Source organism: Crocodylus siamensis, chromosome 2 (assembly GCF_052110815.1).
Source record: "Crocodylus siamensis isolate JL-2025a chromosome 2, ASM5211081v1, whole genome shotgun sequence".
Classification (NCBI taxonomy): domain Eukaryota; kingdom Metazoa; phylum Chordata; order Crocodylia; family Crocodylidae; genus Crocodylus; species Crocodylus siamensis.
In genome coordinates, this window is record NC_143396.1 from 219,930,965 (window position 1) to 220,165,021 (window position 234,057).

Sequence of the window (234,057 nt, forward strand, 5' to 3'; positions counted from 1 at the left end):
GGGTGACAGGGTGGTAGTACCAACAGCAATTAGAAACGGTGGAAACAGAGAGTTTTGGAGCTGTGTTGCTCTGAGCTGGATCAGATTGGCTTCTCAAGCAAGTCCTTTCTTGTTGCTCTGCTCCTCTTTTCCCACCTGTGACAGCATAGTGACCCTGGCCTCATGGGGGGCCTAGAAACATTTTGTTTTTGTGTTGCTCATGCCAATGAAATGATTGAAAGTGAAAAGTCACTGGAGGGGAGGGAAAAGCCAGCAGGAGGAGGGATAACAAGAACCTCATCCCCAGTGTCCCTGACCACTGTGACCTCCTGGGTCCTGTTTCTTCATGTTGGTTCAATATTAACCCAGGTGGGGTTCAGACTCGGACTCAACTTGTCCTGTTCTTTCTGCATTCCCTTGCAGCCAGCGCGTACAACATGGGACACAGCAGAGGCAGCACGCTAGGCAGCTTACTGCTTCTCTGCCTCCTGCACCTTGTGCTCAGCCAGGATGGTGGTAAGGGTTGACTGGGTGTTGGGGAAAGGGAGGAGCAATGGATGGTTTGATAGAAATAAATTAGATTTCCTCATTCCCAAGCTGAAGCTGGAAGGAGGAGCCTGTGTGAAAGGCTGAGTAGCAGTCAGAAAAGTCTGTTAGAAACAGAAGGTAGGAATTAATGTGAATTGAGGACCAGGGAGAGGGAGAGTGCAGGGCTTCCCTATTGCTATGTAGGGAGATGCAGCAGACCCCGTGTCTTGAGTGAAAAGGCTGGATGGGATGGCTCTGGATTTTGTGGGGTCAATTTGACTTTGTATTTCAAAGGCCTCCAGCCCTAGAGATTCTTGCTTAGTCCTGGGCTTTGTGCTGGCCACATGTGGGCTTTGATATGCAAGAGACTGTCCCCTGGAAACATGGTTTGGCCATAGGTAGCTGTTGTTTTCTACTTCACTCCTCTGTTTAAACATGGCATAAAGGGGCTGGAAAGAGCAGGCCAACCTTTATCTCTTCCCCAGAGCACTGTGACTGAGTCCATGTGCCTAGTGCTTCTTTTCTGCTCCCTGTCAGGGCTTCTGCCTACCCTGGCTTCTCTGGTGTGGAGAAAAGTCCCATCATACGTGACACCCCTGACTGTCCCCTCTTCTTCACTGCTAATTGGGTAAATGGGGGAAGGGCCATTTATAGGAACTCTGACTGGAGTGTGATTGGGTATCGGGGACTCTGAAGAGAGAGATGGAAATTGTTTCCTGGCATGACCAGTGAGCTCAGGCTGCTCAGTGATACAGACACAGCTGCTGGCATGTAGTGTCCAAGGGACAGTGAGCACTTTGGCTTCAACAAACACATGTCTCCCCAGTAGCAAGCCAAAGGAACTGCCTTGCTAGGGCAGTGATTCTCAACCAGGGTGCTGTGGCACCCTGGAGTGCTTTGAGATACTTTCAAGAGTGCCTTGCTAGCACTGGTAGGTGATGCAAAGATGATTCACAAGATAAACCTAGGGATTTCAAATAGGAATCTATACTTTAAAACATTCTGACCTGTCATGGTCTTTCTGAGTTCTTTGCAATAGTAAAACTGTTCTATTTTTTTCCATAGTTAGAAAACAAGTGACAACTAAAAGCTAACATTTTCTATGGGGTACCTCAAGTCTAAAAAGATAGAAAATCACTGTGCTAGGGGAACATGGGAATCCAGTCCAATCATTCAGGGTGCATTAGGGTCACAATCCTTATAGGAAGACCAATCCTGCACTGGGCCCCAGGGATGGATCTGAAAGGTTTTGATGGGTCTCTTCCATTCTGTGTATTACACAAGAGGACAGGCAATGAGACAGGCTCATCCTTTGAGTGTTCGTGATCAGACGTGGCACCTGCAAAGCAGACAAGGCCCTAGTGACTGGTTACTGTTCTGGTTCATTAGTGTTCCTTGAGCAGCAACAGGCATTCTCGATGCTCAAGCGCTCACGACGTGCCAACAAAAAATTGCTGGAAGAGATGCTCCCCGGGAACCTGGAGCGGGAGTGTTTAGAGGAGATCTGCAACTATGAGGAGGCCTATGAAGCCCTCGAATCTACCACTCTCACAGTAAGTATGCTGCTGCCAGAAGATGTTCTCTCAGCTTGCTCCCTTAGGGAGTGATAGTCACAGAATCATACAAAATTAGGGTTGGAAGGGACCTCAGGAGGTCATTTAGTCCAAGCCCCTGCTCAAAGCAGGACCATCCCCAACTAGGTCATCCCAGCCAAAGCTCTGTCTATCTAGGTCTTAAATACCTCCAAGGATGGGGATTCTACAACCTCTCTGGGTAACCGGTCCCAGTGCTTTACAACCCTCAGAGTTTTTCCTCATATCTAACTTAAACTTCCCTTGCTGCAAATTGAGACTATGGCTCCGTGTCCTGTCTCTGCCACCACTGAGAATAGTTTAGCCCCATCCTTTTTTGAAGTGCCCCCCCCCACCCTTCAGGTAGTTGAAGGTTGCTATTAAATCCCCCCCTTAGTCTTCTTTTCTCCAGACTAAATAAGCCCAGTTCCCTCAGCCTGTCCTCCTAAGTCATGTACCACAGCCTCTAACCAATTTTGCTACCCTTCACTGGACTCTCTAATTTGTCCACATCCTTTCTGTAGTAGGGCGCTCAAAACTAGATACAATACTCCAGATGTGGCCTCACCAGTGCTGAACAAAGAGGAATAATCACTTCCCTCAATCTGCTGGCAACACTCCTACTAATGCAGCCCAGTATACTGTTAGTAATTGAACTTCATGAGCTTTCTTTTGGTTCAATTCTCTAATTTGTCTAGGTACTCTCTTGTATCTACTACTCCCCCAGCTTGATGTTATCTATAAACTTGTTGAGGGTGCACTCCATCCCATCTTCCAGATCATCATACAGCCAAGGATCATCATGGTTGCCAAAACACTCAGAGGAAACTAAGAGGAAACTCAGCCCCCATCCCTTAAAGAAAGAAAGCACCATTCTAGGAAATGACTCTCAGTCCCTACTTCCAATGGTTAATCCCAGTTTTGCCTTTAGTCTAAAACAACTGATAAAACTTGTGTTATGAACAGTGGGTATACAGCACAACAGTGTGGGCCTGGAAACACTGAGCTTTCACCAGCAATGATCCCTACCCATAAGACTTGCGCTGAAAGAAGCTGCCTGCAAGATGCTCACCTCGCTGCTTGCCAGGGACCCCTTTGGGCCTGAACAGGGCCAGGGCTTGGCAACATTGTTGGGCAGAGTGCCAAAAACACCTGCAACCTCAACTTGTATGGCATACCAGGGCAGATGATGGGGAAGCTATGAGGGGCCTGATCCTTGTTGTGGCATTGCAGCCTCAGCCTCTTCCCCACCGTCTGTGCCAAGGCACATGCACACCGACTGTCAACAACAAGCTGGTCCAGGAATCTCATGGACCTTGGTGCAGCTGCTTGCAGCCTCCCGGCTGCCTGCCACAGCCAACCCGGGCTCTGGGCAGGCCCCTACCAGAACCCAGGCTGTTCACAGCAGGCTGCAGGGAGGCCACCATCAGCTGCACCAACGTCTGTGAAGTCCTGCTCAATTTGTTGCAGGAGGTGAATGCACATGCGCCTCAAGGAGGACTTCAGGGAAGAGTCTGGGGCTGCATGGTAAACAAGAATTGGGCCTTTTGTGGCTCCCCTGCTATCCACCCCAAGGTGCATGTGCCAAGCAAAAGGCATGCTGTGGCATGTGTATGGGGGTGGGGTTTGTCTACCCCTGGTCTAGGTACTCTTTCCTTCTCTGGCCTCTACACTCTTCTCCCAAGTATAGCCTCTCTGCCTGGTATCATTTCCTGAAGTGGGACCTTTGGCTCACCTGCCCCATGCCCTAAGGTCCAGGCTGAGCCCTTCCTCCCCAGTAGTTTATGCACATGCTTTCTAGAGTTTGACCATCATGGGTAGCCTGGTCTACATGTTACGCTATGGGACATGTGGTTCAAACCAGTAAGACACAAACTTTGCAAAGGGATTTATAAACCAAATTCCTCATTACTGTTGGACTACACAAGAGATGTAAGAATTACCTGCCTGTTTCCTCACCACTCTTGAAGGTTTCTTGGGAGTTGCTTGGTCCTTTCAAAGCTTCAGGACCAATCTCCTGAACCTCACTCCTCCATCACAGGCTTCTCTTCCAGCACTACTCTAGGTAAACCTGTCTTCATAGAATTTCCTTTCCCTTCTTGTCAAAGCGACTTCCCTGGTCTATTTCAAGCCCTCATCTGATGGTCAAAGACTCCTGTCAGATAACCCTTACTTGACTACTAGCCCATATGGCAGGCAGGTTTCCTTAGGCAGTAGCTAGCTTTTTGTCTAAAGGTGCTTCTATTTGAATGGAGTTCATCAAGAACTAATGGCCCTTCACTATTAGTCTTCTGCTCGTGCAAGAACTTCCCTGGACAGCACTTTTTGGTTTCAGGTTAATAGAGGGGTTACAAAATAGATGAAGGCAACCAAAATGGCCTTCCCAGAATTAAATGTTTGCAGATAATTCCACAAGAACACAAATATGAATAATATATCAAAGGGACAATACCGCGATAACAATACCACCTCCCACTGGTGCCTGATCTTGCAGGGTTGAAAACATAAAAGTTTGGGGACTGAAGCCCAGAATGGAGAAAGCAGCTGAGCCCAGGCAAAGCCAAAACTGCCAGTATTACTCACTCAAGGTGCCCAGTCTTCACTTGCCTGGGGACAAGGGTTTTAAGTGGGGTAATTCTCTGGGTAATGTCCCACCTGGAAATGATCTAGCACCTAGACATTGCAGCAATGCTGAGATAGATAAGACAGAAATGGAATAGATTGCCTACAAATTGTCCTCCTCCATTTGGAGCAGGTCAGCCCCAACATTTGATAGGGAGAACTGTGGCTCAATACCTATCTATGAGCTCTGCAGAGTTACGCTTTGCTCCCTTTTTCCAGTGTGGCCTGTTCTTTTGCCAAGATGGTGCCTGGCTTTGGTTTGAATTGCAGCAGCTCAGGCAGGGCTGATACTGTTTCTCTGCTCTTAAGTGTTTGCCTTTGTTTTGCAGGCAGAATTCTGGAGAAAGTACCAAGGTAAGTTGCTCTGATCTCATTCACCATGTACAGCTGTACCCCAGACAGCTGGGTCCTGTGCTGGGCCTACTTGCTGGGGCAGAACACCTGTACTCTCTCCCCTAGACCTTAAGCCAAGGGTGGGTAAATGCAGCCCATGGGCTGGATGCAGCCCACCAGGCCATTCTATCCGACCCGTGGGGCCCCTAAAAAATTTAGAAAATTAATATTTATCTGCCCCTGGCTACCTGTCATGAGACCCTCAATGGCTTGCCAAAACTCAGTAAGCGGCCCTTAGCCCAAAATCACTGCCCATCCTTGCCTTAAACTGACTTGAGGTGTGCTGCACACCTGGGTCCTTTTGAGCTAACAGGCTGTTTTTTTTTGTCAGTATGTAATTCCCAGAGGACAATCAGGGAAACTCTGGATAATTGTCTAAAGGGTAAGAGATGCATGAAAATTACCTGAGCCTCTTGAGATAGTTAATGCAAAGTAACCTACTTCCTTCAGAGTTTGGGAGGAACATCTAGAATGGTGAGGCGGTCATCAGGTGGGCAATTTCAGAGGAAGGAGCCACGCAGAAAGAGTCTATATCTTTTTTCTCCATCATTAAATACTTCACAAAACCTGACACTCTCCTTGGACTAACGTCTGTTATCCCTAGTACACAACACATCCTAGTAACCCCTACTCCAGTAAAGATCCCTCATCACATTCTCAGCTTCCCCATGCTCCTAGCCAAAGCCCTGGGACTCTGGGTTAAGGTCCAGAAGAGGATGAGTTGCAGGGAAAGTTTGAGAGATGTGGGGCCAGGGGCTAGAGTGTATGTGAGAACCCAAGTTGGGGGGATGTGGGATGGCACCTCTGATCCCTAAAAATGCTCTTTGTAGCCCCATGGCTCTAGTTTATCCTGTGTTGCAATTCTGGCAGATGAATGTGCCCTAGGAACAGGACAGAACTATGTGGGGAAAATTAACGTCACCAAGTCAGGGATCGAGTGCCAATTATGGAGAAGCAAGTACCCTCACCGACCTGAGTAAGTTCATATCCTGCCTCCCTATATACCGAGTCCTGGCAAGGATATGGAGGTGGCTATGCATCCTGGACTGGAAGAGCTCTCCTGGTTACTGTCCAGTCCCTACCTCACCAATCTTTTCCCATAGGTTTAATCTCACCGTCTACGGAAATGTCAGCCTCACTGACAACTACTGCCGAAACCCAGACAACAACCCAGAAGGGCCCTGGTGTTACACCCAAGACCCCACAGTACAACGCGAGGCATGCTCTATTCCAGTATGCGGTGAGCCTCAACCCTGGGCCCTGAGATGTGGGTTCCCAGCAGGGAATAGCCTGCATTCGTGCAGATGCTAAGGACTTCTAGAAGGGGAAGGGGCTGTGCAAAGAGAGGTTTCTGGAAGGCTGGAGGGAGAATGTGCGTCCTATGAGTGTGAAAGCTCTGCCATCAGGCAAGGACATGTAGATCAGCTGCCCCTTCACCCATCTTGGTTAGGCTCCTCTGAAACTGTCTTCTCTTGACTGACCTAAATAAAGTTACTCTGAGCTGCCTCATGGTACCTGTGGCAGTACTGCCATTGCCAAGGACCCCAAAATCTCTGACCACAGGCTTCCAAATCACAAGGCTTTGAACATGCAAATCCTCCTGTTTGGTTCACTTCCTGGATGTTTTAATCTTATACATAAAATCCCCCGCTCCCCATGGGTGTGAGGTGCTCTGGGAGTCAGGATTCCACTTCAAATAGGCACCCAGATGCAGGTGCTCATTCCCCACCGACTGTTTCGGCCTTCTCCAGTCCCCTCCCTTGCCTGATGAGAGAGCTGCTGCTTCATGTAGTTTCTATGCTCTTCAACCTTTGACTCTACCTTTGCTGTCCCTGTTTCCCACCACTCTCCTCCAACCCTCCTCTCTGTCATAGTTCAGTGCCCCTTCCTGTTAGACCCCCTCTTCCCGCAGTGTCCTCCCTGCAAAGTGGCAGCCATCTTCCCCAAACACACAGTGGCCTCAGGTTCATTAAAACCAGTGGGAGTTTGTAGCTATATGACTGGTAGCAGCAGCACTTTCACATGCAGAAGTTGCAAGGAAACAGCACAGCAGCTATTTTGAATAAGGGAAGTATCTAGGCTGAGACAAAGATCATTTGATTTCCCCCCCCCTTCCCCGACAATTAAGGTAATCAGGAAGCACCACTGCTTCCCTTTCCCATGACAAGGAATGGCCATCTATCCCTCCTCTGTCAGCTTTCTCAGCCTTTGTCTGACCCATCGCAGAAACTTTTACTAGCTTTTGCCCATCATTTCACATGCTTGCTTTCCAGCTGACTGGAAGCCTTTCACACACAGTGAGCCATAGCAGGATGGCTCCCCTAGGGAAGGGCAGGCTCTCTGAAACTGGGACTGAGCCAGCTGCTGCTTGCAGCAGTGGGTGCCATGACACAAGTGTACCAGTTCTACTACTATGGCTGGTGGTGGAAAGACAGCCCTTACCAGCACCACCCCAGCACTGGGTTCCCATAGTGGCAAAGAAGTAGAGCTGAGCTGGAGTATGCCTGGTACTGGACCAACAGCATAATGGGGAGAGATGTTAGATAAGCTCTCAAACACAAACTACCCTTCCTGTAGGGTTGCAAACTCTGTTTGAATCTTTTCCAGGAGGTTTCTGGAACACCAACGTGCCCATATCATAAAACGCGAACTTGTATACATCAGTCACGGATTACACTGCTTAGACTTGATGTCAGGGAGGCAAATGCACACTACTATTGCATTTTAAAAACCTACCAGCCTACTGTATAAATCAGATTCAACATTTAATATTTATTTTAATGAATGCCCTATCATTTATCTCCCAGGTGACTCTCCTGGAGATTTGTATCTACTTCCGGGAGACTCCAGGGCAATCCTGGAGGGTTGGCAACCCTACCTTCCTTGCTGACTAGAGAGCTGTGGTGGCTGTAGGTCAGAGACGGCTTGTGGTGGCTGTAGATTAGAGACGGCTTCCTGGGTAACTTCCTATAAAGCTTGTTACTAGTTGTTCCTGAGCTGCCAGGTTGCGGCATGAGTACAGACATCCTTCTGCTCTGGATTTCTGCCTCTGTTTCCCCAGTGGCACCTGTGTGACAGTCCAGAGCACCAGGAAAGTGGGAAGAGGGACAGCTTCAGTAACACCTCACATTGCTGCTCACTGTAGTCTCCCATGCATGGATGGGATTCAAGATGAAGTGCTCTCAAGCACAATGAACATCCTATGGAGAAATGGGATATACCGAGGTAGCTCTGAAGCCAGGTGGAAGCCAGGCTGTAGTCAGATCCCAGTAGCCACCCTTCCCACTGCAGGGCCAAGAGTCTGATCACAGCTGCTCCGTGCTTTCTTTTTTAGGGCAGGACGCAACTACAGTCCCATTTAATCCACGGTCCCACCCACCAAGCCCAAGAACAAAGCAGCCATGTGTGGAGGAAAGGGGGGTGTATTACACTGGGAACCTCTCTGTGACTCTCTCTGGGGACAAGTGTCTGCCATGGAACTCAGAGAAAGCAAAGGAAATACTCCAAGGAAAAACGTTCATCCCAGAAGCTTCACTAGTGGAGAATTACTGCCGGAACCCGGACGGCGATGAGGAGGGTGTCTGGTGTGTGACACAGGAAGAGCCAGATAACTTTGAGTACTGTGACCTGCACTACTGTGGTGAGGAGCCGTGGAAGGGTGGGAGGTGGTGCTACTAGAGCAAGGATGTTGGGCTGGCTGGTTAGAGGCAACCTACACTAGCCAGTGGAATATGGCACTACAATGAACGGCCTAGGTCTGAGGAAGGAAACTCAAGCAGCTTGTGGTGAGGAGGGCGTTGGGTGGTCCAAGGGCTTGTGGGAGGCCATATGGATATGTCACCCTCGGGTGGAAGTTGATGCAGGGTTACATGAGGTTAGCAGGATCCCTTTACTGGAGAACAACCTCCCCCACTCACCTTCCACTTTGCCAGCCACCAGGATGCTTCTTGTTTGCTCTTGCACTGGCCCAGAAGTGTGGGCAGAACTTGACAAATTGGGTCTTGCTTTAAACTACAAGGCTTGTACTAGCCCCACTGAGCATGGGAAGGGTGCAGCCCATTGCAGCCTTGCCTTTTAACATGTCTCTCTCTCTCTCTCTCAGACAGCCCTCTGGACAACGTTGAGGCTGTATTCATAGGACGGACGAGTATCCCAGAGTATAAGGTCTTCTTTGATCCTAAGACTTTTGGTTCAGGTGAAGCAGGTGAGCAAAAGACCCTGGAGGCCCAGCCACAGCACCAAGAACACTGGAAAGGGGCAGCTACTTCCCACATTGCAGTCGTCTTCAGAACACCAAGTCTGTTGAATGCTGTGCTGAAAGGAGGAATGGGGGCTAAAACTATGTTAGGCTTTGTCTAACACCTTACCTCCAAGCTGAACCTCCAATTACGGCAGCAAGCCTTAGCTTTCCCCTGCAGGAGCTGCTGAAGGGGAGCTCCCTGCACTTAGAGCAGAGTGGTATAGATGGTACAAACATGCTGGCTGTGGAGAGCTCCCAGACAGTCCAGTCCCAGTCTCTCCCATCAAGAAGCACAGGAGAGAGTGGGGCATAAGCCATAACTGAGCACAAAGCTACTAAATGCTGTAGTTTCAGGCTTTCCCAGCTTAGTATACTGGCTGTAGACAGGCTCCCTCTATTGTGAATTGGACAGAATAAGAGCCAGGCTGCCTGTCTTCCCAGATTGTGGCATCCGCCCTCTATTTGAGAAGAAGAACATTGCTGATAAAACAGAGAAGGACCTGCTGGAGTCCTACATAGAAGGCCGGGTTGTGAAGGGGGAAGACGCAGAAGTTGGCAGTGCTCCCTGGTAAGTGCTATTTCTTCATGTTATTTCCTGTGACTCTTTCTGCACTCTTTGTCTTCAGCTCAAGCCAGGACAGTCAGCTAGCACAGAGCCAGCATTACCTCTGCTTGTAGCCTGCCTAGAGGATGACTTGGTAGTACTGCTACAGCTGGGGGAGAGACTCTCTACCCTATGGTGTGAAGTCCACAGTAGTCTGCAGACTGTTTCCAGCACTGTTGCCAGCCCAGGAGCAGGTGGCTCTACTGGTAGCCACAGCAGGGACTAGAATAGTCCTTAGTTCTGGGTTCTCATAGCTGGACATGGTCCTGGCTCGGCACAAACTCTGCCACTGCTGTGAAGCACACAGAAACATTCAGCCAGCTGAGCTAGTGGTCCTAAGAGAAGCTCTCTCCATCCCTATCCCTCTAGGCAGGTGATGCTCTTCAGGAAGAATCCACAAGAGCTGCTGTGTGGGGCCAGTCTCATCAGTGACCGCTGGATCCTGACTGCTGCTCATTGTCTTTTTTACCCACCCTGGGACAAGAACTTCACCACAGATGACCTCTTGGTGCGCATTGGCAAGCACTACAGGGCAAAGTAAGAGCTTGGATGGGGAGGTCATCACTGGAGTTTACCAGACAGAGAGAAAATGAGGCTAGGGTCTGGGAAGGATGCCATCTAATACCCAGAAAACACCCTAAGGACCTGACTAGTGTCATGTGCTTTCCTTTGCAAGTGTGCTCCAATGCTGCTGCTCCCCAAGCTCCTAATCAAAGGGAGATCAGGCTGCCTCTTTGCAGTCCTCCCTGGGATCCTTTTCCTATTGTACAGAGAGAGGGTTTCTTGGTGGAGGGCACAAGTCATCTTGAGCAACCCCAGGGCAGTCACTTTTCTCCTTCCTCTGGGAACTGTACAGGTATGAACGGAACCAAGAGAAGATAGTTTTGCTGGATAAAATCATCATCCACCCCAGGTACAACTGGAAAGACAACCTGGACCGAGACATTGCACTGATGCACTTGAAGAAACCTGTTACCTTCAGTAACTTCATCCACCCCATCTGCCTGCCTACCAAAGAGATTGTGCAACGGTAACAAGGCTACAGTCTAAAGTCAGGAATGGGGGGGTACCTTTGGGTCACAGTAAAGAACTGGAAGGGGGCAGCTATAAGTAGGCTTGGTGCAACAGAGTCAGCTGGTAAGGTGCCCTTGCCACAGGACTGAGGATCATCAAACCAGTAGAGAGGGAATGCATCATGTCACAATGTGGCTGTAACCTCATACCCTTGTTTCTTTTTTGCAGCCTAATGTTAGAGGGATACAAAGGGCGGGTTTCTGGCTGGGGAAACCTCTTTGAGACCTGGAGCTCTACCCCTGCTTCCTTGCCTCCAGTTTTGCAGCAAGTGAACCTCCCCATTGTTGCTCAGCAGAACTGCAGGGCATCCACCAAGATCAAAATCACTGACAACATGTTCTGCGCAGGTAGGTGTGGGTGGGTATGCCTGGAGAAGACTGTTCTCTTGCTCCTGCGTTTGAGATGAGAGCAGGGGTGGTAAGCTGGAAACCGTTGGTTAGTCCACATGGCTAGTCTCAACGGCCGTGCGGCAGCTAAGGATAGAAATGGAAGATGCCCAAAAGGTGGTGGAGGAAAGACTACTCCTTTCCTCTCTGATCAGATGCCTTTTGACCTTTTCATGGCCTACAGGTTACAGTGCTGAAGATACCAAGAGAGGGGATGCCTGTGAGGGGGATAGTGGAGGCCCTTTCGTCATGAAGGTATGTACAACAAGCACCAAAGGAGCGGTCTGCTCCTGGGACATGTGGCAGGGTCTCTCAGCCAAAGCCTTATGTTCTTTATGGCAGCAATGACAATGGAAAGCCCCAGATGGCTAGTACTGCAGTTACCCTAACACAGCAGATCCTTGTCTTATTCCTAAAACATATTTAAGCCAATCCCACCCAGTTCCTATAGACAGCAGTGCACATTGAGGTCCAGCTGTTAAAGAGATTACTGATATGCTTCCTGTGAAATCGGTTAAAATTGTTTGCAGTGAGAGTGTCTGCCTAAGCCCTCTGGCAGTCTAACTGCTCAGTACTATCTACAAATCCAGCATATTAGAGTCCTGGTTTATGAAACTCCCATGAAATCTTGTCTCTGTGACTCTTTGGAGAATAGTAAATTTGTTTTCCTCTTCCTTTAGAACCCTGATGACCGCTGGTATCAGGTGGGAATCGTCTCATGGGGAGAAGGATGCGACCGTGATGGTAAATACGGATTTTACACCCACGTATTTCGCCTGAAGAGGTGGATACAAAAAACCATCAGCAAACACGGGCAATAAAGGAAGGTCTCCTCATTTCTCCACTGTTTCCAGCACAGTTTCTCTCTGCTTCGATGTTTAGAAATACAGTTAAGGTTTTTTGCTTAAGATGGCTTGAGATGTACAAAAAGGAAAAAGATAATCTCTGGAAGTAAATTTACTAATAAATAAAGTGTTAGTATTAACAATCCTGCCTTCTTTCTGGGTGAGAAGTCCTGATGGAACACAATTTTAAAATTACTTGGTTAATTCATGCTCCCACAAGCATGGATCTGAGCATTAGCAACATTGTGAGAAACTCTGCATGTAGGTAGCAAGCTAACTAAATTAATCCTTAAACCTCCTTACCCATTCAGTTTCTAAAATGCACAAACATAAGGTTGTGGGAAGTATAGTCACAAACTAAGCAGCTGATGGTGTTTGTCCAAAACAGTCTCTTGTCCCTACCTCAAACTATGTTCCAGCTGATCCAGAAAAAAAACTATTCTGAACATAGAACTCCTCTCAGTGGTCAGGATGTTTTCTGTATTAGCCTGAGGAAGGCAATGATCAACAGTGAAATGATGAGTTGAAGAAGATAGCTCCCAAATAGGTACATTCACTTCTCTTACTGTCTGCTATAAGTATAACCTGAGGTTCTTTTTCTCAGGGAAATCATCCTGCCACACTTTCTCCCAACCTCCTTGTTCCACTATATTAAGAGAGAGCTAAGCTGCAAGAAGGCTGTTTGGGTCAACTGTAGGGATAAAGAACGTTATTATTCTAAACTGCCAGGATTTAATTATGGTCCTTTTCCTCACAGCTGGGTAACTTATAAATAGGCTTGGCAGGATTTGATTGTTTAAAAAAAAAAAAAAAAAGGGTGAAATGCCAGCAAACATCAGTTTCACCTCACACTGACCCATGAAAAAAAATACTTCCATAATTAACAACAAAATGTATAGAAAGGGGACATAAGACTATAGTTTGGACTGCAACTCTCAGAAACCCCAGGAGACTGGAAACAAAGGAAGAGGAAGTAACAAAGCAGATAAGGGAGCTACAAGTGAGCAGAGCCCAGATTGATGGCAGCACTGCTGCTCAGCTGGTGGCAGTCCTACAGTGGTTATATTTGTTGCAATAGGCAATTAAATGGTGCTATAATAATATTATACTGTCTTTAATAAATAGTCTACCCACCCACTCCTAAGTGTATGCAACCCTGGAAAAAATATATAAAAATCGATAAAAACTGAAACAAATGCTTAAAATAAACATCTATATTATCTATGAAAAACTGAATTCTGTCCACCATTATCACCATTTCAGCACTGTAAGCAAGAGCAGTCTCATAGGGATTGTGAGGGAAGACTAGAACAGGCATCTTACTAGCTTACAGAACCAGAATAGATAACAGCTCTTTGTCATATTAAGGGCTTCTATAAACTAAGTGCTTTGCTCTCTCCCTCAGCTGGTTAGAAGTGGTGAATCCAAGTATATTTTCTCCTTGCTTAATGGTGACAAAAAAAAAAGTAGCACCACTTTCAGTGCTAGCCTACTGCAAACAATACAGAGGAATTCATTTTTGAAGTCAGTTTAATGTTTAAACATTTGTTCTGGGCTCACGATTACGTGTACTTTTTGAATGAAAGCCTAAAAACGTGAAGCCAAAATTTCCAGGGTATTGAGTCCAACCACATAATACAGAGACAGCACAGGGCAAAAACCCCAACTAAAAGTAAACACCTGCTTTCTACTATTGATATTCAATTGCTTCTGATCTTAGCTGCTAAACTAAGGTTCACATGTACATTAATATTGTACAGGTTTGACAGGCATTGCATTTATTGGTCACTATGTATCTAGAGTTAATTAGCAATTGTTAATTCTGAAAGAATGCAGCATTTTCAACAAATGGGAATGTATTACTCATTTAAAACCTGCAGCTCTTAGAAATTGTGCAAAAAGCCAGCTAGAACCCAGGAAACAGCTGGTGTTTTCTTCGCTTCAAGAAACAGTACCAATGAGTGGCAACAGGAATGGCTCCAATGCCAGTTAAACACAAACTGGCCACACCTTCACTCCAAATGCTCCAGCTGACATTTCCATGACTGAACTCTATTCTACTGCAAAGGATACAAGCTACCACAAGCTAGTAGTGTTTTCAAGATAAGTAAACAGAAGCATGCCAGAGACAGAATGGCAGTGTAAGTGATGAACATTAAGTAGTAAAATGTGATGCTGGCAAGAAAATGCCTTCAAGAGACTCATTACACAGACTCACCACAGCAGATTACAGCTCACCTGAACTTCAGACCCCGAGTTTCTGTGCAAAACTAAATCTCAGTCTTCTGCAGAAGCTGCAGCACAGAACTGCTGTGCATAAATACAAAGTTACGCTATATTTTTGCATACATGCCATAAATATTCAGCCAAGACTGAATTAGGGGCAGAAGCTGCTGGTCTGGGTAAGAGATAGTAAGAACAGAACTTTTAAAAAAAGGAAGAGTTTAGGCTCTAAAATAAAAAGATGCTATGCAAGTCTCTTATGTCACAAGATCTTGAACACCTCAGAGATTACTGCTCAGGAGCAGATGTACATTTATACTCCATGAACAGCACATGAGAGCCAAACAGCCAAATGAAGACAACCCCCCTATCCTCCCTGCCAGAGAAGCGATCAGCAGGCTGAGTCCAGGTCTTGAACATTTAACCATTTTTCAGAGGCAGTGGCCTAAGGACATTCTCTTATCACAACTTTCACAAACTGACATTACCAGATAATATCTGATCACTTCATTTAGAAAGAACCGAGATAGAGGCATCTAACTTCGGCAGATTCTAAGTTCAATGACTGTGTGTGCCAATATCCACCTGCTTTCAAGGGAGCTTTATGAGGAAGACCACTGAGCAAGAAGTCCAACACATACACTGAAACTAGAGTACTGCTTACTTAAACATTTCTGTGCCTCAGAAAATGTTACCCAGTCCCCTTCCTTTGGAAAAGGCAAAAGGCAGACACATCACCAGACTTATTCACAAAGGGACTGCTTGATCTGGGCAGCTGCTTCACAGGGACCAAAGATTTCAAACAACTAGTTGCTAGACATTTGTTGGGCTATTCTTTTCCAACTTCTTTACAAAAAACACTGAGTAAACAAAAAGCAGTGCATTAATATAGCAAAAGTACTTCTGATAAAAAGGAATGCAAAATCTCAGGGCTCCCTCCAATGGCTAGATAGGACATATTTTCTCAGGAGTCCAGTTTCTCAATGCTACATTCCAATGCCAAGGTTCAAATCAAGAGCTGGTTTCAGCTCAAATGCCCAGGCACGAGCATCCAGCAACACCAAGTGGCTTCTAATCTCACCAATAGTTGCTGCTGCTCCTACAGAGACTGGTATAGTTAATGCAAACTTTATTTACAAAAGACACTTAAATTAGTTACTTCATGCCATGCGTCCATACAGAATCAACAGTTCAAGGATTACATGGAGAAGAATTCACAAAATTAAAAGTGAAACCACTAAAGAGCTTCTAGGAGTTAAGAGCTAGGAAAAAGATCTTAAGACAATTTTACAAATAAAAACCCAAGTTATGAGAAACTAGTCTGAGCAGGAGGATGGCTGTTTACAGGTCTGTACACTAAAACTAATACACAGACAGTCTTCTATTGTCAAGAGATGCTCACTGAGAAGCAGAGTATGTACAAATACTTGTGCCACAATGACTCAGATCCTCCCCAAAATCCACTGTATTATACATAAACCAGTTTGTATACACTAGGCCTAAATGAGGCCACTTTAACTATGAAGACTTCTAGTTTAGTAAACTAAAGCTGAAGACAGCTCAAGCTGCAGCCATGATGTCCCTCATGGAGCTTTATTTGCGACTGCTTTTTATTCTCTCCAGTCTTTTTTTCAAGTCATCAATATTGGCTGCTGTGGAAGAGGAGGATGTGGTGGTTCCAATGCCAGAGGAGTGAGTCTGATTGGAGTCCAGGTCCAAATGTTGGTACTGTTCCCGTGATTCACGGAGTTGTGAGAGCTTACTGTGGAGCATATCTGTGGAGGACGCAACTGTAGGGACTGCTGGTTTGGAAAGCAGCGATGTTAGTGGTGCTCTGTCTTCCTGCTATGGGGCAGGGAAAATGTGAAATGTTATTTAAAGGCAGTAAGGCCTTGCCCTCAAAGAGAACAGATGTGAAAAGCAAAAGCGTTTTGTTTTTTTTTTCCCCAATCACTAATAGCAAGTCGGAACCAGCCAAGACAAAGCACTGTGCCTACATTCCAACTTTTTCATTCCCAGGACAAGTTATAACATAAAAGACACATCGTGGTATATTATTAAACTACTTGGAAAGAAATGATCAACAGTTCATCTTAACAATAACTGGAATGCATTGTGCACTTCTGACTACACGCACATGTAACAGAATCTTCTATACGAGATGATAATATTATTGCATAGTAACATTTTCCACAAGATCTACCAGGCTTAGTCAAAAGATTTACATTACTCACAGTAGAGACACTTGGTTATTAACTCACCTGAAAACTGGACCCTTTGTTTCTCATTTGGATTAAAATTTCCTGTCTTACTAGAGCTAAAGTTCTGCAAAACTGAGCATGCCCATAACCATTTGTACTAGTCCCTACTACTTAAAACACAAATATCTACAGTAAGACCCACAGTCACACAGAAAGATTAAGCCAGTCAGAATTCCAGCAAATTAGTGGCAGCAGGAACCAATGAATAGTTCAGGAAACAGGAGTTTGCTACAGCCAGTTTTTAAACACTACTTCAGCACAAGCTTGCTGAGAAGCAGCAGATAAAGGAAGAAAGAAGTTCTACGAAGTAGCAGCAGAAGAGAAAAGAGACTGAAAAAGAATTAGTGAAGTGGTTAGAAGATGTCACAATGCTGAAGCAACTGCCACCTCTTCCTTTGCCTGTACTAGTTCTGGCAAACTGACCTCCAAGGCTTCCACACAAGTCCTGGTTTACCTTTGCAGGGATTATAATCTGCATATCCCTGCCAAGAACAGGCAGGTGAGGGAAAATGCTTGTAGTGTGAGAGGTGGAACCCCCAGAACCCAGGTAGGGGAGCTATAGGAGGCAGACAGCCTCAAAAGCATCTGGGAGAGAAAGGACTTAATTGACTCAGCATACAGAGAGATCTTCAGCATCATGGACGAGGGAGAGCTAGAGAAGGTGTTACAGGACAGACAACCAAGACTCTCAGAAAGGTGGAAACTGCTCGTCACTTCTGGTATCAGACAGCTCTCCACTTTTGAACCTGCATGTGTCCAGCTAGAGAACAGACCCAAAATCCTAGCATCAGAAGAAGAGGAACCTAACTCCATTGCTGTGAGAGACCAAGCCATGTACTCCAAAAGCTAGAACAAATCAAGAGCACTGCCAACCAAGAGGGTGCAATGGATGGTGGTGGCTGGCAACTACCTTCTGCAGGGGACAGAGGCCTCAATCTGCTGGCCTGATCTGTTGACTTAGGAGGTTTGCTACTTGCCAGAAGCCTGGATCCCAGACGTTACGGAAACGCTGTAGAGACTCATCCAGCCCTCTGACTACTACCCCATGTTGTCTATCAATTTGGGAACTAGTGATACTGCAGGGGTGACCCTAAGCAAATCAGACGCGACCACAGGGCTCAGGTGGTGTTCTCATCAATCCTTCCAAGTCAAAGGTAAAGGTCCAGACAGGAGCAGGTGCATCCTAGGGATCAATATATAGCTGCATAGATGGTGTCACCAGCAAAACTAGCTTCTTTGACCACGGAGTGACGTTCCATGAAGGACTGCTGGAAATAGATGGCGTCCACCAAATGAAGGGGGGATGGGAAGGGGAAGATGATTTTTGTTTTCAGGCTTGCTAGCTTAGTAAAGAGGGTTTTAAACTGAGTTGACTGGGGGTGGAGGACAAAGACTGAAGTTCAGGGGTGACTAAAGAGCCAACAGACCTAGATAAAAAAAAAAGTATAAGCAAGCAATAGGGGAAGCCTTAACGTTCCCAGAGAACTTAAGGCAGTCTGTTAACTACCTAAAAACTTTGTACATTAACACAAGATACATGAGGAATAAGCAAAAAGAAACCCAAGTCCTAGTACAAACAGGGAATTATGATGCAATTGGAATAAAAGAGAGGTGGTGGGATAGTTCACCTCTGGAGTGCTGTCATGGATGATGTAAACTGTTCAGGAAGGAAAAGGGAGGTGGTGTTGCTCTAATACATGAACAAGATGCGTGTTTGTTCTGAGGTGCAGACTGAAGTGAAAGGTTGGCCTGTTAAAGTCTCTAGGTCCAGGTCAGAAACCAGCTCAAGATAAAGCTTGATGAATGTAGGATCAGATGCAACTGATTTAGGTTAAATTGGTTTATTGAACTCTGTCCCAGGTCCCCTCCAGACTTGCAGCACTCCCCAGCATCTTAAGATGCTTGCAGAGCGGGTAGGATAGCTCTGGCCCAAACTGTTTGCTCCATCTGAGAAGGCAGACATGCTGTAGCAACCCCTTGCTTCTGGCCTGGGCCACTGCAGGCATGTGGCTGCATTTCTGGTATCAAAAATGAATGTCTGTTCACTTGTTTTAATCAGTTCAATCTAAGCAGTTTAGACTAACCTGAAAAGGGTGAATCGATTCAGCCTTGGGCTTTTTGACTGCTTGTACTTAGCCCTACAGACCAAGTCAGGAGGAAGAGGTAGACAAGCCTTTTTTGAAACACCCAACTGAAGTTTTCAAGTCAAAGGACATGGTCTTCATGGGTCACTTCAAATACCACAGCATCTACTAGAAGGGCAACGCAGTAGTGCACAGGTAGTCCATTACGTTCTTGGATTGTCATAGATAATTTTTTGGTACAGGCGGTGAAGAGGCCAACTTTGACCTGCTGCTCACAAACAGGAAGGAAGCAGTTAAGAATGTGAAGGAGAAAGGTAACTGATGACTGTGACCATAAAAATATAGATTTCAAGAACCTAAGGAAAGAGAGCAGTACAAAGTCACTTTTCAGAAAAGTAGACTTTAACAAGCTCAGGGAACTGGTGGCAGCATCCCTTGGGAGGCAACCCTTAAAATTAAAAGCAGCCCAAAAAGGCTGGTTGTACTTTTAAGGTGTCTTTAATAGCACAGGGGTAAAACTATCCCAATGCAAAGTAAAAATAGGAATTGCAGCAGGAAGTAAACCTGGTTAAACAGTGAACTGTGAGCTGAAACTCAAAAAGGAACCCAGCTGAAAGTAGAAACTTGGCAATATTATTAGGTTAGAGTATAACCTAATATGCACGGAGAAAAACAACAGGAAGGCTGAGGCAGGTTTTGCAACTATCAAGGAATGTAAAAGGGATGAAAAAAGGATTCTACAAGTATGTTAGAAGAGAAAAACTAAGAAAATCTGTGCCCTTACTAATTTTTTTTAATGCATCCAATAACAGATGATGCAGAGAAGGCTGAAATATCTAATGCTTTTTTTACTTCAGTTTTTAGGAATAAGATCAGCTATCATAACAAGTCCAGTTGGCAGCAAGAATAGGGGAAGAGATCAGCAGTCTAGAATAGTGAAAGACCAGATTAGGGGTTATTTAGAGAAATTAGATGTTTTCAAATTAGTAAGGCCAGACAGGATGTACCCTAGGGTACCAAAGGAATTGGCTGAGGTAATTTTGGAGCCACTGGAGAATCTGAGGAGGTTAGGTGAAGTATAGGTAACTGGAAAAGGGAAAATACAGGACCCATCTTTAAGAAAGTGAAGAAAGATCTGGGGAATTAAACCAGTTAATCTGACCTCAATACCAGGAAAAATAACGGAGTGGGCCAAGCCTACTTCTAAGTACCTAGAAGAGATCAAAGTGATCAGAAACAGCCAATGTGGATTCATCAAGGGCAAATCATGCCCGACCAATCCGATTCCCTTCCATAACAAGGAGACAGGCTCTAGGGGCGATTAGGGGGGTACGTGGGGAGCAGCGAGCACACCACTTGAACTTTAGCAAGGTTTCTCACACCGTCTCCTATGACATTCTTATTGCTAAACTAAGGAAATACAGACTAGATGAAAGTACTGTATGGTTACTTAGCTAGTTATGTCATTATGCTCAATGAGTAGTCATCAACAGTTTGACATCAAGTTGGGAAGAGATTTGAGTCCTGCTTTATTTAGGCCCAGGATAAGCTAAAATCCTGTGTGGTGCTGAGGACTCAGATTCTAAAAAGACTGAGAGGAGAGGAGTCTTAGGATAGCCTGATAAGACCCTCTCTGAATTGAGTCAGGTTCTCCTGATGAGCTGAGGCTTCTTCTGCTATCAGTAACAGAGGAATGCACACCTGCAGTGTGTGCGACTTTGCCCTCCAGAGCTGTAAGGCCGATATGCATTTCAGACCTTAAAAAGGTCAGGATAGTGCTGTACACGTACCTCTGCCACATGCATTGTGGACAGTCCAGGTGTCTCTGGCACATCTGAAGGGACAGGCATAATATTTTTCAGCAATATTTTTCATCTTTAAAAAGATATCCATGTATATGTGGGGATTTACTGAAGGTTTCTGGCATTATAGACAGAACTCATTCAGAATTAATGTCTGCCTCAGAATCCCACACAACCAAGATACAACCCCGCAACAGCCCTCACGTTAGAGTGCTGACTTGTTTTAGAGCATCTTTGTTTAAGACACTCAGTGATCCAAACTCCTGGATCACATGAGAAAGCAGACATTAACCTTGAGAAACCAGCAAGCCCTAGGCAGGTGTACAGCATTAACCTAACCTTTAAAAAAAGTAGGAGATGCATCAGTTTCACAGATCTAAGGGGAGGCAAAATTAGCACATGCAGCAGATATAAACCCCACAGTATTCCTGACACCTCCGTAGACACCAGCGATCACAAGCCAGTTATTCAGCCTCTCCCCGCAACTGTTACTGGACAAGCTACCAGACTCCAGATCAAAAGCAGCAAGCTGTGTCTACATCAGTGCAGCAGACAGAAGGAAACTGAAGCGTAAGCCGACTAAGTCAGACAACAATTTTAACTGCACCTACACCACTAATGATGAGAACATGCAGTAGGAATCAAGAGCAATGATTGGCATCAAAGCCTGTGTGCTACATAGCTAGCATTCAAGTGAGCAGTCCTATCACACTACATAGACCAGTTCCCTAAGTAGATTTATACAAGTCTGTAGAAGTACAATACCTTTGCATTGTCAAGACCACAGCGCTGCCTGAGGATTTTTAGCCTTTCCAGGTAGACTGAAGGCCCCACTTCCTCCCCATTTGTGTTCCCTATGGATGAAGACACTGTGCTGGTGGAAGTGGGGACACATGTTACTTCCATCTGAGGAGAAATTCCTAGAAAAAGAAGAAACAGATCTGAGCCTCTTGGTCAGTCATGTGACACCAAAAGGCAGCATGCAGACTGAAATAGCCACAGAACAAAGCTAGAACCCAACACTATACTGACTCTCGGGACACTCTGCGAAATCCATTTTTTTCCTATTTACTGTTAGTGGGATAGCACTGGAAAAGGTGGACTACAGCCCATTCTGTGAAACAGGGCAGACCACTAAGTGAGGCAGACTGCTTCTCTTCTCCATAAAAAAAAAGAAGTATCTACACACAAACTAACACGTTCTGGCTAATAGCTGAAAGAACTGAAGAGGTTCATTGTAGGAAAGAGCTGTTAAAGCTACTGGAGATAACTCAACAGGGATACAAGGGAGTTTTTGTGTTTACCCTTTGCTCTTAAACACTGCTGAGGTGAGTTAGATGAACCCAGTGGAATTCCTTAGAAGAGGCTCTCAACCCTTCCAGGGTTCTTGCTCAGAAAGTAGAAGAGTGCTGCTTCTCTGCCAGTTCCTTTTTGTGCAATAAAGGACTCTGGTAGCCTTCCCTCCTTTAAAGATCCCCTCCTCCATCCTCCACATGTATCTGATAGCAGGAAAAGCCTTTCACACTAATAATGAAACGAAGCTTTCTCTACTGCAGGAAATCAGAAAGCTTTAAGAAGACTCAGACTGAGGTAGGGGATGTCCTTAGATTTCTCTGTACCAATGCAGTGTAGGGCTCTTCTGAAGAATGAAAGTTTAGGAGCAAGTTTCTGATTTGTTTTTACACATTTCCAGCCCAGTGAAGCTAGAATCGCACCCTTTTGGCCCTGGTCTGAAAGAAACAGAAAACTTAACAGAATGGAATGCTGTTTGGAAGGCTTTGCTGCTGAGCTGCTGTTTAAGCACACCTATTGGGTATCTGCTGTTTAGCACACACCTGGGATGTGCAGGGGACAGAAGGGAGTTCTGTATTTCCAGAGGCTTCTTGAAATTTCCAACTCCCAGTCACTGCTTCCCCAAATGAAACTTAAGCACAAAGTGAAGACATTCAATGGGCCGAGTTGGATGCTCTAGGAGCACAAGATGCAAGATAGTCTGTGCCAATTAAAATCGCTACCCTTATTATTAGTAGCTGTTCTGCTGTTATGATCCCTAGCAGGAACTACAATTTAGGCTTCATTTTCTTAAGAACTGGATTGTGCCTTCCAGCAACGTGAATTCTGTTCTACTGAGAAGCTTCCTTGAGCAAAATGGGTGCTCAATGCCAGGCCCACAGGCCAGATTCAGCCCCTTTTGCTGGGTTATCCAAGCAACCTGTGGTGACAGCTCTGAGTAGAGCATCCGGACTGTACACTGGGACATTTGCAAAGCTGTCTTACATCTTACCCAACAAATAATGCACCGATTAGGTCTGCAAGGCTATTTCTCACTCAACATTTTCTCTTAAAATTCTATGTTCTATAATTGTCTGCTGTGTTGATGCAAAATCTGTGCCAGGCTTCAAATTTGGCTTTCATGCAAAGATCCCGTTCTTGTTACTTAAACAACCCCCAAAAGTGTTAAGCTGCATCTGTGGTGCCTTCATTGCACACCTGCAATTCCTACAGGAAGACTACCTTAATGCAAGGAACATGTCAAGCTAGACTGCCAGGTGCAACAAGAATCACTTGCTCGCCACACGTCGTATCTGGAACATCTACACATAGTACCCAGAGCACTACACACCATTTGAAAAGGTAAGTTTCTGAAAGTATTTTTGGAGAGGAACCCAGAAATTAGTGGTGGGGTTACTTTTTCCTTCCAAAGCCACAATGGTCTACAAAAAAATCTATTCAGGTCTTTTATTTTCTTGCCTTCCAGTAGGAAAGGCAGTATCTCTTACAAGTGGCAAAGTGTGAGTGGTGTCTGTGAAAAGTGGAACCATAACAGTCTCACAAACTTGGTCCTAAGTGACAGAGCTGCAGCTACTCCTCTTGCAAGATTCAGCTCCTAAGCCCCAATTCAATTCACTAGTGCTGCTGAGCAGCTCTGTACCTGTAGAAGATGGAATGCGTCCTTTGCCTTCCCGCTCCATCTCAATCAGCCGGAGGCCTCGTTCAACATAGCTTTGGAAGAACTGAGACGAGTTTTTCAGGAAGGGCTCAATGTCTGCATCAGAATACTTCTTTTTGTATTCATACAGCTCTGCCAGGCCCTAAGAAAAGAGAGTTCCTGTGTTTTACCAAGCTCCTGCATACATCACTCCAAGCATTTATCTTTCCCCTTTCCCTATGGAAAGAATAAACTCACCTCTTTAGTGTTCTCCTTGGACCCAATCTTCTTAAATATCTCTGCTAAAATATCATTTACTTTGGCCTTTGAAGCCTTTTCATCCTAAAGGAGAAATTGAGACTTCTGAATGAGATTAAAAAGGTATCCTTCAAAAATAAGATACGACTGATTTAACAAGCAACTAATATTTGGAAGTGCCAAGGACTTACCTGCAAACAACAGGCAGCCGTAGCTAGCAAAGGCTGTATTAAGGGAGTAATCTTTTACACCCACTAGTTATAAAAAGGAGAAATGCTACAGGGTAGCATGACAGGCTGGAAGTCTCATCTAGGGAGACACTGGTGGCCATTTCCAAAGGGCAGGTGCAACTCTCTCATTAACTAATAGCAAGCAGTCAGTTTCTTTGAACAGAATATTTCCCAATTCTCCCTCCACCTTTCAAAAAAAAATCATGCTACTTACTATGCGGGAAGCCCCTTTTTCTGTGTCCTTATCAGCCTTGCTTCCAGTTTGGTCCATAGAGTGTTTCATTACCCTACATAGGTGAGCTTCTAGCTCAGACTCATTTTTGTTGTCTATCATTGTTAAGTGGTCCAAGATCTGAGGAAAAGAAGAGAACTTCAGTAATCTGAGATACTTCAGCAATCTCTAAAGGCATGCTGCTGGAGTCGGCTCTCACCTTGGGCCCTTTCAGCTTGCACAGGGTATGAAGCAGAGTCTTCAATGTCCTTATGGGAAATTCACTCTTACACTGCTTCAGCTTCTCCTTGGGAAAGACTTTCATGAAAATGTGGATATCCAGCAGAATTCGGTCCAGGTTGATGCTATTGATCGTTTCAGGCAGAAGCCGTACCATTCTCCATAGACACTGAAAGAAATAGAAAGCCTGACCCTAAGCAGTTGTCTCTTTGTAAAACAGAGTTTCTATTTTACAGTCTAGCTAACTACCTAGAGGGGCAAGAACTGGTGCTGACTCCACTATCAGTAACAGAAGATTGATGGTGTGTACACACTGGGACAGATATGTTATTCTTCCCACATTGACCTGCTTAGTGCTTGTATATCTCAACAAATATGCATCTGGACTGGGACAAAACACTTTCTAACAAGTTAATATGTTTTGTTTTAAAACCTTAATGCAGACAGGGCAAGTATGCACATTGTGATAGCTGGCTGAAGCAAGTGCTTTTTCCCTTAATCCATCTGGTCAAGCCAAGCAGAAACCTAGCATTTCAAAGAAGAATCAAATGAGTTCGAAGCCTCCATTATGGGTTTACCTTCATGACAAGCTCTGAAAATTTGGGAGAGCTGGCTGTTGCTAGCAGACTGTCCTGGAGCAGAACAAGCAGGGCACTATAGAAAATAAGTTGAGGTAGTATTAGTCAAGTAAATGCTACAAGGAGCACAGGTACAATACCCTACTAAATACAGTATCAGAGGCTATTGGTTAGGGCTAGTTGAATTTATTTCATGTGGTGTTAAGCCCCTTTTTTCAATACCTTACTATGATTTTGTAAAATCAGAGCACTGAATTTCTGCAGAACATGTCAAGTCTGTGTTAAGCAATCAACACTGAATACAATATCAGGTGGTACTTTCATTAAATATGATTTGCAGTAATTTAGTCATGACTAGAACCTGGCTAGTTACTATATAAGCATCCAGGAGGAATACTTGCTTTTTAATTAGCCAGCTGGACTGTTGCATGGCCAGCTATGCTCATTTCTGTGATAGATCAGAAAGGCCTTAGTCTTGCAAGATACTTAAATAAGATGATGTTTAACAAACAGTAAAGGAAGACTAGGATACCGAGAGTAGTTACTGCATATACAGTGTCATGATTTTAGTACAGACAGAAAAGTTTCCATGCAATTCCAGCAAAGACTATTTTACCTCAGGATATTTGTCTGGTCAGACTTCTCTAGAACTTTCACCACCAGGAGGTTGACCGATCGTATGACCTGCTGACCTTCCTCAAGGTCTTCAACTCGTGAATCCAGCATCAATGTGATAAGCCCATGCATCAAGTCCTTCAGCACTCCTGTGGAGGCCTCCCGGGCTAGGCTCTCTATTTGGAATAGCTATCAATAGAAATCAGAATTAGAAATCAATATTATGAATCATTTTAACTTAGGGAGTCCTCCAGAACTCCTACTTCCCTCTTTAGAATGCACTTCTTCCACTTAGTGGCCCATATGCCAGGAACAGGGAACTATAACAGGTTGTATAGGTAAGTGTTCAAAAGCAAAGAATACAAAAAGTTTAGGCTGCATGTGTGTATCTTAATTGGGATTTATTTTGAAATAAGACTACAGAAATAGCTCTTACTTATGCTCCTTTGGGCAAATCAGTTGGAACGACTGATGTTCATGACTAATGTAGAATTACAACCATTTACTGTTCTTGGTCTCAAAGAGCTATCCCAACTTAGGAGACAATAGATTCTACTGCTTCTTTAGCATCAAGAATAGGTAAAATAAAAGTAACCTAGCTGCCTGTGCAAACCCCATGGAAAAAAAAATATGGCTGCACAGGTATCACTAACTAGTTTGACCTACAGAGCAGTTACTGCTAGTGATAAGACACTGACAGTCCCAGCTGAGTTGTATGGGAATGGCAATTAGGAAACACATTTCAGTTTGTAAGTTAACTCCCATGATACCATTTTCAGTCAATTCAGAATAGAACTGCATTCTAATTCTGTTCCTTTGCATTTAAAATATTATTTCTTTTCAAATAATGCAACACCTATCCCATCAACAATGTCTGTATGTCAGAGACTCTAGGAAAGGTGCACATCTAACAGCACTGTCCATTAAAGTTCCCCAAACATCCCACTAGCAGAACCTATTTTCAGTTCCTTAAAATGTGGCCAACCTCTTATCACTCGAGCTGAAGTTTTCTATGCCAAATGTCAGTTTCAGGCAGAAGTGATTTTAAGTTTCAGCCAAAGTGGGTCACTCCTTTACAAGAATGAGACTAGGGAGAAATGACTGATAACCTATTCTTTGGAAAGTTCTAATCATCGCTATTCTTTGGCTGAAATATAGCATTTCACAGGGGATGCCTGTGTCAGGAACATGGTTTTTCCCTTCCTCTGTAACTATCTGCTTGAACTCGACCAAATTGTAAGCCTTTGAAAAAAATTCTTTGTACACATTCAGGTGAGACTGATAAAATTTAGTTACTAAAATCTAAGAAATTCTAGCCACACTGAACATGCTCCAACCCAGTGCTGAGCAGGACTTCCTTGCAATAGCCATTCTCAGCTGCTACAGGCCAGGGCAAATTCTGGGCCTGTCCTTAAAGTTCTGAGACCCATTTGTCTGGCATACTTTTCTGGTGTCCAGTAGGTCAGAGAAGGAAGTTGCCCCTTTCAAATTCAGAATGGACAACTAACAAGTGAAAATATGGTGGTACAGAGATGGGAAGTATGATACAGGCTAGACAAGGAGACTGGAAATACATATGGCAGAAGGATCAGACTAGGCTAGCTGGGTAAGGAGCCAAGCAAAAGGAACAAAGACATGGAGAGTGGGACCGGTTGAGTGAGGACAGACACACACTTAAAAGGAACAGGGCAGAAGGATTCACTCTAAATACACTTCCATCCAGAATTTAGAGTGAAATCTAAGATTTAAGTCAACACCTTTGCTGTCAGCAAGTATGTGACAATAACCTCACCCACCTTGCGTGGAGATCCAAATGAAGGGTAGCAGCCTATTCTTGCTCCCTGTTAACCTAAACAGTAGAGGTCTGTTCAGTGAATCCAAGGGTTCCAACCCTACTACTGACCACATGGGATTTATGATGCAGATTCCCTGCCCTGTTTAATTCTCAGAAAGTTGCACACAATTGTTAAAAAGAACCCTATGGTGCCAAATTTAAGAGCTCAAAAGTGAAGAAGTGCCAGAATTAATTATGATCCTGTAATTAAGATAATCTGTACAACCTCTTGTAAATGTACATTATATGCTACGCTCGGATTACGTGACCAAAGCCTTTTTGCCCTCCAATGTCTCTGCCTCTTTTAGTGCACATTTAATGAATAAGGATTCAATGATTCTCATTTTCTTTTCTCCTCATTGTTCTGTGTGGCCTTGCACTGTAACAAGGCATTTTGGAAGGTGGCATTCTCTAGCTCCTGCCAGTGTACACACCTCTAATTTAATTTTTCTTTGACAACCCCCATAATGCTTTTTTGACGCTGCTCTTTGAAACATTATTCTCAACCCCTTTGCCTGGGCAAATGACAAGCCACTCCCAAACATGCAAAGTTACTTCTGTCCGGGAAAGCTTCTTCTGTCAAATGTCAGCACTAGGAGCTATTAAAATGTCACAAGTCATTTTTGCTGGAAAAGACATTTCCAGAATTTTTGCTCTTCCTCTAGCCCCTCATTTCATACTTTAATCCTTCCACTCTCTCTCCACTCCCTGCCCTGTCCCTACCACCACTCCCTCACAAACCAAGTGAACTTTAAGCGAACGAAGCCAGTGAATTGCAAGGCACAGACCAACCTTCTACATACAAGCCTCCATTCGCAGAATGAAATTTCGGCATTCACTTGCATAGAATTCAGGGTTTGGAATTCACTACTGTTGACAGGCAATATCTGTGTTCTGTACAATACCGGGAATATACCTCAATAAATAACAAGTCAACCCATCTAAAGTTTGTTTCACCCTATTCCTATTTGAAATCATGTTCCAATTTCCCCTTGTTTTAGGATGCCTATAGCCCACTTGAGAGGCTTGTGACCAGGGTGTCGAATACTTATTTCCCAAAGGCCTCCTATGCACTTAGTATTAAATTTAATTTCCTGCATGTGGCTGTTGCTACACTATCTTAAACACATAATTTAAAGAACACCTAGGAACAAACTGTCCCAAAACAGAATTCACTAGAAAGCAAGGCTAATGGAAAACACTTTCATGTTTCTTGCAAAGTAACTGGCTCAGAGCTTGGTTTTTGCCCTGCCAGAGAGCAGCCTTACTGAGATCATGTTCCCAATGATGCAGCTATAAAGCTTGACTATCTCATCCTTGTCCAGCTTCTCATCTGCCATGTGAGTGTTGTAGATCAGTCGAAGCTGCATGAACGTAGCTATTAGGAACTGGTCAATGTGGCCAGACATGGCTTCTGCTTTGTCCTCCTGTCTGAGGACTTCATCAATCTAGAAAAAAAAAAAGAGACACCCAAAACAGATTAAAAGTTGATCTTGGTAGAGAAAAACTAAATATAAGAAACTATTCCAAAGAAACCGTCCACTTACTCCACTAGTGGAGTGATCCACTTCCTAGAACTTCACCTAAAAGTTAGTAATTCTGTAGTGAAGTCAGCTGTGAGAGTCCAATCAGTAATACGTGCATGATCTCTTCTATAGCTGCAATTTGCAGTCTATACAAGACTGAGGATGCAAGATGGATGGATTCTATACTGATTTGCTTTGTGTGTTTTTTCTAGGGACTATTGTCCCAAACGGCTAGAACTGGTTGGTTTAGAATGGTGAAAGGGTCACAAGGCAGGAAACAGGATTCCTACAGTAGGAATCTGCAAGGTGGTTTCATTAAAATGGCAGCCTCACCGCCACAACACGGGGTGCATCACATCCAAGAACCTGAACATATTTCCAGGTAGAAAAAGTAGTTTAGTAGGTTACGTAAATGTAAACAACATAAATCACCCACACCACAGTTCAAGATCTAGAGCTGACAAGAATATTGATTTGATAAGTTCCCATGCCTAGGACGGTCTAATTGGAAGTAGCGAGTCAGATGGCCCCTGTGCACATAGCTTTGTCATCAGGGAGATTCTGAGTGGGGTCCATGTCACCTGACATGGCAGCTCCACTGAAGTGCAGCTCATCACTCTCGCAAACTGCTGGTCTTAATTAAAGATCAGCCAAATGTTCCTCTTACCTGTGCCAGAGCCTGGATGCTAGTATTGATGTCACCACTGGCTACCTGGGAAATGACAAAGTTGATAGTGGAAGCCGTGTTACTGTGCATATCATCAAAGTGTGGGGACACAGCACGGATCCTAGACAGTTGGAAGAAAAGAATTCATGAATTTCTGTGGAAAGAATCCTAACTTGTATTTCACAGGTGACTTGTAGCAACATCTCAGACACTTGACAAAGCAGGAATTCAACCTAACAGGAATGTCTGAGAAAGTTATTCCCATTTACAAATAATGAAAGGAGATGGTAGGCCATTTGTCCTAGTCTGTGACAGAGCTAGGAGTGAAACCCAAATACGACAGTCTATGCTGTACTCAAATTCAGATTTTTCTTCCCATATAACCGCAGGCAGCTCCTTCAGCTCTTCCAGACAGTAATAATGCATTGTCATGGCAGTTTAAACGCCTCCTTTTGTACTCTTGTTCCACAACATCAAATGCACCATTACTTTCACAGTTGCACTCTTCCAAATAGTTCAGGTTTTACTTGCTCATGCTAGCTTTTTACTCAGTTTCTTAAGACTACCCTGAAAAGACCATTTCAGGTAGCTTCACATAGGCACATAGGGGTATAACTAAACTCACTTGGGCTCCGGAATCAGGACTGGCTCAAAAATGTCATCTAATTTATGCTGTACAAGTGCTGGCATCTCACATCGGACTGTACCGTTGTCATTCTCGATCTCATCTAGATCCAGCTGGAACTCCCGTGGAACTGCATGCATCGTCTCAGAATGGCCACTCATGTTGCGGGCTTGACTATAGGAACCAAGAGAGATGCATTTATTAGGTCTTAACACAATAGGCAAAAGTGTTAACAACACTAGCATCCAATGGTAGTCTTAAAGCTCTCATATCAGGATAGCCATTTTGCAGATCCAAAATGTATTCAGTCCCTCAACTGAACCCCTTATGATTCCCCCAGCTGTTAGCAGTATAGGCTTGTGTAAGCCAGGAGAGCAGCTGCCAGTTATTTGCTTTTAAAGTTCACCTGAAAAGCTACCAATTTCTCCTACAGCCTTCCATAAGTCACAATGCAGCAGTGACAAGTGTACACCACCCTGTCATGACAGATCCAGTGCCACTTAAGACTGTACTGATGGGCCATCCTAGTGCAGCTTAGGTCTCTTTCATGGTTAAGAGAGGAAAACGCCTGAATTAATATGTTTAACTGAATTAGCAGCCTTACACGACAAAAATCAGCATCCAGGACTACCAGGATCATACAAGGTTTGCACTCGGCATTTGATTATTCAAGTGGAACATTCTACTATACTATTTTAACTGGGATGGGGTTGGAGGAGGGGGGCTTTCCCCAAAGACTGAGTTAATACAGGCTGTAGGGTATTGTTACTGAGTATTATAGGTGTCCCAAGATCAAAAAAATTCACAGGGTTTAGACAACTCTGCTGTATATCTGCCCAATCAATATCAAGTTTAATGCAATGTATGGGAATGAACTCTCCCAGTATCTCCAGCAGCTGCCCAACATGGAGGTGCCATGTCTGCTAGCAGTTTGGGTCATAGTTGCCATTGGCAGGGGCATTCTGTTCTTTTACTTTTAAGCCAGAGGTATTTACAAATAACCTAGAACTGGGCTGCATAAACTAGTCATCCTTTGGAGGGGATGACTAGGGCAGAAGTTGAAAGATACAAGAGCCCTGCTACCAAGGAGTTAGTGGGCAGTACTTACATCCTATAAGTGCGATACATAATTCTGTCCATGGAGAAGCAGTGAAAGAAGGCACAAGACCATTTAGAAAGGATTCAAGACAGACAAGACAAAAAAAAAATGAAGAATCAAACATTTTGTTCTGCAATATTTGGCCTGCTTTTACGACATGCAAAGACTGGGATTATGAGAACTAAAGTAACATTGCTTGGACGTGTTTTTAAGCACATACACGCAGAGACCACACAGAAGATCTCAATACATACCTGAGTTTGGAGGACATGTCCTCAGCTGATCCCTTACGCAGAATGCTAGTATTGGCACTGGTGGTCTGAAGACGCTGTGGTTTTTCCTCTACTTGCCTTGCTGGAGCAGCAGCTGGTCTCTTGGCTGACCTCTTTATTCTCTCCTCCAGCATGCTCATGTCTTTCTCAGAAAGCTGTCAAAAAGATGGCTTTAATTTTGCAAACACTGCACCCATTTTACAAATCTCAGGTAGAAAGCTAAAAGACAAACTATCCTGTTACCGCACTCCATGGTGATTGAAGTGCCATTTTTATGAGTAACTGGATTCAAACCTCAATCCTCATACAACCAACCTCAAGAACTGCTAGAAATTTGGGGATAAAAAAAAAAAAGTGAAAATTGTAAGCCCTTCTTAGTTCAAAATAAAATTAGCTGCTACAGTCCACTTGCAAGCTTTCCTTGGTCTGAACTAGAAAAGGGTAGCCATACGAGTAAAAAGATTCTCAATCCCTGATCAGAAGTGGAAGCAATGCAGACCTTACTGCAATAAACGTGAACTCAAAACACCACTCAAACCAGCAGCACAGAAGGGTAGCCACCCAGAAAAGGGGTGGCATGGGTAGGCAATGGCTGCATTACCTGTAACTCAAGGTTTGTCTGACAATGGAAAAGCCCTTAGAATTTAGTTTAGCCTGCTCGCTGCTTGCTACATAAAGTTCTCTTCAGTTATTAGTTAAGAGTTGTGCAAATCCACTGAAGTAGCTGTGTATGACTTGGAGGCTGTTGGAAATGGAATTCTGCAATCCTTAGTCTGTGCTATATTTCATACATCTGTTGGTAAAGCAATCAAGACTGAGTGGAACATCATGGATCCAAGCCAAATCAACACTGAGGTGCACTGAGAAATATTAGAGGCTTTAGATAATGGAATAGCAAGGGATACCAAGAAACAAACAAGACAGAACACCGCTGCTGGCCACTAAAAGCATTACAACATTAATTGAATAAATTGTAGCAGCTGGGACTTTAAGGAGCTTTACATTAGCAAGGAAAGGAAGGTGAATAGAAGGGAAGGTTACTTTAAAGGAGTTCCCATTTACAGAAACAAACTGGCAAGATAAGAATTATTGCAGCTAGCCTTATGCCTCTTTTCAAAGACAGAGCTTAGACTTTCACTAACAGCCAAGTCATCAGCAGTTTGCTTTACAATGATGTGATACTATTTTTAATCAAGAGTGGAAACTCCAAGAAGAAATACCAATTAGCATTGGCTTATTCCTTCAATTATAAATTTGTCACCTTTGTTACTAGAGATTAGAATCCTCAATCCAGAATTAATCAGTTAACTTTTAGAGGATTTGCATCATACCATCAGCCCCAGTCACCACAAACTGAACTCTTGGCATTGATCTTGCTGTCAAAGGTGAGATGTGCCAAGACTGATCATCAGCACCACACACAATGTGAACAGTTGCCTTATGCAGAATTCAAAACTGACTAAGCTACCTGTCTCCCAAGACTTCTAGTCACTCACATTTCCAATCAGCTTGAACACCTGGTCTCCATGCACATTGTAAACAGTCACGATGGTGTTGAGTGCAGCATTGCGGACGGTGTTGTCCCTGTCGCCAATGTGAGCTGCCATCTCCTTTAGGGCTTTGCCTGGAGTTGGCTGGCAGACATTCATACCGTAGGATTCAACTAGACACCCCAACTCTTCCAGGCACTCTAAGGGATCAGAAGGAGACATCTATGAATTAAAAAACCCTTCAGGTCAGTAAAGCCTGTCAGTCCTGCTACCTCTGTCCCAACTGAGCTCAAAGTGTGGCAATGCCTTTGGCATCTGGCACTGTAGTGCTGAATTTAATGACAAAACAAAAAAATCCTTCCGCTTTGTGGGTGTAGTAGGACCAGCCCCTGAGGGTGGCCATGGCACCCTTGGCAATTGAACGAATCCTGCCGAACTCCAGCTCCTCAGGGTACCCTCCCCACCACCTCACTGTTGTTTCACCTGCCAGGCTTTGATGGAATCTTTGTTACTTTGTGAGGCTGCTCTCAGAGTCCTAGAGGGAGCCTAATAGTCCTGTACTTGACCTAGTTCAATTTGTTTAGCTAGACCCTCAGCCCACTAACTAAAATATTATGCAACAAACTGGCACAAACTGTTCCTTGCCAATACTAATCTTGTCTTAGGGGTACCAACTGGGGACTCCAGACGCCTCATAGCCAGACCCAGGCCTCACAGGTCTTATTCCAACTCCATTCACAAGGCCCTTTGGCCCTACACTGGTTTCAGCTTACCAGGTTCCTGATTCTTGGCAGAGTTCAAATTGCTGAGTGCCTCCCAGGCACCTCCTGTGCACATCCAGGCAAGCATGTATGTGCGTTATGTGGTGCCGCCGACCCACCTGCGACACTATGCACCACACACATGCAGGTGTAGCAGCACAGGGTTTGTTTTTTGGGGGTACTTTTGACTCTGGGAGATCCTGGTGTAAAAAACACCAAACAAAACCCACACTAGAAAAAAGCAAGGTGGTGCATGTGGTGACAGCATGTGCTGCCTGAAACCGAAGCCTGACTAGCTGGAGCCATACTCCAACTACCAGTTAGGCTCCCTGCTGCCAGATCGCCACTGCTGGGCCCCAGCAAGCTATGTGTTGCTGCTACTTGTCCCCATGGAAAATGCACATGTGTACTCATCTGGATGTGCCCCCTATGGCCACTCCCAACCCTCTAGTTAAATAGCAACAGGAACTGTATAAAAACCTGCTTAACTCTGTAATTCCTTGAAGAGCTTCTCTTCAGTCAAGTCTGAGGCTCCTTATCAGAAGCCAGGATTATGACCCTATGCTTCACCTCCTTCCACTCACCTGACCGTACTCACTTCCAGTAACAGGGGTTAGGGGGCTACAACAGTGGGTAGGGACTGAGAAGACTCAGGGAGGAAGAAAGGGGGGCAACCTTTTAATCTGTTACCAAGTCACACCACTTCCCACCACCCAATATTTTCCATTACAAGAGATAAACATGTTGGATAATTACTTCAATGATGCAATGTTTAATTATAAAATGTAATGATCAGACAGATTAACAGGACAGGGTAGGAACAGGTCATTGTGGAAAGAAGTCCAAGTTCTGCACAGTTCAGTCATCTGTGAGTATCATGTTGTTTGGGGCAAAGAACTAATGTTCCATCTAATATTTTGACTTGAAAAAAAGGGTCCCCCAGGGACCTAGGAAACTGTTAGAGGCAAGTCGTGTAGAAACAAGGAGGGGCTACACACCATGAAGACCCTGGTTTCCCTTTCAAGACTAGACTATTAATAGTTCCCAATTGGTTGACATAAGTCACCCGGGCAAAACTAGATTCTCTAAAGTCCTTTGGCACAGAGCAGGCTCCTGGCTTGGTAAGACACAGACCTTCTAAAGACTAGAATGGAACCATCATGATGGGCAGCTTACAATGTATTCCTTAAAACTTTTCTGTAGTAATACCAAAAAGAATCTGAACAAGGTTTTTTGTTTGTTTTTTTAACATCCCTTCCTGCCCCTAGAAGAGAGTTATGCATTCAAGGGAAATGGCATTTGTAGGCAAACCTCAGAACCTGTTGGCCTGATTCTACTCCAAAGATCCCAGTCCATAGTGCTATTCCTCACCTGCCCGCTGTTTGGAGTTTTTGGACTTTGTCCCCTCCATAAGGAAAGTGAACATTTTGCTGGCTGGATAAATGAGGCACATCCTGTTCAGAATGGCACGCACATCCTTGCGAACAACATCTTTTGGTTCCCCAACCTGGGTGAAGGAGAAGCAAACCACAGGACCAATTTTTAAGCACTCCACATTGCCCACTGCACTTTGCCAGGTGTCTACACAATACCAGACAAACCCGGCTCAACCTTCAAAAAAATGTAAACACTCAAAACAAGGACCTTGGAAAGGCAACTATGCAAAGTATTAGAGTGAATTGAGTAACTACAGCATTTATTTGTGCCCTGGTGGCATCCATAAGCAAAACTGTAATGCCAGTTTCCGTTAGTATATCATACCTTCAAAATAAGATATGGGATGAAAGAGGATGCTTCGTTTTCAGTAAGGTGGTACTCCTCCTGGCTCAGCAAGGTAAAAAGCAATTTAAGGTATTCAAGAGCCTTCATCAGAACACTTGTGTTGGTTTCAAAGAAGCGCAGTGTGAGCCACTTCAAAATTAGATCCAGGCAGCTAATAATTCCATCTTTTTCACTCTCCAAGTGCTTGAAAGGAGGGAAGAGGTGAAAAAAACCCCACACATCAGTTTGTGTACATTGAAATATATGGCCTGAAGAAATGACAAAGCATACATAAAAGCTGCATCTAGTAGTGTAGTACATATTTATATGTTATTTCCTGCTAATACAAGTGTTATGTCTAAAATTGTTGTTTTAGGCCTGAGAGGCACATCAACTGCATATACACTTCACAGCTCTCTCCCCACCAAAAACTGACAATATTAAGTTCTGGTCCTTCTGAACACGGTCATTTGGGTTTAATTTTCTCAGTAAAGCAAGCTAAAACACAATGAAACTTCTTACCTACTCCTGACTCTTTAAGCACTACTTAACACAACCGAGGCAATGCTTCTGTGGCACGGAACACTCAACATTTTACTGGCTCCTATCACAGGTCCATTACTCACCTCGATCATAACAGTTAATGCCTTGTTGTGGTGCTGAAAGTCTGCATGAAACATCTCATCCTGTAGCCATCTGGCAACACAGCTGGACATCTGAGTCTTTAGCTGCTCAATATATTCATCACGGGGAGTAGTGAAGTTCCATTTCAACACCTAGAAAAACAAACAAACAAACAAAAAAAACCCCAAAAAACAAAGCACTCAGAACTCAAAGCAAGTAATTCACTGCTTTTTACCAAGCTGACATGAAAGAATAAACCTGCAAGTCTGCTGTTTTTTAATAATATACAACAGTAAACTCTATCCCATCACCAAAAGAGCACAGATATAAAACACTGCTTTAAATTCTAACACTATAAAAGCCTACATCTGTCTGTCTGTCTGCAGCACTTTATTCACACTCCGATTGACTGACGGAAACAGTCAGTGTGCTCCAAGCATGGGGGAGCGCCGCGATTCCAAAGCCGCGTCAAGGACCAGACAGAGGGTGGGGTAGCCGGGGCCAGCAGCACTGGTCTTGGCTCCCCTGCCCCACTCCCTGCAAGAGGCAGAACAGCAGCAGCATGGGACGTTAAGTGGTGGCACTCCATCCCAGCCCCCTTCCCTCCCCCACCCCTCATCATTCTTGACGGGCAATTGGCTAGTATAGCCATAAGAATGGAAGCAGGCATGCTTCTCCACAGCATTTGGTAGTACTTTAACAAAGCAAGATTTTCCTAGTTCAGGAAATTATCTTTCAGCCATGCCTGCAATGTGCCAGTTCAACCACTTAGGTTCCCCGATAATGATTGATGCCCATATAAATTATGAGTTTCAAGGCAGAAACCTGCAAATAGTGATCACTAGCATTTTTCATAAGAGTGGATTTCAGCAACGGGTCGATAAGAATAACAAAACCTAATCCTTTTCTAAAAGTTCATACTTAGTGACTGAATTATCATGCTTACAGAGTAGGACTCAGATCCATCAGTCATATCTTAGCAGTCTTTTGTGCTTTAGTGTCTGGTTCAAATCTTGGGGCACTCTTAAATTAGACTGAAAGTTCATGGTTTTCTTATATCATCTAAAAACTTCTGTGCTCCATAAGCAGCCGTTCAGTTGGTTGTCTGCTCTTTAGGTGAGGACTGCTACTTATCTCCCTAAGTAGGATGCTAAGATCTCTTACCTGTGAGCAAGTACTTGCTTATAGAATTCAAGGTGCTAAAAAGAAAGCATGCTTAAGCTCTTCCTCACCTTCAATCCTTTCTCATCTCTCATTCTCTGCTCTTTCCCATTTGGGACGATGATAAAAATAGGACCAGATTTGTCTTCATCTTCCTTCAGGTTAGGTTTGCTTGGTACTTTCTTCCCTTGGATACCCTGAAAAACAGAGAGTACTGAGGATACAGTACCACAAAACACATATACACGCCATCACTCCAAGTGATCCCATTCCAAGCACCGAACATTACCACACCATCATGCTGGACAAGTGTACGAGACCCAGGCAGAAGCTGAAAAACTATGTTTGTTAGAATCTTGAGGTAAATGCTTTGCTGCAAGTGGAAGCAAAACCCAGTATAAAGTGTGTGCAATAGCCTCTTGTGACACAGGACATTTCAGAGTTGGCTAGTGCACAAGTTACCCACAGATGTCTAAACCCAATTTGGTACCTGTTTGATGGCTCTGTTCTTTGTCAGACTGGAACTGCCTTTGGTGGGGCTTGTATTAGCCTTGGATAGGCTCGTATTGCCCTTGGACATACTGTTATTACCATCAGATTGCTGCAACAGGCCACAAAAAAGGCTTTGTGGTTGGACAGTTCTTAATACTTATCTCTAAATCACTCCATTAAGGCCCCCCAAGCCCACTGCATGCTCAGGAAGAACATTCTAGCTTAAGAGTTTAGATGAAATAATTCGTCTGAAACATGAACATTTACAAAGGCACCCTCACAAAAATCTCTGAACAGTCAACTCTTTTACTTCCAAGCAGGACAGCACTTTCAATTTCTGCCCCACACAACAGCAAAACAATGAACTATACTATCAATAAGAGAACAAAGTGAAGTGAATGCCACAACTCAAGTACAGCCAGCAGAGGCTACCATTGCACTCCTTAGCATTCCCTTCACATATTGCCCTGGAAAGAAGGATTTCCACTTCCAATGTCCTGGTTGACCAAATGATGCAGTGGCAGCATGGCAAGTTGCTGGCTGAAGCATCACGCTACAGTTCCAGAAGTGCAAGTTCAAGTCCTGCTCTGGACCCATGACAAACAAAAAACACCACCACAAAACTCCCACTTGACTTTGCAGTAAACAGGTACTTGGCCATTTAGGTTGGGGAGTCCAAGGCAGCCAGATGCGATGCTAGGTTTCACACCTTTTTGTGTGCTGTTAGCTATGAAGATGCTATTCCTGTACTACACTAGCCCAAAGGGCCATTAGGCTTTGTGGACCATCTCTCTGCTATGGATTCAGTTACTGTTCCAAGCTAAGAAACTTTGCAGCTAGATACTTACTACACATTTTAACATCTAAATCTATAATAGGATAAAGCAGCCGAGCAGACTTGGAGACAGGCAGGTTCAGCCGCAGCAAGTTTCTAGTACAGCTGTGGCTGTGCTGACAAGAACAAAAACAATTATAAAAGCACATCTAGAGAACAGATCTGAAAAGACTCCTTTGGTTTAAAAGCCCCGATAACCTGACACAGACCTTCCTTGTAAAAGCATTGCATATTACAGGGTTTGTTGGAAAGCTAAAAATCCACAAGAATAATTCATTAGTAGTTATTAATTATGTGCTTGGAATCCCCATACCTTGGCTTTAGAGGCAGCTCCTCCTGCTTTGGCCTTTTTTGGGTCAGGCTTATACTCCATGGTGCTGGACCCTGAATCGTCAGTGGGTGCTTGGGAACAAGAGAGTATTTCAAATATTTTACAAAGAATGAGCCCTTCCATAAATTTACACTGAGTTCACCTCAGATTTTCCAGTCTCACTGCAGAGAAGGTAAAGCTACTTACTGAGATAACAAATCCCTTTAAAGTTACAAAATGGGGGATTTTAGACTCAACAGGGAGCTGGTTTACCTGTGAATTAAAAGCTAAGTCTTTGCAAAGTCCATCACTGTTATGAAAGAAATCTCTCGTATCTGAACAACCAGTAAAATAAAGGGTTACATGTTGATTTTCCTTCTTCCTCACTATTAGTATGCTGCTGTTCTTAAAGGGCAAGCTTTGTCAGAACAGGGATGGTTTCTTTCTGTTGGCAGAATTAAGCCTCCATGTGAACACTAATTCAGAACGAAAGTGACATAATCTGATTTTTCCTAAAGCAAATTAGCCAATTCAAATTAAAGCCAATTTAATTCTGAATGGAGATTGAGTACATGGAGGCTTAGTGCATGTAACTAGTTCATTTTAATTCATGCATATTGGCTTCAGCGTCCCCATGCAGAAAAACCCCAAGGCCAAGAAAGTGTCTGGAGTCCAATGAAAGGTGCCTCAAGTTAAAAAAAAATTGAGAACAACTGCTATCCTAGTCCTCACATAATGCAAGCAAAGGCTTTCCCCAAAGTACTAGCATCTTACAAAGATTGGGTTTTCAAGTTTGCATGACTGAGTGCTGAAGGGAACGGCTGAGGCTCAAGTCAGTCTTTTTCAGAGAATCTCTTCCTCCCCTTACTTCTTCCACCATTAGGTGGCCTGTAGATTACCTGATGTAGACTGGAATTTGGCTGGTGCTGCTCCTCCTGCCATCCTGGAAGATGCCTTAGCAGGAGCAGCTGGTTTGGCTGGCATGTTGGCTTTGGCTTTCTCAAGCATGGCCAGGACCTGGTCTTTGGAAGTTGGCTAGAGAGAAATCAATGTAAACAGAAATTAAATAGATGCATATTAAAGGTGCATCACAAAAGAAGCTAAGCAGAAAAAAAAGCTTTGTCTGAAGGACAGAGCTTTCTAGATACCTGGTTTTGAGATACAGAGGCAATTCCTATGAATGTAGTTACAACATATTTGACATGTTACATAGTGTGTCAAGTTAAAAAATAAATTTATATGAGACTATGAAGAGTAAAACCTGTAGTCAGAGAAGATGGTTTAGAATTCAAGGTCCCTAAAGGATCATTTGGTTGCTAGCTCCAAAGCACTAGGGAGACATTTGTTCAACTGCGAGCAAGGATGTGTAGAACAGTGTTTCTCAACCTTTTAAGTAGCAAGAACCCCCTGACTTATTAAAATTTTAATAAGTACCCTCACACTCAAATTTTCCAGGGGATTTTATATTTACAGACTAATATGTTCCATATGTTGGAAGACGGGCTGTGTATATAAGGCTGTGACATGACAGATGTCTGAGCTAGTGTGAGTAGGGTTGCCACCTTTTATATCGGGGTGCACAACTCAAGTATGTACCTGGGCTAGAGGTGATGTTGGCCAAAACTAGGAGGGATGAACACCAAATTATTACTGGGGAATTTAAAGCACTGTGCAATGCGTGGCACACCAAATTTTTTACCATAGTTTTGAGAGGAGGAAGGGACGACAAAGAGAGAGGAAAAAGAGGGCAAGAGAGAATGCTGAGGTACCCGAGTACCCCCTGCCTGCCTGTGCCTCGCATACCCCCAGGGGTACATGTACCACAGGTTGAAAAACTATGGTGTAGAAGAACAGTGAGGCAGTGGAATAGACTGCCTAGTAAAGTTGTGGATTCTCCATCACTGGAGGTGTTCAAGAAGATGTTGGACAGCCACTGGTTGGGAATAATATAGGTGTAGCCAAGCCTATGCTCTACCATGCGTATTTCCTATGCTTCTGGGCTTTGTTGGTTGCCCCTCCCCCTCTTTCTGCTATACGTGTCGGTGTGTTTTTAAGCCTCTCAGAGGCAGAGAGTTGGATTAGATGCCCTTAGGAAGTCCCTTCCAGCCTCGCCTCTGGGAGGCTCCTGCCCTTCAGTATCAAGACTTGACAGCGATAGATGAGACCTTCCTGAAGGTGTCATGAAAAGGCCTCAAAATAGTCTAATCCATAAGGGACTACAGGAGTTCAGGATACCAAGCAGATTGCACCAATACAGTTTGAAGGCTTTGCAGTGCTTGAGAGTTTAAAGAGTGCAGGTGGAAATGAGAATTAGAAATATTTGTTTATGAGGTGTAAATTCTAAGTGAAGCAAGAGTTCATCAGTTAAGCCTGGCCTAAATCTCTGGTACCTCAGTATTCCTATCACATATATGTCAGCAGTACCCTAGTCCTACAGACAGAATCCTTGGAATAACGGAATAGAGCAAGGAGGTGTGTGGACAGACAGAACAAGTGGATATCAACTTAAAAAATAAATAATAAAAAAGAAAATCTGCATGGGGACAGGAAAGCCAGGGTCATGATGCTTTACAATCTGTTTTGGCCATATCCACAGAGAAAACAAGGCATTTCAGGTCTACAGAATCAGCAAGTATTTCTGCAAGTTTATGTAGTTCTAATAAATTGATCTTATGACCTGTTTAGCAAAATTACATTCACTATATATTACAATTTACATCCATTCTCATCCAAGCTCACGCTGCCATCCCCAGTTAAAAGTAAGACCACAATACCTTCAGCTTGCCAGTGGCTTTAGCCATCTTCTCAAAACCAAGATGCATCATAAAGAATGGCAGGGCATCCTGGGCCTTTTTACGCACATCCCCATTGCGATCCTCTAGACAGGAATACAGATGAGTCACGCATAAAAGCAGGTCAGAAGGAACTGAACGGAGGGTAGGTAACTTTTCAGCCAGCCATCCCAGAAGCTGGAAGAAAGCACAGATAAAGCTTTACTCTTTTAATATTGTTGCTGTTGTTTGGAGTATTTAAGTGGGGATGTGACATCAGCAGGCTTAATAGGAGCAACATTTCTTGCATCTGCCCTCATAATCCAGAACATGCCTGGCTCAAACTGGGCACTTGAAATCACCTGTGTCTTCTTGAATCTGAAAGCGCAATTCATAGAGGCAACAAGGCTTCAATATGCAGCTGACCTGATTCTAACTGAAGGTTTTGTCCCCAGCCTAGACTTTCAGAATTCACAGACTGTACTTTATGTGCAAAAATGTGACCGTATTTCAAAGTACATATTACTTTTGGTCAGCACTTAGTTCCAGTAACATCCCAGAACCTCAGTCCTGCTCTTATCCAGCATTTGGGCAAGAGGGAGAGTCATTCATTTTTGGTTTGTCTTTTTTAAAGTTTTGTTTATATTTCAATACAAGCATAGAGTGCTGCTTATTACTCCTTGTCATGTTTGTCAGTTTCAGTACTGAAATTGTATTACACATTTTTTACCCTTATGGTGGCCCTGGTATATTATTGCAGTCCACCTCATCTTATCCCCATTATTTCTGGAACTGTTCACTGTGGCTAAAACACAGTTCAAAGGCATAACAAACAACTCAGTGTATACTACCAGTCTTTACCTCTTGTCTTAAGAAAGGATTCTCCTTTTTGAGCTCCTCTGACAAGTCCTCTCCTTCCAACCACTCTTTCATGCCAGTCTGTTCTGCCCACGCATTCACAGTTGCTAGTGCAGTAGCACGGACATTGTTCTGCAGCAAGAACCAAAATTTAAAAAGGATAATCCTACAGAGGGTTCAGAATATCCAAGTAAGTGAATTTCTGTGATCATCCATTCAAGCAGAAGGAAAATCCTTCTGTACCAAGATCTCCAGGCCTCCCATTTTTGTATACTGCTGTACTAAGTTTCATAGTGAACTACCGTTTGTGATGGTATGAGACATGAAGAAGTTTCTGAAATATACACAATGACTTGGACTTAATTTTTGTTTAACATAGTAATTCATTACCTCTCAGAAAAAGACTAGAAGCATCTCAAAGTGTTTTGTCTGCTTACAAGGTGGTTAAAAAAAACAGGGTTAATACTTTACATGAAAGTTAAAAAAGTTTAGCAAATTGTGAAACCAAGGCAATAATCAGGAAACAAGTGGGTTACAGAATCAGTTTAGGACGTGAATTGATCCAAAGCAGGTATCAGGGGAGCAATATCCTATTCATTACTTCCAGCATAACCCAATACTGCTGCTTTCCCTAAAGCCACTAATATAATTTTTAGGGACAAACCAGACAGAAAGAATCACTGCTTAAGGAACTGCCAGGTTTAAAACTGCAGTGTAAATATACTTGCATTGTATATATACATGAACGCCATGTGCACCTCCTGAAGTGCAGCACCCAGAACTGGACGCAGTACTTCAACTGCGGCCTGACCAACGTCATATAGAGGGGGAGGATCACCTCCTTGGACCTGCTCGTGATGCATCTGTGGATGCATGACAAGATGCGGTTGGCTTCCTGACTGCACCCCCACATTGGCAGCCCATGTTCATCTTGGAGTTTATAATGACTCCAAGATCCTTTTCTGTCTCTGTGCTGACAAGAAGGGAGTTCCCCAGCCTGTAGGTATGCTGCTGGTTCTTTCTCCCTAGATGTAGTGACCTGCTTATTCTCATCTGCCAACCCCTGTAACCTATCCAGATCCAAATGCAGCCTGTCCCTCCTTTCTAGCATGCTCACTTCTCCCCACATCTTAGTGTCATCTGTGAATTTGAACAAGGTGCTTTTCACCCCCTTGTCCAAGTCACTGATGAAGATGGTGAACAGTGCGGGCCCGACGACCGAGCCCTGGGGGACCCCACTGCCCACATCCCTGCAGGTTGAAAACGATCCGTCCACCACCAGTCTCTGGGTGCAGCCCTCCAGGTCATCACAGCAGTCTTACTTTGCCTGGCTCTGATCTCTCAGCAGCAGACCAATCTGCTCTTCCAATATTACTAAGCTAGATCTGTTTTTTACAAACTTGAATAATAAAAAGCTGGATACTACATGCACAAGTAAAATGTATTGTATGCTACAGAATTTTTTTTAAAAAAAGAGAACTATCAGCTTTAACAACACAGGCAGAGACTCATAGATGGATAGTGAAGTTACGGTCATTTTGAAAATGCAGCTTTTCATGGGGTTTAAAAAGCTTGTGAAATAAGAACTCACCTAGCTTTAAAACAGTTAGATAAAACACTAAAGACTGGTCTCAGGAAAAGAAGGGCAGTGTAGGGAACTGCAGAGGAAGGGCCTGCATTCCTAAAGAAAATGTGGGAGTGCTGGCTTACCTTACTGTCCCCTAGGACTGTAATGATAGGAATACCCAGGTTTTTCACATGCTGCCTGATGTTTGGGCCCACTGCTATAGCTAGCTGCTGGAGAATGCTCAGTGTTTGTTGTACCTGGAGAGGCACAAAAAAAGTCTGAAGTTGGCAAGTGTTAAATACTCTGTGCTCCAGATCCCCCTCCAAGATACGGTGCACTATGAAAATCACGTTCTGTTTTATGTCCAAAAGCCATGCTGGAGTCAGTCTGGGTAATACTTCTCCTTGAATTAGTTCTTCCATTTGCAAACAATTTAACACATAGCTGAAAGTTGTTGCTTATATTTTATGTCAATTTTAAGAACTCCAACACTAATTATTTTCAGGCAAAGGTAGTTTAAAATTTACATTTGTCACAATGAATGTTTATACTGCATGTAGAGAGAGCTCTAACATATTTCCTAATGGGAAGAAACAAATTTAAGAAATAGGGGAACTGTAAGATGGAGGAATTGGAACTACTCAAAATAAAATCACTGACTTGAATGGATTTCAGTTAAATCTTTCAAGAAAGAAGGTGGGTTCATCCTTCTCCCCATCTGACCCAAGAAGGAAATGAAGTTAGCTAGATCAAAGGTGTTGAACTCATTCATACCAGATAACCCAGGAGCAGTGGTGGCATTAATCCCCCCCAGCCTTCAGAGCTGCTGTTTCAGTGTGGTTCTGGAACTTGAGAGTAAAACATTCCTGCTGGTCCCCACTGAAAACCTGGATTTCAACAGTAGGTAAGGTGGGGGGAGAAGGAGGGAGGGAGGCAGGGGTCAAGTACAGTTAACTCCCTAGCTTCCAGAATTGTGCTGAAAGAGCAGCAGGTATTAATGCCATGGCCCTAGAGGCTCAAGCAGCTGAAGCAACGAGCCCCATGGGTCATATTCAAATTCAGTCTGTAGAGATAAGCGGTCCAACCCACAAGAAGCCCCACAAGCTGGATGTTTGATACCCTTGGGCTAGATAAGAAGTTTAAAAGTTACTGCTATTGTGATTTTGATTAACATACCAAGATTTTATTGGAGTCATTGAGGCGAGATTTCAAAGCTGCTGGAAGTTCTCCTATATGTGGCTGTATGAACTTGGCATCATTAATGATGCTCGCCACTTCATCTAGACCTTCCTTTCGGATCTTCCAGTTTTTGTCACCAATCTTAGACACCAGGTCACCTGTAATCTTCTCACTATTAAAAAAGAAAAAGCAAGTGTAGCTTAATCCCTTACACTTAGTTCCTTTTATGACCTATTTTGTGCAACCATAATATGCTCCAGAGAACACCCAAAGATTGCAGCACGCTAGACAAGAAGCACTTCAGATAGAAAGATAGCATTTTAGAAAATGTAGAAGAAAGGGGCAGTCTTCAGGTTTGTAGAATCAAACTCACCTGATATCTGCTCTTGGAAGGAGATCCACAACATCACTCCCTACATCCTCCTGCTCTTCTTCCTCACCATCATCCCCATTGCCACCACTGTGCCTGGAAACGCCTCGAGTTGGGGCTGGTGCTGTTTGTCCCTGCATCTACAAATGATACATAAAGTCAATCTTCAGCAAATGCTGGGAGAAACAAGGCATTTAAGAATCTTGCATTTGAAACTGTTCACAAACACAACCACAAATTAAGTGGTCAAAGCAATGGATTTTCAAGCTCCCAGTGTACTGCTCCTGTAAAGAAATAATGGAGAGCCAAAACAGTTTCTTTGAACAGCTAATTACACACAGACGTTCTGAGGGCTGACTTTTTTTTTTGAAAGATGGCCAGGATAACCAGCCCACTGGAGATTTCTAAGCCAAGAATAAGTGGCACTTGCAGGTGTTTGTTAAAAGAGTTAAGTCCTGCAGAATTCTTACCTTCTCAAATTCTGCATCTATTTGGGAGAGAAGAGCTGGCTTCTCATCCTCAAAGAACATTCGCAGAGGGGGACCCACATAGAGATACATGACTCCCAACAATGTAATAGCAGAGGTCCTTACAGCCTGCCAGAAAAGGACAAAGTATTTAAGATTTTAGACTAAATGTATTGAAAATTTCAGACTTAATCCTTAGTTACTCACTGGGTTAGTGGCAGCAAGGGCTGTTTTCACATTGCTAATGAAAGCTTTGACATTCAACCTGAAGGAAAAAAAAAAAAAGGAGAAAGGCACATATGAACGTGACAGCAAAAATGTTGAAGCACCAGCAAGAGACATCAGCTACAGCTGGTTATAGAACAAAGAGGCAAGCATGAAATAGAATGGAACATAAAAAACCTCAAAGCACTAGACATTTGTCAATTAGCCCAAAGCTACAAATGCAGCTTGTATGTTTTAAGAAGAAAACCAAAACCCCAAAACAACAATAACACAACAGTGCATGATTTTTCCAATTGCCATTGAACTGGAAAATCCAAAACAGAGCAATTTATTCCCAACTTGAAGACAGCTATTTTGTTGCTTGAAGAAGAACAATGATTTACTCTACATTAACTAGTTCTTTTGAGATGCAAGTGTGGAACCCACTGTAGGTGCTCATCAGGGATCCTGGTTTTCCCTGATAAACCCCCCCCCCAAAAAAAACCCAAACAATTCCTCTCATAAAAAACCTCAAATCCATGATTAAAATGAAAGGCCACTATCTAGATCTGCTGAACACAATGTTTTCTTGATATAATAAAATAAATTCTAAATACCTATAAAATTTTGGTATTTGATTTGGGGTTATGGAAAAATCAGAGCTCCCCCTGCCCACTTTGCTCACAGAACTCAGGTCCAGACCCCTCATTCCCAAGCCATGGATAGCCCTAGCCCCACCCCCAAACAGCCTTGCCAGTGCCCCTCACTCACCCACTTGGCCCTGTCGGTGCACCCCTCACTTCCCCACCCAGCTCTACAGCTGCCAGGGCTACAGGGTCAATGACCTGAGTCCGCAGCACCTGAGCCCTGGCTGCCACCTGCAGGAGGCAGCAGCTGCGAAGTGCAGCCCGCCCCCCAACCCTGTGAAAGCTTGGGGGGGGAGGGGAGCAGGGGAGACCTGCACCCCCAGGTCTGTGCCCAAGACAGGGGGAAGGCTGGTTGTTGCTAGCTCAGGCTCCCTGCCCTGCTGACCTCCACAGGGGCCTCTGCAGCCTGGTGGGTACAACCCAGTGATGCAGGGCAGGGCTGCTTGCTGCTGAGAGCTCTGTACTGCCCTGGCAAGGCACCCCCTCCTCTTTCTCATGCATGCTGCTGCGGGGTGGGGGTGGGGGTGGCACATGGCTCGCAGCAGCAAGGAGCCATGCCCATAGCTGCACAGGCCTGCAGACGCCCAGGGGGAAGAAAGCAGGGGAGAGCCCGCGCCTGCCCTGCATACAGATCTGGGGGGGTGTAAGTCCCCCCTGGCCCTTGGGGGTGCATGGAGTGGTAGGGAGCCAGTCCTCCCCCTACCCTGCCTGAGCCCACAGCAGGCACCAGGTGGGAGCAGGGACAGGGGACTTTGGTCCACAGCCCTGGCAGCTGGGGACCTTCTGCAGGGCTGAGGAAGTGGGGAAGTGAGATGCACAAGCAGGGCCAGGGGACTGTGAGGAGATTGAGGGGCACCAGTAAGGCTGGATGGTTATGGGGGGGGGGGGCAGCAGAAAGGAAAGAGGCATAGAGCAGGGCCAGGGGGGCCTTTAATTTTACTTGGGGTTTTTAAAATCAGAGAAAACCAGGAACCCTGGTCATGAGATATTCCTAACTGGACTGAAGACTGAATAGCCACCTGTAAGCCAAGACTAAGTCAGCTAGTACAGAGCCACCAGAATGATTATGGCTTTGTTTCCGATTATTTAAAATCACCATGAGAAGGGGGAAATTGTGGAAAAAGTCAACAACTAGTCTAATTCTTAAAGGAGAAAGATTCCAAGTAACAACCATTGATCTGGGCTGGGCTGCCTCAAACATTAGTTGTCCTTGGTAGTAAACATGAGGTATCCTCAGTGATGGAATAACACTTCATGAGGAATCTGTGCAGAGGGCATTTATGGATGGCTACTGACTGCAGACTAAAGCAGCCTAGACTACCAACTCCCAGAAGTCAGGACCCACTGGTGTTTCCTATTCTGACAGTAACAATTCCAGAAAACAATGACTTTCTGACAAGAGGAGTGGGTGCGCTCTTGATTTGTTTGTGTAGTATAGTGATTCTCAACTAGGGTGTCAGGGAACCCTGGAGTACTTTGACAGCTTTTGAAGGATGCCACCGAGAGGAGATAAGCAAGATAATTGCAGGCTCCTGTGAGGAGCTAAGTGCTGCCTCTTTTCTTCATATTGACCAAGCTAACACCCCCACCTTCTCATCCTACCACCATTGCTCCTGAAAACTGTGACAAAACAAAACAAAAACAAAATTAAAAACACGATAGCTATAAGCATGAAGGAAGACATTCTCTCATGTCTTTCTTCTATAGAAAGATATAATAACTTTAAGTACCAAGATGCACACGTATCCGCTCTTGTTAAACTTGTCCTTACCACCCATGCCGTATCTCACACTTCAGTTTGCAAGATCTCTGGGGCAGGGATGTACATCTGTATACAGTGTCTAGCACACTTTAGACAGCTATTAAAATAATAGTTCAATATTCTTCTTTTGTTGTTAGGGAGTGATGCACTTCCATACATGAAACATGATCCTTCCACAGCCAACAGTGCTTGTATTTGGGCTACAGAAACAGCAGCTTACTACATGCACTTATGGCAGCAGATGAAAGAAAAAGTTTCACACCAAACTAAGATCCTATGTCTTCATAGATGCTTCCACCCTAAAAACTTGAATTCAAATTTCCGTTCACTATTTCAAGACTTACCCAGAAAAGCCAAACTCTTTAATTGCATTTGAGAGCCAGTTCAGGGTTTCTGACTGGTTTTTAGGATTCTTCTGTGAAAAAGCCATGGCCATAACCTAGAACAGAAGGGAAAATGTGCATCTTTATCCCACTAACAGGCTACGACAAACCAAAAACAGAAATAAAATACCTACTTAGATTTTGCAGGACACTTAACTGGATCTCAGGCATAAGAAGAAAAGTCTTCCATGTGAATGGTACTGGTGTTCCCCACTCCCTACTTCCCCTAATGCTGAAGTCCTACTGTGACTCACTGACCTGTTCAGCAGTCCACGGCAACTGACATGCCTCTGCTATTGCTGTCATAGCTTCCTTTGCATTACTCCCACATTTTACATCACCAATTTTGTCCACAAGACCATCCAACACAATTTGTGCTGATGTTTTGGAGAAGTTTCCTTTCTGTGCAATCAGGGCAACTATGTGAAGCTTCATCTGCATCACCTGGAAAGGGCAAAACACCACTAAGTAAATTCACTTGTGCTACTACATAATCTAGTCTGGGCTGCAGGGTAGTTCAAACTGACTTGAAATCTTTTCAAATGGAATTTGGCTACCTCCCCAAACGTAGTAAATAGGTTCACAAACACTATGGACTCACATTAGTGCCTAGTGCAGTGGTTCCCAATGTTTTTTTGCCGCGACCCACTGCTTGGAGCAGAGTGTGGGGCCCAAGGGCTGGGGAGCTCCCAGCAGAGGACACAGCTTGTCCTGTAGGTGCGGCACCACTGGCACTGCCCCAGCAACCCTCATTTGGGTTGCTACCTGAGGTTGGGAACTGCTGATCTAGTGGAATACAGAATTAAAATCCTTGTTTCTGGCATGTTAACATGGTCCATCTTAAAACCTAGTTTACCATGCATTATGGAAAGCTTTTTGCATATCACTCAGCTTGGGCAATAGAATTAAGCCATCAACTAGCTTAATAATTTGCAGACACAACATTCAAAGTGCCTCATAAAAATGGCAATACTATTCCTATTATACAGATGGAAACAAATAAGAGCAGATCACCATCCTGGTATAGCTGGCAAGTTTCTGTGATAACAATGAATCTTTTGAATTCTAGTCACCTGCCCTTCTGACTGGACTGCTGTCTTGTTTGAACTTGGGAGAAAAGCACAAATCCTTGAGTTGTACCATCAAATTCTTTTTGAATATGTAGTTATGCCAATTTTGTGAAGAAAAGAAATCACTTTATAAAACTGACCTTCTGAGCTAATCTCAAAAGGAGAAAGGCACAGTTCCCTCTCACGCTTTCCAAAGGCTCTAAGACTGCTCTACATACATCCCTTAGTGAAATTTTTCATTACAAAAAATATTCTCTATTATAAAGAAATTTGTTCAAGCTTGCTGAACAGAGTAAAAGCTTATTCAGCTCACCCGTGAGCAAAGCTACTATTAAAAATGAAATGCTTTTTTTTTTTTTTTAAATCATCACTGCTTGCAAAAATCCAGCATCTTCAGCCACTGGCTTTAGAACTAAGCTACTGCATGATGAACTCTCCAAAATAAACCTGGAATAAATTTATTTTCCACAAAAACCTAAATCCGGGCCAAAACAAAAGTAACAGTATTTCTCTTAAAAAATCTCTGTAATATGAAGATGTTTACAATTGTACCCATATCACAAAAGCCACAAAGCAAAACAAATTATTTGGAAGAGAATCTCATTTACATTAGAACCCTAGAGCAGACTATGTGTTCAATTTAGAGTTTTAGTAGCTAAGCTCCAAAACAACCAGCAGAGGTGTACTTACAGCTTATGTTCTACATTTTTTAGGTATGAAGCAGCTTTGCAATAATGGGCAAATGCAAGACTGTTCCAGCAAGGAACTGCAATCAATGATGTAAAAATGAAATTTCACCTGAAAGTTGGTTTCCTTCCACCCAGGTTTCTTAGCCAGCATCCTCACTAGAGCCTGGCAAGGCATTTCATTTTTTTCCATTAGTTCTACAGCCTGAAAAATGCAAATCAAATTAGCCATTAGATGCCAAATATGGAGAACAAATCGCTAAACAACTGTGAAACAAGTTTAAACAACTCTCGGCTCATCTACAAAGGGTTTAAACTTCATAGTAAATCAAGATACTGCACACCTGAGACTTGCATCTACACAATACAATTCCTCAGTAATTAGTAACTACCAGAAAGAAACCTTACCACACAAGACTAGAATTTGGTTTCAGTTTTATAGCTACTGGACCCATACTGAAGTGAAACAGTTCAAACTGCCATTTAACTTATTTGTATTTATTTCCTTTAATAAATGTATACAGATATATAAGCAGCTGTGCCTAACAGCTCTTCTTTAGTGGCAACAGTTGTCATGGGAGCACAACTGAGTTTTCCATTATCAAATAGCCAATGTTGCTTAAACTGAAAATGCAGACACCTCCCTATAAGAAGAGAAACACAGACATCTTAAAATTAAGTTTATTAAGCAAACATTTAAAAGTCTAGAATGATTCAGAAAGAAAATCTGCAGTCCAATGAAATCCTGATGTCTTAACATTTGGATAAAAGTTCAACATTGATTCAGACTTGTGATAATGAAGTACAGCCATGCCTGGTATATAAGCCGTATGATTTCACTTAAGCATGTTTTATGGCTAATGCTAAAGCTCAATGACAACTGTAATACAAATGCATCAATTATTTGTGCATCTGGAGTACCTGCTTTTAAGTGCAAAACTCACAGTTAAAAAGGGTCACATGGCAGAAATGCTTTAATGGAAAAAAGCCAGGCTCCATACTAAATAGAGCTGTTTGTTGTACATGATGCTTTGTTTGAGCTCTTTCAAGAGAGACACTGGGGTCCTCATTAGCGGCTATGGAGGCTGATGTAATATGGTGTAATCAGATGGTGCTTACAGACCTACAAGTTTGCCAGCCAGGGTTTTGCATTTAAAACTGGTGCTGAACATTGAACAATACGAGATTTTTGTAGAGATTGTGGCACACACATTTCCAGGTCAGGACAACAGGTTTGATTCAGACTTGCCCTACACAAATTTTGCTAGCACAGCTACCCTCATCAGGAGTTGGAAGAAGTCAGTGTTATGCCAACAAAAATCCTAATATACACAAAGTTATACTAAAAGAAAAAAAAGTCTTTGCTGTCAAAGTTATTTTGTTCAAAAAGCTGATTAAAACTATATCAGCAAGTGTTCTTTGCCAGCATACACTGCCTGTTCCACTAAGCAGGTTTGTTATTATTTATTTACTAATACACAGACACTTTAAAAAAAAAAAAAAAAAAAAAAGGGGAGGCAAGCCCTAAAAGGCTGCAGAAAGTCACTGTCTTCCCTAGTTTCATGCTTGCTTCTAAAAGCCATCTTTATCTTTTCACCTTCTAATGCTTACCTTCTGAAACTCCTCCATACAGGCAAGCCTCTCCTTCCAGTTACCACTATCCAGCTGCTGTATGCAAGAGCCTGGGAGGACAGCTGCAGCTTTCTCTTCACACACTTCTATCTACATACAGAACAGAACAGGGTTAAACACTTGTCAACAGGCCTTCTCAAATCAGATACAGAAGCCTTAAGTGCATGTCAAGAGACAGAAATACCACCTCTCAAAGTGCCTGCAATACAGGAGTCAGCCATGTAATTAACAGCTTTACCTTAATGGAGAGGACCAATGCAAGTAAAACTTTTTAGGGCCTATGAGTTTCAGGATACAGTTAGGCTCTTAGGAGGACATAGGAAAGATTAGTTTTTGTGCATAACTGCCAGATGAAGTTAAGCAGGCACAGGGAAAAAAAGAAAATCTTGTGTTACTCGCATTTAGTTTTAGGGTTATGCAAATTTTAGCCCGATTTCCTACACTGCCATGAATACTTAGTTGGCTTCAGAATCCAATCCATTTACCCACACTTGGTAATGGGAAAAATTAATATTTTCCCAGGCATCCTAGGCAAGGAGACATAAGATTGCGAGGGTGTTTTGGTGTATGGGAAGGAGCTACCATCATCAAATTGGTTTCCATCAATACCTGTACCTCCTACTAAGACTCCATATGTAAATGACACAGTAATGTATGTACAACATTTTAAACTTGGAGAAATGCCTTCATTTCAGTACCTGACAATCATAAAAATCATAGAAGATTAGGGTTGGAAGGGTCCTCAGGAGGTCATCTAATCCAATCCCATACTCAAAAGCAGAACTATCCCCAAATAGATCATCTCACCCAAATCTTTGTCTAGCCGGGTCTTGAAAGCCTTCAAGGATGGAGATTCTACCACCACTCTTGAGTAACCTGTTCCAGTGTTTTATTACTCTCCCAGTGAGAAAATTCTTTCTAATATCTAATCTAAAGCTTCCCTTGCTGCAACTTGAGACTGTTGCTCCTTGTTCTGTCATCTGCCACCACTGAGAAGAGCCCACCTCCATCCTCTTTTGAACCCCCCCCCCCACTTTTAGGTAGCTGAAGGCTGCTATTAAATCCCCTGTCTCCTCTTCTCCAGACTAAATAAGTCCAGTTCCCTCAGCCTCCCCTCATAAGTCAAATGCCCCAGCCCCCTCACCCTTTTTGATGCCCTCCACTGATCTCTCTCCAATTTGTCCGCATCCTTTCTGTAGTGGGGGGCCCAAAACTGAACACAGTACCCCGGATGTGGCCTGACCAGTGCTGAATTGATGGGAATAATCACTTCCCTTGACCTACTGGCAACACCTACCAATGTAGCCCAGTATGCCATTAGCCTTCTTGGCAACAAGGGCACACTGCTGGCTCATATTCAGCTTACTGTCCACTGTAACCCCAAGTCCTTTGCTGCAGAGCTGCCACCCAGCCAGTCAGCCTCTAGCCTGTACTGGTCCATGGGATTGTTCAGTCTTAATTGCAGGACTTTGCACTTGTCTTTGTTGAACCTCATAAGATTTCTTTTGGCCCAATCCTCCAATTTGTCTAGGTCAACAAATCCTAGCCCTATCCTCCAGTGTATCTACCACTCCCCCAGCTTGATGTCAGAATATCCATAATTGAAAAAAAAAAAAAAACCACACACATAAGAATTGTTTCATTGACTTTTATCATCGCTCAGCATGTTGCAAGCTCACTTGTGGGTTCTAACTTTAGCATCAGCATACTACTACATTAAGAAAACTAAAAGGATGACTTAGAATTGGAAATGCACTCTGGGAAGCATGAGTTTCACAATTTAGTCTGAACAGTATATACTCTACTGCTTTGCTCATCTGGACTGTGGGAGTCAAGCTCCAGAATACTCCATTTCCCAGACTTAACTCCAGATATGCAACTGAATATAATTTGCAACTTTGAAAGCACTGTTGTGAACATTTCAGCCTCCTCCATCCTTCTGGCAACTCAGTTTCCCTGAGAGGCAAAAGACCTCAAATGTTACCCAAATAGGGATTTGATAATGGCTTGTTTACCAGAACCTGCCCCATCTTAAAACTTCAGGGTCAAATGAAACAGTTCCTCTGTCCCACCAATTTTACTCTGATATAATGCAGGAATCGCAACTTGAGGGTCATAAATTCTACAAGATGCAGAGAAGAATAATTTGCATTGCTTACAAGACATAGCATTCCCTTTTATATTTCAGACTGAAGAAAAGTACCTACCGAGAGCTCAGATTCAAATATCTCTTTAGTCTCAGGTCCTTTCTTGCCTTTAGTTCCAGCACCTCCCACACCAGCAGTTGCTGCTGGTTTGCCTTTTTTGGGTGGGCCACCAGGCTGAAAAGGAAACAAGTCAACCAGGATAAAGCTCTCAGTTAAGAACCAATATTTATAAGTCAGAAGAAGAGAGTCTTGCTTTTCAATCTTTGGTTCCAATTCCAAAAGATACATTTAAGTAATTGAAGTCTTTCTTCATAGAAGGAAACTTTGCTATATACCAATCGTAACTGGATTAACAAGCAAAATGGTCAAGTCATTTGTGCGTAATTTCAACAGCAGCAAGTCTCAGCAGATGGGGAGAATTCTGGAGAGAAGTTAAAGACCGTGTAAAAAGGGTTTACATTTGCTTGAGAAGGGTCATGGAATAAGAGACAAGTGATTCCATTTCCTTTGGAGACTATAGATGATAGGCTCCAAGTTTGTCAGGCCTAGAAGAAGGCATTTTTCATTACAATGTTAAACCAAACATTTGAATGCCATGTTTATATTTGTTCCTAGAATCCCCAACTCTCTGCTTCGCCAGAAAAAGATGCCTGAAGGACACTGTGAAGATGGTCTACTATTGGAAACCTTTTTAAAATTTGAAAGTCATCTTGATTTCCTTAACCAGATTAGCCGTTTTAAATAGCACTTGGTAGTCAAGACATTAAAGCAACATTGCAGATTATGCTTTATTGCAAAAGCAATACCGGTGTTGAATGTACTGTGAATTCTTATGTGCCGGTCCTACACCAACATGCCTGGATGTTTTCTTGCTTATACAGTTCAAAAACCTCTGAGGAAGGTATTGGGTGGGTTGTCTTCAGGGTTTCAAAATTACAGAATCATAGAAAATTAGGGCTGGAAGGGATCTCTGGAGGTCATTTAGTCCAACCTCCTGCTCAAAGCAGGACCACTCCCAACTATATCATCCCAACCAAGGTTTTGTCTAGTTGGGTCCTAATCAGTACCTGGCATTACAAAAAATATTAGGATTTAGAAGATGTAAGAATAGAATCTTCACTCCACACCAGTTTGCTTTCTGAAAGAGTTCAGACTGCATCCTTTTTAAACCTTTTGCTGCATAAGCAGTGTGAAAAGTCTCCCTCTATCTGTCCTTGGACTGGGACATTTTGGGCTGCAGGGAGAATGTAACACCTCCCCCCCCGGGGTTGTGTGTAGTCAAGTGTTTCTGGATTTATTTTCCTGTGTATCTTGTGTGCACCGTATGGGACATTCTCTCACACCCCCCTTATTGTCTCCAGAACCTCTGTCTTAAGTTCCACAGGTTCATTGGAGGGAAACTAGTTGAGTGACTCCAGTCACTTCACCAGAGGTTGCTGACCACTTTTGAAATGATTGGTCTGCGATAGCAGGGTTCAAATAATGCCTATTTCTGGCTGGCACCAGGTGATGAGTTTAGAAAAGTTATTTAAGGATCAGGCCACCTGGTCTGGGGGGAGCTCTTCCTTTGGCAGGCATCTTGGAACACCTTCAAACAGGGACCTTAGGCTGCCATCTGTGTGAATCAGAGAGTATGCCTGAAGACTAGCTAGAAAATTAGATCTATGTAACTTTAGCCATGTATTAAAAATGGCCAACAAGACCATTCTGTTTTGCTAAAGGCATTTTCTTTGAAGATTTATCCTGTACCCATTCCCTGTTCTCCCCCTCCGATTAATAAAAAGTTATCTGTTGCAGCGTGCCTGGCTGTGCATCTGAGGGGAGAAGGGTGAGACAAGCCTTTATACCTCCCTTTGCTTGGCCAGTTAAAGTAGGCTTGGCCTTTTACTTTCCTCCAGTGCAGTAGGCTACTTTTGAATGTTTCAGGCTAAAAGAAACACCCAAAATACCACAGTGGGCCAAGCACCCCCAAGGTCTGCACTGTCCGTGTACCCCGGGCTGCACAGAGCCCTACCAGAGAACGGAGCCTGGGTGGTGGCAGCGATTACCCCAGGCTTGTGGATGTGCTCCAGTAAGGGGGTTGGCCGGAAAAGGTGCCCCAGGGGAAACACTCAAAACGTAGTTATGGTCAGGTAAAGCAAAGCAAGTGGCTTAGCATAGTAGCAGCCCCCACAAGCAGCAAGAACAAAAATACTTGCTGGGATTATCTTGACTCCCAAAAGACCGCAACTAGAAACAATTTGAACAGGTTCCCAGGGAGTAACTCTCTCTTATAACAATTTGCTAAGGTAGGCTGTCTATATCCCTCCTACCTTGACAACAGGTACTTTTTTTGGTGGTCCTGATTTGGCTGAAGTCTCTTTTGTATCTTTGTCTCCAGCAGCCCCTGAAACAACTGGGGTCTTTCCAGGAAGAGTTTTGCCTTCCTTTTTATCAGCTGCTCCTCCTGCCTTCTTACCACAAGCCAGTTCCACCTTTTCAGCACACTCTTTAATCTGGAGAACAAGAGTTAAGACCAACACCATTTAAGTATCAGTCCCCAGCATCTAACCACCTAATGCTCCTTATAACTAGGCTTTTACCCATTAGCACAATAGAATTACCCCAAAGATCATTCAAATTGTTTTATCTAAAAAAAAAAAAAAAAAAAAAAAAAAAAAAAAAAAAAAAAAAATCAAATTAGTTCCATTAGGCATTAACAGCACCAGATTTAATTTCTAGCCCAAGCAGCATGTTATCTTAAAGTATACATATAAAAGTTGTAAACACGCACATATATGCACAGGTCTTCTAAGACCTCTCAGAACATTTTAAGATTTTAAGAGTTTTCTTCACAGAAGATATTATTGAGTAATTCTATTTTAAGATTATTGAACAGTCCTGTCACGTGTCAATGCATGGTTGAACTTGTCACCTCAAAAGGGTACAGACACAAGCACACCTCTGGGATGAGTTCAACCACACAAATAATGTGTTGAGCAAAACTTGGTTTCCAAAGGTGAGCACTGCACCTTGAAAACTAACCATTTCCAGCACGGATTTTAAATAAAATGGTTACACAATTCTGAAGGCTATTCAAGACCCCACTACACACACCATCCTACTAAATACCACAGAGACTTACCCGATCTAGTTTAAGTTTGTCTACATCTGTAAGGAAAGGGTTCACAGCTTTCTCTCCCGCTACCTTCAGGGCAGTTCCTAGTGCTTCAAATGCAGCATCTCTTACTTCTGGTGCAGAATCATTGATATGCTGTGGAAAAATGGTATGATTCAGATAATCAGAAGTTTAAAAAGGTGGGTTCAGGATTTCTAATCCAGTTTCTTTACACCAACTTAATAAAACTTTCTCCTGAATATTTTGCCTGCAATTACTATATGAATGGCCTAACATTTCTGTTACAGGACAATTAAGTTTCTTACTACCCCATTTACTTACATATTTGAGTGCAAGTTTCCACAATTTCCCACATACAGTGAGCTTTCGCTCTTTGGGTCTTTCACAAAGGGAGAAAAAACTATACACCTTTTTAAATGTATTTTAATACCAGAAGAAATGACATGGAGACTTCTTTCCAGTTAACAGTGCCCTTTCAAGTGTTGGGAAGTGTGAAATTAGGTTTAAGACCAGGGGTCAAAGAGGATTTATTTGAGAGAACAAGGCAAGAATTAAGCACCACTAATTTCAAAATAATGCTGTAAGGTATGTTTTAAGTTTGAGCAAATTTTCTTCTGGTGAAGTTTTACCAGAAAAGAAATCAAAAGGGAAGATATATTAGTTTACTCCACTGAATATCAGTTATCTTAAAGCTACTGTCCACTCTAGTTTCATGTAATAAGACAGCTGGAGAAGTTTAGGGAGAAAAAGTTTACCTGTCATAGTTGGATCTAGGCAATGGAAGTCTTTAAAAAACTAAAAAGCAACACACATAACAGACTGAAACTTATTATGAAGGAATATTTGTTCAAATAAATTGGGGGGGGGGGAAACAGACCAATCTATTGCTGCAAGCCAATCACTACACAATGTTCCCAGTTACTCTGTACCCGTTGCACCAGAAAAAGTGCAGCTTCAATATCTAGTACCCTCCCTACCAGAAATCTCTTGCCATTCCAACCCAGTGTTTCCATCACATCACTGGCAGTGATAATACTAGATAAGTATCAACCCATCCCTTCTTACCTTGAGAAGAGCAGCACAAAAGGGTTTTAGCAGGTTCTTTGGCAAAGTAGAAGGTGTGCAATGACGAAAGCTTCTTGCAATGAAGAGAGATGTCTGTTGTTTGATGGTAGGGTTTTTGTTGTCCATTACAGCCAACACATCCTCACTTATGTTTTGCAATGTGGTCTAAAATGTTAGACAAATAGCCTGGTTAGTTTCAGAAGGGCAAGGAAAGAGAATACTAAAGAAGGCAGAGTGACCAGCTCTCAGCAGGACAAGGTCTTTATTACTTACAGTAAGGAAGATTGCATCAATGGCCTCTTGTAGTGCCTGCACCACTTGAGGCTTCTTCTCTTTAAATTTCTCTAGGATGGTCGGAACAACCTGTTTAAAAAACACAGTACACATTTCAGTTAACAAGTGTACTGTGACAAGGTAATGTTGGTTCTATCACTTCGAGAGTATGTCAGTGGCTTTAAGTAGCATCCATCTCTTCTTTCCCCAAGTAGGAAACTGCAGCAGCAGAAACAGCTCTTGCCAGTCCTACATACACTTCACTGAACAGCACCAGAGCAGTGACCCCTGTGTACTTTTAAAAGTGAAAATGAATTAAAAGGAAGTTCGGCTCTTCTCTCAACCGCTTCCTTAAGCGCAAGGGCTACAATGGGACTCTGCCCTCTCATACAAAAGAAACCTTTAGCTCTAAACCTGTTCCAGATGTCTTCACAATAGGGGTGCATCAATAAAGATTTTTTGGGCCAATATAGATGGCTGATTATTGACCAGCCATATCAACCAATACCAATCGACTGCTGATATGCAGCCCAGCAGCATGAAGAGCAGTGTACAGCTGGTAAGCCTCTTGGTGGGGGAAGGGATGGGGGGGGCAGATTAAGGCCCCCACAGTGAAGGAGGGAATAGGGCTGGGGCAGGGGCAGGAGATGGCTTATCTGGGGGCAAGGGAAGGGGTGGCTGCACACCCCCTGGGGGAGACGTGGGGGGCATGTTCCCCCTCAGATCTGTGCATGGGACGAAGGCAGGCTGCCCGCTTGGGGTCAGGGCTGCTCCACCCTCTTCCCAGCAGCTACGCTCTAGCCTTTCCCTGCCCCTGCTCCCCTGCCTCCTTCATCATGGGGACCTTGATCTGCCCCTCAACACGGCCCTTCCCTCCACACCCACCCCTTTTCCCCAACAGGACTTACCAGCCAGATGCTGTTCTCCAAGCTCCTGGGCTGCACTCCTGGTCATGCGCATACTGCAGTTGTGTACATGCATGTGGCATTTATTGGCAACATTATCAGCCACATCAGCCTAAAAAGCCGATGGACGATAATGTCAACTTTCCTTTTAATCAGTGCCGATACAATATGGACTGATGCAACAGTGCACCTCTACTTCATAACCAACAGGCCACTTTCAATCTGTAACAGACTATAATGTAGTAAATATTTGCCTCTCCCCTGAATCAGATAAGAGCAGTAGAGCTATCATAAGTTTGTTTTCAAGAAATAAAGGTCCAATACTGCTGAAACCCACCTTTCTTGGTTAGGCCAGCCACCACCACCACAGTTCTCACTTACACCCACATGCCCCCAGCATACTCATAACTACTTCAAAAAGCACTGCTCCAGCTCTGCTCAAATCTCATGATTCAGTCAGTCATGATTCTAAAAAAGATATCCAACAAATCCATCTTTCCCTCAGCATCTGGTTCAGATAATAAATTACTCTATATTATGTATGGGATGACCTGAACAAAATGAACTGCCCTCTCAGTCAAATCTGGATGAACTGTCCAATCTGAAGTCAAGCCAATGTAGAAAACCAGATTCCAGATGGTGCATGGGAATTGGAATCACAGCAAAGCAACACTAATTAAACTAATGCAGACCAAAACATTCTAGTGCCAAACAAGAAACATGCGGTCTCATTTACAATACCGAGCCATTTACAGCCTGCATCATCAAGACCTACTCAATGACATCATAAGGCCTATGTTGGCCAATGTCATCCCTCCTGATTAGCACTGGCCAGAACAATAAGTCAGGCAGGACAGCATTGGCCACAATGACTAAGGGACTCGGAATTCCAAATCTGCTAAAAAGATATCAGTTAGGGGTCAAGGATTTTATGAAGCACTAGCAAATTGCCTGTCACAAATAACGGATGACTGTGGCCCTACTGGGCTTGGTTACCCGATCTTCCTTTGGGTTGCTCACAGGTTGTTTAACCATCCAGGAGGTTGGATTAGATTAGGGGTTGTGTACTTGGGATACAGACACACTTCCAGGTCTGCTGCCAAGCATGCTGGGGAGGCCCCCACGCTCCCCACACTAGAGAGAAGGGACATTCCATGCGCCCTAGCACTGCAGCATTCACAAGCTGCCTGCTACCTAGAGGTATGTAGAAAAAAAACATTTAAAGCTGTGTCTATATCTGACTCTCCGAATCAATTTGGAGAGTTCTGATTCGATTTGGAGAGATTAAAGGGTCCTTTGATTTGATTCGGAGATGCGGCCACTGAATCAGGTCGAATCTCTGCCAAATCAAATTGGAGACCGAAGCTTTGCACAGCCCTAAAGCTTGCACACAGCAGCTGCCGCCACCACCACCAACTGCCCTGCACTGCTGCCACTCAGGTCCAACCGCACACCCCACCATTCCCTCTTGAATTCCTGGCAGGAGCCATGCCACCCCACCTCCTGCTGCCTTAAAAGAGCGTTACAGATAGACACACAGACTAAGCCCTTTATATAGATACCTATAGCTATAACAATATTTCTCTATCTATAATGATTTCTTTAAATCGATCTATATATAATGATATCTATATATGATCAACACTATGATTTTCCTCATGATAAAAACCCAAACGTGGCAGACAAAAAAAAAGGAGAGAGAGTGCACGCATGTGGCTTTACTTTAAATTCAGCACATTCCCAAACTGAGCTCAGCACATGCCCAGAAGACTGCATTAGTTATGCCCGGCTCACCCAATATCAGTATAGATTAGGTGCTTTAATAGGCCTTTTTTGGTACTTATCTAATAGCTGATTCAATCAGCTATTAGATAAAAGCACCAAAAAGCTCAGCTGAAAAGTGCCCAATCTATACAGACACTGCAGAGCCAGGTCAAAGTAGCGTGCTGCTTCTTCTGTTAAGGCACAGTTGCTTGTTTTTAACATCTGCAAGCAGCCAGTATTTACAGAAGCTACCAAAAATGCCTGCTGTATACCTGTTGTAAGCAAAACTACCACACATAACCAAACAGTCCATCCTAAGGACTTTCATCTCAAAGACAGATTATACAGTTTACAGATGTAATGCTCCCAGGTCATCAATACTGGCTGAGCTCATTTCTCATGATCCTATGCACCGTGAAGATGTACCATGAGTCAAATTCAATTCCCAAGACCTCCATGACTGTTGTGATAAAATCCTAACCTTTATTATGCTCACTGTAAAACAGTTCCTATTAACTAACAGCCGCTTTACCACAATAGGTACTAGTTATTGATACAATGTACTATATAGAGAGAAGCAGAATTTTGAACAGTGACAGTTCAAGAGGCTGAAATGGACAGAACTACACAATGCATTCCTACAAACGTGTGCTGAGGTTTAGTAAAAACAATGATAGTAAAAAAATGTTGCAATAAATCACCCTACTTTGCTGAGCTGGGGAGGGAGAGGATAATACATTTGAGAAGGATTTTCAGACAATTTGCATCTGTCCCATCTCAGCAGCAGCATTCCCTCTAAGCTGCATGGCATGGAGTCTGCGTGGCCACGCAGGAGCACCTGGCAGTGCAGCATGAGCGCACCTGCGCAGCCACGCATGCCACACAGCTTAGGAGTGAACACTACCCAGCAGCCTACCTGCATTTCTGGAGTTCAAGATACTCAAGTTCTGGATAGCTTTTAAAGTTAGTCTCAACTCAAGATCTGAAAATCCAACCCATTCCTTTCTTGGTCCATGACTCTGCCGTAGGGAATGTGGTACCACTCAATTAAATGACCAATGCTTTATTTAGGGCAGGGATTTTCCTTCTCTCTTTCAACAAGGCAATAGTCTCACTAACTCAGAAAGAAGATCTAACCAGATATACACATCACTTCTAGCCAACTACTGATTTGTAACAAACCTCCATCCCCAAGCAAGCTCACAGGTCAATTATGCAACTGCAGCTAACATTTTACATAAGTAATTTCCAAACCATGGGACAAAAAGTCACAAGCTGGTGACAAGCCAGAAATTAAATAACATTACAGCAGCTGTGCTCAGACTTCACATGGAGTCATAAGCCAAAGGATGTTAGACATTGCTTAATGCAGTACTGGAAAGGACACAGCTACCAATGATGAACAGCATACAAAAATCTATGTAGAAAAGAAACAAAGGAACAAGGAACTCTATAATTCTACTGAACTGTTGCTTTTCCCCGGTTAGCTGACTCTGCAGCCATAAGGGTTAACTTTTAAAACATGAATCAACGTAAAGGTGCTTGCTTGTATCTAAATACAGCTCTAAAACAGCAGCCTGGACAATGCCGGATTTATCTTAATCAGGGCTTTGAAGATGAACAATTCCACAGCAGCAAAAGCTGGTATTTTTCCAATCTGTCACAGAATTCATCACTTTTACAGCAACCAGGCATATCACTTCACTCCCTCTTGTCTGAGTTACCTAGAGCTCTCTCTTGGTCTTTAGAAAGAGAATCAGGTTGGAAATCCATTGTACCCAAAGAGCATGGCTATGGAGACCAGCCACTGACATCTACTACAGGTTCTTTTCCTTCCTTAAGAATGACAAATCCCCCACAAACTCTGCCATTTTGCAGGAAAGGAAAGAGGGTAAGAGATTAAACCAAAATTTCTGAAAAGCACTTTGGCAGGCAAGACCTGGGTAACAAGGGCGGGGGGTGCGGAATATCAATCCTTGAAAGTGGCGTTTTAGGTCAGCAAATGTTTTCAACATAAGTTTGAGGTATGAGCTCGTGAGAAACTTTCTCTCGGGAGAGGGAAGAATAAAGGCTTTCAGGGCAGTAGAGTAAGTTAACACAATTATGAAATTCAAGAGTTGTTCCTATAAACATGCGCGTGTGTGCATGCACGCACACACACAGAAACATGAAACCACCTACCTCAACAACAAAGTATGGTACTTTTAACTTAATACCATAATCAGAAGTCTTTGCATGCAACTTCTTAGTTATTAAATTAAAGGGTAAAAATTTCTGAAACAATATACACACATACAGGTCAAATGTATGTTATTACAGAAATACTGGCCTCAAGCTATTATACAAACTCAGAACTATTTTTTAAAGCAACTTTACTACTTGTGTACCAAGAAGGTAACAGAGTAAAATACATACTCTTACTTACATGTCCTGCATATTGTCCAAATTTCTTCCTGAGGCCAGTAGCCAGACCAGCAAGGCATTTGGCAGCCAAAGCAACCAACATAACATTTGTGTCCTTCCCAACAACCTGAAAAAGAACAGCATTAAAGATCAAACCAGTAAAAGATTCTTAGCATTGAAACGGACAGTCAAAGCCAGTGACATCCAAAGCGAAGAGAGAAAAAGGTACTTAGTGAGCTCACACTATTTGAGCTGGCTAATAAAACAAAAACTTTATTCATCGCTGCTCTTGTATTCTGAAGCAAAAATTTACTGTCTAATAAGTAACCATGTGTAAATGTTGGCTAGTCTTAAGTTTCTGTTGTGGTTCATATTAAAATGCTATGCACCACAATTAATGTTTGCCTCCTTCTCAGAGAAGCTTAGAAAAGTTTATGCAATTATACCTTGTTATCAGATTTGAAAAGGTCATTTGGTTTGACTGTGCCTACTACAAGCCCCAGAATTCAAGAAGTGACATCTGTAAAAATGTATGCATACTCGACGCCAGCTGGACTGCCTTCAATGTCAAAGGTAAGTAGTAGGCCTTACATTCCAGTTCCCCCCCACCCCCAAGGGATTCTATATTTTTTCCTTTTCATATTAATCTGCCTCAATTTAGAGAGCATATGTCCTGGAACAATAATATTTCTCATGGCCCATTTCAGGAGGACATTTTAGAGGTACTCAGGCAATACAAGCTTAACTGAAATTTGAAAGTCAGGAGAAAGCAGTGTGGGTTTCCAAAGGAATAAAAAAGGAAAAGTGGCTAGATGAAATTTTACTCACTTCAAAGAACAAAACTGATTGGTATCAATCAAACCTAAAGTTTGAAAAGGCATTTATATATTGTTCTCTCACTGGGGGATGTTTCACTATATTTATGTCTAAAACGCAAGTTTTATGAACAGCTGCATGGACTGTAGATGCACTATTCCAGAGGCGCGCAGTTATTTCAGGCAGAGGGCCGCTTAACAAGGTTTGGTGAGCTGTTGAGGGCCACATGGGTAGCCCCACCCCTTGACAGTTGCCCCTACCCCCGGTCACCATCTTGGGACCAGAAGTCCCACCCCTAACCCCTGACCTTTGCCACCAGAAGTCCTTGCCCCCCAAAAAATACTCCTTTGGGGGGTGCCAACTTAGAACCAAAAAACCCCAAATCATACACAAAGTCAAAACACCTACTATAACATTTTAATTTTATTACAAAAAATATTTTTGTCATGATCTGTGTATTGTATATAGAGGTGATTGCATAACTCAAAATAAATTCTTAGTCTTTTATATTGTATAGGCGTGTATGTGGGGGTGTTTATGTACCTGTGTGGCGGGGTGTGGGGCAGAAGGTAGGTTGGGGGTTATGTAGTGCTTGGGTTCTGGAACACACTGTTCTCTCCTGTAGTCAACACTGGGGGCGGGGGTGTCTGTGTGTGTGGCCCACCCCCATGGTGCAGCAGAAGGCAGTGGCACTGGTGCCTGGCTCTGTTCAGTACTGAGAAGCACTCCACAGTGAGGAGCACAGCCCACACCGGGCATCCTGTATTACCGGTTCTCTCCAGCATTCACGCAGCAGGGGAGAGAAGCCCCAGGGACTGGTCCTGGCTGCCTTCCCTGCCCCAGCTGGCTCCTGTGCCTGGGGCTTCCCTCCCATGCAGTATGAGTGTGGGAAGCACTGGTAATACAGAGGCCCGACAGGGCTGTGCACCATGCGGGGGGAAGGAGTATGGGAGGGGTCCCCCCCCACAGCCTGTCCAGCTGAGCTCTACACTGAACCTGCCCCTTGGCGCAGGCTCCACACTGCTGCCAGCCCTAGCCACAAGTTCCGCACCCAGCTGCAGGCCCCGCCCCCACCCTACTTCCCTTCTTGCTGCTTCGAGGGAGCAGGATGCCAGGAGCAGGGCACAGCAGCAGCCCCACCCCAGTGCTGGCAGGGCCAGGCCTTTCTGCCCATGAGGGTGGGAGGGAGGCACAACAGGGTATGTTGGCAGCAGATATTGGTACCTCGCTCCTACCCTCACAGGCAAAGGGGCTTGGGTGGGCATAATTTATAGATGGGCGCCACAGGCCAGAAAGTGCCTGGTGGTCCAGATCCAGCCCGCAGGCCATATTTTGCCTGCCCCTGCACTATTCTCAACCAGATGCGTAATTACAGCAGACGCTCTGTAAGCTGGATGTATACTTCTGAATAGCCAACAAGCTGCAGAGTGGGTGGAGGGGAAACTATTTTACTTGCTGCTGACCCCAAATAAACATCTTGGAAAATTAGGTTTGTAATAAATATGTCAGAAGCATCTGGTTCCATTATCCTAGGTAGTTTGGCATGAATGGGGAAGAAATGACCACTCCCTAGAGCAGGGGCAAACAAAGTCTGGCCCATGGGTGGGATCCAGCCCACAATGGGCTCCACTTCTTAGCAGTTCCTGCATAGCCAGTTCCCATGGAGACCCCAGTAGCTGTGACAGTGTGGGGCAAGGGTTTCTATGGAGACTGGCCCCATCAATACTGGCAGGGGGCGCAGCTGGGTGGGGAACTGCACAGGGCTAGGGCTGGCATCCTGAAGTGGCGACAACATGGTCTGGAGCTGGGGATCCACTGCTCACATACCACGGACCTGGGCGAGAGAAAGGGGGTGCCTGGGGCATGCGGGCAGCGGATAGCAGCTCTGGATCATGCTATCACCACTACAAGATCCCAGTCCCAACCCAGGAGCAGTTCCCTGCCACTGCTGCTGGGGCCAGTCTCCATGGAAACCCTGGCCCTGAACTGTCACATCAATATGCGCAGGCGCCGCTTGGAAACGGAGTCCAGCCACTAGCCAAATCCAACATTTTGCCCATCCCTGCCCTACAGTCTCTTGGATAAGATTAAGGGTATAGCAGCTACCTTCTGGGAAGAGACAACAGGTCTATCTGATTGAGTATTCCCCTACAGTAAGCAGCACCAGTTTCAAAAGGAACATTTCAAGACTACCTGTTGCAGAAATCTAGTCCTAGTATTTTTGACCAAAACCAAATCAAAAGTTGCCTTTTTCTCTGAAAGTCGTTTTTTTTTTTCCTCTTTTCCACTTCTATTTTAAAATCTTTACCATAACAACTGAAATTATGAATACAAATATCCAATCCATTTTAAATCTGGAGAGTTACTTTGCCTTCAAAGTTATATGACAACTAAATCTATTAGAACTATACATTATCATACTTTGGCAAATATATTTAGCCTTTAGAAGTACTACATTTAATTTCACCAAATTTGTTTTTGCATAATAAAAAGATCTGTGTATTATTTTCTCTAGGCAACGGGCATCTGTTTCTCAGAGGACCATTGATTTGTGCTGAGTAAGGAATTATCAGCTCATTGAACATCTGCAAGTGTGACTGTAGAGCCCAACACTCTCTATCCATTGTCTCTATCCTTTTTTATTTCCATCAAAAGTAAGCACTCGCTCAGGGTTTTTTCCACTCTTCAAACAGGTTTTTCCATAAGTAGGAAGCTGTACCTCTCTGAATTCCCTGCAATTCTGCCATATCCTTAACAGTGGGCGCGTCTACACAAGACACTTAATGTGGAGAACACCAGTTCTACTGCACACTGACATGGCAGTTAAAACCCATGTTAATGCAAATTTAGTTTCATGAGCATTAACTTCACTAAAAAAACCAAACAAACAAACATTCATCTGTGCTAATGCACAGTAGCACTGATTATGGTGCATTGTTAGTAGCTAATGAACGTGTAGACGTGCCCAGTGTCAGATACAGTAATCAAGATGAGGGATGAGCTGGTGCTCTGTAGTACTGTTCACCAACCTGCTTTATTCCAAGGTGCCCTTCAACTATTTTTACAAGTAGTTGTACACAGGCCAATTATCTTTGGTTGAAGAGAATCTGTTTTTGTAACAGACCTCTAACAAACCTACACGTTTCACCAACTTCCAAAATAGCCAAAATAACTTAAATACCTAAAGGGTCTCATCAGTCCAAGATGTACTGCTGAAAATAACTTGCATATACATAGTATTAGGAATGGGACTTGTGTTCAAGAAAATAGTGCTCAACAGTGCCCTTTCAGATGTGAGGTATAGTCTTCTGGAATTATGGAGTTAACTGACAGAACAAAGGCCTCCTATACGCAGTGCAGAGATATTTACCTTTTTAAGAACTCTAACCAAATCTGCATAGTCTCCTGCTTCCAATTTGGGATTCTTCACCAGAATTTCAACAGCTTCCAGGGCTTCTTTCCTCTCTTGCCACTTTTTGGCTTCCTGCAAGACAATGCTTCCACATTTGCATACAGCGCAGACATTTAGCAGCTCCAGAAAAACTTGTTTCAAGACAGTTTAACTTTGACCCAAGAAATTCAACCATTTTTAATGTCTTCATCTACTATAAGCCTAGTGGTTGCAACAAAATGTTGGAGTGTACATTTCAACTTTCATCTTGCTTTCTTGAACTTATAGCCATTTTGCTGACACAATAAAGGGCTGATATTTTGCAAACCATCTCCCTATTGTCATTTATATAGCATTACTCCACTCTGCAGGAAATAAGTTAGTCTTAAACACCATCAGCCCACATCTCTTGGTATGGGATCTCAATATGACTAACTAGGAGCAGTTAAAGCTGTACTCACTATTTTGTCATAAAAGTCTTTGGGAAGTTTGGAAAGAATTTCCACGGCTTCCAGAAGCTCATATGCATCCACCTGTGGAACCACCTCATCCCCATCATCTCCTCCTGCAGATGGATAACAGGTTAACAGACAGGCATGAGAAGAGAGACTTGAGTAATTCTCAACTATCCCCATGTTCTATTTATTCAAGGATGGCAACAAAAGTAGAATATGGATGGTAGCAAAAATTTGCTACTCCAAAAGTAGGAAACCTTTTCAGTTACTATCTCCTTCACCAGCTGTCATTTCAGAAGGCCTGGTGTGCTCCACACACCTTCATATCAGTTTAAATTAAAAGCACCTTTTTCACCTGTTCCATTTCATCATGGGTCTTGGAATAATAATAACGTATTCCCAACAGAGATCAAATACATTACCTCCATCTGCATCACCTCCAGCTGCCTGCTGCTGCTCAAACTTTGCTTTCAGCTCTTGCTGAGAACGTAAAAAACGAGTCTGTTTGGGAGCTGCTGGTTGTACTTTGACCCATTCTTCCTCTAGCTCTTTTAGCTGCAGAAAGTCACAAGGCATCACTAATATAATATGTATTCCAGCCAAGCAAAACATTACTAAAAGCGGTATGGTTCCTCCTTAGTTGATAGGAGTGCTCTTAAACTTGTCTGGATGGGGTATCCTTGCAATAGTTCATTTACAATGTAATTATACTAAACTACAATATTTGTTCTACTATTGTGGTGTTGGCTAGAGGTAGTCTTCCACCAGCTGCACAATAAATTTACTATTTAATCAAGTGCATTACATAGAATAATACCAGAGTGCGGTGAATATTTACACAATCTGGCTAGAACGATTGGAACTGGCTTACGTGAGGGGGTTATAGTCTAGATTTATTTTTTAAAGAAGAGAAACAATTGAGAGTATAGGACAGTTTCACTTTTCTATTACACCATATAAAGAGGGCAACAAATTTACAGGACAAGGAGGGTTGGGTTAGGCCAGTGGTTCCCAATCTGTGGTGCAGCAGTGGTATGCAGACAACCTGTCAGTGGTATGTTTCATAGTTTGTAGGGTCGGAAGGGGACCTGAGCAGATCATCTAGTCCGACCCCCTGCCATGGCAGGAAAGAATACTGGGGTCAAATGACCCCAGCAAGATGTTCATCTAACCTCCTCTTAAACACCCCCAGGGTAGGAGCCTGCACCACTTCTCTTGGAAGCTGGTTCCAGACCCTAGCTGCCCTGACCGTGAAGTAGCGCCTCCTGATATCTAACCTAAATCTACCCTCTGCCAGCTTGTGACCGTTATTCCTGGTCACTCCTGGCAGTGCTCGGGGAAACAGTGACATCCCCAATGCCTGCTGATCCCCCCTGACTAGTTTATAACAGGCCACAAGATCCCCCCTCAGCCTTCTCTTGTGGAGGCTGAACAGGTTCAGGTCCCGCAGCCTGTCCTCATAGGGTCTGCCCTGCTGTCCCCTGATCATACGAGTGGCCCTCCTCTGGACCCTCTCCATGCTGTCCACATCCCTCTTGAAGTGTGGCGCCCAGAATTGGACGCAGTACTCCAGCTGCGGCCTGACCAGTGCCACAGAGGGGGAGGATCACCTCCTTGGACCTGCTTGAGATGCATCTGTGGATGCATGACAAGGTGCGGTTGGCCTTCCTGACTGCCTCCCCACACTGCCGGCCCATGTTCATCTTGGAGTCAATGATGACCCCCAGATCCCTTTCCGCCTCCGTGCTGATAAGAGGGGAGTTCCCCAACCTGTAGCAATGGTGCCGGTTGTTCCTCCCGAGGTGCATCACCTTCCACTTGATTGTGTTGAAACCCATCCTATTCTTGTCCGCCCACCCTTGTAACCTGTCGAGGTCTGATTGTAGCCTGTTGCACCCTTCCAATGTACCCATGTCCCCCCACTTCTTAGTGTCATCAGCAAATTTGAACAGGGTGCTTTTTTACCCCCTCGTCCAAATCGCTGATGAAGATGTTGAACAGTGCGGGCCCGAGGACCGAGCCCTGCGGAACCCCACTGCCCACGTCCTTCCAGGTTGAGGAGGACTCATCTACTACCACCCTCTGGGTGCGGCCCTCCAGCCAGTTGGCTGTATGTGTTAACAGATTTATTATAAATTACTGTATATGACAAAAAATTGCTGGTGGTACTTAAGGTTGAACTGAAAAATTTGCTGGTGGTATTTAAGGTTGTATCATTTTAAACTGGTGGTGCACAATTTGACAGAGTTTGGGAACTGCTAGACTAGGCTAATTCTGATGCAAGACATTTACCAACTACCTAGTTGCACAAAGGATGACAAATATTTTCACAAAGAAGAAGAATCACCATCCTTTTCATTTTAACTCATAGAAAGTCTTTCCTGAGTCCAACTAGAAAGCTGAACCTCAGTTTCCATTTGTAAAGATACAGAAGCTTAAGAAACTATTTTATAGAAGACAATGCTTGGAAGTTTTTGGCCAATAGTAAGTTTCCTGCAAGCCAAGAATGCACAAGGGAGATTTAAGTGAAAATATCCCATCTGGCATATAATAAGGAGGTTGTGAAGCATTTTAAAACAGAAAATGTTTGAACCAAGGGTTCATTCATATCTCACTCAGATACTACCAATAGCATACCTGGACAGAGTTTATGTTCTGTAGCGGGGGTCTCAGAGCATCCCTTATCCAACGATAGATCTCCACAGCAAGGAGTTTGGCTTCATCTCGAACAGCCTTCTCTCGAGACTCAAAAAGTTTTGGCAATACTTTTATTATTGGCTTTAGTGAGATTATTTTTGATCCAAATTCACTGAAAAATAAAAATATGAAGGCGGGTCGATGCTGAAGTGTAAAGTCTAGAAGGCTCACTCACAAAAAGTGTCATCCACTTAAGTTAATATCTTGGCATAGCTGGGGCTCTAGAAAAAGAGTTACCTGTATAGCTGATGCTTTTCATAAACCAAGGCAAGTACTAAGTTTTGTCACACTGTGCACTATTATCAAGTTGTTCTGTATTTACGGCCATCATTTAGTAGTCTGAACCTGTAGTTACTTGATGTCTGAGACTTAAAAAACACCCACCCCATCACACTTATTTCCCTCCCAAACCCAAATCTGGATAACAAAACCAGGTCTTTAAACTGCTTCAAAGCCCTTAATCCAAAGACTAAAGCTTGTGACTCATTTCTTTTTTTTTATCATGCTAGAATCTCCCTGGACTATCCTGGGAGGTAAACTGCAGTTAAGGCATGTGCCATTGTCTCACTTGTTGAACCAGATAATTAGTGAGCCAGGGTCATCTCACAGAAGCCAGGTGGCTCAGAAACCAGCAGGTGCAATTTTTGTTTAGCTTTCCAAGAGTTACATGATACAAGTAACTCCCTGTAAAATTGGTTTTACGAAACAGTACCAGGAAAAAGGCTGCAGTCCTGAATTAAGACAAGTTAACTTATATTTTTCCTGATACGGTCTCCTGATGAGCCCCGATATAACAACCTTTGGCATGCAGCAAGTTACCCCATGGGCAGTAGGGGAGCCTGGGGTCAGCACTGGACTGGCCCCAGCAGCCTTACCTGGGGTTCTGGGGGCCTCCCGGGGCTGGAGCTGCAGCAATCCTGCCAGGCAGAGCCTGGCTGGCAGCCACAGCACAGCTCCGGGCAGCCCAGCTTCACTTTTCACTTTCCAGTGTGTCCCCCCCAAGGTTAGAAAAAAAACCTAAACAAAATTAAAAAAACCCCAAAACACTACCCCACGGGGGAGAAAAAAAAACAACCTAGGGCAGCTCACCCTTGCAGCACAGAGAACACCTGACTGTGCAGTATGTGGCACTGCCAACGTGTTTGTGGCATCACATACTGCATGGGCGCGCTCATCTGGATGTCACCCATAATGCCCAGAAATCTTATACTATTCAGCAAAGCATTTTCATCAAAAAAAAAAAATGAAGCAAACTAACTGCCAAGAGTAAAATTGACCCAGATACATGACGAGCAACTGGATAGACAACACTTACATCTGACTATCCTCCCAGAGCAACTCTCAGGGCAATTTGTATGAATTCACTAAAGTTATGTTAAAAAGATTCAGCAATACAGAATTCCAGGAACCTCTCTAAAGGCTTACATAACAGACCCTCAACCTTTTATAAAAGAGCAAAACAAAAAAACCTTACCTTAGTGCTTTCCTCAGTGTCTCTATACATGCTACTATGATCTTAGGGTTTTTGTTGTCCAGACCTTTGAGCAATTCTTCTTGTACTGGTTCCCCTTTCTCAATTTCTATATACATTAGACATATGTCTATGCCCAACTCCTTTGCTCTGGCTTTTGGCTGATTGAACACTTTATTTACAACTCCAGAAACCACTTCACCTGTTGTCCTGAAAGAAGATAAATTTTTACTTTCAGATAGTATGAGCACATAATTAGCTCTATTATCAGGGGAAATTTACACTTAGTAATGCCCAATATCTGGGCAAGAACTTACTAAACCTCACTTCATAGAAGTTAAATCCCATCTAGGTCAACCACGGTGACATTACTGGACTCTGGACATACCGCTGAGAAGCTCATGGGCGCGCCTCATCACTCACCTTCTTTCATGAGCCTATTGTCCCTTTTATTTAACATTCTAAGCCAGTTGTAGGCACAAAGCATTATTTTAAACTCATAAATATTAACCTACTGTTGTGATTCAGTGGTGGAATCCACGTCTGCCATACACGAGACCAGGGTTCAATTCCTGGACACACGTATAATAACAGCCACTGAGGCACTGAACATCCGGACTCAGTCTGGCCTTTGGATTCTGTGTCAATGGTCTAAGGGTGGGATGGAAGGTCTGGGCATCCTCCAAAGTCCTGCCCAGGCATACGCATCAAAAGGTCTAGGTGATCTCTCACACATACACCATAATTCAAAAGGATCAACAGTTACCTACTAAGAAATACTATTATGCTAACCCTACACTGTATCATCATTTCCCCAGGAGATGACATTTAAGAATTCAAGGCTTCAAACCTTATGTTATTTTATAAGTACAGTGCACAAAAACAGTATTTTTCACATAAAAGAAGAAGATGCAGACCATCCCTAAGGAGTTTGCAAGCTAAGCTTAGCACAATAAGACCTAACCCTAGGAAGATTGCAAACTCTGCTATAGAACCGTTTGTTCTAAATTACCAGAAACATTTAAAAGTTAGAAGCTGGGCATGTGACAGTATATTCTGCAAGATTTTTTAAAAAGTGGGTTCAAGGAGGGATTTAGAAAAAAGTTAAGGTGAATATGCTATTTCACAGAGGCAGGCTGCTATTCTACAGAACTCAGCCCTTAAATATAGTAGCCTGCTGTGTTTTTACATACTGACAAAGTATCATTACAATATATACTATTTCCTCTAATTTGTTATGCAGAGATAATATATAAAATATGGATTAAACTGCCATTTTTTTCACTGAATTATTGGCAAAGTGGATCTTGCTCAGTAAACTTTACTATTAAACTATGAAAGCAGACAGTTATAAAGACTGGGACAGCATTGCTACTAGCAATCCTGGATTGCCAAGGACAAACTATTCTAAAGATCCAAGAGTTGATTCAAAAATTGAAAAAGTATGTCCATAACAGCCAGTACACACGCAATTCTGGTTGCATGGACTAACCACACAATTCCCAGCCATTGGAATAAGAATGTAAATCAACAATTTCTGGGGGCACTTTCTTAACCTACTGACTGAAGATTAGCCAGTTCCTGTTGCTACATCCAGCAGAATAGGCTGACCTACTAGCTTGCTGATTTCATATTAAAAATCCAGGTATGAAAGTCTATGTTTTTTCATGCTGTTCTGAGCAAATAAATTCTGAAAAATGACTCTCTTAACTGGTCATCTTTTCTTTCCTCCAGCCACATTTTACTTTCTCTGCAAGTTAACAGAAAAAAGCCATTGGATTAAAAAGAAATCTCATTACATATCAAAAAGAAAAATACAAAAAGTTTCACCTCAGCCTCCACAGAAAAAGCAACTATATCCTACACCACTATTCCTATATGTTCCTTATGAGACTAGCAAAACATCCAAGCGATTTTCTCAGCCCTAGACAGTCATTAAAAATCTACTTCTCTTTTTTTCCCCACAAAGAAGTATTCTTTGATAGCAGGTACACAAGATTTTCAGTAGCACCCAAGAGAATTAACCAAAAAGTTGAGTTTTAGGAAGAGATGGTTGTACTATACTATAAATTGAATGATAAATTAAATTACTATAGAGACAATAAAAATAAAAATCCATTCAGATATTTGTCAGTCACACAGTAACCCAAAAGAAGCTCTGTTTATTGAGAAAATGCATTTTAAAACAAAGTAATGTATAGTATTGGCACAAATATCTGGTAGACTAGTAAGTACTATTGCAAGGCTTTGATAGAAATTAGTTTCACTCCCTATTTGGAGTTAGAGGAGTGAGACTTTCAAATGTCATTAGAAAGATTTTAACTTGTGAATTCCTTATAACATTTGAGAGGATTTAAAGCATCAAATCACTTAGTTTTACAGTCAATTAAGAACAGGAACTTTAATTTTTGCCATCCATTTTTCAACTCTTGTGTCTCACTCTTTCCCATTTCAGAATTTAACCAATTTGTATTAATAATCTCGGAAGAGATTATGGCCAAAAACCTAAAAGTAATAGCATCAGAAGAGTCTAATAACTGACAACACAGAGAACATACCAGCAGGGAAACTCACAGCCACCCACTAACAGTTTCTCTACATCAGAAAATAAATCCTCAAATTAACAAAGGGTAACATGTAGAAATGCTGTTAAGTGATGTCTGCCTGAGCTAACAGAGCCCTTCCTAAGAGGGGCACATTTTACAGTGTTATTTGTAAAAGTCTGAAATAGGGGCACACCGATAAGAGATTTTATGGAGTGATACTAATGGCCAATTTTTAAGGAGCCATAAAAATCGGCCAATATCAATCTGATTCTGATATGCAGCTGGGCGACTAGCATTGGCGGGTAGGGGGAGCACAGATTGAGGCCCCCTGCCATGAGGGAGGGAGTGGGGCAGGGGTAGGCGCTGCTCAGCTGGGGCAGGGCAGAGGACAAAGCCGTGAACAGCTCATCCAGGGGGAGCAGGGTGCAGTTTCTGCCTGCATGCAACTTGGGAGGGCATGGGGGCCTTGTGCCCCCAGATCTGCACAGGGCAGGGGTACACCGGGCTCTTCCTGGCAGCAGCTGGGCCAAGCTGCGATGCATACAGGGTAGGCCACGGTGCTGGTGGCATGGCTAAGGGGGGTGCCTGCAACCACCCCAAAATTCACTGTAGCCTTCCCATAGCCCCCTCCCAATGCTGCTGCCACATACCCCAAGCACAGCCCCTGGCCCCCACCCCCATGTCCTCCAGATGAGCCACTCGCAGCTCCTTCCCAGCCCCACTCCCTCCCTCAGGGTCCTTAACCTGCCCCCACGCACCTTCCCTCCCCTCACACCATACTTGCCAGCCAGATGCTGGTCTCCAAGCTGCCAGGCTGTACTCCTGGCCCTGTCCATGCTCTGGCTGTGCGCATGCATGGGGCATTTATTGGCCACATTATCGGCCGCATCAGGTAAAAAGCCGATTTTCAATGCTTTCAATTTTCCCCATCTCGGTGCTGATCCGATATAGGACCAATATATCAGTGCACCTCTAGTAAAAGGAAAAAAGGACTTACTTTCCTGCTACATGAGCATTTTCAACATAGGCAAGTGCTGCTTCTAATCCTTTCAGTTGAGCCACTGCATTGGAGTCTGTCACAAATTTTTTTATCAGACCCAGGTACTTGGACCACTCAGGGCTTTTCTCATCATCTATTTTCTGGAAGAGTTTCAGAGCTTCTTCATAGCCATTCAGTCTGGCTTTCCACAGCTAGGGAAAAAAAAAAAGGAAGTCATGCACAGAAGCACACTTAAATATGGTATCTTAGTACATGTCCTCCTCCACCTCCCCCCAAAAAAACCAAGAGTAAGCCACATTAATTCAAAACAGTAAAAGTTTATTTCTTCTCTATAGACTGAGACATTTACTCTACACCAGTCATCTCAAGATCTCTCTTTGCAAATTACTGGAAGCTGGATAATAAGACAATACACATCCACTGTTCTCTTGGTAAAGAATGAACATTAGGTGACTGTCAATTCTTCCCATCCCTCCTCATAGGTGAACTGCTGCTGGAAAACTGCTGATAAACTGATATAGACACATCTATTATACATGTGGAATATCACAAACTGATCTATTCAGATTAGGCCACCACAAAATTTAAGTTCTGTTCAAGAAACACCACTTACTGTCTAGTTTCAATTTTCTGCTGAAGTAAAACTGGGGCAGCTTCAAATAAGGACGCACCCAATGCAGGACTGTCAGTATTCTACCATTTTTTGTGCTATTAGTAAATACAGAAGTAGAAAGCAATCATGCTCACTGAGTAAACAGAACAAGGCAAGAAAAATATCTCCTTCCTACCTTGTGTTCACACTTCTGGTCAATGGGCAGTTTCATCCATTCGCTATCGTCTCCCATTGTGCCTCAGATTCTTGTTATAATTACAATAGTACCTGAAGAAAGAAAAAGAAACAATTCACTGCAAAAAAAACCAACAAGTTTTGTAATATGCTAGTTCTAAATTATTCCTGCAACACAAATATAAAGATGTCCTATAATTTTTTAGCCAATGCAACAATCATGCTAGTAGTTACAGATAGCTGCCCACCCTTAGGACAGAAGTAATTTCTTAGCCTTGGAATACTACTGAACACAGTTGAAGATTATAAACCAGTGGTACTCGACCTTCTGCCCTTGTGGGCTGAAAGAATGGCATGGGGTTGAACCACGAGCCAGTTTCCGCATGCAAGGTGGGTCTATGGCTACAATCCAGCCACTCACTGACATGATCCTATGCACTGGTTATACAGTGCACACAGCCACATCATACATCCCCTGGGGCTCCCCACAAGCCCAATAAGTTGGCAGGGAAACAGCAGTTAATGCAATCACCTTCCCTGTCACCAGAGCTGTACCTAAGGGTGGGGGAGGGGGGACATGAATCAGGGCAACTACCCCAGACCCTGCACTTTCAGGGACCCCACGGCGCTGGGCGGAGCGGCTGCAGTGACTGTGCTGTTCCCAGCTTCATGTCCAGCCACTCGATACATTCCCCCTCCCCCCCACATCCTGCCGCTGAATCAGGTCATTTGGCTCCCCACCCTCCCACTTGCCGCCAAATCCACTGCCAGCTTCCTCGTGTCCAAGGGCAGGGCCCTGCACAGGCTGATTTGCCCCAGGCCCCACACCCTGCTCAAGTCATCTCTGCCTGCTGCCAAATTTCTGGACTGGTGAAGAGACCCATGGACCGGATGATATGGCCTCACAGGTTAGAGCAGGGTAGGCAAAAATATGGCTCACAGGATAAATACAGTCCACCAGGCAATTCCATCCAGCCCTGGGCTGCCCCTCTGCAAGCCAGCGAGTCCCTTGCAGGAGGGGTAAGCAACCACCTCTCACCCGAGCCTGGCTTGCCACCAGGTGTGGCTGGCTGGCGACTTGGGTAAAAGCACTATGGGGCCGGGCTGACCCTGCATACTGCCACCGTGTGTAGCCAGGGCCTTGGGAAGGAGCTGTGTGTTACGGGGTGGATGGGGCTGGACCCGCATGCTGCCACCACCTGCAGCTGGGGACTGGGGTGGGAGCATAGGGAGCTGCAAGCTATGAGGCCGGTTGGGGCTGACCCCACTAGCTGCCACCACATGCATACTCCAGGGACTCCAAGCCCCCCCATTACCACACACATACCCACCTCCACCCACCATACCCCCAGCCTCCCACAACTCCCATCTCAACCACATCCCCTTACTCCTCTGCTCACACAATATACAAGAATAAGACTAATTTTGAGCTATTATGCAATTGCCTCTAGATACACTAAGCGAAGCAAACACATGTAAAATCATAGAAAGTTAGGGTTGGATGGGACCTCAGGAGGTCATCTAGTCCAACCCCTGCTCAAAGTCCTGAGCAGAGATGACCCAAGCAGGGTGCGGGGCACAGGGCAAGTCAGCCTTTGTGGGGCCCCACCCCTGCGCAACCCAGACATGAAGAAGCCTACAACAGATTCAGCAGGGGGGAAGCAGGGGCTGAGCAGCCATACACCAAGTCACCACACTCCACCCAGCTCCACCGGACCCCAAGCCATTGCCCCGATTCACCCCACCCCTAAGGACAGCCCTGATCCTGAACAAATCAGGACAAAAGCATTTTTTAAAATTAAAATAAGTTATACTAGATGTTTGATTTTTTTTAGTAGGGTGCACCAATAGAGGTTTTTGCGGCAAATACCAATGACCACATTTTAATAAGTCATACTGCCTGATACCGATCCAATTTGCAGCCCTGCAATGTGGAGAGCAGAGTCAGGCTAGTAAGTCTACTGTGGGGAAAGGGGGGGCAGCTCCTGCTGCTGCATATGCCCCCAAATCTGCACACAGGGCAAGGCCAGGCTGCCAGACTCTTCCCAGCTGGGGCTGGGCAGGGCTGCACTTGGAGCGCACCATGGCAGCAGCACAGGGAGTGGGGGCTACAGCGAATTTTGGGGTGGCTGCAACCTCCACTACCAGTGCCGCCACCACCTGCCCCAAGTGCAGCCCAGCCCCCAGCCAGGAAGAGTTCCACACAGCCCTGGTCCCTACCTGCAGCCCTCCCTGCCACGCATGCAGACCTGGGGAAACCCTCCCCCCAATACCCTCTCAAGGTGTGTGCAGTGACAGGAGTCCCGTGTCCCCCCCCCCCCCCGCTCCCCAGATGAGCCGCAGCTCCATCTTGTGCCACACCCTCCCAGGCAACACCTGCACCTGCCCTAGCCCTACTCCCTCCCCCACCCCCGAGGCCTCAAACACCCCTGCCCCCCCAGGCCACTTCCCTTCCCCCACAACAGCTTGCACACATTTAATTAGCCAGATCAGACAAAAAAGTTGATAGCCAATACTCTCAATTTTCCTCATATCAGTGCCGATTTGATACAGAACTGATGTATTGGTGCAACTCTATTTTTTTACTATATGATTTGGGTTCTTTTCCAGTTTCAAGATGGCCACACCATCCGTCTCAAAAGGAATACTTCTGGGGCAAGAGGAGGGACTTCCAGTGGTAAAAGTTGGAGGTCAGAGGTGGGACTTCCATTCCCAAAATAATGACCAGGGGTGGGGCACCCATCAAGGGGCAGGGCTGCCCTTGTGGCCCTCAACAGCTCACCAAAACTCATTAAGGCACCCTCCAGCCAAAACAATTGCCCACCCCTGGGTTAGGAGGTTGAATACCACTATTACAGACTATCTGTATTGCAATCAGTAATACTACAGAGGAATTAAGTTTTAGTCTCAAAGAGTTTCAGAAAACTGGAAATAAAAACATACAGAATTCAGCCTTATAAAGCACAGTAAACATCACAGCAAGTTTGGCTTTTTTGAGAAGAGGCAAGTACTCTTCCACACTAGAAAACAGGCTCTTTGCTGACAACTGTTTTCAGCAACAGGTGCCCTGACTCAGTATTAAGTTATCTGCTAGTGCGAGGACAGCCATTTTAGCTTTCTGAGTTACGATCTTTAGGTACATCGATTTTTTCATGCCACCAGTACAGCTTAGCTTTGTCACCAATTCAGAGGTATCCAGCACAAAGCCATCAGCCAGCAGTACATTTGCTTTCACTTAGGACCATAAATTCATATTAATTCAAGTTTCTTAAACCAAACACAAATGTTGGTAGTTAAAAGACACAACCCAGACCCAATGCCAATCAATCAATCAGACACACCACATGATTAATCTGACTGTACAGAAAATAAGCAAAGAATGCTACTACAGGGGAACAAGAGGCAAGTAGAGTGAAAACAGTACTGTGCAGTAAAGAGCTCCCTGTATTACATATACAAATAAATGAAGCCAATCCGGGGATGATCTACTTGAAGTGGCCACAAGTAATCAAGAATAGCACTTAAGAGGTACGGTCGAGAAGTACAGGTAACACTAAAAGGGCCAATCTCATCTCATCTGCACTACAAGCGCTTTACCAAGAGGTATGGTATGCTGTCCTACTATAACCAAAGTTTTCTTAGGGAGCTTATATTGTAACAATGAATCTCTTTTACTGTATAGTTCATTCCACTCAGTACACCTCACCCACAGGAAAAACAAGTGGCAACAATATAAGTACAGATTTCCTAGTATTATTGTGTATGCATTAGGATCTTTTACTAATAGTCACAACAATCAGAATTGCAACTTACACACCCCTGATACACCGTAGCTACACCATCCACAGCATAAACAGCCTCACTTTTCTCGTTTAAGAAACCTGTACTAGAAAGTTACTTTCATGCAACTCTCAAACAGTTCTCAGCTTCTAAGGGTATGGCTAAACTTACTGTTCTCACCACAGATGCATAAACCTGCTAATTTGCACACTGTCTCCACAGACAGTTTCATAGTTTCTAGGGTCGGAAGGGACCTGAGCAGATCATTGGAGTCCGACCCCCTGCCATGGCAGGAAAGAGTACTGGGGTCAAACTACCCCAGCAAGGTGTACATCTAGCCTCCTCTTAAAGACCCCCAGGGTAGGAGCCAGCATCACTTCTCTTGGAAGTTGGTTCCAGACCCTAGCCGCTCTGACTGTGAAGTAGCGCCTCCTGATACATAGCCTAAATATACCTTCTGCCAGCTTGTGACGCTTATTCCTGATCACTCCCAGCACTGCTGGGGGGGAACAGGGACTCCCCCAATGCCTGCTGGTCCCCTCTGACTAGTTTGTAACAGGCCACTAGATCCCCCCTCAGCCTTCTCTTGTGGAGGCTGAACAGGTTCAGGTCCCATAAGATAAAGTAAGCATCGGACCTACATACTGAGCATGCAATGAAAATATCAAATATATTCTGAAGTGTTACTATGTAATTTGTCCTTCCCATTTTGCAAACATGGATGAGATGTGATTGGTTTTTTTTCTTTTCAGAATCAGCAGTTACTGAAGCAACACTAAAACATTTTTATGGTAGCAAGGAGAAAAGGTTATAGGACCAATAATATACCCCATGAACTTCTTATACCTTATTCAGTTTTTTTAAAAGGAAAGACCTAGTAAGAATTAAGGACCATTCCCAACTTATTCTCAAATTCTAAGCACAAAAGAGAGAATAGAACCAGGCTGCTTGGGTTTGTTTATGTGGCTTTAAATTACATAAAAAAATTTAACCATTACGGCAAGTTATAGTCACAACTGCTACATGTATAAGTGGATGTTGTGCATATTTATACCAGGCTTAGTTTTACCTTGTCAGATTTGCCCATTAATACCAGACATCACTATCGACAAGAAAAGGTTACCTACATCCAGAGTCAGAACTAACCTTTTGAAATTGGTTTTCAAAGGTACTACAGAAAAAGTTTTGTTAAAGCAGCTCTGGCACCAGTATGTCAATCTACATTACAAGCATTTCATAACTGAACTTATTCCTATCTGATGTTTTCTCTTCCAAAACTGAACTGTTCCTTTTTCTTCTTCCAAGCACTCTTTGTTTGCTTTTGTGTCTATTCCTGGAAATGGGACACATCAAACACTATCTTTCAACAACCTCCCAATTAACATTCAAAGCATCCTCATTTTTCCTTCAAGTCACCCTATTTCACAATGCTTATGTATAAATGGATTTTTTGCATCCTTACCAGTAGTGGTGGGCATGCCATGGAGGGGCTGGAGGGAGGAAGATTTGTTTCTAGCCCCTCTAAATGCAAAGGCAACCTTCCAGAAACAAAATAAGGCCACGATACTGGACCTTAAAAGAAAACAAAACCCTCAAAAACCTACTTTGCCAGCAAAATATCCTAGCCTGTTTTGCTCAGGAGAGAATAAACTATAAGATGTATCCATGCTGGGGCATGTTACCAGTATTGTTGTCCTGGTATACTATCTGCAAAGTGCAGCAAGTGTGGACATAGTCCAAACGTAAACAGATGCAATGCTGTCTTCCTAAAGCTGCAGACAGCTCCAAGTGTCTGCTATTCATAAGTAGTTTTGCAAAGCAGCAGCAGAGAAAAATTAACAATGTTACGGTACCCATTTAGAATTCTTAGGGGCAATGGAGAAACCCAGACTTATTTTGTGTTGCTGAGTTAGTTTTAAGGAGCTGCAGATACAAAAGCCAGAGATTCATCAGAAAACCTAAAAGAAACAGACATTCGTTAAGAAGAAATTACTGTTACCTACGAGCAATGATCCAGAAGTACTGCAAGCAGTTAAACAGTTGGATTATTCAAAACAAACCCTCATCTATGTCCATTTCATTCAGGAAGAGAAGTCAGCAACATGAGCTTGCTACTTTTCCAGTAAAAGCATTTTTGTTTATTCCAAAAATCTGCCAGTGTCAAACAAAGGCTTGTTACAAGACAGTGGATGAAACTACAGTTCCAATATTGTTTCTTGCATTAGGGTGAGAAAAGCAACAGGAAGAGGCAAGGTTATAGCTGCTGAAAGTTCCACTTTGCCCAGCACAATTCTGACACTTACTCAGGCTGATGCTTTTTACCATTGAACACAAGCACTAGCTCAGTATTATATTATCTAAACCAAGGGCAGGTAAAATACAGCCTGCAGGCAGCATCCAGCCCACCGGGAAATTTCATTCAGCCCCTAGGCAGGCACCCACCAATTAACTGTATCTGGTCTGGTCAGCAGCTGCCCCTGCTGCACTCCTCATGGGGCTGAGCCCTGCCCTCTCCCACTTCAGCCAAGTCTCAGGACCCCCTCATGAGCCACAGGGAACTCCAGGCCTGCCCCACTCCCCCTGCTGCCACATGCAAATCCCAGGACTTGCCAGATCCATGCACTGCTTGGGGAGGGGCGGTCTACCTGCCACGGATACCCTGAAGACCTGCTGCCTGCTACTGCTGTTGCCAGCAGTGGAGGCTACGCGCCATGGGGAGCTCCCAAATGCCTCCCCAACACACGCATCTTCCTCCAACACAAGCATCTTCCTCCAACACATAATATACAAAAGTAAACTTTGAGCTATCATGCAATCGCCTCTGTATATACTGTGCAAATGCACAGAAATCAAGACCAAATCATTTTTCAAATAAAATTAAAATGCTATAGTAACTAATGTTTGATTTTTAGTATATGAGTTGGATTTGTTATGGTTCAGATGGCAAGCCTCCCCCCACTTCCAGGGACAAAGAGCAGGGGTGAGGGGTGGGACTTCTGCTTCCAAGATGGTGACCAGAGGGTGGGGCACCTGTCAAGGGACAGGTTTACCCTTGCAGCCCTTGACAGCTCACTAAAACTTAAGTGGTCCTCCAGCCAAAATAACTGACCACCTCTGATCTAAACTATAACCCTATGGCTTTGTGCATATCCTATATCCTAAATAAGAGCAACCACAAAAAGCAGCAGTTTTCAGGTGTTTATCACACAGATGACATCTTCATAAAATAATCATCATCTCCTGGGCATCTTCTGCCTCATTCTTCTTTTAGGTCTGTGTGTCACCTTCCCTCCTATTTTGAGTCACATAACATGTGGCAGTTATAGTACAGGAACACAGTTTTTTACGCTATTGCATATAGCATCTGGAAATTATAAGAAACACCCAACATCCTATAAGCAAGCAGCTGTAATGATTAACCAGCAAAAAATCTCTGAAAAAAGCTAGAGATTTGCCATCTCAAAGATCACTTTTCTCAAGAAATTTGCAAGGCAGTTAATAAATCTAAGTGTCCAACATGTTACACAGTTCGTATGTTACCTTTATTGAGCAAAGCAATTTAAGATAATTGCTTCCACTGTCATTTGAGGCATACCTTAAGTCCCTCTAATGGATTCTGCATACTTTTCTTTGAATGCTAGTGGGAAGTGTTATGGCCATGTTTTGCAAAGCACTGTTCTAATTTTACCATTTGAGAGCTTCTTACCAAAGGCATATAAATGCCATCCCTTACTTTCTAACATCTAAATAGCAAGTAACCTCTGTAGACAACAATGCAAGCTATATTAAGACTGCTCCATTACTAATGGATTCACAACACTGCAGTGTTTGACCTCTGGAGCTCCTCCTACCAGTGAAACTGTTAACTAGGATGAAAAAAAAAAATTCAAATAAGGAGCATATTTTGCTTCTTTCAATCTCAATTATTAAAAATTTGGTACTAGCCCAAGAGTGAAAGCCCCACAGACTACTGAACCAAAGCAAGCTTGAGAACATTTTGTTATTATCACGATCAATAAAAGATTTATAGTTGTAAGTTTGCAGATGGGGGCGGGGAATCAAACCCCTAACAATCCTTGGTAGGACAAGCTCCTATGAGACTGAGCAGTTAAAATATGAAAAGCACCAAAGAAGGGGGTGGGGGCAAGATTCTTCAAACCTCACAGCAACTACAGAGGCAAGAGGGCTAAGAAAACTAAAAGCTGTGGCCTCCAAGCTTCACTGGTCTATGGCAACCTACCTGAACATGTTTTGCCAACATCACAGTGTACTCTCTCTGTGACCCCAGTTTAACTTTTTAATTTCCTGTAGCTACAAAAACCATTAGTGACTCTTGCAGGCTATATGCTGCTCAGAGGAAAGGGTTCAACACCACGAGATGCAAGAGTCAGTAAATGGGAAGTCTCAGGGGAACACACAGCGAGGTGGACAAATTAACCAAAGACACCAAGTCATTAAGGGGAAAGGCAACCCTTAAGTGAAAGTTTGAAGTAACCCTGAAATGCTACAAACTGGTTGCTAATTTTAACTATTTCAGTTTCACTAAGATTAAAAAAAAAAACAGCACTGTGGTTTACTTCTATTCAGAGTCCAAAAGTCTAGAACAGTTTGTAAGCGATGTCATCATTAACAAAAGTGTTGTCATCTGGTCAAATGTGTGGCAATAATGAAATGGCAGACACTTAGTTGAGATACTCTGAAGTATAGCACTTATTTCAACAAAATTAGTGTAATTTCAGCTTCCAGACTTGCATCCCATAAGAACTGCAAATAATAATAAAACTGTTTTGTCCTAATCGAGAATGGACACAAGGAAATTGTTATTTGCTGCAACTCTTTCCATCTCCATCACTTCTGTATCTGAGCATTATCATTCCACATGGTATAAGCATAGGCAGCAGAAGGGGGGAGTGGCTAATGGGGCTTAGCCCCCCCCCCCCCAACATGAGCAACAGTAGGGCTACAAAGTAGTCTCGCCACAGGCTTCTGGAAGCTGCAGCAGGGGTGGGGTGGGAGTGGGCCTGGGACAAGCAATGCACAGCTGGCAAGGCTCCGGACTGAGCCAGGAGCAGCTTGGCTCCTGCTGCTACATACCCAGGAGGAACAGGGGGGCATGTACTCCAGATCTGCACAGGGCAAGGTGGGCTGCCACTTGCTGCAGGCTGGGGCTGCACTGGGCTCTTCCTAGGAAGGGAGGCTGGGCCAGGCAACTGGCCCTGGGACTGGGGTGGGGGATGCAGCCACCCCAAAATTCACTCCCAGAACCACTGCCCACTCTGAACACAGCCCAGCCCAAGCCACCTGCCAGGCGGCCCTCACCTCACACGCAGATCTTGGGTGCATGGAATGACAGGAGCCACCACCCCCTCCCCGTGCATGCATGTACACACTCAGCCCCCCAAAATAATTTTCTCTCTCTCCACCTACGGGTACAAGTCCACTGTTCCAATGCTATTCCTATAAAGCCAGAGGTTCTCACACTGTGGGTTGCAATCCTTTTGGGGGGGGGGGGGTCACAAGCAACTTAAAAGGAGCCCGCAAGCTTCCCAGGGGGTACCTGGAATGGTGGCAGCTGCTGCCGTGTGGCAGCTCCCCATCCTCTGCCACTGCCATCCAGCATTTGTGGTCGTGGTATCACAAAGTTTGAGAACCCCTGCTATAAACTAAAGCAAACTTTTTTAGAAGACCCTAAATTCTGAAGTTCTGAAAAAATTAATAAGCCATTCCCAAGAAGATTATTTTTGAAAAGCTAAGGCATAAAGGCCACCTTAGTTTCTCCTATAGCACTGTTTTCTTCATTTGGTCAGAATTATAACCACAACAAGGGTTAGCTGATATTACAATTGCCAGTTCAGGTTGTTGTTCTTTTCTGTATATAGTTTTCCTGACAGAAAGAACTGAATACACTTGAAACACATTTGAGATCAGGCTCTATATACACAAGTTCTACTTCAAAAAAGGATATGAGTTTAGCAAAATAAAATTAGGACATATTAACACATTCTAGTAGGGCTTTCTGGACCACAACTTTTCAAGATATCATCAAGCAGAAGAAGAGTTATCTATTGAACTTTCTATTTTTTTTCTTTTTTAAGTATGAGCCTCATACATTCCTAAAATCTTTTTTGCATGTTGAAGACCACTCCTATTCTAAAACTGATGTCCAAATCAGCAACTAGGCTGGTTCTAGTAGGTTTTACACTTCTGATTTCCAATCATGAACTTTTAATGCCTACAAGAGAAGTAATGAGGAGTCAGAAGAATGAGTAACTTGGTGAACAGCAACAAACTTCCTGAATGATTACTGATATGAAGCTTGTTAGGGCTTTATTCTCCAGAGATTCTTCTCTCAAAATATTGAGCCAAGCCATGGAAGTAGGGTGGTTGTTGATTTTTCAAGAAGAGAGAAGTCTCTTATGAGATCTGCACGCACTGAAAGAGTTTCTTAACCTGTTGGTCATGACCCAAAAATGGATTACAAGAATATATGAAAGGGTTGCAAACAAATTTTAAAAATAGATCTACAAACTTTAAAAATGAATTCTTCTTTAAAGAATGAGAAAGAGGAAACCATGGCTTTTCCCTTGCAGGCTGTTGGGAGTTCCAGACTGCAAGGGGCTACTAGGGGCTCTCCATCCCCCAACACTGTGAGACTGGGGCCTGGAGGCAGCAGGTCAGGCATGAATGGCACTGGGTCAGGACTGGCCACCAATGTTTACAAATAGGTCCTGGTACAAAAAGGGTGAGAACCACTGTGTTAAAAGGGTGCCTGTGCTGAAGGAATTCCTACCCAGAAGGATGCTGGGTACCTCCACCATAGGTCCTCAACAGAAGAAAGGGGCTACTGAAACAAGCTAAAGCATCCGCAAAGTAAAATGGGGAAAAAATGCACTCCCAACAAGATGGCTCTCTAAAATGTGACAGGAAAAATGACATCTTTTTTTCTCCCAACTTCCAAGCAAGTAAGCGGTACACTAACAAAAAGTTAATTAGGTTCAGACTCCAATATTCAGCAAGTCACTTGTTATACACCTGTCTTCATGGGAATTCATCAAAATCTTGAGCTCAATAAATTAGGCCAATGACAAGACAGCCAGCTACTTTCTCTGGCAGATTTCAATATAGGCTCTTTGATGTGGCTTGGCAAGCACATTTATGAAATGGAAAAGAGGTTGTATGCAGCAAACTGACCTTCCCACACAGCTAAGAGCAAAAGGCAACCTGAATCCAGAAGCTAAAACCCCCAAAAGGCCAACATGGACAGAACCTGGCCCATGTTCTAAGAAGGGCAAAGTGGGCTGCAGCTACTGGTAGGATAGTGTTTATTCACCAGACCCCTCCCACAAAGATGGGATGTTTGCAAAGCTAAGGTACAAGCCAAGCTAAAATTGTTCTGCAGAACGGACTGAATCCTCCTAAGTAGCAGTTTGGATGTCAGACACATTTGAATGAACACCCCCCCCAACACCCATTACAAGCTGCCTCCTACTAGATAACCTCCCCCTCCAATGGCATGCATGCAGCCCTCCTTCCCCACCCCCAGCCTACTCCCCTGTCGGCCTTCTGGAAAGGCAGCCCTTAGTGTCCTGGCTCTGTCCATCAGCGGGCAGCTCATGCTGTACCCACACCCCCTTGCCTAAAGCCCAGGCCCTAGACCGCCCCCCCCCCCGGCGATGCCCAGCAGGGCCCCACCTCCCCCGAAAGCCGCAGCTTGCGGACATTTTGCAGCGAGCAAGCAGAGCCGAGCCGAGCGGAGGGGTGCCGCAGGCCCAAGGAGCTCGGCCCGGCCGGGGGCTGCGGCTCTGTGCGACCCACCCCCAGGCCGGCTGTAGCCAAGTAGGCCGCCCGCCCCGCATTGTTTATCCCCGCAGCCTCCCCCGCGCCGCGGGCCCCGACAGCGCAGCCGCCGCCCCCGATCGGGGCCCGCGTAGCCCAGGGCGCAGCAGGCCGGGCACTCACCCACCGACAGCCGCAGCGTGGCCCGGCCCGGCTTAACGGCAGCAGCGGACAGAGAGCCGCATTTCTGAGCCCGGCTGGGAAGGAGGCGCCTCCTCCGGGGCGGGGCGGGGCGCAGCGCGCTGCAGCCGGCGCCGCCTGCCCCCGCCTCCCGCCATACCTAGGAGGGAAGGGAGGAGGAGGAGAGGAAACCCCTCCATGTGCCAGACAAAGGCGATCGGGCCCCCCCTCCTCCCGGCATTTCACCGCCCCGCGCCCTTGCCCAAGCTCCAGCCCCTCCGCGCCACCCCACCGAGCCGGCGTCACCCCCGCGGGGCCTTGGCTGCTGCCTCCCTTGAGAGCTGCACAGCCGCGCCTGGCTCCCTCCCGTGGGAAGAGGGTGTGGGCCCCCAGCGATCTGCCCGGCCCGCTTGACAGGCCACAGGCTCCTCCATGCTGCTGGCTACGAAGCCACTCTGTGGAGCAGCAAGAGCCAACACCATGGTGCATGGGGGGTGCTGGCTGTGGGGAGGAATTCATGAAATCAGAGCCTCAAACGTCAATACCCCATCACAGGTTTTTAGCCAGAGCCCCCACCCAAAAACATATAGCTAAAAGCCATGAGCAAGTTCCTCAACGTTTGTGTACAATGGTTACAGATGGGTCATTCCCCTCCCCCACCCCAAGTTGGGTGGCACACAACAACCAAGGCCATTTAATGAAATAAAGAATTACAGCTTGGCACTGGGGAGGGATCAGGGGTGGCAATGAAGGGCTGAAATGATAGGATCTTAGGCTAGGGGTGTAAACCAATAGCCTAAAAAACAGAGCAGGTTCCAAGAAACACTTGAAGGTGTAACCCATCACTGGCAATGCCACTTCCTTTTTTGTTTGAGATCAAGGCACCCATTCTAGAATGAAGATCATCTGCACCCAAGCCTGGTATAATGGAAGTATCCATACATTATGCCAGACTGTGCCCCTCCAGCCTTCTGCTCAGATAGCCTGAAGAAAGGGGTTTGGCTCTGGGCACTGGCACAAACTCTGTTCATGGCCCAGATTTCTGAAGTGCACAACAGCTGCCTCTATTGAATGTTTGGAAGTTGCTGTAACCAAGCTACTTAAGTAATTGTTTCTATGCCACCTTGCTTCAAAGCATAGATGCCCAGCCCCAAGTGATCTGCAATAACTCAGCTCCAGAGTCTCCTTAGGTTGGACAGATGCCCAAAACAACAACATTGTCCACATGGTACAGCCAAGGTTTAATTTAGTTGTAGATCTACCAGGTTTTCCTGCAGCACATTTTAGACCGCTTCTCCCTTCCTCAAAGTCACAGGGGAGGCTCACACTTGGCTGTTCTATACTGTAAAGGCACCTGCAATAGTTAAACTGATGCCAAAACAAAAATAGCAAGGCTAGTATGGACTGAGATCATCCATTCAGTTCCTTCCCAACTTTGCACAAAATCCATAAACCAAGTCATAGTACATCAGTGGTCTGAACGTAACATTACAGGTTTTTAAAGACAGGAATACAGGAAATTCGGAATAAAAAATAACCAAGTTATCCTGAACCTGTAACAAAGTCAAAGGGAAGTGGGGAGAAGGGGTGAAGGAACCAGATGCATATTGTAACTTTCTGTACAAGAGTTTCTTTTTTGGTAGCATCATAACTTTGAGTGCCTTAATATTACCCATATATATGGATATGCTGCTTGGGATCATTCTAGTTGCTCACCATGGAAGCTTACAAGTTAGACTGTTAATAAACTGGAGAGAATTATAATTATTCTCCATCAGATACTCAAATCCCAGTTTTTTCCCCTCTGTTCTTTGTAAAGGGCCCAAATTCCAGATGTTGCTCAGCAAAATAGGGGTTCATGCTTTTATTTGACAGCTTTTAGGTCAAAGGTCATTAGACATACAACTAGCATCTTTTCATATATGTAAAGTTTAGGTTGTTAGATCATAACAGAAAGAGGGCAAACATTAGCATGGAAATGCCTTAAATCACAATCCAGAAGAGAAACACGCATGTAAAAAAATAAAGAATTATATTTTACAATGCATGTATTTGGTTCTAATACATAAAGAAATATAGGACACCTTACATCTCTAGAGGAATGTTTAAGATAATTTGGCCAGTTTCACCAATTTTCCACCCTTCAGTAACAATCTAGGTCTTTTAATTGCATGCAGATCTCACTCACATGCACACACATACACCCTCTAGTTTTCTGAGCTTCCTGAGAATTATTCACTACATTTTTTAACTCCAAGTTTAGTTGCTTCTGTTGAGAGCCATGTTAGAAGCACAGGTTACTAACCTGGCTAGTATTTAGCTCAGTATGCTTTGATGTAACAATTGCTTTTTTTCAGAACAAAAGTTGCAGGTCAAGGAAAATATGTGCAAGTTTTCAAAACGGAAGTTTCCTTATCCTTGCAGCATAGGAGACCAGAACAAGGCCAAACTTGGGAAAGAGACCGACAGAATTTGGTCAACTTCTGACAAGCTCAGTTGATCTATGGATGTTGAGAAGTCAATACCTACAAGGCTAGTGCTTACTCACTTGACTGCCATCTTCTTGGTCTCATCACTTGTATTTCATGAGTATATTACAAATACACCTCTACCCATATTAAATTTGGTAACCTTTTTTTAGGTTTAAATATAGGCCAGAGGTTACCTGCCAGCATCTTTCTAAATATGCATCTTTTAGGGCCATGGCCTGCAGAGACAGACTGTGTAAACTCAGAGCTCACATGGCATCACCCTGCCAGCACAGTAGAGCAAAACCCTCTCACTGCAGACAGTCCAACAACAAAACAAATGGCTCTATTCTTTTTGCAAATGAGAACTGGAAGAGTTATGCAATATACAGGACCAACAATCTCAGGTTGAAGCAAGGGAAGCTGAGGTTAGATATGAGGAGAAACTCTCACTAGGTAGGTAGTAAAGCACTGGAATCATTTACCCAGAGAGGATGTGGAATCTTTGTTCTCAGAGGTTTTTAAGACCCAGGGAGACAGAGTTGGCTGGGATGATAATCGGTGGGGAGAGCCCTGCTTTGTGCAAGGGGTTGGACGAGATAAGTGGTTTTCAGCCTTTTTTCATTTTGCGGACTCCTAAAGAATTTGGAAGGAGGTGCAGCCCTCTCTGAATTGTAAGCATGAGTATTTGCGTATTTCTGATGGATCACAATCGTCTTTCACACACCCCTTAGATGTATTCTGCAGACCCCCAGAGATCCACGGACCACATATTGAAAGCCACTGCACAAGGCTAGACAGCCTCCTCGGGTCCCTTCCCGCTCCTGTTTTCCCAGATTCTCTATACAGCCCTGAAGTTCAGCGCCCAGGACGACAGCTGCCTCCTAACCAAAGAAACAGAACCACTTCCAGACAGCTGGAATCAAACTGCACCAGCGGGGGCTTGCACAGGAGCAGCAGAAACCTTGCGGCTCCGAGGCAGAAGAGACAGGCCCCGGACAGCCAGCAGCCCGGCTGAACGCCTCGCGGAGCCCTGCCCCTCGCACGTAGGCTGCAGCCGAGGAGCAGTCGCGGGCAAGAGGCAGGATGCGGCTGCCCAGAAGCCCTACGGCCCCGCGTCCCGCCGGAGACTAGGACACGCACCACGCAGAGGCAGCCGCCACCGAGCCGCAAGGCCCCAGCCCGGGAACAGCGGACCGGCCAATCCCGGGGCACCCACGGGCCGCCGCGACACCGAAGCTCTGCCCCGCCCGTGACCCTGCCCCTACCCGCCGCCCAGCGAGGGGGAAGGGTCCACGCGCGGCACCGGGGAAGCCCCAGGGTTCGCGTCGCCACACCCCGCGCGAGCCGCGGCAGGCGGGGGCGGGAGCGGGGGGGCCGGCCGGCCGACGGGCCAGGGCAGGTAGCGGCGCTCACCTAGGCCCGGCTGGGTCGGGCGCGGGCAGCCAGGAGCCTCCTCAGCAACGGGGTTTGAAATCACTACCCCGCCCGCACCTCCCAGTGTCCTGAGCGCTCATTGGCCGCCGCCGGCCTCGCCCCCGCCGCCTCATTGGGCGGTTTGAACGCGGCTTGTGCCACGCACTGAGCTGTGCTCTTAAAGGGGCAGGTGCGGAGGCCTCCGGGTCGAGGCTGTAGAGGTGGGCTTGCAGCTTGCCAGCCTCCAGGGAGGATGGCATGGCCTGGACCGGTCCTTGCCTCAGAGAGGCACTGGGCTGCCCTATGTTACACGTATGCCACAGTAGTGAATCACACAGTAAGTGTAGGCTGGCCATGCTTGCAAAGGGATGATCACACCATGAACATATGCAACCAGCTCCAAAGTTAGTGCTTGAAAGTATGCAGCAACTTTATACCTGGGTTCTATCCAGCTTTAGTTTGAATGTGTGACAAGGCCCCTCTTAGATGAACTAGATTAGAGTGTGTGCACACAAAGTTTGGTGGGTAGCAATACATCTAGAGATATAAGCATAGGCAGATGTAGGATTTTGAAAGGGAGGGTACAGATTGAGGGGCATCAGCACATAAAATATAGCACATTTTTCTCTAGATAGAAATAGGAAGGTTCCTTTATAAACTAGAGGGCCAGAGCTGGATTATTCAGTCTAGGATTGTAGTAAAACCAAATATAACTTCATCAGAATGAGTTTACAAACAAATCTGCAGGGCTATGAATTGGCTTCTGTGGGAATGAAGCTCCTAACACACAGCAGAGTTGCAAAACAAAGGCTAGATTGATGGGAGGAACATCACAACCATTAAAAGGAAGAGAGGGTCATTAACAACTGTGGAATAAAGAGTTGAGAAGGGATCAGGGGTGTTAGAAACAGCCAGGAAGTCAAGTAGCGACCTCAGCACTGTCTGACTAGATTTGCTGCTGCTGCTACTGCCAGGCAGTTGGTGGAGCAGGATTGGTGGGTGGATGCAAGTGCCCTAGTGCACCTCCCCCCGATCCGCCCCTGGATATATGATACACAGAGAAAGTACAAGCCTTCTGAGCTGATGCTCACTTCATCAGATGCCAGGAAAGGATATGCTGAAAGCAGAGTATGAAGAGAGCATCTGATGACCTGAGCTCCAGCCCAGGAAATATTGTGTTCGCAGTCTATCTTGGTCAGATCTACCCTGCCTTCACCCTGGTTGAGACTCACCTGTCTAAACCACTCTCACAAGTCTTATGCAAGTACAGCTGCCAGCAGTTTGCTGACTTGCTCAATTTGGGTGGTATGAAATTAGCTAGGTGGCCTGAAGGCTCAGTAGACAGGGAAGAGGACTCAGTCAAACTATTAAAATGAATCAGTCACATGAAGACTCACCTGCCAGAGATGGAACTTCCTTATCAACTTCATCAAGACACTAGACCTAAAAAAAAAGATTCCATAACTTTGGTGCAGGTACAAATAAAAGCAAAAAGTCTGGTCTTTTCAATTCACTTTTTTTACCAGAACATGACTTGGTTTTGCTGATTGTGCCAGGATTAAGACTTCTGTATTTACTTTCCAGGGCTGAGAGATCAGTGACAAGCTTTCTATAAATTTTACATGGCAGAATCAACAGATTTAGATGTTTACTCTGTACTCATTGTGGTATCCAAGCATTTAAAGCATTGGTTTTCTACCTTTTTATAGAATCCTAGCTTTTGGGAATTGAGCAACATGCTATTGCAAAAACTAATTTATTACAGTGCTAACCGCCTTGCAGAGAGGCTGGTCAGTGGGAGGTGGGCAGCATCCAGGGAGAGAATAGACTGGGCCCACACTTATCTCCTTACATCCAGTGCCACCCCAGGGTGCTCTGACAGCTTCTTTGAGAATCCCTGATTGAAAGCATTGTATGGATCTTGTCTATGAGTATAGAAAACTACTCGTTTAAAAAAAAAGCATTAAACACAAAAATCTAGAAGGTATTTAGACTAGGATTTTAACCATCATGTGTATCCCGCTTAAACTTAATTTCTCTAGTAAATGTACATGGCCAAATTTCACTCTGGCAATCATGCTTTCACTAAAGCTAAACAGTGGTGAATTTAGGTTCTGCTACAGCCATCAACAGGTGTATTGTAGTAGTGTATTATTTAGTCATTAGGATTGCTAAATACTATAAAAAGGCATGCTATGCAAGAGGACAAGCTAGCATTATGTGAGCTTTTCATATTATGGTTTCTTATTGTTCAAAGACAATATAATATTTGGTTAGTTTACAGTTAAATTCTATTTGTTTGGTACTAACAACACAGAAATGTTCACACAAGAAAAGAGAACTCAGCTCTTCTTGCTGATGTAGTTGAATATATGCATTAGGTGTTATATGTACTTATGCAGCTCTGGAACCTCCCCAGTAAAACTACAGACCATACCTACACACCTAAAAGCCTTACTGGTGTAGGCTGGAACTAATTTGGTGTAGAAAATCTGTCATGCAGGCACAACACGTGTCCTTTTCACCCTGATCACTTTCAACATCTAAAGGGATTAAGGGAAAAGGAGTCTCAGGGCAGAGTCTAAAGTGAAGGACTTCAGTCACAAACATAGATGCTTTTGGAAAGTTACAATTATGGGAAAATGGGGTTAGCTTAAAAGGCAGGTTGTTAACTATCATCATGAAAAGAAACGGCAGCATGTTTCAATTATTCAGCACTCTGTCCTCCTCCCCCAGTATATTCAAAAGTCAGTGTTTATAGTGAGGAACCAGCTGTCAGAACACATCTTGCTTCTATCTCTGCATGGCTTACTTCATAAGCACAGAGAAATTATTTCCTGCAGGGATAGTGGTAGCATCCTCCCCTTCCATGGCAGGTCTGATGCAAAGTTCATTAAACTTTGTAAAGAGATTTTAGACCTTCATAAGGAAGAATCTAGAAAGAGTCACTGGTAGCAACAATCCTACCTTGTATTTGCAGTACCATAATTAAACATCTCATCCATTACCCATCTTATTTTGGCCAATTTAAAAGATTCATTAGTAGTTATTTAGAGCTATTTAAAAGTGCCAGAAAAAAATAGACAAAGAACTCAGGAATCGAATATAGCTTCTGCTCCTCTTCATTCCCGCTCTGATCTCCTCAGGACTACCCCTTTTCATTAGGAAAAAGCAGGGCTTACATCAATTTGGTCACCATGTCCTTCAGAATTAGGCTACTCTTGCTTTTAGTGCCATGCTAATCTAGTAGTGAGGGGAGAAGGCAGTGAGTTTGCTACATTTAAAGCTGTACTTGGATCTTTTTTGACACTGGGCCCCAGTTCAAGCTTCAACTGGTGGAAGTCATGTTATAGTCAGTTTGATGGTCAGCAGAGTCCACCCATCCAAAATGCTTATTGAGCATGCAAATAAAGACCAAGGCTGTTCCTTCAAAGAATGTGGGTAGCATACATGATTCACAACTCAACACCAGGCAGAGTGATTAAGAAAAGCTAAATTTATATTAAATTATCATCAACCCCTAAAATACTGAACATAGTGGTTAAATAACTCCAGAAAGTCCAATGTCTCCAGTGAGTAACGTTAAAACCATTACACAGGAACGCAGGGGAATCACTGCCGTTAGCTCAGGACAGACAGGAAAGAGGTTTGCTTTTTACACAGTAAATCAGTGCTGAAGAGATCATCCCCCAGCTGTGGCCTTTCTACATTCCATACAGCCCAAGTGCAATGAGGGCCTTCTCCTCCCCAGCATGGGGAAGTGTGATGTACCCCCAGCAGCATCTCACAAGGGCTGTCTGCACACATTAGGGAATATCACTTTTGCTCATCTCACTAGTGGAACAGAGGCTGCAGTAAATTTCATGCCCTATCTCCCCAGTGTAGCAGTCCCACAATCTCTACAGGAGTTGGAAGGGAGAACATACTTGAATAGTCTTGGGGCTGGAATGTGCAGGATGCCTTCCACAGAGGACAAATGGGTATGTCAGGTAGAGTTTAAGCACTGCTAGCTGCTGGAAAGAGTTTTCCTGGGGTATAGATACCAGGAAGGGTAATTGCTCTGGGTTCCCCTTTGTTCAGAAACTGTTTAATACCTCCCCTACAGCAGTGGTCTCCAAACTTTTTTGATTGCGCACCCCTATCAGTAAAAAATTTTTGAGCACGCACCTCCAATATATGTATATTTATATAAATATAAATAGAAGTTCTAATATTTTCTTCCCGCACCCCAATGGATCGTCTTGCACACCCCTCACTTTGGAGACCACTGCCCTACAGGACATGCTTCTCTGTGGTATAGCAGCTGCCTCCACACAACAGCTATCTGCAGGGAGCCTGCCTCTACAAAAATCCTATCCATGTCCCTGGGCCTTCCCTTTTCATTCTTTACTGGTAACTCAAGCAGTTTTTCTTTGCGCAGGTTCACTGATGGCATGTCTATGCAGCACAATGTTGCACAGTGTAGAAATACCCAACCTGGCTCTACATGAAGTAACATGGGGTGTAGACAGACATAGCCATTGAAACATTTCCAAGTGAAATATACCTGGTAACATTTCACAAAGGAAATGTTTCAGCCAGTGGGCATATGTATACTCTTGTGCTGCTCTGACTGGGGCATTTCAATACTGCAGCCTCCTCTAGTGGCAACCAAGAGGTGCTAGACAGGCTGCAGCAACCTGAGTCTCTGCTCTCAGCTCACTCCTCTTTCCTCACACAGAAGAAGGGGGGGAGCCAAATGGAGAGGGGAAAGGGGGCGGGGTCCCAAATCCTCCCTCTCCTCTCCCCCTCTGAGTAGAAAGGTCCAGGGGATTGGGAATGGAAGGCTAGATTCTAGTAATGGCCCTTGTGGTGCAGGGTGCAGACTCCAGCCCCAGGCAAGCCCTCATGCGCTCACAGCAGGCGCACACAGCTGAAAAGGGGAATATTCCGAAATAGTATTTCACCTAAAGAGGTATTATTTTGGAAGGTTTCAGCCACATTTAAGACTTTGTAAATGGCTTATATGCTGTTTAGGGGCCCTTTGAAATATTTTAAAGGTACAGTGCTGTGCACGGTAGACATACCCAACCTGGCTCTACATGAAGTAACATAGGCACCAAAATGTTTCCAAGTCAAATGTACTTGGCTGAGGCATTTCAATACTGCAGCCTCCTCTAGCAGCAGCCAAGAGGTACTAGACAGGCTGCAGCAAGATGCAGCAACTGAAATGTTTCAATTGTTAAGTGCGTCCATGCTCTCAGGTACTGAAACCAGCATAGCTGTATTAGAATGGTGCTCTATTCAGTCTGAGTCCTACTAGTTCAGAGCTAGTTCAGTTATTGCTGTACAACACTTCATTGTGCCATGTAGACATACCTCTGAGTCCTCAGTGAGGGGACTGGGTACATATATCCGATCCTTCCCTCCTCAGTGCCTGGAGTTTTGATATGCAGTGCAGAGTAACACAGTAACACAGTCTGTCAGAACAGGAGTAGGAATGTGCCCCAGAATGTCTGAGTCTTCTTCCACACACTCATACCCCCTCCTGCTGCTGCTGCTGCAGCCACCTTTTCTAGCTCCTGCACATAGGCTCCCCCACAACTGGACTCTTCCCCTCCTGCACCTGAACTCTTTGATCTTCCAGAAGTAGCCTAGACAGCCCAAGTCTATGTCAGTGAGCTGTGCACTGCTTTGATTCCTGCTGCTCTGCTTCTTACATTGAGTCCAGGCCTCTATCTGGCAGGGCCTCAGCAGCTGGTACTACACAAAGCACAAGTGGCACCTGGAACAACAATTTCCAGCCTGGAGCCAAATAATTAGATTTAAATTAAAATTCAATTCAAAATAATTTCTCCCTCTGGGAGCAGGAAAAAGTTATACATTAACTTAAGGAAATTCCAAAGTCTTAACTCTAAGCCCACTTCCCACAGGACTGTGCACCAGCTGTACCTGGAATCTGAGCCTTGGCTTGGGTAGTGTAAGTTGAAACCTTCTCCTAGCTACAGAACCATCCCTTGATTTACCTACTATTGCCCATCAGCTGGTAATGGTCACATTCTGCAGTGGACAGCAGAGCCTCTGCAAAGTGAGCATGGGCTAGAACAGGGACTGACTTTGTTCACTAACTGGAAAAATACTGCTTGGAAAATACAACCCATCCAAATTCCCACTCTACATAGCTGCCCCAGCCCTAGCTGCATCCTCCTCATGTCATGCATGGGATGTGACAGAAGTCCCAAGTAGGGATCCTTCACAGGTGTTGCAAGGATCTCCTTCCTTGGATCATTTTGCTTCCAAACAACTGGCCTGGGATTTAATGTTTTACCTTCAGTAACAACATCCATAAATGTGAAAGAAAGGAAGGGACTAAACTCCATTTTGGGAGCTTTTTCACCCCTTTGTTCTCTACATAGGGTTACAGAGTGGTGGGTCAAGGGACAATGGTTCCAGAGCAGGTCAAGGCTCCAAATTGCTAGGGATGCTTTCTGGAAGCTCAAATAATGGCATTGATGGTTTTCTATCCCTTGCCTTCCTTGACCCCTCCCCAAAACTGAGACTAATTCAAAAGTGGTTTGTCTTATTTCCATACAGGTGCTTATTACTCATACCAGGCCTGGCATATCATACAGAGTGTAAGGCCAAACACCAGCTCCCTTGCAGCTATGAAGGATCTGGGAGGAAAGCAACCATGCACTGTGCTGATGGGAGCCTAACACAGGGGAAAGGCTTTACAGAGCCCAGAATTCAACTAGGTCCTCCCACAGCTGACAAGAAGAACACAGTTCCCCCTGCAGAGGTCTGTTTGCCACTAACTTACAAGTGCAGGTCAACTTGATAAACCAGTATTTTACAACGGTGCCTATAGCTCCATGACCCCAGGTCAAATTGGCTCAGTTTTAGTAAGAGTTAGTTTTCCTATGTGTCAGCACTGTAGGCCTCTAGTGCATCAGTCTGGGAATGTCCCATTTCCTACATCACCAGTTATAAAAGATTGTAGAGGCTGAAACAGGCCCTCAGCTGCACCCAGGCAGCCCACTGGCCTTCCAGAAGTAGAAGTGGTTGGTCTTCTTTCTGGAACCTGGCAACTATTTTTGCTGATGATGCAGGAAGAGGAAAAGAATCTGGTTCTTTCTCCTAAGCTCTGAGATGAACTTTCCTTATCACTACAGGGCTAGCAAAAGAACAATTAAATCTCTGTCCACATATGTGGTAGCTGACTCCAGTATGCATGGGTAGCAGTTGTGAAGGTGCTATGTGCATGGAGTCATTTTCCAGAGTAGAAGCAGAGTGGACAGGTGCCTGTGGTGAGGTGAACAGGAGCAGCGTCCATTGCCAGCAACAGTCCCAGTGCTCCAGTCCCAGGATTCATCATAGCTCCAAATTAACATAAAAACCATTGCAGAAGTCCATAATTTCATTTCTGCTGATTTGGCCAGGATTGCGACTTCTGTATTCAGAAGACAATAGTGACACTCTAATCGTGTGCAACATGGCAGCTGTGACTGCTCTCCTTATCTCCACATAAGTCACCTTTGACTACATCCTTCAGCCATGAAGCCCACCCTCCACTTGACATAACCCATTAATCAAGGAAGAGTGAGCATAGCACAACACCCAGCTGGTGCTGCTCACACCTGACTAAGGGGCAATAATATACATTAAGCCTGATCAGGAGCTAGCAGTAGAGTAGCTCTGCTCTCTTAGGGACATGAATTATGAGCTGGACAGTGCAGGACTCTCAGGTTACCATAGGGAACAGAATCTGAGCCAGACTTAGCCCAGAGAGTCACTGCAGAAGTTAACACGGCAGCTTTCGGGAAAAAGGAACATATAAATAAACCACAAACAGTGAGAATGAGCCAAAAAGGTCTCAGGGTTCCATCCCCCCAGCCACAAGAACACAGTCTGGCTCAGGCTTCTTGCCAGATGGTAACTGCAGTCTCTAGGCTCCGTGAAACTGGGAGGCTAGCCTCTGGGCTCCTCCTGCATGGCAGGCAGAGTCCTGTCTCATTCATGCAGAGCAGAGGCTGCAGAGGGTATGAGCATCCTGAAGATAGAATGTGCTTTAGACCTCGCTCTCCGTGGAGGGCTTGCGTTGGTGTTTCCAGCCTGTGTCTGGGAGTGAGCCGCGCCGCTCAGGAGTGGCTGCTGCAGTGTTGACACTGCTGCACTCAGACTGCTCCTCCTGTAGCAACTGCTCAGTTTCGGTATCATCCAGTGAGCCAGAACTGGCCTGGATAGAAACCGTGTCTGTCTTCATGCAGACATGGTCCCGGAGAATTCCTCCCCGGGAGCTCCGTATCTGCTTGAGGTCATCCCACTCAGAATCGTCACTGGACAGGAGGCATATACCTTCCACAATCTTGATCTTCTCCTTGGTGTAGCTGTGATCAGGACTAGCCTGTGAAAAGGGAAACCACAGAATGAAAGATGCCTGCAGAGGATTGGTTACCCCTTGCCAAAGAACAAAACAGGCTGGAATGAAGGCAGGCAGCAAAGCAAGCAGAAGGGCTGGACTTCAATGCAAAGGGTAACCGGCTCTTGCAATGAAGGCACTAGTAGAGTCCACTTTAGGCTTCCCCTCACCATACTCAGCCCAACAGACCCTTACCCTCCTCAGAGGAGCTTCTATCTCATACTTCAGGCTCCTTCAATCTGAGGACAGACAATGGGAAAAAGGTGGTCCTTATGATTCAATTGCGTAATGCAAGCAATGCCATTTTGGGGCCAATAAAAATCTTATACCGGAGCCCACACAGGACAGAAAAACAAAGGGAAGCAGAAGCAGCTGAAGAGACAGAATCAATGGCAGGGACTCAGGTATGATTTTACAGTGAGACACTTCTCCAAAAAGGCTGATGCAAATACAAATGCCTCACATCCCAGAGCAGTCATATACTGACATCTGAGTTGCTCTTTTTATTCCTCACAAGACTGGCCATCTGAGATACTGTGTTTGGGTCTGAGTTCCACAGTATTTGTGAAATACTGAAAGAACCCCCCAGAGGATCAATAGAAATGACCAGAGGCAAATAGGGATCATGAGCAGAGACTGGAGTAAAATTGGTCTAACTCTTCTCAGTGATAACTAAGTGGGCATAGGAACATTTGATAGACAAAACTGCAGAAAGAGAATTATGAGGGACATATGCAGGTAGATCTAGGAGCAATGGGACAGAGATGAAAAACAGGAAATAATTATGTTCTCAGAGAAATTATCCTAACAGCAAGTTCTACAAGGCTGAATCTGAGCAGACAGGAGGTGAAATCTACAACATGGGACATTTAAAATGAAACCACTAATGGTTTGTCCTCTCTTTAACAGTCCTGTGGTGGGAAAGGGACTGAATGATCTAACAGGCCTTGTCTGTGAAAATCATAAACACTCCCAGAGAAAGCCATTTTCTTTAAGCATCATACACAGCAGACCCTAAGCCATGACCAGGGACCTCTGCTTCCCCGGCACAGGAAGGCAGGCTGAGCTTGTTTAAAGAGATGAAGAAAGGACAGTGAGAAAAGCCAGCCAAACAGTAATTAGTACGGGACAGTGTTAGAACCACTTAGTAGCGCAGGAGTGAAAGATATGGGAGATACACACCAAGCAATAATACCTGGCATAAGGATGCAGGCAGAAATCAGAAGAGGGAAGATGAGAAGGTATCAAAGGAATGGGAAAACTTCTGAGGAAGAAACCAAGAAGAGAAACTAAGTGCTATAAGATATCAAGCTAAACCCTCTGCCTGTTGCACACAGACCCATATGGTTTTATAACAATACCCGAGTCATCAGGAGCATCAGCTGCTCTCCCCACCCTATCCACTCCATATGGTGCATAGTGAAAAACTGTGTCCACCTTTCCTGCCCTCTTTTTGCTGCCTGGCTCCCCAGTGTCCAAAACAGCACTTGAGGTAGAAGCCACCAGGGAGCATGGGTCCAGCAGAAGCTTCCCTTTGGGCTCCAATACCTTAGGTATCAGTAGTTGCTGCTACTGCAGCAAAAAAAGATAAGATACCATAGGAGTGGTAAAGAAGACAGGAGCCTAATATAGGTCTGTGCTAGGGCTGTGAGCAGCTTCGGTCCCTGGTTCGATTTGGAAAGATTCGGCTATTCAGACATAGACATAACTTTAAATGTTTTTTCTACATACCTTTAGATAGCAGGTGGCTCGTGAATGCTGCAGTGCTGGGACGCATGGAGTGTCCTACGGGAATGCGGGGGGCTCTCCAGCGCACTCGGCAGCAGACCTGGAAGTGGACCCGAAGCACTTCCAATCCACTTCCAGGTCTGCTGGGCCCACCAGCGCGCTTTGCAGAAGACCCAGAAGTGGACCTGAACTTCCAGTCCACTTCTGGGTTCACCACCAAGCACGTGGAGGGCCCCCTCACACTCCTGTGGGATGCTCCATGTGCCCCAGGACTGCAGTGTTCACAAGTTGCACTGGTACCTCAAGGTACGTAGAAAAAACTTTTAAAGCTGTGCCTATGTCCAAATTGCTGATTCTCCGAATCGGCATTGAATTTTCAGATTCAGATTTAGCTGAATCAATCAACAAATCGAATCACTGTTCCTGATTCAGGCCGAATCCGAATCAAATAGGGCCCGCTTCACACACCCCTAGTCTGTGCCACTGGGGAAGCAAGGGATACTGCTTGTTAACCCACGTGAGTCTCACTGAGTAATCGACTGAAAGGTGCCCTAACCTCACCCATGCAAACATTGGAGAAAGAAGTGTAGAAGGCACCTGCCAAAACTCAAGCCAAAGTCACTTCCGTTATCTCCTCAGTTTTGCAGGATTATAACAGCTTGAGCTGGGACCCCAAGGCCCCAGGCAGCAGCTCTTACCTCTTTCTTATAGCATAGCTGGTTGTACATTGCTGGCTTAGGAATAGTTTCGATCTTCACTTCTTGGGTAGATGTCCGGTATGAGGGATTACTATAGGTCAGGTTCCCCAAGCCAGGGTCTGTGAACTTGGATTTATTGTGCCTGTAGGAAGAAAACTGTCATCAGCAAGGCAAGATTCTATTGCCAAAATGAAAGATTCCATAAGAAAAGCCACAACCCAATGTGTTACGGGGACAAACTCCCAGGCCTGTTCTCAGTATCAGCCAATCTCCTGTCTATGGGCAAACTGCCCACCTCATTTTTCTGCCATGCCTTTTTGTTAATTGATCCTGATATTAAATAGGTGGGAGGCTGCTCTTTGAACACCCTGATATACAAAGGTGATAAGTACACGCTCCAACCTTCCCTTAATGTGTCCCATGCCTCACAGATGGCATATTGTTTGTTCCATCTCCAGTTTAAGGCCAGGTCAAACTCAGGATGTAGTTTGGCCCTTTACACACTGCCCTGTTCTGGGCCACATTCACACCATCCCTCTCTCACCAGGGCCTCTTTCACTCTACCCCTCTCTCACAGGGGCCTCTAGCATACTGCCTGTCCCTGGACCACACACACCCTGCCCTGCTCCCTTGAGCAACCCCGGAGGGCCATCAAGCTTGATGTTTCATTCCTCGAGTGGCCCTAGCTCAGCCTCTTGGGTCTCTTCCATGACTCTCATCTGAACAGTTGCCAGTCAATTCACCAACTGTGGGCTGCCTCTGCTCCTAACCCCTCACTGGACCACACCGCCCCTTCCTTGAGCCAACACTGCACCCCTACTCTGTGGACCCAGGGTTGAACACCCCTCTCAGGCTCAGATGCTTCCCTCTAAGCGTACCTGGCCTCAACTCCACCCCTCATTAGGGCCTTGGGTCTTACACCCCTGCAGGCTCAGGTGCTCCTCTCTGAGCATGCCTGGCCCCCACTCCTGGGTCTTACACCCAGATGGGCTCAGGTACCTCTTGGTAGGCATACCTGGCCCCACTGCTCCCACCAGTAACCTACCAGATGATGGAGGCTAGGGTTATTGAGGCGCCACTTTTCACTGGAGAAGTTAGCAGTCCCAGCACTTGAATGGCACTGCCCCACCACAGGCAGTCCCACCAGGCCTCCCTGCCCCAGCAGGGTGCAGTTTTAGGTCATGCCCAGGACCATGGGGCCTCCTCCTTCCCCATAGCCCTAGCCCTTATCTCCAAGGTATTCCTGGAGCAGTATCTCAGCTGGGTGATGTTACTCCCTTGCTGGCTGGCAAACTGCCCCCTCAGACCTGAGAGCTGGGCTCTAAAATTACCACCGTAATCAACGACCTGCCAGCTGCCTATTCCAGCCCTTAAAGTGATGGAGCACTGAAGCTGTTCCATCATACAATGAATAAAAGGTTCCAGTGATCTCCTATTTCCTCACTCAGGCCAGAGAAGAGCCTTTTTCATCAGGTCCCTACAACTATCCTACAGTCATCATACATTAACACAGCGTGGTAGAGTTCTAATGACTACCACCAAACTAAAATTAGTGAGGGCAGAATAGGATGCATGGCTTTACAGGGATAATGATTGGCAAAAGGAAAACAGTCCCTCAGGGTGAAGCCCACGGAAGAAGTGGGCAGAAAGTATTTGGAACTCACAGATTTACCAGACAACCTCCATAGCTAGGGTGGCACAAATTTAAACACATTCTTGGACATCACATTCAGACTCTCTGTATAAAACACAGACAAGGATCCAAGGGAGAAAGGGTTTACACTTTTTGTGAGTTCCCATAGGGAGGAGAGCTTTCAAGCCCCATGACAGCTTGATCTGCTTTCCAAGTAATGTAAGAGTTTTGTATATAAAATAAAACAGTCATAATAGAAAGCAGCCAACACAGCTTTCAACACAGATTGCAGGGAGTGTAGCTCTAGATGACCTTTGCTAAGAGTCTTTCAACCATGGGACTCCATCCACCAAGGTCAGAGCTAAAGGGAGTGGAGAGGTACCTGTATATAATCAAAGCAGCGATAAGCAGCAGAATGAACAGGACACTCAGGAGGCCTCCAATAACATAACTGACATGCAATCCTTCTCCTGAAAGAGAACAGCAATGACTAGTTAAGGGCCCTTCTGTACCACCAGACTGTGTTCACCCTGGTATACCCACTCTCCATGTAAGCATCCATGCCAAGGTGTCAGGAAGTCACGTCTGGGAGGAGAGGAGGCTTTGTTTGGTGTAACCTCAGCCCTCTGGTGCATTCTGGGGGCTGCTGGGGTGGAAAGGATGGACTCAAGGAATCAGGTGCATGGAGAAGACCTTGGAAAAGGGGGTGATGGTTTAGCCTGATGACAGGGATCAGTCAGCCTTCTACCATTAGCCCTCCCATAACCTGGTAGTTACTCTCTGCAGAGGGAAATAAGCTTCCCTTTTCAGAAAGTCTAGACTAAAAGAGGGAAGAAGGAAAAGGCAGGCTTTCTGGAACTAAGCCTACCCCAGCTGAGTAGACAAAGGTGGGGGGCAGGGGAGAACAGAGAGAAGGGGCTCTCTGGCATCATGTAATGACAATCCACTGTCTTCTGGCCACCTGGAGCAGACACAGTTTGGTACTGGCAAATGATGGTGGCTGATTTTCATTCTCTTACTCGGAACAAATTTGAGTCAGAAGCACTGTGGAGCGAAAGGCACTGGCTTGGCCTGGAAGAAGGGCCAAACTAGATAAGGAGAAAGAAGAGGAACTTGCCTGTGGTTGCCAGCACTGCCTCATTTTCCCGGGCACACAAGTTTTGGCCAGCATCTTTGTCAGAACAGCTGGAAGGAACAAAGACAAACAGTTAGCCCATTAGTGCCAACCCTCAGGGCAAGGAGGGTGTGTTATGTTTGCCTTTGCATTCATAAATACATGACTCCAGCCACAAGTGCAGGAAAGAGTGCTGCCAAACTGGCAGGCACAGAACATATTGTAAACCAAGTAAAAATGATCCACGCAGTGGCATTAGCAAATCCAACAAAAAATAACTTGAGATTCACATGTGCAGATTCAACACATTTACATATTTCACAGGGTGTCAAGCAGGAATGAATAGAGTGGAGCTAAAGATGGAGGCTAAGGGAGGTGAGAGAAGACCCTCCTTCTCCTGCTAAAGTAACTCAACATAAGGGATAAAACCTCATGTAGGACCTTATGTTGGACCTCACCCTATACATCCCAGAGGATCCACATTCTTTCTCCTACAGATTCACTATAGAGGACGTTGGGATTTTCAGGCAAAAGTGGACCTTACTAAGTACCGAGCAGCCCCTCTTCCCCTTGTCTCTGTGCTGAGATTGTGCTCCCAGTGAACAGGAAAAGGTGTCTCTACTTGTAGTTCATAAACCCACCCACCAAGGAAAAACTCTCCCTGCTGGCCAGGGGGAAAAGATGGCCAAAGAGACAGCTGATTATCCACACTGGAACATGAGTTGAAAGCTACAGAACTGTTCAGTCCTGTCCAGGCTATCCACTCAGGGCCAAAGTAGGATTGCTTCCAAGGATCTTCCTAGTCTAGTTTTAAATGTTCAAAGGCTCCCACCCAAGTCAATTATGTTAACCACAGGATACCATATGGCTTGACCAAAAGAATTCTAGCTTCTTACACAGCATAGTAGGCTAAGTCATATCTGAATGGAATGGACAGCAAGGCCTGAACACCCCATGCCCACTCCAGTGACCTCAGTCCTCTCGTTTCATAGATGGGGTTTCTTCAACTACTTATAGGGCATTTAGATCTCAAGAAGTTTCTTTCTGTCCTGGGAAGGTGGAGGGGATGTGCTCATGCTGTATCTGGCATGTATACCCACATTCCAACAGAACATGCACTCACTTTCCTTCTGTTGTTTCCAGAGATGTGCGAGGTTTACTTGTTGAAGCTGCTTGACTGGGTGGGGTCTGGCTCTTTTCACTCATACTGGTTGTTTCAGGAGCAGGGGGCACCATACCAGGAACTAAACAATACAGAAAAACAAAAAACAAATAAGAGCTTGGTTCTGTGAAACTGAAGAAAAAAGATTAAGAGCTTGTGTTAAGGGCTCCAATATACCAGACCAAGCATCTCCAGATTGTACTCCAGAAATGCTTAATTTGCAGCACAAGATGCTGCAGGGATTTTTGTAGGGTATAGAGACCTCCAAGATGGTCTGATATCCATAAGGCGGGGGGGGTACCAGGGGTCCTGGTACTAGTATCAGTTGTGATTCGTATAAGGAGGTTGTTCCCCCACAGAACCTCTTTGAACTCACCAGTGGAGCAGGGCCGCCCATCTGGTTCATCTGGACATGCACAGATAAAGTCAGAAGCTCTGGCAAAGCAGAGATGAGTGCAGCCTCCATTATTCACACCACAGGCATTAGCACCTGAAGGAGACAAAGTATTACATATAGAGGTGGTGCTCAGACAGATCTGAATACACAAGGGCAGGAACCTTTCTTCCATCTCAGATAGGATAACCTCTCCCCATTTCCCATGGTCATGGATTTTCTACTCCATGAAAATCACACATCTCAGAGCTGAGTGAATTACAAGAATTAGGCACCGATAAGATCAAAATAATTTTTTGAGAAAGGGGAGCTTAAGTCAGATGGAAATCAGTCAAGAGGAGCTCCACCATTGCAGCCAAACGTACAGGGATTCAGAACAAACTTATCTTCTCTTGCCTCATTACTGCACTATCATAGCAGCTTTCAGAATTATCTCGCATCAGCAGGTGTTGAAGAGGTACTCTCCACTCCCTCTACAGAAAACTCAGAGTGAGGCAAAGAACAAACCCCAACAAGACCAAGGGGAGAGTCAACAGTATGGATGCTGGCAAGGGCTCTGCACTAACTAAAATCATCAAGTGGTACTGAGGGGCATTGGGTCCTGTCTGGCTCCAATTAGCCAAGGCAGGAATCAAGACCTTCCCCACATACCTGTTTGTCTCTGAGGAGAAACCACAATGATATCCATTAGCCCCTCAACATTGGCCAGGATAGTCTCTTTGTTCCGGCCAGAGTATTTGTCCACACGCTGGATTGATTTGGTTTGCCAGTCAGTCCAGTAGATCCATCTGTCCTGCTGCTCAGAGAAGACAAAAAGCACATAGAGATTAGAATATTTGGCCATATATATAGGGACTGTACAAGGGAGTTTTCATGTGGCTTAGAGCTCCATACAAAGTCCCTTCTTCCAAGCCTGGCTTCCCTCTTCTCAGAAGTGTAACTCCATCCTCCAACTCAGCCAATCTTTCCTTGAGCCAATCTTTCCTTAGATAAACACTAAACGGGAGAGTGATACACCAGCTTCCACATACAACCAACTACACTATAACATCCCTGAGGCAGTCCAGCTCTCATACAGTCACTGATTTCCTCATCACTCTAGGGAGCCCCTGTTTACCTGTGTCAGGGCAAAGGGATGTGACACCTGGCTGACCAGCACCTGGCGCAGTTTCCCATGGAGATCAGAACTCTCTATACGGTCAAGATGTGCATCTACCCAGTAAATCCTGTAGATAGTGGGGGAGGGAGGTCAGAGTGGTAAAAGAGAGGGAGAAAGAGAGAAATTAAACCAGACCAGTCTCCTACCCATACTTTCAAGCCTCTCTTTCATATCACTCACTAGGCAAAACTCTTCAGAGGACTGTAGTGATAAAGCTCACCATTATTATATCTCTTACTCAGTCCCCCTGGATATTACACCATCAATCCACATCTCTCACTGACCTTCTGGTGTTATAATCCAAGGTCAATCCATTAGGCCAGCCCAGGTCAGTGTTTATTAAGATTCTGCGCTCAGAGCCATCCAAGTTTGCACGCTCAATTTTAGCAATGTGACCCCAGTCTGTCCAGAAGAGGTACCTGAAGATTGAAAAGGGGTAAGCCCCCAAGAAGACACACAGAGACAAGAGACATTTCACTGTATTCTCTGAAAAAAATTTACTTATGGGCCAAACCAATAGATTCTGCATTTTCCACTAAATGCTTTAGTTCTAGTCACATATCATACCCAACTCCTAGTACCTGTTCCCATCAGCTCCACATGGCAATGGCTCTTCGCCAGTCATTTCACTCTGCAAAACCAACCCTTGGGCACCCATCAGGCTCACACTAGGCATCCTTTCTTCCTACCCCCTTGATTTAGCCTTGTATAATCTGTCCTCTCCCATCCCTCCCTTCTACTGACCCCAGACTTACCCCTTCTTGGGGAAGACAGCAATTGCTCGGGGCTCATCCAGGCTGTTATTAATCAGCACTTTTCTGCAGCTTCCATCCAGTCTGGCCACTTCAATGGTGTTCCGCCCTGTGTCTGTCCAATACAGGTTCCTGGCAACCCAGTCCACAGCCAACCCGTCTGTTGTCTTCAGTCCCTGACCAATGACAGTCTCCATGTTCCTGCCATTCAGATCTGCTCGCCTGGGGAATTCAGTACCAAATGGCATGAGAAAAAGATGGTTTTTAATGAGCCTTCAACTCTCCCTGTACCCATTCCTCTCAGCCACTGAATCTCCAAACATCAGCCCTAACACTGTCATTGTGTTTTTTCAGCCAGGCCCCATTAAGGTTAAATGAGTCTGCTGCAATTAGTTGCACAATCCAAACTATTCTGTGTGGTTTCAGCAGCAAGTGAGCATCATTGTATCCTCCCACCCTTCAAGGAGGGACTTCCCCAGTCAATTGGAACATGCTAAAAGAATCCACAATACACAAAACCCAGTCTTTGAAGCTGGGTATGCACAGCCACTTACAAATTGGGCGCTGTTTGGGGAGCATATGACAGGCACCTACCTGATGACATCAAGGAAGACATCTGTGTAGTAAATCTTGCCATCCACACTGTCATAGTCCAAAGAGATGACATTGTTCAGCTCTGGGACAGGGATGTGGACATCAGTGTGATCACTGGTGTCCAGTGAGATGCGCCGGATTGAACCACGGCTGGAGAAGAGCAGGTAGGTCTCTGGAGATGGATCACAAGTCTGCTCATCTCTCTTCAACTGGATGCCAGTGGGGCAGGCACAAGAGAAGCCAGTAGGATGGGGGAGGCAGAGGTGAGAGCAGCCACCATTCCTTATACCACACTTGTTAAAGCCTTGGGGAAGAAGAGGAAAAATAATCTAAAGTACCTCACTTCCTAGAGACTAGACCCTTGCCATCTCCTTACAGGCATGAGTGACTGGTGCCTCCTGAATCTGGGGGGGCACCAGCCCTACTAACAGTATCGGTGTTGGCCGTCAGGAGGGAGGTGGGGGCGGGGGCACCGGCCCCATCAGGGTGGGCACATGCACCCCCTACCCATCGCCTATGCTTACAGGGCAGAGAAACCCACTACTGGTAACTGATTTCACCCCAACCATGTTCTTGCTCAAAGTGCACCAGAGGCCTCTATACAAGGACCTACCTAAAGCTTTGTCAGCTACTACAGGGATCCAAGGATACTGGTGGGCTCAGTGGAATGGAAGCTCTATGGTTTGTATCCCTTGATATCAGGATGTCTCCATGGAGGAGAGACAGCAAAAGGCTGATTGCTGTTGACTAGCTGAATATCATGCACCTGTAGTTAAGCGGTGTTATTTGCAATCCTAACACTAGCAGTAAGATCCCAGATCATAGGGGAAGTAGTAAAATATGTCATTCCCATCTGCTCAAGGAGCTTCTACAGTAAATCAGACACATACTGTGAGATGCTAGAAAGGCCAAGGAAACAAGGAGGCCTATATTAGGCACTTGGCTTGTTAATGTCTTTTAGGTTTGTGCATTAAGCTATTTTTTAAAACACAGCAGTGTCCAGAGGGTTTAATAAGTCAGTATAAAAGCAGTTTGAGAGAACAGTCTAGCAAAGTTAGAGCAGTGGGAAAGAGGTGAAGGAGGCAACTGGGGTGGAACTGGGACTTGGAGATTAACCAAATGCAGCAGGTGGTGAAGAAAGAGTGGTGTTACAAAGTGTACAGATTCAAGGGGAGGTGGTAGGGAGCTATATGTGAAGAGGTCAGACATTGTCTGTAGATGGTAGTGAGGAGAATTCCAGGGAACTGAAGCAGCAGTGCAGTTCAAAGGCACAGGGAGGATTGGTCAGCAGGTGGGCTGTGCAGTCCCTGAGAAGCAGAGGAAAGAATTTGGTTCAGATAAAATGGAGAAGGTGATATGATAAGAAAAGCAGAGGAAGAAAAGGAGCCAGCACAGAGGTGCCTTCAGTGGCAGTAGCCTGGAGCAGAGTGAAATGTCGAACAAAGAGGTGAAAGCTGCAAATAGTGGGTCAAGAGACAATCAGGACTTGGAACAAAGTTTTAGCTGTCAAGATAAAGTAGAAAGGACAGATTTTAGAGAAAACAGACTCCTGTCTTTTCTACCATACATGAGTCTTCTCAAACCAGCAAATCCCTTAGTAGTTCAAACAAGTGTGGATTGCTTAGTCCTCCTTGTTAAGTCTGAGAATTGACTAGACTGATAGCTTCAAGCCAAGGAGTGACAGGTGGGCTGTGTCTGGGTACCTGGGGGAGGTGGAGGTGTTGGAAACAGACAGCTACAGAACAGAAGGAAACAGAGAAGTGGGAGGGAGCAGGGAAGATTTAAGGTTGGAGGAAAAGGAGCAGATCAATTTCTCCAACAGACACTCTGCTATGGAAATATAAATGGGTCCCCTATAGTAACAGATTCTAGGGGCTCCTCTGAATCACCAAGGTTGGATGCTCCTGTCTCTTAAGCAACCTAGAAACTTACCGAAGGGCCGTGCTCTGTCAATTGCTTGGATGTCCATTAGGCCAGGCAAGTTGGCCCTCACCAGGATGACATTGGCCCCAGTGTCTTTGTCAGCCCTGTGAATGCTGCGGGTTTGCCAGTCAGTCCAGTAGATGTAGGAGTCCAGCAGGGTGAGGCCATAGGGGTGCTGCACTGGGGACAGCAGGGTGTGGCGGCTGGCACCATTCAAGTCTGCGGCTTCAATGCGCTGAAGGAGGAGAGAAGAGAAACTGCTTGTTCAGACCCTTCCTCTGAGACTGATGTCCCCACTAGACCATCATCCCCAACAGCACAAGACCACAGGGAACCCTTGAGGCTTTCCACATAGTCCCTTCCTCTTCCAATGCCTTCCCCTAGAAACAACCTCCAGGATACCAGAGACCCAGTGATAACCCTGTAAGAATCATAAAACAGACTCCAACCTCTGTGTGCGCATCAGCCCACAGCAGCTGAGACCCAGCCTTATCTACTGCCAGGCCATTGGGCCAGCCCAGATTGTTGCTGATCAGCACCACACGTCCTGAGCCATCCATGCCAGAACGCTCCAGCTTGGCATTCTCTCCCCAGTCTGTCCAGTACATGTACCTGGCAAAAACCAACAAGGCATTAGAGAAAGATGAACTCTGCCTTGCTTCCCTCTCCCAGGATGGTCCCTTGCCAGCACTTACCCCATCTCGTGGTACAATGCAATTGCCCTTGGGCTGTCCAGGTTCTGCCAAACCAAAACCTTCCTCATTGATCCATCCAGGTTGCCCACTTCAATCCGATTGGTCCCTGTGTCAGTCCAATATACCTTCCGGCCAATGGCATCCACTGCCAGCCCATCTGTGGTCAACAGACCTGAAAGAGCAAATGGTCCCAAAGTAGCTTCTCAGCATTCCACACAGATAAGGAAACTCTGGGAATTCCCTCTGCCCTTACCTAGAGTCGTGGGAGCTCTCCCCTTACAATATCCATAGGCCTCCCCCGCATAAACACCCTCCACAAATCTGGGAGTCCCTCCTCACAGCTCGGAGGAACTCTCCCCATTTTGGCTGCCCTAAAGCACTCCTTACCTGTAGTGATGATATCCTCATACTGAGAGCCATCCAGCGCAGCCCGGCTAATCTTCCGCAATGTGTTGTCTGACCAATAAACCTTTCCTGGTAGGGAAATGGAGGAGGGTAAAAGGAGAGAAAAGCAATCAGCAAACACCTTCATCCAGCCCCAGACCTCCTTCAAATTACAGGCACCCAGATCACTGTGATGAACAGAAGGGCTATGTAATCCAGAGATCTGACAGCATCATAGGAGAAACAGACTGCCTCCAACTCCATTAATGACAAAAAGCCTCTCCCAGAAGGGGACACAGCAGGGAATAATGCAGGAGCACAGGCTGTGGGGAACCTGAAAGGATGAAGGTTTTTTAACATGTTACTGAATAGTTATGTAACAGGCCCACAGCTGGTTTTCAGGAGGTAAATAATCAGACAATCTCTTATCACCATGGAGAATGGAAACTACAATCTAAACGTATAGCGCCAGATACCCAGCATAAATCTGCAAACATCAACTCAGCTCTTTTTACATTAAGGCAGGACAGCAAAAGCTTAAATCCACACTCCATGTGAACCTATACAAATGGAGAAGGCAGTTTATTCCTGTCAACTGGCGTTGAAGCCCTCCAGAATCTGTTTTTGCACTAAGACAGGGCAAGGAGGGAAGGAGATATAAACAATTCACTTTGGAAAAAACAGGGCTGTCAATCTGCCCATGTTCATGCTACCAAGTAGATCATAGACAACATCTTTACACATGCATTCTATTGATTTAGCCAACTGCAGCACTTCAGTGATCAGTGGTGAATGTGGTTATAGACACAAAGAGGTCCAGACCTTCCTGGGGATCCACTCCAATTGCAATGGTATTTTTCATTGTGACATTGACTGAGACGACAACATCTGCAAAATATGGGATATCCAAGGAGACCATACGGATGTCCGTCCTCCGAGCAAAGATCAGGAAGCTGGTCATCCCTGCAGAAAGTTGGGAGATGGACAGGCAGTCAGTGTCAGCCAGTTTTCCCTGGGTATCATTTGCTAAACAATGCCCTTGACCCAATTGCTGAGGAATAGGTCTCTTATTTACCTATGGGGCAGCAACCTGAAAGCTCTCATGACGGCATTAGCCCTTCTTGGATGGATTTGGGTAGGATATTGGGCGTAAGCCTGGTTTCTTGTCAACGTGAATAAGATGAGGGGATAAATGTCAGCTCCGAGCCCTGAAGCCAAGAGCTGTCCATGGTCCTGAATGGGAAGATGCATGAGGGATGGATGGATTCTATCTAGACCAAAATACAGCACAGTGCCTTCTCAAGTTGCGGGGAGCCCAGCCTTAAGCTCAGGGCAGAGCTACAGGAAAGACTGACATGTACCTAAACCAGTGGACATAATACTGATGTTCCCTTAGGATAATCCAGCCCCTCTCCACAGGGTAACCTCAAGCCAGCTCACACCATACTTGAGGGTACAAGTACCAAAAGACTTCTCAAGGCAAGCTGAGACTGACCATCACACTCAAGTCCCATAATGCTAATTTTGTTCCAGTAAATACTATCACAGGGCCAAGAGTGGACCATGAGATCCAGCTGCAATGAGGATCTTATGGAAGAAACCTACCAGGAGAGCAGGTCTTGCCATCAGGTTGCAGATTGATACCAGTAGGGCATGTACAGCTGTAGCCTTTAGGTAGAGGAGCCAGAAGGCAGAGGTGACTGCAGCCACCATTATTAACTTCACATGCCGTGTGCACTGTATGAGAGAAAGGAATGTAAAGAAATGAAACAAGCACAGGCTATAAAGAGCTCAGCAAGGAGCTCCTGGAGTATCATTATCAAAGAGGACATCAGCTGCAAAGATGCAGGCTGGGGACACTCCCCTTAAATTTTCAGTACTGATTTATTTCCACACACATTCTGCACAGATATGCAGGGCAGCAAAAGCCTGAATGCTTAACAGGGGTGCATACCCTGTACCAAGAGACCTGTTACAGGCAGCAGCTGTTGAGCAAGCTGAGTTCCTTGAGGGCTTGGGGCTGCTGGCCCTATACCTGAAGGTCTGTGTCGATGAAAAACATGGATGTCCATGAGGTTCTCCAGGTTGTCTTGAAGTGTTTCACGAGCCTGCCCTGTCCTTCGGTCTGCACTCTGGATGCTCTTGGCCTGCCAGTCTGTCCAGTAGATCCGCTCACCATAAAGAGTAAGCCCAAATGGATGAGGCAGATTGCTCCCAATCAGCACCTGTCAACCCCCAAAATAAAGTCACCAGGAAATCATGAGGGGAGGGGGCTATTTTACCCATCCCTTGGATCATTGCCCAGAAATGGATGTACAAGAGAGTCAGTAGCAGTAAAAGGAAGAAGAACTAGGCTGTAGGGCTCAAGGCAGTGCCAAGCTTCAGAGGGCCCTCCATACATAGTTTGTGTTCAGAAAGAGGCTCTTTGTTCTCTGCATGAGGAGCTGACAGTGTTTTCCCAATTCAGGGATTTTACTTCCAACTGACTGTCCCTTTTTCTATGAGCTCTCTGGGACAGCCACTCAGCCTCCCAGACTCTCCCCTCCTGTAGCCTAGTTCTCTTACCTTCCTGTTATCTCCATCCAGACTGGCATACTCAATGGTCTTCATACCAGCATCTGCCCAGTACAGGCGCTGAGACTCATAATCAATGGCCAGCCCATTGGGCCAAGTCAGATTGGAGGAGATGATCACCATGCGGTTGGAGGCATCCATACCAGCACGTTCAATCTTTGGGCTGGCCCCCCAGTCAGTCCAGTACATGAACCTGAACACAAGCCAAGAAAGAATGAGTGCCTGCACTCTTACAGCTGCCTACCATTGACACCAGAGGAGCAATGTTGCTTTGTGCCTTCCACAGACATTCTATCTGCAGAGCTCCACCATCTTCTCTAGTTCAGTGTCCCTTTCACTGCAAACTACCAACTGCCTGGATGACAAAAGAGAACAGTGCAGTTCTGTTCCAACCCTTCAACACTTGGGAAGCAAGAGCTAGTAGTCTTGTGCTCAGGTATCTCAACTGACCTTGGTTCCCAGTTCTGCAAGGTCCCATGGCTCAGAACAGAAGCTTTAAATGGAAAAATTCACTCCTTCTGCAAACCTGCTGTGGAAATTTGCTTTTTGCGGCACAAAGGACAGTCACTGATAGGATATTCCCAAGCCTAGGACTAAGCAATTCTGAGCTTACTGGGGACCAAAAGTTGAACTAATGGTCAAATTTCACTGCAATTCAGATTTGTTTTTAGATCAATCTAAATGGTTATGCAGATAACAGGGGACTACCAAGATCTCAGCATGGAACAAAGGGCATTTTCTTGTCTCATTAATGTAAATTCATGGACTTCAGTGGTATTGCTCCCAATTTTTGCTGTGCAAAACAGCAGGAGATGGCTTAAAGCAACATAGAGCTTTGGCCTACCTGTTAAGAAGCATGTGATGCTTACTCTGGTGCCATTTACTTCTAAAGCCAGGCCCCTCCTCTCAGACCTTGAAAGGAATTGCTATGGAGACCTCTCTGATACCAGAGCCCCCAGACATCACGTGGAGGTGTAAGGGTACAAAGAATCAAACTCAAACAACCGGAGTTTTACAGAAAGATTGACAAATCAATCCCACACGAAAAAGGCTCTTACCCTCCAACAGGGTCCACCACAATATCTCTGGGTCTGTCTAGGTTTTCCCAGATCAAAACAGTCCTCATGGTCCCATCTGTGTTGGAGACCTCTATCCGGTCTGTTCCTACAGAGATTGGGAAACAGGGACCAAGAGAGGGCAAGGGAGAGAGTGAGAGAAAGCAAGAGAGAGAGAGAAATCACAGCCCTCTGGAATCATAGGACAGATCACAAGGAAAACCACATCTGTACAGTGATCTAGTCTTCCCTCACTTCATCCTTCACCCTGACTAGAAAGCTGGTAGTGAGTGTGGAACAAGTTTTCATAGATTTCATAGACATTAGGGCTGGAAGGGACCTCGGGAGATCATCGAGTCCAGCCCCCTGCCCAAAGGGCAGGAAGTCAGCTGGGGTCATAGGATCCCAGCAAGATAAGCATCCAATTTACTCTTGAAGGTGTTCAATGTAGGTGCTTGAACCACCTCTGCTGGCAGACTGTTCCAGACCTTGACTTGCTAAGTTGACTTGCTTATCAAACAAGATATTCTCACATTCACCTCTCTAGCCCACTGCAGCTAGTCCTATGTATATGGGAGGAACCGCTAGGTCAGGCCATTGAAAGTACCAGTAACTGGCATCAGAGGATGGCTAGGGAAGAATCTTCTTCCTGACTGGCCTCAGTACTGTTATAGTCTGGCAAGACCATCCTCAAGATCCCAGCCATTATACTGCCACTGGCTTGGAAACGTAAGTGGGTGCCCACCACACAGGCTGTGCAGTGAGAAGCTAACAGGCATTTTCCTCTGACACCATATTCCTGTACGCATCAGGGTAGGATTCAGACAGAAGCAAACAAAAAATCCAAGTTGGTTCCTCCAGTGTTAGACACATGGAAGAGAGACCATGTTTGTGTGACAGAGACAAGTTTGGGAGGGACACAGATGGGACTGCCCTGCTGCTATTGCATCTTCATGAAGGGTGAAGACTAAACCCAGCAGAGGACCCCAGTACCTGCATCAGTCCAATACAGCTTGTTGGTGACCCAATCAATAGCCAATCCAGCTGGGCTTTCCAAGCTGGTATCCACCATAACCTGAGCAAAAACCAAAAGCAAATGTCATAAAACAAGAAATTAGCAAAAAAGCCCTTGAGACCAGTTCATCAGCTTCATCAATAGCAACACAAAGTCCTCCCACTGGCAAATCCCAGCAGGAGAAGTCCATATGAGAAGTATTGGGTACACCTGTCCACATACAGAGAATTGCTGTTCTCCATCTCTGCTTCACTCTCCAGCCTCCAAACTCTTGAGCTCTGACAACTATTCCCTGGTTCAGTCAACAGATGCCTGAACATGAAACAAAGGGAATGCCCAGAGAGGAAGCAAGGGAAAGGACTGTGTCTGCTGCATGCGGGGCAATTTGTATTTTAGTGAAACATCAAAGCAAATCAGTTAGATCAAGCAGAGAGTCCGAGACTGGCAGGCATGTACAGCTGCACACACCATGTGGGCAAAGAACTTCCGGGATCACCAATGGTTAACAAGAAACAAAATAAATGTGGCCATAAACAGAACCATAAGCAGTAATTCAGCTGAACTAAAACAAAGCCCTAATGCCTTATAGTCATCTTATGCCCAATGCCCAAAGAAAACTCAGTCATCCAAACTCTGGCTGGCCTAACATCCCAATTCAGGACAAAACTTTACCTCCTGCCCTGATCCATCCCATTTTGCCCGGCTAATGGAGTCGGTGCTAACATCTGTCCAGTACACATAGTCATCTTTTGAATCCCAATCCAGAGCCACAGCACTGCGCACATCAGCAAGAGGGATGACATCATCTGACAGGTCGTCTGTGTCAAAGCTGATCCGACGGATGTCCATCCTTCGAGCAAAAAGCAGGAACTTGTCAAGACCTGATCAAAGGTCGAAAGGTCTTCTTTTAATTTCTCTAAGTTCAACAACATAGTGACAGACACAGACAATTCTCCTGTTACATTCAAGCTCCACTGCATACACACCTCTCAATGCTGATTCATAAGCTAAGACAACACAGTTTGAAAAAGGTGACACCATGGAGGAGTGGGGGGGGAGAACGTGGTGCTAATAAGCAGCTTCTTAGGGAATATCATTTTGCAGGGAACACATAAGATGTGCCCCCAAAGATGGCACAGATCCACAAGCCTCTTCTTTGCCATTTTCTGCAAAACAAGCAAAAATGGCCTAGTTTTCCTCTCATCAACCTGGCAGTGAGACTTTGCAGCTGGTGAATTAAATGGGTCATCTTTCATAAGAGCCAAATAGGTCCAGCTCTAGCTTGTGGGGGTGTCTCTGAGCCAAAATCCAGTGTAACGCACAAGGTAACATTATCACCACCTCTGTTTAAATGGGTAGGAATGGGCATGTACAATATACAGGTGACCTGTGCCAAGCTGGTGTTCAACAAAGAGTGCAAAAGCAAATTCACTCCCTGTCAAGGAGGATATAAAACTGGAGGAACCACCAACCAATGAATGTAAGCCACAGCGAGCCTCTACCTTACCCCACTCTTTCCTCTAAAGGCTTTTCCTGCTGTACCCCATCCACCCTGAGCTTTGCAGAGACACAGATGCTGCTTAATCCCATTTCTGATCACTTCTATTTGTGGTTCTCAGGGAGTACCACTGGGGCTGGGAATATTTGGCTGGTGTGTTCAAGCTCTGATCCCCATCCCACTTACTCTGTGCACAGGCATAGCTGCTGGTCTTGCGGAAACCAGTGGGGCAGGCACAGGTGTAATCCTTGTTGCTCGGCAGGCAAAGGTGAGTGCAGCCACCATTGTTGGCCCCACAGCGGTTTCTCCCTGCTCAAATAGCCAAAAACAAACACAACCACACATAAGGCAACTAGTAAAGAGTAAGAGAGACATTAGCCAGAAGCAGAAGGGAAGGTGAAAGGAGTCTCACTCTGGGACAGCCTGCTATGACCTCCTGTCTTGCCCATTCAAGCAGACTGGGCCATGGGTGGTCATCTCCCAACCCATGGGCCACATTTCACAAGTGGAACTGGGTCATCAGGCCCACTGGACTCTTCACAAGTCTAAAAATTTGGTGGTGGGGGGTTGGCAGGAGCATTAATTGCTGCATCCGCACGGAGCTCAGCAGGCCGGATAGCACGGTCCAGTACACTAAATTAGATGCATGGGGCTGGGGTGGCACAGGGCTGAATCCAAGAGCATAGGTCTGAGCCGAGGTAGCGCAGGGCCCAACCCCACATGGCAACTCCTGAGGGATCTAGTCCATGAACCAGCTCTCTGCCACTCATCCAGCCATCAGAGCCAAAAGGTTGAGCACCACTGATTCACAGAACGGCAGAATGTCTTTTAAAGCAGAATAGCTCTTTTAGAATAAATCCACATTTGGACACTTTTGATCTTATTCTCACTATTATTCCTCTTTAGCCTAATCCACTTCCACTTCTTTTACTGAAGTATAAGAGCATCTATACATAGAATTATCCAGGAGCAACTTGTTAAAAACAAGGCTGTAATATTTGCTGACAAAAAGCTATTATCTCCCAGTGTCAGCAGAGGGAGCTCATGTAACATCCAGCCACTAATGAAATGGAGGGCCCTCATACCAAATGTATCACAAGCTGGTGAAGGGAGAATGTTAGGGTTGACTCCAGCAGCAAAGGAAAGATTAGGAGAAGCATGGATTTGGGTAGAAGAAGCTGAGTGGCACATGGGTCACTATGCCAAGGGCCCAGATCTAGGACTTCCCCGCCTCAGAGCTGTAACTGGTTCCCAAGCTGGTATGTTGCCCTTGCCCCATCTGTAGGTACCTGCTGGCTGGCGCTGAGGATGCAATGTGTGAATGTCCATAGGAAAGTGGAGCTTGTTACGGATAATCTCCTGGTTTTTGCCAGTGAACTTGTTGGCGCTGTTTATGCTCTTTGTGTGCCAGTCTGTCCAGTAGAGACTGTCCTCAAACACCGTGATAGCAAAGGGATGTGGGAGGCCTGCGGCAAAGAGTACAGTACAGACAGAGATTAATCCATATCCAAGGAAAGCCAGACTGGGAGAGAGACAAGGGAAAGTTCCTTACTCTCTTACTCAGTGCTGCCTTTACCAGGCTCAACTAGCCAAATCCAGCTCTCAGTAACAGAAGGACTGGGAAGAAAGAATGGGAGCACCCATCCCTGAGAGGTGTAAAGGGATGGCATAGCTCACCCCACACTGTCCAGCCAGTTGAGGTAAGTACAATTAATATAGCAGCAGCTCAAAAACAGGTACTGCTGGTCCTCCCAGGTACCCCGGTTCTCACCCTGACTGATAACAGCCTTCCTGTTCCTCCCGTCCAAGTCAGCCCTCTCAATGACATGATGCTTGGCATCCACCCAGTACATCCGGTGCCCAGCATAGTCGATGGTCAGTCCATTGGGCCAGAAGAGGTGTGTATCAGCAATGATGCGCCGATTCGAGCCATCCATGTTGGAGTACTCAATGCGAGGAGTGTTGCCCCAATCTGTCCAGTAGATGGTGCTATAGGAAGGAGGGGAAAACCTGAAGTCTGGGAAGCTGAGGCCCTACAGACAGTACCAAGTATCATTTCATGTCAAGGGAAAGAACAAGCCATTCCTATGACCTAAGCCACAAGACTTGGTCACAGGCACAGGAGAGGCAAGGAAGGTAAGCTCCCACCCACCTTCCACACAACATATTCTGGTTAAAGGCTGCCATGATCTAAAAGCATGGAGCAGGAATTCTAGAACTCAAGCTTCCTGCCTTCTAAGGCTCTCAAAAAAGATGCATACATGCAGTGCCTATGACCACAAATAAGGCTCCATGCATGGAAACAAGGAGAAGCCTAGCCCCAGGATAAGCTGAGTAATGAAGGGCCTAACATATTCAGAATTCTTCCCAGAGAGTTCAGCAGAGGTGTTCATTGGAATCCCAGATCTCCACTCACCCCTCCATGGGGTGCAGCGCAATTGCTCGTGGCTTCTCCAGATTCTGCCAGAGAAGTACTTTCCGGTGGGTGCCATCCAGATTTGCCACTTCAATTCGAGATGTGCCAGAGTCCGTCCAGTATAGCTTGTCATGGATCCAGTCAACAGCAAGTCCACCTAACCCAGTGAAGAGTTAATTACAGACCGAAACCAGGAATGGCAAACTACGCTAAGAACAATTCCTCCTCCTCCTCCCTCAGGGTCTACCTGGCCTCACTATCACAACTGAGGAGGAGATAAACTGCAGGAAGTGAGCATCTACTAGCATCCCCATCCAACCAGAGACATACCTGGGAGGTGGGGGACATTACAGAAAAACAGGGCTGTCACCAACTGTCTTGCTTCCCACTAGCACACTATGGTTGGCCCATTCCCTATGCCTTTGCTCTCACTGCTGCCATGCACCTGGGCTCTCCAATCCTGTAGACACCACCTCTTCCACATTGCTGCCATTGAGGTTGGCTCTCATGATGCGGTCTAGTGTAACATCAGACCAGAACACCAGCTCCTTGCTGTGGTGAAAGTCCAGGGCAATGGCATTTTCCAGGTTATTCAGAAGTAGCGTATACTCTGAGCGGTGAGGCAGCACCTGTCGAATATCAATCCGATTGGCAAAGAGCAGCACTGGCTCAGGACCTGTGGGACAACACAGGAAAACAATGTGAAAGGCGCCTGGTAGCAGTGGCATAACTGAAGGGGGGGTGATCAAGGGAGCAGTCCTGGGCACTGTTCGGAGGGGGCGGGAAATAGTTGTGATGACAATAGCAGCTGATTGAGCCACTGTGATCAGCACCAAAGCAACAAGTGCAGCCTCAGGCACTGTGCACCTACCTCAGGTGCCTAGACCCTCTTCATTGTTTTGTGGTTTTCTGGAGTCCCCACGATCCCCCTTTTTCAGTTCCTCAAGTTCTAGCCCCTTCTGCCCTGAGCAGGGACTGGGCCTACCTCCAGGAGAGGGAGAGATAGAGCCAGCACCGAATCACAGAGCTACCTATTACTGAGTGTTAATCTTCAAATGCGGGGAGAAGTCCTGCTCAGGGCAGATCATGCCCATCTCTGAAACAGACCTTTCTTACAGGTTAGCACAGGGGTGGGCAAAAAGGCAGATCCAGCCAGCAGCCATACTCTATTTCCCAACAGCCCCATCCCAGATGGCTGGGGCCAGTCTCCATGGAGACCACATCTCCAGCTGCACTGTAATAACATAAGGCTGAGGCCATGGAAACTGGCCCCAGCTGCGCTGGCAGGGCACGCAGCACAGAGGGATGCTCCGGGATCTTGCAGCAAGGCCAGCTTTGTCAGGGCCAGGGCAAAGCCGCGATCTGCAGCCTGCATGCTCCAGGCAAGGGCATGCAGGCAGAGGATTGCAGCTCTGCCCTGGCTTGGGACCATGTTGTCACTGCTGCAAGAACCCTGGGCAGAGCTGCAATCTGCAGCCTGTGTGCCCCTGACCAGAGCATGCAGGCTGCAGACTGTGGCTCTGCCATGGTCTCTGATCAAGCTGCTCCCCCCTCAAGATCCCAGCAGCTCCGGAGCAGCCCCCTGCCCTGCCCTACCACACTCCCTGCCAGCGTGGGACCGGTCTCCATGGCAACCTCAGCCTTGAGTTATCACAACATAGCTGCAGCTGGGCTCTCCATGGAGATCGGCCCCAGCCATGCAGGCAGGGGCCGCTGGCAAATGGAGTCCACTGCTGGCCAGATCTGGCCCGCAAGCTGGACTTTGCCTGCCTCAGGTTAGCAGCTCTTGTGCTGTTTGCCAGACCAATAAAATACTGCTGAAATGAATAACCAGAGTGTAGGCAACACTAATCTACTGCACAAGATAAAGTCCCTTCTTACCCAGAGCTTTGCAGCTGCGCTTGTCAGGACGAAGCTCATAACCTTGCTCACACCAGCACTGGAAGCCGCCTTCACTGTTGGTACAACCCTGGCTGCAGTAACCTTCCTCCGCACATTCATTCACATCTGTAACAGGGCAAGGGGGTAAAATTACCATGTGATTACCAAGAAACCAATATTCCCCTGGTGTGCCCAAATCTCACTTCTGGTTTGTCTCCAAGTCTGCACTCTGCCCTTCACTTGCAGCTCCAAGATCATTACTATAGCAGTGGAAGGAAGGGGGAACCCTGACAACAAGAAAAACACTCTGCAGCGGTGCCTACCTTGACATGAACGGCCATCTTCCAGAAGCCTGTAACCTGTGTGGCAGGTGCACTGGACCATTCCTCGCACCATCTGGCACTTTTGAGCACAACCACCATTATTGAGGTTGCAGTTCTCCTCACCTGTCCGTGGACCTGCAACAACATGTGAAGAGGACAGAGATGGAACACAAAGCAGCAGTTACTGTGATGCGCGGTTGTAAAGATAACAGCACCTCTATGGAAGAGGGGGACAGTAAGAAAGAGACCCTGCAGGAGGCTACATCCCCTTGGCAACAGGAACACATCTAAACTGACTCCACACAAGGTATAACAACTCCTCCTAAGCAATGTGCCCTAGGGTTTGGAAAGCTTTGTTTGAGATTCAGTGTCTTTGTAGATACACTCAGGTATTTGTGAACACAAGATTACTCCCCAGTATTCCCTCCCACTTGCAGGACCATTACTGAAGCGTTTTTCCCCAAACTCCCGGACATAGCTCCTATTAATAGTCTGTTTCAGTAGGAACATGGCTCCCACTAACATCCGTGTAGTTAACCTCTACTTGATTCCAGCCCATCCCTGTGGCTCTGTGAGCTGAGACCAGGAAGACTTACGGCAGTTTTGGTGGGGGCTCTCATCGCTGCCATCTCCACAGTCATTCACACCATTGCACAGCTTCCTGTGGCCAATGCAGCGCCCATTCCCACAGAGAAACTGGTCTGGGGCACACTGGGGACTTCCTGCAGAAGCAGAAGGGAATAATAACATACCCAGAGCAGCAGCAGCCCAGCAGAGTACTTGGCAGGCAGGAGAACAAATCCTAGGGCAAAGAGAAGAAGATGCACAGCGGGAGGCTTACTGGCTACACTTGATTTTATTGCATTTCCCTCAGATTCACCACTATCCTCTCCCTGGATTATATGATGCACCTCTAACTTTGTGCTCCCTTGGATTCTAGGAAGGCAGTCTATGCTCAGCTTATACTTTCTTCTATACTTCCCTCTTCCCTTGTGTTGACTCAGAGACTCTCAGATCTCCTTCTGGACTGGGTTTAATGTTACTTTATGAGAAAGTATTTTGTCTCTCCCAGACCAAGTAGAGAATTCTGGCATAAGTTCTATTGGCTCCAGATTCCACAAACTTCCTGGGCCCCTTTTCAGCACAAGTTTGAGTGGAGCTAGGCTGTCCACCCCTCCTCTGCCTTTATTTATCTGACATGTCACCCTACTCCAAATCATGAATATTAGGTTTGTTCATGACCCAGTGTGTGTCCCTTTTCTAACTGCACTGTGGTAAGTTTAGAATGGGATTTATATGCAGCCTTCAAGGCTAAGCTTTGGAAGAAGGATGTCACACATGGGTTGCAATATTCAGAAGGGATGGCACAGACTGCGCAAACTTTTATCTAAGATTATTTTGTTTATTTCTCGCAACTCATGATTTCTAGGTTAAGGCGTTATACCTGTTAAAATCCATGAACTACAACAGGGATGTATAGGGATCACTGAATGATTAATTACACTGGAAAACCTTTATAATAAACTGAGTGGAAGACAAGAGAAGGTCAATAAGACTACTGTGATAGACATAAATAGAAAAACTATATGGATACACAACTCAGAACTTGGTTTCTTCCTTCTTTTACAAGATTCACTTTAAAAGAGCAATCTGAAGTGCTATAACATTTTCTGTATAACCAGGAGAAAGTTACCTTTTATCATTTTTGCAGACTAACACATATTTTAGATTTGTGATCTCAGCTATCCAAATCTATGTCTAGAACCAAAGGGAGTTTATACATGTGCTCTGGGCAGGGGACTTTAATCCGAGAGCCACTCTAATTAAAGCCCCCAGAGTGTCTTATGTATCAGCATTCCCGCGCTTAAAAATGGTGGTGGGGGCACTTTAACTAAAGCTCGTTGAATAAGCTTTAGTTAAAGTGCCCTGACTGCCATTTTTATGCGTGGGAATGCTGATATGTGAGACACTGGAGTCTGCTGGAGTAATTACCATGCTCCAGCAGACTTGGTTAATTTTGTCTACTTGTGTATAAGCACCCAAAAAGGCTAAGACACAAATTGATCAGCTTTGTCCTACTAGCAACTACCACTCAGATGGTTCTTGTAGCCTGTTTTCTTTCATACCTACCAATATTATACTTCTCTACTTCACTGTGAATGCTTAAGCTTCAGCTTGTCTCTGTGCCACTGGACATCATGTACTGCTTCTTACCAGACAAGTTTTCAGATGTTTACTGGGAGTGGTTCCTCCTGGTTAACTTTTACTAGCTGACCTCCACCATATCTATCTACTGTAGTTCTTGACAGTTTTCTGAAGATCCTGCAGAGCACATGCTGGTGTACGTATAATGTTGGGTGTACCCATTTATCCTGGTCATGACTTTTTATTTCAAGGGTGTTGTAGGTTTGATTTGGTTTCTTGGCTAGAACTTTTCAAGTTTGTTTTTGATACGTTGGTTATTCAGGTGACAACCACAGGGTTATAAGACTTCTTTTAGCTGTGTGATTACTTTTTCAGGATCAACACCTGTTTTAGATGCATTATTCAGGAAGTGACAAAGCTAAGATCAGCACCAACACCTGGCCTTCATTTACCCACTAGGGGGTGACCATTAACCAGTGCAAAAGGTTCAGGCTCCATACCATAACCTGGCCTACAGACACACTGATTATCAACAGAGTCAAGGAAAAATGAGAGCTCCATATTGCTAGACCTTTGGGAAAGCCTCCAACTCTGCAACAGCTATCACTACCACCTCCACCTGCTCCATATCCATCCATATAAAAAGGATGGTAATAAATGGGTAATAAATAACCAATATTAGCAACGAAAGAGACTCCTGGGCAAACATTTAAAGAGTACATGGCATCAAGCCCTCTGAAAGATACACTAGTCACTGCTTCATGTAACAGACCCAATGATTCTGTTGGAATCTACCTGCAATAAAGGTCATAGAAGGGCCCCAAGGACCAGACCCTTATTGATCGTGGCTCAGTCCCTCAGATAAAGCAATATTTCCACACATTCCTAATATCTCAGAGGGACAGATTCACAGCAGCTTGTGAATAAGAGGATAATTTAGAAAAGAGAAGGGGTATAATATTTAGTCAGGAAGATCACTAGTGGCTGTGAAATACAAGATGGAGCATAAAGCCAGCTTCCTAAAGCTGAAGTCATAAAGTAGTTGCCTTCCAAGCTCAGCCAGCAAACCAGAGCAAGAAAACAAGTGTTTATCTTCTGTAGCAGGATGATGGAAATTGCCTGCATTTTCCCTGGCACAGGGATTCACAGAATCTGTGGCTGAGATCAAGGAGGACACCCAGAAGAGAAGGACTTGTGAGAGGGAAGGAAGGGGACCAGTATTTAGCTACCAATGGGATTCAAGGCAGAGCAGCCCCCTACCAGGCCTGACCTGTGTTCTCACAGTTCTCTTCATCACTGTTGTCAGAGCAGTCATCCTCTCCATCACAGTGCCATGACAGACGGACACAGCGCCCTGATCTACAACGAAATTGGTCAGCTGTGCACATGGATGTAGCTGGGAAAAAAAGGGAGAAACAACTAATTGGAGCAACCATAATTTGACCCATCAACCTAACACCCTAAACTCTCCTTTGTTTCATATCACGGGCATAGACCATGTCTGTCTTGCCCCTCGCTACATACTGCAGTTCTTTTCATCCGACTGGTCATCACAGTCAAAGTCGCCGTCACATCTCCAACTTGCATTGATGCACAAGCCACTGTTGCACATGAACTCTCCAGAGCGGCATGGTTGGTGAGATGCTGCAGAGAGGACACAACACATTAAATGACAAGCCAATTATGGTCCAATAGAAACTCTAGCATCTCAAATCCCCCATGATCATCCTCATGTCCAACTACAAAGAATTTAGGCCTAAATGGGCACTTATGAGAAAATGCTTCAACCTATGTGTCTGAAGTCCCAACTAGACAATGACCCTGACACCATCCACCATGAAATCAGCCTGGGCTACACTAATGGCTACCTTCCCCTGGGCAATGCACCTTTCCTCTTACTTAATGCCAGACTTGGCTCCAGTACTGGGAGCACCATCTCCAGATCCAGCCAGTGCTCTCCACCCCATCTGGGCTTGTAAAACAGTTGATTGGACCCAGTAGCTTACTCCATTGCTACTAACTTACAGCAGTCAGATTCATCTGACCAGTCCCCACAGTCATCGTCCCCATCACAGTGGTAGATATCCAGGATGCAGCGCCCATATGCACACTGGAACTCCTCCAAGCTGCAGGTTGCAGCTGGAACATCTGATGCTAATAAAAGAACCAAAAAGAAAAGGCAGCTAAGGACAGAGAAACAAGCCAGTCTGTGATTATGCTGGTGTAGAATAAGGGGGCCCGCAAAGCAGGTGGTGCAGAATGTATAATGTATGTACACAAGCAGTTGCTTCCTTCCAACCAGGCATTGGTATGGCCACAGCACTAACATTATCTGTGCTTCACTGGAAAGCAACTGACAGCTGTATGCAATAGCAGTAATGCCAACTGTTGTGAAAACATCACAAGACTCAGGATTTCCAAGTCAAAATAACTTATCTCCCAATTGAACCCTCAAATATATGGATTTTCTCAGCTGGTAAGTCTTTGGAGGAATAGGGGCAAGTGGGGAGATCAAGGCCCCCACGGTGAAGGAGGGAATAGGGCAGGAACAGGGGATGGGGTGAACGGGGCCCCGGGGCTGGTCGTCCAGAGGTGCGGGGGAGGGCCACCCCCAAGGGAGGCATGTGCTCCGTGAGGGGCAGAGGTGGGCTTCCCATTGCAGGCTGGGGCTCCACACCCTCCTGCCTTTGCCCTGGGAGCTCAGCCACACAACGCCAGTGTGCTTCCTGTTGCTGCGCGGGCAGGGGACGCACCGTGCAGCCAGCATGTCCCATGTTCTCTGCCCACTTGGTGGGCAGCAATGGCATTCCGCAGCTGAGCTCCTGGGGCAAAGGCAGTAGGACAGAGAGCCCCAAGTCTGCAATGGGCAGCCCGCCTCTGCCCTGCAGGAGGCACATGCCCCGCCATGCCTCCCCCAAGGGTGCGTGCAGCTGTAGGGAGCTGCACCCTCCCCACGCCTCTGGACGACCTGCCCCAGCCCTAAGGCCCCATTCACCCCAGCCCCTGCCCCACTATCTCCTTCACTGTGGGGGCCTCGATCTTCCTGCCTCCTCCCCATGCCTCCCCTCCGCCCCTTCCCCTCCACTTACCAGCTAGGTGCTGTCTGTCTCTGTGTCTCTGCCCCTTGCCACAGCATCCCCAGCCCTCCTGCTGCCCTTGACTACTGTCCCACAGTACCCTGCATCCTGCCAAGGTGTGTGGGGACCCTCCCTCCCTAGGCTCCAAACCCCCCACACACACCCACAGTCCCCCACACCTTCACAAATAATCCCCCTACACACACACTTCAAAAATATCATCTCATGATTTACACGCCAATCTCTTGATTTTTTTTAAGGGTTTGTCTCACAATTTTAGCATGGTGGGGTTGGTAATACTGCAACAGTGGCTTCCTAAATCAACCACCTTATTCAGGGGTCTGTACTTCAAAAAAGTTAACCCTATGTTACAGAAGGGAAGTCATAGAGATGGGAAGGGACAGAGAATAAGGCAAGAACAGGACCCCAAGAATGCTGACTCCCCCTCCTGCCCTTGGGACATCAGGTAATACTGGTTTCTGCTGGCATATTTTCTTAGTTGGTTTATGTGCTTATTAAAATAAGATCTTGTAGTTTTTATTAAATAGTTAACCAACTCCCATTTTGCTTTGTTAGTTATGGCAAGGGTCTAACTAAACTTCACATGACCTTAAGCTAAGTCAACTATTTTAGAATTGTTTGTAAGAATCTTTTCCTTTCCACTGAATTAAGTAATTTTGCACTTTTTATTTTTATTCTTTTCAGAATGCTAGGCAGTTACTGGTAAGAATAATGTGTGTCCCTGGTATTGGGGTATTTCTGGGATACTTCTCCTTTTGAGATTAGCTCCTACATGTGATTATTTTATAAGATTATATGCTGTAAACACATTAGCTGTTAAAAGGATTGTGTGAAATCATATGTTGAGCTTGATCTATTTGACTTACCATAACAGACCAAGGATTTGTAGAAGTTATTTTGACTTAGAAATCCTCAGTCTCACACAGTAACAGACCAAGGATTTGTAACACATACTTCATGTCACTGATGGATTATAGCCTTTTACAGTCTTCATAAACTCTCCATAAACAGTAGAAGACTCTCCCCAGTATTCACACTCTACTGAAACTGGTGCAGCTAACATGGGCCGACCACCTTTCAAGAATGCCCAACACTCGCCTGCTAAGAAAATCTACAGCAAACTGTCAAATTGAGTATGTTCTTGCAGCGCACCAAAGAAGCGGTATAAGGACACCCTAAAGATGTCCCTAAAGAGTCTCACCATCAACCCAGAGTTGTGGGAGCAAATCACTCGCGACCATCCATCCTGGAGGTCATCAATCCAGAACAGAGCACTGGCCTTCGAATAGCAACACATGGCAGGAGCAATGAAGAAACGCATGGCTAGGAAAATGAAAACCTCTCATACCTAGTCCTCATCACTTTCCTGCCCCTGCTACAGCAGATTGTTCAAGGCAAAGATCAGGCTTGTAAGTCACCTACATACCCACGTGACCTGGCCTCCACCCCCTCCTTTCTCTTTCCTCTCTCTTTTTTCTCTTTTTCCCTTTTTTCTCCTTTTCTCTCTTCTCCCTCCCTGTTTCTTTCCCACTTCTTTTTTCTCTTCTCCCCACCACACTGGATGCAGTCATCTTCGCCAGTAAAGGATGAATAAATAAAAATTTAAAAAACCAAACAAACTAGCTGACCTGTGCTTGGTGATCTCCTGAAGTTTTATTCAAATAAAAGCTACTAATAATGCCTCTGTGAAAGGCTTGTGTAGTTTATTAAACCTCAGAGGAGATGCAAAACAATAAGCCACCTGGGAAGCAAGGGCTTCCTTACATCCTGGCCCAAGCCTCTGCCTTTTAAAATAAAACCAGCCTTTGGGGTACAGTGAACCTCACTGTACTATCATACTCAAAATCCAACAGGAAGGAAAAGAGCACAGCAGCAAGGCACCCAGGTCTTCGCTAGGCCTTTGAAGTGTCACTTTCCTAAAGAACATTGCCAAAACAGACCACTCCTTATCACTAGCAATCCTTGTCAGACAGAGTAACCCTGTGCAGGGCACAGGATGCTAAGGGTTTGCCTACTGTCCTGCTCGGAGTCAGCTACATGGATACATTTTTCTGTGCAGCCATGAGAATTTTCTAGATGGCTCAGTACAACAGAGACTGAATTCTTCTCTCCCTCTACCTCCCTTTCCCTGAACCCCTCCTCCTCCCTCTCCCACAGCATGAGGGGAACCCTAGAACACCTTTTGGAGACGGAAAACATTTAGGCACACAAGGCTTTGACCAAGAAACCCTATTCTAATACTCTGATTACCCATAGAGTTAGCTGAGGCAAGAGAGACAATGGGATAGGGACCTTGGATCTTTCTTGGATTGCTAGAGAAGTCACAGTGGGATTGTAGTCTTACTTTTTTATCTATACCATGAGATCATGAGGGTAAGGAGCGCTATAACTTTCTTAAGAAGGTCAGGACCCCAAAATGACTGAGAACCACTGGCCTAGAGAGATACAAAGTCAAGGGTGGAGTTAGAGGGGGGGGGAAAAGGCGGCAGCTGGCAGCCACAGGGAAGCTGATAAAACGAGCCTGGATAGGAGACAAACTGTTTCAGAATGAAGTACTGATCTTTAAACGTCTTATAGAATAAGGAAAGGGACAGGTCTACACTTTGGAGTACACTGAGGAAAGTGGGAGGGTCGTTTCTACTCCTTCCTATCATGCAGGGTTCAGTTGGAGATCTCCCCTTCCTGCCCCCACCCTCTTCCCCAGGGCCTGTTCCTGGCTTGCAGGGAAGGGACAGGCAAGGGAGTGGGAAGGAGGGAGGGAGTTTGGCTTCCTCTCAGAGCCCTTTCCTGGCTCAGAAATCTTTGCAGCCCTTGGCTCCCTGCCAACACTCATTATCTGGAGAGATAAAAGACAACTCCCCCACATACACCCCCCCCCCCCCGCCCTTCAGGAGCTGGAGGCCCTGATCCCCCTCCAAGAGCCTTTTGAAGTTTCCTCCTATCTAGAACAAATTCTGCAAAATGCCCTTGAGAGAAGGGTGGGGGATGGGAGCAACCTCCACAGATACTAACTGCTGCTCAGAGACACAGCAGGGAGGTGCAAAGGGTGGTGGGAAAGGGTGGGGGTGGGGATACTAGGATCCTGCCCAAGTCACTACAGGCCTGTAGAAGGGGGAAAGCAACTGGAAGATCCCCCACACCCAGCCCAGCCATTCCACAGACTTCAGCTTGTACTGCACAAAGTTCTATATAAAATACCCAAGTAAAAGAGCAGGGAGGCAGGTGGCACCGCTGCACCATTGATGGGCAGGCTTCCGGCTCCCAGGCCAAAAGAATGCTGCCAGCAGGCAGAGCTCCTCAAAAACTTCCTACAGGAATCAGACAAAATGGGAGGGGAGAAATCCTCTCTCCACATAGTATAGGGCTCAGGCTCAAGGTCACACCAGCCTGGGAGCAGAAGGAAGCAGCAGCCTGGAGCTGTCACAAGATGCCTGTCCAAGCTGACGTTCAGAGGGACGCTGTACTTAGCCTGCATTATAGGGTTGGCAGTGGGCCCTGCAGCAGAGCTGGAACACAGCTAAGCCACTAACACAGGCGGGGTCAGCTCATTTCCACCATTCATTACAGGATAAAACAAACCCAGTTTTGGTAGCAGGTCCAACATAACAGGGAGCTAACTTACGGCAGCTCTCTTCATCTGAGCCGTCCTTGCAGTCTGTATCTCCATCACAAAACCAGTGTTCAGCTATGCAGCTGCCATCACTACAGCGAAATTCCTTCTCTGAGCACTTCCTCATGTCTGCAGGACATAGATGGAAAGATAATTAGTTAGAGCCCAGGGTCCTTGAAGGCATTAAAAAATACCAGTGTTGCTCACTGCACCCAACTTCCCTCAGAGCACCCAAATACGCCCATGCTACATAGTACCTGGGCAAAACACCAATGCTCATTTTTTTAATCATAGAGGTGAGGATTTTTAGCATTATCTTTTATTAGATCAACTGTATAGTTGGGAGAGATGTTAGATCAGTTTTCAGGCACAAAGTGAAAGATCACTCTGCTCCTACTACTACATTTTTAATCAGTAGTGAGTGCTGGATTAAGAAGGAATCCACAGGAATTCAGAACTGTGTATCAAGGAACAACTGGTTCCAGCATGAGTAGAGATTAGACCGTAATTTTGCTTCAAGGGGGAGCCACACAGCCTCAAATGCCACCCAGTAAACCCTGGCAAACATATCCCCATATATCTCCTCCAGACAAGCCACCTGTGTGGCCCTACAAACCATTAGAAAAGCAATGGCACCCAGCAGATAGCTCATCCCTTTGTAAGCATCTGTTGTAGACAGAATGCTTTGTGCATCAGGCACCCACTAAGCATTCCATCAGGCACTCCTTGGTTCATGTCACTCACCACACTGCTCATCACTGTTATCACCACAATCGTTGTCACCATCACAGTGCCATAGGCTGCGGATGCAATACCCATTTTGACATGAGAACTCATCTTCCTCACACTCCCTTGGAGCTGCAGGGACACAATGGAGAGTGAGCTGAAGGCAAGACAAAATTTATTTTGTACACTCAAGTCTGCAGCTGAGAACAAAGGAGCAAAATCTCACCCTTCTTATGTCACCATAGGACAGCAAGTAGTAGGGACCAGAGTGGGTAAAAGCCAGCACTGGATCCCAGCAGAGAATCTTCTCCATTCTAACCCCTACAGAACAGAAACCTACTGCTGGGCCTCCTGCTTTCCCTTGATATGCAGCCAGGAAGCAGTCATGACAAAGGGTCTGTAGCTGGAAGGTCTAACCCTTGAAGAACCAGCCAGCCCAGTTTCAAAGCACAGCATGAGCTAGGGAAAGGTAACTGTTGAATTTATGTTGGGCCATTTTGTTTTGAGGTTTGCTGAAGATCACCAGGTGCAACCAATAAGTGATGCTCTCAAGAAAGGACCTCAATACATCAGAGGTATGGTGTTTAACCCTTCCTAGGCTGAAAAAACAAGCCAGCAGCATCCGTCAGCAGCATTGATTTTAGATTCATATTTCTCAATAAAACCATCACTCTTTCCCGCCTGTTCTGTTGCCTGAAAACATAATACAGAATGGAACTAGAGACTATTATCTTAAGCTACCAAATAGCAGGACCACAATCTTTGCCCTGAAGAATGGCAGTGTGGGCTGACCCTATTAATGAGTTACATTGATTGAACAGGAGATAGAAGTTGAAACTGAAAAACTGGACTTGGTTATCCTATTCAAAGCATCACAAAAATCAATGCACTTGAACTCTAATCCCTACCACCACACTCCATACAAAGGGAAAGACTGGGGTGGAATTCCCATCAAGTAGTATTTCTTCCATGGTGAGGAATGAAAAAATGGCATGAGGCACTTGATTGGTGAGAGTTAACCTCTGTCGCTGTCCAGAGAAGGAGCAGACACAGAGTGTATTGAGGACTGTGTGTGCATAGAGCCCCTTGCACACTCCTTCTTCCACAGCTTCACAGTTTCTAGGGTCGGAAGGGACCTGAGCAGATCATCTAGTCTGACCCCCTGCCATGGCAGGAAAGAATACTGGGGTCAAACGACCCCAGCAAGATGTGTATCTAACCTCCTCTTAAACACCCCCAGGGTAGGAGCCTGCACCACTTCTCTTGGAAGTTGGTTCCAGACCCTAGCCGCCCTGACTGTGAAGTAGCGCCTCCTGATATCTAACCTAAACCTACCCTCTGCCACCCTGTGACCGTTATTCCTGGTCACTCCTGGCAGTGCTCGAGGGAACAGTGACTCCCCCGATGCCTGCTGATCCCCCCTGACTAGTTTATAACAGGCCACAAGATCCCCCCTCAGCCTTCTCTTTTGAAGGCTGAACAGGTTCAGGTCCCGTAGCCTCTCCTCATAGGGCCTGCCCTGTTGTCCCCTGATCATATGAGTGGCCCTCCTCTGGACTCTCTCCATGCTGCCGACATCCCTCTTGAAGTGTGGCACCCAGAACTGGACGCGGTACTCCAGCTGCGGCCTGACCAGTGCCGCATACACGGGGAGGATCACCTCTTTGGACCTGCTCGAGATGCATCTGTGGATGCATGACAAGGTGCGATTGGCCTTCCTAACTGCCTCCCCACACTGCCGGCCCATGTTCATCTTGGAGTCAATGATGACCCCCAGATCCTTTTCCGCCTCCGTGCTGACAAGAGGGGAGTTCCCTAACCTGTAGGTATGGTGCCGGTTGTTCCTCCCGAGGTGCATCACCTTGCACTTGTCTGTGTTGAAACCCATCCTATTCTCGTCTGCCCACCCTTGTAACCTGTCTAGGTCCGACTGTAGTCCGTTGCATCCTTCCAGTGTGCCCACGTCCCCCCACATCTTAGTGTCATCAGCAAACCTGAACAGGGTGCTTTTTACCCCCTCATCCAAATCGCTGATGAAGATGTTGAACAGTGCGGGCCCGAGGACCGAGCCCTGCGGAACCCCACTGCCCACGTCCTTCCAGGTTGAGAAGGACCCATCCACTACCACCCTCTGGGTGCGGCCCTCCAGCCAGCTGGTGACCCATTTGACTGTGTGGGTGTCTACACCACAGCCCCCCAGTTTCTTAATGAGAACTTAATGAGTTGAAAAGCTTACAGCAAAATGACTGTGTATCAGGGAGCTGAGAGCCCCAGAGAGACAGCAAAAAACCTCAGTTCCGAACACCAGGTGCAGCTCAAGAGGGGTTATGACCTCCGTTAACGCAGGAAAGGCTGGAAAGGCCGGTTCTCCAGCATGGTACTAGCAGTCACTGAGATGGGGCAACAGACAACCAGTGGAGAGGGGAGGGGCAATTCAATCAGTGACCAACCTTTTAGTTATGAAAGCTGACCCCAACTAACCTCTCTCTTCCCTATACAAAAGGGGAGGGAAGGAGAGAGCCAATCTGTAAGGGTCAGGGTATAATCCCATTCAGCTTCAATCAGTTTAAGTAGCATGAGACCACCCCAGGTACTACCAGAGATAGTGTGGTATCAGCAGGGCTGTTTTGCAGATAGGGTGACAAGCTCCTGTATGACCAGGTCTCTGGCCAGGCCAGTGTCAACACTCTCCTTGGTGAAACTGGTCTGAAGGCAGAGGACTGGTGACAGCCCCACACAACAACAGTCAGACAGGGGAACCTGAGGCCACAGGAAACCAGCCAGACAAACTGCTCAGTGGGATTTAGCACAGGGTAGGCATTTCTGTGAGAAGCACATGAGAAGCTTGGCTCGTTGGGAAATGAGGGGAAGTGTTTCATGGGACATTAACTAAGAGGCAGCAGGGTGTAAGCTGTTCTCCAGCTGGGAAAGGGAAGCACCCCTCCCCCATGATGCAGAGCTGCACAGTTGGCCAGGTGCAATGGGGGAGGGTCACCCTCCACTGAGGCATCAGGTAATGACCTCTGCTAGAGGCAGGATATGGATTACATGAGCCATGGGTCTTGACTTGGGGAAGATGTTTTTATGGTCCTGCAACAAAGTTATATCACTGGTTAAACCCAAGGCAACTCATCCTCCCCTTCAGGGGTTAACTTACGGCAATCCTGTTCATCAGAATCATCTTCGCAGTCATTGTCTCCATCACAGACCCATGAGCGGCGGATGCACTTCCCGTTGTCACAGTGAAAATCCAAGGGGGAGCAAGTAGGCAGCACTGCAACACCGGAGAAAGAGATAACTTGATATATGTCAGCAGCAGGGTCTCTCCCACATCCAGTAACGAGGGCCAAACTCTCAAAAAATACAGTGAAGGTAAGTTTCAGGCTACTGGGAAGAACCAGTGCCTGGAAATATGTGGATAGGCAGTACGGCATCACCTTGGGGATTCCACCAGCCATGGTAGAGGCACAGCCTCCATGATATTGCAGCATATGCCCTAATCAGCTCCTTTTCCCTCTCCCCTCTCTTACACAAGGAGATCCTCTACCCATCCTAGCATCCTCTGGAATTTGGGGGCTTCCCTCAAAATGATCAAGCAAGAGAGTTAAGAACACACATTTTCCCCTCCTGCAGGCTTTCTAGTGCAGCCCATCATCTGCCTCCGTTATGCTGTAGGCTCTTTTAGGACAAGGGGTGTCAGAGGGAAAGTTATTGGAGAGAGGGTTTTGCAAATCACATATCCAACCAGCCCCATGTGCTTGGGGATCCCTTTCAATGAGTGTTGTTTCAGGGGCTTTTAGGCAAGAGTTTAAAGACAACAGTTCACTGCTGAGGATGCCCTACTCTACTCCACGAACAGGGGGTTCCAGAATACAGGCACTGTTGGAGGAAGTAGGGATACGAGGAGAGGGGCCTTTAGTCTTTAGGAGTACAACAGCCTGTTGGCAATGGAATGGAGATATCATGCCATCCTTCCACAGTGTGGGGTTTTCAACCTTTTTGGGTTACCCCTGGTAGCCAGTCAAGGAGGAAGGAGTCCCCCAGCAGCCAGTTGATGAGCAGTGGGTTTGGGAGAGGTGCCCCTGCAGCCAATTGGAAAGTGTGCTGGTGGCACAGCAGCTGCAGAAGTGGCAGTGGCATGGTGGCGGCAGAAGTGCCGAGTACCCCCTGGGCCATCCCAAGCACCCCCAGAGGTATGCATACCCCCCGTTGAAAACCCCTGTTCTAGAGAGATTTGTGAGCTACACTGGCAAAGCTGGAATTTGAGGGAGAGCATTAGCCCAGCCCCGTCCTTCCATCGCAGATGAGAGGAACACTTAACCTGGGAAGAGACATACTTTCAAGTGCTGCCAGTTGCAGAGGGAAAGGGTCTGTATGAGGCTCAGCTCCCAACAGGTGTGTTCTCCCAAGAACAATGTTACCTCAATGATAAAAAGAGAAGCAGAGCTGGGAGAAGCTGGGTTGCTGAAACCCTTTCATCCCAGCCCAGCCCAGCCTGCTGATAGCATCTCCCATCTGTTATCAACCAGGCCAGGCCTGTTCTGCTATGCTCCTTCATCCTCCTTTGCCAGATGCATGCTGGGGAGGAGAGGGGAAGGGAGGGAATGGTTGACTACAGTGGCCACACATCAGAGAGAGAGGGGAAGGGGCAAATGCCCTGCTGGCTAGACAGGACACGCTGCCTGGCTATGCTTTCTACCTTTCCAGCCAAAGCCCAGAACTGCTGCCAACATCCTATGTAACAGGTGCCCTAGGGGATATCCTACTTAAATCAAACCCACCTGGAACTATAACAGGATTAAAAACTCAGCCTGGAACAGTACCCTTGAAGCTTCACAGAGCCCACAGGCCCCTGCCCTCACAGCTTTACTAACTCTCCAAGCAAGCCCCTTAGTACAGGGATCGGGAACCTTTTCAGGCTGTGAGCCACACTGACCCAGCTTGGGTCAGAGAACTGGTGAGTGACAGGTGGGTGCTACGACCCAGCTGCTGTCACCCTTTTTGCCAGCAGCTGCAGAGGGAAAGCACCCATTGCCACCACTTTTCCCCATGTTGGCACAAGAAGAGTGGTCATAGCCAGCATTTGTCCCTATGGCAGCGGGGGGAAGTGACTGTTGACAAAGCTCCCCAGCTGCCCAGAAAAGCACTCTCCCCATGCCACTCTGAGGAAAAGCAGTGCTAGCAGTAGTGGTGGCAGCTGGGTCCCACACTGCATGTGCCCATCTGCCTCTGACTCAAACTGGGTCAATCCAGTTGCTGAAGCCCCATGTCTGCGGGCCAAGATCATATGTCTCCATGGGCCGAAGCCAGCATGCAGGCTGTATGACCCCTGTCCTGCTAGGACTTGCAGCATGCAAATCCCTTCATAATATTAAAATGTTAGAGAACCAAGTGTCTGTCCCAGAAAATTCCCAACCCGATGGCACTACAATGTAAAAGACCCAGGGCCCCTCCATCTGAGGCAGACATGCCATTTCCCTCTTTTAAGGGCAGTTTCCAGTCCTTTTGCTGCGTTTCTCCTCTCATCTGCCCCTTGGGATAACACTTGTCAAAAAAAAAAAAAATGCAGCCTTTCATTGTAGGCTGCACCCCAAATCCCCAACATGAAGGCCCCTCTGCTTCTCAGCCTCTTGATGCTTTCTTTCTTTAAGGCACTATGCACAAGAGAATGCAAAAGCTGACTATGCTTCTCCAACCAACCAGCCACAGACCCTGGGGCTTCCCACCTTCCAACTTGTTCTCAGCATCTCAAACTCTTCCAGCCTTAACCACCTTAGTGCAGTTCTGTACCCTCCAGCTGAGAAAGCCGTGCCGAAGAAGAAAAAAAAATGGACAAAAGAACAAAATCCCCTTCCCTACAGCTCTACAACCACATAGGATTGGGTACTGCGCACAGGGTTTGGAGTTAGAAGGGCCCAAAGTCCAACCTGACCCCAATCTAGTTGCGTAGCACTTAAAGCCTGTGTCTAGTTATCAAGTGTGTGAAATACAGTCATATAGAAGTGTTGGGGGTTCAAAGTGAAGTGCGTGTTGTTGAAAAGAACTTTCATGATGGATGATGTTTCACCGACCTCTATGGAGGGCATTGCACAAGCTACATGCAAAAGATGGATAATAAATGCAAGATACGTAGGCCAAGGTGACATGAAAACACCCTGACAGTCAGATGTCTCAGACTATAAAGCATTTGCCCAAGGGAAGGGATAGAAGTTATACTTCATACAGCATTAAAACTGCTCTGGGCAGAACATCATAGCGCTGTCCCCTTGGGAAGGAGAGTGGAGGATCCCAAAAGCTTTTCTAACTTCAATGCTGTGTCCCCTCTCCCAATGCAGCCTCAGTACACAGCATACCACCAAGACCTTTCCTGGTCTCAGTTGCAGTTTTAAGGCTAAAACCATCCCCCAGCATTCACATTACTGTCTGTTCTCCCCACTCCCAGCGTGACTAATCACCAAAGGGCTGCACAGGAGCCGCCTGGAAGAGAATTTGTATGCTGACTCTCCAGGGGAGAATTCTTCAAGCTCCCTGAGGGGTAGGCCATTAGCACTGGTTCAGAGCAGATACTATTATCCCATTGAACTGCTTCCCTCCATGAGGTAAATGCACAAAATAAAATTCCACCCCTACAGGGAGCAGTTCAACCGATTTCATACTTTCCATAAATATGAAAAATAAGCTTCGGGAGCTTGGCTGAGGGAAAGAGGGGGTCACCACACAGACAAACTGCTACATACAAAAGGAGGGCCTCATTCTCACCCTAGCAGACAGCAAGCACGACTGAGCTGACAGACAGCAGAGCACTGGTAAAGCCCACTCCACATAGAGAAACCCAAGACAAGATGAAAGTTTTACAGAAAATATAAAACATTGGGGTCCTGTATCTGCCAAGTCAGTATCAAACGCTAAAGAAGAAAGTATAAGATATTCCATGAGACAGTTATGCAAAAGTCTCTCCAGAGGGAAAGTTTTTTTCCCCACCATCCCACCTATAAACTAGAGGTTGATTTGTATGCTAAGCAAAAATATTTATATTCTTACTGTATTTTTAATCCTATCTAGTATCACCACAGAATGTCACACTAGCCATAAATACCCAATCCTTTTTCTTTTCTTTAATACTGTTGAATCCTTGGACTCAGCTAGTACTTTGTGGCAGTGAGTTCCACAGGATTTTTATTTTATTAGTTCTAATAGGCTGCCTCTCAGTTTCATTGCCTGCCTCTCTGTGTTTGGTATTATGAGAAAGGTGATATTCATCACTTGTCATTTCAGACCTAAACAAAGAGAGAGTTATGGTCGCAAGTTTGTAGCAGTAAAATAAGGCGAAAAAAAATCAATAGAGGTGATCTAATTATTCCTCAAACCAGTGCAACAAGTCCAGGAAATTAAAAATTGAAGTAAAACTTGAAGGAAATGCAAACATGTTAAGGTGTGGAAATGCACAGTTAAATCATGCAAACAATTCTAATTCTGCTCTGTAACACACAGGAAATAACCATATAATTACGATAAGAATATTTAATAGTTTCTGGTCCCCAGATTAGACTCATTTGATTCTGAAAGCTGTTACTGCCCTGCTCTGTTTAACTCTTCTGGTGTTACTACATAGCATAGTTTAAGAGGTTGGATCACTTACCTGTGCATTTCCACACCCTAAAAAAATCCTAAACATTAAATTTAACCTAAACTCTTGATTTTCTGGATTTGTAAAGCTTTGTTTTACCTTTAAAAATGACTGGTACATACTTTCAACTGAATATAAATTATTCTTAACATGGTTTACCTGGGAATAATAAATCTACCACTTTGAAAAACAAAAGCCATTACTTTAATTAAGTTACAAAGTAATTCTTTTCAGATGTAGCATATACATGATATTAAAATTAGTTAAGAGTTATTCCCCTGTTAAAATGATTCAAAATAAAAATGTTTGGACAGAGGGGGTTAACCTTCTTAGGGGACATATTTTAATTAATTTTATCTCAAATTAAGATCTACTTTGAGAATCTCAGAAATTTTATTCTGTACAAAAAGTGATATAATTTTGGAGAAGATATTCTTTAGAATTAAACAAGGTTGAAGTACAACTCTGCAAATCAACATATATATAGGCATGGAGATATAACTCGTATCTACCACATTCTTTTTGTTTGTTTCCTGAAATTGCCTTCCCACTAGAAAGTCAGAAGGGAAAAAAAATATTTTCCACTCAGCAGAGGCAATGCAAGATAAACAGCAGGGACTCCCTCCTAAGCCCTCTCGCTAGTAGAAGTGTCAGTCTCTCCTCAGCACAACAGGCTAGAAGTTGAAGTCAAGACCCTTGGATTTTCTTCCAGGCTTTGACACTCACCATTCGTAATCTGGGAGAGTCTCCAGCTTCTATTTACCTCAGTTTCCCTAACTGTAAAATGAGGTGTGATCCTTACTGCCTCCCAGAGAGGCTGCAAAGCTTCAACAGAAATTAGAGGTGCACTGATATATCGGTGCCATATGGGATCGGCATTGATAAAAGGAAAATTAACATTATCAGCTATCGGCTTTTTTTGGCTGGTGTAGCCAATAATGTCACCAATAAATACAACGTGCCTTCTGGCTGGTGCCCCTGGACTCCGCGTGCATGCACGCAGCCACACACATGTATGTGGCTAGGAATGCATCTGGGCAGCATGGAGAGCAGCACCCTGCAGCTAAGTCTGTGGAGAGGAAGGGGAATGGGGGAGGCAGATTGAGGCCATCACGGTAAGGGAGGGAGTGGGCCAAGTTAAGGGGTGCTACCCAGCCCAGGCAGTGAATGGTATCTGGGGCTAGGGCAAGGAACAGGACGGAGCTGTGGGTAGCTCATCCAAGGGGTGCAGGGGAAAGTGGCAGCTCCCCACCACTGTGTGTACCCCCCAGGGGAGGCATAAGGGTGCATGAGCCTCCCCAGATTTGTATATGGGGTGGAAGTAGGCTCCCCACTGTGGGCTTGGGCTCTTTGCTCTGCTGCCTTTACCCTGGGGGCTACAGGTTGGCTGCATGTCCCCGCCCACCCAGCAGCAGTGGGAGCAGCAAGTTGTGCCTCCTGCTGCTGGGTGGGCAGCTGATGTGGAGCCCTAAGGTCACAGTGTGCAGCCCATATCTGCCCTTGTCCCACTTGGCTCTGGTTAAAGGCATCCCTGAGCTTAAAAATGGTAGTTGCAGCGCCTGAACTAAAGCTCAAGTGCCCCCGCTGCCATTTTTAAGTGCTAGGATGCTGATCCCCTAGACAAGCTGCCAGCGGCTCTATCCCGATCCCGACCCTGTGTCCTATTCACCACCCTGGTTGGGCAGTGCCCCAGCCCCTGCCCCACTCCCTCCCTCACTATGGAAGACTCAATCTGCACCCCCGATGCCCCTTCCCCTCCACAGACTTACCTACAGGGAGCTGCTCTCTATACTGCCTGGCTGCATTCCTATAAATTGGTCATCAGATCAGTATTGGCCAATATAACTGGTTAATAATTGGTTATCAGTACCGGCCAAGAAAATATTTAGCAGTACACCCCTAACAGAAATATTTGTAGACATTTTCTGTACTAGAGAAAACTCACAGCCTGAACTCAAATATTTTCACTACCTACTCACATCAGGATTAGAAAACAGGATGATAAAACACACCCAAGGCCAACCTACATAAAAGCTCCTAATATTAGCAATGCCAGCACAGCATTTTCCTAGTGTAAATAGACAGGAAATAAGCCAGTGCAGGTTCTAATATAGGGCTGAAGAGAGACAAATGCAGAGAATTCAGCAGGGTGGGTTAGCTCCAGTGGGACCAGTGGGAGAAGACTGCACATGACTTGTTTTATGTGAGGAAGCCATTGCACAGATCTTGGTGGAGGAGAAACCCGTGTCCGTTGGCAAGGAGATCCAAGACAACTTCTACTACAGTTTTCATCTTCCTTCGCAGCCATTGAGAAGAATGCCTTCTGCATCCACCCATTCCACCATTGAGGTCTTTGTGTAGTGTTGATCTGTTCTTCGTCTGGTACCTCACCTTTGACCTTACCGCCATGGGTGACCCTACCAGGAGTATGACTCCTCATGTTGTTGCTCTTAGGGCCATCAGTGCATGCAAGCCTCTCCACCCCATCAAGGTGGCAGTCCATGGACAGGAGGGCCAGCTCCATTAGTTAAGAAAAGAGACACTCAGTGGAAAACTGGGGATACAGGGAGAGACTTCTCACAGTTGAGCCTAACTGGCTAAGGATCAGCCACCAGAACTCAGCAATATAAAAAGGTCAATCCCCCTGTGTTTGTCCCTGTTGCATGGTCACTGGACATTATCCAAGGCTTGAGCAGGGCTAGGTCTATGACAGGCTCGCTACTCCACCTGCCTCTAGCTGTACAAAGCAGGATTTTTGGCCAGGAGGACACTGGCATGCAATAGGTAACACAGACTGAATCATGTCCCCCTATCCTTGAAACATTCCAAAACTTGCAGTGTACAGGACCCAGGTTGTCTCATAGCCAAAGCAGCAAATGCCTCCTAGCCCTACACAGCAGGGAAATTAGTTCAAACAGCACTGTCTATGCAGTCACATGAGGAGCAAGACATTCCTTTTTACAGACTTCATGAAATCCATATTGACATATCACAACACTAGCTTCAGGCTGGCACTGAGCCTCACAAGCAGTTTACCATGCTGCTCTCCAGCTGGGAGTCTCTCACATAAGTCTGACCCCTACATAGATGTCAAAGATACCACATAGGATTGGTAATTCAGTGATGGTCTCCTAGCTAAAGGAAATTAGCACAACGTTCAGCAGGCCCAGGACAGAGAGCAAAGGCCATTAATTCAGCTTCAAGGAAAAATTAGGAAATATTTCTTCCATCACTACCACTGAATTCTGTGTTTGAATACACTGTTGAAATATCTTAACTGTCCCAAGAGACTTATAGAAGGTCATGACAGAAATACAAAGGAACCACTGCTTCAAGATGAGTGCCCAATCTTCTGTGATTCTAAAAAGGCCTGGCTGATGCTTGGGAAAGCACCACATCCTTTGTAATGTGGTTTCTTTCATTTACCATAATCTTGCAGATGTCTGTGAATACAAAGCTGTTACACAAAGCTAAAATTCTGGGGTACACTAAGCCCCACCCAGAGTAAGCCAGGACTGGGCTGGTGTCTCTCAGCCGTAGACACAATGTACGTCAAGTACCTTTACTCTGAATTTCCTGACTTTCAAAGTTGGATTTCTCTTAAGTTTAAACTGAACTCTGAGCTTCCTAGTTTCTGAATGGTGTTTTAGGGTACTGTGCATTTACACTGACTACAGGACAAGGCTCCTGTAAGGATTCTTTTACTGTTGCTAAACTTGTCCATCCCAGATGAAAAAACATTTGAGCCAATGCCTGTCATGCACATGGCTTACTTCTCGTAAGTGAAAAAGGGACCAAAGCCAAGAGAACATCTAACAAAACAAGCGACACACACTGAGATGACTCAAGAAGCATCTACACCTGAGCTCAGAGCAGATTGTGAACCTCTCTCAGTAAACCATAAGACAAAAAGAACAATTGCTCCTCCATGTTCCTTAAATCAGAAGGTTTGTACAATAGTATGCTGTGTCAAGCAGAGCTAACAGTTTTCAAAGGCAGAATGGGAGCCAATAAAGCAGAGATACAGTACATTCATCAAAGCAGGAGGGCTCCATAGGAGAGAGGAGGGCCGAGAGGGAGCCAGACAAGTCTTTCAGAAAAACAACTGATTTACCAAGTCTGAGGCTGAATTTACTCCATTATGCACCCCAACCACACAGAGTGGAAAACAACATTAGCAATAACTTGTCTATTGGGAAGGGGCCAGGAAGGACTTAGAAACAAACACAAGCAGAAGAAATGAAGACTGGTTATCTGTCTACACTTTGCTTTGACTAGGGACAGTCTCAAGCAGCCTCTGCTGGCACAAGGCATGCAGGCAGCTGAGCTGCTGTGGGCACGTACAGGAATGGGTTCCAAAACAGATGCTGTCAGGGAGCCAGAGAACCGACACCAGAGAAAGTCTATGAAGCTAGCGTGACAGCTGCAGGGTTGCTTATTACTATTATTACAACAGCACTTTGGCTTGTAAACATGATCCAGAGCAGGAAGCAAATATGACATGGACTAATTGGATCCCCTCACAGCAGGAGTTCAACAGTGGGAGTGAAGCAGTCCCTGCCTCAACCAGGTAGGGAGAGGGAAGGATCTCCTTGCCCAGACTGTCAGTGATTATGCTGAGGGTCAGGAGAAGACACCATGCCAGTCATACAGCCCACACCTGTAATGATGAAGTTGAGCAGGCCCATGGGGAAGTGTGTCATGAAAAAAGACTCATGCATACAAAAAGGGTAACAGCTGGGGGGGTGGGGGGGCACCATAACTGACCCCAAAACCATGAACACTTGTCTCATAGCAGCCAGTGGAGAAAAAGCTACTTTAAGGCTCATTGAAATAGTCCCTCTCATTACATCAAAGGGTACTCTATATCAGGGGTAGGCAACCACTGGTACGTGTGCCTTTGCATGGCATGCAAAGGCATTTTGCTTGACAGGCATGCCTCAGGACACATGGCAGGGGAGCCATGAGAGGCCCAGTCCTTGTTGTGACAGTGCAGCCCTGGCCTCTTCCATGCCATCTGCCTTGAGGTGTGCATGCACCCACAGCCACCCATGAGCCAGGGCTCCATGGACCCTGGTACAGCTGCTTGCAGCCTCCCTGCTGCCTGCTGTGAGCAGTTGGTGCTCTGTGGTAGGTAGCAGGGGCCTGCTCAGAGCCCAGGCTGGCTATGGCAGGCAGCCAGGAGGCTGCATGCAGCTGCACCCAGGTCTGTGGAGCCTCAGCCCAGCTTTAATGCTGGCAGCAGGCGCACCTTGGGGCGGACTGCAGGAAAGGGATCAGGGTGTGCTGCCACAACAACGATTGGGCCTTTTGCAAAGCCTACTCCCCATCCCCTTTCACCCCTGGCACACCAACATCTTACAAGTCAAGGTTGTAGATGTTTTCGGCAATCTGACCAAAAATGTTGCCGACCCCTGCCCTATACCCACAACCACAGGCTTTCAGCTGAAGTGGAAGTTTTCTGATTTTGAAAGGGAGATTGATATGGAAGGCTAGTTGCCACCACAATTGGACTGGGAACTCAAAACCAATGCCAGGCCCCACTCTTAAAAGAAAGCAATGTTCTCCTTTGAGTGTTTCTCTTTGCATCTGCTTTGGGCTAGCACAGTTCTTTCCCTTTCTGAGCATCTTGCTTTCCATTCCACCTTCCTCTTCAAGCTTTTCCCACATGCTCCATAATACTAACATCAACAGCACTAATGTACTTACTACTATTTTAAAAGGCTTGAAAAACAGCCTTATTGCAGAGTTAGTTACCTGCAATGACACAGTTCAATTGCTCTAGCACACACTTTGTGCAAAGATACAACATAGGTCCCATCTTAAAAAGAACCAAAAATCAACCCCTGCATTTTTTCTATGCCTTTGGATTTCAGTCTTCATTTCCTTTGGGGTCATAAGCTCTAAAGCTTCTATATCCTCCTACCATGAGGGAAGCGGGCTCATCTTCTCAGGAGCTCATCATTATTTCATCCTCACCACTTCAGAAGAGAGCACACAAATAGCTCTATAGAACTAGATTCATAGGACAGAGCAGACATGGCTCCTCTGAGTCTGAATCGTAGCTCTGTGGTTTGCAAGGACCTTTAAACCTTTGCTGAGTTGGTACGTGAAACCATTCAACACAATTCTATCCCATGCCCCAACATTTGTGCCAAAAAAAGGTTACCTGAGAATTAGAAGGCCTGAAATTAGAAGAAAAAAAGCAAGCAAGAAGGCAAGAAAGCAAGAAAGAAAAGGTTGCAATCAGAGGATTTGCAATGGGCTTGAGAAAACTGAGCAATTTCTGACATCGCTGAGAGCTTTTTCTTAACCTAGATTCTATACAATTAACTTTATTTTTCCTTCCTTTTTCTTTGAGTTTTTTGTGTGTTTTGTTTTGTTTTTATAGCCAAGGTGTCATCCAAGGAACAAAGGAGACATACATGGAGGCTGAGTCAGCAGTTGTGACCTGCACGGGATGTGCCACATTCATTTTCCTCCCATAGGGTCAAGGCTATTTCACAGTTTCATAGTCAGTAGGGTTGGAAGGGACCTAAGTAGATGATCAAGTCTGACCCCCTGCCATGGGCAGGAAAGAGTGCTGGGGTCAAACAACCCCAGCTAGGTGATTATCTAGCCTCCTTTTGAAGACCCCCAGGGTAGGAGCAAGCACCACTTCCCTTGGAAGTTAGCTGGACCAACTGTAAGCTGGTTTCAAATACTGAAAGAAGAGGTCGAAAGTTTGGAAGAACAGAAGCCACACTGCATGCTATCAAGGAAAATAAAGATTTCTTGAACAGGAGTTATGAGAAGCTGGCACTAGAGAGGCCAAACAGAAAAGAGAAGTGGCAACACGTGATTCTTAAGAGGGTCCTCAGAATTCAAGGGGAACAGACTGAAATCAGCAACAGTTTTCAAGCACTCTGCAGTGGAACAGCTGAGGAAAAGACAGAGGTGAGGACATGAACAGGCATCGGAGGACTCAGCAGTCTAGACAGCAGGAAGTGCAGTGCCTCAGAAATGGGGCCTCTAAGACTGCTACACCAGGAAGGAAGAGAAGAGTGGTGGTAATTGGAGTTTCCCTTCTGTAGGGGACAAAAGAACCAATTTTTTGTCTGGACATGGAGTCCCAAGAAGTGTGCTGTCTGCCTGGATCCCAAATTCAGGTTGTCAGAAAAACTGCCAGAGCTCTTCCGTCCCTCAGAGCACTGGTCTACGTAAGTACCAGCAATAATGCCAGGAACAACACTAAATCAATTGGAGAAGAATATGGGGCACTTGGCAGCAGGATTAAGAAGTTTGGAGCACAAACAGCATTCTCATCAATCCTCCCCATGGAAGGTAAGGGCCCAGGCAGGGACCATTGCATCATAGAAGTAAATGCATGAGTGTAATGGTGGCGCTGACGTGAAGGCTTTGGATTCTTCAACAATGACTGGATATTCTGGCGAAAATAACTACTATCAAGACACGTGATCCATCTTTGGGCACTGTCTGGCCAGCATAATAAGGAGGGCTTTAAAACTAGTTTTCAAGGGGTGTGGTAAATAAAATCCTTCAAGGACAGTGCAAACAATCCAAAGGGGGAAAGGATTGAAAGAAGCAGTTCAACTCTGGGAAAGGGACAGAAAGCCACGGGACAGCAACAAGTGAAGCAAAAGGGAAACAAGTCAGTCAAAATGCAAAATACATCCTATGTATATATACAGATACATGAAATATGAAGAATAAAAAAGATGAGGTGGAAGTCACAGCCTGTGAAAAGAACTATAATCTGATTATCACAGAGACCCAGTGCAATAGCTCTTATCACTGGAATGTCAACATTGAGAGCTACAATCCATTTCAGAAGAACAGGGTTGGGAGAAAAGGTGATGGTGTCACCTACTATGTCAAACACACATGTATTTCTTCCCTGGTTCAGGAAGAAGGAAAAGGTGGACACTTTTGGAAGGAAAAGTTGGATAATCTTCAAGGAGGTGACAAAATTATCTAAAAGTTATAAGACAGTACTGATAGAAGATTTAAATTTCCTAGACATTTGCTGAAAGAAAAATGCAACCAAACATAAAATGTTGAGCCAGTTTCTAACTTGTGTGGAGGACAACTTCCTGTTCCAGAAGGCTGAGATACAACTAGGGGATCATCTCTTTTGGATCTTGTCCTGACCAATAAGGACTGGAAGATGTGAAGGTGATGGGACACCTGGGAGGAGGCAATCACGATATGATAGAATTAGCAATTCTGGGACCGGGAAAGCATGGGTCAGCAGAATTAAGATACTAGATTTAAAAAATGACAGATTTCACCAATTTCAGGAGTTAATAGGTATCATGCCATGAGAAGACAGAAGGATAAAGTCACCCAAGAGGACTGGAAGTTTCTAAAGGGCATAGTACTGGAAGCCCAACAAAAAACTTCTCCAACCCAACAGAAATATAAGAATAGTGAGACCAATGTGGATGCACAAAGAGCTTCTAGATGCCTCAGTTGCAAAAGGAAAATATACAGGCAATAGAAAAACAGGCAGATAACCAAGGAAGCTCATCTGAAAACAGAAGAACCTCAGGCACAAAACCAGGAAGACAAAGGTGAAAAATGAGCTGCACCTGGAGAGGGAGGTGAAAGACAACAAGAGGTTCTACAAGAATTTTGCCAAGAAAAGAAAGAACAAGGAAGCTGTGGGTCCACCGTTAAACAGCCAGGGCACAGAAGATGCAAAGAATGCAGGGTTACTCAACAGCTACACTGCCTCAGTCTTCACAAAAAAAATTAAGCTACAACCAGGCAACTAATAAAGATTATTTGGATAAAGAAGAAGACAAGCTGAGAGATGACATAACAAAAGACACAGTCAGAGCGTTTTTGATGGGTCTGAATGAATTAAAGTCAGCAGGGACTAAGGAATTTCATCACAAGATACTGAAGGAACTGGCACAGGAGATCTTGGGGCCTTTGGCAGTAATGTTTATGAAGGTGTGCGAGATGGGTGAGGTACCAGAGGAGTATAAAAGGGCCAGTGTAGTGCCCTTCTTAAAAAAAGTGAAAAAGAGAACCCAGGGAGCTACAGACCAGTTAGCCTTACCTTAGCACCTGGGAAGTTACTGGAACACATCATAAGGAAGTATTTGGAGGAGAAAAGACTGATCACAAGCAGCCAGCGTGGATTTACTAAGAACAAGAAATTGTGTGAAACTTGATCTCCTCTGATTAAACAGCCACTTGGGTAGTGGAAGGGAACGCTGTGGATATTTCATAGATTTCATAGACATTAGGGCTGGAAGGGACCTCGGGAGATCATTGAGTCCAGCCCCCTGCCCAAAGGGCAGGAAGTCAGCTGGGCTCATAGGATCCCAGCAAGATAAGCATCCAATTTACTCTTGAAGGTGTTCAATGTAGGTGCTTGAACCACCTCCGCTGGCAGACTGTTCCAGACCTTGGGGGCTCGGACAGTAAAGAAATTCTTCCTTATGTCCAGCCTGAAACGGTCTTGCAGGAGTTTGTGACCGTTCGACCTCGTCACCCCTTGGGGCACTCTGGTGAACAGACGTTCCCCCAGATCCTGGTGGTCACCCCTGATAAACTTATAGGTGGCCATCAGATCACCCCTGAGCCTGCGCTTTTCCAGGCTAAAGAGTCCCGTGGCTCTCAGCCTGTCATCGTAAGATCTGTTTTCCTGACCTCTGATCATGCACGTGGCTCTCCTCTGGACTCTCTCAAGCTTCTCCACCTCCTTTTTGAATTGTGGAGCCCAAAACTGGACGCAGTACTCCAGCTGCGGCCTCACTAAGGCCGAGTACAAGGGGAGAATGACGTCCCGGGATTTGCTCGAGAAGCATCTATGGATGCACGCCAGCATTTTGGTCACTTTACTAGCCGCAGCATTGCATTGGAGGCTCATGTTCATCTTGTGGTCAACGATGACCCCCAAGTCTCTTTCTTCTGTAGTGCTAACCAACGTAGCACTGCCGAGCCTATAAGGGTGCTGCAGGTTTTTCCTCCCAAGGTGGAGAACCTTGCATTTATCGGTGTTAAACACCATGAGGTTCTCGTCTGCCCATTTGCTGAGCTTGTCCAGGTCAGCCTGGATCACCCACCTATCTTCTGGCATGGATGCTTTGCCCCAAAGTTTGGTGTCATCGGCGAACTTGGCCAGTCCACTCCTGACTCCAATGTCCACATCGTTAATGAAAATGTTGAACAGTATGGGTCCCAGGACAGAGCCTTGAGGGACCCCACTGGTCACAGGGCACCATGATGAGTGACTGCCATCAATCACAACCCTCTGGGTCCGACCACGAAGCCAATTTCCCAGCCAACAGATCGTGGTGGAGCCAAGGCCACAACTGGGCAGTTTGGCCAAGAGGTGTTCATGGGATACCAGATCAAAAGCTTTTTTGAAGTCAAGATATATGACATCAATCTCTTCTCCCTTGTCCAGGTGATAGGTCACCTGGTCATAGAAGGAAATGAGATTGGTCAAACAAGACCTACCCGCAACAAACCCATGCTGTCTGTCCCTTAGAATGTTAGCCTGGGCCAGTCCCTCAAGGATGGCCTCCTTAATAAACTTTTCTAAGATCTTCCCCAGGATAGAAGTTAGGCTAATGGGCCTGTAGTTAGCTGGATCCACTCTCCTCCCTTTCTTGAAGATCGGCACCACATTGGCCTTCTTCCAGTCTTCGGGCACTACACCAGAGCGCCAGGAGTTTTCAAAGATCCGTGCCAGGGGCTGGGCTATGACGCTCGCCAGCTCCTTGAGTACCCTGGGGTGCAGATTGTCAGGGCCAGCTGACTTGAAGGTATCCAGCTTCTCAAGGTGTTCCTTCACGAGGTCAGCATTGATGGAGGGTAAGGGATCCCCCTCACCCAGATTTCCCTGTCCCATAGCAGGCATGGGCATCCCGTGTAACTGATGAAAGACTGACGCAAAGTACCTATTTAATAGGTTGGCTTTTTCCTGAGTGTCAGTTGCCCCATCTGGTTAAGCAGGGGTCCAACATTGCCCTTGCTTTTCCTCCGGCTCCCCACATATCTGAAAAAGGACTTTGTGTTGTCCTTGATGCCTGAAGCTAGTTGGAGTTCAGTTGCAGCCTTGGCTTTCCTGGTTTGGTCCCTGCAGGACCGGACCAGCGCGGAGTAATCCTCCTTGGAGGTGAATCCCGTCCTCCATCCTTTGCAGGCTTTCCTTTTTAGCTGCAGGAGGTCCGCTAGGTCTCTGGAGAGCCAGGGGGGCTGCTGTGCCTTCTTGCTGCCTTTCCTCCATGTTGGAATAGATTTAGCTTGTGCACTGAGGATCGCTTCCTTGAGAAGCAACCACTCTTCTTGAACTCCCATCTCCCTGGGGTCATGGTCCCTGACGGCCTGACCGACTAGCCTCTTGAGCTTGTCAAAGTCGGCTTTTCTGAAGTCAAGGACTTCTGTGTTGCTGACTGACTTGCCAGCTTTACGGCGGATGGTGAAGGTGATCAGCTCGTGGTCGCTGTCACCCAACTTCCCATCAATCACTAGGTCGCCAATTAGGTCGTCCCCCGTAGCCAGTACCAGGTCAAGCAGCGCTTTGCCTCTCGTTGGCCCATAGACTTCTTGGTCAGGTAGAGGTCATCCACACACAAGAGAAAGCTTTGCGCCCGCTCAGATATAGTATATCTGGACTTTGGCAAGGCTTTCAACAAAGACTCACATGACCTTTTTGTAATCAAATTGGAGAAATGTGGGATGAAAAACTACTGGCTTAAACAACAGATAAGATAGTTAGACAACTGGCTCAATAGCTGCAAACAAAGGGTAATTATAAATGGATCAAGGTCAGAATGGCAGGAGACTGAGTGGAGTCCAACAAGAGTCTGTCCTCAGCGCAGTGTTGTTCAGCATGTTTATTAATCATCTGAATGCTGGTTTAAGCCTTCTTCAGAAGCACTGGGTATTGGCTGCAGCCAAGACTGGGGATTTTGACTGGGGTGTGCCACTGTTTCTCCTGAGACTTAAATCTGGCTACAGGATCTTGCCCCTCCACTCATGCCAAGACCAAATCTCCATAGGTGACACACTGGGGGAGCACACAGGGGCTCCCCCAGATTTTTGGGGGTCTGTGGAGCATGTCTAGGGTGTCCATGAAAGGTGGCTGTGATGCTGCTGCTCTGGCTTCCCCCATAGCCAGAGGCCAAGTGAGCAGCAGCAGCAGGCAGGTAGCCCACTGTCAGGAGACTGAGCCCGTTGCAACTCCCCTTGAGGTCAGAGGCTGCCAGAGCACCAGCAGCAGAGCACAGCTGAATAGCAGCACCTCATCCTGTCCCTGCTGCTGCTGCCGCCTCAGGTGGGATCCGGTACTGCTAAGAGGGAGAGAGAAAGATTCAAGGGAGGCCACACTTCCATTCCCCATTTTATTTTACCAGAACCTTTAAATTGTGCCCCCCAAACAGTCACCCATGTCAATAATCATATTTGGGGTCAGGAAGGAATTTTACCCCATGGTCAAATTGGCATGGACCGTGAGGGCTTTTGCCTTCCTGCATAGTGGGGACATGGCCCTCTTTCTTGGATGCCTCAAGCATATTTTAACCTTCGTAGCAGCAGGATATGGGCCACCATGGTCCCCCTACTTTAACTGTGGCAAGGTTAGTGTGTTATATCTTGTGGTTGTGTCTGAGTTGACTGTGTAGTTTTACTAATAGGTTAGATAATGAATTTATGTAGGATGGTTCGACAACCCAGTCACAGGCAGGGAGTTTGGACTAGATCAGTGTTTCTCAACCTGTGGGTCGCAAGAATAAATGGAAGGGTTGCAAACAATCATAGAAAAATATGGAAAACCATGGATTTTCTCCTGTAAAAGAGAAAAAAGGGAAACTGTGGGTTTCCCATTGCAGGCTTGCAGAGTTTCAGCCTGCAAGGGCTGCTTGGGGCTGGGGAGAGTGAGAGGAGGGTAATCAGGCAGGGGCGCACACATGCATGTGGCAAGCCAGGAAGTGTAGACAGCAGCTCTTTCAGCTCCCTGCAGGTAAATCTATGGGACAGTGGGGGGCAGGGCACAGATGACACATCAGGGGGATTACAGGCACGATGTGGAGAGGTACATGGCCCCCCCCCCCAAGTGTGCGCCCACAGCAGGCATTGGTCTACAGCCTGGCCGGAACAGCACAGGCAGAAGCCACCTCCATGACCCAGCAGGCAGGACCCAGCACAGGAGGGCAGAGCACAGTGGTGAGACTGCAAGGAGTATTGGGGGTGGGGTGGAAAAGAGGCTAAACTGCCCTCATCTCCTCCCACTGCTGCCACTCCCCTCAGGCCACAGCTGTACCCTGGAGAGGAGGTGGGGTGGTGGGCAACCTGGGTGGCCTGAGAAGAGTGACCAGGGCAGGCCATGGAAGCAGGAAAAAGCTGCAACCTGGCACACAAGTGGCTAGCAGTGGGAGGAGGTATGGGGAGTGTGGACCCCCACTGTCCATTACTCCTTGCGCTGCTAGTAGTGTGGCTGATACTGGGGTCCCCACAGTGGCAGCAGCAGCAAGTCTCAATGCCCTGCTCTGGGTCATGGAGACGGCTCCTTCCCATGCCAGTCTGGCCAGGCTGCAGCCCTGTGCCCACTGTGGGTGCATACCCCCTCCCTCCACCCCACACTTCCAGCCCCTATCCCACACACTGAGGAGCCAGGGCCTGGGGCAACAAGTCAAGATCAAGGAGCACCATCAGGACTAGGGGTTTGGGGGGCTGTGAGTTAGGACTGAGGGGCACCAGCAGCTGCGAGTCAGGAGCAAGGGGCACTGGCAGGGCTGGGGGGGGCTGTGAGTCAAAGGTGATGGGCATCAGCAATTTGCATCGTCCAAACTGCACAATGATGAACGTCACTTGAGAGTAATAGAGGGCCACATGCTGACACTGCTGTTAATGTTTTCCTGGTGATGTTGATTTCTGCCTTTAAAATTAAGACTGTTGAGCTACTTTAAGTTGTAGTGTGTAATAAGCATTTTGGGGCCAAAATACTTGTGTGTTTTCTACTTAAACTATTTACTGGGCTGGGGCTGGCCAATATTTTTTACAAATGGGCCCTAGTACAAAAAAGGTTGAGACCCACTAGACTATATGACCTCTAGAGGTGCCTTCCAGCCCTGCTTTTCCATGATTCTATGATTTTAACCAGGAGCTTCTGGGCCCCATCATGGCCCTGTAAACTGAAAGATAAAGAAACCAAACAGCCTCACCTCATCACAAGGCTGACCTGGCTAACATTATCACACCACATGATGCAAGCTAAGCAACCTCTCAGCAGGAGCTAACAGTCTCGCTGAGGTCAAACTGTTCTTTGCAAACGTGAGAAAGGCACTCAATCTTGTTGGTCTAATAAAATATATTATCTCTACTACAAGCCCTGATTGCTTTTTCCTCTAGATCAATATGGCTACAACCTGGATACCTTCTCAGGTTGGCTATTGGGAGAAGTCACAGAGATCTGGGCTTGATGTATTCTTTAGAAGTCCTTTGTGAGAATCACCAGTCCCACAGTCCCAAACATGTAACTTCCACTTTTCTCTCCCTCTCTTGCATCCAATCACCCCTGTCCCTGCTCTGGCTGTGGGCTGAAAAATTCTTTTCCTTTATTTATCCTGTTACCTTGCGGTATTTACAAAAGCAGGTCATGTTCCAGCCTCTCCCCTTGAGTCACTTTTCTGTGCTGTATAAATTTAGCTCTTTCCATCTTCCTTCCCATCTTGCCAGCTTTGTTACCCTTCTTTTGTATACTCTAGCTCTTCTCACACAACAGTGTGACTGAGGGGAGCACTTGTTCCCATCTGGGATGTGCTGCTTTCTGGGAAATAGCCTCTATACATCCCCTAATTGCAGCAGTGTTCTCTCTTCTCCTTGAGAGTAAAAAGGATTCCCCTCAGTACCTGCAATTGTCAGTGTCCCTGACTGCAACCTGACTCCCAGCTTCAGTCTTAGGCATTGCCATGCTCCTCCAATCATAGTAAGGTTAGCAAATCTAATCACAGCTTTTCACATTTACCACTCCCCAAATCTGTATGGCTTCCATTTGATTCTCAATGAGAAACTCAAGTAGACCATCTCCCTCCCCAAGCAGATCATCTTCCTAGACTAAAGCGCGATGGATATTAACAAACACCCTTAGGAGATTTGAGGATGGGGAAGTCAGCTTAGGATGGCTGATTCTCAGGGTCTTTTCCAAAATATTTTTGCCTCGGTATCCCAATTTTCAGCCTGAGTTAGAGAGGGGGTTAGCCATGGTAGTCTAAGGTTACGTAGAAGTACAGCAGAGTTGCACCTTAGAGACTGAGTGGCCCAGAGAGGCATGAGATTTTATAGGCCACAACCTACTTCATCAGTAGCTATAAATAAACTGACAGAAAGAAAAGGTTTTATATAGAAAGAAGAGAGACAAGGGGAATGGGGTACAACTAAGAGGTAAGAAGTGCATTGATTAGATCAGCTGAGATGGATGAGTATGTTAACACCTTGAGGGACACTGGAGCTAGTCCAGGCAATGGGATAAGAATCCACAATCCCTGTTGAGACCACGGTTAACAAAATCCAGACTGTGATGATTTCTTATTCTTTAATTTCATGTTTGTATTAGTTTACAACATTTTTTTAATTTAAAGACAGCTACTCCATAGTCAGTAATAGAACATTTAGGGAAGTTTAAAGTGTTCTGCCATGGGCTTTTGTGTGTTTCTGGAGTTGATGTCAAATCAGTGTCCATTTATTCTTCTACATAGGGATCACCCCAACTGGTCAGCATAGGACACTATAAGTAAGTGATGGCCAGGGACCCTGTTTTCTCTGTTTAAAATTGCAAATTCTCTGATTAACCCCCCCCCCATGCACATTTTTTCTGCAATTAAAATAAAACACCACTATAAACACACACACACATATTATGTTGAACACAATGTTTTAGTGATATATTTCCAATTTTAAAGCAATTTGGAAGCCTACCAGTGCCTCAATTATTACAATATATAGGTATTTAGAATTTATTTTATTTTGGAGTTTGATTTCAGCTTTTTATCATGGAAAACCAGAACTTCCCCTGCACCCTTAGGTCACCAGGACATGGGTCCAGCTGAAGCTGTCCCACCCCACTGCTTTGTGGCACTGAGCAACCTTGATATGCTGGTGCCCTGCCCCTGCCCAGGCCATTGCCTCTCACTCCCAACCCACAACCCCCCAGCCCTACCTGTATCCCTCACTCTTGACCCACAGCCTTTCAGCACCCCTTACTCCTGACCCACAGCCCCCTGGTCCTGCCAGTTCACCTCACTCCCAACTCACAGCCCCCCAGCCCTGATGGTGCCCTCATTCCCAACCCACAGACAGCCCCCCCAGCCCTGCCAGTGTTTGTCACTCCCAACCCACAGTCCCCCTGGATTTGCCAGTGCCCCTCACTCTCAACCCCCTCCCTCCCCGCAGTCCTGCTGGTGCCCCTCACTCCTGACCCACTGCCTCCTCCCCCAAGTATGTGGGGAAAGGCAGCACAGGTGCCATGTGGGTAGGGGAGGGGAACACAGGTGATGTGGCAGGGATATGCTCCCCCAGATTTCTGCTTCTGCAGCTGAGTGCAGGCCTGCAGCTGGGCTGGACCAGCTCCAGGCAGGAGCTGCCTCTGTGGCCCAGCAGGTGGGACTCAGTGTGGAAGGGACCACCATGCCACCATGGTGAGGCGTGGCAGCAGCACGGAGTTGTGTCCCCACTGCTGCCAGGTGAACAGGGGGCATCTCATCTGGGTGGCCATGGTGGTGTGGTGCTTCCTCCCATGCGAGGGCATGCCTGCTAGGCCATGGAGGCAGCTTCTGCCCAAAGCTGGTCCAGCTCAGCTACAGGCCCATGACCCACTGTGGGTGCAGAAATCTCTGGAGGCACATGCCCCTCCCCACCCCTTCGCTCCCCCGCTGGGTCACCTTAGCCCCTCTTACTTCCCGCCCCCCCCATGCCTGGCCTGTGCCCCCCCCACCTCCCCCAGGCGTGGCCAGTGCCCCCTCCCCCACAGGCTTACCTATAGGGAGCTGCTCTCCACCACTGCCTGGCTGTCATGTGCATCATGTGGTACCCCCTGTCTGAACACTTTCCACCTGCTCCCCACAGCCCCAAGCAGCCCCTTGAAGGCTGGAACTTTGCCAGCCTGAAAGTGGAAACCCATGGTTTTCCACTTTTTTCTCCACTAAAAGAGAAACATATGCATTTTTCTGCAGCAAACAGAAAACCTGGGTCCCTGGTGATGGCATATGTGACATGCTGGTGGAACAAGTGAATGAAACCTGGATGTTATATTTGGTTCAGCAATGATATGGTCTGTGCTCACTTTGAGGTTGGGGGTTGCCCATACACCAGGATAGGTTTGTCTCTAAAATGCCACCCTAAGATTCTGTACTTTCCTTCCTGTGTCCAGTCCTGAGGGTTAAACACGTTTCATCCCTTTAGCCCTGGGGTATCTCTAGCTATTGTTTCCAATTATTTCCTTGCTTTTGACACAGGGTTCCCTTCTGACTGGCCACCTTTTATCACAATCCTGCTACCCTCTCAGTCTGGAAAAAGAAAGCTATTTTTCCTCTTACAGTTGTCCATGATTTTAAATGTTCCAGGAAGAACTATAGGAATCAAAGTAGGGAGGTTTCTATGTACAGCTATGCTGAATTCTTACAACCAAGCAGAGAAAAAGGAGGATTCCTCAACACTCCCTTCCAGAGAGAAGAGTGAATCGCTCTACTTCACAAATGTCAAAAAGAATGGAAACAGGGAAAGAGAGGGTAAACACAAATCATGTCTAATTAAATGAAGATTTCTCACCCCTAACTCCAGTTGGAGAGGCCCATATACCCCATGGGTACAAGGCCTTTGAAGAAAATTGGTTCTTTCATGTTGAGTTTTTTTATTTCCCATTGAAATATGTGAAATCTCAGCGGATGAGTAAGGAAGCAGTTTTATTTCCTTGCGGCCCCAGGGAGAGAATTTTCTGTTCTAGTTCATTTGCTTCTTGCTAGGCCTACTAGGAATCCAACTCCATATCTGAATGCACAGCCATGGGACAAATCCGCTGTCAGATGACCTCTCTTAAAAGGATCCCACAGCAAGAATGGAATGAGTGACGGGAGCATAACCTAGAAGGGCAGCTTTACTTTCCTCCTCACAGAGCAGTCAAGTTAATAAACACCACAGCCCAGAGGCTGGGTGGGGGATACTAATCCAGAACACACCCATCCACAGAGCCTACTCATTCATGTTCTCCACATGTATAGTTCAGCTACAGTAATCAGTTTAATGGGCACAAAAATTCCTTTCAGGCACATCCACAAACAATCCTCAAAGGGAGCAATGTAGCTTGCATTGTGCCCTATGCCAGTGGATGCTGGCTATCACAGGGCCAATGTCTAACATTTTGTAGCTGTCAGTTCAAGTGCCTTAGCAGACTCCATCAGCTCTTATGGTAAATGGGAAAAGAATAATCTGTTAAACCTAGGGTCACTGTGGCTCACAGAACAGCAGAGCAAAGAGCCAACTCGTGAAGAGATGGGCTATCCAAAGAGGACTGATTTGCAGGGAATGGAGCGGAGGGAAGAAGCGGAGACAAGGAAGTTCATTTGGAGTGCCACAGCTTACAGTTGTTTTAAATTTTATTTTAAAAATGTATTTGTTTCCTGCTCACATAGGTTCAAATCAAGTAAAAAACACAAGCTGGGAATTGAACCCAAACATAGTCCAGAGCAAGCCTCCACCCTTAATCCTCCCTCACAGCTCCTGTTGTTATTCCCATCCCAGGCTATCTAGACAGACAGCTGTCAAATTCCCATCCCAGGCTACCTAGACCAGAAGCTGCCTTCTATTCAGCTTCTACCCATAGAAACTGTCAGCAAGGATAGATAGCATCTGGGAAGCAGACCAAAACAAAAACCCATTCTAACTCCTAAATCAGACACAGATTTAAAACATTCAGTCAGCACAAGCATGTGTACACATATATGCACACATGTATTCACAAACACACATGTGCACAAGCATGCACAAAAACATATTCAGGAGTTGTTTCCTTACTGCAACCATCTTCATCGCTGTGATCCCCACAGTCATTGTCACCATCACATTGCCATTGAGCAGGGATGCATGTACACTCGCCAAATGCACTGACAGCACAAGTAAAGTGATTGCGTCCACAGGAACATTCAGTGCTGCTTGTTACACCTGCAGAGACAGAGAGAGATAAAAAATAATCAGATGTTACGAAAGAAAGAGGGGCTCCACTGTTTTAAAGTGAGTAAGAGAACCAGATTTAAAATCACATAATAAATAGCCCTCATATACACAATGCACACATAGATATGCACACAGATGTATGACCCATTAGAAAAAGAAAATCACCCTTCATCCTTCCAATACTGAATCAGGAAGACCCAGCACTGCACAAATTCCAAAGGGAACAGCACAATAAGAAGCCAAAAAGGAGCCTACAAATCAGCATAGCAGACCAATATGGGGAGTTACGTGAATTCAGCTGTAACTGCTGTCTTATCATCAGGGCCTCTATTCACAACATTAATACAATCCCTCCTACCAGACCCTTACGGATATTTCTATAGCTCGTATGCCAACTGCCCAACTACACAATAAAAGGGGCATCAGAGCACAATGTACAGATAATCATCAGGACTTTTCCCCATGCCTGAGCCCTCTCGCTGCTGAGCTTTTATACCACAGAGCCTAAACAATTTCAGACTCCAATGAGAACAACCCATCAACTCCCAATGGCCTGTGGTGATTAATCTACAGCATTGTCAAGAGACAAATAAAGGATTTTCATCTAAGATGAAACTAAATTGAAGTAATTGTGGCCTGAATCTCTGGGAAAATTTGTTACATGAAAAAGTATGAGGCTGTGGCACCATCTCCTGTAAGTCAGGGTGGGAACCCTGTCTTCTAGGACAACGGTTCTCAACCTTTTTTTGTACCAGGACCCATCTGTAAACATTGATGGCCAGTCCCAACCAAATGCCCCTCATTCCCCTGTCCCCCTCCCCCCCATCACCAGTGTGGGGGGCAGGATAGGGTGGGTGTGGGGCATGGGGGCCCCAAGCAGCACCTTGCAGGCTGGAACTCTGCCAACCTGCAAAGGAAAAGCCATGGTTTTCCATGTTTCTCCTTTAAAGGAGAATCCATTTTTGAAGTTTGTTCACAACTCTTTTATCTATTTTTGTGACCCACACATTGAGAAATGCTGTCCTAAGACCAGACGAAAAGCAAAGTCCTGCAGATCGGATTGGGGAACTTCCTACACTTGCTGCCAGTTAATGACTGGACGATAGTTTTGCAGGCCATTACCACCTTTGATTTCTATGAACTGAGAATGAAAACGTCTTGTCACAGTTGGCAACAGCCTCCATCTCTGAAGCACCCTCAGTTACTGCCTCAGTTCCAGGTTTGAAGCATACAGAACAGGAATGGTTGGACAAAGTCTCCAAAAAACAAACAAACAAACAAACAAACAAACAAACAAACAAACAAACAAACAAACAAACAAACAAACATCAGCAAAGAAGTCTAATACTAGGGGTACTTAAATTCAACACATGGGGCTGCTCTTGCTAGAGTCTCAAGATAATGTAGACATGCCCAATAAGAATCATCACCTTCCAGGAAAATAGAGGGGTAGGGGGGACAAAACTATACTGGTAGCATGGAATGACACTCTACTTGGTAAGACAGTGCTGCCAACTCTTGTGATGGCTGACCGCTTTACTTAAAGCCCTAGCTACTAAGGTTATTCACGGATCTCAGCTTCCAGGATACTTTCCCCCCCTCAAAGTTCTATCCCTCAATGTAGAAAGAAGGTGGCGGAGGGAGAAAAAGAAACAATCTTTGTTTTGGTTTTGTAATTTCACAGTATTTTGGGCCAACTACACTGGAAACGTGAGGGGAAATGAGGAGTCAGGAGAACGTGAGAATCAGGAGAGAGATTGTAGGGTGGCATGCAAGGCAATGAGGCGTACGAGAGAGACAGCACAGGATGAGTAAGAGCTGTAAGAGAGGAAGGGAAGGGAATTTCAGAAGGCAAGTGAATGTCAGGGCAGGCATGACAGTAAATTGGAGAAGAGCATGGAGGCAGGATGCAAGGGACAGCTATTTATCCTGGCAAGCTTGGAGGGGGGACAGCACACCATGCTTCAGTGACTGGAAAGAGCAAGCAGTCTCCATCTAAGCAGAGAACAGGGAAGCTTGCATTTATGTGCGTGTATTTAAAGTTGATTTTCAAACCTAAGATGACCACACACAAACTGAGGCCAGGCTGAAACCTGAAGGCAGACAAGAAGTGCCATTTATTAATTTTCCAAATCTTGTAATTGTAAGCAACTCTTGTGAGTTTTAGTGGTGGGATGCCTGCTGTTTTTGGTCATTTGGAGCTGAAAATATTGAACACTAGCTGCAGATATCCTGGTCCCCTCCCACACATGCAGCACTCCAAATCAAGTCAGAGGAACACAAAACAAAGATCAGCAGATTTTAGCAGTGCTGACTTCAAATCAGCTACAGAAGGAATGGAAGTTCCTTGCTACCTGAATTCATGTCTACTAATGCTCCACACACCCTTTAAAAGAAAAGCAACTTTGACCAGACCTGAATTGCACGCATTTTTTAAAATTAAATACTTCCAGGCATTCTTTAACAGAATGCATGAACAGAGAACAGGGGAGGGAAGGGGAAGTGGGGGAAAGAGACAAGTTTTTCCCCTTCCTCTCCAAAACTGATTGGCAGCTGTCACCAAGCAGAAAGCAACAACACTCAAAAGTGACAGCATAGGAAAATTCATTACAAACTGCTGAGAATTTGCCATTGCCTAGAAAGACACAACTTCCTGCTCTTTGTCTCCACGTTCTCAAGCTGTCCTTCCTCTGTGCACTCTTCAAAGTCACCATCACTCAGCTCCTACCAGTTATTCTACCATCTTGTCTAATAATACCCAGCAACATCTCAGCTTCCCATGCTGCTCCAGTGGAAAACACAGCAGCACTTCCAGGTTCACTTTCCCATAGAGTAACAATCTAGGAGGCAAAGAAAAGTGGATGGGACTATGGGACTTAAGATTTCAGCATCATCTGTTCCCCCCATTTGGCTGACTCAAACTCACCCTAGGCCCAGCCATGTGCTAAGATGGTATCTGCCAATAACAAGTGAACCAAGTGTTAATGCAGCTAACTCCATAATTTATTATTTTTAGACAAATATAGAGAGAGGAGAGAAAAATAGAGACAGAGATTGGTACTGGTGCTGATATAGCTATAAAATATCAGGATGGTGCTATATCAGGGCTTAGTAAAAAGCTGAAAGGAATTACCAATAACACTGAGAACTCTACATGATGCAACCTAGACTACTCTATTCCTAAAGTATTGTTATCTTTGAGAGTTAAAATCTGGGATTAGCTTTCGTAACTTATTACAGACGATTTTATTCTGAAAATGCTCCTTTGCCCCAGTATACATTGTTAAGTCAGTCACTGTCTCTGGCTAGCATCTGATCATACTACAGTCACTGATGTGAGCTGAAGGCATTTGGATAACATAACCATCTCTTTGCTTTATGTACTGGAGTCTGTTCTACAGTTACATACACTTCAGTTGCCCCAAGCCTACACATAAAATAGCTTTAGGACCTTCAGCAATCTAATGTGATGTGGCTTGAGACCTTTAAATTTTAATAATGCATTTTACAAATCCTGGATTACCTTATGCTGACAAATTTACAAGCAGAGGACACTGCATTCCTATACAGTTACTACAGGACCTCTGTCCCACACTGGGAATCAGGCTCGTCTGAAATTATAATTGTGTAAAGCATTCAACTGGTATCAAAGAACTAACTCTAGAAGGACAGGATCTGCCCTCCTCTCTCTTCTCTCCACTGCCTTTATAAATACACAGGATGAAATTCCAGGCTTACTGCAGTCAAAAGGAATTTTACCATAGATTTCAATGGGGTTGGAATTTCACCCTCAGCATCCCACACTAACTGCTTTATCCTCTCTCACACTCACAGCATGCTCAGAAATCAAGAAATCAGACACCCAGGACAAGTAAAGATTAGAATAATGTTTTCTCCAGAGCTCCAGATCACCTTCAGGCAAAAAGGGAAGACAGTTGGTATGAGAGTACTCAATGAAGCCTTATTCTTTGCCTAGTGAGTGTTCTCTCTAAAAATAGGTCAAGTGCAATAGGAGACTAACCAAGTGCATCTCAGCGTGGAACACGACCCTTGTCTCATGTTTCAATCCCAGGGAATTGCGGGGGAATCCGGAAATGGGCAGGAAGTCAGAGTGCCTGTCTTTCAGGCAACCGTATCAGCAATCAAGTGTGTGGGGGGAGGGGGAACCACCATCTACCTGTGACCACGTTAGAGTGCAACTCACTTGGGCTAGTGCGGATTCTTTTAAATGAGGGTTTAAACCCAGGTGTCACCAACCTAGACTGTGCCAAACATTTCCCTAGAATCTTTAAACATGAAGGAAACAAAGACTCTTTACTTACTCTTTGTATGCAGGAATCACTTTTATGAAGCAAGATGAAAACTTGTTAACAGAATTTTAAAATCTCTTACTCTGGAACTGAAACATCAATATTTCCTAAATCATTACAGAACAGGTCGACATCTGCCAAAAAACATCATCACCATTACTGGGCTAACTGCACTTCTAACCCTTCCTGGTCTCCGCTTACATCTCTGTCAGCTCAGGAGGTCTAAGGCCATGAGACTCTTATGTCAATCTCACAAGTCTCAAACAAGCTCTGGGTTGCAATCAGCCATTATTACCAGGGATCCTGTGGGGCGGGGGGGAAGGAGGCAGGGGGAATAAACAAACAAAAAAACCACATCCCTGCCTATTTTCAGATTTAAAAAAAGTAACGCAGAATCCACATTTTTCTGTGATTAAAATGTAATGACACTGATATATAGATACTAGCCAAGTGTCCATCAAGAATGACAGGGGGCGGGGAGGGGGAGCCTGCATCCCTTCCCCGCCCCCATCACACCTCAGGCCCGGGCCAGGGCCAGAGCCATTCTCTCTCTCCCCTCTCTCTCTCCCCTCTGCCGCTTTGGGCTGGGACCAAGGCCATTTCCTGCCTCCTCCCAACCACTTCAGGCCAGGTCCAGGTCCTGGGCTGCTCCCCCCCTCCCCCGCTGCTTCAGGTCAGGGCCAGGGCGCTCCACTCCTCCCCCTCCCCATCGCTACAGGCTGCTCCCTGCCTCCTGCGCTGCTTCCCCTCCAGCCCCTCAGACCCCACTGTCATGGTGGTGCTCAGCTGTCTGTCCCTCTGCATAGGGCACTCTGATTTGCTGCCAAGGCAGCCAATCAGCATGCGAATAAAGCATTATGGACAGACGGACAGATTTATGCTTTTATAATATTAGAATACATATAGCGGTGTTTCATTTTAAATCATGGAAAAATGTGAATTTTGGGTTACATTTTTTGTCCAAAAATTGGGGATTTTTTTTTTTTTAATTAGAGAAAACCAGGATCCCTGATCATTACCCACCACACCTGAACATCTATTCCTTCCAGAAGTACTGAGAATACTATCCAAAAGTGAGCTTTCTTAAAGCAAAGTATTACAGGGGAAAAACAATGAGATCTTAAAAACAATTCGGTCTCTATGCAAGCTTACCTACTTAAAACTTACCATTGCCCTGATTTCAGTGTGACAGGACCAACTTCTTCAGAGTTTCTCTATGTCACCCTGCCCCCCTGGTTAACGCCTGACATATGATTTCCCCTTCCTCTCCTGAGAGGGTTAAACTGTGTCGCATCCTTTCCATCTTTAGGCCTCGAGCCTGGCAGAACAGCTATGTTACTTTAGGCTGAAACCTGTAACTGTCCCGGCCAATGTTTACTGGGGGGTTGCTTCTTTGCTGATCTTTTCCCCCTAGATCCCTATTAAATTAGATTACTATATTAACCTAGAAAATGCTCAATGTACGATAACTTCAGCTCACTGACCAGGACACATACAATGTGCATAAAATGATTACATCTCAATACTTCCTAGATTATTACAGAACAAGTCTACATCTGCCACAAATATAACTAGCCATTGAAACTACAAGGAAATTTAAATAGGCAGAATATAATCAACTAAACTAAACTTTGCAGCCTCCTATGTTACTGGAGGTACTACTTTTCGCAAGAGATTAAAGTACATTACTTGATTTAAGTTCCCATGGCATTTTCCCTTTCAGACATAGGTATATTTTTAATTCAAGTCTCTGCAAGAACAAGGTTTATGTGGCTGTTCTCAATTCTAATATGTTCCTAGGCCATCTTTCATAGAGTGCTGCTTTATGAAGTCCCCCATCTACAGAAGGTACTATCAAAGGTTGGATGGCCAGCTTGCCAGGTTCAGAGTGAATTTCTAAACCAGAAGGGAAGAAATTTTCTGGTAATCCTTCAGTGAGGCCAAAGTTGCTTTGAAAGGACATATGCCAAAGATGTAACATGGAATGATGCTGCCATGAATATTAGACCACATATATACTAATAGTTAGGGCAATGATTCTCAACTAGGATGTAGAGGTATAAGTAGCTAAACTAAGCAGATAAGAAAAGGTTCAGGCTTGTCCCTGCCTGGGCAATAGCCCATTCCCTCTGCAAGGAGGTAAGCATTGTAATCCATAAAATTAGTTTTTGAAATTGGGTGACACTCAGCTCACAAAAGATATGGAGGAGGACCTCAAGTTCATGTGTAATCCCACAATTCCCCGTTTTTTATTTCCATCCTTTCTACAACATGCCACTTCCTTTCTCTATTGCCAATAAGTAGTGACAGACCCAGGAGAAAAGATTACCACCCAGAAGAGCTCAGCTTTGGTTGCTGGCTATAGATGAGGGAGGCAGGCCCATGTGGCTTGGGTTGGCTGAGGATAACCCTCAAGGTGAATACAAAACACCGTAACCTGGGGTCCAAAAGCAGCACTGTAATGACAATGAAGGCTTGTCCTTCCATAAATGTCCATCTTCCTCACTCCTAGAAACAAATGACAGAGCCCCAAGCTTTTCTGCATCCCCCTCCGTCCCAATACCACTTCTTACACTCTATTTATCTACCAGGATTTATTATCTGCAAAGCCTTCTAGTTGAAAATCACAAACATCTGGAAACTGAGGTCCAACACTGTGTATGGGTCTGGGGTTTCTTCCCCTCATCACCATGGGTAAAGACTAATGAGATGCATCATCCAGAACTCATCTTTCCATCATTCCATTATAGTTTTTAAGGCCAATCACAAAGTAAAGGGACCAATTTATTGGCAAGGATTAAAGTTTTGTGTGTAAAATCTCTTTGGGAGGGTGTGACATTGACCACTGCTGGCACAGACATGGAGTCAGACAACATTCTACAAATACTCAAAGGGTACAAACAGGGCTAAGATATGTATTCCTATTGGGCAGTTAGCCACTTGATGTATGGGCAGCAGAACTGTCCTGATCATAGTTAGGCTGGACAAAAGATTCCCTTGGGCTGTAGGATGTAACATCCCTGAATCTTTTTCAACGGTAAACGACTACTCTTCCTTTGCTTGTCCATAACTGAAGAATTTAGATTTCTCTCCTTTATCGAAAATGCAGTTTCCACCAAGAAAGTACAGTTAATCAAGCTTTAGAAGAGCAATTTGCTGACCACTGTTTAAGTAGTAAGTTGTTACAGGAGACACTGAAGAGACCAAAATTACACCATGGTACTGTTAATGAGATTGTAGCTATGATGGTCCAGGAATTATATAAGAGGAAAGGATTTCCGTGGGTGATCTCTTTTACTGGACTAACTGCATGGTTGGGACAGAATTAGACAAGCTTTTAAATGCAGGGTGCTCTTCTTCAGGTTAACTGAAGTAAAGTACAGTCACCTAAAAAAGAATCTTTGCCCCTTGCAATATTGTACCATGACATTCTGATGTCAGAAAGGGCACCACTCACTGACAAAAGCCAACAAGATTTTTTTTTTTTTTTTTTTTAAATGACGAGAGAATCTGAATTTGGCTGGGTATCATCTACCCTCCAGGGATCAGACACCTGACTAGAATGCAAGTTATATTAACTTCTTCAAGTGCCAGTTGTTGGAACAGGCTGGTAGCTTAAGTGGCTTCAAGTGCCAAATTTCAAGGCCTCAGTTTTGGCAGATATCACAGGTTTTGCTTCATTTACTTTGAAGAGGTGTGGGGGGAGGGGAATCTCAATAAGGATGTTAACTAGAGGTGCACTGACCTATCGGTGTCGTATCAGATTGGCTCTGATAAAAGGAAAATTAACATGATTGGCTATCAGCTTCTTTTGGCCAATGTAGGCAATAATGTTAACTGATAAATACAATATGCCTTCTGGCAGGGGGCCCCAGATGCCATGTGCATGCATGTGGCCAGGAATGCAGCCGGAAAATATGGAGAGCAGCTCCCTGCAGGTAAGTCGGCGGAGGGAAAGGGGCATGGGGCTGGGCAGCGGCATGGGGGGGGGAAGATTGGGGCCCTCATGGTGAGGGAGACAGCGGGACAGGGGCAGGGCTGGGGGTGCTGTCCAGCCAGAGCAGTGAATGAGACCCAGGGCCAGGGCAGGGAGTGGGATGGAGCTGCAGGCTGCATGTGCCCCTTCTTCCCCCCATTTATGCACAGGGTGGATGCAGGTCTGTCTGCTGTGTGCTCGGAAATCTCAGCCCTGCTGCCTTCCTTTGGAAGCCCTGCGCTGGCCACGTACCCCTTGCCTACCCAACAGCACTGGGGGTGGTGAGTTGTGCCTCCTGCTGCCAGGCAGGCAGGGGGCATGCAGCCAGGGCAAGGCTCCCAAGGGAAAAGGCAGCAGGGCAGAGAGCCCCGAGCCCAGTGAGCAGCCCACATCTGCCCTCACCCTGCTCAGCTCTGGTTAAAAGCATTCCCATGCTTAAAAATGGTGGTGGCTGCACTTGAACTAAATCTCATTCACTGAGCTTTAGTTCAAGCACCCCCCGCTGCCATTTTTAAGCACTGGGACACTGATCCTCTGGACGAACTGTCTGTGGCTCTCTCACTCCCCACCCCGTTCACCACTGTGGCTGAGCAGAACCCCCAACTGCTGCCCCTCTCCCTGCCTCACCATGGGGGCCACAATCTGCCCCCACACCTCTTCCCCTCTACAGACTTCCGTGCAAGGAGCTACTCTCTATGCTGCCTGGCTACATTCCTATATATCAGTTATCACAGGGGTGATGACTTTGAAAGGTCCCAGAGGGTACGCAGGGGTGGGATAGAGCACTGTCATCCCACGTCACTGCCTCACAGAAGCAGGGCTGGGGCAGGGTGAGAGATGAGCTGCACAGATGCCGCGCTGCCGCTGTTTACCACCTTCCACATCTGGCCGCTCACCATCCCTTTCCCCTCCTGTGTCTGGCCTCTTGCTACCCCCCCCATTCCACATCCAGCCACTTGTCAGCCCCCTCCCTTCCATGTCTGGCTGCTTGCCAGCCTCCCCACTCCATGTCCAGCTGCTCGCCACCTGCCCAGGGGTACACTGTTTAAAAAGAGGGCCACCAGGGATACACTTATTAAAAAAGGTTGAAAACCCCTGATTTATCATATCAGTATTGGCCAATATGCCTGGTTAATAATCAGCTATCTTTATCATCCAAAAAAGTCTTTATTAGTGCACCCCGAATGCTAACTTTTAATACTTACAGGTTCTACTACTTTTAGTCTATAAAAAGGAGATGCACTTGACATGGATGGAGACTCTCTCCTCCTTAAGCAGGGAACCCAACCCTCCAACAGTCTACAGTAAGGGAAATCCAGAAAAGGCTTATACTCTATAAATGTTACACTTCTGCTTACTGGGCCAATGCCAGCAGGTCTGAATTGTAACATATGGAAGACCAATACAACTGGAGTACAATTCAGGTTTGAAAGATAGAAAGGGAGCAGCAAATGCTCAAAATGAGTTACTTTTTAAGAGGGACAGGAGATAGGTTCTTGGGAGTACTTACAGGTAAAAGACACGAGGAATTAAAAAAAAGAGAGAGGGTTTAGAATTCATGACTAAGGTAGTCAAGAAGCAGGTGGTCTTTCACAAACAGGTATCAAAGAAAAAAAAGAAAAAAACAAAACAAAAGAAGGTTAAACACTTTGGTTCAATTCTGCTTTTACTGGAGTAAAATATCACCAAGTTCAGTGGAAGCCAGAGCCTGCAACTAGGGAATAATGAAGAGTGAAGAGCTTGTCTAAACAACTATCGGGGAAGAAAATAGCTAAAGGAATATCTAGAGAGTCTCCAGAATCAGATGGTTCACAAGTGGGAATAAAGTTACTTCCCTTCAAATGATAAATTCACACTGTGTAAGATAAGACAAGACTAGAATTAAGGCCTCCCAAAATTTTAATATTTCAGTTCTCTTCCTGACTCACTGCAACACCTTAGCAAGTTACTTCTCATCTGCAAAATGGAGATGATTCTACTTCAACGGGGTACTTAAAGTTTACTTCATTTTCGCTAAGTAGAGTACTTGGGGAGTGTGAACAAGAGAGGCTCTAAAATGGGGGGAATATTTTTGCATTAAACCCTATTCACAAAAGTAATTCAAATTGGCTTGGATACGGACACACCTGCATCAAAAACTGACTGAAGGACCATAAACAAAGAATAATGGGAAATGGCAATGTATCAAGCTGTGGGGGAAGAGGACATACAGGGATCGGTGTCAGATCCAGTCCTGTTAAATATCTTCATTAACAATCTGAAAGAGGGAGTATATATCATATTAAAGAAGCCTACAGATGATACCAAAACAAGAAATGCAACCACTACTGAGGATAAAATAGTAGTACAAAAGGGATCTTAACAGATTAGAAATATGGACAGGAAATTAAGATTCAACCTACAAAAATGCAGCTAATACATGTGGTGGAAAATAATTTGAAACAGATACTCAAAAGGGAAGGAGAAGTCTGGAAAGCAGCAATGCTTGGAGAAGCTGAGGAGTGATAAAAGACAAGTTCATAGGCTTACGATACAATACGGCAGCCAAAAAAACAGCTTTAGGTTACATATGCAGAGGACTTGCATCACAAAGCAGATATCCCCTCCATAAACAAGTCTGGAATAAAAGCATTCAGTCTGGGGACCTCAGCACCAAACTAGTTTGGAGAAACTGGAGAACATTCCAAAAACAGCATTAAGGTTGAACTGGCATGTTGGAAAGACTTAAGGAAAAAAATGAAGGTTAACATAGCATAAAGTAACAAAAGGACCTGGTTCTGGTTACCTCTGTAAAGTGACAACTATAGGAAGAGGCAGAGATAACCACACTCAAATAACCTAAGTGGGTACATACCCTTGAGGTAAAGGAATGTTTCTAGAAGGCCACAGGGATAAAACTACAAGTTAGGCGGTGAAATTAAGAAACAAAATATTTTGGCTGAACTTGAGTATCTCTTGTGAGCTATTTCTCCTGGAATCATCTCCCCAAGGAAAAAATAGAAGTCCCATCATTCAGGGCATTTTACACTATAGACAAGATAAAACAACTAACAACAGATGGTAGAAAACAAACTCTGTTTGCAGTGGTTCCCAAAGAGATGTGAAGGGTTAAGGAGGCGTGAACTGCTTGCAGGGGAACTTCTCCGCTTTGGTGTCTAAAATTTTAATACAACAGAACTGCTTAAGAGACTCCTGCATGCAGCAAGCTGTTGACTAACAAAAGGCTGAACAAGCAGCTCACAAGGGTGTGGTGATAGGGCGGGGACAGTGTGGGAATCAAGTTAGTTACATGCATCACAGAAGGACTTACAGCAGGTTCCCTACTGCTGAGCACATCACTCCCAAGTTCTGAGCTATAGAGCAGTCTCGCATTCACCCTTCTTATATGCCCTGCAGATAAGACAAAAGGAGCAAGCCACAGTGTCTTGACTATGTTTCTTACAAGTGAGTACTCCCTTTCCTATTTGCAAAAGAACCCTTTATCTGCTGTGAATATCCGACACATTGAACAACCCATAAGGTCAATGTAGCAATAGCTACCAAAGCACCTGTTTATTATACAAAAAAAGAGTCTGGCTGACTGAAAAATAGATCCTGTAGTCTAAATTCCAGTTCTAATGTCAAGCAAGTAGGTTTCCCTATAAGCTAGGCAGTTGCTGAACTGGCTGGCTCCAAACAACTGAGAGTCATCTTACGTGGCAAGGTCCACTTAGAGGAAAATACAGTCACACAAAACTTTAAATTGCTCTTTCCTGGCAAGTCAAGGAGATGGAACTACATGCAAGAGTCTGCACAGCCTAAAGAAATCAAGAAAAAAAGCCTTCATTCTTTTATCCCCAGCTTTTCTTGGCTAATGTGTGCCCACCTCATAGCGAACCTCTTCTCTATGCATAGTTATCGCCACTTGATTAGTTTTCTGCTGATACATAGGAGATTGACCTCTCACATCCACATAAGGCACTCATTTCTAGTCAAGACAACAGATTGCAATCTGCATCTTGCCGGTGTCTCAGTGTGCTGGCCAAGGGCTGCTCCATCCAAACAACCAAAGAACACCAGCCTCTTGAACTGGTCACTGAGCATCATGAATTCAGAAGTTATACATCCCATGATAATACCAAGGGGACATATTTTCATTCAGTTAGGAAAATCTCCTTTACAGAGAAGGATTTGGAATAGCTGAAAATACCTTCAAACTTTTACCACTCTCTCCACAGAAGTTTCTGATCGCATTAAATCCTAAAGGCAGCATTTTTCATCCACATAGGTTCTTTGCGGAAAGAATGATTCAAGCTACAAAAAGTCACAGACACCAGTGTGCCAAACTTGAAATTCTCTCTCACTTCTAAAGCATACCAGTCCCTTAGATCTTTTCTCACCCTCACTTGTTGATGTCAAATTCAATGGCTACTTGGTTTGTCCTAGATAGAACCTTGAATTCCAGAAAGGAGAGACATTACGCTTCCCCTTGTGGAGTTTACTTCCTGTTACTATTAAAAGCAGCATCCATCCCACCTTAACATTAATTTTTCTGTAGCTTATCTCTCTTTGTAAACAGTCTATTTCATCCAAGTTACCCAATGGCTCCTGAAGGATGCTGCAGAGAAATCCATTTTGTTGATTTCAGTCTTGAGTAGCTTTTTTTTGCTTAGTTAAGAACCCTTATATAAATCCAACCAGTAACAGTTTCCTACCATCTGAGCAGAGTTACAATGAACAGTTTGAATGCGCTTTCCCAAAATAATAAGTTATTTGTCACATTAAGTCACTCTCACTGACAGTACTTTACATGGCAATGAACTACCTGTTAGAAATAGATAACGCCAAACTGACCAGCACCACAAACGAAAGGGACCTGGGGGTAATAATAGACTGCAGTATGAATATAAGCCAGCAGCGTGATGCTGTAGCCAACAGGGCAACCCTGGCATGTATCAATCAATGCATCTCCAGCAAAACTAGGGAAGTGATTCTTCCACTCTACCTGGCATTGGCGAGACAGCAGCTGGAGTACTGCATCCAGTACTGAATGCCACACTTCAGCAAGGATGTGGTAAAGCTTGAGAGAGTCCAGAGAAGGGCTACCCGTATGATCAGAGATTTGCATGGCAAGCCATATGAGGAAAGGCTGAGGGACCTCAGCCTGAAAAAGAGTAGGTTGAGAGGGGACTTGATAGCGGTTTACCACTATATCAGGAACATACATCAAGGGCTCGATGCACAACTGTTCACCAGGGTGTCCTTGGGGATAACCCAGAAGTAACAGCCATAAACTCCTAGAAGACTGTTTCAGGCTCAACATTAGGAAAAACTTCTTCGCAGCCAGGGTGTCCAGACTGTGGAATAGGCTCCCTCCAGAGGTGGTGCAATTGCCTACCCTGGAAATCTTCAGGGGGAGACTGGATGGTCACCTCGCCAGGGTCACCTGAACCCAGTTGTCTTTCCTACCTGGTGCAGGGGGCTGGACCCGATGATCTTCAAAGGTCCCTTCCAGCCTTGCAATCTATGAATCTTTGAATAAAACCTGAACAAGTTGATTCTGTGTAGTGTAGTCTACAGTTACCATTGCTAGTCTCTAGAAACCTCAGCCAGAGAAATAAAACCTATGTAATTCAGCCCCTGAAAATTCACACACAACGGAATGCTTCATAACTCTGTCCTCAGGTTACATGCATTGCAAACACTGCTAATGTAAATAACCAACTACCATAAGACAAATTGCCACCAGTCTCTCTCGCAATTGCAGTTTGCTCACAAAATCCCATCCAGCATGGAGCAGTAAAGGTTAAAGCTGCTGCTCTTTACCATTCATGAAAAGGTATTGTAGAGTGAAAATAGTCATTAACCCATTCTGCCACCTATCACAAGTAGGAGACCTCCTAGCCACTGGACAACTGTTAAATTCCAGTTAAGTGACTGAAAGGGAAACAAAAATGCAGCTGCAAGAGGCCCGCAGCCAGGAGGCATTTCTAAAGGATTTCATCCCTGCAGTAAGGTGAGCCCTAAAACATTTTACGAATTACCCTTCCTGGGAAGGTGTGATATCAAGCATTCAGTAAGACAGTTTTTCCTAACATACCTCTCCTAATCCATCCCCACAGAATAAGTGTATCATTTTGCTCAGCTAATGCTAATCTTTTCCTCTACTCCAAATCTTGACCTTCTTTCCCAGTTACAAGGCACATGGTACCAGCATTTTTATTCTCTGGAGCTTCGCTACTATCTACCTTTCAGAGTGAGGTTCCCCTAATTCACAGAGGGATACCTCCAACCTTCCTGTTCTGCAGACCATTTAAGAGACACTTTAAAGGCCACAGGCTTTTAGTCTTCAAGGAAGTAGTTCTCCCATCTGTGGTGGATGGACCAGTGGCTAGTCACATGGCATTGTCTTCTCCTAGACTGCAGCATACAAAGTATATAAGAAGTAGCTGAAGAGACATTAAAATATTTTAGTTTGTGATCACAGAAAAGGAAAAGAATAGAAATACAGTATCCCTGAAATTGTATTAAGTTGCAGACCATACTGAGTAAAGTCTGAGAATCCCCATGCCTCCAGGCATGAGCCAACCACTAATTGCCCAGGGTTAAGGAGAAGCTTCCTCTAAAGCAGCGTTTCTCAGACCATGGGTCATGACCCAAAAGTGGGCTGCAAGAAGATTTTAAATGGTCCCAGGGAGGTCTGAGCATAAAGCAGCAGGAGAGAGAGGGAGGGGGCCAGATGCAGAAGCTGGAGGAGAGAGACAGAGAGACACATGCGCACGCACGCGCGCGCACACACACACACACACACACACACACACACACTCTGTGGGTCAGGGACAAGGAAGGTGTGGGTCACAGAAAGCTGACAGTTATGCTAATGGGTCCCAGTGTGAAAAAGGTTAAGAACCACTGCTCTTAAGTGTCTGGTACTGGATACTCCCAGAGACAAAACATGGGATGATGTGAACCATTGGTGTAATTGAATACATCAAGTCAAGTGAGAGATGCGCATTCTCACAGACTCAGTGCTTCCATTTCAAACTACTTGGTTCTCAGTCTTTAATTCAGAAGGATTCTGTACCTCTCTGGAGGTCAAGCCATCACTGGAGAACTATTTGCTAATTTTAGCTTTGAAAAAGGGTTGTGGCTTTTGGGTTTCACTGATCTTTCCACCATCTTTCTTGGCACTAAAATCTGCTCCTACAAACAACTGTTATCTCCTGACCCAAAAGATGACTGACAGCAACTTCCCACCCTCTATCCATGATTACAGGCATATCTACACTGTAATTACTTCTGTGACTGCAGCACAATGTAAACATACCTGAGGTAACTCAGGTAATGACAGCCGTAAAGCTGCAGCACCGTGCAGCTCCACACATATTGGAAAAGACACCTGAAAAATAGGGTAAATATTTAAAATTAGCCAGCAACAAGCCAGACTGCTAACTGTACCTGAATGAGCAAGTGTAAAGCTAGCACAGTTATATGTAATGCTAATGCTTCAAGCTTAGAACTTCATAGTTATTTCACAAGTCAGGAACACGTAGCACCCCTGCTTGCCTACTCAAAACCTTTGAAGATTTTGTAGATTAATGTAAATGAAGTACAATGAAAATGCCATAGCATGTGTCACTTGTGTCAACAGTCAGTTACATTCTAGGGCTGTGCAGAGATTCGGTTCCCGATTTGATTTGGTGGAGATTTGGCCCAATTCAGTGGCAGAATCTCTGAATCCAAATCCAGATTGAATCAGGAGACCCTTTAATCTATCCAAATTGAATCAGAACCCTCCGAATCTCAAATCGGAGAGATTCAGAGATTTGGAGATAGACATACCTCAAGGTACCAGGTGACTCATGAATGCTGCAATGTTGGGGTGCATGAAGTGTCCCACAGAAGCACGGGGGCTCCCCAGCATGCCTGGCAGCAGACCCGGAAGTGGACCAGAAGCACTTCTGGTCCACTTCTGGGTCTGCTGGGAAGTGCACAGGGCCCTCCCCCGCACAGTGACTGGTGCTTCCTGTGTCTGGGTCTCCCTGCAGCCAATTGCCGAGCTGGGGGGCGCGCCCCACCCCCGTGCGCTTCCCAGTGGACCCACAAGTGAACTCAAAATACTTCTGGTCCAATTCTGGGTTCAGCACCGAGCATGTGCCCCCCCGCATTCCTGTGGGTTGCTTCATCCATCCCAGTATCACAGCGTTCACAAACTACACTGGAGCTTTGAGGCATCAGCAATGCATGGGGGTGCACAGATGCACATGTACCCCTTGAGTATGGCAGTGCACCCCCTATGACAAGGCACTGCTGACACTGCTTGTCGCCCCCCTCCCCACACTGTTGGTACCATCTGCAGTTAGTCTGCAATTGCCACTAGCTGCCGCCACCAGTGTCTGTGGGCGGTTGCCGACCATCAGTTGGTGCTCGCCACCCCCTCCCCACCACCGCCAACAACACTGCCGCCGCCTGCAAGAGCTTACTGTACCCCACCAGCCTCCAGGGGCATGCAGCGTTCATGCCTCAAAGTATGTAAAATGTGTCTATGGCCAAATCGCCAATTCTCCGAATCAGCCTCAAATCTTCAGATTCAGCCGAATCGAATTGGGGACAGTGATCTAAATCAACGAATCGAATCACTGTCCCCAATTTGGGCCAAATCCAAACTGAATATGGTCCACTTTGCACACCCCTATTACATTAATGCATTTCTCCCTGCTCTACCCCCCCGACACTGTTTCAGCAACTCAAGTTCCAACTTCCAATGTAGTTTTCTTATTTCCCCCTGTAATGAAAATGTTATCGCCAATTCTGCTTATGCTACCTGCCCACTTAGGCACATTAAAAATGACAAACATGCAAAGATGGGAAAGTGCCCATATCTTGTCTTCTTTCAAACTGCCAGAACCTTTGGCTTTCAGAAGTCACTTTACTCAGCAGTTGAGGGGCATATCCACAATTCAAGATCATACACATTTACCCTTGTACCTTCCCCTTTGTCTGCCTGAATTCAAAGGTACAGAGAGGTAGTTAATCGTGATAGTTTGAAGTCAGGCAGAAGGCAAGGTAGATTTACACCTTACAGACTAATTCAAAGATATATAGCATGATTTTTTGTGAGCCCAAGCTTATTTCATCACATGCTGTGAAAGAACTCAAAAGGATTCAAAGGTGCCATCTCTCAATTTCTCTGGACCCTCTCTAACCCTTAAAGGAGTCTCCCCTGGACACGAGCTGCCAGGATTACATTTGATAACATGATTGCTTCTTGGGGAAGATCTTTTGGCAGTCCAATTACTACTGTTATGAAACAGAAGGTCAGTCTCCTCCTGTTTAGTTCCCATCTAGTAGAATCATCTGAGTCACCTCCCTCACAGCTCATTCACCTTTTAGGTAATAAAGCATATGCCAGCAAGGATATCAAACACCCAGATATTTATATCAGACAAATGATGCTTTGCTGCTTCAATCCATTCTGCTTGCCAACAGTTCCTTATCTCACATACTAAAGAATCTGGCTCTGTTCTCTGCAGGTTCACAGGCTTCTCTTGCTTCAATCTTCCTATCTTCTGCTCAAGCCTCCACCCTTCACCATTCATCCCCATGAGCATGTGCGTTGTACATCTCTCTTTGTCAAGTTATGTTCGCAGGGACCTCTGCCTCGTCTTCCCTCCCTCTTGTCTGCCATGTCTTGATATTATAATAATTTTTGGGAGAATGGATGGTACCTTGAGGGCTGGTCTGCCTGACAGGGGGCTGGTCTTCTGCAGAGTTCCTGCCCCTTTCCTCTCAGGTGATGAGTTGTAATTCTCTGTTGAAGGCGAGTAGGAGTCGCTGGACCTTGATTCCTCCCTAACTTGGTTCAGTCACTTGCTCCACAACTGGTTAGTGTCTGTCTTCTCTAGATAGGTCTCTCTCTTCAGGTTTATATGGGCCAGTCTAGTCTGCAATTGCCTTCCTTCTCCCCTTTGGCACACCCCCCTCATTACAACCTCCGACTCCTCTAGCATAAGGCTTTATGTTCAGTGGTTCTCTCTAGATTGGCAGGATTTGCACGCTGAAATCTCTCCCTGCCTGCACCCAAGACTCTGAACTAAACAACTTTATAAGGTCCACGTGTACGGACTAGGACTCAATCAGCTTTAACTCAAGTACACAAGAGATCCTCCTTTCCCCAGCTCTCTCCCCCTTGCCTGAGAGCAAAAAAACCCCCAGGATCTCACCCATCTTGCTTGTGGGCAGTCCCCTTGACTTGTGTAAAGAAAAACTCTGGGCACTGGGTTTGAAGGAGTTAAGACTCCTTGCTACTGGTTCAAACCTGGCGTATATTTACTCAGCCAGCCCAATAAATCCCTCCTTTGTCTGGGCTATCTCTGTGTCCCTGAAAGCTAACCTGAGCTCTGTGGGCTGTCCTCGCCCTCTTCCCCAATGGGCTTTGCTACTCAACTCCCAGGGACTTCTCCCTGTGTGTTCCTTGCCCTCTGGTTTTTGGGGCCACCCACCACTATCCCGCCACTCAGTGTCACTTATCTCGCTGGGTGCTGGGTTGTTCCTTCACTCGTAGTCACTGGATTGTGGTGTCCCATGTGGGTTTGGCTGCCTGGGTCTCAACGATCTTCTTCCCAGTCCTGCTGCTCTGCTTTTGCTCCTGGAAATGCTGAACACCATGCTTCTCTCAGCATCTCCCTTTAAACAACCCAGGCTTCCTCCTAGGTCAATCAGCACCACCTCCCTGGGGCACATATTCCCCCGACCCTGAAGCTGGCACACCACTCCAATTTCGCCCTGGGTCTCTTCTCCAGTGTGCTGGGGAAGCGTGGCTCACCCAGACCCTGCTGGATGAGTTTTTTCGTGTACCACTTCTCCAGAATGCCAGGGAAGCACAGCTCACCAGGACCCCACCAGATGCATTTCCCCCTGGCCCTCTTGTCTAGTGCACCAGGGAAGCCTGACTTGCCCAGACCCTGCCAGGTGAGTTTCCTACCAGTGCTGCTGGTCCATCCCAGCCCCTGCTATAATCCCATTATCCATTCCATCCATGCTTGCAGATCAATTTACCTTAACAAAAAGAGGGCCTCTTGCATCTGAGGCACTGAGACCTATCCTATGTGTATTACAAAGCACGTCATATTTATAAAGGCAGAGAGGTATCATTTTTGAGCCATCATACAAACACAAGTACCATCCTGGGTCAGACCATTGGTCCATCCAGTCCAGCATCCTGTTTCTGACAATGGCAAATAGTAGATACAAGACAGAGAAAAAGGGAGGCCACATCTTGTGTACTCCATCCCTTATGTCCTCCCTGACATCAACCACCATTTATCAGAGGATAAATTCCCAGATTGTTGTATTTAAATAGCTCCTAATGGACCTGTCTTTCATGAATTTACCTAATCCCTTTTTGGACCCAAGTATACTACACCTGCCTCTACAACATCCAGTGGCAATGAGTTCCACATGCTGTGTAAAAAAAGTACTTCTTCTAGTTTGTTCTGCTTCAGCACCTACCCAGAAACAGGTCAGTCTGGACAGGGCAAACAGCTTAGTGTCTACCTCATGCCTAAGTTTAATCAAAGTCCAGAAAGCAAGAGATCTACCTTGTCACCAAAGATAAGATCAGATACTTTTCTATACAGGTTTTAGGGAGCACCAAGTCAAAGGTTTTTATTTTGGAGCAAAAGGACAGTAGTTAAGGGAGTTCTCATTTCCTGTGGTGCTCCAAAGCGCAGCTTCTCTCATCCAGGATATATGCCTGACTTATCTTTACATCCAGAACATGGAACCTTCTTTGATTACACTACCTGATTCATGCCCAGAATCTAGTTCTTCAACCTTCAAAAGGTCCCAGAAAACTCAACATCATAGTAGATACCTCCCCTCAGGAAATGAAGCTCAGTGTAACTACGCCGATGAGTAACAGGGGGAATCTTGCACCCCACCAGGACTGCAATGCCTAAACCCCACAGGGTGAAGAGAGGACAAGGACTCTGCCTCAGAACAGCCTATTTTGGCTTTTGTGGGTTGCACTCAGATTCTTCCCATCATTATGGCATGATACAGAAAAGTCCAGGTTCTTGAACAAGACAGGGACTATTCTCTTAGAGGGTCAGCTTATAGGGGTTATTCTGGTCTTCTTTAAAGGAGGTCATCTTGTTAGCGGTAATGCATCTGAGCTGTGTAGCTCCCCAGCTCTCTACCACAGTAGAGACTAGGAAACAAACCACAACGGCCCAGCTTAGCAGAGGAGTTCTCTGGGGAAAGGATGGGATACACAGTGTGGTTTTGTGGTGAGAAGGAGGCAGAAACTCATTTTTGCAATCCCACAGGAAAAGGGACTTCAAAAGCACAAACCACAAGATAAATGGAACTATCTTGGGAGAGAGAGAGCTTTTCTGTGGACTTTTTGAAACTAAGCTAACACATGGTATTATGTTGTCCTCAGAGAGCGAGCAGCAGAGGGGCAATTATTAACTGCCCAGACCACGCTGGCTACAGCACAGCTGGGTTGGGCCTCACAGAAGGGGTAAAACACAACCACAAAGACATCACAGCAACCCTGCTGCCTACCAGAAAGCTGGAAGTTAACTTAGAGGCAAAAAAGAAACCCTGACCAGTTAAAAAACAAAAAAACAAAAAATCAAACACAAGTATATTTTATGGGCTTAAATGGGACCAACTCTTTCCAAGAGAACTGCCAGCGGGAAAAACAAGAACATCAGTTCTGAGGTTACTGCAGGGCGGCCATGCCCTGAATCCTGCTCTTAGCAGGAGATATCAACCCCTATTCAGCCCACCCACATTTGCCTGCTTTCTAGGCAGCTCACGAACCACAGTCCTGTGGCTCCTGCTGCGCCTGGACTTCAGCCTCCTTTGCAATATTAAGAAAAGGTCATGAAATTCTTCTTCTGCTGGCAGCAAGTTCCTCCAGCCCTCTCCCAGCTCAGGGTCTCTGGGTCTATGATATACTTGCAAGGTCGCCAGTTCATTCTTAGTCACACCCTAGAACCACTTCTTGTGCTCCTGAAAAGCAGAATATCCTTTTTAAAATGGCTGTTTAACACAGGGTTTCACTTTAACCTGAAAAGAAAGAACAGCATGCAAGGCCAGGAAGGAAAATGGCTAACCAATTACAGCTCAAAATCTGATTGAAGTCTTGATCCCATCTAAGTTCTTCCATGGCCCCTGTCATTCTGGTATTAGAGTATTTCGCATACATTGACAAATCTATTCTGAATACCTTTGGCATTTGGAAAGTATCATCTCCATTTTGCAAGCAGGGAATGGAGGCACAAAGAGATTTAGAGTCTGATTTTCAGTCTTACTGACTACCCACGGCTCCCATTAATTTTAGCTGGCACTGCAGGTGCTTGAAGCTTTTGAAACTCAAGCCCTAGGTGACTTGCCCAGCAATGCACAAAAGAAGTCTTGAGACAGCGCTGAGAAATTAACCCAAATCTCTCCAAGTCCCTTAACTCCAAAGCTATCCATCCTCCTCCATGACAGATCTTTAAAACACAAACTTTCAGAAAACCAAATTTAAGTCACACAAACACAGCAGGATTCCACATGCAATTGTTAGGAAGTCAAAACAATGCCTCCTGCTCCACTCAGCAGTCAAGTGCCAGTCCTCTCCTTATGTCCTCTGATCCCCCAAAAATGGGAGCTGTGCCCTGCCACCCCAGAAGGAGGTCAGAAACAGGTACTTCAGACATTCCTAGGGGGCCCAAGTTCTTGTATTAGCTTTGTAATTTTAAAAAGGCTAACATTAAAGGAAGTCCAGCCCTGAAGCCATTGTTGATCTAATAAACACTGGAATTAGATTTCTTCTCAGTGAAGAGGCTGCCCAGCCGGCTGGCATGAAGCCAACACTTAAACGCTACTGTTGCTCAGAGCTCTAAATTAGTTTTGGATCTGGGGAGTTTGCGTTGATCCACAGCCAAAAGAAACATGGAAACTGGAGGGAAATTTGTTAAATGTTAACAGAGCTGCAGGAGAGGACTATAGCAGGGCTACTGGGTGGAAGGAGGACACATAAGAAATGGACAGAGAATGAAGGTAGGCAAGGAGACAAATATAAGAAGTAAGGAGAGCCATTCCTTACTACTCAATACATTTTCACTGGGGCTGACAGATTAATCTCTTGCAGTAGAGGAACCCAACTATTTTGGGAGGCTCAAGATTTTATAGATCAGGACCTACTTTTAGCTGCTTATATTTACAACAGATAGAGATCTGTTCTTCTCCTGGTCCATTCCTGCCATAAAAGAGAATCAGTGTCCAAGAAGTTTTGCTTTTGTTGTTTTAACTACACCAACACTGAGTCTGCACAGTTCCTGGTCATTCGCAAACAGGTTGATATCTTAGTTTTGCTGGCTGACCAATGCTGCTAGTGACTCATCCTGTTCTCCTCATCCTGTCTTGACTGAACACTTCTCCAAAAACCACTCCTGCAGCAAGCTATATAATAGAGTCCCTTTCCATAGCAGGGGTTTTTTGTTCCAGAACACATTCTTGGTAAGCTGTTCCCTAGCTTACTGATGCAGGACCCTTCTGTGGAACATGCAGAAGAAAGCCCCAATGAGTGCCAGGTCTAATTCCCAGTAAGGGAGGAAGGATCACATTCCTTCCATCCCCATTCCCCACCCCAGACATTCTCTCCTTCTCTTGCTACGGGAAAGCTAAAAAAAGGCAGCTCAGTGATCACTGATAAATAGTTGCTTTCTGCAGAACCAGCCAGCAAGGGAGCAGTTAGCACTGCTGGTTTGGGTTGGGTAAGACCAGAGGTGGGCAGCATATTGAGAATGGAAGATGCACTAGCCCTTTCAGAAACCTTCCAGTGCTATCCCCACAACCCCTCCTTGCTTCAGCTGCTTTCCCTCCCCAAGCGAGGAGTATTAGGCACTGAAAAGATAACCCCTCTTGAATGTTCCCAAAGGGTCCACAAAGGAGTCTTTGTTCTCCTCTCTGTTACATCCTGCTCTTTTCCCCTCTCCACGGAAACAATTCTAAGCCACTGGACACGTGCGTACAGAGGTGTCCAGGGAAACGGTGAAGTGGCTGAGGTTTCACCCTCCCATCCCTTATCCCATGGGGGTATCTAACGTCCATGTTAGAAGTCAGGCAGTGCGGTGGAGGGCAAAATAGCCTCTCGTCCTTCCTCCTCTCCCCACAGCAGAACACAGAGATCCCTTTCAGGGGTCTGGGAGCCTGTACAAACACATCACTGCACTGTTCAATGGCACAAAACCAAAAAAACACCACATAAAAACAAGTAACAGAGCAAAGGGAGGGCACAGATCAGGTTCTTTCCAGATGCTATACCAGATCACCAATAGATGGGTCAACGCGAAGGACCAAATGTGTCATAGGAGGTTAACTGGGACAACCTTGAGCCCAAGACCCCTCTTGAATTTTCCTTGAGTTGAGACTGAGCAAAAGTTGTAATAAGAAAGAGTGCAAACTCCTCAGGATGCAATGGTAGAATTGAGTTAACATCCATACCATAAACTCTTTAAAGCAGCTAATTGGGCCTACAGCCCTGATCCTATCATTTAGAAAGCCAAAGATTGCAAGAACTTAGATGCTTTCTACCAGTGACAGACAGCTGTGTTTCAAGCCATCTCTGCCACACAGGTCATTGCAGCTTTAGTTTTATATCTGAGGGCAAGAATGGAAATACTCATGGATTTGTAACAGGGGCCAATATGTGGCCTTGCTATCCTGGATTTTATCCAAGTTATACATCATAGGTGTATTCAAGATTCTGTTGAGATCGGGCCTGCACTCGTCCCTACGAACCAAAAGGACTTCCCCAGGTCTACTTTTGGATTCTCTGTAGGACTCAGAAACAATGAGAGGAAATTACATTATGGGCAATGGCTGTGGAAATATGGCCTATAACAGTTGAGCAAGTTCTCTACAGTTAACACCACAGTGGAAGTATGGTTATAGATGTACAGCCTTTCTTGTATGCAGCAGCCCTCTGCCCCATGTGTACATCCTAGCCATTTGTTTCATGAGGCAGCATCCATTTACAGGTCCCCTGTGGTGCATACAACCTCTTCCCCAAATGGCAGGAAGTCCCCCTGCCCTCCTCCCTTCACATTGCTTGTGCAACGCCGGCTCCAGTTAATAGTCTTGTCAGCCTGCAAGGGGTTAAGGGCTGGTTATCACATGCTGGTTGGCTGACAGTTTTATGTCTGTAACAGTCTATGTGGGTTTCAGAGTCTCCCTTTAATCAGGTTCCATTGCAGTTAATCAGTGGGCTGCTTTTAAAAATAAATAAATAAATAAATAAACGGCCAGCACTCTATTCAGCCCAATTCAATCCGGCCGGCCAAATCTCATGACCAGCTGGAATGCCCCTTTCCTAGCCTGCCCAGCAGGATGCCCAAGAATGGCGTGTGAACATTTCTCTCTGCCCCTGCTCCAGCGTTAAAATGAACAATAGTCCCTGCCAGTGTCATTCTCCAGCAATTCATCTCCTCCTGCTGCCAGACTCTTTCGTTCCTTCTTGCCCCTTCCACCTTCTTTTTGTAAGAAAAGCAACAGCAGTTCAGCAGCAATACAAAAAAAAAATTGTATTTATTTTTGGGTTTTGAGGGGAGGGGGCCTCGAGAAAAGGGAACAGCCCCCCCTCCACAGCGAAGATGCAAAGCCCAAGAGTTCTCAGGCCCTAGCTGACCTATTCTATTCCTCGTTTGGTTTTCCTGCTGCAGAGAGCCTCAACTTTGCTGGGGGGTGGAAGGAACAAAACTCTTTTCTTCTTTTGGATGTTGGAGCTATAATGGTGGCGAGACAGTTTCCTGATGGAAATCAATGTGGATCTCAACCCATGTTCTCTGCATGTTTCTTGCACAGACATGTGGCTTTTAGCCAGCTCTCCCATTCACCAGGCCACAGGTCATCAAAGGGGAAATAGAAGGCAAAGACAAGGTTAGAAGGATTCAGAAAATTCTCTGCTTCCTGAAGCAGCAAAAATAGGAAGTGGTTGCTATGGGACAATTAAACAATGAAGAAGGAAAGATACTAAAACAGGGCCCTGAGATGCACCACATCCCACACACAGTCATCAGGATGGGAGCTGCCAAAGTCAAAATTAGGTACCAATTATTGCTCCACTAGGAACAGGCAAATTGAGTTAGTCACCTAGACCACAGAGATATTATTGGAGGAGAGAGAGCCTGCTGCAAACTCTCCGATACCAGCCTTTCCCAGCAGGAGAGATACTTTAAGCCAAGGTGATGCAGTGGACTATTTTCAATGTAGAGCAGTTTTTCAGACAAGAATTCAGAGGCATTTCTGTTTAGAACCTGGGAACTGCCACAGCAGGACTGAGCAGGAATGCAACTAGTCTGGTCTACTGCACCACATGCTTTAGAGGAAAACAAAAACAAATTGCTATTGATCAGGTACATGTAAAATTGTGTCTAAAGAAAGAAACAGAAAGAATATTCAGGCTGCAAAAGTCCAAGTCAAGCATTCAAAAGTTATGAAATGCCAAAATTAAGGCTGCTTGTGCAGCCTTTAATTGGCCTCCATGGGCAATTATGATATGGTCTAATTACATGATCACATGCTGTTTTTTTCCATAAGACCTCCGCTTCCCCCTGAACCACTAGGTATTTCAGTATTTTTTTTTATCCTTCTTATCCTTATTGTATTGCTTCTGATATCTGAGCTACTTCTGGTAGTTCTGTGGTGCACTATGTTGTATCTAAATCCAAAAGAAGAAAACAATGAGAGAATGCTGCTTGGGAATGAGGGGAAAAGGAGGTAGTGTAGGACTATGTAGGGCAAGGACATTGTACTGACACTGACATTGTATAGGCTCCTGCCTTATTTCCTGCATACCTCCCAAAAGGTATGGTCTTCACCACAATATCCAAGTGCTTCATAAACATTAGCAAATTTACCTTCACAACACTGCTGCAAAGTAGAAACATTGTGTTATTCTCATTTTACAGATGGGAAACTGAGGCACAGATAAATTAAAGCCAAAAGCATCCACTCTTTGGTACTCAACTTGAGATGACTGGGCATGGTTTGTCTATGTGATGAGTACTCAAACTAAAGGCAATTCAAGTTTGCACTTTCAACACCTTTTAACAAAGGCAGTGGTCTATTCCTTGAACAACTAGGGGACTATGGGACCTCTAGAAAGACAGAACTGGGAAGCCTAGATAAGCTACAGAGAGACAGAGGCAAGCTGTGGAGACAGCATAAGAGATTCTGAAGCAGGAAAAGGAAGCAAGATGGAAAGAAATGGAAGAAGTATTATTAAAGAGACTAAAAGCACTCTGAAAAAGAATCAGGCCTTAAGAATCTCAAATTGCCAGCAGTCAATTATTTTTGTCTTTAAAAACAAAACAAAACAACTTGTGTATTTGACTCTTTCAGTCAAATACTAGGGCAGAACTAGGGAGGCTGAACAAGCTATGGAGACACAGATGACACATGGGGGGGCACATGCCCCTCCCCCTCGCCCCAATTCCTGTGCCGAGGGTGGGGTGCGGGGCTGAAGCCCAGCCAGAATCAGGGTCCAACAGCAGCAGGGGCAGCTGCAGCACAATTTCTGTGCTGATGGCGAGGCATCGGGCTGCAGCCCAGCCACAGCCAGCACCCAGCAGCAGCAGAGGCGGCAGCGCAGTTGTGTCTGTCCACTCTCCCCCACCCCCATCAACACTTACATGTCGCCTGTGTATTGAGAAATGGGGCAAACTATGGAAGAGAGCATAGTAGATTTTGGAACAGGAAAAGGAAGCAAGGTAGAAAGAAATGGAAGAAGATAGCTCCAGACAGCTTCCCATACTATACACTTTCTTCTCATTATCCCACCATCTATACTTCACCAGCCCTCCCACCCCACCTTTTGCTCTTGTTCCTCTGCCACATTTCCCTTCTTGCACATCATTGCCCTACATGATCCTACACTACCTCCTTTTCCCCTCATTCCCAAGCAGCATTCTCTCATTGTTTTCTTCTTTTGGATTTAGATACAACATAGTGCACCACAGAACTACCAGAGGTAGCTCATTCTGAAAAGCTTGAAAGTTAGTCCACACAGAGCTCTGCCCCTACCTCAGTTCTGCTACTTTTGATAACTGAAATAGCTCATTTAGAGAAACACAAACTGATTTTTCCATACAGAGCTGCCATGTAGACATACCTTACATTTAGGTCAGACTGGTTATTTCCTACCTCCTATGCTGGGCAAAAGCCCTTAGGGGGAATATTCAGGACAGGAGGTCTCCCTGATAACAGGTTTAGTTTATGGTCCTTGGGTAGCCCCAGCTGCCTGGAAGAGCAACTATAGCAAAATTTTGCCCTACCCTGCAGCATAGGCTGTACTGTACAGGAAAAATTCAGAGTTTTTTCCAGCCAGCCTCCAACTTTTACTGAACTTGTACAACGACAATTTTCAAAGATTTAGTACTCGATTGTGGGTGAATTCTCTCATCTACAGGTGACTTCCCAATATGTTTTAAATCCCTAGTCCAAAACATGGAAACCTTTGCAGGCGACTTAATGCTTCTAAACTACGCAGCAGTAATATTTTGAAAATAGGCAAAAAAAAGTATTTATTTTCCCATAATCTTACTCTCAAAAGCGATGAGCCATTTTAGTTGGAACTTTTCAGCAAGACTCAAACTTTAGCAGATACCCCGAATAGAAAATTTCAACCTGAATACTTTATCAAATGTATATGCCACTAGAAGGAGAAGTTTATAATGGAAACATAACCTTAGCTGAAGACATTGTGGCAAGCTCAGCCTACATATCATAAAACAACAGGAAGTGCCAATAAGGACATGGCTGTCAACAGATCCCAGTAAGGCACTCTTATCCAGTGACTGGACACAGTCCTTAAGAATCTACCGGATAGTTGTATCATCTGGACTTTGCCAGATGCAATTTCTGGTCTGGGATCTTTGTATTTTCCTCTCTAGTGGGTATAACACCAGAGTGGGAGCAACTGCTGCCCCACAGAAGCCTCTTATAAACGGAGGACCTTTAAAGGAAGTTGTCCAAAGCACGAGGCAGAATTTCACTGACAACTCTTCTGCTATCACAGCTCCCAATGCCCAGATCAGAACGCAGGGGAAGAACTGAAATTTGCACACCGTAACCCTCCAACTATCACATCCTACTGACCAACCAAAGGCCATGAAGTGCTATGCTCCTTCCCTATAAAGCCACAGTGAAATGAATAATGATTTGCTTCTCCTGTATCACCTGGGTAGGCCACAAACCAAAGCGATAGGTATATCAGTGTCCTTGCCCACCTATCCTTATTGGATACAGTTAAAGAGGCCACATACAACTGACCACAGATGTGATTCAAAGGAAATAAATGTGTTGCTCACAAGGCTCCAAGAGAAAGAGGTTCTGAGCATCTGAAAAGGATTTTACTAGTCCAACTTTATTAATTATTGGTATTATGGTAGTTCTCAGGGACATCATAAACCAGAACTCCATTGTATTCAGTGCTGTATAAACATGGAACAAAGAAGTCCCTGACCTGGGGGAACATGGTCTCTAATACAATATGCCTCACTGCTCATGCTTGGGTTTAATCTCAGTGCACAAAAACCCTGACTCTCCAACATTAAATTGACAGACTTCACGCCCATGTTATTTCATTCAGAAAGAAGTATGCTAAGAAAGCAATGAAATGATGCATGTGCATTTGAGTAAAGAGTAGACCTGTTTCTACAGAACTCAACCCCAATTCAGGGTGGGCAACACTACTTGAAGTCAAAAGCCAGCCCTGAATAACATGGATCACCATTTTTCCCCCTTCAGAGGCCCTAGTATCAGCTCAGTCAGGTCTCTACAAAACATCAAACTTTGCATCGTAAGCAACAGCAGATATTCATAGATTCCTAGATAGTAGGGTCAGAAGGGACCTCAACAGAACATCAAGTCCAACCCTCTGCCTAGGCAGGAAAGAGTGCTGGGGTCAGATGACCCCAGCCAGATGCCTATCCAGCCTTCTCTTAAAGACCCCTAAGGTAGGGGAGAGCACCACCACCCTTGGAAGCCCATTCCAAATTTTGGCCACCCTTACCGTGAAGAAGTTTTTTCTGATATCTAGCCTAAATCTGCTCTCTGTCAGTTTGTGACCATTGTTCCTTATTACCCCAAGTGGCGCCCTGATGAACAGAATGTCTCTGATCCCTTGCTGCGTCCCCCTAATGAATTTGTAGGCAGCCACAAGATCACTTCTCAGCCTTCCCTTACAGAGGCTGAAGAGGTCTGGGTCACTCAGTCTCCCCTCATAGGGCTTGTCCTAACCATATGAGCGGCCCTTCTCTGGACCCTCTCAAGTCTACCAACATCATTCTTGAAGTACGGCACCCAAAACTGGACACAGTGCTCCAACTGCAGTCTGACCAATGCCGCATAGAGGGGAAGTATCACCTTGGTTCTATTCATCATGCATCTGCCAATGCATGATAAAGCACATTAGCTTTGCTCGCTAATTTCATCACACTGACAACTCATGTTCATCTTGGAGTCCACTATGACTCCAAGATCCCCTTCCACTTCTTTGTTGCTGAGAGGGTCACTTTCCAGCCAGTGTGTGTGTGCGCTGGATATTTTTGTGCCCTAAATGCAGCACTCTGCACTTGTCCTTGTTGTACTGCATCCTATTGTGTACTGCCCACTTTTCCAACCTGTCCAGGTCTGTATACAATTGTTCCTTACCCTCCGGAGTGTGCACACCGCAATTTAGTATCGTCCGCAAACATAGACAGACTACACTTCAAGCCCACATCCAAGTCACTGATGAAGACATGGAAGAGTACAGGTCCAAGGACCAATCCCTCTTGCCTGCAGACCACCTGCCAGAGCCTGGATGTAGGAAACTAGCACCTACACACACAACCCCTAGCTACAAACAGCAAACTACCTGTTGGCAAGCTCCTGGGCTCTGTGGAAAGATACAGATTCCCAAGTGGGTTCTGGAGAAACAAAGCTTCAAGGACAGGAAGCATTTCAGGCTCTGAGATTTAAGTCTGTCAAAAATCTCAAAACTTCCCATCCTCTCTCAGAATACACCTGTCAGCTTAGTGTCAATATTAGTGATTAGTTTATCTGCCTAAGACAGACACCCAGCATTAGATTTTTTTAATCTAGTTGCAACACTGAAAATGTGAAAACCCTTTAGAGTCTAAGGAGGCAATTAATAACACCAGCTCCCTTTCCTCTAGGAACAGGGACAGGTAACCAGTCTAGGAAGATGCACCAGAACTAGAGATAAGCCTTTTTGCATCCCTCCGGTTACAGTCAGAGAGATGATTCAAAGGAATCTTTCAATATGCAATGCATAGTTCATAAAACATGTTCTACAGGGCGATCAGGGTTAGAAACATTGCAACGTCATTCAGACACCAAGCTTGTCACTAGCCCTACACTGCTGAAAAGGTATCAAAGAGACTAGCCTAGATGCCAGCCCCATTAGCTTCTCTGATCATGCTGGGAAGAGCTGAGCCATATATAGCAAGATACATTAGCAGGAAGAGTTTAGAGTAAAAGCCTTGCAGCACCTGCACACTTGGTATAGAATGGGGGCATAAAATATGGTAGTCCGTTTTCATGAATTAGCCAGTGTAGACATTTACATTAATTGTATCCCAGAAGGAAAATGCTTACTTGTCTTTTTAAAAAAAAAAGTAGCGGGGTGGAAGAAGACAGTATACCTACTAAGGCCAAAACTTGCCAGGTACTTCAGCCTTTGAAGCATTTGCTTTAAAACATTCTCTCCCTTTTGTTCCAGCTCTAGAAATTGGAGGCCAGCACACTAGGGAAACAGAGGTCACAGAAGCTGAAAAAAGTGTTTCTCGGGAACATAGCAGGAATAAGATACAGGTTTATCATGAGAAAAGGCTGTGGCTTTAGGAATTGCAGAACTGAGGAGACACCATTGTTTAGATGGGGTAGCTCAGTTTAGACACCCAAAGCTAGAGATGGGCCAAGTCCAGAACCACCCTGCTCCAAAACAGACCATCCCTTAGCCCCCAAAAAGTCAATATTAAAAGCAGACACTCCAGCTTCAACATTAAAACCAAGTGCTGGAAAAAACCCTTGGTTTATAAGCCCAGATCTGCAGAAGAAGCCCCTCTACTCATCCCCATATTACCCTCCTCCCCTACACCACAGATCTACTCTCCCCCCAACCCACCTCACCCTCCTCCCATCAAAAGCGATTAAGGAAAAGCTGTAGAAATATTTGCCCAAAGCTAGAGCCTGTTGCTGGGCCTGGCTGTATTGTTGGTAGGAATACACACAGCAAACACGCACTGCGAGAAGCCCTGCGGGATTCCAACCACTTCAGGGAGGCTTTGTGAGCCTAGCTCTGCGTGCACTGGCCAGACTATTGTGAAAGGAAAACAGAAAAACCGTTACAAACTCAAAATGCTCCCCATCTCAAATTCCACCCCCCTCTTTAGTACCCCCCTCCCACCAGCCGCCACCTTTAAGACAAATCAAAAGGGGAGGGGGTTACTTCTAAAGAGTGTGAAAAGGTTTCCTCAGTTAGATTTAAGGCAACAAGTCAGAGCTGCAAGGAGTCCTTTATCTGCCAGAGAAGCCTCCCACTGCTCCAGGGCTGGGCTGAGCTGGAATCCTGGGGGCCAGCTTTCTGAAGGCTGCCATTGATTTGTCACTGGTGATAAGTGAGGCCAGAACTGTTCCCACAATCCCCTGCAGAGGGGAAGATTCTCCAACAATGCCCAATAGAGGAGAAGCACAACACAAAGAGAGAAAATACGGAACTTAAAGGTCGAAAAATCTGGAATGTTTCTTTTCGCTAGCAAGTAACAACAACAACAAGAGTGACTATTCTGAGACCCAGGCTGAGGAAGGGAGACAATGGTTCAAAAGGACAGCTCATGAGAGCAAAGACCCTCTCTGGACAAGAAAGAGCAGATAGGAATTCTTCAGCCACTTGTCTCCAAAAGGGTCTTACAGCTCAGTTTAACAATATTCCTTTTAAAAAATTGCTCCTTTGCCAATAATAGGACCTTTTCAAACCTTCTATCTTTACATATAGACTCTCTTCCTCCCCCTTCTGAGGCTGCTGGGAGCCAATTCTTTTACTTTTTGGGAAGATCTTTTCTTGCAGAATTAAATAAATAAGAAAGTCTATGGAAGCATAAAGACTAAAAGGTGACTTCCAAAAGCAAAGAGGGGGCCTTAAGGGGCGATCAACCCACCACAGTGAGAATGGTAAAAGCAGCAGCATAGACACCCCCATTTGTCATTGTTGACTGGAGAGCAAGTGGTATCTTATGCCAATGGAAAATAAAAGGCAGGTGGATAGCGAGCACAAATACCAACAAAGACCTATGGCTTTTTTTTTTGCAATTTGAGCACTCAGGGAAGTCCCACCTTAGATTTGGTTCAACTTGTTTACAATGCACTTAGCTGATGCTCTGGTATCAGGTACAAATTAAATACGTCAGGACATCTAAATCATTTTTGGGTGGGATAAGGGAAAGCCCTCTCCATTATCCCAACAAAACCTCTAAACTTGCATCCCTTCTACACAGGAAACCGTTGTGAAAGATAGGCTTGGTAGCATGAAACCAGAGCCAGTAGGTGCAAGCCTCAAGACAGTATGTTGCCTCCAGCCTCTTCCCAATTAGGCCAAGGTGAGGATCCAGTGGGTTGATGGATCTAACTACCAAAGTATCACATCAGGAGATTACTGAGATCTCGATCCTCAGATAACATGAGGAAGAGAGTATAAAGATCTTAACAGATAGGAGGAAATCCAGTAGGGAAGTGGTTCTCAACCTTTTTAGACACAAGGCACCCTTCATTAGATTCAGGGCACCCCTCTGAAAATGTTAGTTCTTATTTTTCCAAAGTCAAAATACAAATGAAAACTAATACATCAGCTTTTTTTTCTTTCAAAGAACCCAGAAAGATAACAGGATAAAATGTTTTTAACGTTATGAGTCCCTATTTGAAATCTCTGGGTTTATCTTGCGAATCATGTTTGTATACCTAACAGTGTTAACGTCATGGGGCATCCCATAGCACCCTTGAGAGGATCTCCTGGTAATCTGGTTTAGAATCAATGCAATAAAGGGCATGACAGGTTAAAAATCACCATCTTAAAGTTTATGTGAAAACAAGAATTTCCAAGGGTAGCCATGACAGCTCTGAGCACGGTGTTCCTCAACAGAAACACACTTTGCAACCAAATAGCCTCATTCTTCACAGCTGCAGTCTTCAAGTGCAGCCCAAAGTACAAAGTAAGACTTCCAGAATGCAAACCTCAGGACAAAAGGCTGGCAAACATCCCCAATAAAGACAACCAGTGATCACTTCTTCTAAGACTGTTTCCTGTACCAAATCTAAGTGTCTGAAGAGTGGTTGGGATCTTTCTTTTAAAGAGCTATGGGTTTTGGAACAGGGCCCAAGAAGTCACTGGTAAGATTTCCATTAATCAGCGGGAACTAGATTCAGTCTCAGAGTAAGTGAATCTTGGCAGGTCAGGATCAAATCTACTTTAGAAGTGTGATATCATTAAGCCATACATAAGTAGGGTCATGTTATTGCCCCTTTCCTTTAAGCTGTGGAACACATTTCCTCTCAAAAGATAGTTCTCCAAGATCCTTATTTCTTATCCGCAAGACTAATACTTAATCCCAGATTTAGACTGTATTTAAAAAAACAGGCACATTAAAATGAGGCAGAATTACCCTGATCAGTTCATAACACTCACTGGAGGTCATTGTCAATACTCTCCAGATTTCATATTCCCCACCCATTTCAGTGTACAAATATTCAGTAATTTGAAAAGCTACCTGGGATTTGAACAAGCACTAAAGACAGATGAGACAGAATTGCACATATGTGTTTGTCATGGGGAAGAAATAATCCTCTGTTCCTTGGGTCAAACCCCATTACTTTCTTTTTGTCATGCAAAGATTTCTTGCATAAACCTCCCTATACCCCCTGTATAACATTCAGTATGTGGAGAAAGAATCCTTGACATGAATGTGCTTAAGTGACAAAACAGCTCTCAGGTCAAAAAAATGCAGTGTTTATACAGTGGGAGGGAAGCTCTCAAGGAGCAGTACTTCAGGCAGAAACCAAGTACCAAGACAAGCAGAAGAGGGTTGTTTCCTATCCAAGCTTTTACAGATGCACTTTCTACAGTGACCCCAGATCTATATTCTGTTTACCAAATGTCTGCATATTTGGAAGAAGGATGCATGTGCTGTAAAGCTGCATGTTCCTATGAAGAGGAATAAACACTGGGAATTAGATCATGCTACACTTCAGTACAGTAAGTATTTAAAAAAGGAACGTTCTAATTTGGGAATAAGCCACCAACTTCACAGTGTGAAGAGCTTTTTTAACAAATTACCACTTTCAGCACTGCAGTTCTTCATCCCTGACTCAAACAAATTCAAAAGACCCCCAAAATAAAGTGTTCTATTTGTCCTAGGGACAAAAGAAAGACTAAATAGCCAGGGGCAGATCTAGGCATAAACCCTTTGCCCAGCACCCAGTGATCCAATACCTCTAGTGGACCATTAAGTCAAAACTGCAAATAGAACACTCTCAAAATATATTTTATGTAGATGATCCTCAGAGACTCCAGGGAAAGGCACTTAAGCTATTAAGTAAATATGGCTGCTTAGGGTAATTGTATATTTATAGAGCTTTAACTAGCAATTTAGTTTAGTGCTACCAAGAAGAGGAGACATTTAATAGTTATTTGAAGTTTACTGAAGCCAAAACATACCAAGTCAGGTCTAACACTTAGATTCTCAAGCAAGCTGGAGTTTAGCCTACACTCTAAATTCCCTGCTCTCTGTGGTTTAATACTTTAAATATCTACCCATGGTCCGGTCTGCAGGAGTTAAGAGCTCATGCCAAAGAGATCTTGGCAATGAATTGGATACCCTATTATAGCTAATTTTAAGAACTTTCTAGCAGAAAACAGGAATATACAGAAGTCTATAAAACCCCTTAGAGGAATTAGCTTCTACAGCCCATCAAAATGGCATTACTTTCATAACAGCTTTTGTCCCTCCTGTACCAGCCAACATATCCAAAATGAATAGGCTTTGCAGAATTAGAAAACAAATCGATTTTACCTGACACTCACAGACCAACAGAAAAATATTTCCATAAGTAATCAACAACATTTGCATAAAGGAGACATTAAAAAAATAAAGTAAAATATTCTGGGATGGAAGTACAGAAATCTGGAGCAGGCGGTGCTATGTGCGAGCAGGTGCGCACACACACACACACAGCAGCAGCTGCAGGAGCTGGGGGCCATGCCAGTAAGGATGTGCTGGGAGTCGGACGTTGGAGCAGCAGAGGTGGTAGCAGCGGGAAGCCCAGCTCTGCCCAGGTCCCAGCTGAGGCGGGGTCCAAATTTCCATGGAGACTGTCTCAGCCCCGCCTCCATGGGAGTTTGAGCCCTACCTCAATCAGGCAAGGGCCAAACTCCTGTGGAGACTGGGCTGGGCCATACTCTGTGGGAGTTTGGCTCCCACCCCAGTTGGAACCTGGGCAGAGCAAGCAGCCAGAAGCCCCAGGCTCCCAAGATCTACCTGCCCTGACCTCCAACCTCCCATCCTGGCACCGCCTTAGAGGCATGGCTCCCAGCACCTGCAGTGGCTACCACATGTATGTAACCAATTAAAAAAACACTGGAGGTGCACCAATACGTTAGTCCGATATCAGATCAGCACAAATATAAAGAAAATGAACTATATTGGAAAAATCAGCTTTTTTTGTCTGATGTGGCCGATAAATGCTGCATGCATGCGCGCAGCCACACTGCAGCATGCAGAGAGCAAGGAGCACAGCCTGGCAGCTTGGAGAGCTGCGTCCAGCTGGTAAGTCTGTTGTAGTGGAAGGGGAGGGGGTAGAAAAGAGGGGTAAGAGGAGGCAGGGACTGGGGCTGGCACTGGGGCTGGGGCTGCCCAGCTGAGGCAGGACAGGGGACGGAGCTGTGGCTCATCCAGGGGGAACAGCTACCGCAGCTGCATGCACCCCAGGAGGCATGGGGGTCTGTACCCCTGGATCTGCGCAAGGCGGAGTTGGCTGCCGCTGCAGACTGTGACCAGGGCTGTACTGGGCTCCTCCTGGATGGGGCTGGGTTGGGTTGCGCTCAGGGCACGGTGGGCAGCTGTACTAGGAGTGGGCATTATGCAGGGGGGAACTACAGTGAATTCTGGGGTGTCTGCAGCGCCCCACACCCCATAGCCTCCCTCTCAGTGCCACCACCACCCACCCCAAGTGCAACCCAGCCCAGCCCCTCCCATGAAGAGCCCGGTGCCTCCCCAGCCCAAGTGGCAACCCACCACACCCCACGCAGATCTGGGGGTACATGCTCCCTATGCCTCCCCTTCACTGCAGGGACCTCGATCTGCCTCTCCCACGCCCCTTCCCTTCCTCCTCCCCTTCCACCACAACAGATTTACCAGCCGGACACTGTTCTTCAACCTACCTGGGTGCGTATTGAAAATCGGATCAGTATCGGCCAATATGTCTCCTTAAAAATCAGCTACTGGTATCGGCCCAAACCATTTCTATTAGTGCACCCCTAAAAAATACCCCTAATTTTACGCAGTTCTGAAAAGTTAAATTAAAATTTCAAAAATAAAAATAAAAAGACTTAAAAATAAACATTGATTTTTAGCCATCACAATTAAAACAAACAAGCAAACAAACAATTCTGCCGAGCCTAAAAATAAAGTAGTTGCATGACAGTGATGAAGTAAGGTCTTGAAAGTGAAGACCAGGAAAAAAAAAATGAAGAGTGAAAAAAGGAGGCTTCATAGACAGATCTAGGGAAACTTCAGTGGAGCGCGGAGAAATATCACTCTACAAACTGTAGGGCAAATGGCTCCTATTTATTTTGCTCATCAGGATTTCTCCATTTACTTTTGTGTCCCCATTATTTGATTTATCCACCTGTGCCTCTCCAATAACAGTCTCCGGGCCTTTCTATTAATAAAGTCTCTGAATCAGGGAGGTATAATTAATTTAAAACAAAAATACAATGTTGGAGAAGAAGGTAACTCAGAGTTCTAGTGACTGGAAACAGTCTTTCATATATAAACTCCAGTTTCAATCCAGCCCAGGCTAGTAACAACTAAGTGCCAGTCTTCAGTTGGCCAGGTGAAGACATCTGGTATGTCTCAATCCAGTTCTTAATAGACAGATGCTCGCATCACAAAAGGTAGCATCAACTGCAGTACAGACTTTGTCAACAGCCAGAGAAAAGCAATTTAGCTCTTACATACTACCAGAGCAATGAATCTGAGAGAGAGAGAGAGAGAGAGATAGTACCAAGAGGCCAAAGTTTCAATGGACCATGGAAACTGAATTCTCACTTTTACTTTTAAAGAAAATCTTTCAGATGCGCATGGGGATACGTTAGCAGTTGAAGAAGTTGGTTTGGCTGTCAGCCACCCAAGGTATATTCAGAGATTTAAAAAAAAACAACCCAGTCCTTCAACAATGTCATCCTGACAAATTCATCAACAAGAAATTCACTTTTTTTAAAAAAGCATAGAAACAGACATCAAGTATTTTGGAGGGGGAAGGGATATTGCTGCCATTTCCACAACCCAAAATATGGGGACTGTACCACTTCAGTAAGTGCATTTTCTCAAAGTCACCTGTAATCTACCTTGTACTAAACTTGTTATGAGGTTCCAGCTGAACTTTGTGCCCTTGTCATTCAACCACGCCAGTCACAAAAGTTCCATTCCACAGTTCTCACCCCAAGTAACAGCTGGAAGGTATGAGCCAGAGAGCTGCCAACACAATGGCCAAAACCACATCTCATTGTGTAGCCTACAAACAAATGACTTTAAGGGAAGTTTGACTTATTCACTAAATTCTAACAGTAAAGCTAAGCCAGGAAAAAGAAGCAGGGGGTGGGGGTGGGGTAGCCTGCAGAGATCAGGAATGAAGAACAGCAGAGATATCCATTATGATCCACATGTCATTTCCCCTAGTGCCCTGGAAGACATGCAATCCTACAGAAAAACAGGCAGGTAATGCAAGTTGGGATCATTGATAACGGCCTATTACAAGAGGTGGCAGACAAAGTCAGATTTCCTTTTGAGATGGATCACATAAATGATAAAACAATGGGCCTCAGAAAGGGAGGATGGCAAGAGAAAGTGGAGCAGCCAATACATAAGAGCTTGTCAAAATTCCCCCTCACAAAATCCTACAGTGTCATAACTTGTACCACACTTCACCACACTCCATTCACAGATGCTTTGTTGGCACATTAAGATTTGGCACATTAAGATCAACAATTACTGCCCACCTGTCTGAGATAAAATACCTGGGGCTAGTATTCTGGGGGCATCAAAGTGTTTGGGCTTTTGGTGGTGGGAGGCTACCCAGCATGGAGCAATCTCTTCTGACTTCATTAAAATAACTAGTAATAATAAGAAAACGCTGCCAAAAAGCCAGTCAGAAAAGGAAATGTTTATTTCTGCTAAGCTATCCCCCACATTTTGGGCAGAAGACTAGTTTCCGTTCTTACCTCTACATTTCTATTGCATGGTCACATTTCACTGGGTTTGTTTCCCCAAATTTCTGATATTAATTTACCATTATGAATTCGGTAAAGGTCTGGCCTTCATTTGTACATTTCACTACATCTAGTTTGACACTGTAATCAGTTTTCCCCAGTTTAGCTGGCTATTGCTTTTGATCTGTTCGTCACAGGAACTCCTAGACCAGTATAGGTTGCGTCAAGCAGCTGCACCATTTTAATTTGGGATTATTTGCCCCATTAACCTGAAAAGGAGTGCCAAATCCCAGGAGCCATGTTTTCAGCAAAGGGACTGGATTGTATTTTCATCCAATAATACATTTTTGTTCTCAAATATGTTCTGATCGAGATAGTATTTACTTGTTTGGTCAGGATGATACCAGTCAGTCATCCCAGTTCTGCTCTACAGCAACTATCCCCAAAATTCTTGTGTCCACAAATTGTTGGTTTTCAAATCTGCAAGTACAGAATTTTATCCCAGATATATTTCCTTGGAATTTACTTCCATGAAGAGGAACAGGTTGAATTATATTATCAACTAGCTACAGCAGAATAATCAATGTGTGTTGTATTCATGTAGTTATTCATTTATGACAGCTCAGAGGACCCTTTTCCCGCCTTAATGGAAAGTTTTAATCTCTCCACTACATTTTATTTTACAGTCCTGAAATACAGAATGCAGTGTGTTGCTATGCTACTATTTGAGAAAAAGCCTGAAACAAACCAATTGAGATCTCACTTTTGTCTTTTCCAGATTAACCCATGTAGGTTCCATGTGCTGCAGTATGTTTCTAGCAAATGTAGGTGTTTGGCAACTGTCCTAGTCATTTAAAATGAGCCTTGGGCTTTGAGGCTGATTCACTTGAGTGGGTAAGTCATGATGTACATGTTGAAGATGTCATTCCTGTCTCATTCCCCTTCCTTGCTTGAAGGCTTCTGGTTGCATACTGTCTGTTTTTACCCAGCAGTTGATAGTTTGTTACATAGATTTAATTGTGCCACAAGTTTTCTGTCACTTCTATAAGGCTCAGTCCTGAGTAGCAAACTGAGTCAAGTGGTTTGTCTACTTTATGGACTTAAATGCATCTTTATCTCCAATGTTTCCTCTACTTCTATCTTTTAATGAGCATCTGCAACCCAGAGATGCAGTCAGGTTTCATTTTTCAGGAAATAATCATGTAAGTTTCCACCTTCTTCTGCTGCACTAGTATTTGGGGCACTTTCTGTTATTCCTCCAGCAGAACCAAATAGCACTAGATCATCATGGTTTTTGAGAACTTTATTCCAAGTTTATTCCAATATAGGTGTTTGGACAGACAGAACAGAAGGCAAAAAGCCTGAGGAGTTATGGGTGGAGAGACAAATTAGGAGTGGAGACTAAATGTTTGCTAGTGAAACTGACTAGAAGATGCACATAAACACTGTTCATTTTTTTGTTGCTTTGAGATTTGTTCTAACAATAATAGCTCATCCCAGCTCCCCTTCTTCAAATAAGTAAAAACTAAAAGCAAGCAATTGTCATTTTCCTAGGCTCTTGCAGAATATATTAACCAATTACTTCCCCGTTACAACAGGAGCAAAGATTGATAGTGCCCTCAACTCTCTTCCCTATGGCATGGTATAGGTGTTTTGGATATTGTTTCTTGTGATGGTGAGCAAGGGCTTGAGGTGGTGATTTTGGATATTCCTTCAGTTAACAACACTTGCCTGAGAATGCAGGACACTGGGCTCAATAGGCCCCTATGTTGTAATCAGTTTTTAACAGGATGGGTAGATTAAAGCCAAAGAGAAGTTTGGAGCTGGGAATTCAAGGAGAAAAACAAAGGGTCTTTTTTGGCAGATCAGTATTCCAGAGGGACGAAGGCCCTTGAACACAAGTGATATGTGAGGTGTTGTACAACAATCTCATCATCAGGAATAGATCTAAATAAGAAAAGAGACTGTGACCCTCTAAAGTGGTCCAGGGCAGGGCAGTACATCACCAACCAGCTAGTCCAAGAAAGATGCGAGTCTGAGATCTGGAAAGGGTCATTTTGGTAACAGCAGGATCATCTCTCAGATATTATTATTTTTAACAAGTTGCTAAGTGTGGCTCTGACCCCTTTTCCTGCACGCAGACACTCCACACAGAGCTGAATAAAAAACATCTCCCAACCTGTGCCCAGTAGAGACCAGCTCCTGCTCTAGGCTTGCTCCCCTCCTTTCTCAAGTGTAAGCTCCTCGCTTTACATCATCAAACCTTGGTCTATTCACAGGGCAGAACAGGAAGACCAGCGGGGAGGTCCTGTCAGAAACCTGTCTGTCCCAGTAACTTTCCTCCCTTCTATATCCCCCTCCCTTTAAAATATTACAGAAGAGCAGGTTGTGTTTGTTTCAAGAGCTTGCTCCATGAGCAAATCACTGGGCAACTAACTATCCAATACAGAGAATGGGCACCAAGGACAGGAGCTCCAACAGCAAAGCTCTAGATGGAAGCATCTGTGCAAGTATCAGGTGTTCCTACATGCCTTTGTTCAGTCAGAGAGGCAATCCAAAGCAACTTGGGAGTCAACAAGTAGTCAGGAGCACTTTCCACTTCAAATTACCTTCCACCTACCCACCAGACCTTACACATCCCAGGGGTTTCAGATTCAGTGCCTAGCTTGAGATCCATATGCACACTGTGCAGTCTGTCAACATTGCTACTTGACAAGGGCTTCTCTACTACTAGGACCATCTAAAGAGAATTAGAGAATCTAAGGTTTCTCTACAAGTAACAGCAGTCCCCCCCGCCCCATGTTCTCTACACCTCTTCCCTAACCGAGATAACCAAGACTCCAAACATATTGATATTTAGATACTATGCCAGTGATTCTCAAGTGGGGTATTGCAACATCCCATTAAGGGTATGTGCCACCCAGCTCCTGCATGAGCATGTAAATGTTTTCTTTTCCCATCTGGTCCCAGTGCCTGCCCCAGCTACTGCAGCAACACCTGCATCTGCTGCTCTGAGGACTACCACTGCTGCTGCCTTCCCCACAGCCAGCCCCTGTGCCAACTGCCCCCACACCCTACTGCAAGCACGTGGATGCCACACTTTGCAGCCTGGCTCAACCCCTCCACTTCTCCCATGCTCCAGGGTTGGTAGGATGGGCCACAGGGGTGGTCACCAGTATATGAAACTATGAGACCCTGCCTGCACCAACAATTGTCAACCATTTTAGCCTCAAGGAACCCATCATATCTTTTCTGAATTTAGGTTCTAGGTTAGGAACTCTCTCTCAACCTTGAGGCTAAAAAGGTTGAGAACCATTGTACTATGCTGATAGGCACTCTGGGATAAGGCACGCATGCATTTGGGCAATGCACTTGGACAGCAAAGACCAAGATACTCAAATCAAAGTTAACAGCCAGAAGGAAACATATTAGACAAAGTTAGAAGTGGGGAGAGGAACACAGGAAGTTATTTGGGTTTCAGGTGCTAATGGTCAGCTACTCTGGGTTAGCTTTTACTTATCACAGGAAAGAAGCAGATACAAAAAACAGTTACCATAGAATAACTGTGACAAGTATCCCCACCACCACCCTTTGAGAAATTGGCTCAACTGTCTATAACCTGTTGCTTCTATGCAGCAAGGTTCAAGAAGGCATACCAAGCCCTCAAGCCAGGTCTGGTGAAGAGTCTGCCGAGAAGTAGCCATCCCCACAAAGCATGGTCTGCAGTTAGAAACTGTTCTGAGCAATGAGGGCCAAGTCACAACCATCTCTGTGAGAACAGAACAGGACCAGGAAGGAAAGAACTAACAAGGGCATGCTCCTTCTCCATCCCTACTCTCAACTCCCAATCTGCCTCAGTTTAAATAGTAATACTGCCCCACTCTCAAGACTTTCTATGAAAAGGTTCAGGCCTGAGACAGCAACTAGTAATCCTAAAATGCATGCCATTTTTCTCTCTACCCAAACAGTTACAAGGAAAAGAAAGAATTTGACCACTCAGTTACCAACATTGGGAACTAAAACTGAGCAGAAAAAAGAAGAGGATGAGAATGTCAATTTATTTTACTCTAATCCTTGTTCTTGTCATGAGGCATGATCTAGGAAAGGGGAATGACAAGGTCGGGGCACAGCATTTCCTTTTCTCTTCAAGAGAAAAATAGAGGACATAAAGGCGTTGGGTTTCATATCAACAGAGGGCAGAGGACAACTGGACTGTCCTCCATGATGGCTACCCTACTCCTGGCTTCTGTGATCATATCCATGCTGATTCTCCTCTCCTCCCAAACCCTACAAGTCTCTCTTCCCTTCTACTCCCCCTACCCATCCTGTCACAAACACCCAGCCACCAACTTCAACCCTTCATAGTCACAACAGCTTAGCTCATCTTCGGATCTGCTAAATCCATCATTCTCTCTCTGTGGATAAGTCTACCACCCTCTCCATCCTCCACAACCTCAGTGCCATGTTCAACAACTGGTAAGCCCTTCCACTTTAACCCTGCTTCCACCAAGCTCTGAATATTTCAAATGTACACTACCACCAAAGCACCACTCAGGATGGAAACTCCACTGTCTCAAATTCAGCACAAACAAGTACAAAGATGCAGCCTCTGCACTGGGGCTGTTATCAAGTTCTGATACTATTTCCTGCAAAATCAGGTCCTTCCCTCCATCCCACTAGTTAGATCTCAGTCACTTCCAACCTGCTCTTCCTTTCCATCTTACCCAAATCTAGTGTTGTTCTTGCACAGTCCTTCAGAAGATTGTTGCTAAATTACCTCTTCTGACACTCAGAATTCCAAAGATCCCTATGGTTGGATCCCTTTGACTGTCTTTCCATTTAATCATTATCAATCAAGCTCAGGTTCTTGGCCCACACTTTCAAAACAGCACATACCCTGGCTCCTACCTACACCTCCATTCTCATTCCTCCTCCCCAACTCTTCTTACTACAGGAAGGAGGACATGGGAAACTATAGGCCAGTTAGTCTTACCTGGATCCTAGGCAAGCTGTTTGAGAAAATTATGCTGGCACACATCCAGGAGGGGCCAGCAGGGGACTGCATGCTTAGGGGCAACCAACATGGGTTCATCAGTGGCAGGTCCTGTCAGACCAACATGGTGGCCTTTTACGATCAGATCACCAGATCATTAGATGCAGGGGTAGCAGTGGATATAGTCTTCCTGGACTTCCAGAAGGCTTTTGACACTGTCTCTCACCCCGTTCTCATTAAGAAACTGGGGGGCTGTGGTGTAGACACCCACACAGTCAAAGGGGTCGCCAACTAGCTGTAGGGCCACACCCAGAGGGTGGTAGTGGATGGGTCCTTCTCAACCTGGAAGGACATGGGCAGTGGGGTTCCGCAGGGCTCAGTCCTCAGGCCCGCACTGTTCAACATCTTCATCAGTGATTTGGACGAGGGGGTAAAAAGCACCCTGTTCATATTTGCTGATGACACTAAGATGTGGGGGGATGTGTGCACACTGGAAGGATGCAACAGGCTACAATCAGACCTAGACAGGTTACAAGGGTGGGTGGATGAGAATAGGATGGGATTCAACACAGACAAGTGCAAGGTGATGCAACTCGGGAGGAACAACCGGCACCATACCTACAGGTTAGGGAACTCCCCTCTTGTCAGCACGGAGGCGGAAAAGGATCTGGGGGTCATCATTGACTCCAAGATGAACATGGGCCGGCAGTGTGGGGAGGCAGTTAGGAAGGCCAACCGCACCTTGTCATGCATCCACAGATGCATCCCGAGCAGGTCCAAAGAGGTGATCCTCCCCCACTATGCGGCACTGGTCAGGCCGCAGCTGGAGTACTGCATCCAGTTCTGGGTGCCGCACTTCAAGAGGGATGTCGACAGCATGGAGAGGGTCCAGAGGAGGGTCACTCGTATGATCAGGGGACAACAGGGCAGGCCCTATCTGGACAGGCTACAGGACCTGAACCTGTTCAGCCTCCAAAAGAGAAGGCTGAGTGGGGATCTCGTGGCCTATTATAAACTAGTCAGGGGGGATCAGCAGGCATTGGGGGAGTCACTGTTCCCTCGAGCACTGCCAGGAGTGACCAGGAATAACGGTCACAAGCTGGCAGAGGGTAGGTTTAGGTTAGATATCAGGAGGCGCTACTTCACAGTCAGGGCGGCTAGGGTCTGGAACCAACTTCCAAGAGAAGTGGTGCAGGCTCCTACCCTGGGGGGTTTTAAGAGGAGGTTAGATGAACATCTTGCTGGGGTCGTTTGACCCCAGTATTCTTTCCTCCCATGGCAGGGGGTCAGACTAGATGATCTGCTCAGGTCCCTTCCAACGCTTGAAACTATGAAACTACTAATGCTGCCGTAAGCCTCCTTCTAACTTACTTCTCCAATCTCATCATGTTTCATGGTACCTTTTTCCTTTGGAAAACTCTTATTCCACTTCAGCCTTACAGCTCCCATTAATCCAAAACCTAAAGAAAGCTATTTAGAAGGCTGGGGTTTTGGTTGCAGCCATAGGCAGACAAGTTTCTTTGAGTAATATCTTTTATTAGACCAACTGAGTAGCCAGAAAAGAAGTTTTAGGCAAGCTTTTGGGCACACAGTCTCCCTATGCCTGAAGAAGGGTGACTACGTCCGAGAGCCTGTCTAAAATTTTTTTTTCCAGCTACTCAGTTGGTTTAATAAAAGATAACACTCGAAGAACCTTGCCTGCCAATTAAAAGACTGGGCTGTTTTAATTTTGGACCTTATCTACCCGATCTGCATATCATGCATCTGATCTGTCTCATCTCTTTTACTGAGGCCAAACCTTTTATGGCAGGCATTTTATCTTCCTTTGAATGGTACAGTACTGCATAACTCATCTGCCTAGTGAGAAAAATACACAGGAAACCCAAACAACTTGGTCTTACGAAGACCAGCTTCACTTTAAACAGCAGGATTTGGAAATGACTGGGGAGTTTAAAAAAGCAAACTCTTATAGGCCCAAAAACAGGAGTAGGTTTCCTAGTGAAGGCAGTTTTCCCATACAAGAGTAGACTGCATGGGTAAGACAAGGAGGATGGAGGATTGATTGGGCTTTTAAATAAGTTTCTCTTCCTTGAGCCTTGCCTCCCCTCCCCCATCCAGCAGTGGGGCTGAAGCCATTCCTTATCCTCTTCAAAAGCAGCAGCAACCAGAGTCACTTTTTCTGCCTTTCCAGAAGAAGCACAGCAGAAATAAACTCTGGGTGATAAATTATGCAGCACCTTTGTGCGGGCTGCCTCTTGGCCAGACGGGAAATTTTTCTCCCAAAGCCTTTTGTTTCCAGCTTTGATCCCAGCTTTGGATCTGCTCTCTTCACCACTCCCTCTGCATGGAGGTGAAGGGAGAGCTGACACAGGCCAAGTCAGGGCTCACTGCAAGTCACAGTCAGACCTTCTTTTACACTGGCTCCCCTCCCCCCTCTCAACCTGGAACTGTCCTTGAGTCTGAAAAGGTCCTATTAAACATTTTCCAGAGGGCCTTACAGAGGATGCATTATTTTGATGGATGCTGGGACTAAAGAAGGGGATTTCTAAGCACAGGGAAATAATGGCATTTGTTCTAATGGGTTTAAGAGATGCCCGGGGGCACCAAGAAGGTTTGTTTCTTTAAATCAAAAACACAGAAGACCAGAAAATGGAGTCAAACAAGTAAACACCAGGAAGCAGGGAAATCGGGCTCTATTTAACTGCTGCTCTTGGTTACAGCCAACTTGGGCTGCTTGGAAAAACAGCACACACACTCATCACTGGCACAAACTTAACAGGGAAAACAAAGAGACAACAGGGGTCAAACTGGGGGTGGCAAGCAGGAGAAGGCGGCAAACTTGTGTCCCCACCCCCTACCAGAGAGTCAGATCAATTATCCCTGAATACTAACAAGATTTCTGATTAAAGAACTGCTGTTATGCAATAGAGACAGAAAGCTCCAGCAGCCAGGAGAGGCTGTCAGGCAGTTACAAAGGAACATAGAAGATGATGCCCTGCTTGGGCATACCAAGGAAATCACTGTTCTGGTAACTAGGAACCGGGGTCTCCCCTGCCTGAAGTTCCAATTCTCTCTCATTGCTGGTAACTTTAACCTCAGGGATGAAACCACTTAACTGCTATGGAACCTGGGCTTCATTTTCATGCAAAACTGTCACTGCAGCACAACTTCCAGCAATGAGTATTTCCCGGAATGGTGCTACCATCATAAATAAACATCTGGATTTTTTTCTTGTTTTAATTCAAGATTTGAGATCACAAGATGCTTCATTTAGCTAGAAATATCATTATGAGAACTCCGGGGAGCTACATTCAGACCTGGGATTAGTCTGAGAACAAAAGCTTAAACCTTTTTTGCTTATGTCTACTTTTTATTTTTAATCCAATTTACAGTTCAAGCATTTAACGCAAATATACAATGCTAACCATTAAGCGAACATCAGACTCTGGGTATGCCAGTAAAACCTACAAAAAACAAACACCAACGACTAGATGCCTTACAACTAACTGCCAGCCCTACATGGAAGAGAAATTCAAGAGTCCCTGCTGCCATTTATCACACCCTAAAGGTTGCACTGCCATTTAAGGTCTTGATGCAGGCATGTGTCCGCTCAATGACATATTATTATGCCATTTTCAAGAGTCAGACTCCTGTCAGCACAGAAACTCTGATATTGCTAGAAAATAATCCCTTGATCTAGAGAATCTGAAACCTTGCATACCCAGCTCTGTTAGATACTAATGAAGTCTCTATCAAAATTTCCCTCCCTGCCATTTGTATTGAACCGCCTCCTATATGGATATGTAACATTTAAGAAAGGTTTGATTATCATGAAAATTCATTCACTGCAGCCACAAGTTCTCAGAGGCCAGATGTGTGAACCGGGCTGCCTCAGCACCAAATGGTTAATACTATACGGTTGAGACGCAGAGAACTTAGCAAAAAAAGCTCAACGTACTGAACATCAAAGCCGCGTCCAGACAAGCACAGACCTTTGGGTCTCTGGGGTCGGTACCAGAAGCATACCTTGCACTGCAGCTACCTATCCCCAGGGAACACCCATGCCACACACAGTTTGGCACATGGCAAGTTACCCAGGGGGCAGTAGGAGAGGCTGGAGCTGTACAGCTTTACCTGGGGTCCTAGGCACCTCCCAAGGCTGCGACAGTGGTGATCCTGCCAAGCGGACCCTGGCTGAGAACTGCAGCACAGCTCCAGGAGGTCCGGCTCCGCTTTTCAGTGGCATACACTGCCCATGCATGTGCTGCTCCAGTTTTTTGTTCTGTGGAGTTCTTTGACCAAAAAAAACTCATGGGAAAAAAAAAAAAAAAATCAGAGCAGTGCACACATAGCAGCACACCCTTGCAGCACAGAAAACACCTGATTGTGCAGTATGTGGCGCTACAAATGTGTTTGCAGTGCCACATATTGCACAGTTGCGCTCATCTGCACACGCCCCAAGGTAGCAATCACTCCCAAAAATAACACATCCTTGAACCACCATATACTGTATAAAGCCTTAGTAAACCCACTGTCCTCTGGGACATAAACTGTCAGTGGATCCACAAATTCACTATTTCTGCCTTGAGTATTAGGAAATCTAAATCCTTGCAGAAGTAGGTACAAAAAGAAGGGATTAAAGAAATATCACTGCACCCTGTCTCTGGCCACTGCAGACAACAAAATCCCATAGAAGAGAGACGCCTAACATAACAGCCGTATCAAGGAACCAAAGCCACTGCAGACCTAATGGTAAGAGCCTAACTGTCGGGGACGTTAAATTCATGGACGACAACTACGATTAGCATTCTTTGCAATGATCCCTGTGAAATACAGACAGCCACTAACTACAGTATGCCAATTAATGCAGTGGGTTTACTGCATGCCAAGAGAACTCCAGCTTTAAATACTGTATCAGGTAAAGGCAGAACGCTTTAAGGGGAAACTGTCAATTTTAAGAAAAAAAAATCTTCGGTGTGAAAATGTTTTACTTAATGTTACAAGTAATATTGTAATGTTAAGGAAGAAATAACAGGAGATTGTAAAAACAGATTCTGTTTTTGCCATCTATTTAATTCCTACATTTGACAGCCACTTTGAATATAGACAGGTTCAACAGTTCCCATATTTCATGGCTCTTTTACTCAGCAACAGAGAAAATAGCATTTTCTTTGAAAACAAGAGAAGTTATGGCTACAAAATACAAGCAATAGCAGAAAGACCCAGTACATGTTTAGAACCTGGTCGAATTGTTAACCAGTTCCAAAAATCTTGACTACGTCTCAAGGTGATAATATATTATAAATGCTTAAAGAGATGTCATAAAGTATACACATCACAGTGCACTGTGGCATATTGCATTAGAGGAAGCATGGAGATGTCTTTAGTCAAGACAGTTTCTGCATCATTTCCCCACCTATGCAACAAGGATAAATGTTTGCCTTTTCCATAAACCTGTTTAAGTCTTAAAGACATAAAGGTGTCAGGTGAAATACCATTCTTATGAAGTTTTGCTATCTGTATTTAAGTGTAACAAGTTTTAAAATGAACGTGAAACAATTAATGCTGATTGTCCAGGTCAGTGAAAAGATTTTAAAAAGTGAAAACATAATGCAGTCTTTTTCAGTTTTGCCTCTAGGTAATGGGCAGTCAGTCCCAACTTACTGGTTTGAGCAGCAAACTACTGAAATACATTTAGATCCAAACAAGTTTTATTTTGGGATATCCATGAACAGATTGTACAGAAACAGTGATATCACTCTTAGGGTTTTACAGGACTCTATTAATCTAATTTGGTACCTGAATGAACCTGACAATTCCCATTTCAGGTTCAGAAGATAGCCAGATTTGTCTTCAGACTATACAGTGTTTATTAATAAAGTTTTGTTACAATATGTACCCTAAATCCCAGGGCATAAGTCACAGAAAAAGAATCTTCTACCACAAACTGTTTTTAATTTTTTTTTGATGTATTTAGATTATACTCTGGTATGCTGACCAATCACATGAAATTTTATGGGGGTATATTTAGTTTTTGCCACCACTGGCATGCTCTGGTGCACACAGAAGTATATAAAATACCACCCTCATTCTTCTCCTTGTAACACTTATTCTTTAATAGGGGGCTAGGGGGAGAAATATTTGCATTATATCTGCAATTACTTCATTAATACTGTCAAGAGAGAAGCAGTCAGTGTCCTAGTCTAGCCTTTATAAGTGGCTTGCTTTACCCTTGGAAGATCATCAAAAGTAATAATAATGTAATAAAGCAAAAGGGTTTTTTTATTTTAGAATATTCTTAAATATACAGCATCAGCATCTTTTTCAATTTTTTTTCTTCACTCTCTTTTCTTAGTCAAGTTAGAGGCCTGGATAAATCTATTTCAACACTGATCAACAATTCTATGAACCTTCCGCACACCTATGAAGTTTGGTGCATCTTCCACAGTTGACAGAAGAGGGAAACGGAGGTTTTCAGTGACTTGTCTAGGCTTACACAAATCTGGAGAGCCAGGAACAGAACCTGGGAATCCCAATTCCCAGTCCAGACTAGGTCACGCTTCCTTTCCTGGAAACTTTCATTTTAGTTTGGGACCCCAAAAGTGTATCAAGTAGATCTGTGAAGTAAAACTTTAAAAGGAAGATTTTATTCTGTTGGAAGAAGTTCCAAGAGCTAGAACATGCACATCACGCGAACAGATTCTGAAGCAGACAAACTAAAATGGGCCATCACTCCATCAGACCCTTCCTATTTCACCAACACCATCAATGCATGCAGTTAACTTGTACAACTCTCCCTCTTCTCACCTGCAAGACAATTTTCCACATGCCCCAGACATCTGTATATCCTTCTGGGCACAAATTTACCAAGTTACAGCTGCCACTCTCTGTTAATTAAGGGGCAAAGTTCAAGCAGAACTGCTTGTTTGGTTAAGAGCCCCTCTTCCTACCCAAGGCAAGATGAAGTGGGAAAAAAGTAGTGTTTTAAAGGCTGTTACATTTCAACTGGGTGGCACCCTGAATGTCTTTGGGAACAGATACTTTATAAGTAAAAATATTAAGTCCTTTGTCTTCCTCACAGATATTGTAAGATGCAACGTGGAGAGGTATTTTATAGAAGAGCAGCATAAACATAGATGCAGGCAGTATTTATACTTTCCTTAACTTAGCACCCAAAAAAGAAGTTATTTTTAAATGATAGTAAAGGGGATATCAGTTCCCATAAATGCACCCTATCAAACTCCCAAGTTCCTCCTGAATATAGTGGGGGAACACCAGAAAAAGAAAAAAAAAAGGAAACTCTTTGAGAAAGGGACAAGTCACATCCTATAGACGTCAACACAAGCAAACACAGCAACTAACTAGCACTTATAGTAAAACATCCTCCCACGCTGATATTAACAGCCAGGGCACATTAACTTGGAGCACTTAGGTAATAACCAAAATTAAGTTCCTTCCAGCCCCGTACCTACATAGCTATGCTTTCTATTCTTCCCACTCCTGCTCACTTCCAGCTAAACACCTGTGTGGCACTTAGAAGTCATAACTCCCCTACTTGGTAGCACCAGATTTTTCTAAGATACAGACTTGCCTGCAACCCTGTTTACCCTACATTTTCCCAGCTGTTTTGGCATCTTCTTGGAAGCTCCATGCAGCCAGGATTCTCAATAGAAAGGAAATAATACTGCTGGAAAACTAGAGGCGATCTGATCGTGCCCCAGGGAGAAAGCTTGCGGAACGACGGGCGCTTTGACTGCCACAATTCCCTGTATTTTCAAATCAACATGGGAGAAAATGGATAAGTGAAATTACACAGGAGCAGCCAAGAGTGGAAGAAGAGAAATGAGCTGAGCTGCCTCCTTTCCACTCAAAGTCCTATTCCCAGCGCGCGCACACACACACACACACACACACACTCTCACTCTCTCTCAAACAAGGACAACACTGAAAGGTGTTCAGACATCCTTCCTTCATTCAGCCCCTGCACAAACAGTCATAGAGAAGTAGAGCTGGAAGGGACTTCCACAGGCCTTCTCTTTTTTTCTTTCTTTTTTATCTTATTCAAAGCCAAATCAGTTCCAAATTCAATTGGGCAAAACCAATTAGTCATGACCCAAAATTCGCAGAGCGCAACTGTCAAGCCTATGTGGCTCTATCACCCCCTCCAGACCCATGGGTCTGGGGCTTCAGCTACTCCCCCAGTTCAGGCAGGCATCCTACATGTAAGCCCCAGGCTGGGAGGCCTTGGGGTTTGGCTTGATTTTAGCCAAAAGGCCACAGGTCATCCCCTCCAACCCCCATTATCTTAGAGTTAATTGCATTACAGGGGACCTGGAGTTCTACTGAGAGCAAACAGGTCAACAAGTTCATTCACAACCAGGACTCCAGGCTGCTTCTTTCCTGCTCAGTGTCCTACTACAGAGGGACCACCCCGACATCTCGAGGTAGAAACGTCCCAGGAGCTGGGCTGCCAGAGCAGGGCAGGAGAAGCCGAGGGAAGGGAAGGTGCTGGGGAAGCACCTCAATTCCTTCCGAAGGAAAAAACAACCAAGCCAAGGGGGGCGAGGGAGCAGTTCCCTCAGAGCAGGGCTGTAGCTTTAAGGGGCCCGTCTCCTGGGATGAGCAGCCGCATTCCTGCCCGCGAGAGGCTGCTGCCCCGACACGCAGGGGAGGCTGCACGGGACCTGCCCGCAGCCTTCCCGCGCCCGAGCCGAGCCGAGCCGAGCGGGACGGGGACCGGGCGGCAGACAAAGGGGCCCCGGGCGCGGGCAGCAGCACGCGGGGGAAGGGGCCCCTGCGGCCGGGGCTTTGTGAGGGGCCCGCGCTGTGCAGGGGGAAGCCCCGCAGGGGATGCCGAGCCGCGGGGGCCGTCCCGGGCGCTGCCGGAGGGCCACAGCACGTCTTCGCCCTGCACCTGCACGGCACCCCCCGGGCAGCGCCCTCAGCCCCCGGCCGCGCCGCGCCGCTTACCTCGGGCGCAGAGCAGGGCGAGCAGCGGCAGCACGGAGCCCCCGAGCCGCCGCATGGTGGCAGCGGCCCCCCCCCGCCCGGCAACTTCTCCGGGTCCCTGTGGCGGCGCCGCTGGGACGGGACGGGACAGGCTGGGCTGGCTGCCGCCGCTCGCGCTGCCTCCTCCAGCGCCTCCGCAGCCCAGGCAGCTCCGGGGCTGGGGGCTCGGGCTGCCCCGCTCCGCCCGCGCCGGCCCAAGCCCTGCCCCCGGAGGAGGAGCCCCGCCGGGCCTGCCCCCGCCCCGCTGTCCCCGACTGGAGCGCGGGGGAAGCGTCCCCAGCTCGGCGAGTCCCCGCCGCCCCCTGGGGCAGGACCCCTCGTCCCTTGCCGCCTCTTAAAGTAGACCCGGGCCCCTGCGGCGCCTCGAGAGCCCCCGGCGAGCACTGTCGGATCGGCCGGGGTACCTCACATCGGAACCCCTTGGCGCTCAAACCCGCCTGACCTTTGTGGTCTGCTCTGCAATGCCTTGAGTTTTCCCGTAGTGGAATAAGCCCCAAGTGAAAGAAGAAGAGCTGGCATTGTCTGAGGGGGCCCTTGAGTCTCTCCAGGGGTGCCTGGAGTTTAAAAAAAAAATCAGTAAATAAAGGTTGAGAACCGCTGCCAGGCAGCAAAGGGTGAATCCAGAGGGGGTGCCGTGGGGCCACCCCCGTGTCAGATGGGATCACACCCCAAAGCAGGTAAGAATCCCTCTCCTTTCCCACCCTGCTCACAAGAATGTCCCCTGCCCTGCCTCTTTGCCTCCCTCACCTGCCACTACTATTTTCCCCCCAGTGGTCCAGAAAACCTCAAAAGCCCTTTTCTGCCTGCTCCAGCCAGGCTGCCCAGCTGGGAAGGGTAACAGCAGGGATGGATAGTGGGGGTTCCCCCTTCCTACACCTGCTCCTGGGGGATTGGGGGGGGGGAAGCACCCCTGCCCTTCTCTGCTGCTATGGCTCTCCCTGCCCAGCCCCCTTCTAGCTCAACTGGACCAGATAGCAGGGGCTTTGGAGCTCCTGGGGGAAAGCAGTAGCAGCAGGCAGGGGATAGGGGGAAGGTGCCTCTGAGCATGAAGGGAAAAGGGGGAGATTCTTACCTGGTTTGGGGACTTTAAAGACATCCCCAGAGGCTCCAGCACTATGGCCTGTCCACACTGGTGGGCAGGGAACAGCTACTGCAGTGTGGATGGCTGCTCCTGCACCCCCTTCATCAAATCCTGGATTTGCACCTGCTACACCTTTAATCACCAAATGGTGTGCCTCTTGGACAGACCAAGCCTCCAGCTTCATGAAAAGGTCTGCAACTAAGATGGCTTGCTGGATTCTACACCTTCCTCTTTATGGATTGCTTCATATAACTCAGTGTCTCAGAGGTCCACCTAGTATCAGAGCAGTTCCTCAGTGCTTCAAGACTTTTTTATCCCAGTAGTCTTGAACAGCTGTCCAGTCTAGAGCATATGGCAGGCCCCCCCCCTCCCCTTTTTCTAATGCGTCTTGCAAAGCTAGGAGCTATCTAGGCAATGAAGATAGCCTAGATTAGTGGTTCCCATCCTTTTTTGTACCAGGGCCAATTTGTAAACATCAATGGCCAGTCCCAACCCAGTGCCCCTAGCTCCTGACCTGCTGCCCCCAGGCCCCCTGAGGGGGGGGTGTGTGGAGATGGGGGGCCCTAAGCAGTCCCGTGCAGGCTGAAACTCTGCCAGCCTGCAAACGAAAAGCTGTGATTTCCCACATTTTTCTCCTTTAAAGGAGAATCCATTTTAAAGTTTGTTGATCCATTTTTAAAGTTTGTTTGCAACCCTTTCATATAGTCTTGCAACCCACAGGTTGAGAAACGCTGGCCTAGATGGATGCATCTTCCAGTCCTCCTTCTCAAAGGCCCTGTCAATTGGTCCTGTTCCCAACCCTTTTATTCAATATATGCTTCAAAGCCAGGGAAACTTTTAATATGGTGTCTTAATAAACTCAGCTTTGCCACATCTTAAAATTTTATCACAAGTCTCAGAATTATATTGGTGTTTTCTATAAAGTCCCAGGTGTGGTAAACTGCTAATTACTACAACCAGAGATAACTTTAAAAATGTTTCTGGGACTCCTAGTTGTGGAAAAAAAAAATTAATTTGATCTAAATCCACCCTAAAAACTCACAACCCAATTGGTGAATAGAAAATAAGCATTTCATATAATGTGATAATTTTAAAGTCATTTTAAAGCCAAACTCGTGATCTTTTGGGAGCTGACTGATCTTTTAATACTTGGGATTGGCAGTGCAAGAAAATATTTCATTGAAAAATGTATCTCAGTTGGCTTTAAACCATCCTTGTAAAACTGGATCAGATTCTCCAAAGAAAAAGTAATGCTGAACAGCAGACTGAGGTGAGGATTTTGTCCAAGTGCTACCAGAGTCGGTGTTAAGTATTACCTTATTTAAGATCATTATTGTGAATTCAGTGAAAGTTGTACCTCAGATCCTCTACTGATCTAGGACAGTGAGTAAACAGTAAATTAATTAAATATAATAATGATGCTAAATTAGAAGGAACTACAAAAACATGGAGGACAGAGGATATTAGAAAGCTGGGCAGAAAATTAAGAGTGGGAGAGAAATTCCAGATAAATTAAGCTAATCTACCTAAAGAAGAATTAATCTGAAACTGATCCTCACTGAAAGAGAAAAACACAAGGAGCAGAATGGCTGAGCAAAACAGTAAGTAGCTAATCAGACTGAAGCTTGCAATGTGATATTCCTACCAAAAAAATACCAGTACCCTTTTTTCTATCTACGAAGAAGCATTACCACCCTGAGAAAGGGAGAAATGTACTATGTATGATACTAGTACAAATATGCCTGGAACACTGCACTAAATTTGTGGTATTTCATGACCAGAGAAATATTAATGAATTAAAGGAAGAGCAACATCTATGATCAGGTAGCTGAAGGAAGTGATTTATGAAGACAGATGAAAGGAACTCATGATGTTTACCTTGGCTGAGCAACAACTATGGGGATGGACATGAAAAGAACAGACAAATATTTGAAGGGTGTCAACTCTATAAAGGGTGAGGTATAGTTTAGAATAATACATTGGGTACAAATAGGATTAATGGTATTATATTAAGAGACAAAATCATTTGAATTTAGCAACAAACTTTCCCAGTTTGAGAATGAAATGTGAGACCCATTGCCTCCCATAATCGCAAAAACACTTTTACTTGTATGTAGAAAAGAGGAAAAGAGCAAAGGCATTTATATTAAGCTTCCTTGTTGACTCAGTAGGCTTAGATCCCCAGCAAAGTCACTGTACCTCTGTCAACTTCAGTGGTCAGGCATAGCAACACTTGTAAAATACCAAGATGCCCAAGTGTTGAGCATGGACAGAGTAAAGGGATAGGATGCAAAACTTCCTGATATCAGTGTGCAACCAACTATTGAAACATTTCCCCCTTGCTTGAAATCAAATCCTGTTGATAAAATCCTGTCATGTAAACTAACAAACGAATAAGCCTGTGCTCTCCTTTCCCTTGGGCAAGGTGTTATTTGCATGTGTGAGACTGTGGTGTTTATATCATCACGTAAAGAGAAGAGAACGACTAGAGCAGTATGGTTAGACTGGAAATTGAGAGTCTGATGACCTGGATTCTGTTCCCAGTTCTGCCACTTACTCTGTGCACACCTGATTTTGGGTGAGTCACCTCCCTCTCCGGTCCTCAGGTTCTCAACTTGTACAAAGAGAATAATTATACTTGCCCTGCCTTGTAAATTATTTTGAGACCCTCTGGGCAAAGTACTATAAAGAAAAAATTATTACTTATGTCTGCTTTCATCAGTGGAGACTAGCATTCACAATAACTTCAAAAACAGGTGGGGGTAGAAATGATAGAAATGAGATAAACTCATCAGCTAGGGAACGGTATCAACCCCTTTGCTGAGACAGTGCCTAGATTCAATAGGAAACTGATTCTTCTTGAGATCTTGGCTACTAATGTAATATAGCCCTCACACGATAGATCCAGTGCTTTCAGTGCCCGTTCCAGCTGGTCCAAAACTATGCTGTGTATAGCATTCACTCCAGCTGGTCTGGGGTAGGCACCATGTGCAGCACAGGTCCCAGATGGGGTTCTCCATGCATTACAGTTCCAGACCTGCTCAAGCAGGGTCTGGATCTAGGCCATGGACTGGTCCCAGGCTACTCATCTAGACTGCAGGGCCAGATTAGTTTGACACCTCTGATCTAAATTAAAACACCATAAGGTATATAAACCATTGCTTAAAAAATTGATTTAAAAAGGAGTTCTGAAAGGTTTTGCTATCACACTGTGAAGACAAATCTAGTGGGGTTCCATAGGGACATGTCCTGAGTCCAGTTCTATTCAACTTTTTCATTAAATTACTGGTATAATGGAATAGGGAGTACACTTAACAAATCTGTGGATGATGCCAAAGTGGGAAGAGTAGAAAGCACCCTGGAAGCCAGAATCAGAATTCAAATATCCTGACAGATTGAAAAGATGGTACAAAATCAACAAAATGAAATTCAGTAAAGACAAATGCGAAGTGCTACAATTAGGAAGGAGAAATCAAATGCTCAGATACTAACTTGGGAATAACTGGTTACACTTTATTGCAGCAAAGGATCTGCAGTTTATAGTGGATCATAAGCAAAATTAAAGTTGACAATGTTTACAAATCTCATTTTGGAATCTCACAAGGGTGGTGCATGTAAGGTACGTACAATTATGTTAATACTTCTGCTCTTTGTCTGGCCTAAATTAGAGCACTATGTCCAGTTTTGGGCACTATGCTTTAAGGCAGTGGTGCTCCACTCCCAGCCTGTTGGCAAAATGTGGACTGCAGAGCCATGTCATCTAACCCACAGGGCTCCCCATGGGTCTGGAAATTTGGCTGTGGAGGAGTGGGGGCAGTTAACAATGCCCATGCTCCCCTACTGCCAAATTTCCATAGGGCTGGATTGGGCTTCAGTCCCACGTGTCTGGATCAGACCCAAGCCAGGTCAGCACTGCCCACTGGACTGAGCCCACAAACCCCTCTGGCACTGCTCATCCAGCCCCTGGGACAAAAGGACTGGGCGTCACTACTTTATTGAAAATGTAGGTGAATTGGAGAGAGTTGAAAGGAGAGTAACAGAAGATTTCGAAAATACAACTTAGGAGGAAAGGTTGAGGGAACCAGATTTGTTTAGTCTAGAAAAGGTCAGGCTGAAGGGGAACATAAAAGCAGTCTTCCAAAACATAAAGGTTGTTATTAAAAGGCCACATTCTCCATGGCCACTGGGGCAAGGACAAGAAGAAAGCAATAATTTGTGGGGAAAATGATTCATATCTGGTATTAAGAAACAGGTATTGGTGAACTATTGGGACAGGCAACCTGGGAATATTATGGTATCTAGGAAGTTTTTAGGAATAGTTAGACAAACATTTGTCAGGCATGGGGTGTAGGTATATTGGATTCTGCCCCAGTATGATCCAACCCTGCATTTCTATGAGAACATTCATTAGGAAGGTCATTAGAAAATCTTGCACTGTGATTAGTCAGAAGTTAAGTCTTCAGTGGGTGGACCATTGGCTACGTTGGAAATACAGTGAAACACATTGTTCCAGATACGACTGTTGAGGCAGGATAGTTGTGTGGATATTGACCAATCAAAATACAGACTTTCTCGGTGTTCCTTTATTATCCATATTTATGGCATTACTACAACATATACATCAATCCCCTTCCCAGTGACATCCCTTGTGATCAAAACAGACTGTAGCTGGAATGGTTTATGATTGTGGCGTCCAGGAGTCAGAGCACTGGTTCCACCTCCCCACAAATGTGAGATTTAGTGCACCTAACAATGGCATCTACATGGGTATTTTATACTGTACATTCACCTTTCCTTGGTTGTTTCCTCTTAACTTTTATAACCACTGGTGTTAATTTTCTGTGCCCAGATGTGTTTATGGATGTCAGTTAAATGCTGCTGCTTTTCCACGTGCTACTTTCCACCATCAACATTATGCTTAACACTGAAGAGCTGCAAAACCAAAGAACTTTTGTAGGAAAGACACAAAAGAAAGTTTTCTATTTACAGCAGCTCTGCAGTGTTCATCGTCACTCAGCCTGTAAACTTATAAAAACAATTTTGTAACTTAATAAATTAAAGATTTACTTTGAATCGGGGGGTGGCACACGCAGCTAGGCAGGGCCTTAAATGCCTATATACCAATGTTTGTAGTATGGGGAACAAACAGGAGGAACTCGCCCTCGGAATAGCCAGTTCAAACCCAGACATAATAGGGTTTAGAGAAATGTGGTGGGATTCATCCCACGACTGGGCAGTTAGCATTATAGGCTTTACAGGCGGGCTAGAGAAGGAAGGAAAGGTAGGGGTGTGGCGCTCTATGTCAAGGAGCAATACACATCCTTTGCCAGCAAAATGGGGTCAAAGGAGGGGCAAGCTGAAGTCTGGGTCAAGATACAAGGGGGCTATGGGGAGAGGGATCTGATGGTGGGGATCTACTACTGACCCCCCAGCCAAGGGGAGGAGCTGGACTGGGAATTTTTGGGTCAGCTTGCAGAGGCACTTAAGGCAAAGGATATAGTTGTCATAGGTGATTTAAATTACCCGGACATCTGCTGGGAGGAATAAGTCAGCCAGGTCGGACCGTTCCAGGAGGTTCCTGGCTGAGATACAGGACCTCCGCTTAATTCAGGAGGTGCACAGTCCCACCAGAGGAAATGCCCTGTTGGACCTGGTCCTGGCCACAGGTGACGACCTGGTAAGGGGCCTCCAGGTTCTTGACCACCTGGGTGATAGCAATCATTGCTTCCTGGAATTCACCATCCAGCACAGGGTGTCAAGGGCCTGCAGCAACGCAGCAGCCCTAGACTTCAACAGGGCCAACTTCAATGAGTTGAGATTAGTGGGAGAGGCGCTGGGGTTCTCGAGAGCAGGGGAGCTCAGTGCCCAAGATGAGCGGTCATTCCTTAAGGAAACGATACTCAGGGCCCAAGGGGTGACCGTCCCAACAAGAAGCAAGGAGGGCAGGACTGCCCAAAAGCCCCCCTGGCTCACCAAGGGCATCCAGGAATGCCTGATTACCAAAAAGGCAGCATACACCCGGTGGAAGGGGGGTGCTATCTCCAAAGAGGAGTATACCTCCTCTGCTCGGGCCTGTAGGGGGCTGTCAGGAAAGCTAAGGCGGACATAGAGCTAGGACTAGCGTCTAAGATCAAAGATAACAAAAAGTCCTTTTTCAAATATATAGGGAGGATGAAGAAAGCATCGGGAAACGTGGGGCCCCTGCAAGATATTCTGGGCAATCTGGTGGTTGCGCCAGAGGAGAAAGCAGACCTCTTTAACCAATTCTTCACCTCCATTTTCTTGTGCAGATACCAGGACTTCCTCACTGTGATGCAAGACGGACTCGAGGGGAATGCCTCCAGACCTCAGATTGGGGAGGACCGGGTTAGAGAACTTCTGGAGGGGCTGGACATGTTCAAATCAGTGGGTCCAGATGCTCTCTGACCCCTGTGGGCCAGATGACATGGCTCTGAAGGCCACATCTGGCCCACAGGCTGGGAATGGAGCACCACTGCCTTAAAGCATAGTGCCCAAAACTGGACATAGTGCTCTAATTTAGGCCAGACAAAGAGCAGAAGTATTAACATAATTGTACGTACCTTACATGCACCACCCTTGTGAGATTCCAAAATGAGATTTGTAAACATTGTCAACTTTAATTTTGCTTATGATCCACTATAAACTGCAGATCCTTTGCTGCAATAAAGTGTAACCAGTTACTGAGGGAGCTAGCAGGGGTTATTGCAGGGCCTTTGGCATGGCTTTACGAGTGCTCATGGCGCTTGGGCCAGGTGCCAGATGATTGGAAGATAGCCAACATGGTCCCCATCTTTAAAAAAGAGAGAAGGGAGAACCTGGGCAACTATAGGCCTGTCAGTCTTACCTCAATCCTAGGGAAACTCTTTGAGAAGATCACCAAGGAGCACATCTGCGATGGGCCGGCTTCAGGGATGATGCTCAAGGGCAACCAGCACCGTTTCATTAGAGGCAGGTCATGTCAGACCAACCTGATTGCCTTTTATGTCAGGTCACAAAAGCATTGGATGCAGGTGTTGCCGTGGACATAGTCTTTCTGGACTTCAGCAAGGCCTTTGACACCGTCTCCCACCCCATCCTTAAAAAACTAGGCGACTCTGGCATTGATGCCTACACAGTCAGATGGATTGCAGATTGGCTGAAGGGTCGCACTCAGAGGGTGGTGGTGGATGAGTCATATTCGACTTGGGGGGAAGTTGGCAGCAGAGTCCCCCAGGGCTCAGTCCTTGGGCCCGCGCTGTTCAATTTCTTTATCACCAGTTTGGATGACAGGGTGAAAAGCAACCTGTTTAAATTTGCTGATGTACCAAAATTTGGGGTGAGGTGAGCACACGAGTAGGGAGGGAAAGACTGCAGCAAGACATGGATAGGTTGCAGGGGTAGGCTAACAAAAACAGGATGCGTTTCAATACTGACAAGTGCAAGGTGCTGCACTTGGGCAGTAGTAACCAGCAGCACACTTATAAGATGGGAAATTCCCTTCTTGAGAGCATGGAGGCAGAAAAGGATCTTGGAGTCATTATTGACTCCAAGGCGAACATGGGCCGACAACGTGAGGTCACGGTTGGCAGGGCTAACTGGACCTTGTTGTGCATCCACAGGTGCATCAAGTAGGGCCAAGGAGGTGATCCTCTCCCTCCACATGACACTGGTCAGACCACAGCTGGCGTACGGTGTCCAGTTCTGTGTGCCCCACTTCAGGAGGGATGTGGACAACATTGAGAGGGTCCAGAGGAGGGCCACCTGCATGATCCAGGGACAACAGGGCAGACCCTACAGTAAGAGACTGCAGGACCTGAATCTGTTCAGCCTTCACAAGAGAAGACTGAGGGGGGACCTGGTGATCATCTATAAACTCACTAGGTGGGACCAGAAGGGTTTGGGAGAGACCTTGTTTCCCCTAGTACCCCCTGGCATAACAAGGAATAATGGTCACAAGTTGTTGGAGAGTAGGTTTAGATTAGACATCCGTAAGAACTACTTCACAGTTAGGGTGGCTAGGAGCTGGAACCAACTTCCAAGGGAAGTGGTGCTGACTCCTACCCTGGGGGTCTTTAAGAAGAGGCTTGATGCCTACCTGGCTGTAGTTATCTGAGCCCAGTTTTTCTCCTGCCCAGGCAGGGGGTCAGACGTGAAGATCTACAAGGTCCCTTCTGATCCTACTTCTATGAATTAACCCCTCTGTTCTTGTATAAAAAGGCGGGAGTGGAGCCAGCCTGACAGCAAATCTAGCTCTCAATCACCGTGAACAACAAGCTGAAATTAAATGGACTGGTACAACTAGTAAAATCTTTCATTTTCCTGAAAATAGAAAACTTTCTTTTGTGTCTTTCCTACAAAAGTTCTGGTTCTCATTCTTTTTCTTTCTTATGCCTATTGCCTATCCAGGGTTAAAAAAAAATCAGAAAAAAATCCCAGTGCAGCGCATGCTCGGCTAGTACATGCTGCTGAAAAGCAGAGCCAGGCTGCCCGGAGCCACGTGCCACTACCAGCCAGGCTCCACATGGCAGAATCATAGTTTCATAGTTTCATAGTTTCTAGGGTCGGAAGGGACCTGAGCAGATCATCTAGTCCGACCCCCTGCCATGGCAGGAAAGAATACTGGGGTCAAACGACCCCAGCAAGGTGTTCATCTAACCTCCTCTTAAACACCCCCAGGGTAGGAGCCTGCACCATTTCTCTTGGAAGTTGGTTCCAGACCCTAGCTGCCCTGACGGTGAAGTAGCGCCTCCTGATATCTAAACTAAACCTACCCTCTGCCAGCTTGTGACCGTTATTCCTGGTCACTCCTGGCGGTGCTCAGGGAACAGTGACTCCCCCAATGCCTGCTGATCCCCCCTGACTAGTTTATAACAGGCCACAAGATCCCCCCTCAGCCTTCTCTTTTGGAGGCTGAACAGGTTCAGGTCCTGTAGCCTGTCCTGATAGGGCCTGCCCTGTTGTCCCCTGATCATACGAGTGACCCTCCTCTGGATCCTCTCCATGGTGTCGACATCCCTCTTGAAGTGCAGCACCCAGAACTGGACGCAATACTCCAGCTGCGGCCTGACCAGTGCCGCATAGAGGGGGAGGATCACCTCTTTGGACCTGCTCGAGATGCATCTGTGGATGCATGACAAGGTGCGGTTGGCCTTCCTAACTGCCTCCCCACACTGCCGGCCCATGTTCATCTTGCAGTCAATGATGACCCCAAGATCCTTTTCCACTTCCGTGCTGACAAGAGGGGAGATCCCTAACCTGTAGGTATGGTGCCGGTTGTTCCTCCTGAGGTGCATCACCTTGCACTTGGCTGTGTTGAATCCTATCCTATTCTCATCTGCCCACCCTTGTAACCTGTCTAGGTCTGATTGTAGCCTGTTGCATCCTTCCAGTGTGCCCACATCCCCCCACATCTTAGTGTCATCAGCAAATTTGAACAGGGTGCTTTTTACCCCCTCGTCCAAATCACTGATGAAGATGTTGAACAGCGCGGGCCCGAGGACCGAGCCCTGCGGAACCCCACTGCCCACGTCCTTCCAGGTTGAGAAGGACCCATCCACTGCCACCCTCTGGGTGCGGCCCTCTAGCCAGTTGGCGACCCATTTGACTGTGTGGGTGTCTATACCACAGCCCCGCCAGTTTCTTAATGAGAATGGGGTGAGAGACAGTGTCAAAAGCCTTCTGGAAGTCCAGGAAGACTATATCCACTGCTACCCCTGCATCTAATGATCTGGTGATCTGATCGTAAAAGGCCACCATGTTGGTCTGACAGGACCTGCCACTGATGAACCCATGTTGGTTGTCCCTAAGCATGCTGCTTAGGCCCCTGCTGGCCCCTCCTGGACTCTCTAAGTGACATGGTTAAATTTCACCTTTTACCTCAACAGTGGGGGTAGCTACATGTGTGCTTTACTGCAGAGTTGACTAATGAACTCCTTAGTGAAGTGTCTCTATCTACATGTGCACCTCTATTAGGCCAGAGTAAACTAATTAACTCCACAGTAGGATAGCACTGCCTGGCAGTATGTTGAGCCAGTTCAGAGCAGCCCTGGGCTGGTAGGTTGACCCCCCCATGGGTCCCCTGCCAGCCTGCAGCCCCAGGAGGCCCCAAGACCCTAGGTAAGGCTGCTGGGACTAGCCTAGTGCTGGTCCCAACCTCCCCTAGTCCACGTGGGGCAACTTGCCACGCACCAGAGCGCATGTGGCATTGGTGTTCCCTGAGGACAAGAAATGACAGTGCAAGGTGCACCACCACTACTTGTCCCTGGGGAACCAAATGTCCACACATGTCTGGATGCCCTCTGAGAGCTAGCAAAGGCATGGTGAGAACTTGGTTTGAAGAACAAGCCCAGCTACCTCCAACCTCCCATACATTTTACATGTGTGGGTAGAAGACTGGACTCCCAAATCAAGTTGAGCTTCTTGTGTAGTGGCTTGATTCTCCAAAGGTCTAAGTACCCAGTGCTCTTTTTGATTTCAATCTACTAAATTAATTTGTAAGTCTTGGTCTCATTGGGCGCATCTATATGTGCAATTAATGTTCCTGAATAAACTCTGGTGCAGTTTGCACTGAGGTTTATTGCTCCTGGGTGCATGTGTAAACACTGCACCCAGGACCATAGCACATTGAGCCAGGTTGGCACAGTCCTGGCTGGCAGGGGACCCATGGGGGGGTCAACCTACCAGCCCAGGGCTGCTCTGAACTGGCTCAACATACTGCAGAGAGGCTGACTAGGGCTGGAGGGTGCTATAGTGCAGCGCTAGCTGGCAAGCAGCCCTCTGCACTGTAATACCCTCATGCCCCAGCCAGCCCCAGTCACTGTCTATACATGCATTGTGACAAAGTAAAAAACTCTGCTGTAGGATTGTACTTATGCTAGGCAGTGCTATACTACTGTGGAGTTAATTAGTTTACTCTGGCCTAATAGAGATGCACGTGTAGATAGAGACACTTTACTAAGGAGTTCATTAGTCAACTCTGCAGTAAAGCACACATGTAGCTACCCCCACTGTTGAGGTAAAAGGTTAAATTTAACCATGTCACTTAGAGAGAAAAGGATTTACATTATTTATGTCTGACCACCTGGGCCAGTATTCTTGTTTCTAATAAGATGAGGCTCCCCATTCCTATAAAAATATAAATGCATCTTTCAGCTCAATAAAACTACATACTTAAAGAGATGGTTCTCTTGTTTGCAAGCGCTCAGCTACTATGGTGATGAAGGACATGTAAGAATGAAGACAGATAGCAGGGTGTTTGTTTTCTTGGAGATGATTCAGGCCTAATACTTTATTGGCATGGTAAGCCAGGCTGTATTGCCAATGTGTTAAAGACAGAACCCTGTATCTGCCTCATAGAGATACAGCATATCAACTCTCTGCTTCCCTATCTTATGACTGAATCAGATATGCCTCTTAACACCTTTCACATTAGCTCTCGATAAATGGGAATAAGAGAAGATTGGAGCAAATAACTGTCTGTGCTAAATGAAAGCTGCAGAAAGGTACACGTGGCAGCAAAGTACACACTTGCACACACCCTCTACATGCATCTGAAATCAGCCACCCACACAAATATACATATCCAACCTCCTTTCCAGCCTTATATATGAATCCATTATGTTCATGCAAGTTGTTGCAGCATTGGAAGCCCAGCCCAGACTCCACAGCTCATTCATTTATTTGCCTCTCTTTGCAACAGAATCTAACAGTGTTGGCCACAATAAGATTTTGGGATATGACTACTACTCCAGGACTTCGTGGGGGCAGAGCAATTAAGACATTTCACATATCCTGAAAGCATGAGTTCAAGCCTTGTCACAGACTCATGCTGGACGCTGCCCTTAGTCAACCCAGCTATAAGCAGGTATTTGATCATTTGGCCTGTAGAGTCAAAGGTGATTAGGTGTGATGCTAGAGGTGTCACTCGTAGTTAACATACACCAGTTTCTGTAGCCAACAGTGCACACTTGTCTGGTGGACTGTCTAGATCAGACATAGGCAATTTTTTTTGGCTGGAGTGCCGAAAAAAACCACAGTGTCTACCTTGGAAGGTGCTGGAGTACCAGCATGCCAGAAAAACAAAACGAGGGCAGGGGGTACACAGCAGGATGCACTGCATATTAGTATAGTTAATAATCATAAATGTTGCACTTTTATGGTAAATACCAGATTTTCTAACAATTGTAACAATTGTAAACCCGGTGATAATAAATAAAACTTCTGATATTCCCTTTGATCTTCTGTATTTGTTTTGTGTGGGTCCCCCCACAACAGCCCCCCAGCCCTGCCCCCCACCCAGAGCCCCTGCCCCCAAGCCCTGCTCATGCCTCATGCCCTGCTCATGCCCCTGCCTCCCAGCCCAGGCTCTGTGGCTATCAGCAGCTACCCAGAACCTGGGCTGGCTGCAGCCAGGAGGCTGCAAACAGCTGCAGTCTCCCTGCCCTGGCCCCAACCCAGAGAGGAAAGGCAGCAGGGCCAGGAGCACAGCGTGTGTGACCTGGAGCGGCAGCACACAGAGGGGATGCACAGGAAAGCTGCCTGCTGCTGTAAGCTCCGCGCTGCCTGCGCTACACTCCTCCTGTGTGCATGGGAGCAGCATGGGCAGCACACAGGGTTGTACCCCTTGCTGCTGCCCCCACCTGCAGGAGAAGTGTGTCCAGGGCAGCAGAGAGCTCAGAGTGGCAGGCAGCTTTCTGCGGCCCCCGCTATGCCCTGCCTTGCCGGATTCCACACACTGCTCTGCAGAAGTGACGGTGAGGGCACCACAGCAGGGAGCATCTCCAGCACCTGCTGTCACCCCAGAGCCTGGGGTTGGGGCTGGGGCTGGGAGGCAGCTGGGGCGAGGGCCAGAGCTGGGAGACATCAGCTGTTTGCAGATTCTGAGCCAGCTGGGAGAAGGGCTTCCATCCTTGTAGCTGGCTGCTGGGAGCAGCCTGGGCTCTGTGGCTATCAGCAGCTACCCAGAACCTGGGCCAACTGCAGCCAGGAGGCTGCAGACAGCTGCTGCCTTCCCTGACCCAGCCCTGGGCAGGCAGCAAGTGCCAGCACCATGCCCGTTGTGGGCAGGGCTGGGGCAGGGAGGTAGCAGCTGTTTGCAGCCTCCCGGGTACAGTCGGCCCAGGTTCTGGGGTAGCTGCTGCCAGCCACAGTGCCCAGGCTGCTTGCAACAGGGCTTGCAGCCTTCCAGCCACCTGCTGGGAGCAGCCTGGACTCCCAGCTGGCAGCAGCTACTCAGAGACGGGGCTCACAGTGGTCTGCTGAGGAAAATGGCCTTGCATGCCATGCTTGGCACATGTGCCGGGGGTTGCCAACCCCTGGTCTAGATAATAGCAGACACTTTTCCCTACTGGTCTAGTAAGAAATGGATTGAGATGCCCTCCCTCCTATCCCCATTTCATGCAGAACATAATATTGAAATATTATCTTTTGGTTGTTGTTGGCGTGGGATAAATTTGAATGATGCCTGCATCAAAAAAATATATCCCATTGCTACTAAATACCACTAAAGTATTGTGGCTTAATAGTAACACATTTGAACTCTCTTTCCTCTGTTTCTGACACATTCTCTGCTGTGGCTGTGAATTTCCCTTGCTCTCATGCATACAAACTCTGCCAATATAAAACTCAAAGCAGGGATGGCAAAGCAGAGGTATAAAACTCAAAGCAAGAATGCAAAATGGTTTTGTTGTAACACCCTATTTCAGCCACTCAGATTTGCAGAATTCTTCATTATAAAATAAACTTTTACTAAAAGCGTAGTTAACTTGTAGAATTCATTGCCACAGAAGGTGGCAGACACAGATCACATAGACAGGTTCAAAAAGGAACTAACTAAACTCATGGATGACAGATCTATTAATGGTGTTGGGTTGCAAGAGGATGCTAATATCATGGCATCTGTCTTCTCACTGGATTTGAAGGATCTTCTGCAGGCAGCATTGATGGTACTTCTCCAGCAGCTTGAGAGGTCTTCTTTATGTTGTCCACATTTCAGCTCCCTACAATGGGGTGGGGATCATGACAGCTTGATAAACCACGAGCTTGGTTTTGGATGTCATATTGTGATCTTCAAACACTCATTTCCTCAGGCATCTAAAGGCTGCACTTGCATATTTGAGGTAATGTTAGATTTCTTCATCAGTGTCAGCCTTCTGTGAGAGATGGCTTCCAAGGTATGGAAATACTCAACATTAACCAGAATCTCACCATAAATCTGAATTACCGGAGCTGGGGACTGCTCATTAAGAGCTTGTTGATGGAGGACCGTAGTCTTCTGAATGTTAAGCATGAGTCCCACTTTCTTGCATGCCTTGGTAAAGATGTCAGTGATTGCCTGAAAGTCTGCATCTGAGTCAGCAGACACTACAATATCCTCAGCATACTGGAACTCATGATCGAGGTCAGGGTGGTCTTGGTTTTAGGTCAGAGTTGGGTGAGATTAAACAGTTTACCATCCATTTGATAGTTTAGCTCTACTCTGACTGGAAGTTTGTTGGTAGTCAAATGTGGTAAAGAATATCAAACAGCATGTTGGACCAATGAGGCAGCCTTGTTTAACTCCAGTCTTCACCTCAAAGGGATCTGTGATAGATCCATTATTGAGAACTATCACTTGCATACTATTATGGGTCAGGCAAAAAATGATGATGAATTTTGGTGGGCATCAGTGGCGACAGCACCAGCAATGTCTGCAGGAACTCCCTGCTTACTGCAGCCATGCTCCCACCACGGCCAGTGTTGCTGTGCCTCACCAGCCACTAGGGGCATGTGTCATTCATGGTGGGCTTCCATACGTCAGGAGGATCCTCCACAGTGTTTCTCAGTTGACAGAGTCGAAGGCTTTCATGAGGTCAAAGAAGGCCACATAGAGAAGTTTATGTTGTTCCTGACATGTTTCCTGCAGTGGGCGAGCAGTGAGGGTCATGTCAGTTTTGCTCCTTGATCCCCTAAACCCACGCTGAGATTCTGGAGGGAGCTCTTCAGCAAGTACAAGGAGATAGTTCAGGAGGGTTCCTGCAAAGACCTTTCTTGTGGTGGGTAGCAACATGATCCCTCTGTAACTTCCACAGTTGGACTTGTGTCCTTTCTTGAAGATTGTAATGATCATGGTGTCCTTGAGATCATCTGGGATTTCCTCATCATTCTAGATCCTTAAGATGAGGACAGAGAGCTGTCATGTGAGCTCCTCTCCCTTCTGCTTGAAGATTTTGTCAGGGATTCCATCAGTCTCCGGTGCCTTGTCATTCCAGTGCCTTGTCATTCCTCATCTGCTTGATGGCTTACCTCACCTCATCAAAGTTAGGAGGAATTCCGAGTTTTTCTCTGACTGGGTGTTGCAGAATGGAGTTGAGAACACTCTTTTCAACAACAGAGTCTTGATTGAAAAGGTCTTCAAAATGCTCCTTCCAATGGGCGTTGATGGCTCCCCTTCCGTTGATCAGGTCTCAAGGCGGTTGGTCCCTGAGTGCTTAGACCAGATGGCTTTGGTGACTTTAGCAAGCATAAGATCAAGTCATTAATGCAAATTCTTTTCTCCGCTTTGCATAACACATAGCATAGGGAGTGTGTGCAGTAAGAAAGAGAAACAGATTCATGTCACAGAGTATCTGAGCTTTCCCCAAAACTCAGATCTGTTAATTAAGGAATAAGAACCCCTGTCTCTGTCATTAATACGATTGAGACTTTTCACGGAATGACTCTGAATTTCCTATACTTCTCACCATTTAAGTATATTTAATGATTTCTTTGCCTCCATCTTCCTAAGTAGGGACCAGAACAGTCACCTCCCTGCTGGGCCCCCCTTGGGCCCCAGGGATGGCACACCTGGGCTAAGGGTTAGTGAGGAACTAGTTAGGGAACTTCTAGAGGGACTGGACATATTCAAGTCAGTTGGTCCGGACGATCTCCACCCTAGAGTTCTAAAGGAATTGGCCGAGGTCATTGCAGGACCTCTGGCACGGCTTTACGAGCACTCATGGTGCTCTGGTGTGGAGGACTGGAAAAGGGCCAACATGGTTCCCATCTTCAAAAAGGGGAAAAAGGAGGACCCGGGAAACTATAGGACAGTTAGTCTTACCTCGATCCTAGGCAAGCTGTTTGAGAAAATTATTCTGGCAGACATCCACGAGGGGCCAGCAGGGGACTGCATGCTTAGGGGCAACCAACACAGGTTCATCAGTGGCAGGTCCTGTCAGACCAACCTGGCGGCCTTTTACGATCAGATCACCAAATCATTAGATGCCTTTTACTCTCAGCTAATGTAGGGGAATTGACCAGTTAATTTCTGTTCATCAGGGCTTAGCCCAGTAGTGGGCAACTATTTAGGCCTGAGGGCCACATGAGGAGTTTTGATGAGCTATTGTGAGCCGGGTCATCACCTCCTCCCTCTCCCCAACAATTTACAAAAGTCCCTGTAGGGATGCAGGCAAGCAGGGAGCAGTGTTCAGGAGTAGAAGGGGCAGGCGAAGCTGGGTTCACAGGGCCAGGTTGCGTGCTAGTGATAGCTCCCGGGGGCGTAGTGAGTGGGGGGCATGTGGGGGAATATGTGCATGTGTGTGGTGGGGGTACAGTCTGGGCTTTAGGCCCTGGGAGCCTGCCATGGGTGGTGGGGGGCACATGCAGCAGAGCTCTCTGGGGCAGTGTGGCTCAAGCTGGCCCCATGATGCTTTGCATAGGGCCAAACCCCACCCACTCACACAGGGGCAACCTGTGCTGCCCTCTTACTGGCACTCACAGCCTAGTCCAGCTGGGTGCTGTTCTGATCCCCCCACTTCCAGCAGTGGCTCCGGCTCGTGCTCCTGACCTTGCACCTGCTGCACCATGTCATGCCAAGCTGGGCCACATTGCTCCGGGTGGGCAACTGGGCAGGCAACTTCAGCCGGAAGGCTCCTGCCCCAGTGCAGGGCTCCAGCTCCAGCCCCTGGGAAGGCAGCCAGGAGCTGAGGCTGGAGCCTTGACCACTGTGGCAAGATCAGGAGCAGGAGCTGCCGCTGGAGGTGAGGGGAGCAGAGCAGCATCTGGATGCAGCCACACTGGGACCAGCCCTGCCAGAAGCTGCACTGTATTTTTCCCACCCCTCCCTTAGCCCAGTAGTTTAACTGAGTGAATTAATCACCAACAGCAATGTAACTACAATCTCTTCAATTGGTCCTCTCTGGCTACTATGTCCTGGAAGTTTTCCTCCCCCATTTTGAGTTTAGAAGCAAGAGAGCTGCCAATATTTTCATTTGCTGTTCCCTCCCTCTGTTTTGTAAAGTTTAACATTAACTGATTTATCTTCTACATACTGTTCTCCCCGCAGCTCCTCAGCTCCTCTTTTCTAAGCTTCCCCAAAATTATTACAACTTCTGACTCCTATTGTCTTTCCACATGGCACCAAAAATACTCAGTCTTGCAAAAGGCTCAGGTGTCATGTGACCAAGAGGGGTGTAGGGTGAAGAACATTCCTTACTTCTTAACAGTATCAAAGGCACTAAGTGACTCAGGTGTCTGATCCTTTTCATCAATAAATGGTACAACAGCTGCTGTGTAACAGCAATATTTCACAGTTGTGTTTTAAACTCTTTTAAAACTGTTTGTAGCAAGTACATTGGACAGATGTAACAAATAAGAGTAAGGATTCCATTTACATCCTCCCTTGTCTATACACATGGCCTTCTTCTACAGATATTATGGAAAGGCAGCATATTTTTAGGACATCAGATACTCGGTTCTTTCTACAGGAAGTAAGTTCCTGCACGGTCTGTCGACAGGAAGTAAGTTCCTGTCCTATAAGAGCCTCTATAAATGCATCAAGGTTACTGCTTAACTATAGCCAAAGAGGCTGCAGCTCCCTTATACACATCTAAAAGAGAGAGAGGGGCAGAATCTAAGATACAGACACACATCTGGTCCAGCAAATAGACACAGCCCTGTCTGCTGTGGGTTACAGGGAATATTCAACAGGCAGGAATGAAGAATGAAAAACACAGGGCTTCTTAGGTTACCCCCCAGGATGAGCTAAGCCTTGGCTGTCAGAAACATTTCCTATGCCAGAATTTCCAAGCAATATTTATTTTTACCAGGCCTTTTAAACTTTTTTTTTTGTTTGGCATGAGAGATCCTGCAAAGTCTGCCAGAAATGGCTGTTTTTCTTCTCTGCTTCATTAGTAGGGCGACATTCCAGCAGAGAAGGGTCACTCACTTGGTACTTAAGTACTTTTAAAGATGTTGTCTTTTCCTTCCTGAGGAGATAATATGAACAGAAACTATTGATGTACTTCCTTCCAGTTTCCTGTCACAGCAAAAGCCAACTTTCCTCTTTGAGGCTTGAATTCAGGAATGACCAAAGCTCAGCCCAATTTATTAAATCAGGCCAGAGTTCTGTAATGCAGCTTGGAACTACCCTCAACTTTAATATGAAGATGCAGCCTGCACAAGCTGCACACCCCAGAACAAATAATGTTTCCTCTTGAACCAAGCAGATCACACCCAAGGCTAAAAGCCTTGGGTGTGATCTGAGACAGGAAGAAATGTTTCAGGATTGTTTAGTACAATATAAGGATCTGGGAACTACATTAGACTTTAAGCCTTGTGGATATATTGCTCAGGAACCTACAGAGACTTCAAATAAGAGAACTCTGTTCACTTACATTCCTTCCACTCACCAGCCCAAGAAGGAAAAAAACAGAATTCTCACCAACCCATAACAGAATGCAGAGGAAGAAGGGAAAGAGGAAGACTAGAAGGATATTGTGTTCCTAGATACAGGTTCTCTTTTTTGCTTCTGCTACTTTACAAGTGTAGTAGGTTCTTGGCTTAATCAATCTGGGTATAATTGCAGGAATTGCATCTGACACCCTTTACAGTGTGAGTTGTGACTGCCCTACCAGCAGACCTGCCTTTCTCCTTGTATCCTATACTTCCAAAAGAAAAATGCTAAGATGCTTGAGGTAACAGTTTCTTGCCTTTAACTTCCACCAGGAGATTGGCAGTAAAAAGGCCTTCAAAACTGATCTTACTCTCCTGAAATATGTTAATCTTCAGAGCACACTGCAAAGCCTAGCCACTTGCCCAAGCTTTTACTTGGGGTGGGAATTTAGGTGGACGAGATTTCTTTTAGGTTAGGGACAAAGGTTACACATAAACTGGTTTAAGTGATCAGAAACTGGTTTAAACCTGTAACAGAACAGAAGTTCAGTGCACATAAACCAGTTT

The 234,057-nt window shown here is 45.6% G+C and overlaps 3 protein-coding genes and 1 non-coding gene across 10 annotated transcripts; 1 reads left to right on the forward strand and 3 right to left on the reverse strand.

The window, feature by feature from the left end:
* Window positions 1–337: 337 nt before the first annotated feature.
* Window positions 338–12,385, forward strand: F2 (coagulation factor II, thrombin). Its single transcript, XM_090033082.1, has 14 exons — window positions 338–495; window positions 1,897–2,060; window positions 5,030–5,054; window positions 5,425–5,475; window positions 5,964–6,069; window positions 6,197–6,333; window positions 8,428–8,733; window positions 9,196–9,297; window positions 9,775–9,901; window positions 10,307–10,474; window positions 10,794–10,967; window positions 11,180–11,358; window positions 11,582–11,652; window positions 12,078–12,385. The coding sequence occupies exons 1-14, from the start codon at window positions 417–419 to the stop codon at window positions 12,216–12,218; spliced, it is 1,830 nt and encodes a 609-aa protein (XP_089889208.1). The 5' UTR covers window positions 338–416; the 3' UTR covers window positions 12,219–12,385.
* A 1,056-nt stretch (window positions 12,386–13,441) lies between these two features.
* On the reverse strand, window positions 13,442–93,269 carry CKAP5 (cytoskeleton associated protein 5). 5 transcript variants are annotated; one of them, XM_090033077.1, is made up of 45 exons: window positions 93,185–93,269; window positions 77,566–77,657; window positions 76,775–76,968; window positions 73,235–73,441; window positions 71,701–71,872; window positions 69,486–69,618; window positions 69,070–69,173; window positions 68,588–68,701; window positions 64,424–64,528; window positions 59,330–59,419; window positions 59,057–59,221; window positions 57,998–58,126; window positions 57,186–57,368; window positions 54,934–55,047; window positions 52,706–52,816; window positions 51,207–51,299; window positions 49,597–49,782; window positions 49,300–49,394; window positions 46,550–46,607; window positions 46,346–46,471; window positions 45,879–46,015; window positions 45,503–45,677; window positions 44,470–44,583; window positions 42,763–42,891; window positions 41,905–42,099; window positions 40,030–40,165; window positions 39,134–39,222; window positions 37,984–38,094; window positions 37,565–37,690; window positions 36,335–36,484; window positions 35,709–35,912; window positions 35,319–35,454; window positions 33,193–33,386; window positions 31,679–31,851; window positions 30,326–30,499; window positions 29,701–29,821; window positions 28,776–28,955; window positions 25,675–25,862; window positions 25,059–25,134; window positions 24,461–24,649; window positions 24,244–24,381; window positions 23,800–23,883; window positions 23,545–23,704; window positions 21,378–21,532; window positions 13,442–16,310 (listed from the first exon to the last, which is right to left on the reverse strand). In XM_090033077.1, exons 2-45 carry the CDS (start codon window positions 77,620–77,622, stop codon window positions 16,059–16,061), a joined length of 6,222 nt encoding a protein of 2,073 aa, XP_089889203.1. In that variant the 5' UTR covers window positions 77,623–77,657; window positions 93,185–93,269; the 3' UTR covers window positions 13,442–16,058. The 5 variants fall into 5 exon arrangements, with proteins under 5 accessions (XP_089889203.1, XP_089889199.1, XP_089889200.1 ...); XM_090033073.1 differs by lacking the exon at window positions 37,984–38,094; XM_090033074.1 differs by lacking the exons at window positions 37,984–38,094; window positions 93,185–93,269 and adding an exon at window positions 89,304–89,450.
* LOC149871730 (small nucleolar RNA SNORD67) lies at window positions 29,547–29,657 on the reverse strand. The gene has a single exon (XR_016440910.1). It is a non-coding gene; the product is annotated as a small nucleolar RNA SNORD67 (small nucleolar RNA).
* Window positions 93,270–93,401: 132 nt separating the features above from the next.
* LRP4 (LDL receptor related protein 4) lies at window positions 93,402–213,955 on the reverse strand. 3 transcript variants are annotated; one of them, XM_090033081.1, is made up of 39 exons: window positions 213,744–213,955; window positions 160,813–160,959; window positions 137,317–137,433; window positions 134,178–134,291; window positions 133,446–133,562; window positions 128,751–128,879; window positions 128,250–128,369; window positions 127,996–128,121; window positions 125,177–125,302; window positions 124,581–124,715; window positions 124,258–124,383; window positions 122,822–123,052; window positions 122,377–122,533; window positions 121,732–121,949; window positions 121,250–121,426; window positions 120,147–120,272; window positions 119,135–119,343; window positions 118,441–118,522; window positions 117,451–117,556; window positions 116,384–116,585; window positions 115,854–116,043; window positions 115,424–115,555; window positions 114,641–114,781; window positions 113,822–113,908; window positions 113,435–113,606; window positions 113,189–113,351; window positions 112,749–112,974; window positions 110,817–111,120; window positions 110,226–110,444; window positions 109,755–109,889; window positions 109,429–109,537; window positions 108,963–109,107; window positions 108,294–108,407; window positions 107,879–107,999; window positions 106,759–106,826; window positions 106,024–106,111; window positions 104,009–104,150; window positions 102,778–102,846; window positions 101,443–101,567 (listed from the first exon to the last, which is right to left on the reverse strand). In XM_090033081.1, the coding sequence occupies exons 1-38, from the start codon at window positions 213,796–213,798 to the stop codon at window positions 102,802–102,804; spliced, it is 5,421 nt and encodes a 1,806-aa protein (XP_089889207.1). In that variant the 5' UTR covers window positions 213,799–213,955; the 3' UTR covers window positions 101,443–101,567; window positions 102,778–102,801. The 3 variants fall into 3 exon arrangements, with proteins under 3 accessions (XP_089889206.1, XP_089889205.1, XP_089889207.1); XM_090033080.1 differs by lacking the exon at window positions 102,778–102,846 and having other exon boundaries at window positions 93,402–101,567; window positions 120,147–120,269; window positions 213,744–213,954; XM_090033079.1 differs by lacking the exon at window positions 102,778–102,846 and having other exon boundaries at window positions 93,402–101,567; window positions 213,744–213,954.
* Window positions 213,956–234,057: the final 20,102 nt, after the last annotated feature.

What these genes read in the sequence shown, in the direction of transcription:
- LRP4 (XM_090033079.1), bottom strand. Translation starts at nt 213,798, where the DNA reads ATGCGGCGGCTCGGGGGCTCCGTGCTGCCGCTGCTCGCCCTGCTCTGC. An exon ending in TGGCAAGACCTGCTCTCCTG is followed by an intron (nt 114,782 to 115,423) that starts GTAGGTTTCTTC and finishes AACTTTCTGCAG; the next exon opens with GGATGACCAGCTTCCTGATC. An exon ending in CTGGAAACAACAGAAGGAAA is followed by an intron (nt 106,827 to 107,878) that starts GTGAGTGCATGT and finishes TGTTCCTTCCAG; the next exon opens with CTGTTCTGACAAAGATGCTG.
- F2 (XM_090033082.1), top strand. Translation starts at nt 417, where the DNA reads ATGGGACACAGCAGAGGCAGCACGCTAGGCAGCTTACTGCTTCTCTGC. An exon ending in TCGAATCTACCACTCTCACA is followed by an intron (nt 2,061 to 5,029) that starts GTAAGTATGCTG and finishes TTTGTTTTGCAG; the next exon opens with GCAGAATTCTGGAGAAAGTA. An exon ending in ATTCTGGAGAAAGTACCAAG is followed by an intron (nt 5,055 to 5,424) that starts GTAAGTTGCTCT and finishes TTTTTTTGTCAG; the next exon opens with TATGTAATTCCCAGAGGACA.
- CKAP5 (XM_090033077.1), bottom strand. Translation starts at nt 77,622, where the DNA reads ATGGGAGACGATAGCGAATGGATGAAACTGCCCATTGACCAGAAGTGT. An exon ending in AGAACATAAACTCTGTCCAG is followed by an intron (nt 69,619 to 71,700) that starts GTATGCTATTGG and finishes GACTTTCTGCAG; the next exon opens with CTAAAAGAGCTAGAGGAAGA. An exon ending in TCCCATATCTTATTTTGAAG is followed by an intron (nt 35,455 to 35,708) that starts GTATGATATACT and finishes TCCTTCACCCAG; the next exon opens with GTTGGGGAACCAAAAGATGT.